This window comes from Dipodomys spectabilis, unplaced genomic scaffold, assembly GCF_019054845.1.
Source record: "Dipodomys spectabilis isolate Male_0828 unplaced genomic scaffold, ASM1905484v1 ptg000053l, whole genome shotgun sequence".
Classification (NCBI taxonomy): Eukaryota; Metazoa; Chordata; class Mammalia; order Rodentia; family Heteromyidae; genus Dipodomys; species Dipodomys spectabilis.
The window spans coordinates 6,116,405-6,404,762 of NW_024870730.1; the positions used below are offsets into that span (position 1 = coordinate 6,116,405).

Sequence of the window (288,358 nt, forward strand, 5' to 3'; positions counted from 1 at the left end):
CTCAGGTTGTATATTTTACCAATTGGGACTTGACCTTTTCTATGGTAAGCACTATTTGGTAGAAAGAGTTTTGGTCCTAGTGTTGGGAACCCAGAGATCCAAAACCCAGCTTCATTTTATCTTGAGATTAGTTAACCTTTCTGAGTCTGGTTCCTTTATAGAGAAAAGACAAGAATAATCCTTAGCAATCAGTGTACTCCATGTGAAAATGTTAGCCTATATGCTGTTGAGAGGTATATAGACATGATTTTTATATTCTTCCATGTAAAAGTAAATAATACCTCTCACTTTGTTTCTTGTTTAATGACAGATCTTAGATAAATGATCAAGGTGTTTTCTTAAGTGTCCTATTTCAATTTTGAAATGATTAGTTTCTTTCTTGAGATTGTAGTCTTTACCATAGCTCCACTATTCCTTCAAGAAAATATTTTGACTACTTTCTGGTTCAATAATTTCTAGATTTGAAAAAGTATTTTTTTTATATCCAAAAAATAGGGTCTGGCGATTTAGGTCAGTGGAAGAGCACTTGTCTGGCAAGTGCAAGGCCCTGATTTTGGTCCTCAGCTCTGCAAAAAAAAAAAAAAAAAAGTATCTCCCAAATAAAAAAGAGGCGGAGGGGTATAGCTCACTAGTAGAGGGCTTGTGTAGCATATAACCCTGGCCCCTACAGGGAAGGAAAGGGGGCGGGGGAGGAGGGAGGGAGGGAGGGGGGAAGGAAGGAAGGAAGGACTGCAAATCACCAGTCTCTTCTAATGGTAATCTGTGAATTCCAAAGGTATATTTGTCATTTTCATAAGACAAATGACATGCCCACATGGACATATACACCCTGCCATTGTACAAATGGAATAAAAGTTTCTTTAAAGCTGCTTAAACTTCACAGCAATGGATTTATTTTCATTATGATAGTGACTTATTAAGTTACTAATTAATTGCTTTGCAACTTTCAACAGTTAACAGTTTTGTTTCTTTAAGCCTTTAAATAAGTGTTTAATTGGTTGGGACTCTTGACAATGAAGGCCCTGGGTTTAGTCCCCAACACCAAAAATGAATTAAATAACTAAAGTTATTGAATTTAAAGTTATGTGTTTTGTACACATACCTATAATTTATTTTTCTTCAAGAGAGATATTAGAACCTTGGTTCTCAGAGTATGAAACTCGTAATGGGAAAGAAGAGCTGCTGCAAAATCATGCATTCAGACATAGTTTTGTAAATACTAAAAAAATTCCATTTATGCTTTAAAATCAGCAACAAAAAATTATATAACATTTTTTTATCTTTGTGCATAGGTAAATCAAAGCTCAATTCATTTTTTGCAAACTCTTCGCTGATTCTTCACTTACTACTCAAGTCTTCCCATCCTCCTCTATTCCAAGTCTTTACCTTGTGCTTGTTTCTATGATATCCATGTCTTCTTAATGCCCTCTTAATTTCTAAGACCACTTCCTCTCATTGTAATTTAATCCATTCTTTTGATGTCCAGTCTGGGGATGTGTTTTCATTTCTCTTGCTGTCAACTTCTCTGTACTATTTGCATTTTCCCCTATCTTCAGAGTCCTTCCTGCCTTACACACCATGTCTTGAGAGCAGCCTCAGGGTCTTCTTTCCTGTCCCCAATAGTCACGTCATGTATGGTCCTTCACTACTCTGTCTCAGTATTCTTTTAGTAACAAATGAATTACACTAGCCCAGAATTTGTTTGTCATATGTATTTTTCATGCTCGTTTCTCTCCTGACCTCTCTGTTTGGATCTTCCTAAAGTCTCAGAGCAGTATGACAGCTCTCCATATTGCCTACTATTACAAACGAGGGCCTACTTTCATTTTCTACTCTACTCCCCAAGTTACTTAACTCTAAAATTTCAGAGGCTTCAGAGACATCTTAGCTTTTTTAGTATTTTACTTAACACCATTTTCAGTTGTTTAGTTATACAGATTCTTGAGCTTGTGAGCTTTATGTTTTCTTGCTTGTTTTGTAATGAGTGCCATCTAAACTTTTTTCTGTTAGGCACAGTAACCAGTATATTAATGCTCCTAAAGTATTACTTTCATTCTTTGTTTTCTGTTTCAGAATCTCCATTAACTCCCCATTGTTTTGACTCTGACATTCAAACCCTCCAATGTGGAGACTATATCAACTGGACTTTCCCTTTTCCTGCTTTTTTCCAAGCACAAGACTCTGTCTGCTCTCTCTGAATACCATGTTCATTCCACACTCTGCCTCATTCATGTCGCCAGCTTGAAATGCAGTTCCTTACCCAAAAATTAAAACGCCATTTCATTTGAATAGAAACTCAAGACATTTACATAGAAAAATAGACACTTTGGCTATGGGAGTATTTTAGCCAAATGACATCTGTAAGATATCAAGATGTTAAGTGTGAAGGACTACAGAATGATGAAAGTAGTTATTAGACATTAAGATTTAGTTTTGATTTGCATTTCAGTTGAATTAGAAGGTTTCTGTGGGTAACGTAAACATGGGGAGGCTCCTCTGCAAAAACCATTCAGTGTTGAATTCATTTGCATTGGGAGAATTTCATAGTTTAAAACTTCTCTGTCTTTACCTATCCCTATTGTATTATCTTTTCTTCTTAAGCCCATAATGATGTTCCAGTCTGGAATGGACTACGCTTATGCCAGTGAGCCCATAAGATTATAATAGAGCTAAAAAGTTCCTACTGCTGCTGCTATAGGTGTTGAAACCTCATAGCAGAGCTTATGACTCACATGGTTGCGGTGATGCTGTTATTTGCTAGTCTTAAAATGTAAAGCACATACAACTCCATGTTAATTCAACTGGCTCACTGCATGTTACTTGGTAATGATGAATACAGATAATAAATGTTTATGAATTTATTATTATTGCCATTTTAGAATATACCCCCATGATTTAAAAAAAAAAATTACCAGCTAGGTGCTGGTGGCTCATGCCTGTAATCCTAGCTACTCAGGTGGCTGAGATTTGAGAATTGAAGTTTGGGACCAGTCTAGGCAGGAAAGTGCATGAGACTCTTATCTGCAATTGACCACCAAAAAGGTAGAAGTAGCGTTGTGGCTCAAGTGTTAAAAGTGCCAACACTGAGTAAATAAAGGACAGCATCTAGCCCCTGAGTTCAAGCCCAAGTTACCAGCACTAAAACAGGTGTCAACAATGTCAGGATATTCCAGCAGCATTACCATGTTGCACCAAGAACCCTCCTGAATTTGTATAAGTAAATTTTTGTGTTTACTGAAGTACAAATTCCTCAGAAGTGCCTCTCTGTCATTGAATGGTAACTGCATTTGACGTTTCCTACCTGGGTATTTATTTAAAAGTGTATTATTTGTAAGGGTCAAGCTCGGTGGATTTTTATTACCCTTATCTTCCATTCTTTCTCACAACTTTGGGAATTTTTGTTGTTTGGTTTGGTTTGGTTTGTATCTTGAGACCTAATCCTGCTCTAAGGCTCGGGTGTCTTCCTGCCTCAGCCTAAGTGTTGGGGTACAAACATGCTCCACTACACCTGGCTTTGCAAGTTTGTAAAAGCTACTTTATTCTTTAGAAATTACATGGGGGCTATTCCCATGTGCACAAATAGGCTTTTTGTGTCTTTTGGCTTTTCTTTTCTTTCTTTCTTTCTTTCTTTCTTTCTTTCTTTCTTTCTTTTTTTCTTTCTTTCTTTCTTTCTTTCTTTCTTTCTTTCTTTCTTCTTTCTTTCTTCTTTCTTTCTTTCTTTCTTTTTCTTTCTTTCTTTCTTTCTTTCTTTGTTCTTTCTTTCTTCTTTTTTTCTTTTATTAAGCTAGGACCATGTTATGTAGTCCAGGCTAGCCTTGCATTGAGTGTGCTGTCCATCTGCTTCAGCCCAGTGCTGAAATGATGGGCACATTCCACTCTGCCACCTGTCACTGGATTTTTTATGTTTATTACTATGTATTGTATGGAAATTTGACAAGCTTCCTAAATCCTGTTATCAATAGCACTCTCCTCTTGCCTCCACTTCTTAGAGTTGAAAATACTTCCTTGTCAAGCAACAGTATCATATGCCCGTATAAGTAGCATGCTTTGGAGAAAATATAGTCTGAGGTTTGATTTTGAGCTTGTTAGGCCGATATTGTACTTCTTCAGCCTTGCTCCCAACACATTACGCTTTTGTTATACATCTCATAACTGGGATTAAAGATATGAACCACCATACCCAGCTTGTACTTTGATATAAGGGCTCAGATAACTCTTGACTTGTTTGACTTCAGACCATGATTTTCTGATCTTCTCCCATATAGATAGGATTATAAGCCTGAGTCACTCATATGACTTACTTTTTGTTAAAACAATTGGTCCAGGAAGCTAGCAAAGTAAAGTATTCTTTCCCATGTTTAATTAGATATAAGACTTGCAATTTCAGTTTGATAACATGTATAATTAGATAACCAAATCCTGTACTAAGTGATTGTGATTATTTCCTACTTCCTAGAATCTTTATTGTGATGATTGCCAATTTATTGCATGTTCTGAACATTGCTATTTTATGCTGTTTATAAGTTATTTGTGCATATGATAAAGATTAAAGATATATATATAGAAAATTTTAGATATATATTTTAATTATATTGTATCCATGATTATGCAGTTTTCTTTTTATAATAAGTCCACTATTTGAAAACTAAAATAAAAATGAGTTATGTCACATGGAGCAATAATCGTCAGACTTATTCCTATTGATTATATGCTTTGTGATCAAACAAGAATGTTTCAGGGAAGGATATGACATAAGGAAAACACAATGAGAAAAGTACCATCGATGCTGTAATTGTAACCTAATGTCGAGTCATCTTTAAAGATTTAAGGGATTTTAGTGTATATTACATTTGTATTAGTTTACATAGTTTTGTCGCCTCGATTTTGCCCTCTATAGCAAGAATACTCTGCTGCCAGGTGCCGGTGGCTCACACCTGTAATCCTAGCTACTCAGGAGTCTGAGATCTGAGGATTTGGGTTTGAAGCCAGTGCGGGCAGGAAAGGCTGTGAGACTCTTACCTCCAATCAACCAGCAAAAGTTAAAAAGAAAAAATTATAAAGAAGCCAGACGTGGAGCTGTGGTTCAAGTAGTAGAGTGCTAGTGTTGATGTCCAGGCCCTGAGTTCAAGCCCCAGGAATAGCACCACACACACACACAAAAGTAATACTCTGCTAAGATATATGTGATATGTGACCCCTCACCTGTTGTGGGAATTATGTTCCAGAGACCCTAGAATAGGTGAGAACCTGCAAAGTAGTAGTAGTAGACAGTTGTTCCTCGCTATATTGCGGTTCACTTACTGCTACTTCATGGATTTTCACCTGTCAGGGCCTCTGGAACATAAGTGAGGGATCACTGTTTGCAGGGGGTTTTTTTGTTTGTTTGTAGGTCATGGGGCCTAAACTCTGGGCTCAAGGCTAGCACTCTTATCATTGATCCACAGCACCACTTCTGGCTTTTTCTGCGTATATAGTGCTGAGAAATCGAACCCAGGGCCTCATGCATGCAAGGCAAGCACTCTACCACTAAACTACCTTCCCAGCTCCACTATTTATAGTTTTTTAAAAAACTGAAAAAAACCCTGCAGTATGGGGCTGGGAAGGTAGCTCAGTGGTAGAGTGCTTGCCTTGCATGCATGAGGGGCTGGGCTCGATTTCTCAGTACCACATAAGCAGAAAAGGCCGGAAGTAGCACTGTGGCTAAAGTGGTAGTGCTACCTTTGAGCTAAAGAGCTGAGGGACAGCACCCAGGCATTAGTATATGTCTTTATGTCCCAATACATGATTTAATCGATTATTTTTCTCTTATTATTGATAATTTTGAGAAAAGGGATCTAATTGTAAGTGACCTTTGTTTCCTTTTCTTTTTAAGGAAGAAATGTTATACTTGAACCCAGGCATGCTTGGCATATAAGTGCTCTACCACTGGAGCCACACACCCTTGGCCCTTTTGCTTTTTGAGATAGAGCTTCCTAACTGTCTAGATAGGCCTCTAATTTTCAGTCCTCCTATCTCTATCTCCTGATGCCACTAGGTCAGAATATTGTCTTTCTGAGGCTATTCTGGCTGTAGCTATACAGGATGTGTTTGAACTCCATGCAAAAGTTCTTAAATCCCGAGTTCTGTTCTTTAATACCAGTGAATAATACCTTATAAAACTCACCAAGGTGGGACTTTATAATATATACTAATTTAAATGAATACTTTAAAAAATTGTACAGAAATAAGGTAATCTTAGGCATACTCTAATCAGGCAAGCTTATTTTTAGGACATTTCCTTTTCATTGTGTGTGTGAGAGTTTTGGGGAGAAAAATGGACTTTAATGGTTTAACAAGGAAAAACTGCTGGAGGGAAAACTCATGTGCCAAATGGGAAATTTAGAAAAATTGAAATATTGTTCAGATCTTCCTTAGGATTTCTGAAATGGGGCTGGGAAGGTAGAGCGCTTGCCTTGCATGCATGAGGCCCTGGGTTCGATTCCTCAGCACCACATAAGCAAAAAGAAAAAAGCCGGAAGTGGCACTGTGGCTCAAGTGGTAGAGTGCTAGCCTTGAGCTGAAGAGCTGAGGGACAGCGCCCAGGCCCAGAGTTCAAGCCCCACAACCGGACTAAAAAAAAAAAAAAGATTTCTGAAATGCAATGTCTGTTTTCTGACACAAGTCACTTAAATTGCAATTCAGATAGCTTATATAAACAAAGTAGCTATTAACAGCTTCAAAGTAGCTATTAACAGCTTAAGTATCAGTTACCAATATCTGTTCTGAACTATCCAAATACTGTCATGCTTTTTATCTAAATTCTTGCTCTTTTTAAAATTTGCTTTTTTTCTCCCTATGCTTTAAGTATTGTAAAACAGTATACAAAACTAGGAATTCTGTGTTTAAGATAATAAGATTTAGCCGGGTGCTGGTGGCTCACGCCTGTAATCCTAGCTACTCAGGAGGTTGAGATCTGAGGATCGCTGTTCAAAGCCAGCCCAGGCAGGAGAGACAGTGAGACTCCTATCTCCAATAAAACCACCAGAAAACCGGAAGTGGCGCTGTAGCTCAAGTGGTACAGCGCTCCCCTTGAGCTGAAGAGCTGAGGGACAGCGCCCAGGCCCAGAGTTCAAACCCCACGACCGACCAAAAAAAAAAAAAAAAAAGATAATAAGATTTTCTTGAAGGCAGAGACTGGAGGATTATGAGTTTGAGACTAGCCTGGGCTACATAGCAAAGCTCTGTCTCAAAACAATGCATTTTTCATTCATATTTAACAACTGAGAACAGTTACGTGGCTAAAAATGACAGTTTCCTAGAAAAAAAAATGTATTGATCAATGATTAAGATTATAAGAGTCAAGTCAGAATAAAGTCTTCCTTTTAATAAAGATGACCTCAAATCCTGGTGAGAAGAAACTCAGGTCACATAGAATTTATGTTCAAATGTGATTATTACATTGTTTTATTTATTTTTGTTATACACAAAACAGACCCAAAAACTTAGCCCATAAAGGAATTGGTATGCATTATTGAAGGTGGTAGTAATAAAATGTGTTGCTACAAGTGAACCATCCCACAAGTCCTCCTGATTGACATCTCCTTAAAACAAGTGGAAACTTCATTAGAATGCCAATTCTAGGTTCAAATTTATGTCAAAGCACTTGATGGTATCATATTTAGTACAACTAGTCTTTTTTAGCTTTAAAATGTTGTACTTAACTACACGACTTGTAAAATGTAAAGGAGTTCCTGTTTGAGGCATGGATTGTATGGGTGGGGATATCTTTGGTGTTGGTAAATACCCTTCTTCCTAGTGAATAAAAACAGGTCTCATGTGATTTTAAAAGTCATTATCCCATACTACACTATTCTAGGATCTATGTAGTCATTTTTAAACTTAAAAATCATGTCCTGATTAAGTTACATGGCTCCCAGCACAGCAAAACACCTTAAATTTGCATAACTTTTTCCCCCTTAGCCATAGCTTCAGAGCTTGCCTGATCTTCTAAACATTCTTTTGAATTAATAGGGAAATCAGTTATTACCATCTCTAACAGGTGGGAGAAATGGAACACTATATAAAGTTCTTACCTAAGGTCAAAATAACCAAGGTGGAAAGATCTAGATATTTCAATTTCTAGTATACATATCATCTTGAATAAAAGTACCTAAAAATTTGTAACATCATAATGTTGAATATCTACTGAGCTGGACTTCATGTTAAGTTTTGAAAAGAAAATTTACAAGCCAATGTTTAACCTAGTAAAGGGAGCAAGTACAAAAGATTTTAAGGTAACTAATGCATGAAAAAAAATGCCTTAGCTGTGTCATGTCCTAGACAGTGCTGATTGGGAACATGTACAAAGAATATTGAAAGACCCATGAAAAAACAATGTACTATTCAGTTGGCACTAAGCTACACCACAATAAAAGTCAAACATATTTTTACTTTATGTTGACATACACAGAGAAAAGTTCCCAATAATGTACTTTAGAAAATTGTTTTGCTACTTTTTATCTGAAATTGAAGACCCATGAAAGAAGACAAGGAAGCATTGAGCACTGAGGAGTTTCAAGTCCACTATCTGGAAGTCAAACTTGATTTTTCCTCCATCGGTGATGGTTACTAACAGAGCACTGGCTTTTCAGATGGTACCAATTCTGTGATGAGGCACTTGAAGAGTTTGAAGGTTGGGGCATGTGAAATATGGGGCTGGAAGGAAGCATGCTGCTATTCCATTGGAAGCAAAAGGTAGTGTAGGCCCATAGAATACTTCTTCCTTGCCTTCTCTGCTTACATCTAGAACCTACAAAGCAAGAACAACAGGTGGCTACTTACAACAATGCTGTATGTATCTGTCAGGACATCTGGACTTAAACTCCGTGTGCCATCATCCCCAACCCTTTTGGGGAATTGTTTTTCTTGCTAAAATAATCCCAGAAATGTTTACTCACAATCAAGCTTAAGAACAGTGGTGAAAACGATAGCATTATCCTTAGTCAAATTTCCTTAGACTGGCTAAGTAACACTCAAACTAGTTTATAGGTAGCATCTTTACACTTGTTTTCAAGTCCTTGCCCTTAAGATAAAGAAAACAAAACCTTGTAAGTTTGTTGTGAAAACTGGTGAACTGTAGCTGAGCACCTGTTTCATACATAGAATAACAAAGTAGCTTCAATATTTGTTCATTTTATTCTGGAAACTTATACCCCCTCCCTTTCCAATTAAATCTAGAGTTACAACTTTTCTTGTATGTGTCTCTTGTTAATCTGTGCCCACTATCACCCGATTTAATCTAGCTTAGTGTTTCTGCAGATACGATGCTCTCATCCCTTGCATCAAATCCATCAGGTTTTTAAAGTCCTCAGTTGTTTCAGTATCATGACTTTACTTCATTTAAAACCTTTCCTCCCTTGGACTGATGATTTAAAAAATAAATACAAGGTATCTTTGACATCCTGTTGATAGTGGGCATTGGTTGCTTTTCTCCACTTGCGTCCTGATAATAGGTGTTCTCCAGCCATGGATCTTCAATGTTTTCGTCCATTCACATCTTCATCTGTTCCTGGTATGATAACCCCTTAATAACACTTTAGCTATGGTTAATACATTGTTTGAGATGAAAGGAGCCTTGGAAAATTGGAAGTCCAACCTAATGGGGAAGGGGTGTGTGTGACTAAATCCTAGAACAAAAGATCATCAATCTTTTAGCTGTTTTTCTCCCCCAAATGAATTTTACTTCTCCCAATCCATTTACAAATCTGCCCTATCACTACTAATTTAGAATATCTCTTTCACACTAAGTATAAACTGTTCCATTCAGTAATTTGTGCATCTTTTTGCAGTATCACATCTACAGTTGTTTTGAATACCTCCCCATTTTCTTGATTATTATACATTTGTTCTTGAGAAACTCAAGATAAGTATGACAAGTATCACTTGCCTTCTCGATAAGATAAAGGGAAGTTTCAGTGGGATTTTGATTAGTATTTCAACAAATTTCAAAAGTAGAGAACATGTAGTATTTATCATATTATCTTCTATTTACAAGGAAGAAAGCCAGTAGATACACAGATTAAAAAATAAGTAACTTACAGTAACTTGACTGGTAAAGTTTCCCAATATTTGAGGCTCAAGGAGGCAACCCCAAAAAAGCAAGATTATAAAATCCCTCAACAATATCCCTTCCCCTAAAATGGTCCATTCTTAAAAGGTAAAATGACAGTGAGGTAATCATCCAGAGAGCTTTTGTCTGGGTTCATGGGCCAACTGAGACTGCAAATGTTAAGCAGATGTAATGTATTTAATCTGCAAGGGGAAAATGAGGCTTTGGCAGTTTTTCTCCAAAATACTCCCCTGTAAACTGGCAGAAAGAAGGCGTCTGGGAGAAGGCGATGCCAGACTGGCAGCATATCCTCCAGCCACAAGGAACACATAGTAAGTGAAGAGAATAGTCGAAGTGATCTGGAAACAGACTTATCACTTGCACACTAAGACAGCTGCTCCCTTGTATTGTACTTGTCATCCATGGCACACCAAGATTTATTTCCTGTGCCAGGCATTTGCTTACGTACTCACAAATAAGAAACGAGCACCTTCACTTTGTAGAAATCTGTTTCTAGTATATCTATCCATAAGTCTCTGTCTAACAAGTCCAGAGCTCAATCTGCAAACAAGTACTAACAAGAACATCTAGCTTTCTCTCTTGTTGGATCTCCTTGTGGTGAATCAGGGAATCAAAGTAGTAGCCAGAAATGAAATGAATATCTTCTCTGCATCCTACATGCTTCTTCCCCAGGGGCCAAAAATCTCACAAGTGACGACTAAATGAACTTGAACTAGGGTCCTGAACATCCATCTAATGAGACAGGCTATTGGCTGGTATTTTCACGGGGGGAATAAAAGAATTTTAGTCCTTCTGGATATTAACAGAACGATCTCTGAGCTATTTGAGAGTAACCTCCATTAATCAGCCTGAGATGAATAGTTTATAGGTTAACCTTGGGTTGAAGATTATATGGATTAGTAATTTATGACACAAAAATTTAAACTTTGATCATTTGAGTGTGCCTGTGGTTTTTGCCATTGTGCTATACTTTTCAGTGTGCACTCTCTCTCTCTCATGAGCCTTTTCTCCAGATCACTATTCCAGTCTTCCACTAGCTTACCTCCCTATTGGATATTCTTCCAGCAATAGCAAAGAAGTGTCTTGCTTTTGAACATGGAACTAATCTCTCCAACCATCAATATATTATGCTGAATGCCCCAAAAGAATTGATCTGTAGCCAACCATAAAACAAATTTCAGCTTTAGTACAGAAAGAATCCTATCATCAGCAACCAGTTGTCAATAACTAAAAATTCAAAAACATGATATATGGAAGGTCTGTTAATTGTGACAATTTTTATTCCAAATATCTCTTAAGTGACAACCATATGGTAATATGGGCACATTTTCTGTTAATAATAAAGGCTAAATTTTTTTTATCAAATTTATCTGTGCTTTATAGAACCATATGCTAGCCTCTAGGGAATAAACAGGATTTGCTTGATTTTGTTTAGCAAAAAGCAACAGAATTACCCATAATGATGAGTTTTTAAGCACACACACACACACACACACATATATATATATACATATACATATGTATGAATATTTTATTGCAAGTCTCAGGAGAAATTTATGCCACTAATAACAGGAATTAACTTTTTTTTTTTCCAGTTGTGGTGCTTGAACTCAGGGCCTGGGCACTATCCCTGAGCTGCTTTTGCCCAAGGCTAGCACTCTACCACTTGAACCACAGTGCCACTTCCAGCCTTTTCTATTTATGTGGTACTGAGGAATGAAACCCAGGGCTTCATGCATGCTAGGCAAGCACTCTACCACCAAGCCATATTCCCAGCCCCTAGCTTTAAAATGAAAATTAAAAAAAAAAATACTCTTTCGAATACCAAATTTGGAAGAAGCGTTTAAATATTTCAGTGGCCTCGGGTACCATTCTAGGCCACTTCATCTCTTGAAGGTAACCTATTTTGCTTGAGAACAGACATTAACAACATAGTGTATTTAGTTATTGATCCATCATGGGAAAAGTTTTCTTGGGGGGAGGGGAAGGCAAATTATGAGATTCTGATGTTTTGTTGTTAATTTTCTTGTGTCTTACATGCATACTTTCAAGACTATTCCAAAACAGGAGATGTGGAAAAAGCTTTAAATTATGGCAGCCTGTGGTCTCCTAAATCTGCTATGTATGCCAAGATCATTATAAAATTAAGTTATAACTAACTTTTGTTCTGTTCCTTAAACTAATCCAATAAGAAAATGAATGGAAATGCACCATAAATACTTAAAATTTGCAAGGTAATGATAAGTAAGTTCCAACTTACTTCCATTGGCAAGCAGTCAAATGAGGTTTCCAAAGGCACTTAGGAAATGGGGTTCCACCACTACAGAGCAGAGCTATCTGTTGACCAGTTCAATGTTTTAGCAATTCTGAAAAGTGAAAATTAGAAGAAACCTAAAAGACTGAAAACTGCCACATGGATGCTTGGATGAAGACAGACGCCATTCTTGAGGTGAAAACAGCAGGCACATTTGTTGAGATCCAAAAGATATGGATAAGCTGTTCTGCGAAATATGCCTTAAGTAACTCCTTTAAAATTATGATGCTTTGTATGTGTGTCTGATAATTTTTTTGTTATCACTTCCTCATTCGTTCACATCGTTTGTTTTTTCTACTTTGAGTTTATTTTTAAATCATTTTGTAAATTTGTTACGCTGCATTTATCTTGTAATCGTTGCTAGTTATTGATTTATTGCTTTCATTGTCACACAATTCTGGGACTTTTTTTAACACTCCATCATGACTTCTTTAATCCTTAGCTTATATGGTGTTTTATTATCTCAAGATTACAGGGGTACATTTTGGTGAGGTCAGATTAATGGCATTGTATTAGAGGTGCATAATACTAATTTTTGAAATTTATTAAAGTTTCCTTAGTGATTGTTTATTATCAAAGTGTTCCAGGTATGCTATGAAAATATATTCTAATTATTAAATCTGGGAATCTCATCCATGTGGCTGCCTTTTAATTATGTTTTTTATGTCTTTCCTGTGCTGCTGACTTTTTTTTCTATTGGATGTGTATTAGATAGATATTTAAATCCTTAAAATTGGCAAACAGCTCAAGAAGAAAAAAAGATAACATTATGAATACAGGGAAATATAAGCCATATGGGTACAGGGAAATACAACTAAACACAACAATTAAGTACTGGCAATAAAGAAAACTAAAGGACTTTAACAAATAAGTACCTTTGGTGTATATCATATATACGATATGCATATCATATATAGGCTATGTATATGCTACATGTTATATATCATATACATGGTGTGAATATCATAGATATGCCATGAAATTATACATCTTTCTCTCTCTCTATATATATATATCTTATGAAATGTTACTGAAGAATCAAACTCCTGAAAAATATTGAAGTTGTTGAAACTTCCTGTAGGCTGACGGTATGTCCAAGGAGTAACAGAAGCTACCTAGCCAACATGGGGCTCTAAATTCCAACATCAATATCATCCTTCACCCCTTTTCTCCTCTGTCTCCCCCAAAAAAGAAGAAAGGAGAATCAGCTAGCGTGATAATATGTGCCTATAATCCCAGCACTTTGGGGATTAAGGCAGGAGTACTGCAAGTTGAGGCCAACCTGAGCTACTAGAGAGACTATCTCATTCCCCCCAACCCCCACTCCCAAATACCTCTCATATAATAAGAGTTGTTAAAAGAGCACACTTTTCTTGATAGCAGAAGAAAGGTCATAGCTAAAAATCAATTTTTTATCAGAGATTATGTAACTGAAAAACTTAAAGAATTATAAAACAGTAATACACAAAGATGCATGAAGTATTAATCAGTGAAGTCTGCTGCATCTGTGAACAGCCCAGCTGACACCTGCTGCCCTGGGCTTCTCCCACACTCATATACAGATGTGCCAGGGCTACTGTCTGAGACAGACTGTCCCTTCCACACCAGCCATGACCGCCCCTGCTCATAGACTGCCCAAGACAAGAACACCATTGTAGGTGGCATTTATGGAAATGAACACGTTGCAATGAAGAGGAGACAATTGTAGTTTTCAGAGTTTGAATGGCTATTACCAAAACTTTCTGGATTTTTTTTTGATCTGTCACAAAAGGTAAGTCATCCCACTTTCCCTGTTTCCAGTATATGATTCACATTTTTTTTAATCTTTAAAAAAAATTGTTATTGTAGAGGTGATAGACGGAGGGGCTACAGTTGGGTAAGTCAGGTAATGAGTACATTTCTTTTTGAGCAGTGTCAGCTCTTGCTTTCTCCCAGCCTTTCCCTCCCAACCCCACTTCCACACAGTGGTGTAGTTCATTTTCAACATAGTGTCTAATGAGTATCACTGCTGCATTTGTTCATCCTTTGTCCCACCATGTCTTCTCCCCTTTACCTGCCCCAAACATAAACTTACATACAAAGAAAGAGGTACAGAAATTGAAAACAGTGACGAGTAAGGAAAAAAAAATCAAGAAGCAACAAAATAACATAAAACCTCTTGTTTCCATTCCTTGGAGTTCATTTTTCTAAGTATCATTTTATATGATCATATGCTCATAGCTATTGAACCTAAGAATATTCTCCTTTGGTGTCATTGTATAAATGTCTAAAGTCCTGTCCTAGCCGTATCTCAGTGTATTTTTTTTGTCATTTACCATGACAAGTGTGTTTACTTGTAGACTTAAACCTTTTTCCCACTTTCATTTTCAACATGTCTTATTTTTGTGAGATAGGGCAGAGTTTAGTGGTTGAACTGGTTACAACTCCCACTCATCCCCAAAATAGGCCTTGAACTCTATCTGTAAACATGTCCTCCATCATGGGTGCACTGCAAACCAATGAAAGTACATGGGTCAACTTCAAAAGGAACTCCAACCACTTACCTGGATACAAGCCAGAGGCTCATTTGTCCAAATTGAATATCCACCAACTAAATATATTCTCCCATTGTGGACAGCAACTCCAGATTCATTCTGGCCTAAAGTAAAAAGAATTGGATGTGAAGAAAAAAAAGAAGTCATTTCTTACATGTTTTAATTAACCCTTTTGCCCCTGAGGAAGACAGTTCCCCCTTTGGCATATTTCATATACTCCATGGGATTTTTGTAGAAACTAATCACTGCCTCCAGAATGCAAAAGAATTAACTGTGTCAGGTCTGAACCAGACCAATACACTTGCTAACAGCCAAGTTAGTCAAATGTAGAGTTAAACAAAGCAATAAAGGTATATAGAGCTAAGCTCCATACTCTTGTAAATATGCCATTAATTTATAGCAATGAAAATCAGGTATATTTTAGATAAACAAAAATCCTCATGTGCCCACAAATGCCTTTAAGGCAAATGCTTACATTCTTTTAAGTAACAACTGCATTCCCAAGAAGACAATAAAACAGAACCATGCCCCAAGCACACCTCAAATGAAGACAAATAGCAGAAACAATAGATAAAATTGCTAGCCTTCCTTTTTTTACATATACAACAGTTTTAAGATTATATTAAAGTGCCTGAGCTGGGACCAGCCTGGATAATCTCTTGATACTAACACGCCAAAATGATGAAAGGTTTCCCCTCCCACTTGAAAAAAGAAGAGAGAATAACTCACTACCACATATTCTTCCCTGGAGGCCATTGAAGCGAAAGAGTCTTTTTTATTGATGAGCTGACACAGGATTGACTGGAGTAATAAATAAGCTGGGTTCTGTAACAGGCAGAATAACAGATCCAAGGATCCAGGGTCTAAGGTACCACTACAACTGAGAGTTCAGTTCTTGCTAGGGGGCCTCAAAAATCATTTTGCAAAAAACGGTCTCAATGCAAAGCACTGAAGTCTCTGGGTTTGCTCCCAATGGTACCTCTCCAACAACAGCTGGGAGTGACTGATGCCCATTCAAAATATTAAAATGTCTTCTGGAATTTTGAGTTTGTGATTTTCCTTGCTCCTTTGTAGATATTAATAATACTGACAAGGGAGACAATGTTTTCCAGTCTGGAAGAAGCTTTTCGTTCATTCTTTTTTTGAGGCGGGGAGGGACCACACCTACGCCTGGCTGAGGATGTGTGGCCAGAAACCCCTTTGTACAGAACTACTAAGGTTTCATTTCCAGAACACTACACCCAGAAAACAGTATTCGACAGTGACAAATAATGAAGAGCACCATATCACTGAACTCCTGAACTCAAAAGAAATAAAAAGAGGATGGAACAGTGAGAAGTCAAATATGTATTGCTTCTGCAAAGAATTATTAACTCAGAACCTTGTCCCTCCTACCTGTATCAATATGTGCATATGATTCGTGATAAGAGCCCTGGCATGACTCTTTTGGTTCTATGAGAATGTGTACAAAGGTAATACAGGAACTTAGAAAGTAGGTGTCCACTGACCTGAATGAGTCCATAATGCTGTATGAGAAAAAGTGAGTGCACAGCTTTCTGATTAATAAAGCAAGTTGCTTTACCAACTCTGCACTTAAAATTTGGAGATGTACCAAAAAAAAGTCTAAAACTCTAAGCAAACAAATTTTAACTTAACAAGTGTGAAAACTTAAAATCTCTGAATATTATATATATATATATATATATATATATATGAGTTTTTTTCACTCAAGGCTAGAGTTCTGCCACTTGAGCCACATTGGCATTTTGCTGGTTATTTTAAAATAAGAGCCTCACAAGACTTTCCAGCCCAGGCTAGCTTTGAACTGCAAGCATCAGATTCCTGCCTCCTGATAGGATTACACCAGTGAGCCACCAGTACCTGGCCCTGATTTTGTTTACTTATTTTTTAAATTTTTAAATCAGATACTTGCCAGTCAGTAGGTTAAAATTGCAACGGGTCCACTGATCAGTGTCCATGTTGTAAGAATCTATGTGGCGCACAAGAATCCGGTCGTTGTTGTAATCCAGATCATTGCCTCCAAGAACATAAAGCTTCCTCTGGATGGCTGCCATGGAATGATAGACTCTTCTCTGTAGCATGGGGCTGCGGCTTATCCACTTATTCTAAAGAGAGGGAGAGGAACAGAGAGGGAGAGGGAGAGGGAAAGAGAGAAGGAGAGGGAAAGAGAGAAGGAGGGGGAGGGGGAGGAGAGGGAGAGGGAGATAACAGCACATTAGCAGTCAGGCCCCAGTGTTCATTATCCACATTTAATTTGAATAGCATTTACATTTGTGAGGAAAGCATTCTTTTCTAGCAAAGTGTTTTGCTTCTATCAAAGTGTTTGTCAGTCTTGTGTGAGTTGTTTTTTTCTGAAAAGTTCCTGGCCCAAGCCAGGAATTATGTTTTTGTTACTTCATTTTCCTTGCTACACTTAAGACATCCTGTAACAAGCTCACTGATTTTTAGTTGCATCCCATTCCTGCTAGTTAAGCCACATCCTTTCGCAGACTGTGAACCCCAGCTCAGCCAATCCAAGGAGAGGGGCAGGGCCTGCTGGGTCGGGGATAAAAAGAGAGCAGCCTGCCTGCTCTGTGTGCGTGCTTGATTGAATGACAGACTTTGGGCAGATGGAGCACCCTCTGCAGAAGAAAACTTTACCTTGCTGAATTCCTTTTGAGTTGGTGTCTTCATTTCTGCACGCCATCTGAACATCCCAAGGTATATAGTGTAATGTGTATTCACAGTCATGAGCTTCTTACAGGCAAACAAGTACAAAAGAATCAAAAAATCCAGTCCTATTTTGTGACTTAAGTGAGACATTTCTTCTGGCTTGCATTTTTTTTTTTTTTGTTGGTCGTGGGGCTTGAACTCTGGGCCTGGGCGCTGTCCCTCAGCTCTTCAGCTCAAGGCGAGCGCTCTACCACTTGAGCTACAGCGCCACTTCCGGTTTTCTGGTGGTTTATTGGAGATAAGAGTCTCACGGTCTCTCCTGCCCGGGCTGGCTTTGAACCGCAATCCTCAGATCTCAGCCTCCTGAGTAGCTAGGATTACAGGTGTGAGCCACCAGCGCCCGGCTTCTGGCTTGCATTTTAAAGGACACATTTTATTTGGGAAATATTTAAAATGTCATTCTCATCTTTTTAATTATCTTTAGTTGTTCAAAGTGTATAGATAGTAAACATCTTGATCAATGTCACCCCTCCCATCATTCGCCCCCAACTTTTCCAACACCAACCATATCCTCAAGTTGCATTCATTCCATTTTCATGTATCTTGAGGACCACGACTACATTTGCTGACCCACCTTCTCTTTCCCTCTCTCCATGTGTCTGCTCCCTCCACTTGTCATGAAGATTCTTACCCAATTCAGAGAATTTGCTCATGGAAATTACTCTCTAGGCTGGGAAGGGATGTGAAGGGTAAACAAAGGAAGAGGCTGCAATGCTTGATAAGAAATGTACGCATTATCCTGCCCATGTAATTGTAACCCCTCTGTACAGTATGTTCACAAAAAAAAATTAAATTAAATTAAAAAAAAGAAATTACTCTCTAATACATGGTTGTATATGTAGTGAATACTGGTATAATAATTAAAGAGAACAGTCTCTTGATCCCAAATGCCTGGAATATAACCCATGTGGGATCCTTTGCTGTTAATCTCTGCCTGTTTCCTCTGTAAAATGGGGATATGAATGTTTACATGGTATTGTGAAGATGAAATGAGCTAATGCAAATTAAGCATTTAAAAAAATGCTGCATGTAATATATGTCCAATACATGCTCCCATTAAAAAAAAAAAAGAAAGAAAACAATCATTGGATATCCAATGTGTCTTGACAACCTAAGTTGAAAGTACCTTTGCTTTCTTTCCCAAAAGCTAAGATTTTTAATTTAATATCCTCTCATATTTCCTTTGTATCAACTTACTTTAACATGTTTCCAGTTATACCTCTTACAAGACTGGGAAAAGTTATTTTAGGAACATGTTTGCTAATATTGGTAAAAGGTCAAGTTTTGCATAAGAACTTTAGGGAACCAGGAAATCTTCAATATCCAGTTACAGGTTACTCTTCAGAAGAAGAAAGGTATGTTCAGTCCCTCTGAAAATAAGGCTCCTAATTTAAACTGTAGCCATGTGCCAGTGACTTATGCCTGTCATTTTAGCTACTTGGGAAGCTGGAATCTGAGGATCACATTGAAGGCCACAGCCCAAGCAGGAAAGTCTAGGAGACTCTAATCTCCAGTTAACTACCAAAAAAGCTGGAAGTAGAGCTGTGGCTCAAGTGCTAGAGTGGTAGCCTTGACCTAAAAAGCTCAAAAGCTTTTTGGAACTGCAAGCAGTTCCAAATGAATTAAATAAATCATAATAAACACTATGGAGATCTTAAATAGTATATTTTTAAAGAAATACTAAATCAAAGCTCAACAAAATAAGCACCAAAAATGGGTACTTGCAATTAAGGGGAAAAGAGTAGACAATGAAGGGGGGGGGAGGGGAGGGACGAATGCAGTCCATAATTCATTACACATACCGCAGCACTGAGAACTGGAAGGGAAGGAGTGAATCAAAGGAGGCTGAGGTTGAAGGGCGTGACACAGAGCAAGATGCACTGTTTTCATGTACTGCTTTGTTAAATGGCACCTCCCCTGTATAACTACCAAAAGTTAAGAATAAAAACAATTCTCAGGGCTGGGAAGCTGGCTCCGTGGTAGAGCACTTGCCTTGCATGCATGAGGTCCTGGGTTTGATTCCTCAGCACCACATAAGCAGAAAAAAAAAGCCGAAAGTGGTGCTGTGGCTCAAGTGGTAGAGCACTAACCTTGAGCTGAAGAGCTGAGGGACAGCGCCCAGGCCCAGAGTTCAGGCCCAGGACCGGACCCCCCCCCTCCCAAAAAAAAAATTCTCAGATAGAAAAAAGAGAGAGAGAGAGACAAGCTGATGATCACCAGGCCCTGAGTTCAAGCCCCAGGATTGGCAGGTACACACACACACACACACACACACACACACACACACACACACACACACACACACGAGTAAAAATTAGTTCAAAATTTTGACTAACCATAAACTGCAAAATAAATATCAAACAAGTAAACCAAGTATTAGGCAGGTAAATAAGCTTTTTTCTTTCTTTATAAATACTAAACATACAAGAAGAACCCTTGTTTCCTTTCTGCCAAGAAAAATTTGGACTTGGACCAGAAAAATCATATGATGTTTTGAATACAACTGTGAGTTTGTACAAACATTGGCATATATATTCTAGGCATATACATTCTAGGCATATATGCAGTATAGGCACATATTCTAGCTCATTTCTATCTTCTCTTTCAAAGATCCACTCCAGAGAAAGAAGTTTGTACAGTTTGACAGGCTTGCATTATCTTCTATCTGTTTAAACATATAGTAAGAATCTCCGTTCACTCAAATATCTTCCTCAATACAACTGGCCTTTCTTTAAGATACTTTGCTAAGAAAAATCTCTAATGCATTACACTTGAGTGATTTCTTAAAACATTCTAATGATGCTTTTCTTGGGTGCTTTCTTGAGACAACCCATTATGGTATTAGGAATCCATGTTTGCATTAGCAGTCAGTCCCCTGCCACGGGACTGGAGATGCCATCTGGTTTGCAAAGCCTGCCTACATCCCCTGATTATATCTTCAGCTTCCTTCACTGCAGTGCCTGCCAGGTGAGCCGCCAACCACTGCAAAGGCAAAGAAACGAAGAGGCCTGGCGGGGTCATTCCTAATAAGCTAGCGTGTGAATACTAATCAGTGGTGGGGAGGCAGAGGTCACCCCAGCCTGCCTGTTGGCAGGTAGCGATGTGCTCTGTGGCAGATGGCAGGCATTATCGACTCTCCACAAAGGCCTAGAAGAGAAATAAGCACCAGGGCTGAATGATAGAGTTATTGAGATTCTGAGCAAGATGCAAGCAGATGTGATGTTTGCCAGTACCCACCGTAAACAATATGCCAGCAGAATTTTTAAAAAGAGCATGTGTGTACAAACATGGACCAGAACTCATTTAAACAATGTTAACACTTTCTTCCTCTTTAACCATGTGTGCACCATGCTCAAGCAACTGCAATTAGTGATCTCCCTTGAGACCACTAACCTGTCCACAGTCTACAGCCTCTCAGGACATCAGGATACAGACTTGTAAGAGAGAGGGGGGAGGGGAGACAGAGAGAGAGAGAGAGAGAGAGAGAGAGAGAGAGAGAGAGAGAGAGAGGGAGAGAGCTGCCCTCATTGAATGCAGAATCAAGTAATTGTCAAAATGGAAAGATACACAAGATTCTCTGGGTGTACCTTTGGTGGCCAATCGTGATACAGACAGAAAGTCAACCCGTTGTTTCACATTCCAAGCCATAGTTGTGCTATACCACTCACACCACTGAAATGTGCTACTAGCTGTGGCTTGTTAGTTGAAATAGGTCTTCCTAACTTTTTGCCTGGGGCTTATTACTGCTGTCCACCCAGTCTTTGCCTCTTGAGAAACTAGGGTAACAAGCCTGGGCCACCACATCCAGCTTCTTATCAAGACCTTTAAAATTTCATCTTAAGTCGGATATCATGCCTATAATCCTAGCTTCTCAGTAGGCTGAGATCTGAGGATATTGATTCAAAGCCAACCAGGACAGGAAAAGTCCATGAGGCTCTTATCTCCAATTAACTACCCCCCCCCCCCAAACAAACAAAACCCAAATGGAGCTGTGGTTCAAGTAGTACTAGCCTTGAGCAAAAAAGCTAAAGGACAGTATCGAAGCCCCAGTATCAAGCCCCAGAACTAGCACACGTGTGCACACACACACACATTCATTTTAATTACGGCAATGAGCTTTTTACATATGATTCTTACCTGGTTAGGTTCATATACCATCAGTCTGTTCTGGTATTGCGCTGTGTTAGTTACTCCACCTGTAATGGAGGAACATGTGTTAGAATTTTTTATGAATAAGAAAACAGGATATTTCAAAATAAGAATGGAATACAATTAAAAGGAGATTAGCTACTGCTAAGAATCTGTTTATAGACTCTCATGATGAGCCCATGACATAATTAAGAAGCTTTTAAGACACATTTCAGAAGCAATCCAGTTGCGATCAAGCAACAACATGCCGATGGTAGTAAGTATTGCCTGCAATTCTAGCAAGCTGTTCTGCAGGGCTTGAGTGGGGGCAAATATAGAGGTGAATGTAGCACACATAGATCTAAGCACGATGTAATTTATGATGGGAACAGAGTTAGACGGAAAATTCTTGTCCTTAGCTAAATTGGCAATCTTAAAGCTCTAACCTCTGTACAGTAGCACAATGGTATCTTGCTATTTCTCTGGAAGAAATACCGAGCAACAGGCATTACTTATCAAGAAGGTTGTAGGCCAGCAATGGCTCATGTGGAATGTAACCAGAATCACATATGCAACTACAAATTTTCCAGTAGCCACATAAAAAAGTTGAAAAGAAATACCAAAATGAAAATTAATACTAAATCTGACTTACCTTAATATAGTAAAACATTTTAATCATTTGAAATTAATAATATAATAAATCAAATAATATGTTCCAATTAAATACTATATTAACTGAAATATTTTCAATATAAAATTAATACAAAAAAAATCTTAAGCTAGTACCGGTGGCTCATGCCTGCAATCCTAGCTACTCAGGAGGCCGAGATGTGAGGATCAGAATTTGAAGCCAGCCCAGTCAGAAAGTCCTGGTGAGAGAGATTCTTGTCTCCAATTAACCATTCAAACACTGGAAGTGGTGCCGTGGATCAAGTGGTAGAGTGAGCACTGGGAGGCTCAGGGACAGTGCCCAGGCCCTGAGTTCAAGCCCCACAACTGACAAGAAAAAAATCTTGAGATTTTTTTTTAAGTTGTGGTTATTTTTTTCATTCGGAATCTTCAAAATCCAGGGTATATTTGAAGCAGCACCGATTAGCCACATTTCAAGTATTCTATCAGACTAAGACTAGTTAATGGCTAGCAAACTGGATAGCACAAATCTAGAATCCTCGAACACAATGGTTATAATCAACTTAAACAAACAACAACCTGGAAAAATAATTCGATTCAAGAAATTTGAGACTGCCTGCGTACTTAAAAGCCACAGAAGTCAGCACACTTTCAACTCTGGTTTTGTTCCCCTCATATGCTATGGCTGAATATCCTGAATCTAGAATCTAAAACCCAAAGAGCTGCAAATTTTGAAGCTTTCTGAGCTCTGGCATGATGCCACACTGGAAAATGTCACACATGACCAGGAGTGATGGATGGCAGTCAAAGCACAGGCACATTAAAAACAAACCTGCATAAAATTGCCTTCAGGCCATATGCAAAGAGTATATACAAAACACAAATTAATTTTGTGTTTACACATGGTTCGCATCTCCAGGAGGTCTCATGATATAGATGCAAATATTTCAAATTCCAGATAAACTCCACCTCCAAACCCTATGGTCCCAAGAAATTTTGGATGGATAGAGCCAATCATTCTTTTTCATGCTTGTGGACAGTGAGCCCTGTAAAATCCAGACATGTTATTCTACTATCATATGGGAAAACTCTATAAAGTATAAGTCATAAAACAACACAGTGGGGAAAAAATCAGGCCAGTCTTGGGGCTTGATCTCAGGGGGACTGGGTGCTGTCCCTGAGCATTTTGCTCAAGGCTAGCATTCTACCACCTGAGCTACAGCTCCACTCCTAGCTTTTGTGGTGGTTAATTGGAGATAAGAGTCTCAATAGACTTTCCTACTCTAGCTGGCTTTAAACAATGACCTTCAGATCTCAAACTCCTGAATAGCTAGGATTATAGTGAGACACTGACATTGGTGCAGTGAGATTTTTTTTGGTAATGAGATGACAGTAATATGGAGATTAAAAAAACTTTACAAATACTGCCTCAGGTATAGTTCCAGACACTCGTGTAAAACGAACATCATTTTAAATAATTATCCCAAAGAACTAATGTTGCAGTAAATATCTAAAATTGACTAAAACCTGTTCATATTAGAATTTTTCTTTTTTCTGCCAGTCCTAGAGTTTGAACTCAGGGCCTGAGCTTGCTTTCTCAAGGTTAGTGCTTTACCACTTGAGCCACAGCTCTACTGAACAAGATCTTAACTTCCACTTAATCCTCCCTTAGCTTTAAGCTGCTTCCTCCCTCTGGATCCTGGGCCTCCCCACATGATTTCATTTCTCTTCTTGTGGGTCCTGGGGCTTCAGGCTTGTCAGCTTTGCTTGCATTCTACCACTAAAGCCATATCTCAAGCCTGGCATTTTTGTTTTTCCTAAACAGAATACGTTTATTTGAAAATGAAAGGAAAGCAGAGAAAGGGAAAGTAGCAACTTTCCATTCAGAAAGAGCCCCCAAAGGGGCTGGGAAGGTGGCTCAGTGGTAGAGCGCTTGCCTTGCAAGCCTGAGGCCCTGGGTTCGATTCCTCAGCACCACAGAAGCAAAAAGAAAAAAGCCGGAAGTGGCGCTGTGGCTCAAGTGGTAGAGTGCTAGCCTTGAGCTAAAGAGCTGAGGGACAGCGCCCAGGCCCAGAGTTCAGGCCCCACAACCGGACCCAAAAAAAAAAAAAAAAAGAAAGAAAGAGCCCCCAAAGAGGAGTCCCTTTTCATGTTATTTTGGAGATCGGATCTTCTGGATTTTCCTGCCTGCACTAGCAGCAAACCACGACCATTCAGATTTCAATCTCCAGGATAGCTAGGATTACAGGTATGAACTTTGCCAGGCCTCTCTTTTCTCTGAGAAATTTGCTGTATTTCCGTTTTTCTTTTCTTTTCTTTTTTTTTTTTGTCGGTTGGTTGTGGGGCTTGAACTCTGGGCTTGGACGCTGTCTCTGAGCTCTTCAGCTCAAGGCAAGAGCTCTACCACTTGAGCCACACTGAAATTTACTATAGTAAGTTATAACTTTGTGTTCTCTTCCCTCTTTGAGTTGTAAATAATTTAAAAAAAATATACTTTCACAACTCATCTTCTTCTTTTTTTTTTGGTCAATTGTGGGGCTTGAACTCTGGGCTTGGACGCTGTCTCTGAGCTCTTCAGCTCAAGGCAAGCACTCTACAGCTTGAGCCACAGCGCCACTTCCATAACTCATCTTCTTATGTATTCATCCAGGAAGATAGTGCCCAATCTCTCAGTTTCTACTGCAGAACAGGCATCTAACTGTGAGAGATACCAATTAACAAACGCTAATGGTCTAATCACCAAAAATAAAAGCTGCAAACTGACAAATAACTAGATGTGTGCTGCACATCTATCGATCAAACTTCCCTCAAAGTCCTTCCCTTTAAAAAGCTTGTTTCCATGGAGTTAATTCCAAACTCCGTTCTCATCTGTCCCTTGTAGAAATAATCTTAAATAAAGTCTTCCTGTCAGTTTAACTTTATCCTGTGCAATTTTTGCTTTGACAATTTCAAATGCTTTGAATAGATCTCCACCATCCACTCTGTGGCCAAGAGTCAAGTCAACCAGAATCTAGAGGATTAGTTTCTAATTCTCTGCCAAATTGAAATAATCAATTAATGCTAATGGGTACACAAAGAGGAGGGCACCTGTCCAAACGATTTCTTCCTCTCACTCAGCCTTAGCAAGGAGATAGTGTGTTTCATGTAATTGACCAGGGCTATTACAGGACATATTTTTTTTTTCTCTTAATTGCAAAGCTTTCAATCCCTTTTTATTGAATATGTTACCTGATATAATACAGACCTTTTAACATCGACAAAATCTTTGTAGAGGAATTCTGCAAAGAACAGATAGCAATGAGATTCCTGCTCTCAAAGTTCTTGTTAAGATATTTCAGGAAGTGGCACTGTGGCTTAAGTGGTAGGCTGCTAGCCTTGAGCTGAAGAGCTGAGGGGCAGTGCCCAGGCTCAGAGTGCTCAAGCCCTATGGCTGACCAACAAAAAAATATACTGAATGTTCATTTTAAAATGAAATCAAAGGAAACATATTTAAGAAAGCCCAAGGCTGAATGGCCTACATAGTCAAGATGTGTGTCAAAATAAATATAGAGTTATATTCTCTTTTGCTCCCTACCTTTATCTACCTGATTAAAAATGGAATATTCAATAATTCTTTCTCAACATAATTGCAGAAAAACAATCAAGCCTGGTGAGACCATACAAGTGTTCAAGGTTAAAATGACTGCCAAGGGTTTTGATCTGGGCCATAACCACCAGATTAATGCCCTATAATCATTTCTTCAATTGAAAAGAAGCAGAAGGCAAAGCTCTCACCCATTACCTTAAAACTGCAAAAGTCTCCCTACTTGTTTTAGAATAATGGGGCTGAATTAATATCTATTGCAGTGAACTACCCACATTACGACACTATTTGAAAATATTTATACCACTGTATGTATCAGATTCTGCCTATTCTAGATGAAATGTACAACCAGTACGTTAGAATGAAGCTATTACATCCCCTCTCCCAAACAGCGCACACATTTATCTCCATGCTCTTCAGAATCATTATTATTCAGAATTATTATTTACTAGCTCCTACAGATGCACCTATAATACAATTTTTTGGGTTAATCTGCACTCGATAATTAGATTCCTTACCCTTACATACAAATTTCCACTCTTATGACAATGCTTAGAAATGAGATATTGGATTACTAGTTGGGAGTAAAAATAAAAGTCCCAGTTAGTTATTTGGTTGATTACCTCTAGAATATGAAACCGCGGGAGGTGCCTCGCAAATCTAGTGCTGTAACTTTCCCCAAGTCAGGACTGCAAAGGAAAACCTTGGAAACTGGTTCTATTTCTTTTCCCTTTGAAATGATTTACAAATGAACGTACAAATAGAAACCAATACAGAACAAAAAGGTAAATTTTAGAAAAAGCATGCAAGTTTTCAGCCCAGATTCCTACAGAAGCATTACTCATTTGCAAAGCTTTATCATTACATTCCCTTCACATACCACTCTTCACTTTTAGATTAATCTGCTGAAATGAGATGCTAAGGATTTGCATACAGATTTGACTATACAAAAATAGATATGGAATTAATAACAGTCTCTATATGTTTTAATTTCTCCTAGACTGGAGTACCCTTGCCTGCAGCCGTATTCCTGGCTTTGAAAGTCATCAAGCTGATTTGTCTGCTCTGGGTTATGATGCCACATGCTGCTATACTGTCCCCTGCAATCAAAGCCCTTTGCAAAGATAGATTCCATGCCTTCTTCTATCGAGTATATTTTATAGATTGGCAGTTTTGATCTCCCTCCCCCACCCCAGGGGGTATAATCTGCATCTTAACAGCTTTCTATAGATACATCTGTCATTGAATATGCCATCTCATATCAGCATCCATTTTTAAAACCAAGTTTTCTCTAACTTTGAAGTGCCACAGTCAAAGTTAAGACTTTCAGCCAAAATTGAAAATGAGCAACCTTGTCTTCTACTTTGTGAACTGCAACTTAAAGATAGACTGCAGGTTCCTCCAAAGTCAAATAAGTCTTTAAAAACTGCCAAAAGGAATGAAAAGTTACCACCACGCTTCCAGTAGTGAGAAATGCTCTCTATCATCAAGACAAGGGGGAAGCATTTTTCTTACGCTTCCCTGTACAACTCTCCATGAAAAGTTGACAAATGGATGAATGCCTACCTGAGAGAGGATGATGAGTGATTGCCAAACAAACCATATCATCTCTGTTACCCAAATCACCAATTTTGGACTGAACACCATATTTGAAAGCAACTACTAACTGGTCAGTGCTGTCAGTGTCTACCAAAGAGATTTGGAAAAACTTCTCTCATCGTACTTTGGAGGAAATGTATCAAGTCTGACTATGCTGCTAGTTTTCCTGAAGACAGAAAATAACTCTACCTGGGAGTGCAATGCCTAAGGTACACTCTAAGAGCAGAAGACAGAGGTGCTTATATAGGGCATGTGCACAAGTAAGGCCCAGAATGCAAAGCAGTGGTTATCTGCTTTTGCTATTAGGTTGGAGAATACACTAGGTTGGAAATCCATTGGCCAATTTAGACATCTCAGGCTCTCTCAGAGGCCTGTAGTGCTCAGCTCAGCATCACCAAAATCTAGGGCTTTAGGTTGTTTGGTGGGAATGACACTTCTGATTGTGTCCTTGGGGGGAACATGTTCACCATAGTCAGGCTCTTCACATGAAAAGTGATGTCTGTCTCGCCCACTGAGGCCTGGATGAAGTCGAATTCAGGAAAGTCTACCCCAATACTCAAGCCATTTGGTTGAAATTTCATGCCATTTCCATAGAAAGGTACCAATGCATGGCTGAAATACATTTCTTGTATTCCTTTTCTCTTCCTTTTTCTTTTGGTGGCAGGACTGGGATTGATAGTTGGGGCTTTGCATCTGTTAAATAGGTGGTCTACCACTTGAGCCACACCCTCCAGCCCTTTGTTGGCTTCAGTTATATCTTAGATAGGTTTGTGTATTTTTTATCTGGGCCAGTCTCAGACTTAAGTCCTCCTACCTACATCTTTCCCATAGCTGAGAACAGAGGCAGACACCACCTTGTCCAGCTTGTTTGTTGTGATTTTTTGGGGGGTAGGGGAAGTCTGTGTCCTGCACTGTTACCCTCCCAATGACTACTTTCCAATTTAGCTTTCCCCTCCTTAATATCCAGAATTACTGACCAGAGTTTTGGTTTTCCTCCTTTAAGAGTTTAAGCACACCAGGCACTGGTGGCTCACACCTGTAATCTTAGCTACTCAGGAGGCTGAGATCTGAGGATCACAGTTTAAAGCCAGCCCTGGCAGGACTCTTATCTCCAATAAACCGCTAGAAAACTGGAGGTGGTGCTGAGGCTCAAGTGGTACAGCACTCACCTTGAGCTGAAGAGCTGAGGGACAGCACCCAAGCCCCACAACCGACAAAAAAGAAAAAAAAGAAAAAAAAAAGAGTTTAAGCTTCCTCTAAACAAACTTGCTTCAATTCTCAAAAGACTAAAATCTCATACTTACAGTTTACTTATGCAAAGAATTACCTGACTGTGTAAATTCATATTAGTCATTTTTATAGAGATAAACTATTAGCTCTTGAGAAAAGGGGAAATGTAAGGATACTCGCAATAATTGTAAAACATAAACTTTGCCATCTATTTTAACAAAAACATTTCAAACTGTCCATATTTCTACCATGTTTATAATGCTATAAAAAATTAAGGCCAAAAATCTTCATACTAAATTAGCATCTTGAGTAGAAACATACTTAACCCATGCATTAAATTAAAATAGTACCCTTATTATTTCTGTCATACTTGAGGAACTCACACAAATGGATGGGTAATTAATATCCTCAAAACCTGTGAAGAAATTTGCAGATTTACAAACTACCTATAAATGATTGCTGCACTTGAAAATGTAAATTATATTTATGTCCTCTAGAGTGAACGAGTACACATTTATAACCCAGAAACAGGTATTTACCACAATTGTTTCAAATAAATGAAATAGCAACATCTACTGTTTTAAAAGGACTTGATTTTTGAAATCTCAGTACAATTCACTCTTAACCCCTATTCCCTATTTTATCCGAAGTCAAAAATCCTGCCTCCAAATATGAACCACTGACATCTGACTTCAGTAGGAACTTTTAGGTAAGACATGTCAAGTTAGAAGGTTCTGAACATCTCATAGGTAGGTGGCGTCCTCTGTACGTCTACCTCCTAGAGCACACAGAATTCACAGTATGAATTATTCTCTCTCAGTCAAACAGCCCATGAGTCTCACATAACTGGTAAGCTATCCTGCTAAATTTCTGGTGGATTGCTCTGGGTCATTCCTAGTACAAAAAGCTTTCTTTTTGAATGAATCCAATGATCTGCCTATTTCAGTTCTCTGCAGAGCACTACTAAAACATAAAGCAAAAATTTACAAATGGAGTCATTACAATTTTGTGCCTTCCAGTCAGTAGGGACTCCAAACCTTCATTTTTTAAGGACTTGTCATGTCAGTTCCCTCTTGGATTTCTCTCCAAGGTCAGTCTGCTCAAGCCCTCTACCTAATCCTGACAGGACACAACTTCCTTCAACACTGAACTCTGTCACTCAGGAAATTTCTCAGGTTCTTGTCTTAAGAGACAGGACATACCCCAGACAAGGGCACACCCAGAACTAGGTGACTCATTCCTCTACTCCTAGCTACTTGGGAGGCTAAGAGCCTAAGGCCCTGAGATCAAGCCTCAGTACTGGCACCAAAACAAACAAAACAACCCAAGATCATACCCAAGTCCACATTCATCACTATCTCCTTCCTTCCAGGCTTAGAGCTGGATGAGCCTCTTTCTTTTTCTTTATTAGACCCAACCCTACCCATTCGATCCTGCCTTCTGGACTCTATATTGCCTATCTTGCACCACCCCATTTATCCCCATTCACTCTTCTTTCCTCAGCTAGAAACCTACTGAGGCACTTTCACTATTGAAACAAAAAGCAATAAACAAAAACGTCCTCAATTACCCTGACTTTGCCAATGCAGCTAATACCTGTAGGTTTCTACCTGCTTATTTTCCAGTCACATGTTGAACTATTATGCTCCAGGTTCTACCACCTTCCACTACCTTCAAATGGCTTTCAGTGAAATTTTCCTGGTAGAAAACCAGGGAAAATATTTTAAGCCTCGAGGCTCTTCTGATATGGGACTGCTCTCACCCACTGTACCATTTTGGTTTTTGTTCTTGAAAAATGAACTCCTCCTCTTCTGATCTGAGAACTCCCACCTAGCACTTGCCTAGCTAGAGTTTCTTAGCCATCTTCCCATGGACATTTTTCAAACCATCCCTTGCCCATCCTTCGCCTCATAATCTTCATTACCTCCTATTGGCTCTGTCACATTTGACCTGAGAAGCAAAGGCAAGATCTTCTGTCCAAGTCTGGAAGAGGGATCTTAAGAAAAGTGAACAAGTTAAAGCCAGTAGAGTAAGTGTGTGTGTGAACAAGTTAAAGCCAGCGAAGTAACTGTGTGTGTATGAGAGAGAGAAAGAGAGAGAGAGAGAGACAGAGACAGAGACAGAGAGACGGGGGGGGGGAAGCAGAGTACATTAAATGTTATGTGGTTGGTGAGCTGAGCAGATGCTCTGCATCAAGCTCTCCTATTAACTGTTCTACAGACCCAACTGGCTGGTATAGTCTAACTATGGGTTCCTCACTTTTAGATTCAACACACATCCAAAACATATAAGAAAAAAATTACACTGGTACTGAACATGTACAGACCTTTCTCTTGTCATTATTTCATAAACAACAAGACTATATCAACTATTTACACTGCATTTAAATGGACACACATGGAACATATACAAAGGTTCTATGCAAATACTATGACTTGAATATCTATGGATTTTCTTATCTTCAGTGTGTGTCTGTGCGTGCGTGCGTGCGTGCGTGCGTGTGTGTGTGTGTGTGTGTGTGTGTGTGTGTGTGTGTGTGTTCTGGAACCAATACCTTATGCATACCAGTGGCAAATTATACAGGTGCAAAGTAGGTCATTAGGGGTGTCCACTGTTTCTTAGAGAGCAAGGAAATTATTTAAGTGATCAGATAATAATGTTCAAGTGGGAGGACAGAAAGGGGTTAATGGATGCATAGAAAGTGACCAGTGGAGTTTGGGCCAAATTAGGCCAGAGATACTACATTTCATATCCCATCCAATGATTACTCCCTGTTTTGCACTACTTCTATACCTTGGAAAGACATCTACCATCATACCATCGTATGCTAGATCTACTAGCACTTGTTACTACTGCACTTCCTAGACAGCAGTTGGAGGGGTTGGGAACTTAGGTTCTCATCATGATTCCTAGAAGTGAAGGAAGTATCACATCTGTATTGAACCACAACCACCACCAAATCTTCAATTAATTCACACTACTTTTATATAATATTTTAGATGCAATCAAAATAATGTCTGTACAAACCAGGTACTTATGGCTTATGCTTGTAATCTTAGCTACCCAGGAGGCTGAGGTCTGAAGATCATGGTTCCTGCTCAGGCAGGAAAGTCCATAGGACTCTTATCTCCAACTAACCATCCCCAAACTGGAAGTGGAGTTATGGCTCAAGTGGCAAAGCACCATCCTTGAACACAAAAGTTCAGGGACAGAATCTAGGCCCTTAGTTCAAGGACCACGACCAACAAAAATGAGATAAAGTAAAGATAATATCTGCAAAGATAGGGAAAAAGAAAAGCTACGGGGCTGGGAAGGTGGCTCAGTGGTAGAGTGCTTGCCTTGCATGCATGAGGTCCTGGGTTCGATTCCTCAGCACCACAGAAGCAAAAAGAAAAAAGCCAGAAGTGGTGCTGTGGCTCAAGTGGTAGAGCGCTAGCCTTGAGCTGAAGAGCTGAGGGACAGCTCCCAGGCCCAGAGTTTAGGCCCCACAACCAGACCCAAAAAAAAAAAAAAAAAAAAGAAAAGCTACGATTTTTTAATGTTAATGAAATTTTATATTGTAGTAATTTTAACAGACAGTAGAAAAGCTGGTGTCTTTATCAGGCTTGAATAAGTTAAAGTTATTTTACTTTAGGCAATGTAAATTTCATATAAATTCAATGAAGATGAAAATAAATATAGCTTCTAGGGAACTAAAGAAACAAACTTTAACATATGTTCTTTCATAAATGAAATTTCTAAAACTGCAACTACTACCACAAAATCAAAATGCGTTGTCAGATTCTAGAGGTCAGGAAAGGTGTTATCTGAATTTAACTAATTTATCTATAATACTGAACTACTGTTATAAAGATGTATTCATTGAATCACAGCAGCATTAAATATTGCAAATAAATATTCGCCTTATTTTTACTAATTCTGTGGTTAGGGTCTTATTATCTTGCTATCATCTGATCAAAATATGAAGATAATCTGGGCTCCCATAGCACACAGTTGTAATCCTACCTATCCAGGAGACTGAGATCAGACTGGAGTTTAAAACCAGCAAGGGTGTAGAAATACAAGAAACTCTCCAATTAGCCAGCAAAATATTGGGCTGGAGGTGTAGCTCAAGTGGTAGTGGCCTAGTCATGAACAAGAAAACTTAGAGAGCACAGGCTGAGTTTAAATCCTGGTATCAGCTAAATAAACCAAGCAACAGAAAATAAATGAATGAATAATTAAGTAAATAATGTTCATTCTTAAAGATAAGTTCAGTATTAATTTCCTCCATACACATATATACAAAATGTTTTTTGTGGCTCAAGAGCTATCCTCTACATCAGACAGTATGTACTTGAAAGCACAACTGCTGGATATTTAATGCTTATTTTACTTCAGTACTGTGAATTTCAAATGGAAATGGCATGGAGCATTTGTGAATTGGGTCACAATGTCAAATGCTACAGGAGGCTGTAAAATCTGACTGCTTCTAACATCTTAAATTAAATGCTAATGGGTATATCCATACAGCCTGATTTTCTGAATTCCTCTCTGCTTGTCACATTTTACAAACTATGGGCCATTTTCAAGATGCCTTGACCTCCAAACAGACAGGCATACAGGAGGGGCACAAGAATGGTGTGAGCATGCTGCCAATACTGAATCTCTAAAGAAACATTCATTTTGTGTTCTACGGAACAGAACTAAGCCTCTCAAATCCACATTCTATAATTCATACTACCTCAACCTCAGGCAAAGCTTGAAAAATACCAGGAGGATGCCACTGATTCAGTCTCCTATCAATTAAATTGGAAATACTTGATTATTTGGTCAAAGATAAAAAAAATAGCCTCAAACATTTTCATCTCTTCCAATAAATCAGCTTAACATTTCTAAATCAGTGATAGGAGGGGTGGAATATATCTTATACCTGTTTGTTTGTTTGCTTGTTTTTGGAAGGGCCCATTAGCCAGTCTTGCTATCGCTCCCATTCATGGTTAGATTCACAATTGATTTATTATAATCTGGGCCTCAGGAAAGAGGCAGGTGACTGAAGGTATTAGAAATATCACTGGTGATTTCCTCTTCTTTCCAATTAAAGGTATTGTACTATACACAGGAAAGTGAGTTTCTCATCTCAAGTACACAGTAGGGAGAAACAAACCTGAGAAAATTGTGATTGTTTTCATTAAGTATAGTTAACACAGGCAGCATACATTAGTGCAAAAGAACAAAGAAAATGCATTTCCTATCACAGTAGGAAAAAAAACAGAGATGGCAATAAGATATATAATATGTTGATAGATTTAATAAAATGGGAAAGGAAAATTTAGGGCCCATATTGGAAGAGAAGTCAACTTGATATCAGGATGACAGATAGAGTCATTCTAAAATGAGCCTCTGTGCTGTTTTAAGCTGCCTTGGAAAGGGTATTAAGTAGTCATATCTTTAAGACTATGTAAGGGAAACTATAGCATTTTTCAAAAAGCTTGTTTTACAGCTCAAAACAAGGAATACTTATTAAAATATTTATGAGAAATTCATACAAAATTTAGAAAGTGCAATGTAAAATTTAGGAATACAGTATATTAACAATATATGAAACCAAACGAGTCAATTGAAGAAATGTAAATTGGAAGAAAACATAAATTGCATTGATTTCACAAACCCATCAGTTTTGTTGCCCCCCCCCCCACCAAAAAATTATAAATTGGCCCTTTCTATCAGCAAATACTTAGCTGCAGCCAGTTTGAAGTTTCTTCAGCAAAATCAACAGGATATAGTACTGGTGGTTATTTTCTAAAATCATTAAAATACATATTTAAAGAAAAAAGGCAATTAAGGGTTTTATTTAAATATACTTTAATGCATGCACACTCATTTTTAAAATGTTTGTTAGGTATACAGGAGCAGTAATTGTGGGCTTCTTATTTATCCTCTTCCTTTCTCCTAGACTTATTTCATTCATTAATGTATTGAGTATTTAAACCCTGATGTAAGTGAGGCTTCATCAATGAACATGAGTGAACTGCCAATCACTAAGGCATCATCCACAAAAGCCGTAGTTCTGATTGTCTCCCTGGATCAGCAGCAGGAAAAATGAGCAGGGTCCAAGCAAACTTAATTTAGTACACAGGAGAATTTTGTCAAAATAGATGCTTAAAAAAATCTGAAGATGATTACTGGGAAAAGCCAAAAAGCCTTTGTTTACTACAAGTGATTCTTTCAAGTAGAAACATCAAAGTTACCCTTTTATTTATATGTTATTGATCTTTCTGTTTCTCTGGCTCTCTGTTGACACAAAAATCCAAGTTCCATTTTTGTCTACCAAAGCGGGCATCCTCTAACTGAGATAAGATGTAAATTCCTTCACCGAGAGGCGGACTTTCATAGGACACTTCATGTCTTCCTCTTTAACAAGATTGAAAACACCAGTTGATGTTGTGATATTGATAACAGATGCCTCCCATACTCCATCTGCATGAGCAAAAAGACAACTGAAAGGGATTTGAAGGTAATGTATGACTGGATGAAGCAAGATTGGCAATGAAATTAGCAATTGTTGCAGCTGAATTAAGGTGCACGGAGTTTACTATACCGCTCTCTCTACTTTTTCTATAAGCAAAATCTAAAAGATCAGAAGTCAAAAACATAAACTATAATAGACATTGAGCCATAACTCCAAATGATCAGTAAAACTGGGGAGTAAGCAGGTATGAAAAGCATTAGGATAGCACAAGTAACTGTCACTCACAGATTATACAAAAATTTGTTTCAGTAACTCAAATCCTTTTCTCCAATTCCCAGAACAGTGAATACCTGTATGTATATGCGTATGTATATCATGGCTACACCTGGCAAAATGGTAGAGCACAGATAAACCACAAGCAGGGCAATACAACCGGTGTGATGGGCCGTGTAACTTCCATCTTGAATTTTTACTCCACTAATCACTCAGAAAGCCATAGAATGGTCAACCACCTTTGATCACAGTGTTCTCCATAAAAACAGGAGCTCAATACATGACTATGAATTAGCTAGAAGGCCACCCCTGACTCTAGCCTTCAGTTACACCCGGCCGCGCTTAACAGCAAAACTTGAATTTTAAATGTGTGCCACAGCGAAAAGGTTTCCTATAGATCCGATATAGGAGGCATGTTCTACCTGATATCCAAAGAAGACCATCAGCCACATAGCCAGCGTGACAGGAAAGGGAGCGGTCGAAGGACTGCACAAAAGTCCATTTGTTCTTCTTGGGGCAGTACCGCTCAACGGTGGGCAGGACCTGGCGCAGTTCATTTCTGCCCCCCACTGCATAGAGGTACTCATCCATGGCGCCTAGCACGAAATGCTCCCTGCAGTTCTTCATGGGGGCGATCTCGGCCCAGGAATTGCTCCGAGGGTCGTAGCGACAGGCAGTCCTCACCGCACACGTCCGGCCGCTGGCATGCTCCACTTCCCCTCCCGCCACGAAGAGGAAGTCCCCCATGACCGCCACGCAGTGGTGGCTCCTTCCCACGGGCATGGGGGCCAGCTCGCTCCAGTTGGCAATGGCGGCGATGAGCGCGTTCTCCTGATCCACCGGGTTGAAGTACCGAAGTTCCTTGACTTTGCAGACTTCCCGCTTCTTCCCCCCGATGATATACAGGGTGTCCGACTGGAAGCGTGGCTTGGTCCTGCGGGTCTGCCAGACGGGCTGCGCGTAGAGGCTCTGGTGGTACTCCAGGGCCTCGTTCACCAGGGCTGTGGCTGTCTCGCTGGCCTGGACCAGGGGGTGGGAGAGGGCGACCGTGTGCAGGGTGTCCACATCCATGAGGCCGAAGCGGATGTACTGCAGGAGCTCGTCCATGTGCTGGTAATGGCAGTTGTGCTCCAACCACCTCACGGCTAGCTGAAACAGAGAGCAGAGACGTGAGAGGAAACTCTCAAGGCCTGACAGCAGAGAGCCAGCACGCGACAGCCAGGTCTCAAGGGCACACGACATGGAGTCTTTCTTTCCAACACTTATGAACGCAATTGTTTTCCTGCAAATAGTGTACTTGGATACCCAGATGAGGAACTTGTTTATGTGTCAGCACACACACACACACACACACACACTCACAGAACTTGACCTTGTGGTTACTTGTAGGAAGAATATCAAGCACCAGTCCCGGGCTCTGGGTGTCATTAGGGTCAACACGAACTGCCTTTTCAAGGATGAAAGTGCTGTTCTGAAACAGCCTGGTCCCTTCTGTTTCATATGTAAGAGTCTTGTACACCCCGTCACCAGGAAACATCAATGGTGAGCTGTGCTATTGCAGCTCAAGTAATATATGTCAACCCATGAGTCCAGGTGCTGTATCAACATGAGTAATATAAGAAAATATGTGATCATCTGAGACCACGGGGCGTACTTGAGAGAAAATCAATATGACACTAGTAGAATGATTTAGAAAGAAAAAAAAAAAAAAAGAAAACCACGTGCCTTCCTCTTTGGTAGGGATAACAGGAAACAAAAGAGGAGAAAGTAACATTGCAATTTATCACCTTATTAATTTTTTTCTTCCCAATTAGTTTTCATTTTAAGGACGGTTGCTATTTGCACATGTTAAAATCCTGGTAATTTGTTAGAGCCACTTTCATAAACAGGATGGAGAGGAGTTTACCTTTCTATAATGGACTCAATAGCAGAATGTAATCCTAACCTTTTAATTTCCCTTTTTAGGTCTCTTTCAAAAAGGAAAAGAGTAAGAACTTTTAGTTAAAGGCAAAGAAAAGTTCTTACAACTAAAGCAAGTACACAAAGCCATACATAATCAAATCAAACATTAATTTAAAAATTACAATAAACAAAAATGGATTCATTTCTGAAACAACCGAAATAATTTAATTAAAATTCTTTAATGTTTAAGTTGTACAAACCTTCCCACATACCAACAAAAAAGAGTACATTTAATATCTGCAGTTAATATTTTTGGTATTAATTATTCTTACAAGTACTTACATTAAACTAGATTTTCTAGACAAGACAAAGGTGGACTGGAAAGGAGTTAGCAGGAAAAATGAGTTAGAATATTAAATGATTTTTATTGTGGTTTACTAGTTTTCTGATTCATGCAATTGGGTTTCTGGGCTCGCCTGTTGAGTCAAGCAGAAGAGAATGTGGTACTTGGCCCCTTCCTCTTGAGCAAAATGAGCTGGGATTTCTACCTGCTAAGATGAATCACTAGCTGGGCACTGAGGGCTCAGACCTGTAATCCTAGCTAGTAAGGAGCTATGATTTGAGAATCATGGTTTAGAGCCAGCCTGGTAGGAATGTCTCTAAGACAAATCTCCAGTTAATCAGCAAAAAGTTGGAAGTAGAGCTATAGTTCAAGTGGTAGAGCATCAGGCTGGAGGAAAAAAAAGCCAAGGGACAGCACTCTGGCCCTTAGATTAAATTCCAGTATCAGCACACGCACGCGCATACACACACACACCCACACACACACACACACACACACACATAATCACTAAGCTCTAGCTTAGTGGGATATTTCAGAGCTTCTGCATTCATTTAACAAATGGCTCCAAAAGGCAACGTGCATTTTGGGGCTGTCTTTTTAGCTTCTGACTGAAGGGAAAGAGAGAAGAGAGCCCACTTTTGTTATGTAGTGAAAGGTTTCTCTTAGTTACAAAATAAAGAGACATGAAAAAGAAATGCTAGCAGGTACCAATGAGGCAGACAGCATGGAGGCAGATGGGTGATGTCCTCTAGATGTTTATATAGAAGACAGCGTTCTCATTTAAATAAGATGCCAACTTGATGAGGGGCAAGTTGTATCTGTTTGGTAACATCACCAATAAGAATGTTGCAAAAGAAAAATGTTACTTATCAATCACTCTGTCTCTGTAAGAAGTTGAGACTGCCCACATATGTCACCCTACTCCTTCACCCTAATTTTAGAAGTTTCAAGGAATATGATTTCAATTATTTCCCCAGGGAGCCAAATGGACAACTTCATATATTGTTCATTCTTTATCTACACGGCTTTCAGAAATGGGATAACGTCATTTACCCTACCCAAGCTCATGCCTTAAGCACCAGGTAAAATTGTCTGACATTTAATCTTTACTATAGCTCTTAATTAAGTTATTCCAGTTGATATTACTTTGCTTTCTAACCAATTTCTCAGCAACTTTCCTTCCTTACAGTGATACTTCTTTCATAGAGATACTACAGAACCAGCACTGAAGAAAACATTAGATGAATAGCCATGTCTCCATAACCTCTTTTTATAGCATAGTGCTGTCCATTTAATTATTTTTCTCTCTTTCCATAAATCAGTTCTACTGGTGTCATAATCAATCTTCCGTCCCATCTCTCCAGTTTAACTTTATCTTTCTAGGAAATAATGTCACACTAGCTGCATGAGGGACATGAGCCTCAACTATGCTCCACTCTTATGGAAATCTCTAACCAATCAAATGCCCACAGAGGCTTGACCTCCATGACTTATTACTGATTAATTCCGGGCTCTCTGTCCACGACCTCCTGTTACACAATGCCTTCCATGTTCAACTTCTCTAAATACTATCTACTACCCATTATTTTACTGTTTTGCCTTATTTCTTTCCAGCATTTGTAACTTCCTGTAGATCTCATGTAATTTTCACTCTTTATAATTTTCAGTCTTTGCAGGTCATCCACCCTTGTATGGATTTATCTTTTTCCATATCAAAGGGAAATGTAACTTAAGTGAACTTTTCTGTTACCAGCTCAAAACCTCATGTGTACATGTGTAAGCTGCAGTTTCTGTTCAAAAGGCAGATTCTGATGCAGTGGGTACAGCTGTGAGATAGGAATCTAAATTCCCACCTCACTCCTGGGTGATGCATATGCCACTGGCCCATGGATACACTTGATGGAGGAAGGGTTCAGATTGATTTTTATTCATAAAACTGTGTGCCAATATGCTGTCTGGTCTTACTTTAGAAAGCTGCATCAACTGGTAAATGGCTGTCCTATTAAAGTTAAATATATTGTTTCAAAGGTAAGATAAGCATATTTTGAGATCTTGGTCCTATAAGGTCTAAAAACCAGTGGTTGACTTACATTATTCAACAACATAAAATATCGAAACATTCTGGGTTCCTTTTTCAATTTTCATGAAAGTGTGTAGGAGAAAGCCCACAGATACGAAGGACAATTCATGCAAAGGCATGATAAAGAAAATTAAGAACAATGGGTGATTCAACATCACTTTTTTTTAATTGAAAAGGTGATGAAGAGGGGGATTACAGTTACATATGTAAGGCAATAAGTACATTTGTTTTTAATCATTGTTATCCCATCTCTCATTGTCCCTCACTTATGCCTCCCTATTCCCCTCTATTCCCCCCTTAAGTTGTACAGTTCATATCCAACATAGTGTCAAATGAGTATCAAGATTGCTGTAGTTCATCCATTGTCCTGCTGTTTCTGTGATTTCCTTTCCTTTCCACATATTACATCATCTAATGTGCAAAACGTGAGGTGCAAAAACCTAAGATAAACTAAGGAAAAATAAAACAATAGAGAAAAAGGAACAAACTACACACAGGGTCTAATAAGAACTTCTTGTTTCCATAAATTGGAATTCATATTGATATGCTTCATTATGTATAGTCCTATGCACTATGGGTTCTTGAAAATCCCTGGTAAGAATATCATATACATATTCTAGTTCTTACAAATGAGGGAGATCATGTGACCTACTTTTCTTTAGGTCTGGCTTACTTCACTTACTATAATTTTTTCCAAGTCTTTCCATTTCCTTATGAATGGAACGATGCTACTCTTTCTGATGGAAGCACAGAATCCCACTGTGTATATGTACCACATTTCCTTGATCCATTCATCTACTGAGGGGAATTTGGGTTGGTTTCACATCTTGGCTATGGTAAACAGTGCTGTATTGAACATCATCATGTTGGTGGCTTTAGTGTGGCCTTGGTTGTGGGTAAATTCCCAGAAGCGGGATTGTTGGGTCATAGGGGAACTCTATCAACATTACTTCTGTGCCTTGAACCTCACTAGAGCACTATCCATTGCAGTGCTGAATTAAAGGAAAGGTGGATGCAATCTTCAAACCCATTTTGGAAGTACTGGAGTCCAAAGAAAGCAGAAGACTGATTCATCATTTAAACATCCAAGACAACATGTAGCTTTGTAGCTTGTTTGGGTGCTTATTCTTGAAAAAACTTGTTTCACAAACTGGAGTCTTTGTAAAACAATGATTCTACACCAATAAAGCATACATCAGAGGAGGCTGAAACCATGTTCTATCTTACTTAATTTGACATGTGCTCTCTTGAGACATCACCATAAACTCTAGCACTTAAGGAGGAAGAAAAGGAAGTCTTATTCTCATCATTTGGGTGACAAGCCAGTAAAAGTGGAAAAGAAATTACAGATTCAATTATGGAGGAAATGACAAAGGATATTTAGGAAACATGGCCATTAGGCAAAATTTTCCTGAAGTGTCGGAAGCAATGGATCATTGTATTCAGGAACAGGGAATTCTCCTGCACACCTTGACTAATTCAATTAATGACCCACACTAGAGTACTTTCCCAGCTAATGATCTGAGTGTAAATTGGGATCTGTTTTGGAGTAGGAACCTATGGGGAAGGGATGGGCAAAAGGAGAGGGAGGAATGAAAGAGAAAATATAGATTGAAGTATTTTAAACATGTTAAAAGAAAATAATTAAATTAAATAATTAAATAGAAAGGATTCAAAAAGTCTTGTAGAGGAGGTGAATTTGATCAAAGGTCATTATGCACACTTAAGGAAACAACACAATGAAACCCTTCTGTATGATTAATATATGTTCATAGAAAGTATTAGCTAAGCTTAATCCAACCTCAACTTATCTATCTCATTTTCAAGTCTTTCATTAAAAAATTGTCTGGCTGGCCAATGGCTATAATTAATGTTGCATAAATAGAAAATTGTGACTTGTTCTTAGGTTATTTTACCTACTTCTCTTGAACAGACAGTATCAGTTCCTTTAATACCATCTGTCTGTCTAGCTGTAGACATATTTACCTACAACAGGCTTCATTTTCTTATTTTTACTATCTCATCTTTACAACTTTCTTATAAGGCCTTTCATGAGCTCTCAGAACCTTATACTGCACTGACCTTGGATACACTAGCCCTTATTTTTTCCCCTGATATCCTTGTTGTATACTGCTTCTATTTGAAACTCTTGATAATGCAGTAAGCATCATAGTCTTTTAAGCTTTCAAATAAAGGCTAAAATCTTCAGGTAAGAAGAAACTTCACAATCCATTCAGTTCAAGCTTCTCAACTATACAGCTGAAAAAGCAAATCCAGGTAACTTATCAAATAGAACTCAACTCATGGAATTACTTAGCAGAGAAGTTGCACATATAAAATAAGATTGTTTGTTTTATGGTCCTGGAGTTCACATCTAGTGACTTGTATATGCTAAGCAAACACTCTATCGCTGAACTATATCCTAGCCCTGAGATCCAGATTTGAAATGATATTGTATTTTCTGTGATACCACCTTAACCATTATTTTTCCATCAATGATTATGTTAGGGTAGAGTCCAAACACACTCAAATTCAAATATAACTATTATATTTTCTTAATTAGAAAAGTCTGTTTTCAAGATAACTATACCTTGCTTCCAAAAAAGTTGACAATATATTTCTATGAATTCCATTTGAAATTTCATCAGAAATAAAGAATTCATTTTTAATGATACCAATTTAAAAATTTGTAACTGAAGAACATAAAAGCATACTTTAGGGCAAAGGCATCCTGAGTATTGAATTGGTTCACTTTTGGGGGCAATATGTATCTTGATTGTGGGTTCTTTCCATTTAACTAGACGAGACTCAAAAAATATATGGACAAGCTAACCCTTTTCTCTTGGATTTCTCAGTATGCCATGACTGATTGATATCTTAGGGAGTAGAATATATATCATGTTAAAAAGAATAGTACATAATCTTACATTCTATAAATGTTGCTCTAGTTCAATTAGCATGTATAACTTACTCACATGTAGTTCAGAGATATATCCCGTTATAGGAAAGAATGCTACATTCCTAACATTATCAAGTTTTGAAGCTGCTGTTTTTTTTTTTTTTTTTTTTTTGGTCGGTAGTGGGGCTTGAACTCTGGGCTTGGGCACTGTCCCTCAGCTCTTCAGCTCAAGGCAAGCACTCTACCACTTGAGCTACAGCGCCACTTCCAGTTTTCTGGTGGTTTTATTGGAGATAGGAGTCTCACGGTCTCTCCTGCCTGGGCTGGCTTTGAACCGCAATCCTCAGATCTCAGCCTCCTGAGTAGCTAGGATTACAGGCGTGAGCCACCAGCACCCGGCTGCTGTTTTTTTGAAGCTGCTGTTTTGAAATCTACAGTTCTTTATCTTTAAAAAATGTAGATGTTTTGAAGCCAAAACTCAGTTTATATATGTCCCTATGTGTGTGTACTATGAAACATGACCCCAAAGCAATTTCAAAACCATAAGAAATCTTACCCCCACAGATTTTTCAGAAAATATTGTGAAATCATCCTAAATCTCAGAGTACATATAAATGCTCTCTCTCATAGAAGGGCCTTTATACTTTGCAAATCTATAATTCAGTGCCCTTAAAAAGCAATTTCTCAAGTCTGGTACCCATGGCTTGAGCCTGTAATCCCAGCTACTCAGGAGGCTGAGATCTAAGGATCATGGTTTGAAGCCAGCCCAGGCAGGAAAGATTCTTCTTGCCAATGAACCACCAAAACGTTGTAAGTAGAGCTATAGCTCAACGAGTAGAGTGCTAGCTGTGAGCAAAAAAGTTCAGGACAGCACTTCAACCCTGAGTTCAAGCCCCAGCATTGGCATCAAACAAAAATGCAAAGCAAGTTTTCATTGGATGAGTGATCAGACCTTTTAAAACAACATAGAAAAACACAAAGCCTTTCCAACATCATTTCTAATAAGCAGCTGTGACGTTGTCTTGGTTCACATGCATCCTCTTGTCACTGAGAAGGATACCCTTCTCAAAGAACTCACCAGCCAAGCTAAGTAGGCACAAACTGGTTTTGCTCATCGCCTTATTCTGCCCCCTTGGCCAAAGGCAACCATTATTATTCTGCCTAAAACATTGCTGCAGATAGCTTTACTGAAGATGCAAACAGAGCCTTCAGTTTTTCAGGAACCCCTGTTGTGAAGGCACAAGTGTCTATGTCCTTGCTGCTCTTGACATCCATTCAGAGACCAGGAAACCCTTCTCTCCTCGGTACTCAAATGGCAGAATAAATCCCGTATTTCTGCCATCTAGAAAGGGGGAAATAAGGCCTTTGGGGAAAATCAAAACAACTAACTGACACAACTGAACCTACACCAAAGAACTAGCATGAAGGAGCACCTGAGCATTAAGGAGTGGGCAGCAAGCATGACAGCACACTTTCATGTAGGCAGATTCGAAACAGCGTATTGAGTATGCCACCTAGTCCCTAAACCACACCCACCATGGGAAGCTCAGTGACTGTGATAAATTAGATTTAAAGTACATTACTGTATGCACTATTTTAAAATGCCTTGGATTCTAATAAACATGAAACTTTAACGTGATACCCTTTTAATATTAATATAGTTTCTTTAGATTAAAAGCACAGAAAGTTTCTCTCTAATGTAAGCGAGCAGGTGTTGAGATTTGCTATGCTATATTACACGGGAGCTCACCTCTTTAATGTGAGTCTTGTAAGATCCAAATAGTGACATATGAAACCAGAATAATGACAGCCATAGAGAAATAAATACACCAGATCTTGCAGTCACACCAAAAGAAAATTTTCAGTTCAAAACAGCAGCATTTCCATAAAAATGCAAAAGCACAAGAAACTAAAAATGCAGGACCACAGTGTTTTCCTCTACCAGAACAATGAAAATGTTACCAGGGAGAAATATTAAAAATTATAACAGTGCTCACTTGAGGGCTATAATTAAAATTGTGTCAACATTTTGCTTGTAAAACAGATTTTTTTCAAGGGAGGCTGCACATTAACCATTATAGCTGACTGCAGACAGAGAAGACACATAGGCTATTTTTTTTTCTGCTCAGAAATATATTTCAACGGAATCAAATCTTATGAGAATCATATAGTCAGAAAAAAAATCCTGACAGATTGTAAAAAAGAATTTTCAGTTTAGCAGATTCAATAAGAATGCATATTCTTCCATTGTTCATTTAAAACATTCTGAAGTTGAGAAACTGATAAATGCTTTTATTTCCACCTTTTACATAAAAAGTTTGTGCCTCAATGATTGCTTTATAGAGATTGCAAATGATGGCTTTATAGATACGACAAAAGCAGATGCTCTTGATATCAAACAAAGCTTGTCTTCGGTTGAAGATAAAGATTCAGGGTTAGAGGGACCAAAATGAAAACTACTTAAAGACCTGTCATAAGCAAGTTTCAGATACTTAGGATCCTAGAGAAAAAAAAAGTGATTTGAGCTGGGCGTGGGTGGCTCACGCCTGTATTCCAGCTACTCTGAGGATCGCCATTCAAAGCCAGCCTGGGCAGAAAAGTCCGTGAGACTCTTATCTCCAATAAACCACCAGAAAACCAGGAGTGGCGTTGTGGCTTAAGCGGTAGAGCGGTCGCCTTGAGCTGAAGAGCACAGGGACAACGCCCAAGCCCAGAGTTCAGGCCCCACGACTGACCAAAAAAAAAAAAAAAAAGTGATTTGAATTTTTCTTTAGTTCAGTCTTATCACAACAGGAGGAGGTTTTTAAAAGACAAGGAAAAATAAAGATAAGAAAATGTTCAAGTTGGATCTATACTATAAACATGTATGAAAACACATACATGGTATATATATGCATATATACGCAGTTGAATAAAAGATAGTATGCTCAGGGGAAGACTCCAGTGGTGTTACTCCTCTGAACAACTAATGAACAATTTAATAAAAGGAATACCAGGAAGCCAAAATTTATTTTTGGAAGGGGATGAAATCAAGGGGAAGGGGGCTAATGAATGGAGAGAGGAAAGCTGGGCAAATCCAGCCATTCTAGTTAATTCACACATGTGAAAATGGAACCAAACAGCTTGAGTGGACAGGTAGGAAAGATGGGGAAGAAGATGCCAAGGGTGACACTGATTAAGATACATTGTATTCGTAATCTGACTGGTTAAATTGGAATCTCTTTGTACAATAAAGATCATCATTAGGCCGGGCGCCCATGGCTCACACCTATAATCCTAGCTACTCAGGAAGTTGAGATCTGAGGATGGTGGTTCAAAGCCAACCCTGGCAGGAAAGTCCATGAGACTCTTATCTCCAATAAACCACTAGAAAACCAGAAGTGGCTCTGTGGCTCAAGTGGTAGAGCGCTCGCCTTGAGCTGAAGAGCGCAGGGACAGTGCCCAAGCCCAAAGTTCAAGCCCTATGACCGACAACCCCCCCCCCAAAAAAAATCACAAACAAACCAAGATCATCATCACCATCAATCATCATCATCCTCATAATAGTAACAGAAAAAAGGAAAATAGTAATGTTAGTATACCACAACACTGTTTTATACCCCACCAAGTGGTTACCAATTTGATCTGATCATTAAAAAAGACAACTTAAAAGATCAGCAAGGAGATAGACTGACCTTGCGTTCATCATTTACTTTCTCATATGTAAAATGAATGAGCTAACGAACAAGCTAACTTCTACCTCCAAGTTATGTGTCACCTGTGAGGCTGGCAAAAATATGTTTAAGTAGAATCTTCTAAAACTTCTGTAGGTAGGAGAGGCAAGCAGAATGAATGGCTATAGCTAGGATTCAAGCCACCAGTTTCTCTTCATGCTAAAGCATGAATAGATTTATATAAATCTCTTTTCAGAAAAGCAAAGCAGTATTTTTTGTTTATAATTGTGTGTGTATGATCACATAGACCTGCATGCAGAGAATTTAGGTTATACTAAAATTCCTTTTAATTGCTGGGAACAGATTTGATCAGATAACAATATCCAAGTAAACAGATTCCACTGCTTGTGAAATTAAAATAATCTCAACCTAAGAAACACACATTTCAAATTAGTAAGATGACTACTACAAGGGGTAGTAATTATTGAGAATTGCAGAATGTGATCTTACATATAAATTTAAGTGTTTAGTATACTGTTCACATCAATTTTATCTCTGGATAATATCATTCCCATGTAACATAAAAAGCTTTATAGATGGCAAAAATGTCTTAAAGGACAACAAAATACAATTAATGTTACCCATGCCAGAGATGTTGCAAGGCAAATGAAACATATTCTTGGTCATCTCATGTTAGACTGAACCACAGAATATATATATATATATATATATATATATATATATATATGTATATATATATATATATATATATATATATATACACATATATATATACTTGACCTTGGTTAGTCAATTTGTCTTTGAGCCAAATGACAAGTCATTGAGTCAGTGATGGCTGGGATTGCTTCCAAACATTACGTGATGCTGAGCAAATGTCACGAGGCTTCTGAATAAGATCTTAGTGCTTGTGCTTTACATAAAACACCCTATTAGATGTTAAGGGGACTTTGCACATGGTCAGTGTGCCACTAATATTGTTGGAACAACACTGGAAAATGAGAGAAAACCAATTTGGTCAAAAGGAGCAAACTGCCGGGTCTCACACCTGTAATCCTAGCTACTCAGGAGGATGAGATCTAAGGATCAAGGTTCAAAGCCAGCTGGGCAGGAAACTGCAGAAGACTCTTATCTCCAATAAACCAGTAGGAAACCGGAAGTGGTGCTGTGGCTCAAGCAGTAGAGCGCTTGCCTTGAGCTGAAGAGTGCAGGGAAAATACCCAGGCCCAGAGTTCAAGCCCCGTGACAGACAAAAAAAAAAGTAGAAAAACTACAGTATCCCATCAACAAACAGAAAGTAGAGAATTCTATATGATCACACTATTGTGCATTATTTCTCAGCTATCGTGGGCAAAGAGGACATATGATCAGGATAAAATCAGCAGAAATAGCTCCCTCCTTGAAACTAATAGGCACATGCCAATCAAGGTAAACGTAGCACCATGTAAAAGAGGCAGGACTTAATGTCCAAAGACTTGTTCCCAGTCTGGGTCTGTGGTTCAGAGATAGAATATTTGCTTTCATGTGCAAGACCCCTGAGGATGTTTAATTTTTAATGCTACAAAAAATTTCTGTAACAATATCTTGTGCATTTAGGATGAACATCCATACAGTGAGAATCAGTTCCATCATCTGCAATGTAAGGGCGATGAAAGAAAGTCCAGAGAGTGAGCCAGAGGCAAAGACCGAGATGGAGAGAGATTCGAATCTAATTGTTTTTGTATAATACTTAGCAAATTCTCACTTTGTTTTCTTAGCTTGATTTTCTGTTAAGTACAGCTAAGGGTTATTGTGTATGACTTCCTTCAAATACCAACTTAATTTAGTGGCTGGAGAAAACTAAAATAACAATTAATTGTCTGAACTGATTACTTATGTTCTTGTTTTGTTCTTCTATGGGTTGTTTAGCTTTTGTTTTTCGTTCACCAATTTCTCTATTCCTTGAGTATTCATTATAAACCAGGAACTTACCTGGTGAAAAAGAAGAGCGCCACCAGTTCATTCTTATTTGCCATCTAATTCAAACCTTATGAATACCATACAATGCAATGCTTACTCTTGCCTGAAGCATCAGATCAAGGATCTTGACATGTTCCTAAAAATATACTCATGGAATCTGATATTAGGGGAAATATCCTACAAATTTTGGAAGTTTCAGATTATTTTTTGTAGGAGTTCAGACAGCATCTTTCCATGCTGCTGTGTTTTGGTGTCTTAAATGTGGCTGGCACATTTATAAATTTTAGGTTTAAAAAAAACTTTTTCATTTGTAGGCATGTCCTCCTAGAGCATCCTGAAAGCTTCAAGCCTTTGAACATTTCTTTGTGAATTGATTTGAGAATAGTGAGCCTATTCCAGGTGCATTGGCATATGTACTCCTCACTTGAAATCAAACTTTTAATAGTACAGTGTTGACCAAATGAACCTCACAGGCTCAAGCAGCTGTGACACTGACACAGAGACTGTCAAATCCCTTGCATGCAGAATTGGGGAGCCGAGGACATACCTCAGTGGTATTTAAGAGTTTATAGTTGGCAACCTCCAAATCAAAGAATCTTCAAAAGAATGCTCCAGAGAAAAGAACCCTCAAAGGTCACTTCAAACTTGAATAGAGAGGTTATCTATCTTAGGAACTTGAAAGGAAGCACAGGATTAATCACTGTTAGGGGCCAGACTCCACTACCAAGGCAACAGAGCAGAGAGCAGGGGCTCTGCCAGCTGGTGGGGGTGACGGAAGGGGAGTGTAGGCTGTCCTCGATTTGCTAAGGAATGCCACTTCCTGACAACTTCACTATGGAATTCTACTCTGGCTGGTGATGTTTAAAAGGCATATGTCACACTGTATTCTCCAAATTCCTTTCATCATAGTGTAAATAATTGGGGAAGAACAGATCCTTTATTCTTTCGAGTACACTAGGAAACCACATCCTCCAGAGTCTGAGATCTGAGTATTACAGTGTGAAACCACCCTGGGCAGGAAAGTCCTTGAGAACTCTTTCTCCGATTAACAAGTAGAAAGCCAAAACAACAAGTGTGGCTCAAATTAGTAGAGTGCTAGCCTTGAGCAAAAAAACAAAAAACAAACAAAAAAAAACACCTCAGAGACAGCACTCAGATCCTGAGTTCAAGCTCCAGGACACACACACACACACACACACACACACACACACACACACAACCCTAAAAACACACCCTAACCACAATTCATAGATATATATTTTTTCCTTACCAAAATAGAAATTTCAAATAGATGTAGGCCAACAGATAGTCAAAGAAAGGGACTGGAGGGGGGAATCTGAGCCAGTCATTTAAAACAAGTATCAAACTGAATTTCAAAAGCGAAATGTACTGTGTAAGAATCAAAGCAACAAAGAGAAAGGAGAGATGTTTGGGAGGGCAAAATGGCTGCTGGGGAGAGTGTTAGGTCTACCTGGGAGAACAGCCCCTCCTCCCTTCCTCTTCACCTGCCAGAAACCAGCAATCACCTGTCAGTCACCTGACTATGAGTTGGCAAAGGATCCCAGTCTCTAAGGTCAACTGCTCATCCACTGAGGTCATTTCCTGCACCACCCAGATCACACCTCCCTCAATCAGTGAGAGCTTCCCCAGACTCTGAGATCACTTCCCCATCTACTGTGGTCCCGCCTCCTCCCTTTCCCCGTATAATCCTGCTCAACACAAATCCCCTCCTCTTTCTCCTCCTTTCCCTCTCTCTCCATGCCTCCCTCTCCTGAGGTCTGCAGTTTGCTCTCCACCCCACCCCCTAAAAAAAACCCCTCTTTTCTGCTTGAACCATTTGGCAGTTTCCTTTCCAGTGAACGTTACAGACAGGAAGACAGGTGTAAGAAGAGATGGCCATGAGGGGCAAAACCAGAGACTCCACCATCTTGGAAGACATGTGAGGGAAGAGGGAGCTTCAGAGGCTGAAGGAATGATGAGGATATGGGAGTGGCTATAGTGAATACAGATGTGGGGGCTCAAGTGGTAGAAAGCCAGTCTTTGAGTGAAAAAACCTAAGCGTGAGCACAGGGGGAGGGAGGGATTACAAACGTGAATCTGTACAATAGACAAGACAATGGCTGTGTTTTAATTCCAAGGGGCAACCCATCAACATTTGCTGTATGAGAGAACATGGGACATTCTCCATCTGATTAAGAAGAACAAGGAGAACTGAGTGTTTAAGAGTGCAGGCCAAGCAATGAAGTGTGAGACATTCACGGGACTTTCTGAGGGGCCGTGGCTGCAAGAGGGCCCAGTCTTTGTGGTCTGAGTCAAGGTGAGAGCTCAGTGGTGGGCATATCATGGAGGGCTGAGATACAATAAAGTCCTTCGTTTTAGAGATGCATTTTCTCCCCTTCTGCAAAGAAAGCACAAATATCTGGTGAGGTCAGAACCCAGGAAGGCTCAGACCAACACCAATTTGAAACAATTATTTTCTGAAAGAAGAAATGGCTGTTAGTTTAAGTCTCATTAACTTGGCTGCCTAATGGACCTATAAAATAAAGTCATTGTCACAGACAGCACGAAGGAATAGAAAAATGTAAGCTTGCATTTCTTTTCGAAATATCAAAAATCTCTATTGATTGATTTGATTGACACATTTCCTTCATCATTACCCTTTTTCCCCTTATTGCTTAAAAAGCAAGACATGACTAGTCAATAATTTTATGAAGTGCCTCTAAAAGCTGTTTTCTCCCTGTTTATTCAGTTAAACAAAAATAATCCTGTGTGGTCTAATGTGGTAAAGAATTTGGTAAGGTGTGTGTGCACAAGGCTGCCCTCATTTCTTTTTACGTAAATATTGTAAACAGTAATGTTGTCCAAATAAGGGCTGTATTAAAACAGTAACTCGATTCACTGGCTTAATTCACTTTTAGAGCCTGTTCAGGTGAAACTGAATTATCACCTAACGACCTTCTTTACTATTCAAAAACAAACATTCCTTAAGCCAGAAATAATGTGAAAATAGCACATTTTAAGTAAAATTATAATCACCATGATACTGACATTTTTAACACCTAAAGACTTAACTGCTTTACAACTGTACTATTAGAAAAAAAAAATTCCAGGCTCAGTACAAATATGCGGTTGAATTAGGAAACAAATGAAGACACTACAAACAAACAAAAAGCAGAGCGCCGCCTCTAACCCTCGGATGCCTGATATATACATACATCTCCATTCACAGCTTGGAAACAGAACTAAGGGACTTTTTTTGTTTTCTTCTTTTCTTTAAAAAAGTATGCGTAAGTGAAATAGAAAACTAATTCCAGGATGTGGTACATATTGTAAACACCAGTGTTATTAGTTGCCTGTATCCTTTTTTTTGCCCTGTACTTCAAATAACTACAAGATCAGGAGCCTACCCTGATCACAACTCAAAAAAAAAATCAGTCTTCGTATGTCTACAGATAAATTTCAGTTTCCCTATGTGAGTCCCTTGCCCTTATTTCTCAGGAAGGAAAGATGCTGTGTCCAGAAGCAGGAATTTGACAAACTGATGCAAAGCAGGGTAGCAAGAGAACTGTAAGGAGAGCGAGATCTGCAGTTTCAACTGTGCCCATTTTGAATTTACTGCATTTGCTGGTTAGAGTAAGAAATAGCGCATCCTGTATGAACTGCTGCATTAACCAACTGTCCAACGTATCCCTGCCATTTACACTTTCCACTGCGCAATCAGAATGGAAACATTTGCTTTATTGGAAGGCAGTGATAAGGATGGATTTTTTTTTAAGTTTCCATTTTTAAGTGAAAATGAAAGAAAAATGCTCTTCTAGATGTGTTGTGCCTTTGAGCTCCAGTTGAAAAAAAGCAAAAAAAAAAAAAAAAAAGGCAGAGAAAGCTGCTGTGAAGGTCACCGAGTGAAAGAACTTCCTCGGGGCACAGAATAAATTAAATCCCAAGGAAAAAATAAAATGTGATTTCCAGAGTGTGAGGCACAAACTCCAAATGACAATGATTGACAGGCAAACTATATCCGTGCAATATCCAAGACTGCACGTTCTCATTTACCTCAGTGTAGCCAGCAAGCGCCCATTAAACATCCGTCTGATGCCCAAATTAACCTTCTTGGCAAACTGAAAGAGGCACAAACTATCATAATCAACCTTTCATTATCACAGCAGCCTCTAGTTAAAGGGTCAGAATAATTGTGCCATCAGAGCCTTGATTGTTTTCAATCAACAGACGGCTGGAGTGACAGCTCGGTGATGGAGGAGTCTGATGAAACTGCACCAGGCCTAATCAGAGCAGATGAAAGGAAGGCATGATTGGTGCAAATGAACAGTCGTGCCTCTCCTTTTCATTTACAATCTGAAATTACTCTTAAATTTGTGGGTTTTTTTCCCCTCCCTTATGAGCACCACTGAAAGAATGTTTGACTTATTATGAGTTCTGACAGTGCAGAGTTATAAAACACAGGTAGGGTTATCAGCTGAGACTTTAAGTGGGTATTCAGCATAATTCTAACAAATTCACTCTTGAAAAGCACAAAATGACTAAAAAGCCTTCCCATGACCTAACCTCTCAGTGCTGTTTGATTAGCAGACCCATTTATTTCGCTGGCACTGTAAATGATAAGAAGATAAAACCAAGACAGGAATGGCCTGTAAATGTTTTCTCTCTGTTTTTAGGAGAGGTTTCTCAGCCCCTAAATCCTTACAGTTCTCTCGGTTTCTTAAGAAACATGAAAAGATCAGGAGAATTCATTCATCAGGAGGTGTGCATCCAAGACAAATGAGTTTGGGTTAAGAAGGTGAAACTATACTGGGAACTGCAGGTCCTACAGATGAGGCTGAAACCCACCAACTCCAATCTGATCTCAAAAGAGAATAGCCATGGGATAAAACAAACAAAAACCCCTGAACATTCTGCATGAGAGGGCTGGCAAAATTTGGCATACAATTTGAAACAATATAAAGTTATATTTGCACAGCTGCTTTTGTTAGCAAACTCTAGACGTCAACGTTCTTTGAAATTCATTGAGGAATGTGGAATATCCACTTGGAGTACAAAAAATAAGCTTCTAATTTCTATTTTCTTCTTTAATCTTGAGATCAACAAGTCCAATCAGGGGAATATTATGATGTAGGTCAGGACTATACAACAAAAGGAAAGCCTTTTAGCTGCAAAAATTAATATGTACCTGTGGGTGATGTACACTTTAGGGATTTTAGACTTTAGGGATTTTGATCATTCGTGATGCTAATTCTCTGGATTGTGTGCTTTGGGATTATAATTAGCATCAATGGAAGACAGAGGAGAACGTAGCTAGTGGCTTAGGATTCAGGATAGTTTTTTAACCTCTTCATTCAAAGTTTCTCTTACATAAGAATTAACAAAGTAATAAAAGAAGAGCTATGAAAAATAGCCTTGAAGTTTCCTTAGCAAATTTAGCAAAATTTGTTCCACAACACCCAGATCTCATTTTATGGGCCAACCGCTCAATTCATATGTACTCAGAATGTTCAAAATCCACATAGTTCTACCTGTTTAGAGATAAGACTTCCAGCAGAAAATTGACAGATCTGTTATGTAGCTTTTTGTAACACCTCAAAGTTCTGTTCTGGGGTTCTGAAAATATTTTTTTTCAGAGTAAGATATGATGAACAGCTCAAACACATCTATTTTCCAAAGCTATTCTTGCTGCCTCTTTTTTTTTCTCAGGTGCCCAACTTGTGTGGCAGGTGACTTCATTTCCTGTGTGCTTACAGGCATCTCCAGCAAGCTTTATCATGACACACACTCCATCAATCTCCTGAGGAGTTGGTTCTCTCAGTGTGAGCTTGGCTTTTTAAGCCATGACTTCCTTCTGCCCAGAAGGCAGTTTGTGTATAGGTCAAGTAGGGATGGCTTTGGGATGCTGACTGCACAGAGGGCTTAAAACAGGATTTTCTGACTGGTTCACAAGGCATGAAGATGAAAGGCAGGCCAATTTAGGTAAGTCCCTATTCTAAGCCCCAGAACACAAGGAGTGTGGAATTAATCATTCTAAAGCACTACACAGCCTCTTTACATTGCCTAAATCTTACATGAAATGAGAAGAGCAAAAATATTCTTCAGGGGACCTGGCAAACCTGATGAATCACCCCCCCTTTGTTTACTAGATTATTTACTCTTTATTGGATTTATAGGAGGCTTCACTCCAAAGAATACGTAGTCCCAGAAGTGGGCAGAAGAAGGGATCCCACACAGTGTCAATCTCACAGCCAAAGAGGGATGACTAAGTGTATTTGTCCCTTAACTAAGCATCGTCCTTTCTGGATGGAGAGGTTTAGTTTTACTTTCAGCTGTGAGTAATTTCCCATTGTGATTGGCTGACTTATAGTCAATTTAGTATAATTAATGCCAAATTACATTGTAATTCACATAGAATTACAAATTAAAAGCTATATTAAGAGCAAATGAATTAATCAAAATTAATGATATTATGCTCACTTTTCCCCCCCAGTGTTAATAAGATAGGTCTTCCTAAAACGTTTAAACTTTAGCGTACCATCCATCACTCCTTTAATTACCCAATTTCCTTGTATGGCCAGAGGAGGTAATGTGTGGCCATTTCTCATCAACAAAAACACACACGGAGAAGATACATCCATTCAGTCTCCAATGTGGAAGGCCCCTTTTATCTTCTGTCCTTGAACATAACTGACTTATAGCACTTTCATAAACAAGAGGGAATCATGTTAGGAATCTTTGATGTCTACCTTTAGAACCCTTTAAGGTCTCTTTTGTCCTAAAAGGATTTATCTTCCAGGTTGTGCTTTATCTACCAGAAGACTGGAATCTGCTTGTAGTCCCATTCAACTCAATGGAGATGGTCAGACTAGGAGCAGAACATCACCCAACTCATGTCAATGGGCATGAAAGGAGCCTTAAAATGATCTTTATCAATGGATACTGTCTCTGATCATTGTCTTACAATAGGTTCTTTTCCAGATTTTTTTTTCCTGTGCTGTGCATGCTAGGGAAACAGCCAACATTGAGCTGTATCTCCAGCCTGAATTCATAGATTCTTTATTTTTACTTTGTAGTGAACAGCAACAACAAAACCGTAAAGGCAGAGGTAAAAGAAACCACACTTAAGAATGTCAATATTCAACAATAAACACTAAGATGTCTCTAGGTTTCTGCTTTGAATGTAAATATCCATGAGCTGCTGAGTTACTCCAGAGTTCAGATTTCCTCCTTTAGATTGCTTAGGCCAGAGAATCTCTAGTCTGCCACAGCTAGCACGCAAGAACATGTGGCTATTCAACTGTGGCCTGATATTGTAGGAACTGGGTCCTGATATTGTAGGAACTGGGTCCTGATATTGTAGGAACTGGGTCCTGATATTATAGGAACTGGGTCCATGAGGTCATTTGTGTTCAAAAGGGGTAACGTTTATCAAAGTCAATAAATTAATAATTCTCTCTCCCTTAAAACCCCATATCTTAGCCATCAGCTGTGTCAATTCCTGCTGCATAAATTTCCAGATTTTCAGTATATTGAGTATCAAATAAAGAGGCAATGATGAATCATTTCTGTTTCTTCCATTCTTAGATAGAGACAAGAGCCTCCAGACTTTCTCCCACACAGTCTGGATCACTGTAGCAGAAATAATGGCACTCAGCTTCTCTTTTACACTGATTTAAATCTTCTGATAGGATTTTTAAAGTGATTCTCCCTTATCAGCCTTCCTTTCCTGCTCTGTGCTTCACCACCTTTTACTCTGATGGAATGAGAGGTGGTTTCTTCCTCTGCTATCCCTTCTCCTTTCTTCATCAATCTATCGAGAGCCCCGATCTTCTGAGCTGTGATCAAAAAAGACTCTCAGCAACACTCCCCTGTGCTGCTTTTATTAGAGACATGTTGGGAGCCTCCCACAAAGTTGTACAACAGGTGAAGATGAAAACTGGTCATTTATTAGGACATGTCTACTGCTGGCTCACTCATTATAGAGTAATCTATAAAAATCTGACTTACAAGATGCATGAGATACTTGGAAGTCCTGGCTTTTTTGTTGTTAGCTGTTCTGGTCTGTGTGTGTGTGTGTGTGTGTGTGAGAGAGAGAGAGAGAAAGAGAGAGAGAGAGAGAGAGAGAGAGAGAGAGAGAGAGAGAGAGAGAAAGAGAGAGACAGAGAGACTGTGCTCAAATTAAGGACTTGGCATATTTCAAGAGAATATAGTGAGAATATAGTGGATCAGTCACTGAACCTTTTCAAGCTTTTGGTTTCTTTTTTTTTCTCCCTAGTTAAAATTTGGATAAAATTTTCTTGATCAAACTTAATAAGGTGGATGAGAGACCCAGATGAAATTATGTGCAAAATGCATGACAATATGAAGCTCTCTACACTTACAAAGAATTATTATTGTTGTTATTATTGATGGACTTCTGTGCCTAGCCTCAGGGTTTCTACCTCATATACAGCTTATGGTTGGGTTTTATTTTTAAATCCCTGATAACCCAGGTAGCAGCAATATTACTGCAGGCCACCAATGCATAAGTAATATTCTCCAGTCATCTCCCCCCAGCCACACACACACACACACACACACACACACTTCTCACAGCAGCAACGAAAATATCAGTCTGGAAACAACATGAATCACAATGAAAATTAGAAGCAGAGAACATAAATATGTCATATCTCATAAATCACCTTGTTGTTCTGTTGTGCTCATTTTTTTATTTAAAAAAAAAGGAAAGGCAAAAAAAAAAAAAACTATGAACCCATGGGAACAGCGGCACATGAATACAAGTTGGGTCTCTGTCATTTCTGATAATCACTGCCTCCCTCACAGCTACTTGACAACCCACAGCTCTAGTGCTGAGGATTAGTTGAGCAAAGTCCCTCTGAAATGAATGTGTCATGTGTCTCACAAAGGCAAGCCGCCCAGACAAACAACAGCAAAGCCACTAGTCAAGCTACTAGGGGATGATTCCTCACAGAGGAATTAGCTGCATGGAGATCAGGAAGGATGACTAAATATATACTCTGGCAGCTTCAAGCCTAGAAATAGCAGCGTTTCTCAATGTCCAGCTGGGGGCCCTTAGAAGATAAAGCATCCTCCAGGCCACACTATTTGGGATGCAAAGAAGCTTCTGTTTACTCTCTTCACTAACATCTAATAAGAAGGAAATAGAGACGTCCTCATCATGTTTGTAAGGCTGCAGTGTAGCTGAGCGAGCTGTAAGATGTTTTGGAGAAATTGAGAAGTGGTACAAATTCGATTAGCTGAAAGAACGGTAAGTAAAGAAAGGAAAATAGAATGAGACATCACATAGATGCCCTGAAAATGCCTATTTGGCAAAATGATATACTCACAATGCCACAATACACGTATGAAATAGGATTGAGGAAGAGCAGGAATGTGATGGGAGCTTACAATTGTGTTTGAGGAGAGAGTTCTCAGGACTCAGTATGTTATTCCATTTCTCTGGATGTAAAATGTGAATGCTATATTCAATGATTTTTTTTAGTAAATGGCAAGCCCACAGTCTGACTTCTTCGACTTGGACTGGTACCACATGGAATAGCAGAGGTTGCAAAGCTGTTTGGAGGACATATACACAAGAGCAAGAGTTAGCAATAACCAAGCACTGAAAGAAAAGGAAAAGGAATTCTGGGTAGTATGAAAATGTCCACTCTATACCATCTCACTTCCCATTGTACCCGTTCATTTCAACTTACCCCGTCTATCCCCACTGGGAATGAACCACTCATGGTAGGAAAGGAGTAAGAAGCGAAGTCCGCCTAGACTCTGCAGTGCCCATGAAAGCAGGGCCTATTGGTCCCTTCCCTTACCCAACTGGCCTGTATCCATCCCATCAACAAGCAATAAATGAAGAAAATGAATAATCTATGGCCAGACAGAGCTGGTACTCAGTAACTGTTTGGAATGAATGAAGCAGTAAGATAGCATATGCCATGGAACATGACAAAATTACGATGACAACAGAGACAATGAGGCAGGTAAAGGGTTATTATCCTTCAGTCTGCAGGTTGAAAAGGGGATCAGAATGATCAGGCATTTCTTAATATGTATGTATGTATGCATGAATGTATGGATGTATTTGCTGTGTTTGGGATTATACCCAGGTCCCAATCATGCTAGGCAAGTGCTTTACCACTGAGCTATATCCTTAGTTCAAATACATCCTCATATTTTTTAAAATTCATAGGATTAATTTGGTGTATCTTTCTGTCCATCACACTTGAATGAATTTAGAAGACTACATTAGAACCCAAGAATTAACAGACATGAGTTGGTTTCTAGCTGTTTTAAGTCTCAGTTTCCCTATTCATGTCACTGAAAAACAGCAACAACAAAAAAACAACTCAATAACAAATGGTGGCAGCATTCTTGAAACGATGATATGGAATTTAAATTAGAAGCATGTAACAGCATTGTTTCCCATATCACAGTTGGAAATGTTCGCTTCTCCCTGGCCAGAGGTACATTTGGGTCAATTTATCATCTAAGAGATAAAAGATGAAAGCTGAGTACATCCTCATGTCCTCTACTTTCTAACTATAAAGGGATAGGAAAATTTTCATTTGGGTTCACCTTCTGGGATTCCTTTTAAAGAAAATGATTAGATCAAGCAGTAATGTGGGTGATTTTGTGGTACAGATAAAAGCTGAGGTGGAGTTTGTCAACAAAATCCACTGCATTTGAAGCTGTTGACCATCCTAAATGATATGTGACTTACATCTCTCGAGATATAGATGGAATATATTAATAAGAGTATAATTCATGGAAGCAAATTTCTGACAGAAATATAAGGAAAAGCGCAGACTTAAAAAGGCAAACTTGTTTTGTCTTCTCCATTTCCTAGAATACACTGAGTGTTATGTAGGCTGTCTTATTATCCACTCAATGCATTTTAATAGGAAACTCTGCCTTATTGTCTAGATTTATTATTTATGGAGTGCAAGGGAACAATATGACATTGCATACTGCAAAGGCAACAGGCACAGCCTCTGGGAGTGGGTAATCAAAGACAAAGTTTAACAAGATTAACCTGCCCACACACTCCCCACACCATTGACATGGGCCATAACTACATTCAAAGGTTTCCTCTGCTAAGGTCTGTCCTTGCATCGATCAGGTGACTACTGAGTTATTATCTACTTAAGTTCAGGCAGATTTTGCCTCAAAATACGAGTAGCAGGTACCCTCAGACTCAAAGCCAGTGAGAGAAAAACACTGAAAATATTCCAAGGCTCAGAAAAATTGAAAAAGTACTGTCCCTATGAATACAAGTCTACCTCACTCAAAGTAGGAAACAGTTAGTAACCAATAATGAAGGGAAACAAACTACATATGAGATAAGGGTGAAATTAATCTCAATAACTTAATCAATATTTTTGTTAAGCTTCCTAGAGATTTAACTTCCAACCTGATAGATGCTTAAGAATCATTCCCCTTTATCTTCATAATTACTTAAAAATATCCTTTGTGCTCATACTACTTTGGGGGATGAAGTAAAGAGTCACATATTTGTATTAATGTCTTAAAATAATAGAGGTTCCTCCCATTACTGGTAAGGCTTGGGAGATGACACCTGTTAAGACACCTGTCCGCTACCTTCCATGTCAGAATGGTTTAGGGCACTTAACAGGCGCCCAATAAGTATTGATAGATGAAGAGCTACAACTTCTGTTTTTTTCTAGGAATTTGTATCTCCATTTTCTATCAATGGCCTTTCTATTGAAAGTAGTCTTTTTCCCCTCAGACTCGTGAAAGACAATATGACACTGAAGAATCCAAAAATGTACTTTCCTTAGGAAAAGAAACAGATTATCAGTGGTGCTGACTAAAATAAAACTAGGCTGATGTGTGAAGGTGATATGGAATCATTTCAGTTTTTTGTTTTCTTTTTAGTGAAGAGTTGCTGTGTTTTCCTTATTTATCTATTTATTTAAAGCTATTTAATTAACGGATAAGGATTGTCTACATTGAAGTTGTGCAACAAGGTGAAATAATATACAAATGCACACCATATATTAATGACCATGGTCAAAGTAATTAGCATATCTACTACCACCCATGTAATTTAAATCCTCAGAACCTACTGATCTTGTACCTGAAGATTTTGTACCCCTGGTCAGTTTTTCCTCAATTCTACCCAACCCTCTCCTGCCCCTTATCTATTGAATCTAATAGGAATCAGTTCAAAGAGATAAATAAAACCTGGAAGCTGATGCGAGGAACCTTCTGTCTCATACTTCCACCTCATCTCTAACTGAATTGTCTCCTTTTTCTTTAAACCCAATAACCGACTTGCTGTGTTTCATCTGACTCTTGAGAAATCAGTAGTCTCAAAACATAAAACCAAATGCTGTATTGAACTGAATCTCACAAAATAAAAGAAAAACAAAGTAGTTTTTGAAAGGACTCCTATGTCCTTATATATCTAAGTTATGAATAGGTACAGGTTTCTATTTTACCTGTAAATACAGAACAAAGTAGCCATACTAGACTAAGGAAAGAGGGGAGGGGGTGGACAAATATCCTGGGGAGAGACTATGAAGCCTTCTGTGAGAGAAGACACTTAAAGTGTAAAAAGGTCAAATAAAAAAGAAAATCAGATATAAGGCATAATGTTGAGGGATTTCACAGATTTAGAGATGCACAGAACAGGGATTGTATCTTGTAGCACATTTTATCAAGGAAAGGGACCGGGGAAGGGAAAAGAAGGCAGGAAAAAGGTAAAAAAAAAAAAAAAAAAGAAGAAAGAAAGAATAGAGTTTGTTCGGTAAGGATAATTCAAAGGTTCTTATGACAGATCTTCAGAGCCAGACTGTGTGAAGTCTGGAGAATAATGAAAATTAGACCTTTCACCGCAAAAGGAATTGCCTCGGATTACATGATCAGTGTATATGGAGCAGCCACCTGGGTAAACGTGTGTGTGTTTACTGTGCTCTCACCTGAGCTAGTGGTTGCACATATTAATCAAATAGCACTGCCCCTGCATCCACTTTTCTATTACCTGTCCTACTTTGTGCCAATTTCCTTTCTCTTCCCCAACAGCCCTTGTTTCACTGTTCTTCTTTAAGACATGGGATGGGGATTTGTCAAAGTCAATGAGCACTTTATTACAGTGAGAACGTTTCGTAATGAACAATTCAGCAATTTAATGAGATTCTGTAGATGTGTCTCCAGCCTGTCCATCAAGTTTCACTTCTATAAAGCACCCTGACACTAATCCTCTGGCATACCCAATCTTCACCCTGGGCTGAATATTAGATTCTTCCATGGTATATTGCATTACTAGTATAACCTCAGCAAAAAAAAAAAAATGATGAACTTAACTATACTTGAGGCACCGTAGCTGGTCTGATTTGATTTTTCTCTAGTGAGTATGAGGGAATTACTTATTTACTAAGATAAAGCAAAAGCAGTTTCTTATCGTCTGGTGAATGCCTAAATTGATAATATTTGTGTGAGTCTTTTAATTCTTTCTTGAGGACCATTTCTAAGAAAAAATACCTTTATTGCCTGTAGCTGAAATCAAGTTTCTAAAATTCTACAGTACAATATTAGTAACCTTCAGAGAGACAATTATGATAAATCGTAAGTGAACAGGACGGAATTTTCATAACACTCAGACATCTGCACCTCAACTCATTGATATCTGCCAATGCCTTCATTCATGGTCACACAGGAAGAGAGACCCACAAGGCTGTGTGGCCTCAAACCTCAATTTAGTTAGAAAAAAGTAAAGGCAACATTTATGTGACTCTTTCCCTTCAGACGTGAAGAAAATATGGCTATTTCCCTCCTGGAATTGACCAAAAGGAATTCTGATGACTTACACTGTCAGGAAAAACTACTGATCATAGAAATCCCCTCCAAAATCACATCTTCATCAACACTTTCAACTTCTGCCTGCATAAATATTCCCAGAAATACCTAAGAAGCAACGAAAACTAATGTTTTTTTTTAAAAAATCAAGACAGTATGGAAGAGTGGAGAGTTGGGGGCAGGTATAATCAGATTTGGGTTTGAAGGCTAGATTTTTTTTTTTAATTCTGAGCCAGCCACTGAAGCTTCATTCTATTAACCTGGAAGATTTGGGGTAGGGACAGGAAGTCTGCAGGCCTTTATGATAATAAGATATTAAAGTGTCCAAGACCCTAGACCTGGCTGACCCTTAGCACACTGTATTTCTTCAACAATAAAGAGGAAAGTGGCCAACTAATGAATACAAAGAAGAAATGAAGGTGTAAAGAAAATCATCTATAATTGACAGCTATAGATGACTCAGTTCTGACCAGCACTGAAATGCTCTCTGAATGTAATTAGTAAGATATCAGCTGCCATCCAATAGAATACTGAAACTTTCCTTTGTATTGCATATATAGCCATTCTGCAGATGATCATGAAATCCTGATCACTGGCTCTCTACTGTTTGTGGCATGAGAAAGTCAGCTTTAGAGAAAAGGGGAAGATGGTCTCTATTTCCCAAAGGTACCAGGTAGTTTCATTCAAGGCTAGCCAGAAGGTTAGGCAGAAGATGATGTAAATTGAGTAATCAACTTCAAAACACTAAACATCCTCCTGCACCCTAGACAAAGCAGTCACAGAATGTAAAAAGAATGCTCTGTCAGGCGAAAAGGCAAGGCTTAAGAAAATAGCAATGAATGCAGAATGCACAGAGGAGGGAGATTTTTCTCATTGCAGTGCAAGAGTTTCACTTAATTTGAGGTCCAAGCTGCTATCTACTGAAATTTTAAAAAAAAATCTTATTTTATTTTATTTATTTATTTACAGAAATCCCCAGAATTTAGCAGGCCCTGGTAGCTCATACATCTAATCCTAGCTGTTTGGGAAGTAGACATCAGGGGAATTGTGCTTTGAGGCCGATGGGGCTAAATGACTGCAAGACCACATCTCAACCAATAGCTGGGTGCGGTGGCATATATCTATCATCTTAGCTAGTGGGAGGAGTAAACTGGAGGATTGTGATCCAGGCCCACCAAGGCTTAAATGTGAGTCAGTATCTCCCAAAGAAAGCAAGGAAGTGCTGTGGTGTGGTTCAAATGGTATAATGTTTGTCTAGAGAAACCAGGGCCCTAAATTCAAGCTCTAGTACTATTTAAACAAGGAGCGAGACAGCCAAAGTGAATTCTGATTATCACCAGTCTTGAATATGCACAATTTCATTTCATAATCCATTCTTCTCATATTCAGTTGAAGAAACAAGCTGTTTTTCTCAGGAAGGAAAAAAAAAATCCCTTAACTTTTTTCTGATGTAGCCAGGTTAGGGTTTCAGGAAGCCACAGTGTATAAGGGTCTGCTGTCGATTTATACCTTCGATCTTGAGAATTAGGCTGCATAGCTAGGTCAGGTCTGAGAGCCTGGAGGCAGGTGTGCTATTCTTCAACCACTTGCTTTATCAAGGGAACAGGATTTCTAAAACTTCAACCCCACTGAGACCAAACTCAACAAAATACTGGTAGTTACTCTCCAGCCCTTCAATGCCCAGTCTCTTGGACACCAGCTGAGGAGGCAGCAGAGCTCCCTTACCTGCCAGATCTGCTCTTCACTCAGGGAAGTGAGTCGGTCGCTCTTCAGCACCTCCTGGAGCAAGCAGTAGGGAAGCATGAGGACATCCTCTGGGCGGCTCTTCAGGAGTTCAGAGAGGTGTTTCACTAAGAAATCGATCACTGCCTTCTCCAGCAAAGTGAGGTTAAAGAGGTCAGCAAGTCTGTACAGATCCAAGTAATTAAAGCTATTTAGTTCCTGGGTGCCAAAAACAAAAAATAAAAAAAAATGAAAAAAAAAAGATCTTTAGAAATCAATTCAAGAAAGAGCAAGCAAGAAATTCAGGGTTGCTTCACTGATTTTTCATTTTAGGGAAAAGAGAAGTGGGATTGGTAATATTCAAAAACAAAAAAAAAACTCAACTAGGAGGAGGCTCTTGGTGGAGGTGTGTTCTGAATGTCATCATTTTCCCTTGCCTCTTCAAACTTGGATACTTAAAGACAACTGTAAAGAACTTACTCCCAGGGAGAAGACATGGAATCAAAAGACACTGCTCTTACCTACTTAAAGCTAAGCAATATTTACTGAGTTTTTGTATTATGTCCTAAGCTGTGTTAAATGCTTAACTAGTATTTTCTCATATTTCAGCTCTTTTGAATAGGTATAAAGTCTTCATTTAGCAAATGATGAATTAAAGGCTCCCAGAGTGTTCTGGTTTTTCCCAGTGTAGTGTACCTTCCATAGTCCTTCTTTGCCCTGCTCTATGTCTTAAGAAGTTGATCTCTAAGGACAGCATTTCCTGGATTCTTTTGGCATCTTGGCTTCCAATTGGGGTTGATCAACTGGACATGGAGTGAGGGAAGACTGATGCCTAACATAAACATTCTCCACCACTGGGCTCTCATTTGGGTCTACCTCTGCTACTGGTAGCTCCCACCTGTCTAGATCTTTCTCTCAGTCTATCTCTCTTCCTGAGCTTTAGGTTTAGTAATTACACATATACACAAAAATGTCTCTAGCCCAATTCGTGGAACCTTCCCCTGGAGTTGTTGCAGAACAAACACAAAATTGTTCAATCACATTTGGTTTTTGTTTTCATTTTGTTTTCTGCTGCCAGTCCTGAGGCTCTAATTCAGGGCTGCAGCATTGTCCTTAAGCTTTTTCTGCTCAAGAACAGTACTCTACCACTTGAGCCATAGCTCTACTTCTGGCTTTTTGGGTAGTTAAATGGAGATAAGAGTTTCATGGAATTTCCTGACCGGGCTGACTTCAAACCACAATCCTGAATAGTTAGGGTTATAGGTGTGAGCCACCAGTGCCCAGTAGGCTGTAATTCTTGATTTTGGAACTCATTTCAGATTTGTGGTCCCCAGAACTTGAAAGTAATAAATTCTTGTGATATTGCATTAAGTTAAATTAAAAATAAAATATGAAGGGAGTAGAATGAAGGCAGTAATGAATTGTATATGCCACAGAACTGAGAAAAATAAGGGAACAGGTGGGTCAAAGGGGAGGAGGTGAAGCTATTGAGGACATGACATGGATCAAGATGCATTGTGGACATAAATTTCTTTTTTAAATGGCAAAAATTCAATACGTAACCTAAAATTTAAGGGAAGTGAGGGAAGGGGCGGATGTGAGGATGGGTGGCAATGGTGGAAATGGATGACATTGGTCAAGTGAACTATATTCATAAACTGCTTTGTTGAATGACAATGCCTTTGTACAACTACCTAATGAAAATAAAGATATTCAAAAAATAAAATATTTCAAAGAATAAAAAGGAACTTACTGAATGGTTTTATGAGTGACATTCCACTTTGCCACTTCTTTTAAGTTCTTCTAATCTTAATGGACATGCTTCCTTGATGACTTCATTTTTATGGTTTTATTTATTTATTTATGTTTTTGGGTCTGGTCGTGGGGCCTGGACTCTGGGCCTGGGTGCTGTCCCTCAGCTCTTCAGCTCAAGGCTAGCGCTCTATCACTTGAGCCACAGCACCACTTCCAGCTTTTTTTTTCTTTTTGCTTATGTGGTGCTGAGGAATCGAACCCAGGGCCTTGAGCATGCAAGGCAAGCGCTCTACCACTGAGCCACCTTCCCAGCCCAATTTCTATGGCTTTATTAGCATCAATTAGTTGTACAAGGGGATTTTACACAACATGTACAATTGATCACACTCCCTTCTTCGTTATTCCTTATTCCTCTTTTCTGTCTTCCCAAACCAATCTCAACAAATCTTTGTTGTGCCATTTTCACACTTTGAACATAAAAGTATATTGATCGTATTCGCTTCCTTCCCCTTCTCCATTTGTCCTCTTACCTCTCAATAGTTCCCTCATTACAGACAGGACCTGTATTACTTTTGTTTTCTTTTGCCAGTCCCAGGGCTTGACCTCAGGACCTGGGCTCTGTCCCCGAGCCTCTCTGCTCAAGGCTAGCATTCTACCACTTGAGCCACAGCACCACTCCCGGCTTTTTCTGGGTATGTAGTACTGAGGAATCAAACTCAGGGCTTCATGCATGCAAGCAAGCACTGTACCACTGAGCCACCTTCCCAGCCCCTATTTTACATTCTTGTTCTTCACTTTTTTGTAGTGTATGCTAATTCTTCAATGGGTTTCACCATGGTGTTTCACACATGCATGTACAATATATGTATATGTGTGTGTGTTTTATAACTTTTAAGAAACATTTTATCAGCGAAGACAATTGGCATGTCTACTCTTGCCATATTCCACAGTCTTTATTATTTATTTTACTAAAGGTAATATGTATATAAGGGGAACGAAATAGGGATTCACAATTAAATACACGAACTATGTATAGACTGCCTTTGTTCTTTCCCCCAAACTTTAAACTATGACTTTTAAGTAAAAATAAACTTGACTTCATGAAAGTAAAAAATACATTTTTACATGTACAGTCATAGAAATGAGGAAATCTCACATAAAAGACTCTTGACCTGAATACTTTTAGATGAAGTTTACCTACGGCAGATGAAGTGTAATTGTTCTTTGTTTGGTTAGCCTCAAACATTCAGAACTAGTGGCATCTGCCTCCACTTTTCAAAGAGTTTCTATAGGAAAGCTTTCATTTTGCCAGATTTGACTCTCTCTCCAGCCAGGCTTCCGATGATATCTGGGAAAGTGAGGGCTCTCGGTAAAACTTTGTCACTTTAGGGGCTGGGAAGGTGGCTCAGTGGTAAAGCGCTTGCCTTGCATGCCTGAGGCCCTGGGTTTGATTCCTCAGCACCAAATAAGCAAAAAGAAAAAAGCCAGAAGTGGCGCTGTGGCTCAAGTGGTAGAGTGCTAGCCTTGAGCTGAAGAGCTGAGGGACAGCGCTCAGGCCCAGAGTTCAGGCCCCACGACGGGACCCCCCCCAAAAAAACAAAAAAAAAACACAAAAAAACTTTCTCACATTAGTCCTGTAAGAATCAAAGTGCCAGACACATATGACTTCTGAAACATGCCTATTTTAAGTGGAGTGGAAATGGGCTATGTCCTAGTTTTCCCTCATTTTTACCTTATAATAATTAATTTGTGAACAATATTTTTCTAACTACATATGCCACTCAAGATGTCATAAAAAGCTATTTTACTCAACATATCAACCTATTTCCCCTCTTTCTAGTTACAATAACTCTAAAATTATTTTTATTATAAGGTAGCTTCCATAGATCTTTGAAAACTTTAATGAATATATTATAATGTGGGATGCTCAGTACCATGAGCACTAGGCACAGTGGTTATTAGACATTTGAAATTTTTCAGTCTAAACTGAAATGTGCTGTAAGTGTGAGAAACACAACTGCAAAGAGTAACAAACATCAAATGGAAAATTTAATTTTGATTATTTGTTTAAATGATTGTACTGGTTTAAATATAATTAATTTCATGTGTTTCTTTTTACTTTGTTAATTCACATAATAGGAAAGTTTAAATTACAAATGTGACTCTCACTATATTGCTGTTGGGTAGCAAATGCTATGCTAATAAAATAAGCAATTAAGAAATTGTAAAAATCACTCTCAAAGGAATCAGCAGCAGCAGCATGGCTACCTAATCATAGCTCCATATTTTAGAACCTCCCTCCTGTTCTTTTACGATGACATTTAAATTATACTTTTTATTTTTATTTATTTATTTTTGGGTCTGGTTGTGGGGCCTGAACTCTGGGCCTGGGCGCTGTCCCTCAGCTCTTCAGCTCAAGACTAGCGCTCTACCACTTGAGCCACAGTGCCACTTCCGGCCTTTTTCTTTTTGCTTATGTGGTGCCGAGGAATCGAACCCAGGGCCTCTTGCATGCAAGGCAACCACTCTACCACTAAGCCACCTTCCCAGCCCTAAATTATACTTTTTAATAGAAGTCAAATTGGAAGATTTTAGAAATCAGTATAAGATTGTTAATAGTTCTATTCGTTAATCCAATTGAAAAGTAAAAACTGTTCATCTTTAAAATAAAGTTTTTGCACAGATGATCACTAAATCCTAGTACAACTAAAATATCAAAGGGTCTACTCAAAGCTATTCAGTCAAAATAGTCTGACTTCTTCTTCAGCAAATTTTATTAAAGAATGCAGAAGTTGACAGCAGCACTAACTTTTCAAGAAAAGCTTAAGCATTCTTTTATCTTAATGTTTTTATTATCTTTAAGCAGTTGTACAAAAGAGTTGCCATTCAACAACCCACTTCATGAAAACAGTGCATCTTGATCAATGTCATCCCTTTCAATGTTCTCAGCCTCCTTCCTAATGCTCCCCTTCCCTCACTTTTCTTAAGTTTTAGGTTATGTATTGAATTTTTTTGCTATTCAACAAAGCTGTTATGTACACCTGTGTTATACCTTCAATACCTTCACCCTTCTTCAACCGACCCTTTTCCCTTATTTAAATTCTTCCTTGTTAGAGATTGGTAAATTCTAGCCTGGAAGGACACAATGAGTCATTTTTGCATACAGATCTTCCACTGTGAGCTTTGAGGCTATCTCCCTGGGTTCACAAAAACATCTATGAAGCATCTTTATCTGCTCCAGAGCCTTGGATATCATCTGGGGCCCATTAAACTGCTCTGAAGTCATTCTAAAGCCTGATGTGGTGTCAGTGCCTTTCAAGTATTACAGGCCAAGCCCAAGGGGTGGCCTGGGTTCTGAGGCAGGGAGCAGCACCATGGCATACAGAGAAAGCTGAGTGTGGGCTGCCAAGCTCTACAAAAATAACAATGATGGGCATGGAGCCAAGGGGAACTTTCTTCCCACCTCTCTCCTGATAAAAGCATCTTAGGCATCTTCAGACTTTTATATAGAGACACTGGGTCTCTTCCAGTTAGATGCCTATAACTTAAGAGCAATTCACTTCAAAACTACAGAGAACCAAAAATCATTTTGATGGGGAATTTAAACAATTATTCTTCTTGTCTGCTTTTTTTCTTGTTCTTCTTTTCTTATTCTTTTTTCTTTTGCAGCACTGGGATTTGAAATCAGATCCTTGTGCTTACTAGGGTAGTTGCACTTACCACTGAGAAACACTTCCATCCTCTGAATTTCTTTTGAAGTTTATTCTTTAACACCTTCTTCCACAGTCCTGAGGTATTTTTATTTTCTAAGGATATAATTTTATAACCCTCAAGCCCAATCTAAAATGCATTTCTAATATATAGTGGAGAATGAAAAGGCGAACTGAAAAGCAAAAGGAAAGGGAACTGACATGTTTGTGTATGAGAGAAACATAAATTCTAAGGTAAAGATGTGTCAAGTCCTACCTTTCATTTATCCATTTTTTTCTCCTAAAAGTAGTGTGCATTTCTGGGCACTGATGGTTCAAGCCTGTAATCTTAGCTACTCATGAAGCTGAGATCTGAGGACCACAGATTGAAGCCAGCCTAGGTAAGAAAGTCTGTCTGTGAGACTGTTTTGGTTTTTGGCTTTTTTGTTTATTTGTTTGTTTGTTTTGGTCGCGGGGCTTGAACTCTGGGCCTAGACACTGTCCCTCAGCTCTTCTGCTCAAGGCTAGCACTCTACCACTTGAGCCATGGGGGCACTTCCAGCTTTTTCTGCTTATGTGGTACTGAGGAATCGAACCCAGGGCCACATGCATACAAGGCAAACACTCTACCACTGAGCTACCTTCCAAGCCCATAAAATGTTATTTTCTTTAAGTAGTTATACAAAGGGGTTGCCATTTAACAAAGCAGTTTATGAGCTCAACATATCTTGATCAATTAACCACCAAAAAAGCTGAAGTAGAACTGTGGTTCAAGTTGTAGAGTGCTACCTTTGAGCAAAACTATTCCAGAATAGGGTCCATACCTTGAGTTCAAGCCACAAAAGAGGTGCCCAAGTCACCAGTGCTTTCCATTCATGTCACGATCTGCAGTTGACATCTCAGCAGTTAAACTATGAAGAGTGAGGAAGAGGAGTCATTCATTCCCTGTGGTTCTGCTGTCACAGAATGCACCCTTCCTGGGCCAGACAGGCTGTGTGGTCATTAAGCAAAATTTTTGGCCCATTTGGTCAACACTGTGTATAAGAAAAATAAGCACCAAAAATGCTGCTTTTTTTTTTTTTTGGTCGGTCATGGGGCCTGAACTCTGGGCCTGGGCACGGTCTCTCAGCTCTTCAGCTCAAGGTTAGCGCTCTCCCATTTGAACCACAGAGTCATTTCTGGCTTTTTCTACTTATGTGGTACTAAGGAATCAAACCCAAGGCCTCGTGTATACAAGGCAAGCACTCTACCACTGAGCCACCTTCCCAGCCCACTAATAATGCTGCTTTTAAGGCTTCTATTAATGTGATGTAGAGAAGTGGGAAACAATGGTAAAATTGCATCAAATACCTACCTATAATACTGAGACTGAGCTCTGAGGAATATGGTTTGAAGATAGCCAGGGCAGGAAAGTCCAAGTGGAGCCATGGTTCCACAGTATGGGGGGAAAAATCACTGCTGTTTTAGAAGGCATGCCATTGTGTTTCTGGCTATACCAAGTAATAAATGTTACCTTCATAAAATTCAGGACAAAGGAAGTATAGACAAGAAAACGAGAAGCATTCATACTTTTACCATGCAGAGAAAATCACTGTTAATGTTTTTGTATATATTTCTAGACTTTGTAAAAAGAAATCCTTTCTATGTCAAAGAAAGAGAATAATGGCACTCAAGGCAGAACAAATCCATAGCCGCTTCTGATGGGGAGGGAAGAACCAGGCCCCTGGAGTCAAGTTCAAATCTAACTCTGACATTTGCTGTTTATAGGAAACTTGGGTGCAACACTGAACTTCCATTACTCCCCATTTACAAAGTGGAACATTCAACCCACTCTATCGGGTTGCCATGGAGATAATATAGGAAGAAGCACTTACCATAGCGGCTTGGCACATGGAAGTAAATAGCAGATGGAGGGGTGGTTAAGAAAGAATAATAAAGTATATTTGAGCATTGTGATTTGGTATCCATAAGCCATGATTCATCACTGATGCAAGGAGGTCAAAGCAAAGAATATGTCGTCTTAGATAGCCACGTCACAATGCAAGGTGCACCATTGCATCAGTGAAAAAGATGGCCAAAGTCAGGAAACCACAGAATTGAATTGTAAACTAATTACTTGACAGTGCTTTCCTATCTATATTACCAACCTGTCTTTTTCTGCAGCTCTGAATTTTCTCAATTGACTAGGAGAATGTCTTCTGTGGTATATTCTACAGCCATATTAAACTCAACATATCCAAATTAAACCTATTTTACGAAAGTCTGGTTTTTTTCATTCTTTCTCTCTTTTTCCTTCCTTTCCCCTTCCTTCCCTCCTTCCTTCCCTCCTTCCTTCCTTCCTTCCTTCCTTCCTCCCTCCCTCCCTCCCTCTCTCCCTTCCTTCCTCCCTCTCTCCCTTCCTTCTTCCCTCCCTCCCTTCCTTCCTTCCTTCCTTCCTCCCTTCCTCCCTTCTTCCCTTCTTTCCTTCTCCTTCCTTCCTTCTTTTTTTTTTTTTCTATGATGGTCCTGGAGCTTGAATTTGGGGCTTGGATGCTATCCCTAAGTTTTTTGTTGTTGTTTTTTTGCTCAAGGCTCGAGCTCTACCACTTGAACCACAGCTCTACTTCTGGATTTTTTGGTGGTTAATTGGAGAAAAGAATATCATAGACTTTCCTGCTCTGTTTAGCTTCAAACCATAATCCTCAGATCTCAGCCTCCTAAGTAGCTAAGATTATAAGTGTGACTTCTTGAAGCCAGGCTGGTATTTTCTTTTTATCTGTGTTTTCTCTCTTGTAGAATGGACACCTCTAGTTACCTATACCAGTAGCTAAAAATTGGTACATAGTCTTCATATATATATATATATATGTATCTATATATATATATAAATATATTACTCAGTCCTATCTGTTCTTTCTCTTACCATTTATTTTCTATGACTCAACTCCTTCTATATTTCCTGAAAGAATTTCAGAAGTTACTTTGCTTACATCCAGTATCCAATTTTCAACTCTCTCCTTTTAACATAAACTGAATCATATCATACATCCATTTAAAATGTGTAATAGGTTCACTTTTGTATAGAGAAAAACATCAAAGCACATATACTGGCATGCTGAAATGAAAGCCTTCTATACAGCTATTTAAAGATAATTAAAAAATAAATAGATAAAAGAAATGGGTTGTGTGCCAGTGGCTCACCCCTATAATCCTAAATACTCAGGAGGCTGAGATCTGCTGATTGTGGTTTGAAGCCAGCCTGTGCAAGAAATTCTGGGAGACCCTTATTTCCACTTAACCACCCAAAACCAGAAATGAAGCTGTAGTTCAAGTGGTAGAACACTAGTAGTGAGCAATAAAAGCTCAGGGACTGTGCCCAGGTCCCCAGTTCAAGCCTCAAGACTGGCACACACAAAAAAGTGAAATCAAAAAAGTAATCAGAAAGAAAACTTGACTTCATGAATTTATAGAATAATAAAATACACACGTAAATATTATATTCATAATTTAGTACAGAAAATAATAATGCTGTACTATAACGGGTTTTGTTTATTGGGGGCTTAAAAATAAATGGTTATAACTCTTTGTCATCCCAAATATAGTCATCTGAAACCATCTTTGATCATTTTGACTTAAGGAAGCATTTTGAAGTTGATAGAAACATTCTGTAATTTCCAAGAAATAAAATAACCTATAGCAAGTTCAGAGCAAAAAGTCAAAACTCAAGACAGAGCATATTCTGACATGACCTGGATCTGTCTGACAGATCTCATCCTGCAGAGCAGCAACCCTGTTCATCCTAGCTTGATGCTAGCTGTGACAACCACCTGAACATCATATGCTAGGACCACAGTGTGCTGGGCAATGTAGAACAAGCCAAAATAGGTAAACCCCAGGCTATGTAGATTATAAAGCCTACTGGAAGAGGGAGCCATGGATTTAAAAACACTTACAAAAATGAAAACTTACAATGGAGGTGAATATTGCAAAGGATAGAATATGAACCTCTGAGGGCCTATACACAGAAGTTGATCTGGAGTAAAAAGTTACTAAAGCTTAACTGAGAAGCCATCGGGAGCTCAATAGCCACAAGAAAAGTAGAGGTTAGACTGGTAAAAGATGGGCTGGGATGAGTATTCACTCTGGTATCCTGGGTCTCACTGACTGGGAAGATATGACATATCCTGGAAAATAGGCTTTCATATACAAGCTAACCAATCAAGAACCTGTTCTCTGAAATGCTATCTCAGTTTGAATCCTACATTACAGGAAGCAATATGCCCTTTTCCCTAATCATCCTAAGGCCAAATACCAGACCACTAGAGACTGATCAGATTCCTACAGCCCAGGTAAACTATCCAAAGTAGATATTTATAAGCCTGCTTATCTGCCCTCATCTCTTCCTTGTGCAGAAATCCTGAGCTTATTCCTGCTTTCTAACCAACCTTTGGGCTTGCTGTGTGGCATGTCCCTTCAGTTTTGGAAACTGTGAGCAATAAACTATCCTTCCAATAAAAACTGTCTCCTGGTCTGTTGGCCTCACCATAACTGAGTAATATAATGTATTTGAAGTCTATCTTGCCACCAAGTGAGATTGTAGTGAGAATGTTTGAAACACGTACTGAATCTCTTTGGGTGAGAAATCTTTTTCCATTCCTTTGTCTGAGCATCCTAACTAGTCCATACCTTCCATCTCCACATAACCCCTATGATGGTATTATCTGCTTTCAGCCCTCCACATCATCTGTAGTAATCTTCTCCTATACTGGCATATTTGTTTATAAAGTATTTTTCTCTTTCTTCTGGCTCTCAGTAAGTTCTACGGGAAGACAGACCTGTCTGCTCTGTTTACTTGTAAATTACCAATGTTTAGTACAGAGGATAAGGGTACAAAAATCAGCCTTCTAAATGAATGAATTCATTTCACTTTTTCAATTTTCCTGACTCAGTAAAATTGACCATGTCTTTCTTTGTGCTTCTACCCTGACCTGTGCAGGTAGACTTTGCTGTGCACTGTTTGATGATAGGTCTCCCTCCCTCTAAAAAATTCTAAGCACTTTTTATAGTAGATTTTGTGTCATTCTTTGTGCATTCCTGGTTTCCAGCAGGGAACAGATGCCTAGCACATATATTTAATGAAAAGGTGTCCATAGCTCTTTCTGTTTGTTTTTTTTGTTTTTTTTTTGGTCGGTCGTGGGGCCTGAACTCTGGGCCTGGGCGCTGTCCCTCAGCTCTTCAGCTCAAGGCTAGCACTTCATCACTTGAGCCACAGCACCACTTCTGGCTTTGTCTGCTTATGTGGTGCTGAGGAATCAAATTCAGGGCTTCTTGTATGCAAGGCAAGCACTCTACCACTGAGCCACCTTCCCAGCCTCTTTCTGTTTACTTATAATTAAGCAAAAACCGAATATTCTATGTGTTTCTAACATATCCATCTAAACTTTAACCTTTTATAAATAGGGCCATTTTCATACTTTATTGGCCCCCCATATCTTTCTGGAATTCTTACACTATACACAAAGGCAAATCCAGTGGTAATTTAGTTTTCCAAATAGGAAAATTGGTAATAATGCTTAGACTTGAAAGTGTTAATAGACAAGCACAATATAATCATTCTTCTGTTAGAAAAATATTTCAATTTAGTCAAAATTGCTTTTTAAGTTCAAGAGACAATCATTTCCTCTACCAATTGGCTACTCAGATCAAATTATCTTAACATCTTTTCAAATGATATTTGTCCTTATTATGAGATCCTTACATTGTGTGCCCTAAAAATCCAACTATGCAAGTAGAGGCAGTGGTTTTCAATGGAAATTACAGCTCAGTAACAAGAAATTACCTGTAGTGAAAGAAAACCTTTCTCTTCTTCTGAACTGCTTCATTTCTGTCACACTGCTTCACAACTGAAATTTAGTTTCTATTCAGAATTATGGTGCATACGCTGCTGTTCTTTGGGGGAATATTTTAAAATAATATGTATTTTCCTTGCTTTAGGGCTATTTAACTTCACCTTTTTCTTTCCTATTTATTTCTTATAGTGTGAAAGATAAATTAAATAGCAGACGAGCCATAAAATGTGTTCCCGGAACTGTAATAACTATAGAATAAATACTCAGTTTTCCAAGTTGAACGACTCTTAAACCCTACCTATTTCCCAAGCATAGCCTTTTGTATGGCTAGTTCCTTAATTAGAACTTTTACTGTGCTTCTAGTAAATAGTCATTTCTTAGAGTGCTTCTTACAGTACTAACCTGTTCGTCAATTATCACATTTCATATTTGTATCTCCTCATTTCCTTGCTTCAAAAAGTACTACCTACATATACAATATGGCCTTTATGAAAATAGTAATAGACTCAGAAATTAATAAGTTAGAAAAAAGGAATAGAAGGATGTAGACCTGGCAACTCTTAAATAATGTTTGACTGCTATTTGTTTTATGTTTAGCAGCCATGGTAGTATCCTCTTTCCAGTTTCTCTTAATCACAAACCTTACTACTCAATAAATCACTCATCTTTATTCCTTGAAATAATTTTTCACTAATATTAAAAAACAGTTATTTCTCATATTAACAAGTGAATATGGTACTGGGAAAAACCATGAAGGCAAATACTAGCATATTTTGGGTGATGTTTAAATGTTATGAAATTTTCAAGACTATGTATTAATTTTTGCTTCCTTTCCAAGTGTGTTTTTATCTTTTCCTTTTTTACTTAGTTTTTAAAATTATCTTTAGGTAGTGCATGAAGGAGTTTAAGAAAACTTTTCTTAAGAAAAGTTTATGAATACAATGTATCTTGATCAATGTCACCCCTTCAACATTCTTCTCCATATCTCTCTTACCTGAGACAAAGATTTGAGAGGAAGTGAAGCTGAGCAGTATGGATTGACCTTTGACCCTTCTGCTCTTAGCAAACTAGGGAAGGCAACAAGAGAAAGATACATCTTGGCCTTTTTGATCTCTCTGTGGATCTCATATGTAATAGAATGACGGGCCACCAGTTATGAGGAGTCTCAATGTTTTAATCTGGCATTAATTATAAATAACCAAAGTTTTATAATTTACAGCACTAAGAACCTGTCCCTGACATGTCACTTAGACTCACTTGTATTCTTCTGTGTTTTTTGGGATGGGAGAAAAAAAATGTGTGGCCTTATTGCTAAAGGTGGACAGGCAGTCCAGCTGTCACACACAGCAGTCAAGATGTGTGTCTTGCCTGGCAACAGGAAGACAGGGGATAATCAGGTGATTGTGTCTGTTGTAGTCTGTCCCCAGTATCTGCCCCCAAGCACTTTTGCTTCAAATCCAGAGGACCTTGTAAATCCGACAAGAGCCAGAAATCTGACGGAAATATTTTGACTCACAAAAGTGAAAAACACAGCCTTCATAGAAGCTGTTCCTTTTATTGCCTCATCTACTTCTAAGGAAAAAAAAAACTGATTTACAAAAGAAAAAGAAGCATCCACAATAGGTGCTATCCCTGTGGAAACTATGACTTGGGTTAGAAATTATATTAAACTCTCAAGCTTCAAGGAAGAGTAGTATTATCGATTTCTTGAATTTTTCATCTCTGAGATGATCAAAGTGAATGGTATTCCAGATTTTTCTAGGAAATAATGCTCAAGAGATATAACTATTTTAATGAAGTTCCGTGTCACCAATTAAATTATGACCTTTGATTTCTGATTACCAATGGCCTTCACTTATGTCTCCTTCAGAATGCCACCCAAGTTAACACATATCAGTGCTTTCCTATAAAGGCATCAGGAGAGTGGTGGCTTCTATATGCATCACGTTGTAACCCATGTGAAACTTGAAGTTGTTACATGTCACATCGATATGACACATTTTGAGGACTCCTCTAAAGGAAAGGACATGTTTGCTATGAGTTTAAGTAATTCTCTGTTTAAAACCACCCCGAAAACGATTCTAAAACTTTGATGAACCCAACTGGTATAGAAACCAGTTATTGTTTGATTTTTGGTGATGTTAACTCAAAGTGAAATAAAAATATTGTATCATATGCTTATTGAAATCAAGTACCAAGAAAGGTATGACAACTAATAAGGGGCACGTAGTTACTAAACAAATGCTAATGCCTCCTATTCCTCGCCTCTTACCGCATACCAATTAGCTTGTCTCTCATGCTACTACTGATTAGCTTATTTTCTATGTATTAAAAATGTTATTAATAAATTGCTGATGCTCCTTGACTTATGATAAGGTTATTTCCTGATATGTCATCATCAGTTGGAAGTGTCGTAAGTTGCATCTAAAAATACCACATGAAACAAAGGAGCAGGCAACAATGCTTGATAAGAAATGTACTCATTACCTTGCTCATGTAATTGTAACCCCTCTGTATGGTATTTTCACAATAAAAAATAAAAATAAAAATATCACATGACTCTTTACAGCATCTTTATAAGAAAATAAAAATTTTAAAAAGAGACAAACTGGAAAAAAATACCAGATGATAGAAATATCCCAGGTGCATTCATAAACTTGACCTGCCAAATATCAGTGGGTACTCTGTGGAGTACTGGTTGCTGACTCTGATAGGTGGACTGAGCCAGAGCTACAGCTTGCAGCCACTGTCTGGCCTCATTAGAGAATATCATATTGCACATTGCTATTCGAGGAAAAAAGAGCATGCAAAGTAAGATTTTTTACTGAATGTGCATCACCTTTCCTTCACTGGAAAGTGGAGAATAGTAAAATCACCATAAGCCAGAAACTACTTGTCATTAAAAGCAGGTTTTACATTTTAGGGTTTGGAAATCCTGCAAAATACCAACCATTATGTGCTTCTTATAGACTATAATTGATAAATACTGGGTTTATCATGAATGAAAACTGTAGCAGGTTGTGAGCACATTTATGACTTCACATGGGAAAAGGTAGCTTCATTTACAGATATGATTTCATCATTGAGAAAAATGAAGAACTATTCCATAATTCACTGAAAGAGAGGCTCTCAAATATTTGATGTAAGATTAAATTCTTTCCTGACACTATATATAAGGTTATATATTTTAAAATCATTGGGAAATATGGTACAATGTCCAGATACATGAAGACTCTCCAGTGTGAATCTTGGGACTTTTGACTTTCTCTCTCTTTTTTTTTTCTCTTTCCAAAACATTGAAAATGAATTCTAGTTCTGAGCCAAGTGCCAGTGGTTCATGTCTGTAACCCTAGCTACTCAGGAGGCTAAGATCTGAGGATCGCAGTTTGAAACTAGCCCGGCAGGAAAGGCCTTGTGTCTCTTATCTCCAATAAACTAATCAGATAAAGCTGGAAGTCATGTTGTGGCTCAAGTGGTGGAGCACTAGCCATGAAGGACAATGCCCATGCCCTGAGTTCAAGCCCTAGGACTGGCACTGTATTTGATTCCCGTGTCCTGCTTCTTGTATATACATTTTTCTCATTTGGGGAATGGAAGGGAAATAACAAAATGCTGAAATAAGAATACAGAATGACCCATTGTAACAATGAGATGTACAAGACACTATGTTGAAAATGAACTTTACAACTTTGCAGCGGGGGGAGGGAGGAATTGGGGAGGAAAGGGATGGTAGGGGAAAAACAAAAGGAGGGGGTAACAATGCTCGATAGGAAATGGACTCATTTCCTTGCTCATGTAACTGTAACCCCTCTGAACAGTATCTTTACAATAAAAAATAAAATTCTAGTTCTATTGGTATTTAGGGATGATCAAAAAAATCTAATGCTCAGACTTTTTGCCAAAAGTATGTCATACATTTTTAAGTGGGAATAAATGGTCTCATAATTTTGCATTAGAACATACAGGAAGACTTTGAAAGTTCTTTCCCAAATGACTGCTATTTCTGGAGCATTTAAAGACTGTTTCATTCAACAGATTAAAAAAAAAATACTTGTAAGGAAAGAAGAAATTCAACAATATAAACATTCTCTCCTCTTGGGTACTACCCAGATTCAATTCTATTTCCTTAGAAAGGCAAACCACGTAAAGATGGTTCTGGCTTTTTACCTTCATTCCTACTTGCTGCCTAAAGTATTTGTTTAGGCCTTTTGTACTAAGCTGTACAAAATGGTGGAGACAACTTCTTTATATCTTTAGATCTTCCTTTCTGCCTTTACAAAGTACCTACGTGGTGAGATATGATTGATGGACAGGTAGAAAACAAGGAAAGATAGCGTATGTCTAAAAACCCGGCTTTTATTGTTCTTATTTTTTAGTTCACAGTAAAATATAGATTCTCCTGTGTTTTCAAAGCCTTGAAATATTTAATATATTTAAAATGTAATTTATTAAATATTATATGAACTTATTAAACATTTTAATATTTCAGTATTCAGATCAAGGAACATGCCTGCAATGTTAGCGACACTAGAGACCAATATGGAAGCCTACAAAGAGAATAAAAGCTATTAGCTTTTAAGAGCTGCACAAACCACATGCTATTTTAGTGCTACCATTCAGTGCTACCAGTACATTGACATCTTGTTCTTTATGGCTGAGAAAGATAATAAGGGTAACTGATGGTGCACATTTATTTGGGCTTATAATTTATATATTTCCTCTGTCATTCACTGGGTCATAAATGATAGGGACAAGGCACTGGTGGCATCTTTAACTTTGAATTGTAGGAAAAGGATGTGATTGGGTGTTGACCGATAGAGTCGGTAAGAAGGGAGCTGCTCCCAGTCTAATTTTCATACCTGAAAATTGGGAAAAGTGAAACCACATTCCAGCTCTGCAATAAGGATTCAAAACAAAATGAATGTAACGCGCCTTTCCCATCCCAGAGGCCACACACAGGATGGCTGTCATGATAGCTGTTTCCTTTCGAAGTGCTGTCAACAGGGCTTAAACTGTAGTTTTGCCAATTCCATCCATTTTATTCACTGACTGGGTCAAAAGAGGGAAAGTCTGCATGTCTAACATGGATTTTCTTTTGCTACAGGTATCGGCAAAAAAAAAAAAAAAAAAACAAACCCATAGTTGCCATGTGAAATCATTCATTTCTTTTGTACTTAAAAATATTTCACTAAAGGTAAGCAAAGAGAATACACTGAGACTTTATACTGGACCACAAGCCAAGTATGCAGTACTGCACCATCCCTGGTTCCCAAGCTCTATATTACTCAGAGCATAAAAGGCACACAGAGAAATCTAAGGATGGGGGAGCTACATTTCTTTATGACCTTATTTGAAAGATAAACTCCTTGGGGAAATACAATTTATTCAGATTATCAAGACCCTGCTGTGCAAATCTACAGTCTGGGAGCACACTATGGAGATCAAAAAATATTTACTTTATTCTGTTGGGTATAAAAGCTTTTAATGAATGCATAATTAAGACAAAAAAAAGCATATACAGCTTTAGAAATTCCACTGCTGAGCCAAGCCATTAATATCCAAGGCACCATACCCAGTTGTGATTCCACCTGTTTCCTATTTGGATTACAACCTAGTTATAAATCAAGGTATTATGTGACTACCCAGTCTGGTGCTGCAAGAAAGGATTGAACTCCAGGAGTCGGAAAAGCCACATAAAGGGTGCTGGTGTGGATGTGTGGCAAGGGGCTGGCCCTTTGGAGCAGGCTGAATCAAAGCAACACATAAATAAAACCTAAATCTGTTAATAGCCTTACAAATAAAATCCTGTAGGGAAATAAACTATTATGTTTATCAGGTATGTAAAAGGATTGTGAATTTTCTCGATACTCTCTTGGAGTTGATGATGTGAAGTTGAATTGTTACTGGAAGAAAAAAAATGAGCAATTCATTGACAAAGCAGGCCAGATTATTTGTGATAGAATAAAATAATGCATTCTCATATTTTTATATGTACAAATATATATGGAGAGGGGCATTTCATATACAAACATGTAAATATGTTGGGACAACTTTAAGTAACTTTATATTCATGTTCCAATATAAATATGCATGTGATACAATTTGATTAAATAAAAACAAAATATTAGCAGCAATACAACAAATACGAGGAAAAGAATTCCCAGCATGCTCTAATTCTTGTAGTTTTGGAAGGCCTATTTAAATATATTTGTGCTGTATAATAGAAGAATCCTACAATTAGGTTACTGGTACATTTTCATAATCAATTGTATGCATAATATCCAAGGCTCATGAATAATTTTATATTGTTCTTTGGGAAAGTCTGTAGTAAGCTGGAAATCTAGAAGGAAGGAGGAGGCACAGACCATAGTCATATCAACCACTAATAATTCTGGTCCCAGCCATCAGGTGCTGCAAATGCAGTTTTAAAGTTTATCAGAGCTGACACAGCACATCAGCACAAGTAAAGCACACCATTACATTGGCTCTGGTTTCTGGAACAACTACTGCTATAGAGTCTGTGTTAGACAGGACACTTTGCATGTATTACTTACCCGTTGATGCCCAACAACCCCAAAGGATAGATTGCATGAAGGATACTCTATCTGTATTTCACACAAGAGCAAAGTGATTAAGTAACTTGCCCCAGGTCACACAACTTTGGAACACAAGGGGAGACAGAAAATGAATTCAATACAGTATGATATGGTCCATCCCCCAGAAGGCGGCCCACAGTTAAGGAAGAAGAGGGAAATCTAGCATCAGCAGGGAGGACTGGTCGGTCGACTATGGAAGAGTGGAGAACATATGAGCCAAGTACTCAGAGGTTAACTGGGAATTCAGAAGGTGACAAAGCATGGAGAAAATAATCCAAAGAGAAAGACTTTGCAGACAGTGATTTAGCTAAAGGGAGAGGCACAGTTCACAATGGCAGTGGCAAAGCACATGAGTGGTAAATTGTCACCAAAAAAGTTAAGATCAAGAGATGGGAAGTCTTACAATAAAGACAGACATTGTGTGTCAAGTTAAAAGGAATGAACTTTATCCTGAAGACTCTAGTGAGCCACTGAATAATGAATGATTTCATACAAGAAGATGACATGATAAGGTTAATTTTTATAAAAGAAAGTCAATCATGTAGATTTTTTTCATGGATTAAAAAATAGTTTTCAAACTCAATCAAACAGTATTTTGGAGGAGGAACTAGAGTAGGTCAGGAGTGAAGGCAAGTTCATCAGTTTGAAGGAGGTTTGTTTAGGCCAGGAAATAACTTAATAAGAATTTGAATTAAGACAGTGGAAAGGAAGGAGTAAAATTGGGAGAGATTTATAAAGTTAAATAGGCAGAGGTAAAAGTTCTTGGTGATGGTTTATGTGGGTCACTGAAGATAGAAGATTCTAGGCTGACTCCAGGTCTCTCTGCCTGGGCAGGAAGGTCAAGTGCTTGGGCAGTATCCAGGGGAAAACATTGACTAGGAGATAATCAGAAACTCTGATAATAAATGATAAGATACTTTCTGGTAATATATCATATATACTTGTCCTTGGGTATCATAAGAATAGAGTACATCAGGGAGACAAGGAAGAGAAGAGGCAGGGCTGGAAAACTAGCCCAGCTAGGAGATTTATCTTTGATTTTAGGGAAAAATATATTAGTGGGTCAGAAAAACAGATCATTCGATATTACTCAGCACACTATAGGCAGGTAGCATAGCTGTATGGCTGTTCGGAAGTCTAGGGAAAATTAGCCAACTCTTTATAATGATAAGAAAGAATGAGAAGAAGAAGGAGAAGAAAGAAAGAACAAGGAAGAATAGGCAGCATGGACAAGAAGTATTTAAAAGGCCAAAGCAATAAAATGGAGTGAGATTCACGAAGTCCTGTAAGGATTTCTGGTCTGGAAGACTAAAAGGATGAGAGGTAAACATATACCATAGAGAAGAAAGTTTCACACAAGGAAACGCCTGCATCTAAACATTTACACACTATGACTTCTGGCTTCATCCTTTAATGCAAAGGGGAGAGAAGCCGTGATGTGAGATTGGATGAAGATTAACTTGAAAGCATATGAGACAATAGGGTGGTAGCAAAGCTGGCTGGTCACACAGGGATGGAGATTTTAAGAAGAAGGGACTGGGGAAAATAATCTTCCACAAACAAAACAGATTGGCAGCAAGCAGAAGAGATGAGCACCTGCATAGAGTCCCTGAGCCCGGAAGGACACTCAAGGAGCTAAGACAAGGTTAGCTTGTGAAATGAACTACAAGAAAGGGGGAGAAGAACTAACAGATTTCAGAAGAGAGGTTCAGGAAAGAATAGAGCTATAGTACTAAAATTATGTAAAGGAGCTACATTTATTAGGCATGGGGCACCACGTGTTCAATACCAGTTAGTCAATATTAGAATGATTGTAGTTTGGGGCCAACCCAAGGCAGACAGTGAAGATCCCATTTCAAAAATTAAGCTAGGTGTAGTGGCTCCTGCCTCTAATTCTAGCAATTAGGTATGAGAATTGAGGTCCAAAGCCAACCCAGGCAAAAATGTGAGATTCTACTTAAAAAATAACTAAAGAGAAGTGAAAAAAAAAGGTTGGGTATGGCTCCAATGGTTGTAGAACTTGCCTAGCAAATGTGAAGCCTCATAGTTCAAATCCCAATACTGCAAAAGAAAAAAAAGATTGAAAAATTCAATATTAAAATATTAAGCCAGGTGCCAGTGGCTCATGCCTGAAATCCTAGCTACTCAAGAGGTTGAGATCTGAGGATTATGATTCGAAGACAGTCTGAGCAGAAAAGTCCATGAGCGGGGCTGGGAAGGTGGCTCAGTGGTAGAGCGCTTGCCTTGCATGCCTGAGGCCCTGGGTTCGATTCCTCAGCACCACATAAGAAAAAAGCCAGAAGTGGTGCTGTGGCTCAGGTGGTAGAGCGCTAGCCTTGAGCTGAAGAGCTGAGGGACAGCGCCCAGGCCCAGAGTTCAGGCCCCACGACCGGACCCAAAAAAAAAAAAAAAAAAAGAAAAGAAAAGTCCATGAGCCTCTTGTCTCGATTTAATTTCCAAAAGTCAGAAATGGAACTGTGGCATGAGTGGTAGAACATTAGCCTTGAGCAAAAAAGCTCACGAACAGTACTAGTGTGTGTGTGCGCGAACACACACACACACACACACACTACACACAAATTGAATTCCACTTAACAACTTAACAGGAAGGAGGCTTTAATGACCTTTGTTGGGAAAACTTCATTTCTCTCTCTCTCCTTTTTGTTCTAGGTCTGGGAATTGAACTCAGAGTCTGTGCACTATTCTTGAGCTTTGTGGTCAAGACTAGTGTTGTACCATTGAGCCACAACTCCATTTTCAGATTTGGGTGGTTAATTGGAAATAAGGATCTCCTGGATTTTCCTGCCACAACTGACTTCAAACTATCATTCTCATATCTCAGCCTCCTGAGTAGCTAGGATTACAGGCATTAGCCACTGGCACCCGGCTGTTAATGCCTTTGAGAAGAAATTAAGGCAGAAGGCTGTGTTCCCTGGGCTAAAAAAGAAATGGAAGGGGAGGAAAAGGCGTGCAGGCACTCTGCCTTGGTGGAGTGCTGTAGAGAAGGAGAGGATTGTGGTATGGAGAAAAGAACAAAAATCTTTCCCACCTCATGGCTCCTATTTATAAACTGAAAGGCGTGTGGCAGTGGAGACACAGAGGCCTCAGCAAAGTCTGGAAGGAGCTAACAGGTGCTGAAAGGTGAAATGTGCTGAAAGTGAGATGAAAGTTGGCTTACCCTCAGAGAAGAGGACAGATCCTTGACTTTGAGTAGAAATACTTGTAGTCAGAGGTAGGTGAGACAATGAACATGGCCAAAAAGTACAGATTTTCTTTGAACTTCTCCTAATTTACAAGCATTAATAATGGTGATTAATAATAACTGTGATGGATATTTGTTTGCCTTCGTTGAGTCTGAATTGTAACATTCATAAAATACTGGAAGCATTTTATTTTTGATAAGAAAGATGCATGTTTATAAACACTAACCTCACGATCTTAGCTTGAAAGAGCGATGACCAATATTGAAAAAAAATCCTTCAAGAGTTCTTTCCTATCTTTTAAACCTCACCAAGAAGATACAACCAATTTTAGGTTATCCACATAACAAATTAAAATGCAAAAATGACTTCTTGAGCCAGACCACATTCTTCTGGTCTATCACTTACTAGCACCCTTAGTGTAGGCCTGGGGAATAAAAGCCAACATAATAGCACAGGAAAAAACTAATTGCTACCCTAACATGGGTGATAAACATCTTATTTATGGTACATTTCTGAGCCAAATATGAATGATATTTGGCAACTATATTCTAGATTACCCATGCCAGATAGCAAATACTCTTGATTAGAAAAAATAATTAGCAGTTGGCAATGATTTCACAGGTCTGATATATTTCCACCCTTTCTGATCATTTTTACTGATTTAAAAAAATCTAAAGGATTACACCATGTTATATTTACCAAATGTTGTGCTTTGATTTTCTCTGACTATAAAAAAGCCCATTCTAATGAGCATGCAGTTAGTGATGTTTGATTATGAAAATACTAAACATATATGTTGGTATAATCATTTGTCTTCTCTAATGTAGGAAAAAAATAGCTCAGTATTAGAGAAAAATGAACATGAGTTATAACTCCTCTACCTTGAGGATAAATTATTCTATTCAGAACACCCACTATATATTATGTATTTTGGCAATGCTGTTAATTTAATCACTGAAATTATAATACTACAATGTTTAGAAGAGATAATCTCCTATAAGTCACTGAAGTATTTCTTAGCTTAAAATGATGATCTATTATAAAACTGTAAAATATATACGCACTTCAGTGTCAAATTAAACCCAAATAGAAAATATTGCTAACTTTAAAAAAGCATTCAAGGTAAAACGAATGGAAAGCCTCTTCTATGTTTTTTTTCTTATAATATAAAATTTCAACATTTAAGAAGCAGATGAAAGTTATTGAATAAAGGAAGCTTTTATTCCCACAGCACATACGGAGCTCATGCGTTATGAAAGAAGGGGTGACTGGATATAAAAACCGTTGTAAGGGGAAGTCCCCTGCTGCAGAGGGCTGCGGTGGATGCACAGCGAGGTGTTTTCTAACCTCGCTGTAGGGTGTGCATGGTGGCACAGGAGTGAGCCTCAGATATTACAGCTGCAGTGAAGGCGTGTCAGAGATTGGCGCGTCTCCAAGCTGAAAGTAGAGAAATGTTTTTTTCTAGTTAAAAAAAAAAATAAGCCAGCAAAACTGCTCTTTACCAAAAACAATTGAGAATTCTCCCTAACATGCTAATGAGAAAAGAACATTCTTTAAACTTTTGTGTCTTCACTGAAAAGGAAAAAAAAATAGATCAAGTCTATGGAATGTAGAACTAAATGAAGACTACAGTTGAAAGCCATGATCTGTCATAGAGGAGGAGCTATCCATCAGAAGATGCTTCTACCCTGAGCTGACTAAGAAACCTCCACGATGGTACTTCTGAATGAGGAAGAATGCACTCTTGGGCTTCATATTAATAGAGGGTCCACATACGCAACCTGTAAACAGAATACCACCTGCAATCTGGAGAAATGATCTTTCATGCTTGTAAAAGCAGAAAGCTCCACAAATGGACTCAATGTTCCTCTCTGTTTTCCATAGAGTGACTAAATACTCTACCTCTAGCCCTCGCATCCTTCTCCTCTCCCACCCAGCAGCAAGCCTCCTCTTGCAGGTCACGTCTGTCACATAAAAGTGCTAAACTAATGCCGCTTAATGACAAATTAATGTCCATGAATAAAAAATACACCTCTAATAGCATAGAGTAATTTGCCATTACAATATCATCATTGGACATGCCCCTGGTTTAATACGATGTATTTAATTCATAACCTAATGAGTGATATATAAAAAGAGGGAGATGAAGCCTGCAATTACATTTATGTGAGTCTGTCACCTTATTTGTAAAACCTTAGAGTCATTTACATTCAAATTAGAACAAATGAGTGATTTCACAAAAGTGCCCTGATAAATGACCACAGAAACCCAAGACAAAACTGTATTTCCTGTGAACACATTAACAGTTTCCTATTATTTGTTAAAAATTACAATGCATATTGCCCAGTGTGGTGTGAATAATGACTTTTTAACTGATTAGGTCAGAAGACTAATATGTAGCAAAATAAATAATTTTTCTTTTTCCCCTTTAAATTAACTACTGTATTCTGGTGGATTCACACTGCCACCTGCTGCCTAAGAAAAGGCACTAAAAGTCTATTCCTTTCCAAGAGACTTTTTACATAGTAACGAATTCAGTGGTTTTATTGGAAAAGCCAATGGGAGTTTCTTTTCTGTAATGCATTTAAATTTCAGGACATCATAAAGGCTGTGAAACACAGTGAAGAGAAGAAACAACAATGAAGCAGAAGATACCATTTAGAAGTAGAGGTACAAATATATAGGGTTTTCTTTTTCTTTTTTGGGGGGGATGTAACTACAAAAAGCCATCTTCAGAAAAACATGATATATCACTTTTGGGGGGGAAATGACAAAATTAAATAGTTAATACTCCTGATGTGTGGCACACACACAAACCTCCATAGAGACAAGGTAACAGATTTTTGTAGGTGACAAAATGAGCTTGAATGGTCATTACAGTAGTTAGGAGTGAGGAGAAATTTCCACACTAGTTCAACATGCTGGTTTGAATTTAAATTCCTCATCTGTAACAAGCAAATAACATGCACCTGCCTTCCAGTGGTTACTTAGCAGAGTGGAAATGTGAGTCCTTGCAAAACAGTGAGCAGTGATAGGTGCTTGACAAATGTTGGTTTCCTTCCCTGGAAAAGATAATGATGCTCAAGGGACTGAGATTTGGCATAGACAGAAGCTAGAAACAGAGAATCTATTGGGAGAGTATTATCACCTAATTAGAATCTTTAAGCAAGAGTGGTGAGCCAATAACTTTCGTGATGAGGGAAAAAGAAAGGATCAGCTTCAATATTTATCAGGTAGGCTCTATCTAACCTGGATATCTACAATCACACCCAAATTTCCAGACAAATGGATCCCTGGTCCCATCAGGAGAGAAGAAGGCAGGTGTTTATATAGAAGGTTTAAATTGCCTGGGTGATAAATTTAGATGGAGTGATTCAAGAGTTAATCAGAAATGTTCTTGGAAGGTGTGGGAATGGTGGTGCCTATCTGTAATCAGATCTACTCAAGAGACAGAGGGAGGAGGCCATTCAAAAGTGCAAGACTTTCTCGGAAAAATTAAAAAGAAGAAAGAATGAAGGTGTGGCTCAAGTGGTAAAGTAATTTCCTAACCAGTGTAGTCTTCGGTTCAATCCCCAGTACCACAAAGCAAAGCAAACAAAACATAATGAAACAGAAGCTGGCTGGAAAGGCTGAGTATTTCAGTACTTGTGAGCTTAAGACAAGGGAGAATCACAAGTTTGAGGCCAGACTGGGCTGCATAGTCAGTTTCTGTTTCAAACTCGCTCTGCCAAAAAATAAAAAAAAAATAAATTCGTTGGGGAAAATTAGAATTTGGAAAACTAAACTGTATTCGAAGACTTAGGAAGGTCCCAATAAACCAGCAGATATGTTGTAATTCTTCCATCTAAGAGCCCATCATTGTAGAACATGATGTCCTTGGGCTTTCTCTAAAATATTTAAAAAAGTGAAAGGGACGTACACAAATAAGCAGACACTGAAAAGCAGTCATTCATTCATTTTGCAGGCTCTGTTTTAGGGAGGGGTTATCTTCAATGAACTGGTGCATCCTGTAGAGAAACATTTTATAAGAACACAGTGGACAAGGAAGATTTTTTTGAAAAAAAAAAACCAATTCATATCTTCTTTGGGACTGGATGTAGACTGTGGATGATGTTACAGAAGCAGTCGAAGGCCTCTTATGACACTAGCATAGCATAGAGTATCACAATAGAGTCCTATGGAATTATCTCACCGTGGATAAGACAGGATGTGAGCTTGCAAAGTTTTGTTTTGTTTTGTTTTCGGTCAATCCCTTGCCTGGACTTGATGGACTATTGTTGCACCCCACCCTCCCTTGAACTGGTGTCATATTCATTGGTAATTCTCTTCTTTCCACAAACATGATATGAGAACCTGTATGAAGCCCTCACAGCCTTTAGGCGCTATTCCAATAGTTGTCATCCACACAGAGAAACACTATGCCTGTGGCTTTGGGCTTAAAGTCTCCGTCCATGCATCTTTCTAGAGAGAAAGTGAGAGGAGCCAGCCCACCGAGTAACAGCAAGGTCTTCCTTTCCTTTCCTGAAAGTGGGAATGGGTGTCACAGCAGCAGTGTTTAGGAGTGTTCAGAGATGCTTCAGGCCAATTACTGCAGCTGGAAGAGCTTGGGAACTTCAACCAACAGATTCTTCTTAGAATCTGTTTGTAATGAGTCCCTTAGGAAACAGGGGGTCTTAGAGGAGAGATGATGGTTCACACTTCCAGCAGTGAAACTGAAGGAATAATGGAAATTTAAGAACAACAAAATAATACCAGATACTTTATGGAGGAGAATGTCTTGGAGAACTTCTAGTTGAATGAAGCATTAATGAAGGATGCAGAACACAAAGCATCCATTAGTGAGGCATAACTTTCAGGTGCCTTGTTACTACTAGGGATTTTTTATACTCAATACTTTTTGTATATACTCAATACAATAGCCGCACATGAAACTAAAGCACAGTTGTACAATATTGCCCCAGTTAATAACTCTGTATATTAATAAGACTGTCAAAATATAAAAGAAGACTGACTTAATCTGGTTGATTTTATCCTGAGAGAATATGTGTGTGTGTGTGTGTGTGTGTGTGTGTGTGTGTGTGTGCGTGTGCGTGTGTGTGTGTGTGTGTGTGTGTGTGTGTGTGTATAACTTGTGCTAGTACTGCAGCTTGAACTCAGTGCCTTCCACTGGCTCAGTTTGCTCATGGCTAGCACTCTGCCACTTGAGCTACATCTCCAGCTCAGCTTTTTACTGGTTAATTGAAGATGGAGTCTCACTGACTATTCTGACCAAGTGGGCTATGAACTAAGTAGCTAGGATTACATATGTGAGCCACTGACACCTGGCTGAGAGAATACATAATATATAAATATACTTAAATGAATATATTATAAAATACATATGCAAATACTTATATATTAAGCATATATGAATATAATATACATTTAACATATGTATTTAATATGTAATATATGTTCAAAAGAATGAAGGATTTAAGTTTCTACACACAAATGACTGGTTCTTATAGAGCCAAAGTTTCTTTTTACAAATTTAATATTCTTCAAGATGAAGCACAGATTAAAAAAGGAAACGTTACATGACAGAATGAAATGGAAACATATTTGTGGAAAAGGCAGTGTAAATTTCAATTTCTGTTCAAGAAACCTGAGTAATGATTGTCCACAGATGCACCTGTATGCCAACTGTACCTTATCTCTGTGAAATAATAAAAGGCAACAGTTAAATTCCAAAGTTTATAAGTCACTTAGATCTCAACAACTTCATCTGATCCAGTGGGGAAAAACACACATGTACTTCATCTGGAGTTACCATTTATAGAAAATTATAGATACAAATGTGTAACACCATTTAAATATATATCATGATAATTGACATTCTAACAAAACTTTTGTCAACATGCATCATTGATTATTATCTACCATGGGGGAAAATGACCCAGATGATGATTCTCGAAACTCAAGCTACAGTATTTGATGTCGAAAATGTCAAATAAAAGTAATTTCAATTTCACAAGTCAAACATACACTTTTGAAATCTTGTAACCTTTCTAGATGATTCCTATTTGCTGCTGGCAAAAAGGAATTAAAAACAGCTTTCCTATACCATCCCAAAAGATTGAGGGGAAAAGGAAGGAATCTAAGATAAAATAGTTAAACATTTACTGTTTGATTAAATGTAGTGAGATAATGATAAAAGTTTCATATACTGTATTTCAGTGGCTCCTCGGGTGAGCGTTGCTGATTTTCTCACACTGTCCCCCTGGAATGTACTGGTTCCTCTTTCCCAGGGGTACAGGGAAGAGGAAATTAGATGCTATAAGAGAAGCAAGTCAGCCTCTTCAACAAATAATGCTGGGCAATCCAGTTACCTATAGGTAGAAGACTGAAACTGGACCTTCTATTTCTCACCCTGTACAAAAACTAACTGCAAACAGATAAAAGATCTCAACGTAAGACTTGTAAATCTGACACTACTATAGGAAATTATAGAAGAAACTTTGGAAGATACAGATATAGCTAATTATTTTCTGAATAAGACTACAATTGTCTAGGAAATAAGAGCAAGAATTGATACATAGGATTGCACCAATGTAGAAAGGTTTCACACAGGAAGAAAAATAGTTTTCAGAATCAAGAGACAAACTAAAGAGAGAAATCCTTGCCCATTATTCAATGAATAAAGAATTAATATAAGAATATATGAAGAGCTCCCAAAAGTCAAAGAAGGAAAAGACAAATAACCCAATTAAGTGTAGACAATTAGATTGAAAAGACAATGCTCAGAAGAAGAAATACAAATGGCTAATAAGTTCTTGAGGAATGTGTAATACTCTTGACCACTAAAAAAAATTAAAATCAAAATTACACTAAGATTCCATCTTACCCTAGTTGGAATGGTTATCCTAAGAAAACAACTAACAACAAAGCTGGTGAGGATGTAGGGGAAAAAGGAATCTTATACATCGCTGATAGGTAAACTATTGGTTATAAACTATTGCAACCACTCAGAAACCAGTATAGTATAGAAATTCCAGAAAAACTTAAGAATAGATCCACCGTATGAACCAACCATACTGTGCCTGGGTATATAATCACAAGGAGCCTAAATCAATGTACAAGAGAGATACCAGACCACCAATGCTTATTGCTTCCATTGTTCACAATGGCCAAATGGTGGAATCAGTCAAGTAGACAACAAATGCATAAAGGCAATATGATATGTACAAATATACACACCATGGAATATTACTCATCCATAAAGAAAAATGAAATGACATCATTGCAGGAAAATAGATGGAACCAGATCTCATCATGTTGAATACAATGAGCCAAGCTCGGAAAGCCGAACATCACATTGTTCATTTCTGGAGTATAGACCCAAAATAAATATGATAGTAATGGTAATGGAACATGAATGCAAAGAGAATGGAGGAAAGGAAAAGGAGGGAATATTAAGGGGTGAACAGGACTGAAAGAATATTTTATATATATATATATAAACAAACTATATATAATATATAATATACAACACACTATATATACATATATATATATGAATGAAACCCCACCAAATACTGTTTGAAAATGAGGAAGAGAGAGAGAGGGAGGTATGAAAATATAACAGAAACTGTGGACACTTTGAAATTATGTTGTATACATGTATGGCCATGACAAAGCCCTCCAATGTAATTAATGTATGTTAATTTAAAAATAAAATTTTAATAGAGAAAGAGTTTTGTAAACTACTTAAGGGCTAGCATAAGTCAACAATAAAAGCCTTATTTAGAATGAGGCAAAAGGATTACAAAGGAAAATGAAGTAATTAGGCAGGAAAACAAACAATATTTCTGCTCACTAGTATTATGTCACATACACAAAATAATACAATTAAGTTGTGTGGATTTATTATTCTTTTAATTAAGTTTCATTGCTGTTATAATGCTGTAATAAAGGTGAGTAAACGTGAGACCAGTGGGAAAATGGGAGGATCCTAAAATAGAAAATGGTTCTTAACTCCCTGTAACATAAAGCCATGAGGCTGCCTTAAACATCCTATACCTTGGCAACCCAAGGAGTTTTTTCTTTGTTGCTGTTGTTTTTAATGTACTATGTGATTTTTTATTGTTTCTTTTGTATGTTCTTTCCCCATGGTATAACCCCTGTTTTCACTGTATTTGATTCCAGTGCCCTGCATCTTGTATATACAATTTTCTAATTGGGGGAGGGGAAGGGAAATAACAAAATGCTGAAACAAGGATACAGGTTGGCCCATAACAGTAAGACATACAAGACATTATGTTGAAAACGAACTTTACAATTTCTAGGGGTGGGGGGAGGAGTTGGGGAAGTGGGGAGGACAGGGATGGCAGGGGAAAAACAAAGGAGGGGGTAACAATATTCAATAGGAAATGGACTCATTACCCGACTCATGTAACTGTAACCCCTCAATACAGAATCTTTATAATAATTTTTTAAAAAAAAATCCTATACCTTCTGCTTGGATGAAAACAATTTTCATCCAAGAGCTAAAATGGTTTTAAAATCAGAAAGGCTTACTGCTATCAATCACGTTGCTTCAAGCAGGTTGGGTATGTTCTGTATCTCTGATTTTTCATGGTTTAGAATTATGTAAAGGCGAAGCACTGGTGTCTCATGCCTATAATCCTAGTTACTCAGGAGGCTATGATCTGAGAATCAAGTTCAGATCCAACCAGGGCAGCAAAAACCTTGAGATAATTCATCTTCAATTAGTCAGCAAAAAGTCAGAACTAGAGATATGTTTCAAATGGTACAGTGTCAGCCATGAGTGGGGAAAAAAAGCTGAGTAAGAACTCAAGGCCTTGAATTCAAGTTCCAGAATGAGCACAAAAAATGACAAAAATCCCCCTAAAACATTGTACAAAGTTATGAGAATTGAATGTGAAATACCTGAGTAATTCACCTAGTAAACGTGTGGGACTTTTCCTTCTTCTCCTAGGCCTTTCCTGTCCAGCCATCAAAACAGGGCAACTATGCTCAGCTCTCCATCCCTTCTTTAGCATTTGTTGCCTTGGGAGGTTCACACACTAATGGATTATATATGACTGTGATGTATTATCTACTTTCACTGAAATCTTTAGTGGCTAATCTACTTTTCTTGCATTTTTGGGCCTTTCCACAGGCCAGGACCCCTTTTCAGTGTCATCTCCCCAGGACCCTACAAGAATGTTGCATAGTTGTTGAGTTAATCCATTGCCTGAGGGTAGGCAGAGAGGATGGGGGAAAATGCTCTTGACGCAAGAATTGTAGCCATCTTCTTAGAATCCTCTCAGCTTGTGTCTGGGAGAAATTCTACCCCTATAACACACACCCTCGCATGTGCATGTGTATGCACGCCCTGCTCCTTCATACACACACACACACACACACACACACACACACACACACACACACCATTTTATTTATCATGGAGCTCCAGTTGATGGGGAACAGCTTAGGACTACAGGGGGTGGAGAGGGACTAGGAAGGGAGTGTTAGCAGCATGCGAGCTCACGTACCTGAATGAGATAGTGGGAACATAAATTGAGAAGCTCCAACAGCTGTAGGTGACTGCCAGCTGCTAACACATCCTGGATCACTCCTGGCTCCAACAAAATCTGTTTTACAATAAAAGAGAAAAGCATCAGCTACATTTTTAAAAAAGCGACTATAGTACAGCTCAGTGTGCGAACATACCATGCTCTGTTTAAATTGCCGCTGCAAGGATTCATCTGAAGTAATACTGCTCGTGAGGGTGGAAGTCAGTTCTTTCTATTCTAATTGGTAAGCTGTGGCCCTTCCTCTCACAGCTCCATTCTCCCTTAGTAAATGAGCCAAGACTTATTTTCTGCATGTCAAACTCTGCACCTAGCCACTTACTTTCTGTATGAGGATATGAACACCTCTAAAGGACAATAAAACTCTTTAAAAATTTAGCTTGGGACATAACCTTTTTTTTTCCAAAAAAAAAAAAAAAACCCTGGCAACACTGCATTTAGAACTCAGAACCTCACAGTTCTCCAGGTACAACCTCAGGCCAGAGTGTCATAACCCTATACACAACACAACAGAATGGGATTTTACTTTTAGTTTTTCAAAATGTGATTCAGAATCTGGCCCTAGAGCAGATCATATAAACAGCAGAGTTACCATGTATTTCAGGGAAAGAGGCTTATGTTTCTCCCTGCCATATGAGATAGAACAAGGTTGAAGAAAGACATGTAAGCAAGCTGACAAAATTCACTTGTATGCACAATGCAAGACATTGAGCAACATTCCAGTCCCTCCACCTCCATTTTCCCAGCCCAAATGTTACCAAAGGATGTCTCAGAGGCATCAGAATCAGCATCACCTTCAAACTAGAGAAAATTGGAAACCCTCGGATACCTCCAAAACATTCAAAGAAACTTTCAAAGTGAAGTAGCTAGCATTTTAACCAGCTACCACGGTGCTGCTGACACACAGGAAGCATGAGCAATGCTGATTCTCATTAATTCACCTGCTCCTCCTCTGACAAAAGGGGTTGGAGGCTTGAACACGAGATCACCCACTGATTGTCCACAGGCTCCCACTACCCTGCCTGCCGCCCTCCATACATCGGACTCAACATACTTAGCTTTCCCCAACACTCCACTTGGGCACTGCATTCCAGCCCCTTCTGCCTCCAGCGGTTCCATCTCATTCCTGCATCGTGAGGCAATAGTTCCCATTGATGGATAAATATGCCATTACGGTTCTTAGCCTGAGGAGGAAAATCCCCTCTCTTGTTTCAACAGCTTTCTTCGGCTCCTCCATATTTCTCTCCCTTTACAAAATTCCTCAGGAAAGCTGTCTGTACACACACACACTGCTCTCTCCCGCTCTCCCCTTCCCTATGTGTATATGTATGTATGTGGTACTAGGAATCAACCCAGAGCCTCAAACGTGGTAGGCAAGCTCTCTATCCCCGAGTCACATTCCTAGCCCAGCTCTGCTTTCTCTAGCACAGATTCTTTTCCGTTTTCTTCCTAGTTCTTCACTGACAACACTTTATCCAGGTTGCCAAGAAAACATCTAATCTTCAAGTCTCTCCAGGAGCAGCTGGCAAAAGGGATGGTATTCTTTCTTAGAATGATGTCTTCTTGTCTCCTACCTCTGAGAAAATATTCTTTCTTGGCTTTCTTGTACTTTTCTAGCCATTCTCCTTCTTCATCTCTGTGCTTCCTAGATGACAAGAGTTCAGGCCTCAAACCTCTCTTCTGTCTCTGCTGACTCCATGGATGGGCTCAAGCAACACATGGCTTTAAGTCATTCTGTACACTGAAGTCCTTCAGATCTCTTCTCTTGCTCCAACTTCACTCCTTGAGCTCCAGACTTTCTCATACTCAACTGCCTCCTCAGCAAGGCTGCCTAGCTGTCCAGAGCGAAGCCCAAGTGGGACACGCTCAAACCACCAAGTGTCAAACCCACTCTTTTTTTTAAATTTAATTTAATTTTATTTGTGAACATACTGTACAGAGGGGTTACAATTACATGGGCAGGATAATGCGTACATTTCTTACCAAGCATTGCAGCCTCCTCCTTTGGTTTACCCTTCACATCCCTTCCCAGCCTCCCCCCTCCCCCCAATCCCAATCCTTCTCCTTCCCCCCCCAATCCCAATCCTTCTCCTTCCCCCCCTTCCCCCCCCCCCGCCCCCGGCACCGACGTTGTAAAGCTCGTTTTGGACATGTCAACTTGTACTTCTCATTGTTGCAACAGGTCCACCTGTATCCTTAAATAACTGATTTTTCCCCATCTCCTCCACAAGTTATAATGACATCAAATATAGTGAAAGCAGGGGTTATACTGTGGGGGAGGGACATACAAAGCAACAAAGAGATAATCTTATAAATGCGTTAGAAACACATGCATGAAAGAAAAAACATTAAAATACATATCTAAGGGTTCATTTTCCTGACATCACATTATCTGACCTTTTCCGCTTGACTCATACATATACTAGATATTGCAAATAAGGGAAACCATGGGACCTATGTTTCTTTGGGCCTGGCTTACTTCACTTAATATAATTTTTTCCAAGTTTTTCCATTTCCTAACAAATGGGGCAATGTCATTCTTTCTGATGGAGGCATAGAATTCCATTGTGTATATATACCACATTTTCTTGATCCATTCATCTACTGAGGGGCATCTGGGTTGGTTCCATATCTTAGCTATGGTAAATAATGCTGCAATAAACATTGTTGTGCTGGTAGCTTTAGTGTGGTCTTGTTTGTAAACATTTGGGTAAATGCCCAAAAGTGGGATTGCTGGGTCATAGGGGAGTTCTATGTGAAGTCTTCTGAGGAACCTCCATACTGCTTTCCAAAGTGGTTGAACAAGTTTACACTCCCACCAACAATGAAGTAAGGTTCCTTTCTGTCCACATCCCCTCCAGCATCTGTTGTTGGTAGAGTTCTTGATTTTTGCCGTTCTAACTGGGGTGAGGTGGTATCTCAATGTTGTTTTGATTTGCATTTCTTTTATGGCTAGGGATGTTGAACATTTCTTCATGTGTCTATTGGCCATCCTTCTTTCTTCTTCAGAGAAGTTTCTCTTTAAGTCTTTCACCCACTTATTTATTGGGCAGGTGTTTCTTTGAGGATTTGTTGTTGGGGGGTCAAACCCACTCTTATTCCAAGCAGACAGTAGGTATGGTCAAGGCTAAAATCAGTTAATAACAACAACAACAATAATATAGTAAGTAGTTGTACCGAGGGGTTCCATATTCATATTCTTGTCAGCTTCTTGGTAAATGTCACCCCTACCATCTTTCTCTTCCAATTACTCCCTCCCCTCTGTTTATATGCTCAAGTTACATAGTTCATTTTTTTACATAGTGTTCATTGAAGATAATGACTGCACAGAGTCACGCTTGGCTCCTCTTGCTTGCCTCACACATCACACCCAAGCCATCGGGCATTCTCGTGGCTCTATCTTCCAAATAGCTGCAGAATCTATGCACTGTCCACTACTTCCACACAGCCTCTCTAGACCAAGGAATACCATGTTCTCAGACTCTTTACCCTGGATTTCTAACGAGTGGCACTGCTTCCCCCTTTGCCTTCTCTCCTGGAACCCTTATAAAAACATTGGCAAGCCAGTCCATCCTCAGCCGGGGTAACGCTTCCTCAGGCCACAGGCATGGCTCCTTCCCTCACACCCTTCAGACTTTTTCTCAGATATTTCCGTGCCTTAGAGGCCCTCCCTGCACTTCCTATGTAAAACAGTGTCCCATTCCCCATTCCCCATTATTCTCCATCTCCTAAATTTGATTTATTCATAATTTGGAACCTGTACCTCTTGCCATATTGCACAAGTATTTATTTTTGATTACTCTACTAGAACAAAAGCTCAGACAGAGCAGGGCCCTGATCTGTTTTTTCACATTGCATGTGGTTTTTGGTTTTAGTATCTTTGAGTATTTTTACAACAGGGTTTCAATTCAACATATCCATTTATAAGTACCATGCATATTTTATATCCCCTGGACTCAGTACCTACCCAGACATATAGGTATCATTCAGTATCAATGTGTTTACTTGAGTAAATGCTTTGATAATTAACTGATCTCTACACATATGCTTAATTCAGAGTTAACTCTATTAGTTAATCTAATACTAGGACAAAGAAAAAAAAAGAACTCTAAATTATATTTCCAGACCACTGAAATGAAAACATGAAAAAATTAAGCACAGCTGGCAAAAATACTGACAACAATCTTATTCTGAAAATCTCTCACAGCTTTTTTCTATCTAGTCAGAAGGAGAAACTTGAATTTCCCCAACTCCTGGAGGAGAAGGTTTTGATTGACATTCTGAAAATGAGTGTAGCTCCCATCAGAGGAGCAAGGATGTCGTGTCGACGTATGGAAGAGGCATGGCCTAAGGCAGGGAATGGGGAATAGATGGATTAGAAAGGTTAGTCTTAGCCTTTAAATCCTGTCAGTTGTGCTCATTCCACACAACTGGCAGGCTCAGTAAGGCCAAACACAAAGGCAGGTATCACAGAGAAACAAGATGACTATTCCATAGTCTGGGAAACATGTCCTACAGGCTCACCGCGAGGAACCTTCACACAAGAGCCCGTAGTGGGATTTTTTTTGTCTTTGTTTCTTATTTTTGTTCTTTAGTTTCTTTCTCCTGCATTAGAACATGTTTTTTTCCCCTAAAAACCACTTTGACACGGAAAATTCCTATACGCTTTTAAAGATTTGGGGAAGAGATTCTACTGGGATAGCTGCTTTTCACTTATGAAACCAGAACCAGCACTTGCAGACCTCAAAGTAGTCTTCTAAATTCATGTCTGTTTTCCCTTGGATATGGATTGTTCCAATATGTTTTGCCAGACACTTTGTGCTTGGGTTGGTAAAAAAGAGAGGTCCAATGTCCCTGTGATTTAAAGTACGTTGAATTATCTATCGCCTGGCCAATCAAACTCTGTAGAAGAAAGGGAACACCAACACACATATTTATATGGGACAACGAGGACAGTTAAACTGAACTGCTGCCTAGCTCATGTTAGTTACATTTAGGTCTTTCAGAAATTTACATCCATCAGCTTATAATCCAGCATTCCAGCCTGGATAGACTGGAGGTGCAATCACTCAAGGACCATCTATTGGAGGGGAGGGATATCTGCTGAGAGCACCATGTCTGAATTAAGTCTAATGACCCAGCCTATCACTCCTGAATCTGGAGAATCTTAGCTTAGATGAAGGCATAAACAGTGGATAAAACAGAGAAACCAAGAAAATGAAAGATGCATGAGACCAAGTAACATAGAACACCATGACAATAATGAAAACTCTCGAGGAAGTCCACAGAGGGTGGGCATTCCTCTTCCCTCAATGATTTATTTGACAGGGTGGAGGCAGAGTTGGGTCCTCTCCAGATTTGCAATCAGGAACTTGCTTAAGTGATGAATGGATGCCTCTTGTCCACAGAATTGCTTATACAGACCATTTGGCCACACACACAACTTCAGATGTCATAAAATAGTGAGTAAATTTGAAAGAGGGGAGCTGGGCAGTGTTACCTGCAGGAACTGACACCCCTATTACGTTTGGTCAAGCCCAACAATCTTTCTTGCAGCCATGGCAGGCAAGATCTTGAGAACCAAGGGCTTCTCTGCTGACACCGATCCAAATGCTGAGACTGCACTCACTTTGACCAATCAGAGGTAAGAGCTGACCCTTGGCAGCCTGACAAAAGACTAGGAAGAAAATCCACATGTGCAGTAGAAGGTGATGACTTCCTGTTAGGGGTTGATTCTTCAAACATGACATGGCCCAATTTCCTCCTGGTAAGAGGCTCACTTGAATATTCTGTCCACCAATTTATGCAGGGCGGGTGGTAGATAGCTGAACCACCTTTAATCAATGCCTGTAAGCCGGAAGAAGGCTGAGACTTTTGGTCTCACCAACTCTTTATCCACGATCTGAGGCCAGAAACTTGTGAGAAAGGAGAACATGAGACCTGGGGTGAGATTCTGCACCTAGCAAAATATAAGCCTCCAGAGTCAGTGTCCAGACCTCAACTGACCAGGGTCTGGGATGGAACCATGATGAAAGGGACAGCACACAGACACCATAGCATCCTTGCCCTTCTGTCTTCAGCCCATACTCCCATATTACACGACCATTCTCTCAACTGTCTTATTTTTTTTGTTCCTCCTATCTTTGCCTCACAGCTGGCGGTGATTATGTTTAATAGCTGTGGCGAGTTTCAGTGCAATCATCTTTATTTTTTTCTGTCTAACGTCGTGAGTTGGTATCTTCAGAAAATTTTGCATCAGAAAAATTTGTATTCAGTTCTTGCTTGCTGCTTTTTCTTGCTTTAGAAGATTACCATTTCTCTTTCTTCTGGATTTGTGATGTGATTATTTGAGTCAATTAAAGTCATCACATTGAGACAATTTAGGTCTTTAATAGACACACATATCCATGTCCATATATGAACATAATCACTTTTTTAAGCATAGGCACTCATGCAACTGAAAATCAGATGTGGTCTAATATTACACATAAAGATAAATGAATACATTTTCTCTTTACAATTTGCTTTTGGGGGTGATTCTTTTCATATAATATAGCACATTATTACAATTTTGAATTAATTATCAAATGAATTAAATGAAGAGGAATAACTTAACTAAACCAAAATATTCAAAACACATACGTCCTTTTGCATGGAGCACTTCTGAATGAGTAACATGAAACATAATATCTAAAAATTGACATCTATCTAGTTTTATTCCCCCCAAAACTATTACACTGAGGACTATTTATCCACCAGGTGGCGCCCGTGTGGAAAGCAAAAGTATTTTCTGAATTATTTGTAACTGACCCTCAAGTTTGTTTCTGTGGGGAAAAAAAATCAACTATAATTCGAGTAAGAATGCTAAGGTCTATGAGTTCTATTTTCTAGATGTTTCTAGCACTCTGGGACCTTTTCATTAAGTTTTTCTGTTGATGACTCCACCTAAGCAACCCTGGTTAGCATGTAGTTCTCCATAAAAATCAGGAGGTTCAAAATTATTGTCTTTGTACTCAGAAGCCTTGATGACGTGTTCCTAGCCTGCTTGTAAAAGTTTATGTTGCTGAGTAGTATGTGTTCCTTTTCATAGTCTCCTTGACCAGGTCTGGAGTCTGGTCTCTGTTTCCATCCTTGCCTCCTCAGAACTGTCCTTATCCTCTAGCATATTAAGCTTGTCCCAGGTCTAGGACAGTTTTCACTGTTTCTTCTGTTGGAATTCTTTTCCTCAGAGGGCTTAGCTGGCAATACTCTATGAAGATGATACCAGTCTTTTCTTTCATGACACCACTCTTAATTCTCTGCATGGTTCTCACTACTATCTAGCTTATTGGTTTGATAATTCTGTTTGTTTTCCCTCCACCAAATTGTAACCCTATGAATGCAAAATCTTTGCCCATCAAAAGAATTCTTCAAATACTCATTGAATACTTGTTTAAAGAATATGTGAAAGACAGTATTTGAGGAGAGAGGAGGAGGAGAAGGAGGAGGAGGGAGGGAGGGAGAGAGAGAGAGATAGAAGTTTTGAAAGCTGAAAGGGAAAAAAGACTGATAACACAGGTCCACATAACACCTTATGCACATAAAATTAGCTGACAACTAAAATGTTTCCATGGGATTTGGAAAATAAAAGGGTCATCATCAACAACGAAAGTTTATTTCCAATTATTTCAAATTAAAAGGAGACTGACCAATTTTATCCATACTCAGTACTTTTTGTCTCTGCCTCCATGATGACTTCCTTACTTCTTCAATCTCCATAGGAAAAGCCTATACATTCCTTAAGACCCAACTTGAAGTCCATTTCCTATTCAAAATGTACTAATAACTTCCCCACCCCAACCCCAGGTGGAATTAATAACCTGAGACTACCGTGTTTTGCCACAGCTGCATTGCTTAGTTACAGCCTGTGGCTGTTGCTCACATTGACTTCAAATCCTGGATCCTATACTGACTGGTAGGATGAGTTCTATTCTATATACCTCAGTTTTCCTATTTGTAAAGATAATAATATCTACCTCAAAAGATTATATTAAGGATTACCAGAAAATGCATGTTTATCATACTATTTGAAGACCTAGAAAAGGGTGATGGTGGTATTAAATTATTGAGCTACATGCTCAAATAGAGAAAGAAAAAAGAGCTAAGTGGAATTATTAAGCTGTGGTATGACTGACACACAGGAAGTGCTAAGTATACATGGATAGCAATGTCTGGTTTTGTTTTATTTTACTTTTTGTTGGCTGTGGGGCCTGAACTCTGGGCCTGGGCGCTATCCCTCAACTCTTCAGCTCAAGGCTAGCACTCTACCACTTGAGCCACAGCATGACTTCCACCTTTTTTCTTCTTCTGTGGTACTGAGGAATGGAACCCAGGGCCTCATGCCTGCAAGGCAAGCACTCTACCACTGAGCCACCTTCCCAGCTCCTGTCTGATTTTATTGAAAGAAATAATTCTTCATAGGAAAAATAAAACATGGTTAATTTCTTATCATGGGAGCAAATTCCCTTTTCTTTTGCCCCCTTCTTCATTAGTATGATTCTGGCATTCCAACACTCTAAGATTAATAGTTCTGTCAGCTAGTCATTTCCAACGTAGTTTCCTTCATTACGTTTAAATTAATAAAATACATTATTTAACAAGATGTTAAGATAAATTATATGTACTTATACCACCTTTAAAAATGTGGTTAATTATTTTGAAAAAATTGAACACATTTCTGATAGCTTCTAAGAGAAAGAAGCAGTCCGAGAAATTAAAATATAATGGAACATGAAGGTCATTACAAGTTAAAAGTAAAGCTAAATTAATTATTAAGACTTACTTCTATAACCAGTGCTCTTTCAAGTGTAATGGAGATGGGGGAGGGGGTGGTTTCATCCCACAGAGCTTAAGTAATGAAGCCAGATCTACCATCTTAAAATACTAGCATGACCAAAAGGAAAACACATTACCTTCAAAAGATTGACATCCAAAGATAGGAATTCTCTGAGAAAATGAACAGAGTGGATTTCAATGTTCCTTTAGAAATAACTGTCATTGCTAGGTATTTGAGCAGGGAGAGAAGAAAAGAGCCAAGTGGAATTAGTAAGCTACTAATTGATGCTAGATGACGCTGTTGCCCTGGGTGCTGCAAGATGACTGGGTTTGGATGTCTAATTTCACTAAAGGCCGCTGGGAGATCAGTACTCACACAAAATGTTCATTGGGGGAATTCCTTGCCCTTGTTTTTGTAAGGAATGCGGATAAAAGTACAGCTCGAGCGCCTGACATGGAGACAGTGTATAAGTCAATGATATCTTTGATTGTTTAGCATCTTTTTATAAAGAAATAACACACATCTTCAAAGGGTTTGTGTAAGGATGAGATCACCTTCATGCTCTGAATACTTTGAACAATGATTGGTATGTTTGATAAAATAAAAAATCTAGTACGACTGTTACTTATATTATTTCCATGATGAAGTAAATCTGTTCTTACTTCTTGTAATTTACACACTGACTACTATATGTCTAATCTGGGCATTTTATTTATGTTACCTGTCCTTCCTATGCCTTTTCAAGTAGATATTACTCCAGGATGACAGATGAGGAAAATGAAGGCAAAGACATTTACTGCCCCCTCCCAAACAAAAAATCTCCTTTGCTTAATATTCCAGGGACCATAGTTGGCACTGGATATGACCATCATCCAGGAAAATAAGCTTTCTTGTTGCCATGGTACTTAGAGTCTAGATGCTGTCCAACAGAGTAAATTTCAGGGCCTCAATGGACAAGAATGCAACCCATGAAGAAGCTGGTTTGGAGGGAAAATCAAGAGTTCCATTTTGAGGTTATGTTAACTCCATGCCTATTAGCTAACCATTTGGAGACATCAAATAGACAGAAATGCATAAGCCTCAGTTGCAAATTATAACTTTCTGACCAAATCTTCCTTTCATTTTTTTTCCAGTCCAGGGGCTTGAACTCAGGGCCTGGGCACTGTCTCTGAGCTCCTTTTGCTCAAAGCTTGCACTCTACGACTTGAACCACAGTACTACTTGTAGCCTTTTCTGAGTAGTTTATCGGAGATAACAGTATAGCTCCCATGGTTTTCCCTTATTTTTCAGTAACTAGTACATGAGTAGGACAAGTAGAAAAGGTCAAAAGCTATGTACATGTGACTATATAAGATAATGCTAAGCAAAATGAACCCCAAGATAGGAACACAAATATTTTTTCTACTTTCTTGCTATTGTTCCTGATGTATTTATAATGTAACATGTGAGTTTTTGTTTCTTTGTATGTTCCTCCCCCATGGTATAACCCCTGTTTTCACTGTATTTGATGTCAGTGCTGTGCATCTTGTATATACACTTCTCTAATTTGAGGAGGGGAAGGAAAAAAAAACCAAAATGCTTAAATAGGGATATAGGTTGACCCACTGTAACAATGAGATGTACAAGACACTATGTTGAAACGAACTTTACAACTTTGGTAGGGTTTGGGGGGAGGTTTGGTTGTGGAGGTGGAAGGGAAGGGGTGGTAGGGGAAAAACAAGGAGGAGGCAACAATGCTTGATAGGAAATGTACTCATTACCTTGCTCATGCAACTGTAACCCTTCTGTACAGTATTTTTACAATAAAAGCATACATTTACTTTCATTTCTCGGGCTGGCTTTGAACCATGATCCTCAGACCTCAGCTTCCTGAGTATGCAGGATTACAGGCATAAGTCACCAGAGCTTGGCCTGTTATGTATTTTTGCATAGCCTGTGATATAAGCATTGTTTAAATGTTTGTGTGTTCTTAGATTTTAATTTTTAAGGAGATTTTATGTTTTAAAGTAGTTTGTGGAAATGTCATGTCAAAAACGAGCTTTACAATGTCGGTGTGGGGGGGGGGGAAGGGGGGAAAAGATTGGGGGAGGGGGGAGGCTGGGAAGGGAGGTGAAGGGTAAACAAAGGAGGAGGCTGCAATGCTTGGTAAGAAATGTACGCATTATCCTGCCCATGTAATTGTAACCCCTCTGTACAGTATGTTCTCAAATAAAATTAAATTAAATTAAAAAAAAAAGTAGTTTGTGGTTCACAGAGATATTCAACAGGAAGTGTAGAGAGTTTGCCTATACTTTTTGTCACTATATATGTATAGCACCCCTTATCCACACCCCCACAAAATGACACACTAGTTATAAATGATAACCCTGCATTTCTCCCAGAGCCTGTGGTGACTCTAAGGCTCAGTTTTCATGGATGAGTTTTAACATAATTCCATCTTCTCATTATTATAATGTAATGCAGAAGAGTTTCATAGACCAAAATATTCTCTGTGCTTGGAAAATTCATCCCTTTCTCCCCCAAATTCCCCATGTCCACAGTTTTACCTTTTCTAGAGGGTCACGTAGTTGGAATGAATGAAGCCTTTTCATATAGGCTTCACTTATCACAATGTGACTACATTCCCTTCAAAGCTTGATAGCCCATTTCTCTCTCTCTCTCTCTCTAGTACTGAATAGTATTCCACTGGCTGATGTACCACAGTTTAGTTAGATATTTACCTGTCTACACACTTGTCTTCTTATCTACGGAAAGAAGTACAGTTAGAATGGGAGCTTTTTCAAATGTCCTACTGTGAAGATGAAGAAATGGTAGCTAGAGGAATAGAGGAACAAGAAAGGGGTTGTGACTTCTGGGCAACAGCGCATGTTTATCCCCTGTGGGAATGACACAGTAGAGCTAGAAGAACATGAAGAGACAGAGGCAGAAGCAAGGGTTACGAACACCCATGTCTAAGCACATAAAGGGGAGTGAGAGGCAGGGCTTAAGCAGGGCTAACCTCTCACCCAGCAGGGATCCCTTCTTCACGGTCAAGGGCGGGAATGCACAGAGTAAGTTCTGTGAAATTTGAACTTCACAGAAATAAGGAAGGTTGATACTTTAATGATGGGAACAGTTGTTTCTGTTTTCTCAATGAATGATGAATTTTTCTTATAGTATGTGCATTGTAGGTGTGTGTGGGGGGGGTAGTGTTTACGAATAGAGGAGAAGGGTTGAAAATTTCATCAGGAAGAGGAACAGAGTAAGTTTACTATAGAAACAAATCAACATTGGCTGGCAGGGATAAGCAGCCCTCTGAGATTTATAATCATGAAATTAAAACTGAATTCCTTCAGCAATTCCTTCAGAGTTGATTCTTTTTGTTGTTGGTGGTGGTGGTTCGTGGGGCTTGAACTCAAAGCCTGGGCACTGTCCCTGAGCTTTTTCACTCAAAGCTAGTGCTCTACCACTTTGAGCCACAGCACCACTTCCAGTTTTGGAGTGGTTAACTGGAAATGAGAATGTCACAGACTTTCTTCCCAGGCTGGCTTCCAATCATGATCCTCAGATCTTAGCTTCCTGAGTGGCTAGGATTATAGCCATGAGACACTGTTGTCCAGCAAGAGTTGATTCTTATAGTGTGAATCAGCGAGTGATTTTCTGAAGGTTTCAAGCTTGGTTATAGCTTTCCTTAAATTTTTAAAAAAATTATCTTTAAGTAGTTATACAAATGAGTTATTCAACAAATCAGTTTATGAATACAATGCATATTAATAAATGTCACTCTTTCATGATTCTTCTCCATCTTTCCTCACGCTTCCCTTCCCTTCAATTGTCTTAATTTTGCAGGTTATGCATTAAATTTTATGGCTGTCTTCTCCCACATTCCTCTCTTCAATTGTCTATTCCGCTTCCCTTGTCCATACCCTGTACTTGTGATCATTTTGTTGAACTCTGAGTTAGTCTTTCTGAGGAATTGCACAGTTTCAACTCTAGAGAGGCCACATTTTTTGGGTTAGATCAAAATACTTCTGTCCTCCTGATAGATGCAAAATCATATAGGGATGAATGGTTATGATCTATTTTTCAGGAGCTAAATGTACTCCATTACCATAGAAAATAGGCTGGTTTTTCTCTTTCTGCAAAAGAGAGTGCAGATTAACCTATTATTTTTCAAGTAGGACTCTACAAAGTATACAGCCAATTATTCACTTTTCTTTCATGAACTACTATAATTTTTGGAGCAAAGAATGTCTTCAGACATTTGACTGTACTTCTTATGCAAACTTTCACATCAGTTAGTCCATGTCTTTAAAATATAATAATGTATTGATATGGGATTTATGACTAGAGTTGAAAAAACCACTCTGAGAAAGTGTATGATCTGTAATTTTTACATCAATATACTCTTAACACCTAGTAAGTCCTGTCCCATACTAGGTACACATTAAGTATTTGTTAAATTAATGGATCTCATTTTGAGAAAACTATTTTAATGGATGGTTTTTATGAAGTATACAAATGAAACTAAATATTCACAAACATTCAAATTATTTCTTCATTTGGAAATACTCAGCATTACTCTACCAAACTGAATATCTAGTTGCAATATAAGTCTCCTAAAAAGTCCACATGGTCAATTATATACCTTATTTTTTTTGGGGGGGGAGGATCCGGTCGTGGGGCCTCAACTCTGGGCCTGGGCCCTGTCCCTCATCTCTTCCAAGGCTAGCACTCTACCACTTGAGCCACAGCGCCACTTCTGGCTTTTTTTTTTCTGCTTATGTGGTACTGAGGAATTGAACCCAGGGCCTCATGCATGCAAGGCAAGCGCTCTACCACTGAGCCACCTTCCCAGCCCATGATTATATACCTTGGTATAAGTCACAAAGATAATACATATTTGCTATTATGTTTTCTCAAAAACTTTTCATGTAGAATTTCAAAACACAATCAAGTAGCAAGTTTATCACCTATTACTTTATACAAATACTAAATACTTCCACCAGAGGGCTCAAGAATTCCATTTTAAGGAAAATAAGTTTAAAAGGCTCATTGCTTAACAGTAACTACTGTTAACAGTCTTTCAGGAGACAATTCCCATAAAAATATGTTTTTCTCTCTAATCAAGCAATCATAGGGCTCTTAATTTATTTAAATGTCATCAAAGGGAAAGGAAAACTATACAACAAAGCAGTATTATTTATATACTTTCTATTTATGGATAAATGTACTAAGATCTGACCTAATTCTAGAAAAGAAATTGAAGCAAATTATTGTCCCCATTTTTTTTCCTTTTTATCAAGACAGGGTCTAACTGTGGAAACCAGGCTAGCCTTAACTGGCAATCCTCCTGCTTTGGCCTCTAAGTCCAAGGCCTGCAGGTGTGTACTACTATGTTTGACCAAAACTTTATAAAATTACATAGATATATGGATAGAGATCAGAAAAAAACCAGAAATGCTATATATAATGTGTAATTGAGAACATATAGTATATGAGTAGGTAAAAATTTGGGTAAATTGTTTTTTACTTCATGGTTTTTGGATGGTATTTTATTCACTTTCAAAGATAACAAAGAATATTTTTTCCAGAATTTGTAGATTAATTTATTTTCAGTGTTGAAGTAGGGATAGACACAATTTAAGAGGCAAGTGGAATGATTTATTTAGGGAACACCTCTGGAATTTCACAGTGGAACACATGGGGAGGGGTTGTGCTTCTTTATTCATGTCTATGACTAACACCAAGGTCCTATGGGGCAGTAAAAACATTGAGAGCTCCCAAATCTTTTATTAACAATATTTACTCATACTTTGCCTCCTTTTGAGAAAGATCTGAAGCATCTATATAAGGTGGGTTTGTGGTTTTGTATTTTTTAAGACAAATTCCTACAATGTAGCCTAGGCTGGCATTTCTTACCATATGCTGAGCTTACAGACATGAATCACCATGCCTGGTCTATATACGCATTTAAATATGCCGGGTTCTGGTGGCTCACATCTCTAATCCTAGCTACTCAGGAGGCTGAGATCTGAGGATCACAGTTCAAATCCAGCCCAGACAGAAAAAGTCTATGACACTCTTATTTCCAATAAAATACTCAGAAAACTGGAGTGGTCCTGTGGCTGAAGTGGTAGAGCACTAGCCTCGAGCTGAAGAGCTGAGGGACAGCGCTCAGGCCCACAGTTCAAGCCCCATGACCAACCAAAAAAAAAAAAAAGAAGAAGAAGAAAATAAATAAATAAACAAATATTAAGAATGTTGATGACTCAGTAGTAAGAAACAGTAAATTAAAAATGAGTTCAAGAGGATATATAAATATGTGTTCAATATATATCATATATTACATATATAAACATAATTATATATAATCACAATCCACATAATTATCATAAATGGGCCATAAAACTATAAAAGAAATTTAATAACACAAAATCAAATGGTAAAAATAATAAAGACAATTGCAGTTTTTCTAGAGAATGAGATCTAAAAGAAATTTCTTTCAGATATTGAAAGAGCTATTGAATAATTTACTTGGTGAAACTTTCAATAATATCAAAACATTTTAAACAGCCATGCACAAAAAGTAAAGACTAATACAGGTTATTAATTATTCTAGGTATAAATTTGGGATATCTGTACAGTGCTTCTCAATGGGGGCAATTTGAAAATGATGGTTTTAATCATCCCAGAAGTGTGGGCTATCATGGTTTTTATTGTGCAAGTCCAAAGATGCCAAGAACAATGCAATGTGTAGGCCCGGTCACTAACCAGGAAGAGAAAAAAAAGAATTGTTTATAAAGATCAAAGCCCAAGCCAGGTGCTGGTGGCTCTTGCTTGTAACACTAACTATTCAGGAGGCTGAGATCAGAAGGTTATGGTTCAAAGCCAGGCAGGAAAGTCCACGTAACTCTTATCCTCAATAAACTATAAAAATAAACTACAAAAAAAAGGAAAAAAGAAAAAAGAGAAAAGAAAAGCCAAAATTGAAGGTGGCTATGGTTCAAGTAGTAGAGTGGCAAAAGGAGCTCAGGGACAGTTTCTCAGGGCCTGAGTTCAAGCCCCAGAATTAGCTTCCCTATGACCCAGCAATCCCACTTTTGGGCATTTACCCAAACGATCACAAACAAGACCACACTAAAGTTACCAGCACAACTATGTTTGTTGCAGCATTATTTACCATAGCTAAGATATGGAACCAACCCAGATGCCCCTCAGTAGATGAATGGATCAAGAAAATGTGGTGTATATATATATATACACACACACAATGGAATTCTATGTCTCCATCAGAAAGAATGTCATTGCCCCATTTGTTAGGAAATGCAAAGACTTGGAAAAAATTATATTAACTGAATCAAACCAGGTCCTAAGAAACATAGGTCCCATGGTTTCCCTTATTTGCAATAACTAGTATATGCCTGAGACAAGCAGAAACAGTCAGATAAATTGAAGTTAGGTAAAATGAACCGCAAGATAAGGACACAAGTGGTTTTTCTTTCATGCTATTGTTTCTAACATATTTATAAGATGATTTCTTTGTTGCTTTGCATGTCCTTCCCCCAAGGTATAACCCTGTTTTCACTGTATTTGATGTTGGTATAATTTGTGGAGAGGAAGGGAAAAAAACAAATGGTTTAAATAGGGATACAGGTGGACCCATTGCAATGATGAGATGTACAAGACATTATGTCAAAAAATGAACTTTACAACTTTGGTAGGGGGGGAGGGAGAGATGGTAGGGCAGTTGGTAAGGGGAAACAAAGGAGGAGGCAACAATGCTTCATAATAAATGTACTCATTACCTTGATCATGTAATTGTGATCCCTCTGTAAAGTATTTTCACAATAAAAAAAACTTAATAAAAAATCAAAACATAACCCTGTCTTACATGTAAGCACATTCCTTGTTCTAGATAAAATACACTGACCTTTCTAACAATGCTACCACCACTGAACCAAGAGACTATTAATTTGTTTTGTGTGGAATTTTATTAACAGATGTTTACTACTTTGGAAAATCATGCTACCAAAAATAAGCACTTGTAGCCTGTGGGCTTCCAGTAGGACATTCAGGGAACAGTCAGGAACTATATGCAGCTACCCCAGTCATGATGGATTCTACCTATGGGTGTAGACAGAAGCAGACATGTCTTTTGGGAGAATTGTGTCCCAGCATTCCAAAACTAATATACATGCCTAAATGACTCTAAACACCAGTGGAATGTGATGCCATATAAGAAGAACAAGCAAGGAAAGAAATTTATATTTAAAAATAATATATATGTTAGTGCTAGAATGCTGGGGCACAATTCTCTCAAAAGACATGAAAGATTTTCATTCCAGGATGGCAAATGGCCTTTTTCATATAACAGCCTGACAGATGAGGTTGAGAACCAAATAAAGAAACTACACACCTCCTGGGAAATCCTGTATACGGATAATTTTTTTTTTCCTAAATGAACTTTTTGCGAGAGCTATATAGCAAAGCAATGTGGATGGGATATAATCATTCCTTTTTCTCCTTAAGTAAGGGAAAACATTTCTGAGCTGTAATAATCCATCACTAAACTGACATCCTCTCATGAAAATCAAGGAGTTAAACAAGTCTGTCCACTAAACAAACAGCTACCCTCCTTCTCCTCAGAGATAATTCCAGGAAACTCTTAAAGGGAGGGGAAACACTTCTTGAGGGGAAGATTTTGAGTGTTGCTAACACTCATTAATTCCAATGGTCAGGAAAACGCACAGTTATAATAATTTCTGTTTTGAAATACTTCAAAATGGAGTGACTAGTCAACCACTGTAGGAAAAGGAAAAAAATTGCAGATACATCCCATGAAGTACAAGTACAAAAGCCACCCTGAGTTGAACAGGTGGGCTGATCTATGATTTCAAGTTGCTGGATAACAGCTATTTCTCCTTTGAACCAAGTCAGTCAGAGAAGGGTTTATTGTTTATTGCTCCACTTGTAACAATAAAACCCTTATGAAGGCCAAAAAAGGAATATTTTTTCTATTCTATTGGCAGCGGGTGGAAGGAGAGTGGAGGGAGGGAGGGCAGTAAGTCCAACTCATTTCAGTGGAGTTTATATAATGGACATAAGGCTATGAACGCAGTAGGGCCACACTCGTACTTGTCATCACAGGTACTTGGGAACCTCATGGTTCCATCACTGCGCATGCACCACAAATGTGAGCTCTAGCACTTGTCCCACAAGGTTCCTTAATACTACCAAAGAAAAGACATATTCAGATTTATTTTATTTCCATGACGTGGCTGATTTAATAATGTTCCAAAGGAAATATTTGTTCTGGCAATATGACAATTACACAAATAGTAATTTTTGAGATTTAAGCTCTCAGGTTCTAGAAAGCCTCCAGGGCTGGGAAGGTGGCTCAGTGGTAGAGCGCTTGCCTTGCATGCATGAGGCTCTGGGTTCAATTCCTCAGTACCACATAAGCAGAAAAAAAAAGCCTGAAGTGGCGCTGTGGCTCAAGTGGTAGAGCATTAGCCTTGAGCTGAAGAGCTGAAGGATAGCACCCAGGCCCAGAGTTCAGGCCCCATGACCTACACACACACACACACACACACACACACACACACACACACACACACACACACACACGCCTCCAAACTTAAAATGACCCTAGGCCACATGGAGAATCTTCTTCTCAGCTCCAATCCTAAACTATAATCAAAGCTGGAGCCATTCAGTGGCTCTCTTGAGCCATTTTGGTGCCTGCTTGTGAGCCATTCTGCTCTCTGGAAAGCCTAATTGTGTGTGTGTATCATTAGCTCCAATGTCCCAAATTGTAAATTACTAGAGAAAAATGGGAAACACTTAAAAAGATCAATGTAACAGTTTATTAGTGGGTAGAAAAGTTGATCTCTGAAAAGTGGCTATAATTCCATTTTTCACTTAGAAATTAATGTACTGAAAAAACTGATTTGTAATTTTTAAGTATACACTATATTTTGATTACATTCTGACCAGATAGCACACACTATTTTTAGTGTGTGTGTGTGTGTGTGTGTGTGTGTGTGTGTGTGTGTGTGTGTGTGTGTGTGTGCCAGTACTGGGGCTTAAATTCAGGGCTTGAGCACTGTCCCTTGGCTTTCTTGCTAAGGCTAGTGGCTCTACTATTTGAGCCACACCTTCACCTCTGGCTTTTTGGTGGGTAATTAGACATAAAGAACCTCACAGACTTTCTTGCCTGGGCTGATCCTCAGATCTTAGTCTTCTGTGTACCTAGGATTGCAAGCGTGAGCTACTGGTACCCAACTTGTCCTTAGCATTTTTGAACCCTAAGTCATATAAAGGGTTTATTTTTGTTGCTGGATATCTAGAGAAACCATAACAATTCCATTTGGTATTTAGCATCAAAAGGCCATAGGCAAAGTTCTTTTCTAGAAAGTGGGTTAACGTGTCCTGTGAAATCAGGACTGCAAATACGTAATAATGACGTCACCTAAACTCAAGAGGTGGGCTAATCTGGTTTGCACTGATAAAAGAAAAAAATATCTCCAAAAAAAAAAAAAAACCCGAAACAGAACCAAAGATTGAAAAAAAAAAGAGAAACGACTGATGAAATTCAAATTTTCCATTTTTTCATACTTGTATAATTTTGCATGTGAACAATCCATTTATGAAAACTATACAGTTCTGGACTCTGGCACAGTTCTGACAAAGACTATAGGGAGGAGAAAAATGTTCATTTTCTGCAAAATCTTAAACATTTCTCCTTAGAATGTGCACTTCAGGCTGTGCCCTCCTGAGCCTGGGGAAGAGTAAAAATGGCTCGAGGGCCTTGAACTCACCAGGTCCTTTATATATTGCCAGGAAAAGAAAGGAGTCTGAAATAAAAATACTAAAACTACTGAATAGACGTACTGTTTCCAAGAGAATCATTCAAGAAAAATTCTTTCCAGGTTCATTTCATGTTCTACCACGTAGTCCAAACAGGTTACGTGCACAGTAAATCTGCTGGGGACCTTTTAACATTGAAAAGTGACACATTTAACCCTGAAGGAATGGTCAGGGGAGGGGAGCAAGAAGCAGTTATAATTAAGATTCCTGTCATGCTGCTGTCTGTTTTGATGCACAGGTCTCCAGAGAAACACACTCTATCATAGAGAATGAAGAAAGTTTCAATCAAAATATATTACAGTATATGCCTTGTCAGGATATACATGCATACACATAATATATATGTATTTATATTACATTATATATATGTATATCATATGCACTTAGGAGGAGCTCAAATAAAAATCAGAAAGAAAAACTTTAGAATATAAGAGCATGGAAATTAAGAATTTCCTATCAAATCCTACCTATGTGAAGAATTTTACAGGATCACAATTCTAGCTAAATAATTTTTTCACTTCAAAGACTACCCAATGTGTCTAGATTTCTAGAAGGCTTTAAAATATGAATAGCAAGGTTACAGAATATTTCCTTTTGAAGAGCATCCTTATGGAGTCCCTAGGGTCAGAGACCCAGGTAGGATGGGTTCCCCTAAAGAGATGGTTTTCTTATGTCCATAGACAGGAGTTATTGGCTAACGAGGAGAAAAGGAAGGGAGCATAGCTACCAGAAGCACATATTTTTCCTTCAGATGATGCTGACCATCTCTGGGTTGACAAAGTTAGCAGGTTCTAGAAATGGGGAATTACTAAGACTACAGATATCATCATTTAGCACATAGTTTCCCTTTTTGTAGAATGTCTCATCCATCAGGCTACAGAGAGACAGGACAGAAAAACAGTTCTCTGTAAATTAAGAGGAAGCTCACTAGTTTTCACCTCTTGCTCCTAGTGAGTACCAGATTTCTCACTGTTTGTGACATATAATCTGTCTTCCTTGTATCATCATAGCCACAGAGTGTGCTAAAAATGCTCAATCAGTTACTATGGTTCCCAGTCCTATTTGCTTCTATCTTGCTATCTATCCATCTCTTCAGATTCCTGGAGGCTTTTATTTGCAAAGCCTTTGGGACTAAAAGTCCATCAAACAGGTGAGCAGGGGCTCTTCCTGCTATAAAATGGTCTCAGATGTTAATTGGTCTTTGCCTGGATTTTTTTTTTTTTGTGGGTCATGGAGCTTGAACTCTGGGCTTAGGCATTGTCCCTCAGTTCTTCAGCTCAAAGAAAGCACTCTACTGCTTGGGCCACAGTGCCGCTTCCGATTTTCCAGTGGTTTATTGGAGATAAGAGTCTCATGGACTTTCCAGCCTGGCTTTGAACCGTGGTGCTCAGATCTCAGCCTCCTGAGTAGCTACGATTATAGACATGAGCTACCAGCACCCAGCTTGCCTGGATTTTTTTTTTAAATAATAAATGCTTGCTCTGGGATGGTCTCTTACCTACTATGGAGTGAGATTCCCTCATCATGGAATAACATCTCTATGAAAACTTCCTCCTTTATTTGTCCTTGTGTCTATTTTCTGCTCAGATTAAGAATAGAAAGTCATCAGCCTGGTCTGAATGAATGAACTCCTAGCCAGGATTGAAATATGAGGTGAGTAAGGAAGGCCATGATAAAGATGAGTTGATTTTCCCACCAGGTGGAGAGCTTGGGTATTCTTATGTTCATTTTTTTTTCCTCCTTCAGGCAGATTTGTCACGTGATAGTTTTATACTACATAGATTTCATCAGACCTAGATTCCAGAACAAGGTCTTTAAGTGGCTTGGCATCTCTGCTCTCCACATCTGGTCCCTTGGTAATCACAACAATTGTATGTGACCATCTAAATCCACCCGTAGCAGCTGTGATGCATCCCGAGCTTTGCTCAATCAGTGTTACAAGCAAGGTAGTTTGTGCAAGGGCAGTGTGAGTGTGTGTGTGTGTGTGTGTGTGTGTGTGTGTGTGTGCGTGTGCACATAATCTGTGCTTGCTACATGATAGGAAAAGTGCATACATTTCCACAGAATGTATTAGCATGGTGGAGGTAAATTTTGACTGGGCTTTATAATTTCCTGGATGAATTCTGTGTGACAATTTGCAGAAGGCTGTACTTCAGAGGTGTGTGTAGGAGGAGCACGCACACGTTGTTGCACTTAGTATGATTCATTCATCACTCCCACTCTCTACTTCCAACCTATCTTCAAGACAGCACCATTTTTCAGACACCTAAAATACTTACATTGTATACTATGCTTACTACAACGGATTAAACATATAATCAACTGTCAGTGGAAATATCTATCTGTAGATAAACACAATGTTCACTTTACATTTTCCCATATTTATATGTATGGCAATGCCACCAATTATATATTAGTACATGTCCAAGAGCATCAATAGCAAGAAACAAAAGAATTGTGTTTTTATATATGCTTCTAGATTTCAAATTCTTTGCTTAGGGTTGATTTCAACTCTCTAGCAAAATAAAGCAACTGTATACTGTTTATGCCTCCCTAGTAAACCACTCCATCTCAAAGGTAAATTATATTTATTAAAAGCTCACTTGGATGTTTAAGAAGCCAAACCTATGTGGAGCATGCCAATAATTGTGGCTACTTAGGAGGTAGAGATCAGAGGACTTCAGTTAAAGGCAAAGACCCCTTGTCATAGTTGGTCTGTGCTTGTGGAGCTGGGGGCTCACACCTGTAATCCTAGCTACTCAGGAGGCTGAGATCTGAGGATTGAGGTTCAAAACTAGCCTGGGCAGGAAAGGCCGTGAGACTCTTATCTCTAATAAACCACTAGAAAACCAGAAGTGGCCCTGTGCTCTAGCAGTAGAGCGCTTGCCTTGAGCTGAAGAGCACAGGGATAGCGCCCAAGCCCAGAGTTTAAGCCCCACAACCAAAACAAAACAAAACAAAACAACAACGAAGTTTACCATTTCATTCCCATTGCAAAGCAGTGGAGCATGAGCTATGAGCTGTCAATCTTACTTTAGAGATAGTCAAAGGAAATCATGACTGTAATTCAGTGTTAAGTGAAAATATGTATACAAGAAACAATTTAGAACTGATATACTGAGCTGGAGGCATAGCTCAAGTGATAGAGTGCCAACCTAGCAAGCACAGGACCCTAAGTTCAACCTCTAAAACATCCAAGAAATAGAACTAATATATTTCTTAGTATCTAGAAACAAAAAAAAAACAACAAAATTCTTATCAACTGCATATTTGTCATCTGTGCATGACAATGGCTTGCCTTTTTTGTTGTCTAAGGCATGGAATTTGACTTGGTTCTCTCTGAACATGTGATCTGACACCCCTCCTCTCCTCTATCACTGTGGACTTGATGCATGGTATCCTTCCTTTCTATTGTTTTCATTCTCACTGTTAAGAGTTGTCTCAGTGACTGCTTGACACATCTCAAACCATACTATCTCCAGAGAACAGACTGGGCAATCTAACCTACTTTGGTACCCATCTAAAGAAAATTCAGAGGAAAGATAAACTCTCATTCTTCCAGGCTCTAATTCACCTCTCTGTGAAAGTTTGTACTGCTGGTCCTGAGTGACCATGCCCTATTTTCCTCCTCTGTGTTGTGTGTTCTGCTTCCGTTATCATTCCTATTCCTTTGAAGACATGTGATTATATATTTATATATGTTGACCTTGTTCCTCATCTGTCAAGAGAAGGCGTTCTTATTTCAGCATAGCAGCTACCAAACACAAGTCAGTAAGAATGGAATTAAAGGATGAAAATTGATAAATGATGAGAAGCATCTATCCTGCTCCTGGACTGATTTATGTAAATAGTTCTTTAATGTTAAATGATGTCTAAAGATCCTGTAAATATTATAACAATTTCAGTGATGTACAAACTAGACTCTGATCCATTTTTGCATTCCAATTTAACTGCTTTGGGCCTTGACTCTAAGCAAAGAGGACAAAGTGTTAAGATTTGGACATAGTTTTGTGAGGATTTAAATTTGTGTTGAACTTTTAATTCTTTGTTGTGCCAGACACCAAACTCAGGATTTGTGTATGCGTTATACACACTTTCACTGAGATACACATTGAGGCCTATTTCCATCTTGACTGAGAGACTGAACTTCTTGATTGATAACAGTGAAAATCAAACTTATCCCTCTGAAGGTAGTTAAAAATTATACCTGCAAGCATGCAGTCAAAAAATTAAATCCCCCAACAACAAATTCCCAAAGAAAAAACTGGCCAATAAATAAGTGGGCTAAAGACTTAAAGAGAAACTTCTCTGAAGAGGAAAGAAGGATGGCCAATAGACACATGAAGAAATATTCAGCCTCCCTAGCCATAAAAGAAATGTAAATCAACATGACATTGAGATACTACCTCACCCCAGTTAGAATGGCTACAATCAAGAACTTTAAAAACAACAGATGCTGGAGGGGATGTGGACAGAAGGGAACCTTACTGTATTGTTGGTGGGAGTGTAAACTTGTCCAACCACTTTGGAAAGCAGTATGGAGGTTCCTCAAAAAACTCCACATAGAGCTCCCCTATGACCCAGCAATCCCACTTTTGGGCATTTTCCCAAATGATCACAAACAAGACCATACTAAAACTACCAGCATACCTATGTTTACTGCAGCATTATTTACCATAGCTAAGCTATGGAAGCAACCTAGATGCCCCTCAGTAGATGAATGGATCAAGAAAATGTGGTCTTATATACATAATGGAATTCTATGCCTCTATCAGAAAGAATGACATTGTCTCATTTGTTAGGAAATGGAAAGACTTAGAAAAAATTATATTAAGTGAAGTAAGCCAGGCCCAAAGAAACATAGGTCCCATGGTTTCCCTTATTTTCAATAACTAGTATATGTCCGAGACAAGCAGAAACAGTCAGATAAATTGAAGTTAGATGAAATGAACCCCAAGATAAGGACTCAAATGTTTTTTCTTTCTTGAAATTGTTTCTAACACATTTATAAGATAATTTTTTGTTGCTTTGTATGTCCCTCCCCCACGGTATAACCCTGTTTTCACTGTATTTGATGTCGGTATAATTTGTGGAGGGGATGGGAAAAAACAAATTGTTTAAATAGGGATACAGGTGGACCCATTGCAACAATGAGATGTACAAGATGTTATGTCAAAAAATGAACTTTAAAACTGTGGCGGGGGGGAAGACGGGAAGGGATGGGAAGGGGAAACAAAGGAGGAGGCAACAATGCTTGTTAAGAAATGTACTCATTACCTTGCCCATGTAATTGTAAACCCTCTGTATGGTATTTTCACACACACAAAAAAATTACAATGCTACGTTCACTGGATCGTGTTAAAATGACATAGATGTAAAGCTCTTTTAGAATATCAAAATGAGTAACAACAAACTGATGTGGTCTCTCATGCCTATAATCCTACCAACGTAGGAGGCTAAGATGGGAGGATTTTAGTTTGAGGCCAGTCTAGGCCAGTCTCAACAGAAGAAGCTAGGCATGGCACACATCCGCCATACTAGCTAAAGCAGAAAGAATAAATAGGAAGATTGTGGTCCTGTCCAGACTTACATGCAAAAAAAATGTGGAATCCTTTGTCAAATAACAAGAGCAAAAATGCCTTGAGGTAGAATCCTTCAGGAGATAGAACCTTCCTAGCAAGCATAAATCCCTAAGTTCAAACTCCAGTACTGCAAAAACAAAGAAACAAAACAACAACAAAAAAAAAACACAAGAAGAAATCTACTAGAATCTCCTATTTCTGGGATAATGTCCTCTAGTTGGGTGCAGATAAAGTGAAAAGACTCTCAGGTTCCGTTTGGTGTCATACCTGTCCCGTGTATGCAAACTCCAGAGCCTGCTTTAAGCCAAGGCTGGTCACACCATGTAAGTTTACCTCGTCAGCTCCGCTCTCCACCATGCACAGACTGAACATGGCCTGGGGTGAGAAGAAAAAAGAGAGACTGGATTAGGAAATGGCAAAGGAAAAGGGCAAGACAACAACCCAGATAGACCAGGAAAGGAAAAGTTTACTCCCAAGGATTGCCTTCAGTTTCTGACATGCGTTGATAGAGCCTCTTTCACACAAACCACTGCAAAGTCACTTGGAGATGTAAGCAGTCCCAGCCAGACGCTCACCAGATCATATTTCTCTCATACAGAGTCTCCTTCAAAGCTGTTGTGCTCAGGGAACCCATTCCCTCTCCATCTTAGGTCCCACTGTTATCAAGTAATGTGCAGCCATCCTATCCATTCTGGGCAATTGGTCACACTTTCAGCTCCTGACTTCTTTACGTCTATTTCTTTGTTCTTTTTAGGCAGTACTGGGGTTTGAACTCAGGCTTTGTGTGCTTGGTAGCCAGATCGTTTTTTGCTTTAGTTGTTTTTCAGGCAGGCTCTTATTTCCCCATCCTGATCCTCTGGCTGGCTTGAGATGATAATTTTCCTACTTATGTCTTCTGTGTAGCTGGAATGACAGAGTGAATAATCACCCTTAGCTGTTTTTGTTCAGATAACAACAAAACTTTGAACTTTGATCTTTCCCTCTGCAGTAGCTGGTATTACAGGTGTTAGCCGCCATACCTAGCCAAGTTCTTTGCCATTATGATTGAACAATCCCACTTTTAGGTAAATATAGTATACCTTTTTTCCTTGTTTTGCTTTCTATAGTTTTATTTAAACAGTCAATGACAATTTGGCTATATTAAATGCAAAATTCTCCCCAAATAAACAATCTGTAACTTTTAAATTGTGTGCTGATGGTGAAATCTTCCACACTTCCACTCTGACTCGCCTATGACACGAATAATCTTTTCATCCAGTGTATCTATGCTGTGGATGCTACACATGCATTATTTAGTCAAAAGTCGTTCTGGTTACCATATAGACTCATGGCAGCACAGTCCTGGGTGCAGCTTAACACCACATCACAATGGCCACAGTAAGGGGAACTCAGCCCATTGAATCGTGTAGTGTGCCACACTCACAGAAGCTGACTAGACTAAGAAATGTGGAGAGAGACAATATTCTCCTTACTTCCATTATAGAATATTGTTATGCATGTTCTGTTTCACTAGTAGTTATTGATGTCTAGGTCCTACATCTAATTAACAAATTATGCTATAATAAAAGTGTACACGAGAAAAGCAGACTTTAAGCATCTTTTAGAGGTCTTAAAACACACTCCCCACAGATAAGGGGGGGACTAACTTACACAGGAATGAAATGAAATATGAAGTGAAATAGGGAATCCTAAAAGGATCTACACAAAAGCAATCCCTGCATGTTCATAACAATTGAAATATGAACACCACATAATTATGCATCAGATACATCAGATGGATAAACTGAGCATGAAGACTTGCCTTCTACAAGCAGAAAAGGTAAAAGCTATATACATATGACCATATAAGATGATAAGTAAGATGAACTCCAAGATAGGGAAACAAGGGGTTTTTCTCTTTCTTGCTATTGTTTTTACTATGTGATTTTTTTTTTTGTTTCGTATGTTCTTCCCCCAGGGTATAACCCCCGTTTTCACTATTTGATTCCGGTGCTCTGCATCTTGTACATGCATTTTTATAATTTGGGGAGGGGAAAGGAAGTAAAATGCTGAAATAAGGATACAGGTTGGCCCATTATAACGAGATGTATAAGACACTATGTTGAAAACAAACTTTACAACTTCGGGGGGTGGAGGAGGAGTTGGGCAGGCAGGGAGGGAAGGGATGGTAGGGAAAAACAGAGGAGGAGGTAACAATGCTCAATGAGAAATGTACTCATTACCTTACTCATGTAACTGTAACCCCTCTGTACAGTATTTTTACAATAACACACACACACACACACACACACACACACACACACACACACACACACACACACACACACACACACACATATATAAAGGGGCTGGGAAGGTGGATCTGTGGTAGAGTGCTTGCCTTGCATGCATGAGGCCTGGGTTCAATTCCTCAGCACCACATAAACAGAAAAAGCGACAAGTGGCATTGTGGCTCAAGTGGTGGAGCACTATCCTTGAACTAAAGAGCTGAAGGAGAGTTCCCAGGCCCAGAGTTCAGGGCCCATGACTGACAAAAAAAAGTCTTGCCTTCTGCCACATTCTTCTGAATTGATAGTGTGACCCCCCCCCCCCCGCCCTCCTGAAACCATCATCACCACTCACTTCTACAAACCCATATTTAAAGTTATAAATTCAATGATTATCCTATTTTGAAATGAATCCCGGTCAGTGTGTTCAGGTTCATCAATTTGCAAAGCATCTTTTTTTAAATAAGTTTTTTATTGTGAAAATACTGTACAGAGGGGTTACAATTACATGAGCAAGGTAATGAGTACATTTCTTATCAAGCATTGTTGCCTCCTCTTTGTTTTCCCCCCCACGCTCCCTTCCCTCCCACATAGCTTTTGACCTTTTCTGCTTGTTCTAGACATATACTAGTTATTGCAAATAAGAAAAACCATGGGATCTATGTTTCTTTGGGCTTGGCTTCACTTAATATTTTTTCCAAGTCTTTTCATTTCCTAACTAATGGGGTGATGTCATTCTTTCTGATGGAGGCATAGAATTCCATTATATATATATATATATATATATATATATATAATATTTGCTTGATCTTTCATCTACTGAGGGGCATCTGGGTTGGTTCCATATCTTAGCTATGGTAAATAACGCTTACATGCCCAATCTTCTATAATCAGTGATGTTTACAATGGCTACAAGTTGTTACAGAAATTTGAATGAACTTCTGAAACAACAACGATTGCATTCTGTTTAATAGTAATGGTGGCTGTATTTCATTGTATTTTTGTTATAGCTCACATTTATAATGGGTAGTAAATCTCAGATAATGAGACTGCTCAGCCAACTGCAATAGGCCCTTTCCTATCTATCAATGAGAAAAGGGTCCTCACTTCAGTTGACATGGACTCTTTGCCTCTTTTACCTCACAAATATAAAAGTAACCCACACCATCTAGAGAGCTTAATGGCCTCAATAAGTAACAATACTTGGTGAATGGTTTTTTATTCTGCTATATATTTATAATGTTTTTCCCCCCTCCAACATTATAGTCTTACTCTCAGGGAATAAAACACCTCAAGACAAACTAAAATAATAAAATCGTATTACTACAAATATAATCAGAGAACAAAAAATTAACATCACTGATTATCAATTCTCTCACATTATCTACTTAAAGAAAAATTCACCTTCTATTTTAAAATTATGCTGCATATTGGTTTTCCTACCATCTCCAAACACGAAGTTTGCTAATTCAAGGGACCGGGTTTTACAGCTTTGCTCTGGGCTCAGTGGCACTTTTACTGTGTAGTGGATAATGAGCCTTCAAAACAAGCACCCTTATAGTTTCTCCTCTGTCTCTTTCTAGTTCCCAGGATGAAGTCACATGTTATCTATCTGGGTCTTCTGAGGGAGAAAGGAACAAAATAGTAAAAGGATACAAGTCAAGTTGTTTTTTCCTAGCTAAAGTGAGGGTAAGTGAGGAGGCCAAATCTGCTGCCCACAACAAAGTCAGGGGACCCTCAAAAGGTGTTTTTGTCTGACTGGAAATGTAGTTCAGCTTAGTTGCAGGAAGTTTGTCTAGCAGGAACAAAGGTCTGAGTTTGATCCCCAGTACACACTTGCACACACACACAGGCCTGCACACACGTGCATCTGTTCACGAGTTGTCACCTATTCTGGAGGATGAAACAGTCTGTGTGTTCCTGTCACCTTCTGCTCTGTGATCCCTGAGTTCAGCATGGGCATCCAACACACTCCTGTTCATTATTTTATCTGTTATAAAGTGTCCTCTTCCCAGATATCTAGGGATGGTCCTCTTACTCCTCTGATCGAATATATTTGATAGACTGTGAATGAAAATAATCTTTCCTGTGGAGATATTTTAGTTTCATGTGGCTGCCAATGTTATAATCCTGCTTTTTAATGACTTCCAAGTACATCCTGACTGAGATGAAGCCTTGATTTACTGCATTTGGGAGGCTGTGCTAAGACAGAACTTGGGGTTTGTATGGAGTGACTAAGCGGATGTGATCAGGAGTCTGCTTGAAGCAGGCAGGGTAGGTACAAGGAAAGAACATTTCAGAAAAGGTTGGAAAACAGGGGGAGAAAAGAATAAAAGTAGAGCAACAGAGGAAGCTGAATAGGGATACTGTACTAATGTAAATATGACAGGAGAACCTGTAAACATGGCTTATGGAGCTACCCTGGGCATATTGAAGAATCAGGAAACTAATTACTCTCCTAGACCTGGAATTTGAGGATTTTAACTAGTAGAAGTCACCAGGCCTTTGCTCCTCCAGAGGCCGTTCCTGAATCAGCAACATCGCATCATTCTTTAATGCAGAATTGGTGGATCCCACACCACAGCGACCTAGATGGGGAGCTGTGTGTTAGGGAGGAGTCTCAGGCAGACCACGTGCATATAAATGTTTGAGAGGCATGGCTGTAGCCAATCCCCAAATCTCTCCCTCTACCCCACACGACTTTACCTCCTCTTGCCTCCCTCTCCTGATAGGCTTCTCCTCTCTACGCTAGAAGAAGGTTAATATCTTTGGTACCTTTTCTTAACAGACTTTATGTATCAAAGTCTCTAACGAGAAAAAAAAGCATCTCCAAGTTGAGTCACAAAACAGTGCTTAAAGTCAGTTCTAGAAATCCTGTAGTCTAGTGAAACTAAGAAACTACAAAAAAGCAAAAAATGAAATGCAGCAAAGCAAACATCTAATGTGAGTTGACAATCACTCAAATTTGTCATGTAAATGTTCAATAATTCCTCTCATTTTTTAATGTCCTCTTCTAATATCTTTTCCTTGAACATTCTAACATAAAAGGATGTGTCTAGGACTTTGCATATAGATGCCCAGTTTACCTGTGGAAACCCTCTTCAATCTCCCATTTTCTTTATCACTTTGGTTTGACAGTTTTGAGTCAGGCAGCACACACTGGAGTCAATTTCTCATCACTGGGCACATAATCACAGATGCGGGCAGTAGCCCTTCCATTTAACTAAATTAGTTGCTAAGCAACCATTTCATTAAAACCTCCTGAATCTAAGGCAGAACAGGCCAGCGCAACCAATATGTTGAAGTGTTTGGGTCTTCTCAAATGTTCAAGTTCACTTTTTCTGCACTCATACTACATGCTTTGTCCAAGGCCAAGGCAAAAATCTCTACATCCTACAAAATGAGAGAGAAAAAAGACTTGAAGAATAATATACAAGCCTGTAATCTTAGCCACTTAGGAGGCTGAGGCCTGGAAAATGACAGTTCAAAGTCACCTGGGGCAGAGAAGACCGCAAGATTCCATTTCCAATTAGCTAGCAAACTTCAATATTGGAGTTGTGGTTCCAGGGATAGTGCATTAGGCATGAGCAAGAAAATTGGAGAGTTTGGTCCTGAGTTCAAGCCCCAGTACTGACTTACACACACACACACACACACACACACACACACACACACACACACACACACACGATGCACAAAAAATGTAAGAGAATTAAGCTACCTTTAGAAAAGTAGTTAGGTGAAATTTTTATGTTATAAAAATGTATCTTTGGATTATTTATATATCTATAAATCCATCACACCTGTACATATGATACATATATCATTCTTCTAGATCTTCTTTTTCATTTGGGGAAGATGAACTTTGCTCAATAATTATTTCTTCTCCCAGGACATACTTGTAACTGTGTTTTGACAGCAGTGAAAACAGAAACTACTATTTACCCAGCCTTTAGCATGTGCCATGCTAGGCCCTCAGAGTCCCCCTCGAATTAAAGTTTTATCTTCACAACTCTGTGAAGTAGGCAGCATGACTATCATACTTAAACATGAAGAAACAGAACCAATGAAGTTTAACAATGGATCAAGTTGATAAAACAGGTAAGTGAGAGAGTCAGGCTTGAACTCACATATTGCCATTCCTCCAGGCCTCAGAGCCTACCTTTGTTTCTCCTTTTCAGGAGCAGTTGGATAAACTGGGAAACTAGAAGCCCTCCAATGGAAAGAAAACCAAATATAGATATCATACTGTCTTTACAAGTACAGATACCTCCTCTACGTCTTCCAACCACAGTTGGCCTGAAAAGTGTGAGTACTCATTGCTCACTATGGCATTGCATTGTTACTGCCTATTTCCAGATTTTTCCTTGAACCAGACTAATTTCTACAGGTTGTAACAGGATCTGAGGGCATCTAATAGATGTATTGTGGTCACAAGTTGATAAGAATGATTTGATATGAAAATCTTTCCTTGCATTAGAGTCAAATCTCTCTGAATAAGAAGAGTATTGGTAATTTAGTATCTTAGAAATTCAGGCATGCAAACCAGGAATCCAATCAACATCAGATGGGCTAATTAAAAGCAATTGATTCAACAGGCAGCTGAATCAACACACAGTGTGGACAGTTCATTCTGAGTCGATTTTGTACAAAGATAAAACAGATTGTATCTACAGATCCCAATAATTATTCATCAAACTCACAATCAACTGTCTTGTCCCTCTTTTATAAAACATCTGCTTTCATTCAATACCAAATTTTAAAGGCTTCAATTTTCATCAGCTATATTATTCTTTGAATTTCTTCTTTCAGATGAAGTTGAGGTTAACTTAACTATAGATGAGATCAATATATATTATGTGTGATAGATAAGTGATATTTCTATTTTAACTAAAACTTAGCATGAAAATCATAATTTTAACAGCACTAAGAGGATATGAAACAAAAATTAAAATAATATTTCCATACATATTGGAAGCATAGTATATATGATAAAAAGTATTCGCTATTATGATTACTTTATATTTTTCTAGTTTCATAGTACTTATATTCAGTAGAAATAAATCAGTTCAAGTGAAAGAATAAAATGAAAACCATAGTTCATCATCTCCATTCAATTTAATGAATGCAGTGAACCATAAGCACAATAATAAAAATAATAGTCATCTGACTCAGAAATGTTAATGGTTTCTCTGAGTCAAATAATGGAAAGACAGGAATGGGATTCTGTCTCTCAGGTTTCTATGTATAAAGAAAGAAATGTCTGACCGTGATCACTATTGTATAGTAACTCATCTTGGATTACAAAATGAATTATATTTTTAGTGAATGTGCTCAGTTTTAAAAGGAAATTGTGAAGCTATTGTATCAAAATCCTCACACACCTTTTGTTGCTCATCAGGTCCCATCCTAGAGCACATTAGAATCAGCTTTCTATTTATTCCACCATGTGCAGTTTGGAAAACAACAGATGTATAGCTGTTTATTGTCAGCCAAGCAATTAATGCTTATCGAAGGTCCACCAAGTGTGAACCTCTGTAACAGGCTGTCTATAAAATGTCAGATTGACTGCTTAATTTGGCGTTGCTGAATGTCAAGGCCATCATTAACGGTGCTATTTTTTTTTCTAGCTAAATTGAAAAGCTATGTCTTGAGGCCTCTTCCTGGCAGATACCAACTGATTAATCATCAAATATAAGTTGTGCAATGCCAGATTGCACTCAGTAACAACAGTCTGTTAATTTTGGTGAGAAATTTGGGTAGGTTTTGTTTTAGTCAACTTCTGTAGCTTCTGAGTCCTGGGGCCTGAACTCAAAGCCTCGGTGCCATCCTTGAACTCTTTTGTTCAAGGCTAGCACTCTACTACTTAAGTCATAGCTTTACCATCAGCTTTTTGGTAGTTAAATAGAGATAAGAGTCTCACAAACTTTCTTGCCTGGGTTGGCTTTGAACCACAATCTTCAGATCTTAGCTTCCTTAGGATTACAGATGTGGGTCACCAGTACGTGGCTTCCAAATTTTGGCTATTTTGTCTTTAGTATTTTATTTTTTAAATTATAACAGTAGTACCTCAAAACTGAACCTCTACATGGGTCCTAGACTTTGTCATTGTGACAGAAAGCCAACTAAGAAGGCAAAACTATATCTGTTTTATGTTATAGTGTTGAGGAAGGAAGAGTAAAATAACAACAACAACAGTAAAAGATTTTACACACCAAATATGTTCTATTTTCTGATACTTTGTTTTGAGATAAAGGGATATACTTAGTTTTCAAATAATAGGCCTTTCTGTGGCTTAATTGCTCTTCATATCTGAGAATTAAGATTGGTTCTCGTTTCCTTACATTTTCAAGTAGCATCTATCAGGCCAAGACTCCATAGATGATAGGAAAACTACATATGAAAATTTGCAGATACTGCTGAGAAAAGTGCACATCAGTTAATGATTATTACTATGCTTGCAGTAGTTTCCTTGCTGCTATGATAAAGATAATTTTAGTGGCTTAAAACAACACAAATGTATTGTCTTACAGTTCTGGAGGTCAGAGTTGAAAATAGGTTTCACTGGCTCAGACTCAAGATGTCAGAAGGTTGTCTTCCTTTTAGCAACTCTAAGAGAAATATTTTTTTTTGCATCTTGAAGGTCATTTGCTCATTTGTCTTCCTTCAAAGCCAGCAATCACATCACTCCAACAACTACTTCTCCTTCTCTGACTGTCTAACTCCCTCCTTCCATCTTTAAGGCCCCAGCGATTACTCTGGGTCAGCTCTATAAATCCCGGATAATCTTTCTGTGCCAAAGTCTTTAACTTAATCTCAGGCTACAGAGATTAGGACGTGAACAGTTTGGGGGAACTGACACTGTTCGTAATGCTTACTAATTAATGGCAACCTGAAGCAGAATGTTTTCTGGGTTCTGCACAGTTTCATGTAATGAAATATGTAGGGAGGGTGTGGAGAGCCATCAAGAAATTGAAGGAAAAAAACAAAGTAAACATTACTCATTCACATTTCAATGAAGCTATCACACAAAGAAAAATAATAAATGGTAACTTTCCTTTTGTATTTAGGATTTGTAGGTTGAATAACAATGATTATTTCCTTAGCAAGAAATAGTCTCATTTTTTCTGGCCTGTCTGCACAATCAATATCTTCCCCATTAACAGATTTCAAATAAGTTTAACCTTTACATCACTAGGGGATTGGCTTACACTGACTCTTATGGGAAGTTTGAGATAAAAGGTAGCTCTGAACATTATCTATATTGAATACTTTAGTAAATTGGAGTTTTAGATAAATTTATATAATTTCAATGACTGTAGCAGGAAAAGTCAATGTTTTTACAACTTAAGAGTTTTCACTGTTCTTTTAAAATGATGACTGTCTTTTTTTTGGGGGGGGGGAAATCTGGTCGTGGGGCCTGAACTCTGGGCCTGGGCGCTGTCTCACAGCTCTTCAGCTCAAGGCTAGTGCTCTACCACCTGAGCCACAGAGCCACTTCTGGCTTTTTTCTTTTTGCTTATGTGGTGCTGAGGAATCAAACCCAGGGCCTCATGCATGCAAGGCAAGCACTCTACCACTGAGCCACCTTCCCAGCCCATGACTGTCATATTCATTACATAAAAACAGACACAAACTAGTTTTTATTAGAGTTTTGATATTTGCTTGTACCACACATAGACAGTGTGCTGGGTAATTAATAATAGTCATCACTACTAGAAAACTTATAGCATTCAACCACTAGGACAGATTTAACTGTATTAGGTGATTTATCACTCTTGAAACTGATTTTGCCTAAAATATGTAGATACAATTCCTATTATCTTCAGCAATCATGTCTTGCAGCATCCAAAGCAAAATATGTCTCCCATTCTTAAAAAAAAAATACCCCAGCATTTTATTATATTACCTCAAATATTGACCTAATGAAATTTCATCTGGACTTGACTAGACAAGAGATAAATGGCTTAGTAATGAAATCATGCCATATATGGAAAATATATCATGGTACTCTGCTCCTTCTTCCAAATTCTACCTATGAGCCTGGCGCTGGTGGCTGCTGGGCGCTGGTGGCTCACGCCTGTAATCCTAGCTACTCAGGAGGCTGAGATCTGAGAATCGCGGTTCAAAGCCAGCCCGGGCAGGAAAGTTCGTGAGACTCTTATCTCCAATAAACCACTAGAAAACCGGAAGTGGTGCTGTGGCTCAAGCGGTAGAGCGCTTGCCTTGAGTAGAAGAGCACAAGGACAGTGCCTAAGCCCAGAATTCAAGGACCATGTCCGACAAAAACAAAAAACAAAAAACAAATTCTACCTATGAAAATGTCACTCCACTGGGAATAAACAACTATCAATAGAGTTGAGAATACCAGATATTATATTTATGGTCCAGAAAATACTTCTACACATCCATCAACATTTTTGTTTCCTTGCTGGACAATTTCCAGTAAGTTATGCTGACTTTGTTTTTACAAGGTTGCAGGTATGCTTTGGAAAAGGCTTGGTTAAACTAATGACTATCTTGCTATGGGGAAATAAAAAGTTAATAGGAATACAGAGGAGTGTGCATTATTCTTCTAAGTTCATTCATTAGATGTGAAATGATGCTACTTGTTTTCTCACATAGCATGGTTTGAATTCATATGGATATTTGTTTTTCAACATTAGAATGAAAAGATAATACAGAGCAGCATATAAGAAGATGTTCTTTAGAAAAGTACTTTTGTACTTTTTGTTCTTCACTCATGCATGACATGCACAATAAAAAACCTAATGGAAAATGGAGGATAAATTGTATGTCTAATATAACAGGATATGTCTAATCAGAAATAACTAAGAGGACCATTATTTCTGGATTTGCCTGTCAAAGGGTTTCTACATGAGACTTACATTGGAATTGGCAGACTGAGTAAATTTCTTTACTCAGATACAGTAAATTTCTTTACTCAGTCTAATGTGGGTGTACATCATTTAGTAGGATGCAAGTCTGAATAGAATAAAAAATGGAGTAGGGGCTAGGAAGGTGGCTCAGTGGTAGAGCGCTTGCCTTGCATGCCTGAGGTCCTGGGTTCGATTCCTCAGCAACACATAAGCAAAAAGAAAAAAGCCAGAAGTGGCTCTGTGGCTCAAGTGGTAGAGCGCTAGCCTTGAGCTGAAGAGCTGTGGGACAGCGCCCAGGCCCAGAGTTCAGGCCCCACAACTGGATCCCCCCTCTTCCCCACACACACACAAAGTGGAGTAATGATAACTTCTTTCTGTCTTAAGCTTGGATATTGGTTTTGTGCATTTAGACTCAGATGTAGGTTGAAACATGCCACTGGCTTTATGAGTTCCCAGACCTTCAAACTTGCTCTAGAATTTGCCACCAGTTTTCCTAGGTATCCAACTTGTCCCTGTAGATCCAACAATTTTCAACCTCTATAATCACCTAAGCCAATTCTTGACAGTTTGTCTGTCTGTCTGTCTGTCTGTCTGTCTATCTTGCTAGCTAGCTATCCATCCATCCATCTATCTAATCACCTATTGTTACTGTTTCTTTGGAGAATGCAGTGCCATGTTTATTTTTCTGTATTGCAAACAGCATCAGTACAATAGCTTGCATATACACTTTCCCATACTGCCATCTAGGTGAATGGCCATGCTAAGGGACAAACCAGTCAGATCATTTTTAGAGTGCCCTCTAACCACTCCCATTGCTCTCAGAATCATTCCCCTTTGAACTGAGACCTGACTGACCACCAACTCACTATCTTAAAACTGTCAGCTCCGCAAAAGAATATATTTCATTTTCATTAACTTCATTAAATGGTTAAAAATATCCATCAGAGGAAAGTCATTTCCCATGAAAACACTAAAACAATTATTAGAAAGTTGTAAGCTAACGGCAATATTTTTTTCTTTCATTAAAAGCCTTAATTGATACACTTCATATTTCAGACCAGTTTTAGCAGAAAGTAGAGAGGTAATTCAGTACAGCTCTAGGCCCTCCCTGAGCATAGCTTCCTCTACCATCAACATGCACTAACATAAGGACAAAAATAGATAAACCAAACTTAATAAATCATTGTCAAATTCTACAGTTTATATGAGAGTTCTCTTTTGGTAATGTACATTTTATGGGTTTTGACAAATGTGTGATGAATGTTATCCGACATTGCAGTACAATATGGAATAGTTTCACTGTCCTAACCACTTCTCCACTATTCTCTACTTACCCCTCTCTTCTCCAAGCTCCTGGAAACCACTGGTCTTTTCTTCTTATCTCCGTAGTCTTTAATTTCCCAGAGTGTTATTTAGTTGGAATCATTCAGTATTTGGTCTTTTCAGATTGGCTTCTTTCACTTGATGCTATGCATTCTTTTCATGGCTTGATAGCTCATTTCTTTTCATTACTGAGTAATATTCCATGGTATGGATATACCATAGTTTACCTATTCAGAGCATGAAGGGCTTTATGGTAATTCCATATTTGGCAAGTCATGTGAAACATATTACAGCTTGTGGGCTGGGAAGGTGGCTCAGTGGTAGAGCGCTTGCCTTGCATGCCTGAGGCCCTGGGTTCGATTCCTCAGCACCACATAAGCAAAAAGAAAAAACCCGGAAGTGGCGCTGTGGCTCAAGTGGTAGAGCGCTAGCCTTGAGCTGAAGAGCTGTGGGACAGCGCCCAGGCCCAGAGTTCAGGCCCCAGGACAGGACCAAAAAAAACCCCCCCAAAAAAAAAAAAAAACACCATATTACAGCTTGTATTCAAATGATGAGAATGAAAAAGTAAAACAAAAAAAGCAATGTTGAATATTTCCAAAAATAATATTGACAGAAATTATTAGAAAAAAATCTTGAGAGCTCTGTTTGATGTTTAAAACATGGCAGAAAAATATTTTCAATAGAAATTGTAGTTGTACCATATATGATCGAACAATGAAGTTATAAAATGCCTAAAATAGAATCGTGTGCTTATCCTCATTCCGTAATATCTGTATTATGTAATCTGTTAGTGAACTGCTTCTTAAAGTCCAATGTAAGGTAAGAAACTGTCTTAGTCAGTTACTGTAAGAAATACACGATATGATTAATTTATACACAGGAAGGGTTTATATATACAAAGAGCTTAATTTGGCTCATAGATTTAGGAGTTTTAGTCTGTAATCAGTTGGCCCTGTTGCTTTGGGATAGGTAACACATCAGGAACAGGGAACAGAATAGAGGATAAAGACAGCCCTTAACTATCTCTTTTAAGGTCACCGCCGCAGTGACCTGAAGTCTTCACACAAGGCCTCACATCTTAAAGTTCCCACTACTCCCAACAGCACCAACCTAACGATAAAGTTTTATGGTACTTTGGAAGACAGTCGTCATTTAAACTGTAGTAGAACTCTGTATCAGAACACAGCTGAAGTCATTACATTTTGATTTGAGAAAGATTTCCCATAAAAACTTATCTACTAAAGTAACACGGTGTGTGATGATATAGCTGAATCGCATTCTGTGGGTTGTTAGCATAGACTGGTAACAAGCATTTCATAGACTAGCACTGGTCCATGAACCACAGTTTCATTCACAATAATCAATAGTTGTGTGTGATCAGCCCTTAAAGTTCAGCTTCCTTTTACAGCAACCTGTGGAGGCCCCCTGTTTAAGTGTCTTTGATCTTCCACACAATAGGTCCGTCTCTTGAAATTCTTTCTCTGAGTTTGATTAAGCCATAGACTCTGCTTCTAGTCATCCATTGTTGATTCTTCTTTCTTTATCCCTTCAACTATCATCCTTGTTTCATTTCTGTTATCTAAGTAAAATTATCATTTAAGTTCTGGTCCAGACATCTTTAAAATTTCTGCTCTTTCCCCTCCTCATGCTCCATGAGACAGCCACAATTGCTTTGTGAAAAACTGCAGTGTTCATGCTTCCGTACCCCTTGCAACATCCAGACTTGATGTTTTCTATGTGGTAAATGCTCAATTGCTGCAGATACTGGATGAAGGTTACTTTACTATTATATTTGTTTAGTTTTTTCTGAAAAGGAGATTTGGTATTGCTCTCAGTTAAAATTTAAATTTTGAAGACTGTCCTACTTAGGTGTACAATACTCTAACATGAGTAAATCCAAATTATTGCACTGAATCCAATGATTGCTCTGAAGGAAGGTGTGGCTTGCACGACTGAGGACTAAAAGTGACTAAAAGTCCTTTAATATTCCAACAGCATTTGGTCGTTCATGATACATTTAGTTTTCATTATTTATTTTATTTTTAAGTTAGTGGAGGTTGAGGAGAAGGCTAGGGATACAGAAGCAGGCTTCAGGATCAATGTTATGATAATTTTCCTTAATATAATACACACTACATGTCTGTACACATGACTTCTGAGACTCGAAATGTTAAGGAAGAGTCTACAAAATGCCTGACTAGTAGACAGCATGATGACTCTATTTATATCCTAATGTGATCAACACTATTACTGTCAAGTCTTTACAGGATACTTTCTTAAAAAGTAAGACAGCCTAACTGTTTCCAACAGATAAGATACATAGATTGGATGCTCTTGGAAAGAAGTTCTGAGAAGGGATTGGTGAGTGCCCACTAGTGTAACACAAGGAAGTGCTCCACAGATCAACAGAAAGGATGAAGACAGAGCATCTATGCTGTGCCAGACACTGCAGTGGGCTCTAAGGATTCAAAGACCAGAAGACTAACCAGGGTCTTGGTTTCGCCCCTCTAAGGAAGATGAAAGAAGCATCTTTAAACTCACAGCCTTCATCTATTGCTTCGTCAATGGTGCTGCTTCCTTTAAAAGGCTTGTGGCTGTTCTTTAACTAGAACATTGTCAGCCTAAACATCCTTCAGTTCCACTATCCCTGACAGCAAAGCCAGAGGCCTGAAATCTCTCTTTGATTTCAAATCCAGTGCACATATGATAAGATTTTGAGGGTTCGGGTCTCTTCCTTGTCTGTCTCTTTTTCTTTTTTAGCAGTCCTGGGACTTGAACTTGGGGCCTTATATTTGCTAGGCAAGCTTGAGCACCATCCCGCCCCCTTAAGCCTCAGTCTTAAGTCTTTCCCTCACCATCTGTCACAAGTCCTGTTGGTTCTGCCTCCTCCCTGCTCTCCTCAGGCAAATTCTCTTCCCCTTAGACATCCACTCCCTATACAGCCCAGGCCACTATCAGTCTTTACTCAAACATGTAGGCTTCCCCTATGATGTTACTTAAATTTGAATCTCTGTGTTTCAGTTCTTTTAAAATACAGATGATATTAACTTCCACATTATAGATTTCTTTAGAGGACAAAATGAAATGATTCACATAAAACATTTAAAATAAGGATCTGGAGTACAGAAAATGCTCAATGGTAGTCTCTACTGTTGTTATCATTGAGAATACCAAAGACGGATAAGGGATTAAAAACAAGGCTTGAGCTCAAAACATCACTCTAGACGCCAAGTCCCTAATACCACAACATTATATTACAACTGTTTCACTTGCTTGTGTGTACTAACAAACTGAATTCATTCTAGAGAATGTCTAGAGAATGGTAGGAATGTAACAAATGTCTTCTGAATTGAAATAATTATTTTAAATATCATATTATACCCTCATTTAATAGTGTCTTGTGCCATTTAATCAAATAATGACTAGGGAAAATGATTACAAAAACATATGGAACATAGACTATTTGAAAAATATTATGGGCTTTGTGTCCATTTTCAGATCTAAAAGTTATATAGGCAGTGAGAAAGATACACAAATATTTAACTTTCTAAAATGTCATATTTGAATCACTTTACTAACACATATATGAAGTTCCGTTAGATAGTCCAGACATCTGTTTCCTTGGCCAGAAAGTGTAGGCGTTTGTGGAGATTTTAAGCAAGCATTAAACAACAGCTTCTAGAATCTCATAGGCAGCCTATATGGGGGCAGGAACATGGGTGTTCCTGCTCACTCACTCTCTCTCTCTCTCTTTCTCTCTGTATATAGATAGATAGAGAGATAGAGATAGAGATAGATAGATAGATAGAGATAGATACATATACACACATGTATAATCTCAAGTCATCAGATCCCCACTACCACCTCCTGATTTAATATTTCTCAACTCAATGTGTTGAGAAGTCTGTAATGGACTTCACTAGTCCTTGGCTAGATAGTGTACCTTTCTTAAGATGTCACTGGTAAAGAGACTGTAGTACATAGCACACAATTTTTGATTCCTTGAGTAAGACAAAGTGAATATTTTAAGATTTCAGGAAAGGAAGGTCTTGTTTATGAATTTAAAGAAGAGATGAATGGGGCTCAGGTTTTGTGAGAGACATTGTTCTTGTTGTTAACTATCATTAGATTTAGATATATAAGATATAATAGATGTGGATATACATAAGATATGGTAGACAGAGCAATGGAAGGTTACAGGTGGAAAACTGAGAAGCGCAATGCCTTGAAGTAGACTAGATGTATTTAGAAAACAGTGTTGCTGTAATATTGAATGATTCCATGGAGGAACAAAGATGTGATTATCAATGATGAGCTGGGGTAAGGCTACTTCAGAAGTCTGGTCCCTAGACAGTGCAGCCCTGTGGAGCACCTGACTAGGGGACTGTCAATTAATCACACAGTCCTGTGTAAGAAAGGAACAGCTTAGAAAAGGAGAAACATGAAACGATGACTGGAATGTTCTAACCAAGAAGGAAAGGAGTTCAAACACATTGGATGGTGAAAAAAATACACTGGGACATGATAAATTATACAGGTCTCTAGGCATTCGCACAGAATGAGACCAAAGGAGATCACAAAGAAGATCACAAAGTCACAATAGCTGTGTGCATATGATCATATACAATAATATCTATCAAAATGAACTGTAGGAAATGGAAACAAGGGTTTTTTTTTCCTTTGTTGCTGTTTTTTGTTTTATTTTCCTTTTGTCTTGTTTGTTTATTCATTTGGGGGAGGGTAAGGAGGCTCAGAAATGGTGAGACAGAGGAGAAAAAATGCAGCAGTGACACTCAGTAGACACCATGTTGAACTATACAACTTGTGGGTAGGGACAGGAGGGAAACACTGGGAGAGAGTGAAGGAAGGGGTGACATTGTTCAAAAAGAAAAGCACTCTTTATTTGACTTATATAATTGTAACCCCTCTTTACAATAACAAAAATTCATAAAATGAAAAAAAATAGAGAAAGGTGAAGCAAATGTTATTCTGACTGACCAAAAGATGAGTACCTGCAACTCACTGGGCCCAAAGAGGAGCTGACCTTTCTTCTCATCAATACCCAGACAGAGCCTGTCCAAGCATCACAAGTTGGTCCGTGGACTGAAATCGCAATTGACGTCAGCTGTGGGTTGGATATGAGGTGGGGTCCTTTGTTCATTTTATTTTATTTCACTCTCTATCTGCCCATCCTGACAGCGATGATTGATGGGCAGCAGTTTACAGATGAAACACTGTAAACACACAGAAGTCAAAAGACCTGCCCACGTTCCACACTATAATTGGTGAGGATGAACAACCTAGCAAACACGGATTGAAGTAGAACCCACTGGCAGCCACCAGTGAACACACAGTCCCTGCTCTGAAACTCAGACCTCACTCCCAAGTTGGTCCATTTCTTCTTTCCACCACAGCTTTCCGCTCTCATGAAAGAATTCTCAGTTCTGACTCAGTTACAGCATTTGCCAATGCTATACAGTGCTCACATTGCTAAAGGAAGTCACTTCTTGACTCAGTCTTGTGTTTTTATATTTTCTTCTAAAATGGCAATGATCGCAAGAACGGCTCATTCATTATTCATAGTTTAAGCAAGGAAAAGCTGGTGTTAGCTCGCAGACCAACATAAAGGAATAGAACATCAAAGCTTAAGCTTTTCACTCCCGCAGCTTCACCTCTGCTGTATCAGAACAAGAAACTTCAGTCTGAAAATAATCTGCCAGATATCAGAGTACAGAGTACAGAAACACCTCTCTTATATCAAAGTAATTACCTTCAAAGGATCACACTAGAAGGAAAATAAATCAGGAAGTGATTTGCCTGTTTTTAGTATTCAAGATACTAGGAATTAAAATATACATGTAGAATTCTATGATAATCAAACATTTCCTCATTCACTTAATAGCTATTATTGAATACTTGCAAAGCATCAGGCAATAATATAATAATGATATAATAGAAACATAGAAATTACTGAGACAGGGCCATTTCAAATGGCTCAATGGTAGAGCATAAGATGCAAGAAAAAAACAACACATTTCTAACTAAGGGGAAGGTGCCTGCTAGAAGAACATTCTCCATATGCGTCTTACATTTCTGCCTATATTGTGAATGAAATAATGGCTATCCTTTGTCCTATATTCTTTTGTCAAGGATATTTGTATAGCAAACATCCTCAGAAAACAAAATAGTATCTGAGTTTTGGGGGAAAAAAAGGTCAGATTTGCTTTCAATTTTGGATGATAGAGTATTTTATTTTTTACAGAGTAAAGGGTAGAAACACTTACTGACTGTCAAATACAATAATTCTTGCCTCCAGGGCAAGGGGCAGATGTTTACTACCCATTATAAAATATTATAGTTCCCTAAGCTCTATGATACTCTCCTGCGATGCAATCCACTCTGCAGTAACACCTTTCTTCCTGTCTTCTTGTGGGGACTTGCGCTCAGGATAATGGTTCAAATATGTTACTTTTTCATAAGCAATTAACTGTTCTGACTTAGTAGTCCCATGTGTTCTACCAACATCTATAAAGCTAAGGTAGATTTGGAAAAATTCATATTAAGTGAAGTAAGCCAGATCCAAAGAAACATAGATCCCATGGTATCCCTCATTTGTAATAATTAGTATATGACTAGGATAGTCCTAGCAGATAAGCAGAATGGCTCAATAGGTATGTCTATATGACCATATAAGATGATGTTAAGTGAAATGAACTCCAAAGTATGTAAACAAGAGGTTAAAGTATTTAACTAGAGTAAAGTATCAGACGCTTGATAGTTCTCTTTTATAGTGAAGGTGATAGGAAAGTTCATGAGGAAAGGAATGAGCTTCCTTTTTAAAAATTAGTTTTCTATTATCTTAAAAAACACTTTGTTTTTTATTTGTTTTATAGTGCTGGCCCTCAGCTGGCTTGAACTCAGAGAGCAGGCACTGTCCCTGAGCTTTTGTGTGCAAGGTTAGCACACTTGAGCCACAGCTCCATGTCTGGCTTTTTGGGTGGTTAATTGGAATTAAGAGTCGCATGGACTTTCCTGCTTGGCTGGTTGTAATCTTCAGATGTCAGTCTCCCGAGTGGCTAGAATTACAGGAGCCACCAAGTGCCCAGCATACCAAAGGGTTTTAATTAAATCTCAGTTTATGAATATAATGCACCTTGAATAATAAACTTCCAATAGAATGAAAACAGGTCATCACTAGGGTGAGAATAACCTCAGAGTCTTCATAGTTTCTGACAGCTCCCATAATTTGCTCCCATAATGACCAATTCTTCCCCTTCCTGCGTTATTCTGGTGATTGAATTCAGGGCCTCACATTAACCAGACAGGTACATTATTGCTTGAGTCACACCTCAACCCAATACCACGTTTTCTTTTTTTTTTAAATAAGCTTTTTATTGTGAAAATACTGTACAGAGGGGTTACAGTTACATGAGCACGGTAATGAGTACATTTCTTATCAAGCATTGTTGCTTATCAAACATTGTTGTTGTTTTTTCCCTACCATCCTTCCTTCCCTCCCACCTCCACAACTACACCCCCCACCCCTCCACCCCTAATCCCCTACCTAAATTGTAAAGTTCTTTGTTCAACATTGTCTTGTACCTCTCATCGTTAACAATGGGTCAACCTGTATCCCTATTTAAACATTTTGTTTTTTCCCTTCCCCTCCCCAAATTATACCAACATCAAATACAGTTATACCATGGGGGAGGAATATACAAAAAAAGAAAAACAGAAAAAAACCACATGGTCCCTTATAAATACGTTAGAAACAATAGCAAGAGAGGAAAAAAACCACGTGTGTCCCTAGCTTGGGGTTCATTTCGCTTAGCATCAGCTTGTCTGGTCATATGTAATAGCTGGTCCCAGACATACACTAGCTATGGCAGATAAGGGAGACCCAGGACCACAGAGTGCCCACTTGGCTCACGCACAAAGCGCATTTGGGTCTCCGTCGTGGGTCCCTGTCAAGCCCGTTTCTCGTTGGAGATCTCAGGTGTGGAAAGGACCGCCACTGGCCTCTGTGAACGTCCATGGCACAGGGGGAGATGGAACACGGCTGTCCCAAGAACCGCGCGCCGCCCCGCTTGCTTACCCGGAAGTAGTCGCTGCACGCGGCCAGCACGGCCTTGTGCGCGTGGAACTTCTGCTCCTCGGCGATCAGGGTGACGTCGCACAGGATGCCATCGCTCCTCTGCTGGTTCAGCGCCGCCAGGACGCTGTCGTTGTGCGATTCCGAGTGGCAGAGCCGCTGGCCTGTCAGCATCTCCTGAATACTGCAAGGGAGTGCAATCAAGTCAGCTGTGTTCCGGGCACAAGCCCTCTCCTGGATGCTCTCTCTCCCCTCCAACATGGACCCCAGAAACTTAGATGCTAATGCACCACCTGAGTTGGCCTGCACTTCCCCACAGTTTTTCCTCTTCTCATCTCTGGACTCTTTCCTTTTCCCCCACGAAGTATCTTTCTCTCTCTGCTAGGGTCCCCTGATCTGAGTCTGTGTGTGTGTGTGTGTGAGTGAGTGACAGAGAGAAACAGAGACAGAGACAGAGAGATGGAGAGAGAGAGAAAATGAGAGAGATGGAGACAGAGACAGAGAGCATTTCCCACTTCAAGATTCCCTCTCTGATTCTTTGTCTACCTTAATACATCAATAGTATGTTCCTACCACATAATATCTCCAATTAATACATGAAAATTAAGCATATACTGACTAGGGAAAAATAGCTGTAGGTGATCACTGCATAATAAAAGGCAACTAAACAACTAGCTTATTATTAAACATAAGAAACCAGGCATCACAAGTTGAAATTAAAATACAACAGTCTTACCAGTCTTCATATCTATTTTATGATGATTGTAATGAATTTATGAAGAACTCTACATTTTTATTTTTCTGCTACTTCCAACCTTTACATTAAATATATTCCTTCCCTGTCGTACCTCATCCTAAAACAAATATCTTTATGTTCTTTCAAAATTCCTAGGAGAAACAAGAATTTCCTCAAATCGTTATAAAAAATAATTCCATAAACACAAAATGCAAACTGAACTTAGACAGCTATTGACAATTTCAGCTTGTATCAACAATATTTCTGGGTTACACTGGTTGAGCTCTCTCCTAAAGAGCAGAGAGCCTTCCAGCCCTGTGTGTGGACAGCAGAATGTCCAAGACCTGAGTAAAGATATAATAAAAATAATTGCACATTGCTTTTCCTACACTCCATCACTCAACTGCTGCTCGGGGAAGCCAGATCAACCTCAGCCTTGCTTACACGGTTGGCTTTGCCTAGCCTGTGTGCTAGTTATAGTAAAGTACAAATCGCCTTAAAATTAACCAAGTGCTTCCCATGAAGTGCTAGAGGGTAATCAATAAGACACTTTTGACTGGGAAGCATCAGAAATTCCAGCAGTACAGAAAGGAAGGAGCTTGACGGGGCGATGATATAGGAAGTCTTATGGGAAGTAGGAGGATTATTTTCAGTTACAATGAGGCAGTGAGTTCTGAAATGGTTACTGACACTGACATATTCATCAATGGCTTAGCTATGGCTTAGCTGTAGATAGAACTTGTAAAATCAGTCATTGGAGGCAATTTCAGAAGCACACATAGTTTTTCTTTATAATTTTTCCATAGAGCCAAGAACGCGATTCATTAGCATTACTCAAAGAAAAGAGGAAACAGGGTATAACAGAAATCTATTAGTTCAGGGCAGCTTTAGTACAGTCTGAAAAGTCTTTCCTAAAAGAATATCATTTTTATGCATTTAACAAACACAGTGCTTGTTATAGTCAAGGAACTATTCTTTATAATTTATAATGATTAATTTATTTAGTTTGCATAACAGTCTTAGGAGACAGGTTCTATTGTTATCTGTATTTTACAGTCAAGAAAATAAAAAAATCTAAGATCTAGCATTTGAAATCATAACACCATGAGGGAGAAGGATGAAAGGGTGACATTGATCAAGATGCATTGTGCTTATAAACTGACATTTTGAGTTAAAACTCCTTTGCACAACTACTAAGATAAAAATTAATTTATAAAACGAAAGTATAACCAAGAACATAAGAATATGATACCTATTCCACTTAAAAAGATATTCTGTAAAGAAGCTCTCCAAAATGGATGCTTAAGTAGAGACAAATCACAAAACTCTGTCTTAATGTTGTAACTGTATAGTTTTTATCATTCTTAATCGGTTAATGAATATAATAATAAGAAATAAAAATAATAACTTTGAAATCATATTTCAGAAACATTTATCTTGGTACTAGAGTAAAAGTTTGGGATAGAGAATTGATTTTTATTACTGTAGATTATTATTATTATTATTATTATTACTACCAGCCCTGGGACTTGAATTCAGGTCCTGGGCACTAAGTTTCTTTTGCTCAAGGCTAGCGCTCTACTACTTGAGCCACAGCACTGCCACTTCTGGCTTTTTCTGGTTATGTGGTACTAAGGAATTGAACCCAGAGCTTCATGCATGCTAGGTAAGCACTCTACCACTAAGCCACATTCCCAGCCTCTCTACATTATTATTGTAAATGTTAGGACTTCTTTTGCTCCTCTCATGTAGCAACTTAAATGATAAATAAATGTGTTTAAAAATGTTCATTTGTGGTGGAACATGAACATATTAAAATAATTGCCTTGAAATATTTCCTTACTGATTTTCCAAATGCAGTGCTAAAATTCATGTCCTTATCATTGAGACGGAGTCACTATTGGCATTTCAGATATCTGTTGAGAATGAGTAAATATTGGTAGGGAAAGAGCAACTATAAACTGAAATTTGGCAAGGAACAAAGGCTAAGATCAGAAATAATAATGTTGCTCCAATTTCACAGGATCATTCAGCTTGGCTGGAAATATTCAAGCTCAAGGAACTAACAAGCTAAATATTTAAGACAACACTTGGCACAAGATCTCAAATATTTTGGAGCCAATATGTTAGTAATTCTTAAAAGCAGAAACAAATACGCCAACATTTGGCAGGAAATAAAGGTCTATTAATCAACAAGTTATTACTGAATTCTCAAAGTAACTCCACACTGAATTCTCAGACTTAAATCTGTCAAAGACCTTAACTTTCTAGAAACTAAGGTCCAATGGCCATAGAACATAGCTAGAAGGCCAAAAGTTCATTTATAAACCAGGGAGAGGAATGAATAAAAGACTACAAGTATTATGCTTAAATAAAAGTATAAAGAGGACACACAGTTACAGTCAGTTCCTTTAGCATCTATAACATATTCAAATTAGCAAACTACATCTATAAAACTAGAGGAATATCCTTTACCAATTGGGAAACAAAGGAAAAACTGTCATGAAGCTTCCTAAATAACTTCTAAATTACTAAAAATACATAAAAGAGGAAGCTATATTTCTTGAAGGGGTACAAATTTGAGTACAATATAAAATTGGGAAAAATCTATGGCAGAAATGTTGCCTCTTCACATTTACAAGTAGCAATGACACTGTTGCTCACCGCAATCTAGCTTGAGATCTGAGGATCATGTTTGAAGCCAGCCTGGCAGGAAAGTCTGTGAAACTTTTATCTACAATTAACCACCAAAAAGCTATAAGAAGAGCTGTAGTGACATGGTACAAGCAAAAGATGATGAAGGACCATGTCCAAGCCCTGATTTCAAGCCCCGGAAGTGCCTACCCTTATCCAGTGCAATTCCAATACGTGCTTCTCTCATGGCCTCAAGAAATGCATTGTGGGTGCAGGGGAGGGATTATAGTCGTGGAGATGGGAGGGTATGGATAGTAGGGGATAAACAAAGGAGGAGGCAACAATGCTTGATAAGAAATGTACTCATTACCTTGCTCATGTAATTGTAACTCCTCTGTACGGTGTTTTCACAATAAAAAACATTAAAAAAGAAAGAAAGAAAGAAATGCATTGTCCCTTACAGGAACCCCTGGCCACTGGAGACTCCCAATATGGCTTGTCCAAATTGAGATGTGGAGCCTGGTGCTAGTAGTTCACGCCTGTAATCCTAGCTACTCAGGAGACTGAGATCTGAGGATCACAATTTGAAACCAGCCTGGGCAGGAAAGTCCTTGAAACTCACTATTTCCAATTAAGTACCAAAATGCTGGAAGTAGCAGTGTGGCTCAAGTGTTAGAGCACCAGCCTTGAGTGAAAAAAGCTAAGGGATTGCACCCAGGCCCTGAATTCAAGCCTCATACTAGCACATGTGCACATACATGCACACACACAAATGTGGATGTGTTTAGTTGTATACTAGAATACTGCATGATTTCTCTTAATTGTAGATGTTAAAGAATTTGATCTCAAAGAAGTTCAGAGTACATTTGTAGTCTCCAGAGGTTGGGAAAATAGGAAGGGATGTGGGATAGGGAAAAGTTGAGAAATGAGGCTAATTTACAGCTAGAAATGAGCAGGAAGCTCTGGTGGACTGTTGCACAGTAGGGTGCCCTAGATAACAATACTGCACTGTACACAGAGAAATGACAAACATTTGAGGAGATAAAGATGTTCAACCTGATCTAAACATCATACAACATATACATAGATCAAAACATTATGTATAGCCAGGTACTATGTAAATTTCCTCTCTATATTTTTAAATTTATGTTATTGTTATTATAGAGGTGATGTACAGAGGGGTTACATTTAAGTTTCTATGTTTTTATTTAACCAGTTAAGGACTTTAACTAAGGGGAATATGCATACTGGATGTCAAAGGTGATATGGAAAAGAACACAAACTATTAATATTTTTAAGTGATTGTGTGTTTAAATTATGATACCTTGGGCACACTGGGCTATCTGTAATATATTGCTAAAATTAATTTGGTTGTTTCTTTTTATTATTTGTTTAATGCTGTGCCATATTAGAACATATTTAATATATTGTTACATATTATATATATATATATATATATATATAATACACACACATATGCTTTCTACTATTTCTTTACACCTGAACCCAATAAGGGCTTCAGGTGACCCCAATCAGACTGCCCATGAGGACTGCGGTTTGAGTCATTTCACAGGGCTGAGCCCAGCCCCTGGTGCCACAGTGGGAAGTCTCAGACTCCCTGAGCAGTAGATTGCTTTTTAGAAATGCCAAGGAGAAACCACTTGATCAGCCATAAGTCAGCATCCAGTAATGGAGAGATTAATAAATGAGTTCTCAGGGAACAGGCCTATTCATGACTTCAAGCCTGTCACACTCATTCTGGAACCAATCACGAAAACTAATAAATTAAATGCAGAGCACGATGTTCATACATTGTACACCCTGCTCAGAGAGAATCACTACTTTATTGAGAATTGCTACTTTCATTTTGGAGAGTTGACATTTTTGATAATGGAAATTCTGCACGATTTCATTTTCATAGAATAAAGTTTGACTAGGTTCATTCAATTTGAAAGATATGAATTCCAAGAGAGCTACATGCCTTTAAATATCTGCACTTCAAATTAAAAAAAAATTCAAATGATTTTTTTTGCCTGTCCTGATGCTTGAACTCTGGACTTGGGTTCTGTTCCTGAACATCTTCTGCTCAAGGCTAGAATTCTTCCACAGTGTTCCACATGTTTCTGAGTATTGGAGATAAGAATCTCACCTAACTTCCTGCCTGGGCTGGCTTCATGATCCTCAGATCTCAGCTTCCTGAGTAGCTAGTATTACAGGTATGAGCCACTAGCACCCAACTCAAGTAACTTTCAGTACCACTCAAGTGCATTTCTATATCAGTGTTTACCTACTATTCAAGCTCCCAAGGAACTCAATATTTTAAAAAATGAGAGAAATTTTCAAATAATGCTATCAATAAGTATCATATTCTTACACATCAAAAACAGTCAAATGACACAAACACCTTCAGTTCTTTCTCATAAAAACCAGAATCTTTCCTTTGGTCTCATTTCTTATAACCATTTCTTAAGTGGTTATAAAATTATGTTTGATAATGTCAATTTGATATGCTGATAAATTATTACATGAATGTTCTAATCACTTCAAAAAGTCAGAATATTTTATACAAATATTTTAATGTTAAAAGAATTCTATTTAAGTAAACAGACTGTTAAAAGACCCTATAATGGAACTTAATTTTACTTTTATAAAATTTTGTGATGGCTAATTTTGTTTGTCAATTTGATTAGATTGAGAATTGCTTAGGAGATAAAAAAATATATATACCTTTGGATATGTCCGTGAGATAGATCTCATATCTCACTCCCAGAGAAATTAGATTATGGGGGTGCTGCTAATAAGTTAATCCCTCTGGTCTAATGGATTAATCCTTATATGGCTTCAAAGTGTTATGAAATTGGGCAAAGTGATTCCAGCCTGGTGGAAATTAGGGAATTGTAATTCAAAGCCAGCTCAAGCCAAAAAAAAAATTTGTGTGACTTCATGCTCATTAATGGTTGAGTGTGATGGTGTGTACTGACATCCCAGCATTGTTGGGAGGCAGTGTAAGCCAATGTGAGCATGTAGTGATCTTACAATATCTTAAAAAATAACTAACACAAAAATGGGCTGGTGAGTGGTTCAAGTGGTAGAGTACTTGTATGGCAAGTTTAGGTTTAAACTCCAGTAACACAAAAAATTCCATATATGTATATTATGACATTATAACCTTGTTGGGAAGTACTGAAAAGTGGGAGTTGGGGCCTAGTTGGGGAAAGTCTATCAGTGTGGGGTCTGCTTGCCCTAGTCCCTTCCTATAATGGTTTCCTCTGCTTCCTGTCCACAAAGAGATAAAGAACCACCTCTGCTACAAACATCTGCTGTCATGATGTTCTACCCAGGCACCTGGGCCCAGCTACTCTGGATGGAACATTCAGAAGTCATGAGTCAAAATAAATCCTCCTTCTCTGTCGGGCATTTTGGGAATTTTCTCAGTAACAAGTATAATAACTAACACGTTATACTTTATAAATTCTTTTAAAAAATGAAGTCTAGGGCTAAGAAGGTGGCTCAGTGGTAGAGCGTTTGCCTTACATGCATGAGGCCCTGGGTTCATTCCTCAGCACCACATAAGCAAAAAGAAAAAAGCTGGAAGTAGTGCTGTGGCTCAAGTGGTAGAGCGCTAGCCTTGAGCTGAAGAGCTAAGGGACAGCGCCCAGGCCAGAGTTCAGGCCCACGACGGGACCCCCACCAAAAAAAAAAAATGAAGTCTAACAGTGAATTGCAATGGCCACACTGACAGGCTAAGAAGCTACAATATGCTTGGAAAAGGACTAAAAAATAAAGATTACACACAAAGGAACTTGATTGTAAATACATTGATTTTCATCCTCCCTTCCCTCATTCATTCACTGGACAAATAGGTATTCAGCTAGATACTGGGGATAAAACAATAAACAAGCCAAGACATAGTGGCAGCAAAATTCACTATAGCAGGGAAGTTACACATGAAGTAATCTAGCCTTCTTGAAGAAAAAATACTTGAGACGCAGGCTGAAGAATCGAACAAGTGGCCCTGGCAAAATAAATAAACAAGGGCTGAGGGGAAATTTCCCATTTAGGAGAGTAGAAAATACTATGATTCTATGGTAAGAGAGAGCATGGCCCTTTCATTCTACAGAAAAGACAATGGCTGAAAGACCCCTAAGCATAAAGGCCTACCCAAGTAGGAGAGGCCTGTTCAGTATATCCTGGAGCCCATGCATGCAAGTTGTCTCCGTGAGGATATCCTAAGAACCATGAGAAGTCATTGAAAACGTCACTCAGGTGGCAGTACCAAAAGCAGTCCTGGAACAGACTAGAATAGTTCTGGACTCTGGTTGTAGTTCAGGTGAATTATGGACTTGAGCCTCAGAATAGAGCACGGGAATCAAGTTTCATAGCAGGGATTGAAAGCTATGTAGAGGAGAAACCTACAAGCTTTGGTGATTAGATCTGGAGGATCAGATGTTTGGTAAATAGAAAGTAGACCTCCACAAAGACACATATTTCTGATTTGTGCCACATGATATTCCCAGGATAGATGAATAGTGAAGGAAATCTGAACTGTAGAAGAGGAAAATGTTAAATTCGGTTTGGAACATGTTAATTTTGGTTTGTCTCAAAGATTCCCAAATGCAGGTGGAAATATGTAGTTAGATTCATGAATTTGGAGCTCAGGAAGTTTTGGCTAGAGATATAAATGAATGACTCATCTGTACTGAAAGGGTAGCAGAAACAGCTGTGCCTCAAGAGCATATTTAAATGACAGCCAACAAAAGTTGTTCAGAAGAGGAAACTTAAAGCACAGAAGCAAGACCGGGCTTCACTGTGGGAAAGGACTGGGCCAAATAGAAATAGATGCACCAGACATTCATGCTTAAACTCTGGCTTTATAAATACAAAAATTTTATGAACCATTCTCCACTGGACATTATGGCAGGCAAATAGTTGATAGGCAGATATGATATGATAGGTAGATAGTTGGGTTTGTCTAGATTGGGATTTTTCTGAAACAAATTAAGAATAATATTAAGACAATATTAAGAATAGGGATATAAGGAATTTAGTAAGAGCAGAAGAATTTATACTTGCATAAAAGGGCAATGTGAGAAAGTGTTGATAGATTGGTAGAAACTAGTATGTCCAGTAGTCGACAGATTGCAATGAGGCCAGAGAACAATTCTGCAATGAGGCAGACAACACTGCAAGCTAGAAGGAGAGGAGGGCACAATAAGGGTTGATATAGTTAATGTACAAATGAGGCAAATGTTAGTGACAACAAGGTCCAATGTGTGATCATGGGTGGCTAACAAGACACAAAGGGTTTTGGAAACAAGCTGATTGAGCATTCCAGGGCTGTGGTATTGAACAGCTCTTCCAAGCTGACTCAGAAGGGCCTAGAAGATTTTAAAGGACTTGTGATGAGGAGGACTGCCAAGCCAGGGGCTAAAGTGCTTGCTCTGTGCAGGAAGAGAAATGACCTTGATTCTAGCTAGGAGAAGAGGAGAAAGAGATAAAGTGTGCCACTCTTAAAAGAGCATATATTTGCTTTCTGTTGTGGCTTTCTCAAACAACGAATCTGGGGAATAAAGAATGATCTAGAAAATGCTGGGTCTCAGGACCAAATGAATGAACTCAAAGGGATGTGAAGAAGTCACAATGGTACCAGGTACCATCTGAAGGGTCTGCTAGAGAAGTGGTCCTCAGGCCACAGGAGAGTTTAAGAAAGTCAGGATGTGTGCAGAGCTTTGTGGATGAGAGAGGGGGCCCAGTGGCACATCTGTCCATGTTGTAGTCCCGCACTGCAGGGTAAAGAGTTGAGATGTGGGGTAGGGAAGGCTTTGCCTTGAAGCAGGGAAGGGAAAAGCATTCTAGAGATAATTGTACCATAGAGGACAGATGATAGTAGTATAAGAGTTATGAATAAAAACCAAGATGGCACACTGAAAACAAAAAGTCATTTTAAAGGTCGTACACAGTGATCCTGGAAGCCAGAGATAAATGACTTGGCTGAGGTGGTGCCAGATAGCATGGCCACCCATGCACTGTTCGGCTGGACACCAGATCTAGAGTAGGGTTTCTCTGCCTCAATATTACTGACCTTCTGTGCTTGATTGGTCTGGGCTGTGGGGACCTATCACATATTTTCAAGATGTTTTGCAGACTCCTGGCCTCTACCCACTAAATGCCAATTGTATCCTTGCTCCTGGTAACAAAAAAATACATCCTCCATTGAGAAATACTGCTTGAGTGCCAAAGCTCAATGAGGAGTACAGAAGCTAGACATTTGCTGTAGTAATATGATTTGTGGACATATTTTTAGAATTGATCAAGTCTAATGGTTTCAGAGACATGGAAGAAAGCTGGTCTTAACCTTAACAGTCATTCCCGAATCGTGTGTGTGTGTGTGTGTGTGTGTGTGTGTGTGTGTGTGTGTGTGTGTGTGTGTGTGTGCCGATCCTGGGGGGCTTGAGCCCAGAGGTCTGGGTGTTATCCTTGAAGTGGTAATGGCTAGCACTTTACCACTTGAGCCACAGTTCCCCTTCTGGCTCTCATGAACTTTCCTTTCTAGGCTGGCTTCAAACCACCATCCTCTGATCTTAACTTTCTGAGTAGCTAGGATTATAGGTCTAAGTCCATGGCACCCAATATATCCAGTTCTTAAGATGTGTATTCTCAGCTGGACACTGGTGGTTTGCACCAAAAATCCTAGTTACTCAATAGGCTGAGACCTGGAGGATTGTGGTTCAAAGCCAGCCAGGGCAGAAAAAGTCTGTGTGACTCCATCTCCACTAAAATGCTGTAGTTATGGTTCAAGTGGCAGAGCACCAGCAATGAACAAGAATGTTTAATTCAAGCCCGAGTTCAAGCTCTGATACTGTTACAAAACTGTTAAAAAAAAAAAAAAAAAAAAAGGACAGATAAAAGAAATGTATTCTTCAGCTTTATCACATCTCTTCTTCTGTCTGGAGAGCTTTTGCTTATTTCCTCAGATGATAATTAAGACATATCTCCAATGAGAATATTCAAATCAATTCCATAATTTTTTTTTACTAACCATCCTTAGTTTTTAGAATGTGCCAAAAGAGCATTTCCTCAATCATCTCATCCTTCAGATGTGGGAGTATAGAGCATTTGTTCATAAAGGCAGTTTCTTACTGTAGTTACCCAGTACTTCTTCAGAGAAATTTTTATAGGTACACTTTCTTGGGATTGGTATGGTTATTTATTTAATATCTTTTTTCCTATGAAATATTAAGTTTGATAGAAGAACCTATTTTATTCATTGCTAGGTCCTCTGCATCAAGTAGAATACTTAGCTCAAGGAGCATCTACTCAATGATTCAAAGAAATCATACCATACTTGTCTGAGAAACCAGAAAATAGTATCATCAAGCTTTTGAAAATAAGTATTACATTCTCCAGGGTGATTTTTTTAACAGGGATTATTTTACAGTACTGGGGGTTGAACTCAGGGCTTTACACTTGCTAAGCAGCTACTTATTGCTGAGCCATGGGTGCACACCTTTTTCTACTGGTTATTTTTGAGATAATGTCTTACTTCCTCCCCAAGTGCATGCCTGGGCCACTGGCCACCTATTTTGGGGCTTCCTATGATAGCTAAGAGAACAGATGCATGGCACTCTACCCAGATCTTGCTTGGGAAAGAGGCTCAAGAACATTTCTGCCAGGGATGGCTTTGAACTTGGATGGCCCTGATCTCAGTTTTCTAAGTAGCTAGGATTTTAGACCAGAGCCACCAATGGCTGGATCTGATTTTTTGAAGTCAAATACCTTTATATTAGGATATTTTTTGCTCAAGGGGATTAACATTCTAGATAAGAGATCAAAAGGTCATACCATTCAAAGACCTGTGAAACATTTTTAGGTTAGAACAGATAGGTTATAGTCAACACTAAAATCACAAATGTTCCCACTCAAATATATGTTCAGCCCTTGGTCTGTGCTTGATTCTAAAATATGTTGTTTGATTCTTTTAGGGTTTGCTACACTAAGCAAGGACGTTGTCTTACAAGACCTACCTGAGGCAGTGTTCAGATGGCATTCTCCAGCCTGAGTTCCTCTGAGTCTCACACTTAGAGGTTTTCAGAGAAGTCAGAAATCATTCCAGCTTGACTGAAAGACAAGAATGAAGAGAATATTGAGCTAAATGCAAAGAAAGTCATGATGTAAAAGCTTTAGAATCCTGAGGGAAAAAGGTGGCAAAGTTTTATAATGAACATATGACATCCTGAAACCATGTTCTTTTAACTTGCAATGATCCTCTATGTTCTTAAAATTTTAGGTTTTTTACATTAAGGACAAAGAAGCAAAATATATTTGAGAGTCAATGATAGCTAAGTAAAGATTGGAGTTAAAAATATCAAATAGCTTAAGATATGAGCTGGTGGCTCACATCTGTAATTCTAGTTACTTAGGAGGCTGAGATCTGAGGATCATGGTTCGAAGCCAGCCTGGGAAGGAAAGTCTATAAGACTATTGTCTCCAAATAACCATCAGATAACTGGAAGTGGAGCCAAATAATAGAGATCTAGCCTTTAGCACAAAAGCTCAGGGACAGCTTCCAAGCAAGCGTTCAGTTCAAGTCCCATAACCATCACCATCACCACCACCACCAACAACAAACTAGCCCTAGAGGAAAATTAAAATTTGATAAGATAAAGCTATAATGATCATAAATACTAGTTATTTGTCTTTCATAGAGATTTTACTGTCTTTCCAAACATGTTAGTGAAATCAAGTTAAGATCAGGTACCTCTTGGCTGAGCATATATAGAAAGATATTTTTCTGTTCAAGCAGGAAGTTTCTGAAAACTAGATGAAAATACAAACAGCACAGAGAATGAAAATTAGTAGGAAATGAAAATGCATTGCTACAGGAGATTCAGGATTAGCATAATTGAAATATAGAACAGGATGTACTTATTGGGCTTGAAATTTCTCCTTGGCTATGTAGTCTTACTCATTTAGCCCCCATTCCCCACCTTTGCCCTTGTTTTTAATTTGGTGTAACATTAAGGGGAAAAAGAATTATCTGAATAGTCTGGGATCTGGTCCATGGCTGTACTTAAAACTCTTATGAGGGAGCCTTACTTCCATTTTCTAATGCATGCAACTGACTAAATTAATTACAATCTGGAAAAGTCGAATAGATTTCCTTCTGTCTCAATTTTATTTTTGAAAGGCAATAACAGGGTAAAACCATTTATGAAAAGAGTATGTGAAACTGTGCCTATTTCTACTCATTTGAATAACAAAGAATGCTATAATTTTTCAATCTGACTAAAATACACTATTTAAATTTTGTACACAAACCTTCCATTGGTATGGTTGAATTATATGTCATGTAATACATAATAACCTAGTATTTCATTATTATCGATTATTATGTTGTTTCAAATACTTTTCTTACTATTGTATCTTCCAGTTCTTCTGTTGCTTTTTAAATAATGTGAATAGATATATGTGCATTTATTTCTAATGTAAATCTAGAAGTGAGCACTATGATTGAACAGTGATCCATCATGATTGAACAACCAGAATAATTCTAGACATGCTGTTTAATTAGCTGAGAGACTTGCTTAGCAACCTGTTGTTGCTACAGTTTCCTTTCAGAATCTGGGTTATAAACTCCAGCCAGTGATAGCATTAAACAAGCATAACAGACATGAACAGTTAAAGTTTAAAGTTAGAAGGACCATCTTTTATAACAGAGAAGTGAAAATGTTCTTTTGCAGGCTTCATTTTTTAAAAAAAAACCCTAAGCCAGGCAAACTAAAATTTTACTAGATTCATTATTAAAGAACACAAAGCAAAACACCAAACAATTAAAGAACACATCAAATTCTATTTTTTTCAGATATTTTAAACATAATAGTTATTATATTAAAACTTAGAAAATGGATTTCCTTGCACAGACATTTATTGTTTTGAGACCTAGCACTAAATTACTTTTCCTCCCAAATTACCTAATTATAATCTCCTATAAAATACAGAATTTAGTGAACTTTATTTTCTTTATTCATTATTTTTGGAGAAGTACCCACAAGGATACTACTTTAAAGGTCAGTTAAAAATGACTTAAAGATAAGTCACAGAAGTAGAGCTGTGGGTCAAGTGGTTGAGTGCTAGCTCTGAGCACAAAAGCTCAGAGACAACAACCAGTCCCTGAGTTCAATCCCCAGGACCTCCTCCTCCACCCCCGCAAAAAAATAGATGAACAAAAAGATAAATCAACACTGAAAAATTTTCACATATATATGAGTAGCATATGCATTATATATCATACATATCAATATGTACCATATTGGAATAAGATTTATGGACAGATTTATTTTTATTAAAAGTTTCCTGACAGTGTACAGTGTACAGCATGGCTGTATGTATGCTCCAGCAGGATACAGCCCTCCTCCCCTGCCACCAGCATCTTTCCTTGCATTTTGTTTCCCAGAACTGGAACATAGATTCCTTCCTAACACAAGACTATCAATTCTTCTGTGAACTGAGGGAGATCCAGGCCATTCTCCTGTCTTCAGCTTTGTCTTTGTCTTGACCCAACTCTTCTTTTCCAAATAGGTCCTGTCCTTGAGCTTGTCTTTAAGAGCTTTGTGACCAACTAATGAATAAATAAAAATACTATTTTGGTGTCCAGAGAGTTTACGAACATCACTAAATATCTTTTAAAGAAATAAAGATTTTTAAAAGAATAATGGAGAAAGCCTATGTTAAAACTTTCAGCATCATTGGAGTAGCTTCTCAGCTTAGCTTAATGAAACTGGGAAGGAAGAAGGAGATTTTTCTCTGAAGCATAACTACTAAAAATGAACAAGGCAGGGAAAGGTACCAGAATGTTCCATCTCAAAATATATCTCTTTAGCATAGGGATTATTTTGAGCTTAAGACCACCGGGAACTAGCAGATGCAGGAAAAGCTCTAAAAAACAGGGCACAAGTTTTCTTTAGTAAGGGAAATTTCCATTTATAAAGGATTAGGAAGTCAAGGGTTCCACCAATGGGCTTTCCTTTATTATTTATATATACAAATAGGAATGAGTATTGATTTGCTGATGTGATAGGTATATAGATGGATTTTTACTTTTGCTTTACTTTATTGCCAAGGTAGTTAACAGGACAAATACTAATTATTATCGCATATTATTATATTATGTTATATTGTTATTATAATATAATAACATATTATTATTATTATGGTTATTGTTGTTGTTGTATGTGCCAGTCTGTGGCCTGTATTCAGTGCCTGGGTGCTGTCCCTCTGCTATTTTTGCTAGCCACAACTTCATTTGTGGCTTTTTGGTGGTGAGTTGGAAATAAGCATCTCATGCACTTTCCTGTCCAGGCAGGCTTTGAACACGGATCCCTAGGTTTCAGCCTTCTGAGTAACTAGGATTACAAGTGTGAGCCACCAGCATGTGGCACTAATCTTTTAGATTTCTTATTAAACCCTAAAAGTGTGAAAGGAGGGGAAAAGAAGCAAATGTCCTAGAGGTCTTGATATCTTCAAGAAGAAAGATTAGAAAGATGATCAACAAACATAAGATATAAAAATTAAGATACCTTCCTTATGCAGGTATGTATTATCTGCAAAATTATGATGTGTTAATTAGGATTATATAGAATTAGTATAGGATTAGTATGTATCCGCTTATTCTTATCATATATTTGTTTATTAGTGCTTTAGTATTAAACTCCTAATACTGATGTTTTAAAAATATTACTTACTCCTGACAATAGCAATTCATAGTAATTAAAAGCATTATCATTAAGACATTAAACATTCTGAAGCAAAACATGTAAGACATAGGAAAAGTGGTATACCAGGAAAAGGTCCAGAGACTTTTATACTCATTATGAATGATAAGTATAGATCTTAATGAAGAAAAATTAGGTGCATAATACTAGATAATTACCATATAGTTACTAGATAATTCTTCAATATACTCAAGGGCTTCTTGTTCCCAATTCAACATCAAATTCCTAATTCTTAGTTCTGAAAGGAAATGAGACTTGTGCAATGGTCCCAGTCATCTTATTTTTATTTTTATTTTTTTGCAGTTGTAGATCTTAAACTCAGAGCCCAGGTGCTGTTCCTGACATTTTGCTTAAGGGTAGCATAGCATCTACTACTTTGAGCTACAACTCTACTTTTGGGTTTTTGAGTGGTTACTTGGAGAAATCTGCAGCTCTTTTTTATTCATGTGTTTGTGCCAGTCTTGAGGCTTGAACTCAGGCCTGGGTTCTGTTCCTGGGCCTTTTTGCTCAAGGCTACTGCTGTACCCCTTGAAGCACAGCTCCAAATTTTTGGTGGTTGAAGGCAAGCGTCATGGACTTTCCCCCCTGATCTGGTTTTGTACAGCAATCCTCATATCTGAGCCTCCTGAGTAGCTAGGACTACAAGGGTGAGCCCCTGGTACCTGACTACAACTCTTTCACTATAAAGGCTGATCATTCAGAACTTCTTGAAATTATAACCATAAAGCCTTGTAATTAAACAATTGCTATTTTAAATTTTAATTCAGAAACATTTGCAATAACCAAATACTCTGTTTGACTCATTATAATAAACAACACTTTGTGTAAGTGATTTAATTTAATTCTCTTAAATTGATGTGGGAGATAATGTTATTTTCCCTCTGTTGGTAAAACAAAAACAAAACCAACAAACTTGGAACCAGTGGCTCATACCTATATCCTAGGTACTCAAAGGGCTGAGATCTGAAGTTCAAAGCCCAAGTAGAAAAATTCGTGAGACTGGTATCTCCAACTCATCAGCAAAGGGCCAGAAGTAGAGCTGTGGCTCAAATGGTAGAATGCCAGCCTTGACCAAAAAAGTTAAGGGATAATGCCTAGATCCTGCATTCAAGCCCTAGTATCAGCACCAAACAACAAAAACAAACAAACAAAACAACTCCAACAAACGCAAAATCCGAGGACTAGGAATTAGGAGTGTCAAAGACCAAATTCTAGTCTGTATAGAGGCTCTTCAGTTACCATGGAGTAAATGGAAAATAACATATGTCAGAAATACACTTAATAATCTACCCTACAAAATAGAATAGCTTAGTAACCAGTGAGTAACAATTCTTTCTCCTCCTGATCCCATGGCTGACTGGGAACTAGCACTCACTGCCTCAGCGCAGTATAGTGAGAGAATTTATGACAGCTGACCACTATCCTGAGTAATGATCGTATTTCAAAATTCAAATAATAGTCCCTATTGATTGATTATCTCTTTCATGACATAGCAAAGTAAAAAAATATATGAAAATAACAATTTTTAATCCCAGCAGTTGGGAGACAGAGGCACGAAGATCTTAAATTTGGGTCTTGTCAGAGAATTTGTTTCAAAGAACCTAGGGTTAAGGACATAGCCCAGGATGAGGGTAATTGTATAGCAAGAACAAGGCCCTAGGTTCATTCCATGGTACTATAAAAATGAATGAGTAAATGATCATTGTAAATGAACCATCATTAAATCAAGACTATTTATATTCTTAATTATTCTGCTTTAATTCCAAATTTGGCAAAATGCTCTAAAACTATTTTCAAAGACCTGTCTAAACAATTAAAACAATGATAGGTTATATAAAAATTACAGGCGAAATGCAGTAAGCTCTTAATATTATAAGACACAAATATGTATATTTTAATACATTCTTATAATTACCTAAGAGGAAAAACATCAAGAAGGAAATTATTATTTTTTGTAGCTGGACTTCACTAAATGTTGTCAGGACATATAGACAACCAGTTCATGTTGACTCAGCACTAACAGACAAAAGCCAGACAAATAGGTAAAAATAAAGTTTAATATTTTGGAAGACACTGAACCACCAAGCAGTGGGTCAAGGTCTTCTCTATTATGCCATTTTACATTTTACATGTTTGAAAGCACCTAGAACAATAAATAATGTTACACTCGTGAACTAGTATGCAGTACAACAAACATGAGTAGATTCTCTTTCCCATTACCTGGATGGAATATTACAGGTACACCTGTTGATTGTATATTTCAAATTAAAAGTTGTGAGAGAATAACAAAAACATTGGATGACAGAGTCCTAGGGAGAACCATGTAAGATGTGGGTAACAGGGACTGAATATTTCAGGGTGGGGGAGGCAGGGGGGAGGGGGGAGGGGAGAGATGAGAAACGATGGGAAGGGGAAACAAAGGAGGAGGCAACAATGCTTGATAAGAAATGTACTCATTATCTTGCCCATGTAATTGTAGCCCCTCTATACAGTATTTTCACAATAAAAAAGAGAAATATTTCTGCATTTCACTGAAAAAAATCAAAATGGGAGAGATGTGATACAACATGTATTACAAGAGTAGTAACACACACACACACACACACACACACACACACACACACACACACTAACATCTTTGCTGGACATGGTGGTGCAGTCTGTAATCCCAACAATCAGGAGGTTAAGGCAGGAAAATCAAGATCTTCAAACAAGTCTAGACTTCATAGTAAGACTCTGTCTTAAAAAAAAAAAATAGGTCAACCAGCATTTTGGGTTTTTTTCCCCTTCCCCTCCCCAAATTAGAAAAATGTATATACAAGATGTAGGGCACCAGAATCAAATACAGTGAAAACAAGGGTTATACCATGAGGGAGGGACATTCCAAAGAAACAAAACAATCACATAATACATTATAAATACATTAAAAACAATAGCAAGAAAGAAAAAACCACTTGTGTCCTTATCTTGGGGTTCATTTCACTTAAAATGAGATGTACAAGACACTATGTTGAAAACAAAGTTTACAACTTGGGGGAGAGGGAGGAATTGGAGAGGTGGAAAGGAAGGGATGGTAGGGGATAAACAAAGGAGGGAAATAATAATGCTCAATAGGAAATGTACTCATTTCCTTACTCATGTAACTGTAACCCCTCTGTACAGTATCTTTACAATAAAATATATATAATATATATAAAGAAAATAAAATAAATAAAAAATAAAAATAATAAAAACAAGTCCATGATTTATATGATGATAGATAACTGTCCAAAGACATACGAGCATTTACTGACATTCGAATTTAAACACAGAGAGGAGTAAGATGAACCACTCCACAGAACACAATTAATAAACAACATAAACACATCATTGAAATAGAAATATAAAGGAACAATCATCATACAAAAATGGTCAATCCAGGGACTGGGAAGGTGGCTCAGTGGTAGAGTGCTTGCCTTGCATGCATGAGGCCCTGGGTTCGATTCCTCAGCACCACAAAAGCAGAAAAAAGTCAGAAATGGCACTGTGGCTCAAGTGATAGAGCACTAGCCTTGAGCTGAAGAGTTGAGGGAAAGCGCCCAGACCCAGAGTTCAGTCCTCATGACCACCACCACCACCAACAACAACAACAACAAAAATAAGGTCAATCCAGTTAGTAATAACAATGGCAAAAAAAAAAAATCAGCAAGATGTCAATTTCTTCCAACAGGAATAGGCTCTCTCATATACACAGGCACATTTTTAAGTTGGCAAAAGGAAAGTTGTTCTTATGTACCAGAATCTTTATCTAGAAATTCTATATCTGGAAATCCACTCCACCAAAATAATTATATAAATGTGCATAGGAATCTGTATAGGAACGTTACTGGGGTGTTTATACAAGAAGAAAAGAAAAGCAATCTACATGAGAGGATGAGTTAACTAACGTATTTCCTTCAATCCGAAAAAAATAAGCAGTAACCTAGCAATAAAATGATGAGGTAGGTATACACTTGAAAAAATATGCGCCTATCTCGAGGAAAACAATCAATAAGATAACAATATACTACATTATATAAATCCTCTTTCTCTAAAAATACATGAAGATCATCTTGTGAAAGTTTTTAATTTTGATTATCTGTATTTTCTGATGTTTCTACCATACACATGTATTTTGTATGTATGTAATGAAAAACATAAAAATGAAAAGGGTATTTTGATCTAAATCTGTACTTGTCAGCCACACAAATCTTAGGCAAGTTGACTGATTTCAGCACTCAGTTCCTCCATATATAAAATTGGTAAACTAATGAACTGGGTCAATATTAGAGTTAAAAAGAAAGCAAAAGAAAAAAGAAGTGAAAAGCATATCACAGACACTGGTTGTTTTTACTAGCTAGTAGAAAATCTAATAAAAGTCCATCCTGTAGTAGGGGAATCGGATAGATGTTCAGGAAACAATAGAAGAATGGGGGAAATGCTAGTGCCCACTTGCATGGGTCACTGTATGTGACCGTGCAGTGCTTTCCCGGTGTTAGGATAAAGCTAAAGAGCAGCGATGATGCTGATGATAACAATGATGAAGATGACAAGACAAAGTCCATTAGACACTAAGTTTCTGGGCCAGAGTTAACTTTTCCATATATTATTTAACTCATGAGGCACAACACTATTTTGTTGACAGTAACTATTCTATTGAGGTCAAGCACAGTTTTCCTGTGGCATTTGTGGGGATTGGGCTGAGGACCCTATTCAGATAACAAAATCCATGGATGTTCAAGGTCTTTGTACAAAATTGTATTGCACTTGCAATACAATCTCTGCTTATCCTGCATAACCATAGCTAGGTTATTATAATACCTAACACAATGTACATGCTAAATAAATGGTTGTTATTCCATATGGTTTAGAGAATAGTGACAAGAAAGTCTGTAGATGTCGGGTGTTATTGTATTTTTCAAATATATATATATATATATATATACATACATACATATATATGCATACACTCATATATCTATATATGTATATATGTGTATATATATATATATATATATATATATATATATATATATACATACACATGCATATATGTAGCTCTGGGAGTGTGGAATCCATATATGGAACACTTAGACATGGAAGACCAGCTATAATGGCAGCCCTACTTTATTCATGGGTTCCCCATGAAAGGTGAAATCTATACTCCATCTGCCCTCCTGCCATTGCTCTATTCCATGGTGAAATCCCTGAAGCCACCACCACTGGTGACATCTGCCTCAAGTTTCTTCCAAGTTACTGTGGCTTAGAGGCTACATCAGGCCTGCTGGTCACATTACTGCCAGGTCTGTGACAAACTATGGTCTGCCCTGAGTTATATCACACATGGCCCCAACAGACGTTTGGCCTACACATACCCTGAATCAGCTGCCTCTTCATGATTGTTTTTCCCTTAGAGCATATGGCCTCACTCTCTCTCTTCTTCAGTGTCCATCTACCTTCAGATGCTAGAATGCATCACTTCAAAGACACTCCATCCAGTTTTGTTTATTGCTCCAGTCCATTCCTTCCCAGGGTACAGAAGGGCAGTGGATTTCCAAGCAGAAAAGGTTGTTCTAGGATACCAAGTGTCTGTCACCTCCATCTACTCCAGGCCTGATGCTGAGCTGTTCATCTGCTTTACTTTTGTATAACTTAAGGTGACTTACTTTCCCTTAGCAGGTTTTCTGCCAAACTGCCTTTCATGAGTAACTTCACAGTCTCTTGTCACATATGATCACAGAGATGAAACTGGTGGGTGCAATACGATCTGCTCAGAGGAGAAAAAAACAAAAATAAAAACACTGCCCAGTCTTATGTTCTGGAGGACATGGAGACCTGGTTCCAACTACACGATAACCAAATAGATGTGAAGGCCCTTAGTTTATTTCTTTATCTCAGTGCCCCATTAAAAACTGTTGTGAAAGAGTCACGCTCCTTAAAGGGATACCCATACCACTGCCAGCCTTTTATTTTTTTTTTTGTTACTCAAATCTCTGTCCTGTTCACAGTTAGGCAGACTACTTATCTGCACTCAACAGTTCTATCTTTCAGGCACTGATAAGTACTGTCTTCACTGCTTAGAACTTTCCAGCTTGTTTGTGCCTAGTTTGCTCCTATGCATCTCCCAAGTTTCCGACATATACCAATGACAATTATGCTTCGACACTGTACAGCATAATTGGCACCCTACCTAATGACTAATTAGAGGCAGGATCTATTGCCACAGCTTCATTTCTATTCATAATTCCTCCCCCAGACAGTAAGTCTGTAAGTGGAGTGACCTCTAATTCTCAGATTGCCACAATTACTATTCTTGTGTCATTATTAATCACAAACTATTTATTCTCTTGTGTTTCCCAGACAGGATAAATTATGCAGTGATCCTGCTTGTGTGGTCAGGATCTACATTGATCTTGCTCATTATTTTGAATTTTTCAAGGGCCATCTACCACAATTATCACAAAATCCTCAGAAGCAGAATGAGTTAAAGTACCATTTCCATTTTAGAATGAATAGCATTGGATGTTAAAGTCAGATTTTTTGCATATTTTAAGCCATAATGTTTCTGCTTATGTTATGAAATGCATTACCAAAAGCAACACAATGTTGCACTACTTTCTTGCAAAATTTTCTTTATATAAGAAAAAGGACAAAGAATTCCATTAACCTAAAGAATTTGTCTAGAGACCTTGAGAATCAAACTACAACACATTTCCATTTTCCAGTCACCTTAGCATACCCCTTTTCTGCTCACTCTCTCTTTAAATTTTTAGCTCCATCACTGTTCTATGAATAGAAACATGAAATGCTTAGATCAGTTACATAGACTTGTCAAAATACCCTAACCTGCAATTATAACATTCTGAGGTGTCTTTTAAAAATGTTGCCATGAAAACTTTTTTATTGAAGAATTTCTTATAGTTCTAACACTCCTTAAAACTAAATTAAATTACCCACCAGCATCTTTACAGATAGAAGTACAGAGAACTTGAGTATTTTACTAGTAGATATCTAAATTAGCTTTGTGACTAATAACATAGTATCCTGTAACAGGGCAGTCATGAATATGCTACATACATGTTATTATTCTATTTCATTAGAACATCCGGGATAAAAAATTTCTTAGACAATATGTGACGTTCTCCTTTGACTAATGATTCTTTTTACCATCTTTAACTGGAAGATATTTTTACAATGAGAAACTCACACAAGCTGTAGATATAGTATAGCAACCTGGAAAAGAGTGGTCTCTGGAGGTGGCAGTTCCAGGTTTATAATCAGACTTTAGTACTGCTGTGTGATCTTTGTGAAGCTAGCCCTACTTTCCTAACTAGCAAGATGGGTACACATGGAACATAATAAAACTCTAACAGTTAAAGACAACATATTGAAAAATAATAATCAAAGATAATAAGAAATAAAATCCACAAAACTTATTCAAGCTGAAGAACAGATTGATGCAAGATAAAAGTAAAGCCAAGAGGTGAATTATAATCTGGGGAAAATTGCATAAAAGAAATATGTATTTATATATCCAGAAACTGATGGTACCAGCATGAGGATGATGCTACAGACTGAAAGATTTGTGTCCTTCTAAAATTCCTAAGTCAAATCCCCAATACCTCATTTGGTGGCTTTTGGAAGTTGAGTCTTTGGAGGCATCCTGCTATTACATATTGATCTGATCTTCATCCACAGTTTGTGGCACCTAACTTCTTCCATAAAGCAGGTCATAGAAACTAGTTTTTATCTTTGATGACTCGTTTTTTGAATTTACCGTAATGAAATTCTCAGATGTGCTCTTGTCTGATCAGTAGCTCACAAGACCCTCCTCATTCCAAGACAGTCAGATATCGTAATGTAAAAGAGAGAATGGCGTGTAGAGAAACAGGAGAAAGCTGAAGCAGTCAGGCCTTGCTCAGTCTGCAAGCAGGGTATTACCATTAGTTCACACCTTTTTTGTCCAATCACACTTCAACATGGATGTCCATGTTTCCATTGGGTCTGTGCAATGAAGTCTCCATAAAACCCAAAAGGTAGCTTCTCAGGGCTTCTGGACAGCAGAACGTGTTCCTAGAGAGTGATACTTCCACACAGCACATGGACACTCTGTCTCCTCCTGTACATCTCTTCATCTGTAATTTCCCTTATAATAAACTGAGTCTGAAAGCCAGTAGAACACATGATTCCAATCCCAGGAGGAGGTTATGGGGACCCTAATTAAGAGCCAATTGGTCAAAATCACAGGCTGGCACTTGTGTTTAGCATCTCAAATGAGGTAAAGGCAGTTCTTAGACTCAGCTTTCAACTTGTAGAATCTATCACAATCTACAGTTAGACAGTGTCAGAAATGAATTGCATTACAGGACTCTCAGCTGGTATCTGATGCTACTGCTGGCTTACAGATGGAGAAAAAATATTTTTACACCTCTCAGGGTCTCAGAAGTCAACTGTGTTGACTGTGGTGTGAGAGCAAGAAAAAACAAGCAGACAACTAATTGGGTCATAAATGTGGAGATCTCACCATGGAGTGAATGTCTTCATAAGAAGACAGAGGAGAGAGATTTTTCTGTCTGCTCTCCACCATATGAGAACATAACCAGAAGAAAACCACCATTTACAAACCATGAAAGGATTCTTTACCAGACATAAGATCAGCTACCACCTTTTCTTCCTTCCTTCCTTCCTTCCTTCCTTCCTTCCTTCCTTCCTTCCTTCCTTCCTTCCTTCCTTCCTCCCTTCCTTCTTCTTTCTCTCCCTCCCTCCCTCCCTCCCTCTTTCTCTCCCTCCCTCCCTCCTTCCCTCCCCCTCCCTCCTTCCTTCCTTCCTTCCTTCCTTCTTCCCTTCCTTCCTTCTTCCCTACATTCCTTCTTCTTTCCCTCCCTCCCTCCCTCCTTCCTTCCTTCCTTCCTTCCTTCTTCCCTTCCTTCCTTCTTCCCCCTCCCTCCCTTTCTTTCTTCCTTCTTCTCTCCCTCCCTCCCTTCTTTTCTTTCTTGACTTCTTATCCTCCAAAATTGTGAGAAATGAATATTTGTGTTTAAGTTGCTCAGTCTATGGTAATTTTCTATACCATCCCAAATTGAATACAACAGCTGACAACAGAAAAATTAAGGCTGCTGAGCATGGTGATATACATTTGTAATGCCAGCACTCAGGAGGCCAAAACAAGAGGATCGTGATTTGAATCCAGTCTGGGTCACATAAAGTGTTCCAGGCAAGCCTAGGCTACCTTGTTGACACTCTGTTCCAACAACAACAAAACCAAAGAAATAAAACAACAAAGAAAATATCCTAAAGGAATATCTGTTTTAAATCAGAATTCCTAAGTCCCCTCCCATCCCCTATACTATATAGCTCCTTATCACTAGGTATTTGCTCTCCAGAGAGAGAATAATCCCCAGGTGGACATGAGTGGAAATCCTCAGACTGCAACTATGAAGAATACCCAGAAAAGAGCAGTTCAGATGATGAAACCTGAATTCAGAGAGACTAACTCCAGAAGGTAAAGCTAACAGATAACTGATAGAAAAAATGAAAGTCACAGAAGAAAGGAAAAGCAATCATGTCTGACTATGGATAGCATCTAGATTGTTGTGGCCATAGAAAAATAGAATAAAAACACCTAAGTAAAATGTCAGAATAAGAGAGGGAGAGTGTGCAACTTCATGACAAGAAACAAATGAAGAAGACGAACTTTTTATCGTGATGGGGTAGACTCCAATTGAAAAAACTTAAGAACTGACAAAATAAGCATGTCACTGAGGAATAGGAAGGTAAATATCTACAGAAATAGCAAAAATAATTGAAAGCAGCTGTTCTTCTATACTTCATCTCAAGCTTGAGGTTTTTACATCATGTGTGAATGTACTAACTCTGATTAAAAAATTCTCATAAAAATAAAAACTAATTGGAAAAGATATATAACTTACCTCATAAGGTTCAAAGCAGACACCCTGAAAACATTACAGGACAGAACAGGAGAAACCTTACGTCTCCTTGGCACAGGCCAAAATTTTCTTAATACAGACCCAGAAATACAACAAATCAAAGAAAGTTGAACAAATGGGATTGCATGAAGCTGCAGAGATTCTGCATGGCAAAGGACATAGCTAGCAAGATGCTGCAGTTTCTGCATGGCAAAGGACATAGCTAGCAAGATCAACAGAAAGCCCACAGACTGGGAGAAGATCTTCAATAGCCATAAAACGGATAAGGGTCTCATCTCTAAAATATACTTGGAACTGAAAAAATTAAATCCCCCAAAAACAAATCCTCAAAGAAAAAACTGCCCAATATAAATAAGTGGGCTAAAGACTTAAAGAGAAACTTCTCTGAAGAGGAAAGAAGGATGGCCAATAGAGACATGAAGAAATGCTCAACCTCTCTAGCCATAAAGAAATGCAAATCAAAATAACATCGAGATTCCACCTCACCTCAGTTAGAATGGCTATAATCAAGAACTAATAACAACAGATGCCGGAGGGGATGTGGACAGAAGGGAACCCTACTGCATTGTTGGTGGGAGTGTAAACTTGTTCAACCACTTTGGAAAGTAGTATGGAGGTTCCTCAAAAGACTCCACATAGAGTTCCCCTACGACCCAGCAATCCCACTTTTGGGCATTTACCCAAATGATCACAAACAAGACCACACTAAAGCTACCAGCACAACTATGTTTATTGCAGCATTATTTACTATAGTTAAGATATGGAACCAACCCAGATGCCCCTCAGTAGATGAATGGATCAAGAAAATGTGGTATATATACACAATGGAATTCTATGCCTCCATCAGAAAAAATGACATTGCCCCATTTGTTAGGAAATGGAAAGACTTAGAAAAAATTATATTAAGTGAAGTAAGCCAGGCCCAAAGAAACATAGGTCCCATGGTTTCCCTTATTTGCAATATCTAGTATATGTCTGAGTCAAGCAGAAAAGGTCAGATAAGGTGATGTTAGGGAAATGAACCCTAAGATATGTATTCAAATGTTTTTTTTTTCTTTCATGCGATTGTTTCTAACACATTTATAAGATGATTTCTTTGTTGCTTTGTATGTCCCTCCCACACAATATAACCCCTGCTTTCATTGTATTTGCTGTCAGTATAATTTGTGGAGGGGAAGAATTTGTGGAGGGGAAGGGGAAAAACAAATCGTTTAAATAGGGATACAGGTGGACCATTGCAGCAATGAGATAAACAAGCCTTTATGTGGAAAACGAACTTTACAACTTTGGTGTGTTGGGGGGGGGGGGGGAGCCGAGGGGGAGTGGGGAGGATTGGGTGGGGAGGCAGGGGGAGGATGGGAAGGGATGGGATGGGAAGGGGAAACAAAGGATGAGGCTACAATGCTTGATAAGAAATGTAGTCATTATCTTGCCCATGTAATTGTAACCCCTCTGTACAGTATTTTCACAATAAAAAATACAAAAAAAAAAGAAATGTAAATCAAAACAACATGGAGATTCCACCTCACCCAGGTTAGAATGGATATAATCAAGAACTCTAATAACAACAGATGCTGGAGGGGATGTGGACAGAAGGGAACCTTACTGCATTGTTGGTGGGAATGTAAACTTGTTCAGCCACTTTGGAAAGCAGTATGGAGGTTCCTCAAAAGACTCCCCCTATGACCCAACAATCCCACTTTTGGGCATTTACCCAAATGATCACAAACAAGACCATACTAAAGCTACCAGTGCAACTATGTTTATTGCAGCATTATTTACCATAGCTAAGACATGGAACCAACCCAGATGCCCTTCAGTAGATGAATGGATCAAGAAAATGTGGTCTTATATACACATGGAATGCTATGCCTCCATCAGAAAGAATGACATTGCCCCATTTATTAAGAAATGGAAAGTCTTAGAAAAAAATTATATTAAGTGAAGTAAGCCAGGCCCAAAGAAACATATGCTCCATGGTTTCCCTTATTTGCAATAACTATTATATGTCTGGGATAAGCAGAAAAGGTCATATAAGACGATGTTGAGGGCTGGGAAGGTGGCTTAGTGGTAGAGTGCTTGCCTTGCATGCATGAGGCCCTGGGTTCGATTCTTCAGCACCACATAAGCAGAAAAAAAAAGCTGGAAGTGGCACTGTGGCTCAAGGGGTAGAGTGCTAGCCTTGAGCTGAAGAGCTGGGGGACAGCGCCCAGGCCCAGAGTTCAGACCCACGACAGGAACCAAAAAAAAAAAAAGATGATGTTGAGTGAAATGAACCCCAAGATAGGGACACAAGTGGTTTTTTTCTTCCTTGCTATTGTTTCTAATGTATTTATAAGGTACCACGTGATTTTTTTGTTGCTTTGTATGTCCCTCCCCTACAGTATAACCCCTGTTTTCACTGTATTTGATGTTGGTATAATTTGAGTAGGGGAAGGGAAAAAGCAAATTGTTTATATAGGGATACAGAGTGACCCATTGCAACAATGAGATGTACAAGATGCTATGTCGAAAAACGAATTTTACAATTTAGGCAGGGGGAGGTATAGTTGAGGAGATGGGAGGGACAGGATGGTAGGGGAAAAACAAAGGAGGAGGCAACAATGCTGGATAAGAAATGTACTCATGGGAAGGTGGCTCAGTGGTAGAGCGCTTGCCCTGCATGCCTGAGGCCCTGGATTTGATTCCTCAGCACCACATAAAGCAAAATGAAAAAAGCCGAAAGTGGCGCTGTGGCTCAAGTGGTAGAGCGCTAGCCTTGAGCTGAAGAGCTGCGGGACAGCGCCCAGGCCCAGAGTTCAGGCCCCACGACTGGACCCAAAAAAAAAAAGAAATGTACTCATTACCTTGGTCATGTAACCGTAACCCCTCTGTACAGTATTTTCACAATAAAAAACTTATTTAAAAAATATTCATAAGTTAATTAGTTGAATTAAAACGAATGCAATTTGTGAGACAACTAAGAGACAATTGTGAGACAATTAGTGAGACATATCACTTTTAGGGAATACACATTAATACTATCTTGAAGATGATGGGAACAGGTGGTAAGGATAAGGAACTCTAAGCTATCAGTCCTTTGTAGTTATAACCAGGCCCATACTTTCCCATCAATCTTTGCCTTGTTTTTAATTTAGTATTGGTAGAGCTGGGTCGTATACATAAACTACCTTACTAGCAATGGTTAACATGTGGACGGTAGAAAAATGATACAGAATCTAGCCCCAACATCCCCATCTCTCTTTGGAATCTGCTCTAAAAAGAGCCAACACAATCACATATTCTTTCCCGACTTGGCACATTAGTCACCAACTTTCTTCTTGCTACTGTCCCCTTGCAGTACTAAATTTCTAGTTAGTGACATCAGCTAAACACAGCCCAAGTTCATTCCACATCAGTAACAATATTCATAGAGTCTCCCAGGGCTGCTGAAGTCTTCCTTATCTCAAACAGAGCCCATCTGAGTATGATTCTGTATATTTTCCTATTATTCATATAAAACTTCAAATATAATTTTAAAAATTAGAGAGCTCACCTCTCTGTAATTATACTGGGTCACAGTGATTTACAAAACAACTCAGAACTGTATGGAAGGTAGGAAGCCCAGTTTTGGTTCATGCTAAGAAGTCTATGTTACCAAACTCTTTTAAGACAGCAAAAATAGCTATGTTCAAAAGTCTATAAAATGCACATTGCATTTCTCCACTGTCATCTCATAGAGTCAAAGATATGATGAGAATGTCTTCTGTTGCAGCTTTCTAAGTAAAGTGACAGTAGTATTCGAAATGCCCTGGGCTCTCTCTTATCAGCCTTTCTCAGTCACTTTCAGGAATGGTTTAGACTGCTTATCATGTTTTTTCTTTTGACTAGTGCTTCTGGACCGGCCTGTCTCCTGCTAGACAGATGTACCCAGGCCTAGGAAGGCACAGGGCAGGAATCTACAAAGGCCACCCAGCTTGACTCAATTTTCAGGTTGGATGACAAACATGATGTTTTTTCATTCTAGTCTACCCAGTGAGAGTGAGAAATTCATGCAAATATTTTTAAGTAATAGACAGTGAATTTTATCTGGGACATCTAAATCTGCAAGCAGTGTGTGGCAGCTGACTGAGAAGTCTAAGCTTACTGGAATACAGTGTAATCATGTATAGAAATGTAACCATGAAATCTCCCCCTCTCCCATATCACTGATATAAACCCATTGAAAGACAAGAGAGCTAAACTTTAGAACTCAATTCTTAATCTAAGTTGACAGAAGGCCATTGGGCCAAATGCACCCCAGGGATGTTTTGGTAAATAAGTTACTCTATTACACTTCATTGTTTAGGTAATTGTCTATGGATGTTTTCATTCTATTTTAGAACCAATGCATGCATATAGCCCATCCGGCCCTTCTAGCTTAAGATATTTACTGTTTGGTTCTTTACTGGCAAAGCTTTCCAACCTTGATGAAAGCCAAAATGAAATCCTTTCTCTTCTTTCCTCTGACTTTCTCTCTTGGAGATATTACTAAGATCTGTGCCTGTAGGGAAGAGAGTTAATAATCATCCATCCCATTTAGTTACATCAATTCACACTTCATGTGATAAACACACTAATTCTCTCAGATAAAATATTTGGTTTTTCATGGAAACAGATCCAGTCTGGCTGAATAGCAAGAACTTACTGTAAGGAAGCACACACTAACTAGTCACTCATTCTCTGCTCTCACACCCAGTCAACTTTTAAATAGCACTTACCACATGCCAGAAATACAGATCAAGGCGGGACACTAAAACAACTTTATAAAGCAAGAGGTTTGTTTGTGTTTTTTAATTAACATGACAACTGATCAAGGCTATCATTTATAGTATAATTTTATTTTTAATGAAATGCTGTCAGGCAGCAGAAAAGATGGGGTTAAGTGGCATTGTAACTATGAATTACAGGGTGGGAGAAAGAGACTACTCAGCTCTGGGCTAGAATGCACATAGATCCTAGAAGGCTGCCCAATACATGTACTGCTCATAAATTGTTCTTGTTTCCACTTCTCTTTTTCTTTTTCTATTTCTGTCAATCATGGGGCTCTGAGCCTGAGTGCTGTCCCTCAGCTCTACCACTTGAGCCACCACACCACTTTGGTTTTCCGGTAGTTTATTGGAGATTAGAGTCTCACCACCTTTCCTACCTGGGCTGGCTTTGAACCGTGATCCTCAAATCTCAGCCTCCTGAGTATCTAGGATTACAGGTGTGAGCCACTGGTGCCCGGCTTTGTTTTCACATTTAATGGGCAATAGCAAATGCAGAAAGCTCAACCTCCTTCCCTAAATTTCCCTGTCTCAGTGAAAACACTCTCTAAGTCTTTTATAGACTCTGCATATAATCCTGACAAATTCAATGTCTTTATACAACAAGAATTCAGTTTTAATTTTAAATTAACATTACTTTGAAAACATGTTAAAAGCCTAGGTGTTGGTGTAGCTCTAAGAGAAGCCCCTTACTCAAGCAGCTTAATTAGGTCATTAGAGGCCTTGATGGAGGCTGGGATCAGAAAAGGAAAATGTTCACTATGAGAAGTAGGGCCCCCTAGGAAAACTTTCCTGGACTATAGAAGGGTAAGACTTTTTTTTCTGGCATAAACTTCAATTTCTAAAAAACAAAAACCTAACAACACAAAAATATAAACAATAAAATTGACCCTGGAAAATTGGGTGTGAGTAGCTCATATCAATAATCTTACCTAATCAGGAAGCTAAGACCTGAGGATCATGGTTCAAAGAGAGCCTGGCAGGAAAGTCAGTGAAACTCTTATCTCCAATTAACTACAAAAAGACAGAAGTGGAGGTATGGCTCAAGTGGTAGAGCACCAGCCTTGAACACAAAAGCTGAAGGACAGTGTCCAGGACCTCATTTCAAACCTTGGTACCAGCACAAAAGAAATGATTTTTGACAATAACTCTGCAGCTGAAAGCAGACATTACATTGTCCTGATTTTCATAGAATTGAGGGTAAGATTAGATACTTTGAAAACATAATGCACACTTGAAATGCTAAAGTCATAATTTCACTATTACCAAGGGAACATAGAATGTTGATTTGAACAACAAATTTTAAATTCAGTACACTGTATATTTAATTCCAAAGTTCAGTAGCAAAGCAAGTGCATACTGAGTTTCTTTCCCCTGGTACTACCAAGTCCCTTTGGTACCATTCTCTACCAAATATCTTTGAGAAATGATTCAAATTTAGAGGGAAAGACAGATAGGAAAGCTATGCTTTCTGAATCACAACATCAATTGCATTATGAATATTTATAAACAATATGCAACCATTAGTCTCACTAGAGAACTTTTAAGATACTAACTCATGAAATTAAATCAGAGATGTCATTAATAATTTGTACAACCCTTCTATGAGTCAGTCAAGTAGAAAATATGAATAAGTAAAAAAATAAAAATGAAACTACCAAATACTAACTCAGTTGGTAGACTATAAAATGGTAATGGAAACAAGAGAAATGGAACTTGAGATTCTGAATAATGACAAGATGGGCAGACATGAAGGATCGCATAGAGAATGGCAAATAAAGAAAACTGATGAACCAGAGAAACAGAACTGGAGCTATGGAGACCAGATTGAAATAAAGTAAATGGCAGGATGATTTTAGGAATATTTATCCATTCAAAAATATTCAAAGCACATTATGATCTATATCACAATGAAATCCCTTTGTTTGATTAATTTATTCTACTAAATAAATAAACACAAAATACCCATTAATTCCCACTATGTGCTCCTCCATCTAGAACGTAAAGTTTGAAAGACAACAGACCATATCTCAATTCTTATAGAGCATACATTCTAGGAGGAAAAAAAGCAGCAAACAGTAAATAGAAAAACACTGGTCGCAATGAGTGCTACCATTTTTAAAAATACTGTGATATGATCAATCAAATGGTCCTTAGGCTGAAGAAATGAAGTTAATCTAAAATAATAATGATGCAAATGTCAAGATACTATAGATTATTCCAAAGTCAGAGTTAAGAAAGTTTGTCAGAACCATGTTTGTGATTTGTGAAATGTTTTGAATTGCAACACAATTTTGGGGCATGTGTCTGAAGAAGAAGAAGAAGAGTATGGAGTTTTTTCTTGGATTAGTCAATAGGCCTGGATGAGCAGGGTAAATGAGGGCTGATGAGTCTCGCAGAACAGCCAGGAAGAGGCTGAGGGCAAGGCTACCAGATCAATGACTGATATTTCACAATAAGTGAAGTGGTATTCTTCTTTCATCAATCCTAATTTTTCCATTGTGCAAAATATATGATCATAAAATGTTGCCTTAAAATTTTTTCTAGCAAAGACTTTTTGGCTTTTTGAGATCTTATACCAAAAAAAACCTGTGAAATATTACTAGTAAGAAGCAAACCACCATGTTTATTTCATAAAGAAACATACTCAAAGTATATCCTACAGTTTTAATTAGTGTGCATTTCAGAAAAATAGAAAGACCTACATAAGGATACATCTATGTCACAAAAAATTACTTTAAGTCTCAGAAATTATCTAATGCATGGACTGAACCAACCTAACCTTCTATTTCCTTCCCTTCTTTTCCCTTCTTTCCCCATTCTTTCACACTCCTCTCTCTTTCTCTCCTTTCCTTTTTTTACTGTCTTCTTTTTTAAAGACAGACTCTTGCTATTCATTCCAGTCTGGCCTTAAACTTGATATTCTTCCTGCTTCAGTTCCTAGCTGGGATGACATTTACTGCCACATCCAGAGCTAGGCTGAATATCTTTATGATATTAAAACAAAATTCTTGAGTGCACTGGAGAAATTTCCTAAGAACATCAATTATAGTGATTTATCCAGTTTCCAATGGTCAGGAGGCTAGTAAGTGGTACCACCATGATTGGAAATGAGGAAAGTGTTACTTGCCCCATCACTGCCTCCAGCAGAAACTCACTGGAACTGTGCATCAAAAGAAATCTCTCTTCTTTCAAGTTGTTTTCTCAGGTGTTTTGTCACAGTGGAGAAAAATAGAGGGAAGTGTCCCATCTTAGCATTTGTGAACATCCTTGTTTCCCAGGCCACTTAAGGAAATTAAGATGCCAGAAACAACTGCAAAACATACCTTGTCTAGTCTTGTATTTCACATTAGTCACTGCAAAACTTTGTCTACGCAGGGAAGAACAGCTTCTCAGAGCCACTGCTTGAATCAGAGTCCTCTCTGTAGCTCCTCATTTCCACTTCTCCACGCTGTACTGCTTTGCCTACTGCTGAATGCACCAAAGGTCCCAGGCTCACATAGAGAGCATTCAAGAAGAAGCCTAACCACCAGCACCTCTTCCTAGGGAGCACTGCCCAATCCAATATCCCAAATGCAGGCATCTCCCAAGCCATCAGTGCCAAGTGTGCACACAGGATCTCAAAAAACTTTTGATAATATCATGCTATTTAAATCTTTCTTTCTTTTAAAAAAAAACATATCCCCCTCTTTGAGGACTTACAGTTGAGTCTGAGTGGATTTGGCCCACTGTTTTATACATGAAATTATGCTTTTGCAAGGAAATTGGGCTCTCTCCACAAGGTCTGTGATCTCTTAAAGGGACCACCTCACATTCTCTGAAGACATTCCCTAACCTGAAGGTACCTACTAGGATTTCTGCCAAAAGGGAGTTAGATGTGCTTCCAGCTCTTTAGATGAGAACCACTGGTATCATGGTGAGTGATAAGAGTACCAGAATTAGCCCTCCTGTGCTAGGATGAAGGAGTGATATTTTAAATGAAGTCACAGATCCTTTATCTGATCTCTCAAGAAAATGCTTCCTAAATTAAAAAAAAATTTGAGTAGTTCATGATAAGAGATCTACAAATTATTGGAATTATCCAATATTTGAGTATGTCAAAGCATACTAATCCTAGATTAGAATTACCCAATATAAGGCAAAAGTTGCTACATTTCAATAATTAATAATAAAAAGCTTTGTCAACATCTTGTTACATCCTTAGAATTAGAAATTTAAGAGAAAGAAAATGATCCATATGCTTATTAAGAGTAGTTTCCTTTCCTGAAATTATTTACTGTTCTGATGAAATGAGCCTGAAGATTCCACCAAAGAAGATAGTATATTTTATATTTTCCCCAGAACAGCATGGCCATATCGTTTCTGCCACCTCAGAGACTTGATAAGGACCAATCCTATGTTCTAACCCAATTCTTCAACTTATCATGCATATACCTTCAGAAAATAATTCAGTGTTTCTGAGCCAAGATTTGTTTCCCCACAAGATAGGGATTAAACTCCCCTTCTGCAATATTTCTACTGAGATTAAATGAAATGACAACTTTGCAAGCACATTCTAAAGTATAAGATACAATAAAAATCTTATAGCATCATCAAACTCTACTACTCTGTCAAGTGGACTCATAAGAGAATGCTGTCATCACATTCTTTTCATCTTTGCGAATTAATTTCTTCTTAAACGGCATTCCTCAAGCGATTACATATTTCAACTTCGTAAAGAAGTTTAAAACATTTTTAACTGAATGCATTTCATGATTCTCAAGTCACATTTTTTGTCAGAATATCTCAATAAAAATAAGAATAAAACATTTTACTATTACCTAGGATATTCTAAAAGCTGTCTCTTATTATGACACCTTGATTTCATGCATGCCTCATAGGTAATATTTTCAATTATTTAAGCACTAGTTAATGTTGCTGGTGTCGGCATGATCAGTAATTACTGTCTTAATAATCACAGGCATCTGATTCCAGCTGCTCCCATCTTTGATATAACCATGAACAACAGCCTGGAGGACAGGAACTGACAGGGAAAGCATCAAGCCAGGGGTCAATTAATGCAGGTGGAGAAAGAGCTTTCAGTGAGCCATGAAAGTCAACAACACATGCTGAGAAATGAGACCACAGATAGAAGAATAATTAATATCCTTAGAACGCTGTACAAAATGTTTTCCGAACATGTCAACGTTGTTGTTTTTTTTAATCTAGAGCTGCAGAAGCAGGCTAAATAAATCCTACCTCCAGTAACCTTCTTTGGAGTAATTATAAAAAGAATGCATCTGCACTCCCATTCCCCTGCCAGATACAACTTTTTTCTTCCCCAGATGGTTGGGGCAAGTGTCTGTGCATATGGCAAGGGAAAAAGGCAGGAAGCTCACAGTATTTAACTGTCAAAGGAGCGAAGGATGCTGGGCAGTGTTCATGTGCAGCTCTGTAAAGGCCTTCACACACCAAGGAACAACAGCCATGAAGGGAAGACCTCAAGGGACCTTCTCCCTCAGCCCTGCTGCTACCACTGTGTCCTGGACACAGTTAGTTATGTGACTGGACTTCTGCTCCTCCTGGTAGAGTGGAAGGATGCAGCTAAATCCATTGTGGGAGAGGTTTTATTTAAATAGCTGATTTGAAATTATCCTATATTGTCATTTTTTTGCCAGTCCTGGGACTCAAACTCAGGGCCTGGGTGCTGTTCCTCAGTTTCTTTTCCTGAAGGCTAGCACATGCTTGCCTAGCATGCATGAAGCCCTGGGTTCGATTCCTTAGTACCACATAAACAGAAAAAGCCAGAAGTGGCACTATGGCTCAAGTGGTAGAATGCTGGCCTTGAGTAAAAGAAGCTCAGGGATGGTACTTAGGCCCTAATTTCAAGCCCCAGGACCGCAACCCCCCCCCCCCAAAAAAAAAAAAAGAAAAAAGAAATTGTCCAACATTGGAGAGGAACAGGTAAAACAGGTACTCTGTGTGTGTGTGTGTGTGTGTGTGTGTGTGTGTGTGTGTGTGTGTGTGTGTGTGTGTGTGTGTGTGTGTGTGTGTGTGTGTGTGTTAGAGGTCTCCGTGGCAGAATGGTAAGTTTGTCTCCTCCTTTGAAACTGAACTAAAAATCATCTCACCTATGTGAATGACATCACAAGACCAGCCCTTTAGGAACTAGTTCTAGAGGAATACACACTAAGCATTTACCAGAAGTCCATTCTTTCTTTAAAAGAGTATGGAATTCTTCACAGTCCTCCAGTAGAGGACAGGGATGAGAATGCATGTGTGCCTATGTGTGGAAGGTGTACACATGTGTATATGTCCATAGGGGTGTAAATATGGACATGTTTCTGTATATGTATGTATATGTGTGTGTGTTTATGTGTATACATGGGATGGCTGTGTGCCCGTGTGTGCCAAGGGGATATGAAGAGCTCATTTCTCATTTCATTTCCCTGTTTCCCAGTTTTACCCACTGTCTTTCTTCTAAATCTCAACCTTTCTTTAATTTTTCACACAAGGCATGTGCACAGGTATAAAGGGCTGCCGGGACTGGCATCATCTGACAAAAGGCTTTTGCAATCTTGCCAGGCCTTCTCCCCTCTCCTCCTCCCTCTTTGAGATTCTAACATGACCCTGGGTGATACTCTTGATGCAACACTTGCCATACCGCACCATACCACATCACAGCTGCATGCAGAGGGAGAGTTACAAACTGGCTGAGATACAACAAAATATTGAACATCTTGATGGGAAGGTCCTTTCCAGCTGCTGTTTTAGGACAGCGATTCTACTATTAATACATCTTTAAATTAAGGAAACATGCTAGATGGCCAGAGAACAAATAGCATCTAGACATCCAGGTGACAAAGTTGATGAGGAATTCTAAAATAGATGGGAATATCACATAGTAAGTCTACAGAGAAATGGTTTTACAGAGGAGCTAGATACTGAGCTAAACTTTTGCAGGTTTTGGTCTGAGAGGGAAATGAATGACTGTACAGAGTATTCAACATGTACATGGCAGCAGGCGAAAGGACTGTGAGAACAGAACATTGGAGGCAAAGTGCCAGATCAAACTGACCAGGATCAATAAGTGGTATCAGCTGACCTCAGGCTGCAAAAGACCGCAGAACTGGAGATTACATAGAGCGCCAGTGGGTTCACCACTGCCTGTAAAGCCAGAGAATGCCTGAAGAAAATATTATGCAGAAACTCTTTTAGAGCATGCTGTATAGACCAGTTCAGAGTAGAAAGCTCAACTGAAGATCTATAAACAAATTTCGTGATATATATATACTTGCATTTATATATACTTACATATATGTAAGCATGTGTAAATGTATATAAATACATGATACATATAATGTATGTCACTCTTTCCGAAGCCCTACAAATAATACATTTTACACAGTAATGAGGATCATATTTACTAGATTCTCAAAATGGTATGTGACAACCATTTCTCCCACTCAACCATCTCGTTGACAGCCAACAAAGAAAAATTAAGGCCTTAACAGAAGAAAATTGTTCTTGAGGTCTTCTCATTGCTTATGCATGGCCTATACATACAGAGAGTAAGTTAGAGAAAAACAGCAGCTATGTGACACCATCACAGATGATCCTTGTGCCGAAGGGAAGCCAGCAGTGCCTCCTGACAGGAAGCCTAGAAGGCCCCAACCAAGCCTTGTTTCTTGGGGAGGTGCCATAAAATGTGATTTCATGGTTTCAGCATCTAAGCTTTACCTGAGTGTTAACACTTTATATCATTATCATCTCTCCTGCTTATAAAATCAATTCTTCCCATCACTATCATTTTATTTGACTAAAATGTACCTAAGCCAGTCAGTAAACTTATTTAAAGAATCAAATCATATTAAGTATGGATAATTCTTAATGGGTGGACCAACAGGCTATTAAAAATACAAGACTCATAATATGCCTTAAACAAATGTACAAATCTACCTTTCACCACTTTCTATAATAGAGAAAAGACTAATTATTTGGGGGGAGATATTGCTGTTAGTATTCTAAAACTAGTATCAAACCAGGTTGAAAAAACAAATAGACCTTTTTTCATCTTCATCTGTCAATATTAATTTCTTTGAATTCTTCAGTTAAAGTTTGTGATTAGAGCATGTGAATCATAAAAGCTGAACATTTAAAAGCATTTTCAGAGGTATTTAGTTTTTTGAAATTTCTACCTTGTAATCAAACCCTTAAAAAAGACTTGAAAATGTGTTTACAAAAGTACAAAGGAAGAAATAACAACTAAAAAGACAGTCTATCAGTAGCACTTTAAATAAATCCCATGGTGTTATCTCAGATTTCTGGGACACTACTTGCCCACAAGAATGCTCAGGTTTTTTTGTTTGTTTTTGTATTTTTTGTTTGTCAGTGGTGGGGCGTGAACTCTGGGCCTAGGCTCTGTCCCTCAGCTCTTCAGCTGGAAGCAAGTGCTCTACCACTTGAGCCACAGTGCCACTTCTGGTTTTCTAGTGGTTAATTGGAGATAAGAGTCTCACGGACTTTCCTGCCCAGGCTGGCTTTGAACTGTGATCCTCAGATCTCAGCCTCCTGAGTAGCCAGGATTACAGGCGTGAGCCACCAGCACTGGCAAGGCTCAGTTTTTGACTGTGCATTTCACACCATCTTTCCCATCTCTGAATTCCAACAATTGTTGACTATGCTAGTGATGCTTACCCTATACCAAGATGGTAGGTTTTTCTTTATTGTGGTATGAGTTTTTTCTTGTTTTTTTTTGTCAGTACTGGGGCTGGAACTCAGGGCTTGGATGCTGTTCATTCACTTTTTCTGCTCAAGGCTGATGCTCTACCATTTGAACCACGGCTTCCAGCTTTTGGTGTTTCGTTGTAGATAAGAGCCTTATAGCCAGTCCTACATAGGCTGGCTTTGAACCTCAATCCCCAAATCTTAGCCTCCTATTTGAATAGCTAGGGTTATGGGCATGAGCCACCAGGGCCTGACTAGATGGTGGTTTTGATATATTACTGTCTTATCTTTCCTTTCAGTTTTTCACCTTTTAGCTACTTTCCACAGAGTGACTACTTGAATCTATAGCAGTTAAAGAATAAATATAATCATACTTTAAAGTCTGATATGCAAAAAATCAGATCCTTTCTCAGTTTTTCTGAAACTCATCTTAATTTCACTCTACTAGTCAGAAAGCTCTGCCTTCCTGAGCGTGGTTCTAAGAGAAATCTGGGATTGTGTGGTGCTCAGTGAGAAAGGAAGGGTTTCAGGTTGTCTTTAGTCTCCAGGTCATCCATGCATACTTTAACTGTCATCAAATCTAATAATCAGATCGCGGTCTCAACTTACAGGAAATCGCAGCTTTCCACATCACCAGGTACCCTCCTTGAAGCACGCTACCATCTTGGCTTCTGACCCTATTCTTGTTTGGTTTTCTTTCTTCCTCTTTGGCTCTATCTTTTCATCCTCAGCTATTTTGCTCATCAGACTTCCAAAGTCATATTATTCTGATAATCCTTCCTCAATGGATTGTACTTCTTACTCTGCCTAGGATCACCATGTCACTTGCTGCCCTCTCCCATTCATCCCCTGAACTCCTCATATCTTTCTGATCCTTAGCTCAACCCCTCCATGGAAGGCTTCCTCATCTTCCTCCAGACAATCATATAGTCCTGATTTATTCCCATTTGTCATGATACCAGGAACCTCTCCTTCATTCCATCTAGCCATCCCATTGCAATTTTACTCTTATTTGTGAGACCACTTGGTAAATGCCTGTCTCCCCCATTAATATGTCAGCCTTGTGATGACAAGGACCGGATTGTTCTCACCATGGAATTGCCAGTCCCTGGCACAGTGCCTAATACTTAACAGATGCCCAGTAACAATGTGCTGAATGAGCATTCTTGACAGAACAGAAATAATATTAATGAGGAAAATAAGAAGATTGTGATAAGCAAAAGCACCATTGCAGCAGTTTCAAGAAGCAACAACACAAGATACTCTTCTAATTTTAATTCTAAAAGGAAAACATGGAGTCACATGGGCCAGTCAGGTGTGGCCCAGGTGAGTCACAGGCGTCATTAGCATTAGAGACTGAGTACTAGAAAACATAAATGATGTCAAGAAAAGCTTGTCTGTGTCCTCATTATCCCCATACCCACCTAAGGATAGTAGAGGGCAAAAGAATCTGGTCTTCCCAATGAATAGTGCAAACATTAGTTCCCTAGGCCCTCCTGCATCATTTTGAAATCATTGTAACATTCATAGCAAGACCCTACTGGATAGCAATTTGGTACTACACATTGGACAATAAAATATATGTCTATCATTGTACATGACCCACAGGATTATATTATACAGCACAAAAGGAGGATTCTGGGTTCAAAGAAACAAGTAACTTTCCCAAGACCAATTAGTATCTGAAAGAACAACCTTAGAGCTCTCTCTCTCCGAAGTCATTCCATTGATGCCCACTGTTAGGGCAGCAGCAGCAGCTGCTGCTGCTGCAGAAGAAGAAGAAAAAGAAGAAAGGACAGTAGAAGCAGCCAAAGCCCACCGGGTATGGAGGAGGTATAGTGAAGCCCCAAGTGGATCATGGTGATGACTGCATAGCTTCAAATATATGCTAAAATTTACTGAATTGAATCCTTAGAACTGTAATGGCATTACGTTCCCTGCCCCCGGCTGTGTTGGAAAAGTAAGAGGAAACAGAGCAAGGTCATTTGCGAGTGAAGGGATAGAACAATGGGTGGGAAGCTTCTCATTTTAAACAAAGGGACAACAGGTGTCTCATTGAAAAGGTGATGTGTGAGCCAAGCTCTTGAGGCAGTGATGCCAGGTGCAATTAGAGGAGAAGGGTTGGGAGTCCAGGGAACTATGTCTGTGATGCATATGTTGTTTGGAGAAAACAGGCCCACAGGAAAGGGAATCAATGGATGAATAAGTAGAAATTAGGCTCAGGAGATTAAAAGGAAACACATGATGGGGGAGGGTGCACATTTGAGAACTCAAATTTATTGGCATTTTGGGCAAAAGAAATCATTCTGCCTAACGTGGGTGTTACAAGAACCACCCTGGCTGCTGTATAACGAAGAGTTCAGGGGAGGCAAAGGAGAAGTCCCATTTATGCAAGAGGTGAAATGGAATAAGCAAAATTATAGTAAGGAGTGGTGAAAGGTATCAGATGCTGGGCGTATTTTGAGGGTAGAGCAAAGAGACTTTCCCAAATGCTTGAATGTAAATTGTGATAGGAAATTTTAAAAAAGAATGGTTTCAAGGTTTTGAGTCTAGCCAGCTAAAAGGTGAAGATTTAGTAGTAAAAAGAATGTAAAGCACGTGTAAGGAATTTTGCTACAATGGTACATGCCCTAATCACTTCATATAATTTTGTTGACTTCCACACTAAGACCACCTTCTTTATAGAGGAAGTTTCCTTTCTATACATTCATTCAATATTTTTCTTTCTTGGTCATGGGGCTTGAACTCTGGGCCTGAGCACTGTCCCTCAGCTCTTCAGCTCAAGGCTAGCGCTCTACCATGTGACCCACAGCAGCACTTCTAGTTTTCTGGTGGTTTATTGGAGGTAAGAGTCTCACAAACTTTCCTGCCCAGGCTGGCTTTGAACCGCAATCCTCACATCTTGGCCTCCCGAGTAGCTAGGATTCCAGTTGTGAGTAACCGGCACCCAGCCATTCAGTATTTTTAAAGAAATGAATAGCCATGCAAAAATATATGCATGATCCTTAAAATTCTGATTGCTAACTTCCTTATATCTAATTAGAGGATTTCTGGGTAATTACTTTCCTATAACTTCTCAATTATATATTTAATGACATTAGACAATTTGACTGGACTGGTCCAGCTAATGGTCAATGCTGGCAATCAAATCATGCAGATTTACCATATTGCCATTATCCATCCCTTAGTGAGAATGAAAAAGGGCCCAAGAAATGATGGGATTATGTTACTGAAATCTACCTCCTGTGACAGAAGATCATTAACAAATACCCAAACTGAATGTTAGGCAGTCTTGAGATTTATTTCTCTTTATTGTGAAGAAATGAAGGTAGACAGGTACTCTTTTTGTTTGTAGATTGAAATAATATCTACTACCATATCATTATATAAAATACAAATTCTCCTTTTGCTAGCTCCTAGATTTATATATTTGCATTTCTTTCTCTCCTATTTATTTCGCACATTTGGCTACCAGATTTCTGTATGCGGTCATTATCACTAGTTAGAAATACACATTAGACTCAGCAGCTGTGCCCAAAGCGATTACTTCCTATAATTTGGGACAGATGGCCAAAAAGATGACTTGGGAAGAATGGTTGAAGCTAATCACTTAATGAGATTTCAGGCTCAAAATCACTGATGGTAAGTGAAGTTTCACAGTGAGTGGTTTGTTTTTTCTCCCTCTCTCTCCCCTTGCTCCCCTCCTTCCCTCCATCTACCCCTTCCAGTCTATCTACTTCGGTTTGCTTATTTCTCTCTCCTGCTTTCTCTTTTGGTTTTTTCTTTCTCTCTGTATCTTTCTCTACTTCTGTTCCCTTCTTCCCTCTCTTTTTCCTCTCTCCCTTGCTTGTTATCTCTCTCTTGTTATCTCGGTCTCCTCTTCCTTTCTCTCCTTTCCCTCTCCCTTGTTGTTATCTCTATTTCTCTCTTTCTCTCAATCTCTCCCTCTCTCTCCCTCTGCTGTCCTTGTTATAAGAGGGAGAAGAGCCTAACAGAGCTCCAATTTGGCAAAGTTCCATAGCTGGCATTTCACTTGATTTTCTATTAGGGAAAAGTAATTTAAAACAATTTCAGTTCTGAAATGGTCATTCTTCAGGTCAAAATTCTTATCTTCAAAGCAAACATGCCACTAAATATTAAAAGTTTTCCTGCAATAAGAATTACGCTACACTTAATATTAAACCTAACTTAAGATCAGAAAAGTCTTCATGGTAGCCATAATAATTATTAAAATCACGACAGATAGGATACACACAGGACACATGCCCTTCGTCATGCAGTCACACTCCAAGGAATGATTTTTCTTAAAATTACAATCAAGCAACAACTTACCAAACAAAACCTTGGTCATTTGTTTAAAATTCATCCCTACTTCCACAAGTGCTCTAAGAGCAAAGGTTCTTTTTCTTCATAATTATACATTAGTGCTTAGCAAATATGTCCTATCAAATCTTCCCCATATAGGGGACAACAGCAATCGGTAAGCACAAATGCTGCCATGTCTATACAATTCTGCAGCAGTTCACTACCAACCTATTCATCAATGGCTCATAAGACCTCATCTGCTACAGAAATAACATGATTGGGTAGTGATGTACAATCACCATCAATGTTCTACATCTAAAAAGACACAAAATAAAATGATGAGATATCACTCAGAAAGGTACAATTGAAAAAAATCTAACTACAAACAATACACTGACATAGATTAAAATTCTCACTTTAGCTTTCCCCCTGCTTATTAACTTTACACACTTGACTGAAAAAAATCATAACCTCGGTTTCAGCAAAGATGTTAATCACATACCATGATTTCTATGCAGATGAGGTACAAACTGCCTGTGTTGTTTAAATTTCCATTGCATATGTAGAGAGCTGCTGCCTCAACTCACTGAACCTGCTACTATCTTTTTTTTTAATTGTGAAATACTGTACAGAGGGGTTACAATTACATGGGCAAGAAAATGAGTACATTTCTTATCAAGCATTGTAGCCTCCTCCTTTGTTTCCCCTTCCCAGCCTCCCCTGGCCCCCCCACCCAATCCTCCCCACTCCCCCCGCCCCCCCCCCCCCCCCGCCCGCACCAAAGTTGTAAAGTTCGTTTTCAACATAACGACTTGTACATCTCATTGTTGCAATGGGTCCACCTGTATCCCTATTTAAACAATTTGTTTTTCCCCTTCCCCTCCACAAATTATACCGACATCAAATACAGTGAAAGCAGGGGTTATACTGTGGGGGAGGGACATACAAAGCAACAAAGAAATAATCTTTAAAATGTGTTATTGAACACATATCTTAGGGTTCATTTCCCTAACATCACCTTATCTGACCTTTTTGCTTGACTCAGACATATACTAGATACTGCAAATAAGGGAAACCATGGGACCTATATTTCTTTGGGCCTGGCTTACTTCACTTAATATAATTTTTTCCAAGCCTTTCCATTTCCTAACAAATGGGGCAATGTCATTCTTTCTTACTTTTGTTACCAGTAAATAACCAGAAAGCTGGGTCTTCAATTGGAGTGGCACAAATGGTACTTGAAGAGTGCAATAAGGATGGTATGAGGAGGTAGTTGTGCTCTAGACAGTGGTTCTCAAGTTAGACCTATTGTCAGAATCATATGGGGAGAGCTTTTAATACACCAATGGTATGCAGATTCTAAATACAAAAGTTAAGGAATGGACTTTTTTTGTGGGGGGCAGTAATCATGGGACTTGAACTCTGGGCCAGGGCACTGTCCCTCAGCTCTTCAGCTAGCACTCTACCACTTGAGCCACAGTGCCACTTCCAGTTTTCTGGTGATTAATTGGAGGTAAGAGTCTCATGGACTTTCCTACCCAGGCTGGCTTTGAACCACAATCCTCAAATCTCAGCCTCCTGAGTAGCTAGGATTACAGGCATGAGCCACTGGCAGCTGGCTTAAGGTGCCAGTTCCAGATTGTTCTGAGGATCAGCCGGATTGCAAATTTTCACACGAGATGTATTTGTTAAACAGTGGAAAATATATAATTCCCAAAAGCAAGGTCATAGAGTGACCAGTCAGAACCAGTAACAGAACACTTCTGAAGTACAGATGATGTTACTCTCATAAAGAGTGGTGTGAGAAGGAAGATTCTTCGGCTATTTTAATTTAATGAGACTTCATTAAAGAGTTCAATCCAAGCCTCCTTGCAGAGTGAACACTGAAGAAACCTGACTTCTCTTGTTCTTGCTTTCCCAATAGCCCCTTACTCTGCCCATGAAGGATTATAAACCCCACGCTGTGACCCCACTGGCAGGAGCTGCCTTTAGAAAAAGGCCTGTGACCAAGGGTGCTGCCTTTTGGAAGTCTCAATAACACTACAACAAATTACATTCACATGCTTGCTGATCATCATTCATAGGACAACAGAAATAGAAATAGAAACAAACAAAGCTGAAAAGTTTATCAAAGACTAACAAGCTCAGGGAAGGGAAATTTATATATATATTTTAAGAAAACCCACAGGTGACACTAAGATTTATGAAGTTGAATTTCAATAAAAAGCCTAAGTAAACACTATTTTGAAAAGCCTAAGGACTGGTTATGAGTTTCTCAAATGTCATGGCATCAATTAAGACACTCTATGTTCAGGTGATACTAAACACCTCCAAGATATGATAAATATCTTTGACCCAAAGCTATGGAAGACAAGCCATGCCCAAATTAAATCAGATTACAGGCAATTAATATTTCTATAGAAGAAAGAAACAGATTTGATTCCATAATTCTTTAGTCATTGGCTCCTCAAAAAAAAACAAAAACCAATTGGCCCTATCTGCTCAAGGACAGCAGGTTGGAAGACACCAGTGGGTAATTTTGCAGCTGTAAAGTTATTTGATTACAGCTATCTCACTGACTATCACAAAAGCAGCATAAAAAAAGAAGTGTTCAACAGTTCTTCACATAATGTCCACTCAGCCAATGAAAAGAGCCAGAGCAACAGATGCACAAGCTATAAAGCATGAATGCAAAGCCATATGAAGAGAGGGAGGAGCCCCATGCTATATAAACCTACCTCTGAGAGGACTCCACTGGAATCTTCATTGGACCACTCTCCTAGAGAGTTCCTGCTACTTTCACAGCTTTCCTTTCACTTTCAAATAAACTCACTATGTTTACCTTTAAAGAAAAAAATCTCCTTTCAGGGAATGTCAAACAGAGTAAATGAGGGTGCTTGTCAAAGACAGACTCTATCAAAATAAATTTCTTCCAGTTAGCTAACTGCTTCATTTATGAAACTAACTTTCCAAAAACATAACCATAGCTGTCACCTGGGGCATGGTTGAAAATAAACCCAGAATTTTCACATACAGAATAGCTCCCCTTACTTCCCCTCCCCCCCCCCCGTGCCCTCCCCCCACTATAACTTTGCTGGGCTGAGCATGTGTGGCAAGCAGGTGATACAGCACTATGTCATTTTCTTTTTCTCTCTCTCTCACTCTTCAGATCATATAAACCTTTTGCCTTTTGCTAATGTCATTTTCACTACCATATTTTTCATCTCCTAATCTTCACCTCACTTCAATGAGATAAACCTTAGAGTGTTCTACAAAGAAATTGTTAGATGATATTGTCTTTGACCAATACTATTTCTTATTATGAGCAATGCCTATGACTTTCTAATTTCAGATATATAAACAACTTATTTAACAAAACACATAGGAATTATGAAACTATGACATGTGTTTGAAAACAATGAAATAAACAGATATATGCAAACACGTACACCAAATATAAAGGGCACATTTGGCTCAGGTAAGTTGTCATTCATTCAGCTTAGGTAATGTCGTCCATTCTGTGATGAAATAGAAGTGAACTTGGTCTATACATTCTTCAAATGTCCTGCAAATGTTCTTTCTCCATTAGTATTACTACAGAATTCAGCAGTGTGGTGGGCTCCAGCAGTTCCTACCAGTGTCTGGGTTGCTCTTCAGTGCTTAATCAGGGGAGTATTGCTGAAATAAACCAAGATATACTTAACCTCATTTGTACTCTTAGGTCATCAGAGACTCAAATGCTATTTCAAAAGGAGAAAAAAATATTGTGCTTCTTTCAAGAGTGAAGAATTTCTGGAGGGGATGCATTTGGAGAGGAAGGGGAAGTTCGTGGGAAAAAATAGACTTAATTAGAAAGTATTATCTTTAGGAAGAAGATAATCCTATCTGACTTGAAAGAGAATATGAAGAAATGTTTTTTTTTACTTTGAGCCTGGTGAGTTTTTGACCTTTTCATAAAATTTACATAATTCAACATGAAGGGAAACCCCTAGCAGTCTAGTAAGACACAGGCAACTAGAAGCAGACCTTGCAAAGAGTCTAGGAAGGTTGTACCTAACAGATACTTGTGCTGCTACGATTCATTCCCCGGGGTACACAAAGTATAGATTTATTCCAGATGGAGACCCATAAAGATGTCCTGTAAGAAAGCCCCTTGGAGTTTCCCAGGCAAAAGGAAATAAATCCCACCTCCTTTTCTCTGTGGTAGGACTAGAGGTCTGGGAGCTGCAGCAAGGAAGGAGAAATAGCTTTTTAGTGAAGAAAGACACCACACTACTAACCCTGAGATGTACAATACTTTCCATGGGAGAGCCCATCCAAATAGGACAACCTCCCTGACACGAAAGGGTTGGCTCTGGTCTAAAGATGGCATGCCTTGGATGAAGGCATTGTATCTGGTGCCTGAAATCTCTGTAGATTTTCCATTTTGAAGAAGGCAAAGGTAAAGGAAGGAAAGGAGTAGTAAAGGGAAGGAATGAACAACTACTGAATTCTTGTTTTGTACCAGGAATTGTGCTAGATGTTCAATGCATGTCTCATAATTGACGCAGAGCTTTATGCTATGGTTTGGGTGTGTCTTCCAAATTCATCTGGTGAATACTCAAAGTCATACATTAATGGTCCTTGGAGATGAAGAACTTTGGGAGATTGTTAGGACCAGATGTGATCAGAATAGAGGAATCCCCATTATGGAGTTAGCAGCTTTATAAGAAAAAGATAAGAGTCCGGAGTTAGCAAGCTGGGTCTGTCTTGCCTGTAGACTACTGCTATTACTGTGCATCGGGAAGAATGTGCTAGTGCCATGTTTTGGACTTCCTAACCTAGAGAACTCTGTTCTCTATTCACTGCCCACTGTGCTGTGCTCAGTGACAGTAACAGAAAATGGACTAAACAATATACCCTAGACAAGAGAATTCTGATTTATAGATGAAAAAAATGAGAACTAGAATTATTGGATTCACAACCACTGGATTGTGGATCACAGATCCCAGAAAGTATCTCAGTTACCATTTAAATCCAGGCTCCAATCCTCTCTGTCTTCTGGGTGTACTGTGCCATCTTGTACTTTCAATTGTATAACTAAAAAAATCATAAATAATAAGGCCTCTAAGTAATGATTTAAAATGAGGTATGAGGATTTGTGTCATAAAAAATTGCAAAATGCCTCCTCCACTACTCTTATTGTCTGTGCCATTAACATCAAATGTGTTCCCACAGAAGCAATCATCTAGGACTCTGTATTCCATCAATATCCTGTAAGCTACATGGGTTGTTCTGTGAGGGAAGGAAGGGGCGGGGGCAGTACTGATGCTAAGTAGCTGGGACCTGCTCATCTGGCACGGAGAGCAGAATATATTATGCCTCAAATAAATACATAAGGAGAACATTGTCAAGAGTCCATGAAAACTGCCAAAGCTTTTTTTTTCTTCATTTAAATTCATCTTAACAGGCTGGTGATTTCAACCTTGCAAAAGAAATTATTTTAAAAAAATGATTTTTAACAAATTCACAGCTTTTATTTTTTGCTTTATGCAGAAATAAGGTGACTCCAAGTAGTTTGCAAAATTGTTACTTTGTTCTATGCATTGTTCTTTTTTAAATTTCACCCAAATTTATAGTATCATATGTCTAAATCAGGCTATCTGAAATGCACCAGTGCATCGCACTGTGATGTGCATCTGAAACAGAGCAAGAACTGAAGAAATAGGAAGAAAGTTGGGTGTTCCCAACTTAGTCCCATGCAAGAGGGGCCTGGGACAGAGCAAACCTTTTAGAAATGCTACCGTTAGGGGGAAAAGTGAACAAAATTAATTTGATCTATTAATTCTCCATAAGAGGGAAAGTCGGACGATCAGGCGTGAGTTCTGAGGAATAGCTTCACAAATGGAAAGAAACTACGAGTACAGAGGGAAACAGACACATAGCTAAGCATATTTGCTTGCTCCCTTGTGCGCTTTCTCTCTCCCCCCTCTCACTCTCCTCTCTCTCTCTCTCTCTCTCTCTCTCTCTCTCTCTCTCTCTCTCTCCTTTCTCTCACACACATGGCCCTAGCTTTATAAGAGAGTAGTTTCCTAACATAATTTGTTCATAGTTTTATCTGCTATTGCTAGTGTGACTGAAGGTAAAACCATCCTTTTGGCTCCTGTTGTACTTGACAGGAATAAAAATCCCTCCAACTCTAAGTAAATGCCTGTGCCTGCTGCTGGATTCTAGCTTTGGTGTTTTCGGTTACATTTTCATCCTTTACCTTGGGCCACCATTCTGACAGGCAGATCTCTTCCTCAATCACTGAAGATCTAGTACTTGAATCTAAACCTAACCCACATAAGCTTGATATTTATCTTTTATACGCCTATTCAGATAACCAATAAAAATGCTAACCCAACATGAATCAACAGCAAATATTTACTTGCTAGCAAAGGTTTGCCTCTGAATTCGAGTATAGCTTTTCAAATGGCTAACACAGCTTATATTTCTCCTTATTTACCCCACAGATATGAGATGTGACCTCACACTTCATATCTGACCTTGTTTATCTTACATTAAGATTCCTATTTTCAGGGATACAGGTGGACCCATTGCAATAATGAGATGTACAAGTCGTTATGTCGAAAATGAACTTTACAACTTTGGTGGGGGGAGGGAGGATTGGGTGGGGGAGCAGGGGGTGGGGGAGGATGGGAAGGGATGGGAAGGAGAAACAAAGGAGGAGGCTACAATGCTTGATAAGAAATGTACTCATTATTTTGCCCATGCAATTGTAACCCCTCTGTATGGTATTTTCACAATAAAAAATATATTCGAAGATTCCTATTTTCAAGAACCACTCTCACTTCAAAATCTGTTATTATTCCAGAAAAAAAATACATCTTTTATCATCTAACTTGCCCCAATCAGTTCTGCCATGTCTAAAAACTCAGCAGGATGCTGGTGGCTCACCTATAATTCTAAAATCTGAGAGGAGGCTAGGACTTGGAGGATTGTGGTTTGAAGCCAGTCTGAGAAGAAAAGTCCTGTGAGGCTCTGTCTCCAATTAAACAGCAAAAAGCCAGGATGGAGGCATGACTTAAGCAATAGAGTATTACTATGAACAAGAAAGACCAGCTAGTATGAGGCCTGAATTCTAGCCCCAAGACTGGAAAAACAAAATCTTTGTATTTGGTTACTTCAAGTAAACCCACATAAAACATTTATGTACAGTCTTACCAACCCTTATTATAGGAAGTGATATCATGAAACTAGGTGTGCCATTATTTGATGATGAAATATAAATACACTGGGATAATTCACGGGCATTTAGCATGTACCAGATCTATGAAGAATGTAATATGCGGCCCTTGCTCTTTTCTTCAGATCTTGTTAGAGGAATTATGGTGACCCTCTCTGATTCTCCTGTGCCTATGACACATTCTGTGGTGTCTGATCAACTTGTCTTCCTGTATCCTGCCTCACCCATCTCCAGTTCCCTCTTCTTGCTGAAGTCTATCTTGAAGACCATGTTTTCCCCAGCGTCCACTATCCCTTCAGCTACAGTGAGCTCAGCACTAGCAGACTCAGCTCACATTATCTTCTCAGCTCATATTTCCACCTTGATTCTCTGGCAGAACTGCCCACCTTTCAATAGGTAAAAGGATCTTCATTCAATACAATCAAACCCAGCCATCAAGCCCACAGGTTCCACACTAATCACCCTCCTACAGAGGACTTAATTAATCTCTAGTCAGAATTTTTCTTTATATTTTCCCAGTATCTGTGCTTCAGTGGATTTTTTTTCAGTGCCCAGGGTCCTATGCATGTGTGCACTCTCCTCTGGGAGCAACACCCCCAGCTGGGAGTCTTACATTGCTACTGGAACGTGCAACACAGAACTGTCTCAAAACCGACCAAGTTCATGTTTGTAATTGCTATTAGGTAATAGCGGGGAAGGGGTGTAAAGTGTCGAGAGAAGCTGAAGATGAAAGTTTTCTTTTGTTTGTCCTGTTTAACTTTAGACAGTTTTAGATTCCTCACCTGTAAAATGTAAACAACCCTCCCTTCCCTCCATTCCTTCTTTCCTTCCTTCCTTCTTCCCTCCCTCCCTGCCGGCTTTTCCTTCCTTCTTCCTTTGGTACCACTTTTTCTTTCCTTCTTTCTTCCTCTCTTTCCTTCCTTCTTTTGTCCACCCCCTCTCTCTTTCTCTCTTCCTTCCTTCATTTTTCTTTTTCTTCTTTCCTTTCTCTTTTCTTCCCTTCCTTCCTTCCTTCCTTCCTTCTTTCCTCTCTCTTTTTTTTCACCCTTTCTTCCTGTTTTTCTTGTACCAGAGTTTGTGCTCAGGTCCTACAAACTTGCCAGACAGGTGCAGTACCATGAGCCATACCGCCAACATTTTTTTCACCTAAGTTATGTTTCTGGAAGTCTCACCTTTTCCCCCCTCTGGGTTACCCTGCATCATGATCCTCCAACTTAGCCTCCCAAGTAGCTGGAATCACAGATGTATGCTACCATGCCTAATTTTATTGGTTGATATGGAGTTCTGTTAACTTTTTCTCTGAAGTTGTCCTCAAATCATGGCCTTCCTCGTTTCTGTCTGCTGAATAGCTGGGATTACAGGAACAATCCTCCATTCCAAAACCAGAGACAAACTTTATAAGAACATTGTGAATTCAACAGGGGATCGATGGGAAGTAGGCTGTACACAGTGGTATCACTAGAAAAATATGAATTGTTTGCCATGAACCCTTGAAGAGCTGAGATAGAATGTCCACAACTCAACCAGGATTCTCTAAGAATGCTGCCAGTGACCTGTCTACTCCCTTAGCAGGGTGTGAAATACTGAAAGGCTTTTTATTGGTTAATAAACCATCTTCCTAGAGGGTGATTTCAGAATAAGAGCATCAGTAGATGGCACTGGATATCTTTGAGGCTGACTTTGCTTTTCCCTCAAACTACATCTTTGTGGATCCACAAAAGAAACAACATAATAAAATTACATTCCTTTTTACTTCCTGCTTCAGGGAGGTCTGCCAACATCTCTTTAGCACTAATGCTCCGTTTTATGACCAACATTTTATTTCTCTTCTTCTATACTTGTCTCTCTGTGTTTTCAGGGAAATTGGATCCAGGACCTCCACAGATACTGAAATCCACAGATGCTCAATGTCGCAGTATTTGGATATCACTTATACAAATCCTCCTGTGTATTTTAAAGCATCTGCCAATTTCTTGTAACACCTAATAGTTATAAATGTATATATAATATAGTTGTTTTCTCATATTCAAAATTCCTGTTTTGGAGCAGTTCGGAGTCTCTGACAGAGAAAATACATGAAAGAGGAATAGCAAATCTCAAAAATAAACTTGGACATAAACAGGAGCATGGTTGCTGCCTGTAACCCTAGATGCTAGGGAAGTAGAGACTGAGAAGACAGAGGTGGCCAGTCAGGGTAGAAGTTACTCAGATCAGATATCAAACAATTAAAAACTGAGTGTGGTGGTACATACCTGAGCCCAGCCATAAACTGGAAATCTCATTTGAAAAATAACTAAAACAAAAAGCTCAATGGCTCAAGTGGTAGAGCTTGTGCCTAGCAAGTATAAAGGCCTGATTTCAAACTCTATTACCACTGTCCCCCAAAAAACAAGTGGATACAAAACATTTATTAGGGACTATATTATTAAAGTCATAAAACTCATGACCAATTTTATATCAATGGTTATATTGATTGACATCAGTATTTTATTTGAGAATAATATCAGAGAATTGGATGAGACTTCAGTACTTATGGATTATGGATTATTAACTGGCTATAGATCATCTTTAACCAGGTCCAAACAATTTTAAAGACTAAGGACACTTCCTATAGAAAAACACTCCAGGATTTTGAAAAGCTGGCCTGATCCCTCCTTTATCTCACCTGTCAGACCCCAACATTTCTCTTTTCAGTGGGAAAGAGCCTAGATTGCGGAAGGTCTGTGACCCTTTGCAGGGTTTGAGTCTTAAATGCCTCAGCTTTACACTGAGGGTGATTTCTTAACCTTATGATGACTGAAAAAAATTTTAAAGCTGGGCACTACTGTCTCACACCTTTAATCGTAGCTACTCTGGCTGAGATATAAGGATCATGGTTCAAAGCCAGACCAGGCAGGAAAGTCTGTGAGACTCTTATCTCCAATTCACTACCAAAAAGCCAGATGTAGAGTTGTGGTTCAAGTTGTAGAACACTAGCTTTAAGCACAAAAGCTGAGTGAAAGTGACTGGGGCCTGAGTTCAAGCCCCAGGATTGACACAAACAACAACATATAACAAAAGTGCTTTGTAAACTAGAAAGTGTTATTAGTTATTAGTCATCTCTTAGCATTTTGAGTTTCATTAAACCCCTTTACCTACTTCACTCACTATTTTGCTGCCTTGATCTTCCTATTATTATAGCCCATATAACATACATAGTTCAAAATCTAAAGAATTCAATATATTCTCCTTGGTGTGTTTGTCAAGAGGTAGTAAAGATGAACAGGTATCAAAAGAAACAAAAAAGGATTGTTGAATGCCAGTGGTTCTTTACTAAGCTACTCCAATCTGTGGAGAATGAAATTAGTGCAAAGTGTAATTATTGATGCCTTCAAGTGCTTGGTTGTAAGTTTACCAACTAGACACACCTGTGGCCTCAAAACAGCTCTGACAGCCTAGACACAAGAGGTTCCTGTGTAATAAGGTTCCTGGCATCTGTTGTGGGCTTCTTTAGTGTTTTAGGAAGGGATCTGTACAGCAAGAAGGAAAAAAAAAGAAAAAAGAAACAAACAAACAAACAGTAGCTCATGTCTATACAGCGTAAGAGGCTGAGTTCTGGAGGATTACTGTGTCAAGCCAAACTGGGCAGAAAATGTCTGTAAGACTCCATCTCCTATTACCTAACCAAATACTAGACTAGAGGTGTAGCTTAAGTGCTTACAGAGCCAGCATAAGCAAGAAACTGAGTAAGAGGCCTTGAGTTGAAGCCCTGTACTGGAGTGCAAAAGGTGGGGAGATCCGAATTTTAATATAAACTCTAAAAGCTTAAACTTGAGTGCTAAGCCATGACACACATTTTCTATCCATCTCTTTACACATACAGATATATCTCCCAAAACATCAATAAGAGGTTTAAAAGGAAACAATTTCAGAAATGGGCAGCAGTGGAGACAACTACACTTTAATCAGGAGGGAGTGGATACTGAAATGGGAGCAAACATTTATGTCATGAAAACTGCCTTGTTACTTTAGGCATTCGCCAACATGCCTTTCTGTGCTGGTTAATTTCCAACAGAAGAACCATCCTGGTGTGGAGAAGACGCACAATCAAATCACTCGCTCCTGGCCTTAGGAGCGAACTGCAAAACAGAACTGGAAACAGGAGAGGAAGCTGGGATTCCAGTTGGAACCAGCTTTCTTTATATGATCACCAAAATGGGCATGCTTTATGATTCAAGACCTAACCCCTTGAAAATTTAAAAAAAAAAAATCATTCGGCTTATCAGATAGAGAGCAATTCCAACATTTCTGGGAGTTGAATGAAACTGTTGCCTGAATACAAATTAACGATTGCCTCTTTGCCACAAGGTCTTTCGTGTCTCTATTTTATTTTTAAATCCAAACAAGTAACAGCATCATTCCAGAAACCAGCTCTTTCCGATGGATGTCCCAGGGCTGGTGTTGAAGCAGGTCTCCTTGGCAACCGAGGAGCATAGTACCTACCGGGGTGGGGGTGGGGGCAAGGAACCCCAGTAGTAATTCCTCCAGCTAGACGCTCAGCCCCCAGAGACGTCCCCTCCAGGTCTCGCCCCTCGGGGCACCCCGGCACTTCCACCCTCTCCCCGCGGATCTGCAGGGCATCCACCCCGGACAGACACAGTCTGGCTTACCCGATGGGGTGCGCGGTCTGCTGGGGCTGTACCCGAGGCGGCCGCGCGGCGGGCACCTGGTCCCCTGAACACTGCACCAGCGGCTCTGCTGCGCCCCGCGACGCTTTGGGGGTGACGAGGAGCTGCGGTCGCTTCGCGCTGCGGGTTGGGGGGGGGGGGGTTGCAGTAGGGATGGCCGAGCGCGCTGTCGTGTGTGATCTGGGTGTGTGTGTGTGTGATCTGTGTGTGTGTGTGAGATCTGTGTGTGTGTGTGCGCGCGCGCGCGCGTCTGCGCGCGCCGCCCCGCCTGCGCGCTCCCGGAATCTCCGGCGGCGACACCGGTGTCCCTCGTCAATAAAACAGCTTCCAAGCCCCGGCGTGCCCGCGGGCGGCACGTCCTGCCCGGCTCTGCCCCGCGCGCGCGGCCGTGCCAGCCGGGAGACTCACCTTGCGGCCCGCCCCGCTCCCCGCCCTGGCGGGGCGGCGCCAGACGCCCGAGCGGCCCTGCCCGCTCCCGCCCCGCCGAGCTCGCGCGCGGCCCCCCATCTCGGCCTTCCCCCCCCCCCCAATCCCTCCCCACCACCTGGGAACCCCCGCGCGCACTCCCCTCCCCCTCCAGTTCCCCTCCCTCCCCACCCCCGGCCCCGCGCACACGCCAGCCCGCCCTCTCCGGAAGTCCCCCTCCTCCGCACAGCCCCCCTGCCCGCACTCAGGCTCCGGCACCCCCCGACAGCAGCTGCCCACCCCCACTCGCCCCCCACGCGCGGGGACTGTGGACCTCCCGTCCCAGAGCTGGATGGGGAGCCACCGGAGCACACCACTCGGCGCGCTAACCAAGTACGGGGCGGACCTGACCTACCGAACTTGTCCGGTTGACGCGCTGCCTCGTTTCCTAAAGGCAGGCTTCTTAGGAGAGGACATTGGGTGGAACTGCGGAGAATCAATTCAGTATGACTGCAAGAAAAGGACAGGGATGGGCCGGAGTCCTGGGCCTGAGACGCGGAGGCGGTGTCGCAGGACATGGCGCACGGACCCCCGCACACAACCCCGCTCGGTTCCAGGGCCTGGCACGCTTGCCAGGCGTTTATGTCATTCTTGCCTAAAGCAGGCTGAGGAACCACATCTGTAACTTTGATAGGTAAGTCCTGCACCTTCCAAGTGAGCCAATGTGGAGTTACAGCCACCAGCAACAGAAAGTGACACGAAACTGGCAAACTGTTTTGTAGAGGTTCAAGATTTTCAGCTGCTGTAAGATTTGAATCATGTACTAGAATTTCACAGGCTTTTCATTTAGTGTTGTTTTACACCAAGAGACCAAATTTTTGAACCCATAACATAATTTGACCTGTGTCAGGAAAGAAAACACTGTTTTAAATCCATAAAGTGGTACTAAAGAACTCTATAGTTCTAACCTATACATTATATGTTTAGAACAAAAAGAACTTAATCCATAAAGTATAACTAAGTAGCTCAAAGACAGTAATTGCATGTATAAACAAAAGGAATCCTTTAAATATATTTTTTGCCAGTATGGGATTTGAACTCGGGATTTCATATTTGCTAGCCCTTTACCACCTGAACCACTCCAGGTTCTTTTTGCTGTCTAATTTGAGCTGGAGTCTGGCAGACTTCTAAATAACTAGGATTATAATGTAGGTGTGAGATACTAGCACCTGACTAAGAAAAAGTGTCTTTATACTACCAACTCTACCCCCACTTCAACCTATGTGTGTACATAGAAAGACCTCTTCTTGCCCTAGCTGAGTGTTTCTTGTTGAGTATTGTACCCCATGATCCTATGCAATGGCCATCCTCTACAAAGGGCTCTACAGGTATTGCTTAATGACACACAGATGCTCAGTATTAAATGCTCAAGGTAACTGGTTAGCAAAATGTCTAGGTGAGAAGAGATAATAATGGCATCATCTCTGGTAGAAATGCACATCAAAACAACCCTGAGATACCATCTTACCCCAGTTAGACTGACCAGTATTCTGAATTTGGACAACAACAAACGCTGGCAGGGATATGGAGGAAAAGGAAGCCTACTGCACTGCTGCTGGGATTGTAAATTAATACAACCACTCTGGAAAGCAGTCTGGAGGTTCCTCAAAAAACTAAACATAGACCTTCCCTACACCCCAGCCATTCCACTCCAAGGCATCTACCCTGAGCATCATGAACCAGAATATGACAAGGACACCTGCAAATCCATGTTCATTGCTGCATTATTCACAGTAGTTAAGATATGGAAACAACCCAGATGCCCCACAATAGATGAATGGATCAAAAAAAAATGTAGTGCCTATATACAATGCTATAAACAATGTACTATAGACAATGGATTTTTACACAGCCATTAGAAAGGATAAAAGAATGTCATTCTCAGGAAAATGGATGGAACTAGAACAAATCATGTTAAGTGAGGTAAGCCAAGCTCCATTTTCAGAGAGACAAACTGTGCATGTTCTTCCTGATATGTGGAAGTTAGATTTTAAAACACAACAGGTTATGACAAATTATACAGGATTCTAGACACTCACATATAGTGAGACCAAAAGAAGATAGTCTTAGGAGAAAAATCACCAAGCTGTAATATCCAATCACTTCTTCGTATGCATATAAAATAATAGACATACTGAAATAAACTCTAAAGATAAGTAAACAAAGGACCTTTTCTTAATTTGTCTTTTTGTTTTCAGATGTCTCTGTATTCTTTACCTCATATACAGTGTATACACTGTATATACATCTGGGGGACTCTGGGGGAGGGCATAAAATCAATGGAAAACGGATGAAAACATGCAGCAGTAAGAGTTCACTGGCTGCACTGGACATGGATGAAAGTCAACCATCCATCTCCCATCTCCACCTTTTATCACACACACACAAACCCATCCTCTCCAAATAGTCCTCCATTTAGATCCATAGTTTTGTTTATATTTATGGATCTACATGGGACATGAGATAAAATGTGTGCTATTTGTCTTTAAGAGTCTGGCTATTGGCTTAAAATGACAATCGGCTACAGTTTCATGCACTTTCCTGAAAATGACATTATTTCATTTTTCCTTGTGGCTGAATGGTATGTAGAATGTTATGTTTTTAAAAGTCTTTTTTTGGGGGGGGGGCTGGGAAGGTAACTCAGTGGTAGAGTGTTTGCTTTGCATGCATGAGGCCCTGGGTTTGATTCCTCAGACCACACAAGCAGAAAAAACGTGGAAGTGGTGCTGTGGCTCAAGTGGTAGAGCAATAGCCTTGAGCTGAAGAGCTGAGGGACAGCGCCCAGGCCCAGAGTTCAGGCCCATGACTGACCAAAAAAAAAAAGTCTTTTTTTTTTTTTCCCCTCTAAAAGGCAACTCTGTTAGCCATCAAAACCCAACACAAAAGTGTTTTCCAGTTTACTCTGTGACTCAATATTTTAGATAGTATCTTTCTCAGGCAGCATAACTATGGCCCTTTCCTTTTGAAAAACAGAATAAGACAATGCTTCTTAAAAGTTGTTTTTTGAAAATTATAAATCAGGATGTATTAAAGCTAATTGCACTACGTTGTTCATTGTTGCACTATTCATCACAGTCCAGGTTTTTAAATAGCCCAGATGCCCCTCAATGGACAAGTGGATCAGGAAAACGTGACACACACAATGGAACTTTACTCATCCTTTACAAAGAATATTATTGCATCATTTTAAAGAAATGGATGGGCCTAGAAAAAATTATGTGAGGTGAAGTCAGGTCCAGAGAGACAAAGGATGAATGTTTATCTCATCCATGGAAGTTAACGCTAATTTACAAAGGTACATGTAAACATATGTGGTTATATGTAAGTGTACATACATGTATGAACTGAAGTATGGTATTTGCAGGGACGAATTCAAACAGTTCAATTCCTTAGGAAAACTAACTCAATATCCAACAAAATGAATACCACAAAACTAGTACTTGAAAGGAGTGGGGATTTGGAGGTCAGGGGTAGAGGAGGGGGTAGACAAATGAAAAGAGGAAGGTGGGGTAGAATGCTGTCATATATTCAACACCTATCCTATGAAACGAGGAAAATTGAGTGGAGGAGTTGTGAGTGATAGGGGAGAATAATGAAAGGAGTAACATTTGTCAAGATGCACTGCGAATGCTTGACAAGAAATGTACTTATTATCTTACTCATGTAACTGTAACTCCTCTGTACAGCGTCTTTACAATAAAATAAAAAATTTTAAAAAGATGCATTGTATTCATAACTGGTTTGTTGAATGGTAGCTCCTTTGTATAGCTATTGTATATATACAATACTTTTAAAAAGGACAAAATAAAAACATGTTTATTGAAATACTATTCATTTGTTCACAGCTTTTTCCCTTTTAGAGTATGTTAGGTGGGTAAACAGTATTGGGCTTAAATTTGTTTTTTGTTTGCCAATAAAGAGCTATCCCTATTTCAACTTAGTGATGTTATGAGAATTGAGTTGGAGAAGAAAAAGGAGAAGTCTTTTCATTGCAAACAATGGAAACTATTTCATTCAATGTAAGCAATGGAAATGTCATAGAAGGACACTGAGAGCTTGAGAATTTGTGGGCAGTTTCCCTAGGTAACTGGGATGGGAAGGTGGTAAACATTAGAGTAACAACAGGCAGTCAGGGGTGGGGATATTCTGAGCAGGTGTCTTCCATTGCTGGAACAGATGAACACCAATCTATTGCTCTTCATATCCTCAATTCAGATTCCAGCTTCCACTTGTTCTAACTTGAAGCCATGGCCAATCTCACAAATGGACTAGGATATGTTCTTGATCACAGACCTTCCAAGATTAAAGGAACACAAATGGATGGCTGGAAATCACATACATTCATAATAGGAAATAAGGTGTTGGGAAAACCCTCAATATCTTGATTCCTGGCACAATGGGTATTAAAGACCTTGAGATCTTGCACTATAGAAACCTCTTTCATTGCCTTAAACATGTCCAAGAGTTTGGTAAAATATAAGTACATTTATATTTTAGCTTACTTCTTATATTCTGGGGAAGTGTTTTGGAATACAATATGCTTTTGACATCTTTTGTTGTTGTTGAGTCCCTCAATCATGAGTTATTGGACCAAAATGTAAGGGCAAAGCATAAATTTAACATTAGCATAGGCTTTTTTGTATAATCTACTTGAACAGCTTTGTGAGAATCAGGGAAACTTGCAGTTGTTTTCTACATAGGTCAGATTTCATTCTAAAACTGCATCATAAAGAAGAGCTATGTCACGGTTCCTTATTCAACTCCAGAGAAAAAACTTGTCATAGCTGTCTTTTTTCATAGCAAGTGAGGAGGTGTCATCTTTAATGCCAATGTCATGGTTTTCTGTCACAAATCAGTTGTGACACTAAGGAGTCACTGAGCCCTATTTCTAATTACTGTATTTCCACAGAGAAAAGATCGATATTAATTATGCCAAAACCCCAATTGATTTTTGGCTGATATCTACCAGTTACTTTTAAAGAGAATAACACAAAATAACTCTAGCTAGAACTTCAATTTTTTTTCAACTACCTGTGAGTTCATTTAGTAGCCTATCTGTCCTATTCATTAGGATCCAGTGTCACTCAACACTGTTTGCCCCAAGGGAAAGGCATTGCTGTTAAAATGTTTGATGTTTACACTTTCTCTGCTATAGTCTCTGGTAATAAGTGTTTTCTTTTCAGTCCAATTCAGTCTAATTAACTAGACATCGAATGGGTGCTTATACTGAATATAATATAATATAAAAGAATATAATATAAAAGAATATTTCAATCACACTACTTAAATAGGTACAAGCAAAAGATGACAGAAATCCTTAGTTACCATTAGGATAAGGCAACTTAAAAATAAATTATACCTTTTTATGTTTCAGATAGGCAGTGATATAAAAAGAAAGCATTGTGGTTTGAATATTAAATCTGACCTGCAGGGTCATATGCAGTATGCCTGGAACCTCATGGTTCCATTATGGAGGTGCTGGAAATTATAGTGGGCCCTAGCTAGGGGAACCAGGTCACTGAAAGGTGTGTCTCTAAAAAGTCTTGTCCCTGGTGCTGTCTTTCCTCTCTCTCCTTCCTGGCCTCCATGAGAGAAGTAGCACCATATCCTTCAGCTGTGATATTTTGCCTTACTATGGACCAGAAACAACCTGAAGGAAACCAATCCTTTCTTTCGAGTTGTGTATGTTAAATAATTCTGTCATAGCAACTCTCAATTGACTAACAGAAGTATTAGTGCCTAATATTTGAAAGAATATGGACAAATATAAGAATGCAAGCAAGAATGCAAGCAAATATAAACATTTTTCATCACAAATTGTCAATATTTATATCCAGAAAGTTTGCTTTGAAGAATTTTAGGGTTACCTCAAACAAACTGTGCAATGACTCACATAAACAGATTCTTTTGACAATTTAGTAATATACAATAAAAAAGGAGAAGAAAGAAGGAGGAGGAGGAGATGGAAGAGGAAGAGGAGGAGGAGGAGGAGGAGGAGAAAACAATAGGAAGAAGAAGAAATTTGTGAGGATGAAGGGTAAACCAAGACAGAGATGAAGCTATTGTTTGGGGACAAGGAACCTACATAGCTAGGTTTTGTTTTGTTGTGTTTTTTTCGGTCTTGGGGCTTAAACTCTGGGCCTAGGAGCTGTCCCTCAGCTCTTCAACTCAAGGCTAGAGCTCTACCACTTGAGCCATAGCACTTCCAGTTTTCTAGGGCTTATTGGAGATAAGAGTCTCACAGACTTTCCTGCCCAGGCTGGCTTTGAACTGTGATCCTCAGGTCTCAGCCTCGTGATTACAGGCTCTAGGATTACAGGCGTGAACCACCAGCATCTGGATGTACCAAGTTTATATCTGTGCTTTCAGTCATGTTCATCCCAGAGCCTGGAGAGGGGAATGAACAGGTGTGAGCCACCAGTGCCTGGCGATAACTAATTTTTAAAAAATAGCATATCTCTTAAACATGTATTACTAAGTAAAACAACAAAAAAAAGCAAGTACAATAGGTATAGGGAATCTAGTTTGAGAGTAGAAGGGAGAAAAGGAGAGAGATGTATATGATAGGTGTATCTTTCCATTCCAAAAGGGGAAAAGAGATGAATTTCAATTGGGCTCCATTGAGTCCCACATGCATGAAGACCCATGTCACACCACTACCTGACTGACACTGTTTTACTTTTTCATTGAGGGGACTGACAGTCACATGCTGTTAGTAGAATTAGGGTAGGCTCATCTCAATGCACAGAAAATAAACACAATATCTTTTTTCTTAATGTCTTTCTTAAGAGTTAAAATTCTTTGGCTCCAGTTTTAAACATTTTAAAGCAACACATCCTTGGCAAGTGCTCTACATCTACAGATAATTTTTTTTTTTTTTTTTTTTTTTTTGGGTCCGGTCGTGGGGCCTGAACTCTGGGCCTGGGTGCTGTCCCTCAGCTCTTCAGCTCAAGGCTAGCGCTCTACCACTTGAGCCACAGCGCCACTTCCGGCTTTTTTCTTTTTGCTTATGTGGTGCTGAGGAATCGAACCCAGGGCCTCATGCATGCAAAGCAAGCGCTCTACCACTGAGCCACCTTCCCAGCCCCCAGATAATTTTTTTTTAAATCGGTTGTGGGGGCTGAATTCTGGGCCTGTGCGCTATCCCTCAGCTCTTAAGCTCAAGGCTAGCGCTCTACCACTCGAGCCACAGCACCACTTCCAGCTTTTTCTGCTTATGTGGTGCTGAGGAATTGAAACCAGGGCCTCATGCATGCAAGGCAAGCGCTCTACCACTGAGCCACCTTCCCAGCCCATCCAGGCAATTGTTTTAATGATACTTTTCCCCTGGGTAATTGTATTATATATAATACAATATCAAGTGTTATGAAACTTACTTTTATAGGTTGATTCCAAAATAGTGAAAAGTTTTTTTTATTTAGTTTTTACTTTTTATTGTCATTAGTAAGTAGTTGTACAAAGGGGTTACAGTTCTGTAACTCAGGTTATGAGTACAATGCTTCTTGTCAATATCATCCCTTTCTTTGTTCTCCTCCAGGTTCCCCTCTACCCACAAGTTACCTAGTTCATATTTTACACAATATACATTGAATATAATGACTACAATCACTCACCCTTCCTTTCCCGATTTCTGTGCCTCCCCTCATTTTCCCTCCCCCAAACATGTTTTTACTTCCTGATGTTCATTTTGATAAAAAGTAGCTGTTCAAAGGAGTTACCCCTTAAGAATCCTCCCCTAAATAAATAAATCCCCCTTTAGTCAGTTTGTTTGTGTGTAAATGCATTGAGTCTTGTTTATGTAATCATGCACAGTTGTAATTTAGTTCATTACTGCACTATTCACAATAGCCAAGTTATAGAAACAGGCCAGATGCCCTACAATGGATAAGTGGATCAAGAATATGTGGTACATATACATAATGGAATTTTAATCATCCATTAGAAAGAATATAATAGTATATCATTTGCAGGGATGTACTGTACCCAGAACAAATTGTATTAAGTGAGGTAAGATATACTCACAAAGAAACTTCTTATTTATACTAATACATCCCACCAGTGTTAATTTCTGATACGAAGGCTCTTAATTGGGTTTATAGAACTGAAAGAAGGGGAAATCTGAACACCCAAACTTTTAATAAAAACAGAAAACCAATTAACTTCACTCTATGTAAGATTTGAACTCCTACTCTATGTTATAAGCCTCTGGAAATGGTGAGATTGACCTTGTGGAACAAGGAAATGGTATTTCCCAGTACAAACAGAGGAGTTTCCTCTCACCTGAGTAAGGAGTAAAGGATGTGCCACCCACAATAGGAACTATTCATTGTCACCAGCTTTTAAAGAGAGACTTAATTAGGGAATTCTATTTCCTTTCATTATTTCTTCTAATTTCTCTTCCTTTCCTTCAAAAAATATTTCAGACGGAATCAGAATTTTTATTCTGTGTCTCTGTCTCTCTCTGTGTTTCTGTCTCTGTCTCTGTCTGGGTCTCTCTGTCTCTCTCTCTCTGTCTGTTTTTGGTTGCCAGTCCTGGGGTTTGAACACAAGGCCTAGGCGCTGTCCCTGAGCTCTGTGGCTCAAGGTTAGCATTCTACCATTAAGTCACAGCTCCACTTCCAGCTTTTTTTTTTTTGATGTTTAATTGGAGATATGAATCTCATAGACTTTCCTGCCTGAGCTAGCTTCAAACCTTGATCCTCAGATCTCATCCTCATCTACCCACATCTGGCCAAAATCTCTTTAATGATTTAAGTTTTCTAAACAAGTGATGAATAATCCACTGAATGCAAAGACATCTCTGGACTCTATTTTGAAAGTTCTCTTATAATTAGGCCACCTATCACAGAATTTAAAGTGCATAGTCAGTGATACATTAAATTTTTAGTTTCTAATCTTAGAACTATCTGTGTGGGATCATCAATTTGCACAGAAAGTTCATTGCTATTCTACAGTAGTAAGTGTAACATAGATCAACGCAACTGACACTTCTAAAATTGTAACCTCCCAGTAGTAATATACAAATTTAAGCATGCCATTAAGAAAAATTCATTATTATTAACCTCATTCATTAAAATCTTCCATTCATTAAAATTTAACTAATGCTGGTGCTGGTGGTTCATGCATGTAACCATAGCTACTCAGGAGGCTGAGATCTGAGGATTGATGTTTCAAGTCAGCCTCAGCGGAAAAGTCCTTAAGACTCTTATGTCCAATTAACTACCAAAAACAAAAACAAAAACAAAACCAGAAGTGGAGGTGTGGCTCAAGTGATAGAGGACTAGCCTTGAGCAAATTAGTAAATAGTTCAGAAACAAACAGCACCCAGGCCCTGAATTCAAGCCCCTGGTCCAGCACCAATAAATAAAAGTTAACTAACATTCTCAGGGCCACATCCTTCTGCAGGTGAAAATGATTGTCAAAAATAATACAAAAATATTTCTCAGGCTTCAGCCTGTCTGCTTAACAGAAACCAGAAGGCTCAAGCTTCTTGAATTTTATTTTAAGTTGTCTCAAAGGTATTTTATCAATGAATCCTATTGACTTAGCCAACCTATTCTTCTTGGCACAAGAAATGGTCCTTTTGTTGCAACTACTGTAAATTAGCCTCCATAGATGCCTTAGGTATCAGCTCTTTTTCTTTTTATTTACTCTTTAAAAAAATGACAGTTCCTTCCAGTTAGGCAATGATTCTCCAGAAAAGATCACTTTGTGCCTTAGGGAACAGAACATCTGGACTCATTAGTGTCTTACAGGACTAGAGAGGGGGAAAAGCTCTTGGTACCCAGAAGGCAGATTCAGGAATGCTGCTACATATCCTGCAACCACAGGACATCCCTCTCCTCCACCAGAAAATATCTGTGGTTGGGAAATGCTTTTCAACACCCAGAGCTGAGTCTTAGACAGCTAGATTTTGTGATAATCTGTATAACAGATATTTTTGTCCTAAAAAATTCGTAGTCTTTCTCTCTGATGAATACACACACACACACACACACACACACACACACACACACACACACACACACACACACACATATATTATATCACATTTTCTTTACTGAGGGGCATCTGGATTGGTTCCATATCTTAGCTATGGTGAATAATGCTGCGATAAACATAGTTGTGCTAGTAGCTTTAGTATGGCCTTGTTTGTGATCATCTGGGCATTTGCCCAGAAGTGGGAAGGAAAGACTTGGAAAAAAATTATATTAAGTGAAATAAGCCGGACCCAAGAAAACATAGGTCCCATGGTTTCCCTTGTTTGCAATAATTACTATACATTTAGGATAATCTTAGCTATGTACAAATGGCCATATGAGATGATGCTAAGCGAAATGAACTCCAAGACATGGACACAAGAGGTTTTTCTTTGTTGTTGTTTTTAATGTGCTATGTGATTTTTTTGTTTCTTTCCTCTGTGGTTTATCCCCTGTTGTCACTGCATTTGATTTTGGTACCCTGGTATTGTATATACATTTATCTGAATTGGGGAAGGAGAACAAAAGAATGGTGAGACAAAGGTCAAGGGGGAAACCAATGCAACAGCGATAATCACAAGTCAGCATATTGGAAATGATCTGTACAACTTAGGACGTGGATTGGAAGGGGAAAGAAAGTAGGAGAAAAATGAGGGAGGGGTAAAAAGTTGCACAAGAAATGTACTTATTACTTATGTAACTGTAACCCCTCTGTATATCACCTTGACAATAAAAAAAAATCAGTAGTCTTCTGGTATGTTTAAACTAAACATACTCCTCTGTTTTCCCTTAGAAGGATGCTTCTCTTCCTGACTTTTCTATTTTTTTAATTACTAACATTTTTGCATATATTTTTATTGTAAAGATACTGTACAGAGGGGTTATAGGTAATGAGTACATTTCAAGCATTGTTATCTCCTTTGTTTTTCCCCTACCATCCCTTTCCTCCCCAAATCTCCAACTCCTCCCTCTCCCCATCCTCATATTGAAAATGAACTGACTTTTTACACACACACACACACACACACACACACACACACACACACACATTAGTTTAATGTTTACTTCCACTTAGGCTAAGCATTTTCTTCTCAGGTTCTTCTTTCTTATGCTTTTAATTGTAAAAATGCTGCACAGAGGGGTTGCAGTTACATGAGTAAGGTCATGAGTACATTTCTTATGGAGCATTGTTACCTCCTGTTTTTCCCCTACCATCCCTTCCCTTCCCCCCCCCCAACTCCTTCCTCCCTCCACCCCCATATTGAAAATGAACTCCCTGACTTTTCTTAAGGACAAAATGGGAATTGGTCCTGGGCACAAAGAGGGCCACACCCAGCAATCTTCCTGACAAAACAGATACACTAAACATCCAAATAAAACCTCTGGTGTTCTGACGGGGCCCATTGTAGTTTTAAAGACATGATTGCCTCCTCTACAAAACTTAACATAGGTTTAAAATAATGTATGTTGAAGTGCATTTCAGCCACTGAACAAACATGAAGGATTTAGAAACACAATCATCTACTGTAGCTCACCACTTGTCTGCTCTTGCTTCAAGTGGCTGATAAAAACCTGTACCTGTGGCACACTCTTACTGCTCAGTCATTCAGGAGGATGTAATGCATTTCACCAGCTCAGGGAAGGTTCACAATTTCAAATTCCAAATATAGTTTGTACTAGATATATATCACAGTCACAGAATTGTGAAGTAAAAAAACAAAAAACAAAAACAAAAAAACCCCAAACAGTAAGTAAAACATTTGCTAACAACCATTGCTTCAGCCAGCAGTATATGAAAGTATGTAATCATATTCCAGCTGAGCCAGGCATAGTAGATTACACCTATAATCCTTGTTTCTCAATCCCAGGACCAGCTAAACACACACACACACACACACACACACACACACACACACACACATACACAACTCAAGCTGAGACTCCTGTCACAATTGAAAGGCAATAACTGGCTACTGCAATATGTCTGGGTCTCCCAGAGAAATTCTAAGGCCAAATTCATCACAATTTCATCTAATAAGGATCTGTTCTCCAGTAGAAGTTTCAAGATTATTATTTGCTGGATTGTGGCCAAGGCCAACAGAATTTGTGATGCGACTAAACGGAGTGAGCATGATATATAAATTGTATAATCTTAGCCAGGTAACAGACAGCCACAAACATGGTAGAGTACCTGACTAACAAGTGCAATGGCCCGAGTTTAAAATTCTGTCCCACAAAAAAAGAAGAAAAATGATAAGCCAAGTGCAAATGGCTCATGCCCAGAAACTCAAGAGACTCAGACCTAAGAAGAATACTTCAAAGGCATCCAAGGTAGAAAAATCTGTGAGTCTCCATCTCTACTTACGTAGTAAAATGCCAGACTTGAGTCATGATTCAAATGGTAGAACACCATCCATGAGCAAGAAATCCATGTGAGACTTTGAAGCCCCAAATTCAAGCCATTTTACACACACACAAAACACATGTGGATCTTGGTCCAGGCACACACCATGAAGGTAGTGATACCCTATGTTAAAAGTGATCAGCAATAAATAGGGCTGGAAGTTTGATTCAATGTTAGAGCAACTGGTTAGCAAGCTCAAGGCCGTAAATTCAAAACCCACCAAGTACATCCAAAAACAAACAAAAATACTCAGAAGTTCTGGAGAGACTATGATATCAGAGTTCAGTGTAGTTACAACCAGGTTCTGGCCAATTTCAAAACCTGTGTGCTGTGTACAGGACTCCTGCTTCTAGTCCAACCTGCTTCTAGTCCTTGCTCCATGGTGCCCTGCACGTTTTTCATGGGCATTATACAAAATGAGCACACCATTAGGGATAACAAGGAAGGCCTATATCTATTACCAATATTTCAGCAGCAACAATCACATTCTTCTCAGACTCAGCCAGCAAGCCCATACAGTAAACAAATGATCATTCAGTGAAAGAGAAGCATCCAGGATCTTCCTAATTTTTTTTTGTTAGATCAATCCTTAGATTATGTATTTGGTCAGGTTGGAACATGATGATGTTTTCCTGGTATAACAGATAGCTTTTAAATAAACAAGCGAATGTCAGTAGTAATTTTCTCCAGATGTTCTTCAAGACAAAATGTTCTTAGATTGATAATTTCTTAATTATAAGAATGTTTTAGGGTGGAATTGTGTCCTCCTAAATTCGTATATTAAAATCCAAACCCCCAGTCACTAAGAAAGTGACCTTATTTAGAGACAAGGTCATTGAGTTTTTCTAACACCTTTTATTCCAACTTAAGAGAATTCATTTTTATCATTACCCTTGAGTAGTTGTACAAATGGGTTTTAATTCACTGTGTCTGTCTGTGACTGTCCTGCACCTTAATCAATGTCGCCCCTTTCATCATTCTCTCCATCTCTCAACCCCATCCATCGCCTCAGTTTGCCTAGCTCCGTTTTCACATGTGTACATTGAATATGATTGCATTCTCCCACCTTTCCCTCTCTATGTTTCACCATCTTTCCTTTCTCTGTATTCTCAACCAGATTACTGGTCTTCGTTTCACTAAACTTTAAGTAGTTGTTCAAGGAGTTACACCATTAGAACTCTCCCCTGCATGTACCCTACTTTAGTGAACATGTTTATGTATATAGTCATATGACTCAAAGCATGTGTATATGTTCTAATTTAGATGAAGTGGAATAGTATAGGCTCCTGATAAACCTTTAAAAGGGAGAAATTTGGATATACATATGCACACAGGAAGGAGAATGCCATGTGAAGGCAGAGATCAGGTGCTTCTACAAGCCAAGGAACACCAAAGGTTACCAGAAAGCCCTCAACAGAGATTGCCAATAAGAGATGTTGCCATAGACTGAATGTCTGCCTTACTCCCCCTCCCTCCCGCCCCAAATTCATATTGAAGTTGTAATCTTCAGTGTGGTAGTGTGCAAGTAGGTGGGTACAATAATCATGAATGGAATCCCAGAGAACACTGTCATTCTCTCTCATGTAAGTGTACTCAGAAAAATAGGCCCTTACCTGAACCAGACCATAGTAACACTTTGATCTTGGGCTTATAGCCTCCAGATGCTAAGAAAGAATTTTTGTCATTTAGCAACGACCCATCCATGGTATTTTTGTTCTAGCAATCCAAACAGTCTAAGGACAGGCACAGAACAGTTTCTTCCTCATAGCTTTCACACATCTTGACCTTTTGACATCTCCCCTATAGAATTCAAGACAACATATTTCTCTTCAATAATCTCCCAGTTTATTTGTTTATTTTTTATTTTATTTTATTTATTTGTTGGTCGTGGGGCTTGAACTCTGGGCCTGGGCACTGTCCCTGGGCTCTTCAGCTCAAGGTGAGCGCTCTACCACTTGAGCTACAGCGTCACTTCCAGTTTTCTGGTGGTTTTATTGGAGATAAGAGTTTCCTGGACTTTCCTGCCCAGGCTTTGAACCGCTATCCTCAGATCTCAGCCTCCTGAGTAGCTAGGATTATAGGCATGAGCCACCAGCACCCAGCTTCTCCCAGTTTGTATACTTAGTAACAGCACTCCAAATAGCAACACAGAATGTCAAAGTACTAGCTGTGTAAAGAACTAGCTAGACAAAGGTATTTGAAGCACAGTAGCTTCTTGTGTTGCTTATTCAATTAACCGCATTTGTTGTTTGATCCATATTCACACCAAATCTATCATATATAATATAAATAATTTTAGGAACTAGTAATAGTTCAAATAACATCAGATATTTTGTATCTTGGACAGCAGTCACTTGGGAGTCAAGGCTTGAGTCTCTCGTAGTTCTATGCTCTGTGAGTTTTATCAGCAAACTGTGTGCCAAATATAATTACCTCAGGGTAATCCAGATTAAAATCATATTTCTATTAATATGGAGGATTTACATAAAAGGCTTAAAGGATTACATGTCTAAGTATGGCAAAAATTGAGTAACTGTCATTAAGATACAACTGACTTTAAAAACAAAAATGGTTACTCTGCATTTTATTATTAGCAATAAGTATTTATTAAGCTTGCAACTCTATAAATGCTGGAGACACGTGGGAGCCGGTGATTATCATGGTACTGCATCACTGGTTTTGTAATGTACTTGCAATCCAGTGCAAGAGTAAAGACAATAAACAACACAAGATTGGCTGGGCATAGGAGACACTAAACGCACTTTACCTACAGCACTGTTCATATTCTCTCCCTTGAGAGAGAGGGATCCAGATTTACTTTATCATAAACAACCCTTGGATTTTCCCCTTTTTCCTGTACAAGTACAGAGCTTCATGGTTTTGCTTGGCATTTTTACTCAAGGCTGGTGTCCTATTACTAGAGCCATAGCTCCATTCCAGTTTTTAGCTGTTTGAGATAAGAATCTCACAAACTTTTGGGCTTGGGGCTGGCTTCAAATTGCAATCCTCACGGGGCTGGGAAGGTGGCTCAGTGGTAGAGCACTTGCCTTGCATGCCTGAGGCCCTGGGTTCGATTCCTCAGCACCACATAAGCAAAAAGAAAAAAGCCGGAAGTGGCGCTGTGGCTCAAGTGGTAGAGCGCTAGCCTTGAGCTGAAGAGCTGAGGGACAGCGCCCAGGCCCAGAGTTCAGGCCCCACGACCGGACCAAAAAAAAACAAATTGCAATCCTCAGATCTTAGCTTCCTGAGTAGCAAAAATGACAGGCATACAGCACGACTACTTCTGCGCTGGCTAGTCCCAATTCCTTTGAGTAACCTCTCTGACTTACTCATAGAGTTAATTAAGATGTGTCTAGTTTTTGGCATTATCCTTTGTTGAAATGTTTCTACAGGTCTCCTGATAGAACTGAGTTTATTACAAACAGAAGAATACTAATTGTGTAGTAAAGATGTGAATCTTTGATTCCAAGTGATAAAGATTCTGCTAGGATTTGTTGGGGCAAGTGGGAAAGTCTCTAGTGAAAACAAGACCCAGGCGCAGGCCTCTGTCCCACAGCGACAGGATGCTATTATAGGTGTAGGGAAAATGACACTTTATAGATTAGAGCTGCAGTAACAGTAACGTGGCTCCCATCCCAAACCTGGATGTGTGTGTGTTTTGCTTCTGAACTCCTGGCATATACATCCCATGCTCCTCCTGATATTTCCCATTTTTTACCTGTCACATGTATGGAAAATGTAAATGATAAAGTCCTTTAAGTCTTCTATATCAAGACTACCACTCATCTTAACCTGGTGTATAGTCCTATCAGGATGTCACTATTGACATTCTGTTTTCTAACAAATAATGTGCCCAAAGCACAGTCCCTTTATATAAAAGGCACACACATCTTTACTCTTCTGAAAGCACTGATGTCCTGGAAATAACTATTCTGTTGTTTTGGTTAGGTCTACAATGTTGGACTGAAAATGATTAACTGCTATGGGAAAGATCCCTGAATGGAGAATCAGTATCCTTGGGTTCCCTAAGTATATGTAGGCAAGCCACTGTATCCTTCATGAGTCTGTTGCTACATCATGTTCATTGTGAGCTTAAGCTTAAGACTAGCCAACATCACGGTGAGCTTTGTTTTCAGTAGCTTTGTTTTCTCTAAAGCAGTAGGATAAGTTGGATTTCAAAACAGTCCAGAACCAAAATCAAGAGCAATCACATAAGACTGTGGAACTAAATAAACAGGCCATTATATCCAGAACAACAAGTACCAAATCATGACACACATGTGAAATTCCAGACAAAACTTCATTTTAGGAGTTGGCAGGAATATTTTCCATTGTATGTTGTCTATATTTTGAACATCCTTACCTCTGTGGTTCTGGTCTAGATGACACACTCTCTGATCTTACCAAAAGATGTGTGCATGTCCCAGGCTCAATCAGCATTCTTCTAGTCTGGGAATTTAATCAGTGACTGAAAAAAATTAGCTAGAATTTGGTACTTATATAGGTTGGGCTGCCACAACACAGTACAATCTTAATTTACCTTGAAATTCCCTCATATTTCCTGCATACCCTATCAAGGCATGCATTTGCTGGACCTCAGAGACACATATTTTGCTGATGGTTTTGCTGAACTGTGATGGTGGGAGAGTGGTGGTACGTCTTAGCTGCTAGAGAAGGGACACACTGGTACACACAAGGACCAGATCAAGCAAGCTTCTGACTCAGAGCATTTGCAGCTTCTGTTCCCTTAGTCTAGAACAATTTTTCCCTCAAATTTCCACTGTCTATGAGTCTATTCGTCTGGCTGTCTGTTTTCCTGTGTTTAATTCAGCTGGAAAATGAACAGTTATTGCTTGTTTTCATACAAAATAGAGCAAAGTCATATACCTTTGGCACTGACTAGAACCCTGGTCTGGGGCAGTGAGGATAAGGGTCCGTCAAGAAAGCAGATAGATATGGTTTACATGTGGCTTACATGATTCATGTTTCACTCCTCAACTGTATCAAGTAATTAATAAGCTAAAAAGGATATTTTAGCAAGAATTGACACAGAATTGAGCTGAATGAGATCACAGAGTCACTCTGCTGACGTGCAGTGAAGTATTCAGCCTTTTCGTGGGAAGAAAGCCAGTGAATGGGAAGCTGTGAGTACTGTGAAAGGGAAAGGTAAGCCATATGTTTGAGAGTTCTTGGGCATAGTATTTAATAGTCACCGCATTTTTATTACCCAAGTTCACTGAAGAAAACAAAATTGTAGAGTAATCCTCACTTATACATGTATTTTTCATTTTCTAATGTTTTAGTTACCCGTGGTCAGTCATCATAGTTTGAATATGAGCTGTCCCTTGCAGGCTGATGTGCTGCATATTTGTTTCCAGTTGGCTGGGTGATTTTGAGAGACTGTGGAAAGTTTAGGAGGTGAAGCCTAGCTGTATGAAGTAGGTCATTGAGGGCATGTCTTCGAAGGATTTACTAAGTCCTCCATCTCCTCTTTCTCTCTGTCTCTGCCGCTCCCTCCTGTTGGCAACGAGGTAAAGAAACTCTTCTATTATATGTGTTCCCCACTCTGATGTTCAGCTCTTTCTGGACCCAGAACAAGAGCCAAGTGACCACGGAATGAATCCTCTGAAACTGTGAGCTAAAACAAATCTTTCTTCTCTTAAGTTGTTTCTGTCAGGTATTTAGTTGCAGCTATAATAAAACTAATATAGCCTACTCAGGAGGCTGAGATCTGAGGACTACAGTTCAAAGCCAGCCAGGGCAGGAAAGGCTGTGTGAGATTTTTATTTCCAAAGAACCATCAGAAGCCAGGAAGTGGTGCTGTGGCTAAAAGTGGTACAGTGCTAGCCTTGAATAAAAAATAAAACAAAACAGAAAACAAACAAAAGCTCAGAGACCAACCCTGAGCTCAAGCCCCATGACAGACAAAGCAAAAAAAAGCTAAACTAAAAAAAAAAAAAAAAGAATTCATCAACCAAGATCTGAAAAAATTAAGCGTACAATCCAAGAAGTAAACAATTCATGAATTTTGAGTTGAAAGTTCTGAGTAGTATGATAAAAAAAAAAAAACAACTCTATCCTGTTAGTCTTGCCTGAGACTTGAATCCACCTTTTGTCCAGTCCAGCATATCTACTGGATATATGACACTAGTTAATACCCATCTTTGTTGTCAAATTAACTTCAGCAAGATCATAGTGCATGTGTGTGTGTGTGTGTGTGTGTGTGTGTGTGTGTATGTGTATGTGTATGTACAAGTGATCCCTCCATTGTAGCCTAGCACTACAACACAATGCCTAGATCATTCACCTCAGTTTGTCTCAGATCATTACAAGAAAGGTAAATGCTCTATTTTATTATCAGTATTGTTCTTAATGTCTTGCTGTGCCTAGGTTGTCAATTAAATCATAGAATATATGTATGCATAGGAAACAATTATATATAGACTAGTACATCTGTTGTTGTTTCAGGAATCCAATGGAGGTCATGAATCCTCTATAGACAATTAGGGACTACTGCAACTTTTCTCATTCACAGATATGATTATTCTGTGTTATGTCTTGAAAGGGCAACTTTTGTCTTTGGAAAGATGTCTTTAATGGGCTAAGGTCTGTCACTTACAATAGAACTTGTTCCAAAATAACTGGAAGACAGAAATGGTGGGACAAAGGGTGAACAAATGCAGCAATGATACTCACTAGATACTGTGTTGAAAATGAGAGGAGGGGGTTTGGGAGGGAAAAAATTGGGGAAAATGGGGGAAGAGGAGACACTGTTAAAAAAATGTACTCATTACCTGACCTATGTAACTGTCACTCCTTTGTACATCATCTTTACAATAAAAATAAATTTTTTAATGGGAAGATACATTGAAGAAATCAGATTGACTATAAATTATAATAAATTTATTATGATAAATATCTTGTAATAAATTCTAATCTATGATTATGGATTGTGGGTGATAACATATAGTCATTATACTAGAGTGTGTACATTTAAATGTGTTTGAAATTTTCTTAACAAAAAACTATTTTATGCTCACCATATACCTGAAAAGGTATTAATAATTAGACTATACAGTGAGTTCAAAAAACTAAATGGACAAATCAATAACCAATCATTAAGTAGGCAAATGAACTGAAAAGGTAATTCCTAAAAGAAATACAATTGCCAATAAGTATGTGAAGAGATATTCAACATCCTTGGCCATAAAGAAAATACAAATCAAAACAAAACTATGTTATCTCACTCTAGTGAGAATGGCCTTCAACAAAAGCACAAATAACAACTACTGGCAAGGTATCAGAGAAAAAAGGACCTTCATACACTGTTTGTGCAACCACTACAGAAATCAGTATGGTGGTTTCTATAAAAATCTATGATCCATATGATCCAATGATACTACTCTTGGGACTATATCTGAGGGAATATAAAGAGGCACTTGCACATTCATGTTTATTGTAGCAGTATGCACAATAGCCAAACTTTGAAACAACCCAGATTCCCTATAATTAATGAATGTGGCATGCATACATGATAAACTATTATTTTGAATACATTTTTTAGCACATTTTTTAGACTTAAAACGATAAGCATATGTAAATACCTAGATTATCTATCTTATCTATCTATCTATCTATCTATCCATCTATGTAGAGAACATGTTTGTAATCACAGAACTCTTGGAGAGAACTGGGAGGAGGAGGGCAGAGGAAAAGATAAGTGATAGAAGGTGAAGAATATTAAAATTCATTGTGTCTGTGTATCTAGATATCATAAAGAAACTCACTGAAAACTTGTGTGATATGAGGAAAGGGGAACGGGAAAGAGAGTAATTGGTGTAAGTATAACTAACATAATATGTATAGATGTGAAATATCACAGTGAAACTTCTTTAAATAATTAACATATACCTAATATGAATGACAGGAGTGTAAAACAGATTTTGTACAGGGTATGTGAGGATTACTAGTGGGAAAAGAGAGTACAAACGGAGAATGGGAAAGAGGGCTAATATGGTTTAAGTAAACACACATATGTATGAAATAGAACAATGAAACTTCTTGAAATTGTTTTAGGAAGGAAGGAAGGGCGAGAAAGGAGAGCAATGGGATTGGCAACTCTGATCAGGGTATATTGTAAGCAAATATGAGTATGTAAAAATAAAACCCCATTGTACAAATAATAGATGCTAATAAAAAGTAAATAAGTAAACGCTAACAGTTTGGATAACTTATTTGAATTTAAAAGAGAGATCCAATGTGAAGAAATACTATATTCAAAATATATTTCATAAACCAAATCATTTCTCCCAACAGTCTAACATCAATATAAAAAGCAAGTAAAAAAACATGAAGGGATATATAAAAGCTATAAAATCTGCTTAATGCAGCGGACACATTCTGGAACACACACACACACACACACACACACACATACACACACAATTATGCCAAAAGTGGCATGAGAATACCAGAATAGATTAGTATGGTTCACGCTCCAACATCTGAATCTCAAATCACATCCTTTAGGTTGCTATTTATCCAGCTGAAGTGAAAGGTGTATCTAAGTAGTTCTCCTCCAAAGTCTCCTTTTGATAGATATTACTAAGAAAATTGAGCCAAAAAAAAAAAAAACAACAACCTTATTTCTAAGGTGGACAATAATAACATCTTACTTGGGCTTTCTCTTGCAGACCATCATTTAAGCAGATTTTAATCATCCACTAACACAGATCTATAACTATCTAACTTCCATTCAAGACATTTCTCCATTGAGAATAAAAGCCTTCTTGTAGACGTCTACAGCCTTCTACTACCTTCCATTCCATTTCTTTCTGGTCTCTTTCTCCCTCTCCCTCTCCCTGCCACTACCCACTTCATCCTCAATCTTAGACCATCAGGTATATTTGTACTTTATTTCTTTGTAACAAATCATCACTAATTTAGAGGCCTAAAACAGTATATCTATACACAATGTGCACGCACATACCATGACCTACAGAACTGTGAGGGTATATACATTTATGTACATAAATATGTACAAAATATTTTACAAAAATATCTGGAATTGCGCAGCTCTGTAGGGCAGAAGTCTAGGCAGTTCCACAGGGTTCTCTGCTTAGAGTCACTAGGCTCAGTATTGTGCCTATCACTCCTGCCTGCCTCTCTGTCACAGCCAACAGAAAGAGACTTAGCAGAGTTGCATGCACTACATCTTAAGAGTGGCTGTACGTGATGGAAAGACAAGCTACAGAGGGAAAGGGGGAGCGTTATACTCATGATGGGGTATAACACTCAAGAACATTGCCATAATGTAATAAATTAACGGAAAGTCCTACTTTCTCATCTCTAAAGTGTTCATGAAGCCCAAGTACCAATATCAAGATGGTTTCACATAGTAATATTTTTAGAGCTTTTGAACATTTTATATCTTGCTAAATTGCCAAAAACTACCTTCTGTAGCCTGGACTCAAATGGAGGGAATGTTTGCACTGATTAAATTGTTACAGCCAGAACAAAATTACTTCATTGGAATCAAAACTGCTGTTATAAAATGTTCTGTTCGTCCCTAAAAACCAAGGCCATGTGGATGTGGAGAGACAAAGACATTATGAAAACTCTCTGATGCGGGAAAAACTGGTGTGAAAATAGGAGACCCGGAATCGAATTTCAAACAGAAATGGAGAGCAAATGGAAGTGGTAAAAAAAAAAATTGGAAATTTAGCTATGTACTTATGAGGGAAAGAATTTAGTGACTATGTATACATAATTAGATGTCATGTCTCTACTGTACTCACTGATTTATTTGTGCTGTATGTATTCTATTTTCTATTCTATTCATCCTATTTAATCCCACTATTCATCAATACCACACTTTAAAGGTTTATATTCTCTCCTGATATCTTGTAGAGTAAATCCTCTCTTTTTGTAGTTTTTCAAATATATATTGGCTATTTTTTCATAGTTTCTCTTCCTGATGAACTTTAGCATACGTTTTTGAGTCTCTCAACTTGTTACAATTTTGTTTGGAAGTGTATTTAGCCAGGCATGGGCAAAGTGGTGTATGCCTGTAATCCCAGCATTTAGGAGGCAAAAGCAGGAGATTCCAGAATTCCAGGCCAGCTTGAACTATTTGGTGACACTTTGTCTCACAAAGAGAAAGATATTGCATTTATGGATTAATTTCAGTAATAATAATCATTTTTTATATGACATAATGAAGAATTTGGTAAGTTCAGCCATCTATAAATCAGACTTTTCAAAGCCTTTTTTTGTAAGCCTCCCTGGAATACTCCGTTTTCCGTGTCTTGCTTTTAAATTCTTTGAAATGAAAACTAGTTCTAGGGTGTTTCTTTGTTCTTTACCGCTTTTCATGTGTGTTAGACTATGTTTAAAATTTTGTCATTTACTAAATTTGGGTTTGACGTATTGTTGGAAGCTTAAGATGCCAGTACAGGGCTTTGAACTCAGAGCCTTGTCCTCTTGCATGGCATTTCCCCCTCAAAGCTGGCTCTCTCCCTCTTGAGCCATACTTTTTTCAGTTTTGGCTTTTTGATGGTCAATTGGAGATAAGTATCCCATATATTTTTCTTGTCTGTGCTGGCTTCAAATCCAATCCTGATCCTTAGCTCTCAGTCTCTTGATTAGCTAAGAATAGAGGAGTGAACCATCAAGGCCTGGCTAGATGTGTAACAGTTTTATTGTACTATCAAAAACATTTTGATTCATTATACTTTCTAAGTTACATGAAGGACAGCTAGTTTATTGCTACTTTATTTGATTGATTTATTACATCAAATAGTCCTCTAAATTATTCTCTTTAATTTTTCTAGCAAGATACAGAGTTTTCCAATGACAAAAAAGTGATTAGTATTTACTTTTTATTTTGAATTAGCTAGGACCCTCAAAATATGGAGGGCACTGACTTCATTAGTCTTCTTATAACACTTCACAATTTAATATGATACTGTTGTACTTCTCATATGTATTATTTATCAAGTAAAATTTTACTTCAATTGAGCTGTTTCTTATTCACTTCCCTGGAAGTTCCTTTAACTTCCTAAAGATCCTAAAAGTTGCTTTCTATGTGGCTTCCTTAAAGGCTTTCTCAAAAATTTTTAACAATGCAACTTACTTTTTAAGTCCAAAGGAGTTTTGCATAATGTAAGGTAATCATGTGAGTGGTCATGTTCTACTCTGTTTTCTAATCTGTCCTGCATCTGCATTTTGTTCTTCTCTTCACTTTTCTTCTATTCAATTCTAATCATATTTGGGTTCTTCTGGCTAAGAACAATTCATAGAAGAAGATGAGATTAAATTACAGTTATTCAGAAAGTGGCATGTATTGTTTTCTCCCAATTTTTTTTTAGTTGTGCTGGTAGCTTTATTTATTTATTTTTTATTGTGAGAATACCATACAGAGGAGTTACAATTACACGGACAAGATAACGAGTACATTTCTTATCAAGCATTGTTGCCTCCTAGTTGTTCCCCCTTTCCATCCCTTCCCATACTCCTCCCCTCCCCCCATCCGATCCTCCCTCCTACCCCCCACCAAAGTTGTTAAGTTCGTTTTTCGACTTATACATCTCATTGTTGCAATGGGTCTACCTGTATCCCTAGTTAAACGATTTGTTTTTTCCCCTTCCCCTCCAAAAATTATACCAACATCAAATACAATGAAAGTATGGGTTATACTGTGGGGGAGGGACATACAAAGCAACATAGAAGTCATCTTATAAATATGATAGAAACAATTTCATGAAAGGAAAAAAAACCAAAAAAACATTTGAATACTTATCTTGGGGTTCATTCCACTAACATCAACTTATCTGACCTTTTCTGCTTGACTCAGACATAGACTAGTTATTGCAAATAAGAGAAACTATGAGACCTATGTTTCTTTGGTGATTTCATTATGCATGTCACTATATTAATTCCATGTATCTTCCATATTTCTAGTTTTCTGAGTTACATTTACTATGCATATATATACAAAATATTTAATATACACGTATTTTCTTTCAGTATTGCTTTAGCTGGTCCACAGGTTTTAAAAAGTTCTTTCAAAATCGTTCACTATAGTTCACACAATTAAGTAGCAAGAGAAGAAACTGCTGGAAGGGGAGTTGGGGATGGAGACATATGTGTTCCCTCTCTGCCTGGGACACGGCACTCTTGCTCTTTTCTTTCCTTCTTTCTTATTTCTTTTGTTTCCCATTGACATTTGCTCTGCTCATTCCTTTCTCCCCCTTTTCAGACAGCTGTTTTCTAGCTTGAGTCCAGAGAATTAATAGGCCACAAATGGATTGCCTTCCCTAGGAGTACCTGCTTTCTAAAGGTGAATACAAGGAAGGAACGTAAGGTCCATGAGGTTGAATGAAGCATAGTAGGCACTCAAGCATTCTGTTTTACTGAACTGATCATAGCTGCACTGTTAGATGTGGATATTCTGAGGGGATAAGTACAGTGGACAGAAAAATAGTCTCCTAGAGATGTTTGTCTCCTATTCCTTAAATCTATGAATTGTCATCCTAAATGGAAAAAAAGCATTTTGTGCATGTGATTAAATTGAGGTTATTTCAACAAATAGACTACCTTAGTTTACCAAGAGAAGCATGAAATAATCACTAAGGAATAAAAGGGAAAAGAAGAGGGCAAGAGAGTCATACTTCAGAGAATGAAACCTAACATTGAAGTGATGCAGTATCCAGCTACCAAAATATGCAGGCAGTTTCTAGAAGCAGAGAAATACAAGAAAAGCTATTTTCCTGTAGTTTCCAGGAGACACACAACTTTCCCAGCACATTTATTTTTTTTATCTTACCAGATATATTTTGGATTTCTGATTTCTAGAACTGTAAGATAATTGTTGCTTTAAGCCATTTTTTTGTGATAACTTGTCAACAACAATGGGAAACTAATACAATGACAAAAGTCAACAGTGTTACATTTGTGTGTAACTGCTAACTAATAATTCTAATCTTGAGCCTCTAGTATTTCTCAATTTGAGAACTGGATCTGCACAAATCCTGAGTGTTTTGGTTAGAGGTACCCCACGAATGTACTTTTCAGAAACATACAGCACTTCATTACTATGAAATGCACCAAGCTTGGGAACTTTGTTCTTTACTTGAAGTCTTAACATCCCCTTGCTCCTCATCTGGAGTCCAGACTGTGGAGACATTCTCTCTGAACACCAAACACTTCTGCCAAGGTGTCATTACTCTGTACATCTTTTGCCCTGCCCACTGTGGTTAGGGTTTCTCAGTGACCCCGGGGCCTTGTTCTGGGCTCTCTGAGTCACTTGTCTTCCAGTGTCTGCAGTCACAGACTGCTTTGAATTATGTGTTAAAAGGAATGAGTGTACAATGGTACCAGTCTAGACAGAGTGAGAAAGAATAAACGGGATGGAGGAGAGACTTGAGGAGACTGGCCAGGAGTTATTAGTGCAGCTAATGTTAAGGAAAACAGAGGTGGCATTTATGATTTTATGCCCCCAACATGATACCTCAACTTTAATAGCTCAATAATGCCACCACAAAGTCTGCTAATCAGCAATTAAAATTGATCATATATATATATATAAATATATATGCCTATAGATACAGATATTACCAATATATGAATTCAATGCTTGAATAATAATTCTTAATTTTCAAATAATCATTTTATCCTTTCATTTATATGCTATAACTAAAGTATATTTTTGTTCTTTTTCAAACTTCCGCTTGCCTCTGTGGAAGATGGAAGGCAATGAAAATATTGAATATTATTTTCTAAGACCATATTAGACATTTAAAACTATTAATCTGTGTAATATGCATTAGGCAATTACTATCAATCCAATTTCAAGATAAGTAGGTTGGGTGCTGTGATCCACTCCTGTAATCCCAGGTATATGGGAGGTACCGCATATGCAAATTAGCCCCAGTCTTCCCGGAACAAACATGGGAGATTTTATCTGAAAAAGAACTAAGTCCGGACTGGGAATGTGGCTCAGTGGTAGAGTGCTTGCCTAGCATGCATGAAGCCCTGGGTTTGAGTCCTCAGTACCATATACACAGAAAAAGCCAGAAGTGACACTGTGGCTCAAGGGGTAGAGTGCTAGCCTTGAGCAAAAGAAGCTCAGGGACAGTGCCCAGGCCCTGAGTTCAAATCCCAGGACTGGCAAAAAAAAAAAAAAAAAAAAAAGAACTAAGGCACCAAAGGGCTTAGGGCCTGGCTCAAATGGGAGAGTACTTGCCTTGTAAGTGCAAGGACCTGAGTTCAAACACCAGTACCTCCAGAAAACAGAAAAGTAGTTCCAACAAGATTAAGTCAATCAGATTAAAGAACTTTCAGAGGGCTGGGAAGGTGGCTCAGTGGTAGAGCGCTTGCCTTGCATGCCTGAGGCCCTGGGTTCGATTCCTCAGCACCACATAAGCAAAAAGAAAAAAGCCAGAAGTGGTGCTGTGGCTCAAGTGGTAGAGTGCTAGCCTTGAGCTGAAGAGCTGAGGGACAGTGCCCAGGCCGAGAGTTCAGAACCTACAACCAGACCTTCCCCTTCCCCCCTGCCCCTGCAAAAGAAAAAGAACTTTCAGAGGACTCACTTCTAGAAATATTCAAACATAGACCACCTACCTATCCAGGGCCAGGCTTCCTACTTGTCTTTTCATTTGACATTTGATATTTATTTTCTATCTACTTTGTACTAGAGCACACTTTCATGTGTTGAATCCAGCAGGGGCCCAAAATTTTGTCCTCAAAATATTTATATTCTCTTAAGAGACTAATCTACAAACATTTATAATAACACACCACCCAGATAGAAAGTTTATTTCTGAACATCTTATACTTTCCATGGGGATCTGATTTCGACTTTTTCCACAGACCTTATAAAAGTTCTTAAATTTAGACTCCCTGTTAATTTATATGCTTTGACATGGGAACTGGGATTGTGCAAGTATTGTTCAGGTTCCATTTCCCTAATGGAATGTCCACCCATTATACACTTCTGATGAAGTACCTCAGTGCCCTGTTTTGCTGTTTGAGGGCCTGAGCAGGGCCAGCCCAGTGCCAGGTCAAACAGCTGGCTCACATTAGATATGCTTTTAAATGGGAAATCACACTCTGACTGAAAGTAGGAACTCAAGAATTTTTCACTTTGTAATATCCACTCTAGCTTCTGTCTCACATTACTGCTTCATGCTGCCATATTTTCTATGAAAATAAGATTTTTACTTTTAAAATGTTAACAAGCAGTGAGTGGAATTGCCACCCCCACTGTGTTGAAGTACATTTTGAAACAACGAAGCAGATGACAAGTGTCTTGACAATAGAAATCGGTTAAAGAGCACAGAATTATGACTATTCTGAAAGAAAGAAATCTTGAATCAGCCTGCCACCTTCAGGATATCTTACCAACTAACTATGAGAAAACACTTCGTTTCTATAATTTCAGAAGAATCTATTAGAAACTGTTCTTCCTTATGCTTTTGCTATGATTAAGCATTTATATTTAATGACATCAGCTTTGAATCCAATTGTCTATTTCTTGAGGTTTTTACGTTGATTCAGTTATCTCTGTATCTATTCCTTTTATTTAACCTGGTTTACAAAACAACCGATCTACTTCACGCAGCAAAGCTGAAACCACTAAAAGACCTTGCAGCCAGTCTGTAAAAAGATATGCTAAATGTCAAAGCTACTGCTTCCTTCCTAGCGCTTCTCTTTCATTTTTTGTGGACTAATCTCAGCATTTCTAAAGAACCTTAAACTCAGCATCACAGAAACTCGTCCAGCGATGGAGAGTATGGGAAGGAAAGGCTGGAAGAAAGTTGGGAGGAAGAAGAGGGAGATGGACTCGTTTATATGGGGAAATAAATTTGAAATAAAAGTAGGTAATGGAAAGTGTAACTAATATTCACAACTCTAGAGAAAATAAGAGGGAACACGAGCTGGGTGCCGCCGGTGGCACAAGCCTGTAAATCCGAGCTACTCAGGAGACTGAGACGGGAGGAACGAGGTTCGAAGCCAGCCTGGGCAGGGGGGTCTGCGAGACTCTTATCTCCAACTAACCACCAGGAGATCCTGAGTTCAGGATCTGCACACACCCCCACAACGGTCATGGAGAAAGAAGAAGGCGGCTGGCTGACGCACCAGGAAGATGAAGGATGCTGTAAAGTCCGTGGCGGAGAACAAATATTCACGGAGAATGCACAAGGCTTCCTTCGTTTCCTCTCGTAGAAGCGGGCAAGGGTGAATGCAGGTCTGTGAAACATCTCCAAACCTACCTGGGGCTGGGTCAAGTCGGAGGTCACTGGGGTCACGTGGGAAGCAGTAACCAATGACAGGCCGGCTGAACTCCGCCCCCAGTGGGGCGGGGTGCATGGGCGAGCATCCCGGCCATGGTTTGTAGCTCCGCCTCCCAGACCGCCCAACGTCCGCAGCCTAGGCCCCGCCCCTCGCTCGCGGGCACAGCCTCTGATTGGAGGAGTCCTACATCGGGCAGGAAGCGCTTCTTTTACCACCCCAGTGTTGCAGCCTCCCAACCGCCGGAGGGCGATGAGCGGGAATTTGAGTGTTCCGGTCCAGCGCGCGTTCCGCTCTGACGTGCGCATGCTCCCTGCTTCCGGAGGTCACTCACGCCGGTGCGCCGCGAGCCCCGAGGTCACCATGCTCTGAAGAGATGGGGGCTTCGGTGTTCCGCGCCCTCAGGAATTTCAACCTGGAGAACCGGGCGGAACGGGAGATCAGCAAGAGGAAGCCCTCCTCGGCTCCCAGACACCCTTCCACCAAGAAGCTCCTGGTGGAGCAGATGAGCCGTGAGTGGGGGCCGCGGAGCCCGGGGCGTCGGGGGCGCGGGCTCCGGGGAGGCCGAGGCCGGGGGGAGGCCCGCGGCTGGCGCCGAGCGCGAGGGGGGCGGGGCCTCCGGCCGGCAGGTGACGTCATGCGGCCCGCTCCGCGGTGGCGGCCGCGCCCCGCCGACCTTGGTTGGCGTGGGTGTTTGGTGACCCTGGAACTGGGAGTCCGAACCTCGAGGATCGTGAGCAGCGCAGTTTTTGCCCCCCCCTCCCCCGGTGATCTCACCGGCTGCATGCCGGGCCGGCCTGCTGTTGATTATTATTATTATTATTAATTTCTCTCCAGGGGGGTGGTGGTGATGCTGGTTCTTGGTCCAGAACTCAGTGCCTGGGCGCTGTCCCTATCATTTTGTTTTTTTTTTTTTAAGCCGCAGCTCCACTTTCAGGCTTTGGCTCACGGACGTTCCTGCCCAGGCTGGCTTCGAACCGCTGCCCTTATAGCCCAGCCTCTTGAGTAGCTAGGATGACAGATGTGAGCCAGTGGCACCCAGCTGATTCCCTTCACTTAAAAAAATAGTCTCGGAACTGTCCAGATGATTGTCTTTTCTTGTAAAGTATATGAGTTTTGTTAAGAGTTTTTTTTTTTTCCTTTTTAATTGTGTGTGTTTGTGTGTGTGTTGGTGGTGCCCTTTCTTTAGATCATCCAGAAATTGAACGAGAAGTTACTAACAAGGATAACAAGCTGCACTCATTTTTGAAAGATATATACGTTGATTCCAGAGATCCCGTGTCTTCCCTGAAGGTAATGTGTGCTTTAATTAAGTAGATAAAGAACATACTTTTTTGAGTACTTTGCCAGTGCAAAAATAAATGTCAGTGTAGTTGTAGCTGTTGGCAGAGGTTAAGCTAAAGCACAGTGGTCTAGGCAAGGCCTTGTTTCATTGGGTGATTACTGGAATTCTAAGACTAGAGAAAGTATTGATTGAATGCTCCACTGTGCATTTTTTTAAATATTATTTCAGACTTTGCAGTACATGATTAAGGCATTTCTAGTGGTTAACATTTGTGTGACAAAAAATAACCACTAGTACCCTATTTTCTAGATTGAAATCATGTTCTTATTTCAGGATTTCTAATGTTGGGTTTGTGAGTTTTTTTTCATTTTTAAGGATGTATTCAGATCTGATATGTAAATTAAAATCAGATTATATTTAGAGTGGGAATTCATCTGATAAGTATTGCAAGTACATATAACAAGTTAGAATGCCAGGGACAAGTGCTTTACATGTATAGCCATGAACAAAACAGGCCTTGTCCTTCCTCTTATTGGACTGTCAATGTTGTGTGTGAGACACAGACATTAAATATATGATCTGCCATGCACCTGTAAATGCACAATTATTGACACTGAAAACTTTACCACAGGGACTTACTTGAAATTGGTAGATGCGGATGAATACTTCTAAGGATTGAAGGATGAATTGGGGTTTGTGAGGTCTGGAAAGTACTAAGTAGAAAGAAGAGTTTGATCAATGAGCAAGGAAGGCCAACCACAATTGAGGTTTTTTTTTTTTTTGCATTTTAAAATTATCTGTTATCTCTCTATAACAAGAAACATCTCAAATAGTGTTTTTAGTATAATGTTTACAAGAGGGAGAAGTAAAATATGTGTTTGAAGCATGTAGATAGGAGAGAGTGATGCTTTTGGAAAACAGTCTCTGCATAAATATAACATGGACTAAAGGAATTTAGTGATCAAACAAGGAGAAAGACTTAGGAGAGGGAGATATATGCCAGATTTAATCTGGTTTTAGGCATGAAATTTGTGAGGGGGTAGAATTAGTAGGTTCAATTTTAGACATAGGAAATTTGAAGTGTATGGAGGTGCATCCAAGTTTGGACCTGAGATCAGAAAAAATAAAAGGTCTTGGCTTGAGATCACATATTTGGAAGATTTAATGTGTTGGCTGTGGTGAAAGGTAGGCAAGTGTAAGGGATTCCTAAAGTGAGAAGAGGGTTTTGCTAGAACTTAGGACATAATAACATTCAAAAGACAACAGAGGCCCAGGTCCATAAGAATGTGAAGGAACTCCTGCAGGAAGAGATGGAAAACCAAGAAAGGCATAGCATGGAATCCAGTGGGGAAGAAAGTCACAGCTGTATAGATGTGGTCCACAGCATTAGCTATAGGGAAATACTGTGTTAAGTTCACATAAGGTCTTCAGAGTGACGCCATCTGAATTAAATGAATAGGAGATGATTAGTGAGTGATAGTAAATATTATTATCTCATAAACCTTTACTACACGATATGAAATTGCTCAAAATGGGTGTTTGTTTTGAGTTTTGGAGTTTTAAAGAAGCAATTACTACATTATTATGTCTAGCTTAATATATGTCAACTTAAAAAAAGATTAGTACAAGTTTTTTTTTTTATATTTTTTGTTGTTGTTTGTTTGATTTGTTTCGCTTTTGGTTTTATGGTGACACAGGGTTTAAATTTAGATTCACATTTTCTACTCAGGTACTCTATATTTGAGCTATTTTTTTTTTTTTTTTGGCCGGTTATGAGGCTTGGGTGCTGTCCCCTGAGCTCTTCAGCTCAAGGCTAGTGCTCTACCACTTGAGCTACAGCTCCACTTCTGGCTTTTTCTGCTTATGTGGTGCTGAGGAATTGAACCCAGGGCCTCATGATGCATGCAAGGCAAGTACTCTACCACTGACCCACCTTCCCAACCCAGCCATAGACTTTTATATGTTAGCTAAAAGGAAGCATGGGCAGGGTGAAGTTGCAAAGAAAAGGTAAAGGTAATAATTGGAATGAGTTAGGTCATGAAAATGTATTACCAGGAATTTGGCCCCCTGAACTCAATGCCAGCCTACAAATAACAGAACTGAGTTTTGAGGAAAGAGTGAGTAAAGATTTACTGTATGGATTACTGCCTCAGTGTCACAGTCCTACTGTTTGTGTTTGTTTGTTCATTTGGTACTTGTTGGTGCTGGGGATGAAACCCAGGGTCTTGTGCAAGTTAGGCAAGCTCTTTACCTCGGAGCTGCATCCCAGCAGCACAGTACTACTTCTGAGGAACAATATTTGATATTTAAGAGAAACTCAAGAACTCAGCTTCAAGGTACTTGATGCAGTGCATGTCCCAGACCAGGCATTGGCCTCTTAACTCCATGTTTGCTGACACCACATCCCTGAAACTGTTTTATCTTGGTTGATAGTCCTTCTCCCACAGGGAGAAGAGTATTTGGTTTCTTTGAGGAGAGGTAGGCATAATTATCACTCAGTCCTATCCCTCCTAGAATATAAGGTAGATAGAGGAGAAAATGGTTCAGAGCACAGATCAGAAGTGGAAAGGATGTCTAGCTTTTAATCAGCCTTCCTTTAATTTGTGGGCCCCAGTAAGAAGTCAGTGTTCCTCAGTAAAAGCAACTTTAGTACCTATATGGAATATTCAACACAAAGTCAGGGATTAATCTTGGGATAGACAGATGGAATGATGAATGTGTATTAAATTGTAGGAGCAATAGGAGACAGTGTTATCAGAGACTTTGTACTCATATACTGTTTTGTAGAATGGGAACTTCTTTGTACAACCACTTAAAGATAATAAAAATTAAAAAAAAAGTTGTTGAGGTTGTTGTTTTTGTCGGTTGTGGGCTTTGAACTCAGTGCCTAGGTGCTGCCCCTGAACTTCTTTTGCTCAAGGCTAGCACTCTACCCTTTGAGCCACAGTGCCACTTCTTTGTTTTCTTTATGTGGAATATTGGAAGTGCTTTCTCATATAAAACAGGAACTTTCAAATACTTAAGCTGTTAAGTGTCATCACAATTCTGCCCTTAAACAGGTGCAATTTTAATCAGATTGATTCTTGTTTTGATATACAACTTTTAACATACAACTTTTCCTTATCTGAAGTGCTTGGGATTGTTTTGCATTTTTGAATATTTGAATATGTATAAAGAGATTCTATGGGGATAGGACCAAAGTATAATGTGAAATTAATTTTTTTCATATATATCTTATCCATACAACTTGAAGGTAATTTTATCCAGTATTTTTAGTATATCTGCATTTTGACAGACTTAATACAGGATGTTGGGGACATCTTTTGGATGATGTTCCATAAGAGTTTGGGATTTTAGAGTAATTCAGGTTTTTAGATTAGGTTGTTTAATCTTTATATTGAAACTGTGGTAAATGAGTCATTTGAATGTTGATAATTATTTTCTGGAACTACTGAAATTTCTTCCTGCTGCTGAGCTGTATTTATGAAAAGGAACGTGGTAAAAGTGTCCCTACCATATGGCTGGTTATAATGAGAAAATGCAGTATGTGCAGTATGCATTTGAAGAGAACTGCCTAGATAATAAGGTTTTTGTCTCGTACCCCTCACGCTTTGTTTTGGATTCTAGGTAAAAAATGTTCAACCAAAGCCAGTGCCAAAGGAGTTCAGAATGCCGAAAGACCATCACTCAGAAATGAATGTCACCAGCATTCCTAAAGGCAAAATTTCCATTGTAGAAGCACTGACACTTCTCAATAATCATAAACTTTATCCAGAAACGTGGACTGCTGAGAAAATAGCACAAGAATACTACTTAGAACTGAATGATGTAAATTCCCTTCTCAGATATTTTGTTACTTTTGAAGTCTTTTCTCCAGAAAATAAGAAAGCACTACAATCAAAGTAAGAACATCACAAAATGACTTTTTATAGCTCTATGCTGTTTATCCCTTCTGTTCAGCCTACTAAATTGTACCAGTCACAGTGTGTCTCATGCTCCCAAGTCTGAGAAGACACTATTGAGTTCAGTTTCTAGGATTTGTTCCTAGGGTATATTTTGTTATAAACGTTAATTTGATTTATGTACTAGTTCTGTGTATACATTAGCATGGCTAATCACATCTATAAAATTACTGTAAATTAAAGAGAATGTGTCGTTGTAGGCATATGTATCAAATCAAGTAGCCAGAATTCCACATTTAAAATTCAAAGGATTTCCTTCCACTTAAGGTGATGAATTACTTTGTTGTGGGGTTTTAAAATAAGAGCTTTCTTGACTCCTATACAAATGTAATGTTTTCTTGTTAGGGAAAGAGGCCTTCGACAGTGATACAGAACAATATAATTTCCCAAATAAAGACAGTGAGGAGACTGGATAGAAAATATACTTGTGTGTGGGGTCGGGGGGGGGGGGGGTGAGGAAGGGGTACTGGGAAGGTGGCTCAGTGGTAGAGTGCTTGCCTTGCTTGCATGAGGCCCTGGATTCAGTTTCTCAGCACCACATAAGCAGAAAAAGCCTGAAGTGATGGTGTGGCTCAAGTGGTAGAGCACTAGCCTTGAGCTGAAGAGCTGAGGGACAGTGCCCAGGCCCCACAACCGACAAAAAAAAAAACCAAAAACATTTTTTGTTACTACTTAGCAATCAGAATTAACAAGGATTTCTTTTACTTTGAATTGGTAATGAGTATGGAATAACATTTTAAAGTTAAACTGGTGCTTATAAAATGAAAGCAATCTCTGATAAAGATAAATTCAAAAGTGATGAAAGAAGCTGTAAGTACTGGACACATTAAAAATAACTTTTTCAGCTGGGCATTGGTGGCTCACTCCTGTAACACTAGCTACTCAGGAGGATCAAGGTTCAAAACAGTCCAGGCATGAAAATCTGTGAGACTCCTATCTCCAGTTAAAACCAGCAAATCTAGAAGTGGAGTTACAGCTGTAGTAATAATACTAGCCTTAAGTGAATAAGCTAAGAGAGAATGCCTAGCCCTGAGTTGAAGTCCCAGTCAAGCACCAAAAAGAGAAAAACCAAAACACAAAGTACCCCAGGATAAGTGAAATTGAGTGGATGATCAAATAATATATTTTCTGATTTTTCATGCTAGTTAGAAGAAAGGCAAGTAAAGCCTTAAAATACCTTCGGAAGAGAACTGGGAAATTACAGAGCTTCATTCACTTAAACCTCGGAGCCCAGTATAAACCCGTGCTGGGACCTTGAGTTAGACTATATTGAAGTTAGCTCAGTGTATTACTAACTAAAATCATGGCTAGGTTGTGCAACCTCTTTGGGATTGAATTTCTAAAAAATGAACATAATGCTCTTGCCTAAGGGCAATATTACTGTGAAAGTAAATATTAAAGAATTGCAAAGGACCATGAAAATATGAATTTTTTTTGGACCGAGGAACACACATGACATTAATTCCTGTAATAAATAATAGGCCCATAATTTAGATTTCCAAAATCCTTGTGTATTTTTTCTATTTTGGCAAAAATAGGCATATTTCAAATGAGGAGAAGGCAGTTGGGAAATAGGACTTGGGGTGTTTTGAAGGAAGATAACATGGATGCTTCCCCAGATTCCTTGCACTGGTGTGGCAGATGCTGAGGAACTCACTAAGGATGGAATGGGGGGTTGGTAATAATGGTTAAAATAGAAAGTAGACTAAGCTTTTCAAATCTAGTGCCATATTTAAAAACTGATACCTGTTTTATTTTTGAGTAAAAATTAACAATCTTTTAAGAAAACATGGAAGAAATTTAATCGTTATAAAGTTGGATTTGAGACCCATTTTCCTTTACACGGGTGATACTTGAATCACCAATATATCTATTTTTCCTCTTTAGATCTACATTGGGTTGTCAGGCAGCTGCAAATATAGCTTCTATTACAAAATGAAGTACTTGCATATATTCCTCAGCCAGCTGTACTGCATTTTATAACATACAGGAGGGCAGTTGGATACTCGTGTCACAGTTTGTTGAGTTTAGATTCAGAAAATCTGGATTTAGATCTCAGCACAAGTGGTGTGTCACCTTGGGATTATTGTCTAGAAAATATCTAATCACCACTAACATTTTAAAAGCAATTTCTGTACTATACACTAATCTAAGTGCTTTACATATTTACTTGGTAAACATTTACCACAGTTATGAAGCTAAGTATATTTTTTACAGAAAACATTGGAGCACAGGGAGCTTCAGTAACTCCTCAGATTATTTAGTATGTTTGAAAACTGGATTTAAACCCTGATAGGTGATTTTTCAGCTTCCTCTGCTCCAAACTGCTACAATGTGTTACTGTTCTGGAAGTTTTAAGAACTAAGTGAGCTGGCAGGCAGGTTGTCTGCCAGGAGTACCCAATGTGGGTGTTTGAGAATTTCCTATGGAGCTCTGGGAAGATAGCTGAGCCCCTTATGTAGGAGCTTGGTTTGACTGTTTTGAGCCATTTCTGTGAGAAGTTGGTTGTGTTAAGTCTGGGAGAATCCTAGAGAATTGGGGCCTAGATCAGATTCTTTAAAGACAGGTGCCTTTCTGGTGTGCCAGTCTCAGCACACTAGTAGACTCAGCATTGTTTGGGTCTAATGTTTATTGTAAAAGATGAACTAGAGGTAGATGGATGATTTTGAAGGAATGAAACTGAGTGACAGATGAGGGGAGAAGACAAGTTTCTGAGCTAAGATTTAAGATGAGCAAAGCCAAGGACACAGAAGTTAATAGGCTAAACAGAAGAACTAGGATGAGGGCACTGAGAGAGGCAAAGCAGAACACAGGCTCTGATGGCAGAAAAGTGAGTGGATTTGACAGATGGATTGTCCAAACTGATACACTAGTTTGAAAGAGAGTACAGTCACATTAAGACAATAGGCATTAAGTGGTCATCCTAACCACAAAAGGAACTATTGGAAGTCTTCCAGGTGATGTGGGAACTGGATAACCCAGTGCCAGACTGTTTTACTTGGTCTGCAAATGCTCAGCATTGTATGTCCTCTTTTTATATTTACTCAATGTCCCCAAAAATCAGTAACCCCAAGTAAAGGAGATAGGGTCCTGGTTAATTCATGGCATCATGGGGGAGCATCTATTTATATTTGGAGGAACTGGAGTCGCTCTAAGCAACCTTGACAGGGGCTATGGTTAGATAGCTTGTGTACAAGTTGAAAACCTAGGAAATGAGCAAGTATCAAGTACTAAAAGTATTCTGTAAACCTCAAAAAGCCATCCATCACTGCTTGATAACTATTTTACTTGGTCTAACAAAGTCATGAAACAGTTTGACAAAAGGGTATTTAATCTTTTGTTTATCTGGATACTCTATTTTTTTTTCTGCTTTGGAAATAACAGGCCAAGACTTGAATTGTTAGTGAGGAGAAATGAAACATCAGAAACATTTCGTCTAAATTCATCTATCTATCGATTGATTGATTGATCGATCGAGCTATAAACCCAATCATTTAAATAGAAAAAATTCTGTGCATTCCTTATGCCATTTTTTTTTTCTAATGTGAGTTTACAACAATAGAACTAGGAGTGGGTTCATCTGGACTCCAGCCAGCTACAGTTGTAACTCTCATGACTGTCCCTGAATAAATCTGGTTGCTTTCCCCTGCATAATTTCAAGTATGCCATAAATACACGAGTGTAGCGTAGACCTTTTTATAAACAAGACACTGGCATCAGGGATGTGCCTGTGTAGAAGCTCCTATCTTTCTGACTCAAAGGATCCACCTGGTTTAGCCACTATCTGAATGCAAGCTCAGTAAGTCCCACTAAATTTCACTCTGCAATCCTAGATCTGCCTCTTCTTTGGTTGCAGGACATTTGAGACAGCCTTCAGACACTGAAACTGGGTTGTTCAAAAACAGTGAGATAGCCCAAAGACTAAGGATATGGACAAGGAACAAGAAAAATCTCAGTTTCCCCATTTAATTCCACGTGGGAAGGGCTACTGATGCATTGAATGCTTGTGGCCCACTGAGTGAATATGGGTAGATTCCAGAATTACTGTTGATTTTGGAACTATTGATTGCAGAATGCTACTTATGCCAGTGTAGAAAGGAAAGGCAGTGCCTGGCTGCAGCAGTGGGATGGCCATTCGTTAATTCAGTTGGCCACTGATGCCCAGTTGGTTGCAGATAAGAGTGTTACACATTGTGAAAGACTTAGAATTTGAAAAAGTCTCTTCCCTGGCTGAGAAAATAGCAGTCCAAGATGCTAGAATCCTAACATGTTGCTTTTTTCCAACAGAGGGAAAAAACTGGAAGAGAAATAGAGATGAATAATCATCTTGAGGTCAGTACAGGATGTGATTGAATGATGTGAGATTTGCTTTCCTTGTTCTTTTTTTGTGCAAGTACTGGGACTTGAACTTGGCTTTGGAACTATTCTTTAGCTCTTTTGCTCAAGGCTGGCTTTCTACCACTTGAGCCACAGTTCTACTTCTAGTATCTTGGTGGCTAATTGGAGATAAGAGTCTCCCATCTCACAGACTTTCCTGCCTGGGCTGTTTTCCAACTGTGATCCTTAGGCTCAGCCTAAAGGGTTGGAACTGAGGATCCTGTGCTTGAATAGGAGGTGTTTTACTACCTGAGCCACACCTCCAACTCACATAAAATCTTTTATTTATTTAGTTTTATATTTTTGGTTGTGAGCTTGAACTCTGGGCTTGGGCCCTACCCCTCAGCTCTTCAGCTCAAGGCTAGCGCTCTACCACTGAGCCACAGCACTACTTCCCCACACATAAAACCTTTTAAAGGACTACCTTGTAAGTTTATTAACTGGATAGTTAGACTCTGGGACAGCAGAAGGAATGGTATTTCTCTGTCAGGAAATGAATCTAAGTAACTGAGTAAGATTGCTCCTCAATCAAGCCCTTAGGCTCCTAGGGAGTGCCTGCTAAATCCAAGGAAATTATTTCCTTAAAGATTGTATCACTTTGGGCATGGGAGAGGCAGGGGCAAACTTCTTTGTTGTGGGGGCATAGGGATGGTATCTTTCAGGATAGGCACTCCCCTGGGGATGCACTGAGGAAGGCCAGGGTATTTTGGGGGAAGTGGACACCAGGCCTTTCAGGGACCTGATAAAGCAGTCTTTATGATGGAAAGAAAAATAAGTTAATGAAATGTCCTTTTCTCTCCCCTGTCAGCCCCAACTGATGAAAATGCAACAAGCATGGGTCTATTTATGATCTGAGGCTTCAAAAAAAATAAATAATGGTGAGGCTACTGCCACCAGCTAGAGACTGAATGTAGTTGAGCCAGGCTGTATCTTATCACAAAATCTGACCAAAAGAAAGAAGGGTAGGATTTTTGAGAGAGAGGGGGGTGGTGGAGGGGAGTAGAATTTATAATAACCAGACAATGGATGTGGCATGATTTTCCTCATAATGATACTCACAGAAAAGACAAGCGGCCTAATACAGTCTTGGTGGTCTTATGGAAGGAACTTATGTCTGAACAGTTACAACTTTTCTTCCTGCTCCCCCAGTAAGAGAAGATGAGGGCTTCCACATTCTACCATTGTCATTTAGATGGGAGTAGGCACCCCCCTCCCTTTAAGCTACGACTTCAGTGAATCATCATAGGCCTCAGAACGACCTTCCTGTTGACTGGTCCTCTGAGAAAAAGGGAGGGTGATAAAGATGATGACTGTACTCTGACTCACAGCAACTCTAAATGAAATGTAGAGTAATGACACCAGAGAAGAACAAAGAATATTATATCAAGGAATTAGGGGAGAGTGCTTCTTATCTCCCTGGTCCAGCGGAAAAATTTAAGAATGCATATTCTTATGTTAGAAATGGGAAAAAATGATGAAAGGGTGACACTGAGTAAGATGCATTGTACTCATGAACTGGCAAACTAAGATAAAAAATAGAGACATCTCAGAAGAATTAAAGAAAGTTGGGATTTTACCACTTGTCTACTGTCCCTTCAGTACCCACATGGTTCCAGCAGGGGGAACCCAAGTGTCTAAACTGCTGTTGTAACACAATCTGCTACTGCTAACTAGTTTGGCACAGGGGGAACTCAGAGCAGCCAATGGGAAGAATTACAGGTGGTAGTACTGGCAGTAATTTAGTGCCGTGACAACTAGTTTGGACAAACAACAGGGAAGTATAACAAGGCCTTATATTAAGCAGGGCACCATAGCATGCAGAAAACTGTTGCCTTTATGGACCTTCCTAATAGAAGAACTAAACAAACTATCACTTTCAAAGGTCTTAAAAACTTACGTGTGATATATAGGTATTCACATAACATTGTCAATGACCCATTATCTATGCATGAGCTCAAGTACATGATGTATTATAGCATTTTATCTGCTATATTACTGGCTCAGTTACATACTGGCTGGCTAGACTAATGTTGTTGGAGAAATGCTAACAAAAATAAACCCATATAGCTGGTAAGTACGCATGCCTGGGAGCTCTGTTTCCTTTCCCAAAGAACACTTATGTCTAAGCTGCATATACAGGTACTATACTGCAAATATAGACAGAGAACGTTGTTGTTTTACATACATAATCGCTAACATAGAGGAGAAGGCAGTTCAGTTGCAGATACTCAAGTACATGCTTCCACCCTGTCCCCACCATGGCTTGGCTGTGAGGAATCTTCCACTCTCCTAGCTTGATCCTTGTTGATCCTGTCAGACTTAGGCCTGCGATCATGGCTTATGCCCTACATAGACCAAAGGATACATCTCAAGGTATGAGCTCAGTTGTCTTGTTCATTTTAAGAATTACTAATGGACTTGTGATATTGGTCATTATGTGTGGTCAGACAAAGCTACCAGGATTGTGTTGCTCGATGGTACCCGTCTACCATTGCAAGTCCCTATGAAACGTTAACATTTCTGTCCATAGCTTCAGGTTGTGGCTATTTTTACTGTCTTCCTCAGAGCTTGTACTGTTAGCATAACAAAACACATATACCTCGTATACCGTAGCTCATCCTGTCCCTTCAGTAGGAGACATAATAATAGATTGTTGATTTGGTTCCTATGGCTCCTTGAGATGGGGAATTTGGTTTTTAGGTTCGGTTGTATACTTGTCTCTTTCTGAGCTATGCTTCTCCTGTTGCTGTGGACCCTCCCTGCTTACAGGCTAGATAAAGGGTCTCACTGCCCACCAAACATACAATGCTGAAACACTTAGCGGGCTTACAGCACACATGGAAGAGAAGTTCACGTGACACTCTTTGAGCCAGTTAGGAGAGGTGAAATGTTTAGTTTCAGCTTGACCTTATGTACAGTTGTAACTGCCATGATTGCCTCTGAGTACCCCTGCTTGCATTTCTCTGCATAACAATTGAAAAATATTAGAGGGACATGTGGAGTTTTAGGACTAAGTCATGGCACCAGGAATGGGATATTAGCTTGAGATAAGCCAGGTACTTCTGGCTTGGGTTAAATCATTTTTGTTGTGACCAATCAGCACCTGTCTTTCTGATCCTAATGGTAGGCCTCCATCACCCGGGCAGTCCTACCTACTTTCACAGAGTCATTATTTGAAAGTTTTGAAATATTTAGCACCTAATTCTGCACTTAATTCAATATTCTGGAACCTTCCATGGATAAGTCTCCAGAACACTGCACTCTTTGCAATCCTGTGTCTGTCTGTCTGTGTCCTCTCTCTCTTTGGATTTTTACTGTCCTTGGGGGTCTATTCTCATAGATTGGAATCAGATATTCTAGAACAAACTAAGAAATGGAAAAAATACATTAGTGTAATTGTAGTTGGGTAATTAAATATCTAGAACAGAATCCCAGTCATAATTGGAGACTCATCTCCAATTATCAAAAGTAGGAAGTGGAGCTTTGATAGAGTACTAGCCTTGAGCAGAAAAGCTAAAGGAGAGGCCCTGAGTTCAAGCCCCAGAACTGGCACAAAAAAAGTAATTTTGGAACAAGAATTTACTCAAAATGGGATATAAGTATATACAAACAGCTATAACTATCTACAAGCTGGAAATTGAGATATAGTTTCTGAAAATAAATAACTAAAAGTTCAGTCCTGATGAGCAAGAAATCTTGGCTGCACAGAGAAGATTATTTAATTGTGAAATAAGACAGTCACCTTAACAACAAAGAACCTTGCTTATGATGGCACCACTTGCAGACTAATAAAAAGATTATGTACAGGAATCATTACTAACATCTACTCATGGGAGGAAAGGCAGGATGCACTGAGGAAAGATACAACACTTTCTAAGATTACTCCCAGGCCTTTTTCTGGTTAAGAAGGATAAATACGGATTAAATCTGTGTATATGTTTGGCAGAAATTCCATTTAGAACTAATGCAATTTGAACAAATTTACTATACTTCATAGAATATTGCATCTGAAACATAGCCAGGCTTGCCCTTACATATTTTTATGCCTTTCGAAGGTAAGTAGAATACAGATTATCCAATAATTTAACAAAACTATGTAATAAAGATTACTGATCATATATTATAATCATCTATAATGTCCTTTTATTTTTCACTGATGCTTATTGTACAGCACTGTGTAAGATTTAAATTTTAGTTTTAAAAATTAACTTCCCACATATGATGTTAATTTGATTTATCTTTATGGGAGTTGACAAATGCTGCTTTGTAACTACCCATAGCAGAAACAATACAATGAGCAGCTAGTTATTGTTTAGATTATTATTAGTATAGGGAAACCAGTGCACAGAGTCAGAGTGTATCAAACTTCATATTCATTGTTCCTTAGACCAGTATTCATATATTAGTCAATCATTTCTGTATCCCTTCCTGCTTCTACAGTCACTATGTAACATGTCATCCGTTCAAATAAGGAGGGTAGGAACAAAAAAAGCCATTTAAAATATGCCTATGGAAGGGCGGAGAGGTGCAGGTAGAGAGAAAGGGAGAGGGAAAAGGAGAAAGAATATTTCGACTTACTAAGTATCTTCCTAGAAGTACTACAGTGTCACCAAAGAAAGAGTACCTTTCCTCTTCTTAGGTTATTCTTTAGTTACATTATTGTTTTTCTTTTATTGCTAGCCCTGATGCTTCTGGAGGAATAGAAACAAGTTGAGAGATTTAAAAAGATCTGATTATGAGATTCTAAAGACTCCAAACAATCTTAATGAGGTTATTAAATATTTAGGTCATTCTATTTTATAAAGAGATCCACTTCTAGGTAGGGCAAATGTGTGACTCCTGAATGTAGATTATAAAAATAATGTAATTTTTTTTTTCACTGCTGGTTCTTGGGCTTGAACTCAGGGCCTTGGCTCTGTCCCTGAGCTTTTTTTTTTTTTAATTTTTTTATTTTTTTTGTGCTCAAGGCTAGTGTTCTAACACTTGAGTCATAGCTCCATTTCTGGCTTTTTTAGGGGGCAGGTGAATGGATATAAGAGTCTCACAGCCTTTCCTGCCTGGTCTGACTTTGAGCCATGATCCTTAGATCTCAGCCTCTTGAATAGCAGATGTGAGCCACTAAAGCCTGGCTAGTATTGTGATGTTTAAAACGTTTTTCCTCTGTTTTCTCAAGTGTGTAAGTAAAAAGAGAAATACTAAAACTGCTTAATAAATTTGAAAACTGACAGTGGCTTTGCGAGTCTTCTTCTCAGTTCAATAATATTGCTAGTTATTCATCCATCACAAATACTTATTTATCTGTTTACTGTGTATTGGGTTCTTAACTAGAAACTTAGGATATAGCAGGAATATATATAACCAAGTTCCAAGTCTCCTGAAGTATAAGAATGTTCAACTGGGCTGCACATTGGATATAGCCCCCTCTTTGGGCAGCACTTGATACTGTTTGCTGGCTAAGGATTAAGCTAATGCTGTGGACCAGTGAAGCTATCAAGTCAGGCTATCAGTGGTACATGGGCTTCATCTGGTGATTGACTGGGATCCCAAAACAAATGTTGCTGGGCAGAGAAATTGTGTTAGCTAGCTTCTTTAGGCCTGGCCTTCAAAACTAGAAAAGTGTCATTTCTTTAGTCTGTTTGTTAGACTAGTCATAAGGGTAGTTGGTTCAAAGCTAAGGAACCTATGCTGCACTTCTTCATGGAAAATCTCAAAGAACATGTGGCCATCTTTGCATTTTTCAGTATATCATCAGAAAAATGTCAATTTGTCATTTTGCTGATAGGAACTTTAATAATTTTACTAAGGTGGCACTGTAAGGCTGCTTACTATAAGACTACTCCCCTACCTCTTATAATAAATAAGGTACTGATTACAGAAGGGTATGAGAATTCTAAAAGTGTTCTTTAGCCTTAGCATTTGCAACAGTACATAGCAGTTTACAGATTGCACAGAGAATTTCATAACCAGTCATAACTCTCTACAGACTGTTTTAGGATAATATCCAGTCTCCTTAAATTATATAGAGTTACTTGTCTAGTTAACATTTCCAAAAGTCATCTCTTACTACTTTCCCATGTGGACAACAGCTTTCCTAAGGTTTTTTATTGAGATAGTACTTACCTATGACCTAACATGCAAAATTAACATCTCAGAGAGGAGTGATTTAGCTCATTCTAGTTAATGAGTATCAGTGCTTGTCAGTGGTATACGAACATACACATACTCCTTGCTCACTAGTTGAAATAAGAGATGTGTATAAATAGTGCCACCACAGGAAAAATTTAATATGTCCTCAGAAGTATAAAAATACTGCAATCAAGAGTCAAAGGAGGCAGAGAAGAGAGCCCGGTTAAGCAGAACTTACTTGCCTTAACTAATGCTATTGTACCAAGGAGAATGAAGGTGTCATTTAATAGGAGAAATTATATAAATATGCCCCAGAAGCCATTCCCTTTGGGTGGATGGCACATTTGGTAATTGCACACAGAAGGTCTTTCACTTTCTGCACATACATTTCCTGAGAGGTTCTCATAATGATTTTCTTTTTGTGTTGTTTTGATTTTTCCCCATGCTGGTAGCTATTGTTTGGCATTTAATTTTTCTCCTTGCAGAGTTCTGGGGTGGCTGGTGCCTTGAAGGCTGAGACTCTGTGGTGCTGCTTCACTACAGGGCCTTTTGTGCAGAGTCTGATATCCTGAGAGACCTTTCTTTAATGTTTATGGAGAAGGTGCACCCTCTGGCAAAGTTTAGGTGATTTCAATTTCATTTAATTCCTACTGTCCTTGTCATAGCTAGGATTTATATGTATATGCCTTGGAATTATTTCATTATATAACTGCTATAGAAGCACCAACTGTGTCAGCTTGCTCAAGCCGCAGAATAAAAGGCCATAGACAGTGTGGGCTTAAAAATTGCCTTTATTTTCTCAGTGTTCTGAAGCATGGATGTTTGAGATCTAGGTGTGGTTCCTCCCAATGATTCTCTTGCTGACTTGTAGATGGCTGTCTTCTCCCTGTGTCTTCATTTGGCCTTTCTGCTGTGTCCTAACCGCTTCTTGTAAGAACTCGCACACTAGATTAGGGCCTACCCTAATAACTTTATTTAGATATTTATGTCTTTCAAAGCTCTATCTTCAAATACAGTCACATTCTAGAAGTTGGATGTTGGAACCTCAGTATATGGATTAAGAAGCAGTGAGGACACGAAAAAATCATCCCATAATATCAAACCATGTTACATTTTAGCTGCATATTGTGAAATTTTTTAAGGACATATTTGATCTTGGTATATTTGACATTGTGTCAAGCTTAACTCAGTGTAATTGAAATGCAACATTTTCATTACTAGTAATTAGGGCTCTCCCTTTGAATATTTATATAGTATCAGATGGTGCCAAAGTTATTTTCAAAACCTTTCCAGATTCAGGTTTATATCTAAAATCAAATAATTAAATGCAGTTTCTAGAGCCCAGAATACCTCAGGGCCATTCTCCTCAGTTTATTGTTTAATTCACCTACCTTGTAATAAGACTTAATTTTCTTAAGATGATCTGGAAATGCTGTAAGATTTTAGTGTTTCTCTGTTCTCAGAGGTAAAATACTAGTAGATAGTAGTTGTGGGCTACTAAACTTATTCTAGTGCTTATAAAATTGGGCAGTCTTTTTTAATTCATGTGACAGTTTTTCATAAGTAAATTAAGTTAAAGAGTGTCATAGCAGAACATCCTTATGTTTGAATATCAGGTGTCTTAGCTATTGGGAAGCAACATCCTCAATTTCATCCCTGGCTAACAAAAGTTTTTTTATAGCTGCAAGATTATATAAAAAAAAATATGTGATCTTCATAATAAAATAAAACCCACATTATCATGATAATGATATCACCATAACTATGACAATAAATTGGTTTCTGAATGTGAGCAACTTTTTCCTTTTTTTCTTTATTTTTTAATTCTTCTTTTTTATTATCTTTAAGTAGTTGTACAAAGAAGTTCCCATTCTACAAAACAGTATATGAATACAAAGTGTCTGATCACATCACCCTCCGCTCCAAGTCCCCCCTCACTTTTCTTTTTCTTTTTTTAATTGAGATTAGGTGATTACATAAATTTCACATATTTCACAGTATTGTGGATTAGTGATACTTAGTTAAAATCACAAACGCATTTTAACCTTCACAAGGCAAATTTGTAATTATGGTCTATAAAGTTTGTGAATTCTATGAGCTTTGACAATACAATTATTTCTTCCACATCAGGTGATGTTTACATTTCTTTCCTTTTGCTTAGTGTAAGCTGTTCCCTCTTTCCCTCTCATTCCTCCCTTCCCATCTCTGTCTTTGGGTTGCTCAGTTCATTTTCATCTATGTCCAGACCAGCTGATGGGACCCTCTGTTGTATGTTTTCCCATTTCTGAGTCCTCCTCCTAGCTTCCCTCCATTGCATGCTTATGTATACCATATATGTGGTCAAGAACATGGCGTCATTTAGCAATTATATGACAAAATGAGTGGTAGTCCTTTGTTTCTTGACTCCTGTTTATTTTGTCATATTCTTTGCAATTTGGCTTTAGCAACCACATATCAGGGAGGCCATGTGCCATTTGTCTCTTTGTTCTTGGCTTACCTCACTCAAAATGATTTGCTCTAGTTCCATCCATTTTCCTGCAAATGCCATTATTTTGTCCTTTCTAATGGCTGCATAATATTCCATTATATATAGGTACCACAATTTTTGGATCCATTGATCAGTAGTGGGGCATCTGGGTTGTTAGCATATCTTGACTATTGTGAACAGGACTGCAGTGAACATAGAGGTGCATGTGTCCTTGTATCCTGGTTCCTGTTGCTCAAGGTAGATGCCTAGGTCATAGGGGAGGTCTATATTTAGCTTTCTGAGGAGCCTCCAGACTGCTTTCCAAAGTGGTTGTATTAGTATACATTCCCACCTGCAGTGCAATAGGTTTCCTCTTTCAATGCATCCTATCCAGTTTTGTTGTTGGCTGAATTTAGGATGCAGGCCATTCTGACTGGGGTAAGGTAGATCTCAGTGTTGTTTTTATTTGCTGTTCCTTTACAACCAGGGACAATAAACATTCCCCCCCCCCTTTTTTTTTTTTGCCATTTTTATCTCTTCTTCTGAGAAGTCTCTCTTTAGCTTCCTTGCCCATTTGATGATTCATCTTGTGGAGCAACATAAGATAAACTCAAAAAGCTACATATCATGAATTATGAATATCATTTATGAAATCTAGACTTAAAAGACACACACTGAGAACAATTAGTATACACTATAAAACAAAGACAGGCATGTAAGAAAGGCTGTATTGGGGAGTGGATGTCATCTGGTGGGAGGAGGACAAATGGATATGGTAAGTGAGGATGAATATGGTTTAAATACTGTATAAGCATATATGATATGAAAGTAAAACTACAGCCTGTTGATTCTGATTTAAGGATGGGAATGGTAGAGTCAGGAAGAGTGATTGTTCGAACAGGGTGGGTTTGACTGGGGTACATTGTATGCTGGTATAAAAATGTCACAGCGAAAACCAACTTCATGAATGATGTAAGCTAATATAAACTATTTAAAAAGTGACCTCGAAGAAAACATTTACTATCCAGGGAGAGTGACACACATTTGTAATTCCAGAATACCGGAAAGGTAAGATTGAAAGTTTGGTGCCTGTTTGGGCTATGTGATGAGACACACACTCTCTCTCCCTCACCCTCTCCCTCTCCCTCTCTCTCTCTCTCTCTCTCTCTCTCTCTCTCTATATATATATATATATATATATATGCAAAAGCAAAAAGAAAATAAAGACAAAAAGGAAAGAGAACATTTACTAGTGAAACTATTAGGAACATATTTACTTTGTTTCGGAGAACAAATTCCAGTTTAGTAATTATCTTGCATATCTGGGTATTTTGGTAATAGATTACCAGTATTTGGTTTCATAATGAAAGAGTATAATAATTTCTAATACATGTATCCCATCAAATTCAATTTAGTTGCTTTCGTTAAAAAACAAATTATACTACAATCAAGATTGTGTGTGTGTGTGTGTGTGTGTGTGTTGCATTCAGGGCCTGGGTGCTGTCCTTGAGCTATAAAAATATTTTTTTTTATTGTAAAGATGCCATATATAGAGGGGTTAGAGATACATGAGTAAGATAATGAGGACATTTTCTGTTAAGCATAAAAATCCTGGTTTCCACATTCCCCATGAGGAAGGCAGAACGGGGAGCTGACACTGATTTAAAGATGAGCACATTGAGTGCAAAGACACATGACCACAGCCCTCTGTGGTCCTCCTCTGTCTCTCCAAGTCACACCAACCGAAGGATCTCGGAATGTCAGTTAACTGAAAAGAACCCCTCCTGCGAGTCACATCAAGTCCAGCTGAGGCTACCTGACAAACCGCTTTGGTGTTGAGATCATCTCCACTGTGAGTATGATGCAGTGTCTGGACTGAGAAGAGAGCACAGGGAGAAGGCAGCTCTGGTGAGAGGATGTGGCTTCATCTTTGTGGGTGCTGCTAGTGTCTGTCTCTCCTGTGTGGAACAGGCTCCTCAGGTAGAGAGAAGAGACTGTAGGAATGGGGCTTGGCTAGGTCCTGTGTGGGTTCTGACTGGCTGTAGCTCACAAATCTTCAGGACAGGCCTTACTAAAAATAGTTTAGTGGAAGTGGTTTTGTCCTTGTAGAGGCTAAAGGAAGTATCCCTAGTTCAGATAGAACCCTTACTTAGAATAGACCTTTGGGGCTTGGGGTGGGGTCCTTGAGCCTGGCAACGTGTGCCCACAAGCCACCGGCTCTGGTGTCCTTGCCTGTCCTGGGGGGTCTGTCCCTTAGGTACACATTTCAGCAGCCCAACTGTGCACACCTCTAATCCTGGCAGCCTAATAAGGCCTGCAGCAGTTCCCCCTCCCCCCAAATGTCCCCTTAGCTGCTGTTTTAACCTCCGTAACATACTTATGACCTCCTGAGGGCGAAACAATCCATCGAGGCACAGACAGTGAACCCCTTCACCCCAGAAAAGGGTCTTGAGACTACCTTGTCCTGGACTAGATGCCCAGATCCAAGAGCAGCCTCCACCAGCAAACCTCCAAGCCTCCAGTACGCAGTGCTGACCTCCTGACCTTTATTAGTTGGTCTGCAAACCAAACCTCAGACCTCCAAAGCTCCAAAGGGAAGGCTTTTCCCTTCCTTCCCTTCCTCCTGCTCTGCAGGCCTCTCCATGTGCACAGGCCTGCCCTGTTCTACTCTGGAGGCGCCTCTCCAAGGGCTCTCTAGAGGGAGGTCCCAAGTGGCCCCCGAGGAGGCCCTGAACAACCTCCTGGAGAAGCTCTAAATGGCCTCCCGAGGCCTGCCCTGTACTGCACAGGCCTGCCCTGCTCTGGCAAGCTTTCCCCTCCTGCCATCTCTTCTCCACTCCTACTCCTCCCCTTCCTCTGTGCTAACTCCATACTAACTAAGCCTTTTTCCTAATGGTTCTTCTAACCTCCTCTCTTCAGGAGTCCCACCCGGCCTCTGAGCATGCAGCTTATATATACCCAGACAGGCTGCGCCCCCACCCACCCACTGCTGGTTTCAAAGAAGCATCCATGCTTCTCCCCCATGCTGCCCCTTCTCCAATCCCAACTCGCCTCTTGATGCCCCCCCCCCACCTCCAGCAGGCTGGACCACGGGGCCAGGCTGACTATTGGGCCCCGATGATTATCAGGGCCCTATTATGGAGTTATTACAACATCTCAGACCTGCGCCCTGCAACTTTGCCGCTTGGCATTCCTAAGCTATCTCCACCAACACTTTTTTTTTAACGTTTGTGTGCTTTTCATTTTTATTCTTTTTTAATATAAATATATTTTATTGTAAAGATAGTGTCCAGAGGGATTACAGTTATGTGAGTAAGGTAATGAGTACATTTCCTATGGAGCATTGTTACCCCCTCCTTTGTTTTTCCCCTACCATCCCTTTCCTCCCTACCTCCCTGAGTCCTCCCGCCCCCTTCTGAAGTTGTAAAGTTCATTTTCAATACAGTGTTTTATACATCTCATTGTTACAATGGGTCAACCTGCATCCTTATTTCAGCATTTTGTTAATTCCCTTCCCCTCCCCAAATTAGATAAATGTATATGCAAGATGCAGGGTACCAAATCCAACACAGTGACAACAGGGGATATACCATAGGGGGGAGAACATAAAAAGGAAACAAAAGAAAATCACATAGTATGTTAACAACAAGAAAGGGAAACCTCTTGTGTCCATATTTTGGGGTTCATTTCACTTAGCATCATTTCTAAGAGTACATTTCTTGTCAAGCATTGTTACCCCCTCCTTTGTTTTTCTCCTAGAATCCCTTCCTTCCCCACCTCCCCAAGTCCTCTCTCCTTCCAAAGTCTTTGCATTTTATCTGCACCCAACTAGAGGACATGATCCCAGAAATAGGAGATTCCAATAGTTTTCTTCTTTTCTGTTTTTTTTTTTTTTTTTTTTTTAATTGCAGTGCTAGAGTTTGAACTTAGGGATTTATGCTTGCTAGGAAGTTTCTACCTCTTTTCTTTTTTCTTTCTTTCTCTCTCTCTCTTTCTTTTTCTTTTTTTTTTTTTTTGTCAGTCATGGGCTTGAACTCTGGGCCTGGACACTGTCCCTCAGCTCTTCAGCTCAAGGCAAGTATTCTACTGCTTGAGCCACAAGGCTACTTTGGTTTTCTAGTGGTCTATTGGAGATAAGAGTCTCAAGGCCTTACCAGCCTAGGCTGGCTTTGAACCCTGATTCTCAGAGCTCAGCCTCCTGAGTAGCTAGAATAACAGGGGTGAGCCACCAGTGCCCTGCCTAGGTTCTACCTCTTGAAGGGTTCTATCTCAGTCCTGTTTTTGCTCTTGTTATCTTTGACAAAGGATTCCACAATTTTTAGGTGTAAGTCTTGACAGGACCACAATCTTCCTATTTATTCTTTCTGCTTTAGCTAGTATGACAGATGTGTGCCATGCCTAGCTTCTTCTGTTGAGATTGGCCTATACTGGCCTCAAACTAAAATCCTCCCATCTTAGCCTCCTATGTTGGTAGGATTATAGGCATGAGCCACCACACCAGTTTCTTGTTACTTGGTTTGATATTCTAGAAGAGCTTTACATCTATGTCATTTTAACATGATCCAGTGAACGTAGCATTGTAATCTTAACTGCATGCTTGCAGGTATAATTTTTTAACTACCTTAAGAGGGATGCTTTATTTTCACTATTATCACTGAAGTTCAGTCACTCAGTCACAGTGGAAATAGACCCCATGATGTATCTCAGTACAGGTATGTATGGCATACACAACCCCTGGATTTGGTGTCCAGCAGCACAAAGAATAAAAAGTTCAATACAAATTTAAATCCTCACAAAACTATGTCCAAAATGTTAACACTTTGTCCTCTTTGCTTAGAGTCAAGTCCCAAGGCAGTTAAATTACAATGTGAAAAGGCAATGGTGGATATTGACAAACTCAACATCCACAGCATCAAACACTGACTGTTGGAAGTGAGAATGTCCAAGCCAGGTAAGAATGTCCAACTGAATTATTTACCATAGCTAAGATAGGAATCAACCCAGATAACCCTCAGTAGACGAATGGATCAAGAAAATGGGACACACACACACACACACACACACACACACATACACACACACACACACACACACACACACACACACACACACACACACAATGGGATTCTATACCTCCATCAGAAGGAATGACACCACCCCATTTGTTAGGAAATGGAAAGACTTGGAAAAAACTATATTAAGTGAAGTAAGCCAGGCCCTAGAACCATAGGTGCTATGGTTTCCCTTACTTGCAATAACTAGTATATGTCTGGGACAAGCAGAAGAGGTCAAAAGCTATGTACATTTGACCGTATAAAATGGTGCTAAGTGAAATGAAACCCAAGATAGGGACACAAGTCATTTTATCTCTCTTGCTGTGGTTTTTAACGTTCTTATAATGTACTATATAATGGTTTTTTTGTTTCTTTTGTAGGTTCTTCTCCTATGCTATAATCCCTGTTGTCACTGTATTTGATTCTGGTGCCCTGAATCTTAGATCTACATTTTTCTAATTTGGGGACAGGAAGGGAAAGAACAAAATGCTGAAATAAGGATACAGGTTGACCCATTGTAACATTGAGATGTACAAGACACTAGGTAGAAAAGGAACTTTAGAAGGGATGGTAGGGAAAAACAAAGGAGGAGGTAACAATGCTCGATACCTTACAGAACCGTAACCCTTCCGTATAGTATCTTTACAATTATATATATATATATATATATATATATATATATATATATAAAACATATATTATATATATGTCCAGCTGCAGGAGAATGAAATCAGAGGACTGTGGTTGAAGTCCCAGGAGATCTTTCTTAGTCAGCCTATCCTACTAGAACTTGAAGCACCACTCAAAATATATGGTGACATCCATGGGCAATTCTATGATTTGCTTCAACTTTTTGAATACAGGGGCTTCCTGTCAGAAAGCAACTACATGTTCTAGTGACTTATGTGGACAAAGGGAAGCAGTCCCTGGAGACCGTCTGCCTCTTACTGGCCTACAAGATCAAGTACTCTGAGAACTTCTTTCTTCCCAGAGGCAACCTCGAGTGAGCCAGCATCAGTAAAATTGATGGGTTTTATGATGAATGTAAAAGAAGATACAACATTAAACTCTGGAAGACTTTTGCAGACTGTTTTAACTGCTGGCCGATAGCAGCCATCATGGAAGAGAAAATATTCTGCTGTCTGTCACAGGGGTTTAATCACTACATCTTCAATCTATGGAGCAGATTCATCGAATTATGTGACCAGCTGATGCACCCGATTAAGGTAGTCTTTGTGATCTTTTGTGGTCTGACCCCAATCAAGATATCTTAGGCTGGGTGACAGTGACAGAGGCGGCATGTCCTTCACATTTGTTGTAGAAGTGGTTGCCAAATTTCTCCATAAGCATGATTTGCACCTTATGTGTAGAGCCTATCAGGTGGTTGAAGACAGATCTGAGTTTTTTGCGAAGAGGCAGTTAATTGGTCACTGTTTTCTGTGCCAGATTACTGTGGAGAAGTTGACAATGCAGGGGCCATGATGAGCAGGGATGAGACGCTAATGTGTTCCTTCCAGATTTTAAAGCCTGCAGAAAAAAAGAAGCTGAATGCCACAAGACCCATCACACCACCCCGAGGTATGGTCACAAAGCAAGCAAAGAAATAGTGTCGCCCTGCCATGCGGTCAGGACTTGTACCATAGAGTTATGGATAGCCTTCATTTTTAAGACCACGCTTGCGTGCCGGTCAGACTGCTCAGACAGACCAGGGCTGTGGGCCCTCCCCTCTTCAATTTAAGGATGGCATTTGCTGGTTATAACAGCAAACAAAAGAAAAATGATTTTGTTTTTAAATTCCCCATTCCTTTTGCAAACAACGTTAATGATGGTGTTAAAGCTGTACACCCCAGGACCCTTTGTCCTGTGGGAGGGGCAAGTGTACAATTGAATTTTTTTTAATTCAGTGCAAACCATGAAATAGTGTAAATGCTCATTTTCTTCAGCCCTAGGATGCTCTGAGTCTGTACATGTTACTGTCATGTAATGCATACTGTTGATGTAAATCACCGTGAACACTTTTTTTAATTTTCAGATTTTGTTGGAAAGGTATTGCTTTCTCTTCTTGTCTTGTCCTGTGCACCAGAGTTTTCCTAGCTGTAACAGGAGTTTACCCTCAAGCCCCTGTGATAGGATGTGCCTTACTAAAGCACAGCCCTCCTGTACTACTCTTGACAACTGAAGCCATTCTTTAAATGCTTGGGACTTGAAAGCCAAAGCCTCTGCCACTGAGCATTGGGCTGTGCAGGACAAACTCCAGCAGCAGCCACCCAGGCCAAGAGAGGCTTTGGATTTTGAATAGCATTTAGTAATATAGTACTGGTTAAGCTGTTAATGGTATATTGTACGATTTCCCTATAGCCTATTCATTGTGTAATCTTTTTACGTTGGATCAGGACTGAACCCGTCCATTCAGAAAGCTTCAAATTATAGAAATAATACTGTTCTATATGAGTGACTGATTATGCTTTCTTTGGCCTACTTTCTTTATTCTTTGGTGAAGTTGAGGCTTGTCAGTCAGAACAAAGGAACTAACTTGCTGTCCACGAGTTTATACAGAACTCACAGTGTCTATAACTTTTTTAAACTAAGATCTGTTAAAAAGAAATCTGTTTCAATAGATAATCGTGTACAATACCATGTGATAAAAATTGAGACTTAGGCCGAGTGCTGGTGGCTCATGCCTGTAATCCTAGCTACTCAGGAGGCTGAGATCTAAGGATCATGGTTCAAAGCCAGACCAGGCAGGAAAGGCCTTGAGACTCTTATCTCCAATAAACCACCAGAAAACAGGAAGTGGCACTGTAGCTCAAGTGGTAGAGTTCTGGCCTTGAGCTGAGGAGCTGAGGGACAGCTCCTAGGCCCAGAATTCAAGCCCCACAACTGACAAAAACAAACAAACACACAAAACTGAGACTTAGATAATGACAAACTGGTTAAATCTTCTCAGTCAGTGCTTATTTATCAGCACAATATACACAGGCCCACTGCTGATGGCGCACTGAATAGATTTTAATGAATAAATTGCTCTGGAAACCACAAAACAAACAAACAAACAAAATCCTAGAAGTGAGGCTTGACTGATGGAAAGTGAAAGCACCAAGCCCCCTACTGTAACGTGCCTTTACAGAATACAGACTGGGTGACTAAGAGGTGAGGTCTAAGCATAGCTTACTCCATGTAACTGTTACACTCTTGGCAGATTGTTAGACATTCCTTACATAAACTTCCTGACTCTGTCCATGTGTTGAGATCTTCCCTGCTCTTGTTCAATGCTCCTTTTGATCCCTCATTTCTGCATCTCCCTAAGGGAAGTCCTGATGAGCTCTGTTTAGATGCTGCTTCAGGCTAAGTACTCTCAAAACATTCCTCTCAATCAGATTCTTCTTTCATGCTGTCCTTCCTCCTCCTTTTGCTCCTTTCCTTAAAAGGATCCCCCCCACCCCTTTATATATACCTTCTAAGCCACAGGCCGCACTGGAATCTCTTGTGTCTCGTTTTTCCCATCACCGGTGTTCCCAGCTCCCCTCACCCAGAACTTCACCTTGATGGTCCCCTAACTGGCTCATGGGTTGGAAGTAACCCCCTAATTATTGCTAACTCTACTCTCTTAGGGAGATGGCAGCTGTAGAAAGGCTTCTGGAAAAACAAGACCCCTTCGCTATGTCAGGCCGTTCCCAAATGGAAGCTACCTACTTCATTTAATCCCCTCTTGATTTTTAAGGCATTTCAATATATTATACTTCCTTAAGGTTTGAGACAGATATTTGTAGCCTCTTAACTCTTTGTTTAAAGGACGAAGGGTCATATCAAATTCACTCCATGGGTAATAAAAATGCTGAATGTCATGACATCCCTTGTCTCCTAAATGTAGACCATGGCTGATTGCATCCATAATAGAAACCCAAATTGGGACTCTCAGCTGTAAGTACCTGAAGATCACATACTCCTTTGTTGGAAGATATTGTGAAAAAGCCACATGGAGCCTGTCAATTTCAGTCAAATGAGGGACCTAGTAAGAAAACTCACCAAAGTTATACAAATTGGGAGAGCCAGCACCAGTGGCTCGTGCTTGTAATGCTAGGCTGAGACCAGAGGAAGGCAGTTGTTTCCAGCCAGCCTGGGCAGGAAATACTGAGAATCTGATCCCCAGTTGATCAGCAAGAAGCTGTAGTAGAGCTGTGGTTCAAGTGGTAGAGTGAGCTCTGAGCAGAAAAAGCTCAAGGACAGGACCTAGGTCCTGTGCCCTAGGACCATACGCCATGGGAGCAGAACAAGAAAGATATAATTGAAGAAAGAAGACATCAGAAGGTGGAAACAGCTCCCATAGTTGTAGTTTGACAGAATTAACATTAGGAAAAGCCCAAAGACAATCTACTAATTCTGTGGGATACACAAAAGATACTGGTGTTATTCTTCTTAGAGAATACAGCCCTTAAACCATAGAAGCCGAGGTGCAGAGAAGAATCACCCATGAGTATCCTGAATCACCCAACTGTATCCTGAGCTCACCAGGCCCACGCCAGAGGCAGGCTCTGCAGGTCTGAGGCCACCTTGTGTATGCACACCGCTGGGGTCACACCAGCACAGGGAATCTGTTACATAATTGCTTTCATCTGCATTTTTAACCTTCCTTACCATGGACTTCTGCAAGCTTCCCTTTTTCTGCTTTCTCAATAGTTTCCCTTTCATCCTCTTAGCATGTGTCTTGGTGAAATATGTCCTCCATTTGGGACAACTTTCTAAGACCCTTCTTTTGAAATACTCAGAATTGGCTGAGAAGGTAGCTCTGTGGCATCGTATTTTCCTTTTGCTTGTGCCAGGAGTGGAGCATGACCTTAGAGCCTTGTGCTTTCTCTTGGCTTTGGTTGCTCAATGCCATGTATCATTGGAACCACATCCCTAGTTTCTGTCATTTTACAGATGATTGGAGATAGGAGTTTTCGAACTTTCCTGCTTGCTTTCTCGCTGGAAATGAACATGCTCCACTATGTTGTCCTTTATCTATAGAATCCACTGCACCAACAACCAGCAAGTGCAGCCAGTAAGCATCCTTCCTCATTCTATTGCAGACAGTCTTTGTCTACCGTACTCCCTCAGATAAACCGCCAGGTCTAATAGATGAGAGGAATACTTCCTCCCATCTCAGCCTAGCATTGGTGCCTGGCTCTCCCAATTTGTATCACTTTCACTGTCAAAAGCCTTTATCTCTTCGGTGAGTTTTCTTACTAGGTCCCTCATTTGACTGAAATTGACTTGTCTTGCTCTATTTTATAGTCATGGGCAACATGCCGTCTAAAGGGAGATCATGGACTGTGCTGAGAATTCAGGTTTAGAAGGCAAATTCAAACTACGAAAATCCTTTTCTCCTGAACTCAAGAATGCTCTTCTATCTGATGACCGATAATCCAAAGAAGAGGCCAACTATCAGACAAGTACTACGCCACCCTGGCTAAAGCAAACACCAACATCACCAGCAGCCTCACCAAGCCCCAGCCGGCATCATCTGAACCTGCGATCATTCACATCATAGCCTCATACATGTGCTTTAACAGGAGGGTGGTGTGGGCAGCCCACTTGGGCAGAGAAAGTTCAATAAAGATAGAGCCACTTTCTGTATGCTCGAGGAGCAACAAGATCAGGCCAAAGATGTGGTGAGGAGCCCACTTCCCGGGTCTCCGCTTTGCCCCACGCCTGCTGTGCAGTCAAAAACAAGTCCTTGAAGAGAGCCAGGGAGCCTGGGCACCACGGGACTGCCTGCCCGCTTGCTGAGCAGCAGCAGGACTGTAGCAGGAAAGGCAGCGAGTCAATGTGCCTCCCCTGCCTCCTCTGGAGACCCAGAACAATTGACACACAGAAGGACACTGAGGGCAGCACGCCAAGCCCTGTTCCAGAAGTTGCAGCAACTATATTCCCCAAGCACCAACCCACTCAGCTGATGTACCCAGCCCCCTGAGCAGGAGAGGCAGGTTGGCAGCAGGGCTGATTCCCTCCCCCAGATATTATATAATACATGGACAAGGAGTAAAAAAAGGGAGAAGGGTATCAGCTTGGCTGCCTCAGGCCCAGAAGGGTCAACCCCCAGGGCCCAGGGGACACAATGGACAGCAGTAAGCTGCTCTCAGGAACACTAGTACTAGAAATATTGAGCCTGGGGCCAGGGCCAGAGAGGTCCAACAGAAACAGCAGCAGCAGAAATGCCTGCCCAGGGCCAAGAGGGAGAGGGAGGGCAGCACCCCTCCTACGCCTGGTCCAACAGAAACAGCAGCAGCAGAAATGGCCGCCCAGGGCACAGAGGGAGAGAAGGAGGGCAGCATCACTCCTATCCCTGGTCCTGCAGCAAAGGGAGCATCCACGATCTTGAAGCGACTCAAGAAAACATGTAATTGTTGCCACCGATTTTATTGCTGCCCTCCCTCTCGGCCTGTGACAATCACAAACAAGACATCTGGACGTGTGGAGACAGCATCTCAGCCTGTAAACAAGTAGGTGCTCACTGAGCTGTGCTCTGTTTTATTAATGGTTCAAGGAAATCCTTTTAGCTCATCACCCCTGGTGTATAGTTATCTGTCTGGGACTGGGGTGGGGAGGCTAAAAGAAAGGAGGGTGCAGGGGGAGAGAGAGGGACGTGTGACTGAAGGCACAACTCTGTAGATTCCAGCAAAAGCTTCAGCTATATACACTTTCTCTATTTGTCAAATGCTCGTGACCCACTGTGCCAACAAGTGCAGCCAGTAAGCATCCTTCCTCATTCTATTGCAGACAGCCTTTGTCTACCAAACTCCCTCAGATAAACCCCCAGGCCCAGAAGCTGAGAGGAACACTTCCTCAAACAAAAGGCCAAGTACCTGCAGCCCCGAGGCTTGGAGTCAATGGCCTGGAGCCTTTGCTCACCATTGCCAGCTCCTGGCACCTCAGGATCTGCAACAGACACCACCTAAGCATGCTCACAACTCAGGGGCTCTGCTGAGCTTTTTGAGCCTTTTGAGTAACCATCTTTCCAGAAGCAGGAACTCAAGAGGGTCTTTAGAGCTCCAGGAAATGGAACAGGGCTAGCAACAGACAGGTGCTGGTGTGTCACACTTGAAAATCTAGCTCCTTGTGAGACAGATCTGAGCATTGAGGTTCAAAGGCAAAGCAAGCAGGAAAGTTTGAACACTCCTATCTCCAATCTTCTGTGAAATGACTGGAACTGGGGATGTGGTTCCAATGATACATGGCATTGAGCAACCAAAGCCAAGAGAAAGCACAAGACTCTAAGGTCATGCCCCACTCCAGGCAGAAGCAAAAGGAAAATACGATGCCACAGAGCTACCTTCTCAGCCAGTTCTGAGTATTTCAAAAGAAGGGTCTTAGAAAGTTGTCCCAAATGGAGGACATATTTCACCAAGACACATGCTAAGAGGATGAAAGGGAAACTATTGAGAAAGCAGAAATGAAGGGAAGCTTGCAGAAGTCTATGGCAAGGAAGGTTAAAAATGCAGATGAAAGCAATTATGTAACAGATTCCCTGTGCTGGTGTGACCCCAGAGGTGAGCATAAGCAAGGTGACTTCAGACCTGCAGAGCCTGCTTCTGGCTTGGGCCTGGTGAGCTTAGGATACAGTTGGGTCATGGGTGATTCTTCTCTGCACCTCGGCTTCTATGATTTAAGGGCTGTATTCTCTAAGAAGAATAACACCAGTATCTTTTGTGTATCCCATAGAATTAGTAGATTGTCTTTGGGCTTTTCCTAATGTTAATTCTGTCAAACTACAACTATGGGAGCTGTTTCCACCTTCTGGTGTCTTCTTTCTTCAATTATATCTTTCTTGTTCTGCTCCCATGGCGTATGGTCCTAGGGCACAGGACCTAGGTCCTGTCCTTGAGCTTTTTCTGCTCAGAGCTCACTCTACCACTTGAACCACAGCTCTACTACAGCTTCTTGCTGATCAACTGGGGATCAGATTCTCAGTATTTCCTGCCCAGGCTGGCTGGAAACAACTGCCTTCCTCTGGTCTCAGCCTAGCATTACAAGCATGAGCCATTGGTGCCTGGCTCTCCCAATTTGTATAACTTTGGCTGTCAAAAGGCTTTATCTCTTTGGTGAGTTTTCTTACTGGGTCCCTCATTTGACTGAAATTGACTTGTGTTTCTCTATTTTATAGTCATGCACAAGGTGCCCTCTAAAGGGAGCTCATGGACTGTGCTGAGAATTCAGGTTTAGAAGGCACATTTAAAATATGAAAATCCTTTTCCCCTTCAAGGAATGCTTGTGTATCTGAAGATGGATAACCCAAAGACGAGGTCAACCTTCAGGCAAGTACTACTCCAGCCTTGGCTAAAGCAAACACCAACATCACCAGCAGCCTCACCAAGCCCCAGCCGGCATCATCTGAACCTGCGATCATTCACATCGTAGCCTCATACATGTGCTTTAACAGGAGGGCGGTGCGGGCAGCCCACTTGGGCAGAGAAAGTTGAATAAGAGAGAGCCACTTCCTGTATGCTCGAGGAGCAACAAGATCAGGCCAAAGATGTAGTGAGGAGCCCACTTCCCGGGTCTCTGCCGTGCCCCTCACCTGCTGCACAGCAGTCCTAAAACATATCCTTGAAGAGAGCCAGGGAGCCTGGGCACCAGGAGGCTGCCTGCCTGCTGAGCAGCAGCAGCAGCAGGAGTGTAGCAGGAAAGGCAGCAAGTCAGTGTGCCTTCCCTGCCTCCTCTGAGGACACACAGAGGGAGACTGAGGTCAGCATGCCACGCTCTGCTCCAGAAGGAGCAGCAACTACACTCCCCAAGGGCCAACCCACTCAGCTGATGTGCCCAGCCCCTGAGCAGGAGAGGCAGGTGCGCAGCAGGATTGATTCGCTCCACACCTATTATATAATACGTGCGTAAGGAGTAAAAAAGGAACCAGGGGTATCAGGTCGGCTGCCCCAGGCCCAGAAGGGTCAAGCCCAAAGGACCCAGGGTTCACAGTGGACAGCAGTAAGCTGCCCTCCTGCCATCTCCCCCCCACTCCTACTCCTCTCCTTCCTCCGCGTTAACTCCATACTAACTAAAGGTTTTCTCCTAATGGTTCTTCTAACCTCACCCCTCCTCAGGACTCCCAGTCTCCTCCTTATTCCTCTCTCCTCCCTCTGGACTGTCTACTGTTTTCCCCTAACCTCCTCCTAACCTCCCCTCTCTTCAGGAGTCTGGACTTCCTCCCTCCCCACATACACCCGGCCTCTAAGCACGCAGCTTATATATACCCAGAGAGGCTGTGCCACACTAATAGTTTCAAACCAGCATTCATGCTTCTCCCCCATGCTGCCCCTTCTCCAATCCTAATAGGCAGTCCATCTCTTGATGCCCTGCCCCCTCCAGCAGGCTGGACCACGGGGCCAAGCTGACTATTGGGCCCCGATGATTATCAGGGCCCTATTATGGAGTTATTACAACATCTCAGACCTGCACCCTGTAACTTTGCTGCTTGACATTCCTAGGCTATCTCCACCAACACTTTTTTTTATGTTTGTGTGCTTTTCACTTTTTTTCTTTTTTAATATAAATATATTTTATTGTAAAGATAGTGTCCAGAGGGATTACAGTTATGTGAGTAAGGTAATGAGTACATTTCCTATGGAGCATTGTTACCCACTCCTTTGTTTTTCCCCTACCATCCCTTCCCTCCCTACCTCCCCGAGTCCTCCCGCCCCCTTCTGAAGTTGTAAAGTTCATTTTTAATATAGTCTTGTACATCTCATTGTTACAATGGGTCAACCTACATCCTTATTTCAGCATTTTGTTAATTCCCTTTCCCACCCGAAATTAGGTAAATGTATATGCAAGATGCAGGGTACCAAATCCAACACAGTGACAGCAGGGGATATACCATAGAGGGAAGAACATGCAAAAGAAAAGAAAATCACATAGTATGTTAACAGCAAAGAGAAACCTCTTGTGTCCATATTTTGGGGTTCATTTCACGTAGCATCATTCTAAAAGTACATTTCTTCATGCAAAATTGTTACTCCCTCTTTTGTTTTTCTCCTAGAATCCCTTCCTTCCCCACCTCCCCAAGTCCTCCCTCCTTCCCAAATCTTTACATTTTATCTGCACCCAACTAAAGGACATGATCCCAGAAATAGGAGATTCTAATAGGTTTCTTGTTTTTTGTTTTGTTTTGTTTTGTTTCATTGTTTTTGCAGTGCTGGAGTTTGAACTTAGGGATTTATGCTTGCTAGGAAGTTTCTACCTCTTTTCTTTTTTCTCTCTGCCTTTCTTTCCGTTCTTTCTTTCTTTTTCTTTCCTTCTTTCTTTCTTTCTTTCTCTCTCTTGTTCTCTCTCTCTCTCATTCTATTTCTTTTCCTTTTCCTTTTTTGTCAGTCATGGGCTTAAACTCTGGGCCTGGACACTGTCCCTCAGCCCTTCAGCCCAAGGCAAGTACTTGAGCCACAGGCTACTTTGGTTTTCTAGTGGTTTATTGGAGATAAGAGTCTCAAGGCCTTACCAGCCTGGGCTGGCTTTGAACCCTGATTCTCAGAGCTCAGCCTCCTGAGTAGCTAGGATAACAGTGGTGAGCCACCAGTGCCCTGCCTAGGTTCTACCTCTTGAAGGGTTCTACCTCAGTCCTGTTTTTGCCCTTGTTATCTTTGACAAAGGATTCCACAATTTTTGTCTAGACAGGACCACAATCTTCCTATTTATTCTTTCTGCTTTAGCTAGTATGACAGGTGTGTGCCATGCCTAGCTTTTTCTGTTGAGACTGGCCCAGATTGGCCTCAAACTAAAATCCTCCCATCTTAGCATGAGCCACCACACCAGTTTCTTGTTACTTGGTTTGATATTCTAGAAGAGCTTTACATCTATGTCATTTTATCATGATCCAGTGAACATAGCATTGTAATCTTAACTGCATGCTTGCAGGTATAATTTTTTGACTACCTTAAGAGGGATAAGTTTGATTTTCACTATTATCACTGAAGTTCAGTCACTCAGTCAAAATGCAAATAGGCTTCAAGGTGTATCTCAGTAAAGGTCCTAGAACACTGTTACATGAGCATTAAAGAGAAAGTGTATATAGCTGAGGCTTTTGCTGGAATGTACAGAGTTGTGCCTTCAGTCTTCTCTCAGTCTCCATCAATCCCCTTGCCCTCGGGAGCCTGTTCGTGCTGCCGCTGGACCGCGGCAGGCCCCTCTTCCTGTTACTGGAGTCTACCATGGGATTGCAGGTTTCCAGGCAAAGTTAGATAGCCATGTCTACCTCATAGCCTCTTTGTCCTTTAGGACAAACAGAGCTGGGTGCTGGTATCTCACACTTGTAATCCAACTACTCAGGAAGCTAAGATCTGAGGATACTGGTTCTAAGTCAGCATGGTGGCAGACTTTTATCTGGAAATAACCACCAATAAAGCCAGAAGTGGAGCCATGACTTGTACAGCAGAGCACTAGCCTTTAGAAAACAAGCCCTGAATCCAAGCTCCAGGACTTGCACAAAACAAAAAAAAAAACCCATAAAACAGAACAAGAGTGGGGAGCTGTATTTCTATTCTGAAGATAGCTCCTCTTTTGGAGAAACAATTGCTTGCTGCTGATGGAGATGGAGTCCCCTTGTCCTTTCCTAGAACTCAGGATTTTGTACTTGTTGTACTTATTAGGTTAATCATCTACTGCTTGATTTCCCTCCTTCCTGGAGAAAGTACTTGTGGGCTGGTTCCCTTGGAAAGTCAATCCTATAAGAACTCAGAAGGAAACCCTACTACATTTTTGGTGGGAGTTTAAACTTGTAAAACCTCAAAAGACTCCACATAGAGCTCCCCTATGACCCAGCAATCCCACTTTTGGGCATTTACCCAAATGTTCACAAGACCACACTAAAGCTACCAGCACAACTATGTTTATTGCAGCATTATTTACTATAGCTATATATACCAACCCAGATGCCCCTCAGTAGATGAATGGATCAAGAAAATGTGGAATTCTATGCCTCCATTAGTTAGGAAATGGAGAAAATTGGTTAAGTGAAGTAAGCCAGGCCCAAAGAAACATAGGTCCCATGGTTTCTGTTTCTCTCTTATTTGTAATAACTAGTATGTGTCTGGGACAAGCAGAAAAGGTCAGATAAGTTGATGTCCCTAAATTTTTTTTTTCTTCCTTGCTATTGTTTCTAAAGTATTTATAAGGTACAATGTGTGTTTTTTTTTTTGCTTTGTATGTCCCTCCCTCGTGGTATAACCCCTGTTTTCTCTGTATTTGATGTTGGTATAATTTGTGGAGGGGAAGGGAAAACATGTTTATATAGGGATACAGATTGTTTTCCATTGAAACAATGAGATGTACAAGACGCATGTCAAAAAATGAACTTTACAATTTAGGCTGGGGTAGGGGTGTAGGGGGCTGTAGTTGAGGAGGTGGGAGGGATGGGGTGGTAGGGGAAGGACAAAGGAGGAGACAACAATGCTGGATGAGAAATGTACTCATTACCTTGCTCATGTAACTGTGATTCCTCTGTCCAGTATTTTTAGTCCAGTATTTTCACAATAAAAACTTATTTAAAAAATGTAACTGTGACCTCTCTGTACAGTATTTTCACAAAAAACATTTAGAACTCAGCCCTCTTAATAGCTGGGACTACAGGTAAGAAGGTGAAAATGGTGAAAATGAAGGTCACAAACTCAGAATATATGTGATCAAAAACAGAATATATGTGATCATGACTTAGAAAGTGTATCCAATATAGGACAAAGTAGTCTGTGAAGAAGTCTGAAGTATGTCAGCATTGCTGGAGGTAGCAACAGAGGGAAGTTTGTCTGCAGGCATGTTGTTCATGTCTTCAAGGCGAGTACCATGGTGATGGATTTTGTGCCTGTCCACTTGAGCTGCAGGACAAAAGGAAACTCAGGGACTGAATCGCACAGGCCAACACTTGACAGTGTTGTTCCCATCCCTTCCTTCTGAAACTATCCCTTTAAACACCCCTACATCCCACCTTCCCCCCTCCCCCGGCACCCTCATTTTTTTTAACCTCCCCACTCCACTCCTACATGAGCTAAAAGGATTTCCTTAGAGCATCAATAAAACAGAGCAGAGCTCAGTGACCACCTACTTGTTTACAAGCGGAGATGTTCTGCACTTCCACAAGTTTTGGTTGGGGCTGTCCTAGCGATACAGGCAGCAGTAACACAATATCGAGAAACAATTCATAGTATTTTTCTTGAGTCGCTTCCAGATCTTGGCTCTTCTATTGGCTGCAGGACCTGGGATAGAAGAGGTGCTGCCCTCCCCCTCTGACTCTGGGCCCTGGGTAGTCATTTCTGTTGCTGGTGTTTCTGCAGGAGGAGGGGTGGGAGGGGTGCTGCCCTCCCTCTGTGCCTCTGGGCCCCTGGGGGCAATTTCTGCTGCTGGTGCTTCTGCAGCACAAGGGGCTGGAGGGTTGCTGCCCTCCCCCAGTGACTGTGGGCCCTGGGCAGCCATTTCTGCTGCTGGTGTTTCTGCAGGATGAGGGGTGGGAGAGGTGCTGCCCTCCCTCTGTGCCTTTGGGCCCCTGGGGGCCATTTCTGCTGCTGGTGCTTCTGTAGCACAAGGGTCTGGAGGGGTGCTGCCCTCCCCCTCTGCCTCTGGGCCCCAGTTGGATATTTCTATTACCCATGTTATTGAGGGCAGCTTACTGCTGTCCACTGTGTCCCCTGGGTCCTTCGGGGTTGACCCTTCTGGGCCTGGGGCAGCCGAGCTGAGACCCTTCTCCCCTTTTTTACTCCTTGTCCACGTGTTATACAAAATCTGGGGGAGGGAATCAGCCCTGCTGCCCACCCGCCTCTCCTGCTCAGGGGCTGGGGACATCAGCTGAGTCGGTTGGTCCTTGGGGAATGTAGTTGCTGCAACTTCTGGAGCAGGGCTTGGCGTGCTGCCCTCAGTCTCCCTCCTTGTTTCAATTGTGCTGAGTCTCCAGAGGAGACAGTGGAGGCACACTGATTTGCTGCCTTTCCTGCTACACTCCTGCTGCTGCTCAGCAAGCGGGCAGGCAGTCCCGTGGTGCCCAGGCTCGCTGGCTGTCTTTAATGATATTTTGGGGGACTGCTGCACAGGCGTGGGGCAAAGCGGAGACTCAGGAATTGGGCTCCTCGCCACATCTTTGGCCTGATCTTGTTGCTCCTCGAGCATACAGTAAGTAGCCCTTTCCTTGTTAAATTTTCTGCGCAAAAGGGCTGCCCACACCAGCCTCCTATTGAAGCCCATATACGAGACCATGATGTGAATGATTCTAGGGTCCGGCTGGATCAGATGATGCTGGCTAGGGATCGGTGAGGCTGCTGGTGATGTTGGTGTTTGATTTAGCCAGGGGTGGCGTAGTACTTGCCTGATGGTTGGCCTCTTCTTAGGATTCTCCCTCATAAGATACATGAGCAATCCTCGGAGTTCAGGAGAACAGGATTTTCTTAAGTTGAATTTTCCTTGTAAAACTTGAATTCGCAGAACAGTCCATGATCTTCCTTTATAGGGCACGTTGCCCATCACCATAAAATAAAGTAATATCCCCAGGGCCCAGACATCCACCTTGGGGCCCTGGTATCTACGCTGCTTGAACAACTCAGGAGCCCAGTAGGTCATAGTGCCGCACTCCCCATCAAGGTCCTGCCCGGGCAGAAATCGGGTACTTGACCCAAAGTCACATAACTTGGCTGTTCCTGTGCTATTCAGCAGGACGTTTTCTGGTTTTATATCTCTATGAGCAATTCCATTGTCATGGCAGTATTTGACCGCCCTCAGGATCTGTTTAAACAGAGTCCTGGCCTCCTCCTCCTCCTCCAGCCTGCCCACCTTTTGCACATGGTCCACTAGGTCTCCTCCATCCATGTACTCCATCACTATGTACAGACGCTCCATTGTTTCCACCACTTCATAGAGCTTCACTATGTGTGGGTGCTCTACAAGTTTGAAAATTTGCAATTCCTCTGTGAAGTAGAGGCTGTCCAACTTGTCAAGCACCTTTATAGCCACGAGGGTGCCCGTGAGCAGGTGCTTGGCCAACTTGACAGGAGCAAAGCCCCCCTCACGGAGGGTCTTCAGCACCTGGTAGTGAGCCCTGAGGAGCTCCTCGGAGGAGGAACTGGCCTCAAGGCCCAGCAGGGCCCTCGCCTGTCTACGCTGAGTAATCATCCTACACAGCACCCTAGTGATGCTGTCTAGGGAGAAAATAAATGAAATCCCCCAAAATATATATCATATATATATATATATGATATATGTGATATATATAATGATGTGAACAAAGCCTCTGATCACTATAATAAATGTAAATGTACAATGAATGATAAAATGTACTAACTATATCACTAAACAAAATCTAATATGTAAATATAGAAGGAAGGAATAATGAACAAAAAGCCTAAATGCTACTGCTACCTAATAGAAAACAACCAAGTCCAAAAGTCAAAGCCTAATCACAATCCAAAAACACAATCCTGAAAATCCAAGCCAAGTCAAGAAACCAAATCCACACACAAGCAATAACCAATATGATCAATCCACTAAATTCCAACCCTCCCACTACCTACGAAAGTCCACCTGTCACCACACAATATATATACAGGCATGGTTGTCGTTACCTTACAATGATGTCTGTGATGTCAGAGCCACCAAGTTACTGGGCTAGAGGACACTTTTAGAGGTGTGTTCCTGGACTGGCCACTCAGGGCCTGGGCACTGTCCCTTAGCTTACACTCAAAGTTGGTGCTCTACTAGTTGAGCCACAACCCAAATTGTATCTTCTTGGTGGTTCTTGAGAGATTATGGGCTCAGGGATTTCCAGTCCAGGTTGCCTTTGTATTGGCATCCTCACATATGAGCCTCCTGCTTAGTTAGGATGGAAGGCCTTAGCCTTATACTTACAAGACACTTTGAGTTCATTATAATTTGAGTGCAGTACAAGTTTCTTAGTTGGTTATATAGATATAGAATATTTCTGTCGATTGCAATCTCATCAGAGTGTGGGTGCTCATATCTATCATTCTAGCTGCTTGTAGGGTTAGAATTGGGAAGATTGGCATTGGAAGCCAGCCTGGGCAAAATAGTCCATGAGAGCTCATGGCAAGGGAAGAAGCCAGCACAATGGGGCATGCCTCTCCTCCCAGCTAAGCTGAAGTGAAAACTAGGATGGGATTCAGGCTCTGCCTGCAACAAAAGCAAGTAAGTCATAGGGGAGCTCTATGTGGAGTCTTTTGAGGAACCTCCATACTGCTTTCCAAAGTAGTTGAACATGTTTACACTCCCACCAACAATGCAGTAGGGTTCCCTCCTGGCCACATCCCCTCCACCATCTGTTACTAGATTTCTTGATTATAGCCATTGTAACTGGGGTCAGGTGGAATCTCAATGTTGTTTTGATTTGCATTTCTTTTATGGCTAGAGAAGTTGAGCATTTCTTCACATATCTCTTGGCCATTCTTATTTCCTCTTCAGAGAAGTTTCTCTTTAGGTCTTTAGCCCACTTATTTATTGGGCAGTTGATTCTTTGAGGATTTTTTGTTGGGGGATTTAATTTTTTGATTTCCAAGTATATTTTAGATATGAGACCCTTGTCCGTTGTATGGCTAGTGAAGATCTTCCCCACTCCGTGGGCTTTCTATTGATCTTGATAGCTATGTCCTTTGCCATGCAGAAGCTCTGCAGCTTCATACAATCCCATTTGTCCAACCTTTCTTTGATTGGTTGTGTTTCTGGGTCTCTATTGAGAAAATTTTGGCCTATGCCTAGGAGACCTAGGGCTTCTCCTATTCCATCCTGTAATGTTTTCAGGGTGTTTGCTTTGACTTCATGGTCTTTGGTCCATTTTGGGTTGATTCTGGTGCAGGGTGATACATAGGGACCTAGCTTTAGTTTTCTACAGGTATTTACCAATTTTGCCAGCACCTTTTACTGAGGAGGCTGTCTTTCTTCCATTCTATTTTTTTAGCTCCCTTGTCAAAGATTAGGTGGCTATATAGGTCTGTGGGTTCATTTCTGGGTTTTCAATTCTATTCCCATTGGTCCTCAGTTCTGTTCTTATGCCAGTACCAAGCTGTTTTGATTACTATGGGTTTGTAGTCGAGTTTGAAATTTGGTATTGACATTCCTCCAGCATTATTCTTTCTATGAAGGATTGTTTTTGCTATTTGAGATCTTTTATTGTTCCATATGAATTTTTGGATTGCCTCTTCTACTATTTCATTGAAGAATGAGGTTGGAATATTGATAGATATCAAATTGAATTTGTAGATAGCCTTGGGAAGTATTGCCATTTTCACAATGTTGATCCTTACAATCCAGGAGCATGGGAGGTTTTTCTACTTCCTAAGTTCTGCTTTGATGTCCATTTTCAGGTTTTTCAAGTTTTCATTGAGGAGATCCTTTACTTCTTTAGTTAATACCTAGGTATTTTATTTTTTGTGGCGCTATTACAAAGGGAATTGCTTTCCTGATTTCAGCCGTGCTCTTCTCATTGCTGGCATACAGAAAAGCCATTGAATTCTGAGGGTTAATTTTATACCCTGCTATTTTGCCAAAGTTTCGAATCAGCCTGAGTAATTTGGGGGTGGAGTCCATGGCATTCTTTACATACAAAATCATGTTATCTAAAAAGAGGGAGAGTTTTACTTCAGCTTTCCCTATTTGGATCCCCTTTACGTTTGCATCTTGTCTTATTGCTTTAGCTAGGCATTCTAATTCTAAATTGAAGTGGAGAGAGTGGACATCTTTGTCTCATTTGAGTTTAGAGAAAATGGCTTTATTTTTTTACCATTAAGTATAAAGCTGTCTGTAGGTCTGTCATATACAGCCTTTATTTATTGAGGAATATTCCATGGATTCCTAGTTTTTCCAGTGCCTTCATCATAAAGGGGTACTGGATCTTGTCAAATGCTTTTCTGCATCTATTGAGATAACCCTGTGGTTCTTATCCTTCCTCTTGTTGATGTGATGAATTATGTTAATTGATTTACATATATTGAACCAACTTTGCATCCCTGAAATGAATCCTGTTTGATCATAGTGTATTATTTTTTTTGATGAATTGTTGAAGTCAGTGGGCCCAAATTTTGTTGAGAAGTTTTGCATCGATAATCCCAGCAATCCCAGTTTTGGGCATTTACCCAAATGATCACAAACAAGACCATACTAAAGCTACCAGCACAACTATGTTTATTGCCACATTACTTACCATAGCTAAGATATGGAACCAACCCAGATGCCCCTCAGGAAGTGAATGGTTCAAGAAAATGTGATATGTGTGTGTGTGTGTGTGTGTGTGTGTGTGTGTGTGTGTGTGTGTGTGTATATGATGGAATTCTATGCCTCCATCAGAAAGAATGACATTGCCCTATTTGTTATGAAATGGAAAGACTTGGAAAAAATTATATTAAGTAAATTAAGTAAGCCAGGCCCAAAGAAACATAGGTGTTATGGTTTCCCTTGTTTGCAATAATTAGTATATGTCTGGGATAGACAGAAAAGGTCAAAAACTGTGTACATAAGACCTGATAAGATGATATTAGGCAAAATGAGCCTCAAGATAGGGACACAAGTGGTTTTATCTTTCTTGCTATTGTTCCTAATGTATTTATAATGTACCATGTCATTTTTTGTTTCTTTGTATGTTCCTACCCCTGTTTTCACTGTATTTGATGTTGGTGCCCTGCCTTTTGTATATATATTTCTCTACCTTTGGGAGGGGAAGGGAAAGAACAAGATGCTTAAATAGGATACAGGTTGACCCATTGTAACAATGAGATGTACAAGACCCTATTACAATTTAGGTTGGGATGGTGGGAAAGGGGGAGGAGGAGGGGAAAGTGTAGTTGTGGAGGTGGGAGGGAAGGGATGGTAGGTGAAAAACAAAGGAGGAGGTAACAATGCTTGATAGGAAATGTACTCATTATCTTGTTCATGTAGCTGTAACCCCTCTGTACAGTAATTTTACAATAAAAATGTATTGAAAATAAAAATAAAATTTAAAAAATCAAGTAAGTCTCTTTCTCAAAAGTCACCAGCACAGATTTAAATGACTGGAGGCTAGATATAGTGTTAGAAGATAAGTCTAAGGTGAAACACTTCACCAAAACCCACAACTGGGGCTGGGAAGTTGGCTCAGTAGAGTGCTTGCCTTGCATGCATGAGGCCCTGGGTTCAATTCCTCAGCACCACATAAGCAAAAAGAAAAAAGTGGAAGTGGTGCTGTGGCTCAAGTGGTAGAGCGCTAGCCTTGAGCTGAAGAGCTGAGGGACAGCCCAGAGTTCAGGCCCCATGACCAGATCCCCCCCCCAAAAAACCCACAACTGTCCTTTTCTGCATTATGCATATTGTTTCTGTGTTCATACTTCCACTTCTGTTAGTTAGAGTGACCACACACAGAAGAGCTACTTCGAGCATGTTACCCTTTTCATTCAGTCCAGATGAAGGTCAAACCCACACGTGAGATGCCATTTAGAACATATTCAGGTTCCTTATGAACATTTTTCTACCTAGCTGACCCAAAGATATCCTTCAGTCTTTCTTGGTAGTTTCCTCATCAAAAACAAGGGCACCCATGGCTCAAGCCTATAATCCTAGCAAGTTATTAGGCCGACCAGCTGACAATCGCTGTTCCAGGCAGCATAGGCAGGAAACGCCACTGGACTCATATATCCAGTTTGCCACCTGAGAACCAGAAGTGTCACTGTGACTCAGAGTGGAAGACTGCTGGCCTTGAGCAAACTGCTCTAAGAGCTCTGGCTCTGAGGTCAAGAGCAATGACACCCCCCCTCAAAAAAAAAAATCCAAGGGAGCTCAGAGAGAGAGAGAGCTGTATGTAGCTCAATAAATTCAGCCTTAAACACACTAATTACCAAGCCCCAAATCTAGTCAACAGTAGGGTGACCAGCATATGGGTCCTTCAGAAATGAATAATGACAATGCTTTCAGACAGACTGAGGAATTTATTTTTACCTATTGATCTGCCCTGACAAAAAACAAATGGGATTCTCATGGTGAATTCCAGGTTGCTTTGAGCTTTTTCTTAGAGGTATGAAGAAGGGAGGTCACTCTGGCAGAGTTATGGTAAGGAATGTTTCAGCAAAATGAGCCTCTTTTTCTTTGCTAAATAAAAAAGCAACTTACCAACCGAAACCATAAATAGTAGTGTATTAAGACATCAATTGCATTCAGTTGGAAGCTAATAACTTCATTCATAAGGATGAAACCCAGCTCCTGAAACATGAAACAGACCTTGACCAGCCCCTGCCCACACCTCATCCTGAAATGCTTTTTTAAATCCTGGTTTCCACCTTCCCCATGAGGAAGGCAGAACGGGGAGCTGACACTGATTTAAAGATGAGCACATTGAGTGAAAAGACACATGACCACAGCCCTCTGTGATCCTGCTCTGTCTCTCCAAGTCACACTAACTGAAGGATCTTGGAATGTCAGTTAACTGAAAAGAACCCCTCCTGCGAGTCACATCAAGTCCAGCTGAGGCTACCTGACAAACCGCTTTGGTGTTGCGATCATCTCCACTGTGAGTATGATGTAGTGTCTGGACTGAGAAGAGAGCACAGGGAGAAGGCAGCTCTGGTGAGAGGATGTGGCTTCATCTTTGTGGGTGCTGCTAGTGTCTGTCTCTCCTGTGTGGAACAGGCTCCTCAGGTAGAGAGAGGAGACTGTAGGAATGGGGCTTGGCTAGGTCCTGTGTGGGTTCTGACTGGCTGTAGCTCACAAATCTTCAGGACAGGTTATACTAAAATAGTTTAGTGGAAGTGGTTTTGTCCTTGTAGAGGCTAAAGGGAGTATCCCTAGTTCATAGGACCCTTACTTAGAATAGACCTTTGGGGCTTGGGGTGGGGTCCTTGAGCCTGGCAACGTGTGCCCACAAGCCACCAGCTCTGGTGTCCTTGCCTGTCCTGGGGGGTCTGTCCCTTAGGTACACATTTCAGCAGCCCAACTGTGCACACCTCTAATCCTGGCAGCCTAAGACCTGCAGCATTTTTTCCCCTGAAACGTCCCGTTAGCTGCTACTTTAAACTCTGTAACATCTCAGACCTGCGCCCTGGAACTTTGTCTCTTGTCTTTCTTTGGCTATTCATCCCAACATTTTTTTAAATGTTTATGCGGTTTTCATTTTGTTCTTTTTTCATATATATATATATATATATATATATACATGTAAAGATACTGTATAGAGGGGTTACAGTGTAAGGTAATGAGTTCATTTCCTATGGAGCACTGTTACACCTTCCTTTGTTTTCTCACCTACTATGCCTTCCCTCCCCATCTCCTCAACTCCTCCCCCCCCCAAGATGTCAAGTTCATTTACAACATAGTGTCTGTGAGTCTTATTGTTGTAATGGTTCATCCTGTGTCCTTATATCAGCATTTTGTTATTCCCTTTCCCCTCCCCAAATTAGACAAGTGTATATATATATATATATATATATACACACACACATGCATACATATATATGTATACATATACTATATATGTATATATATACATATATATGTATATATATGTATGTATATATACATGTATCTATATATATATACACACACACACAAGATGGAGGGTACCAAAATCCAATACACTGACAACAGGGGATATACCATAGGGGGAAGAAGAAAAGAAAATCACATAGTCTGTTAAAAACAACTATAAAGAAAAAACTCTTGTGTCCATATTTTGGGGTTCATTTTACTTAGCATCATCTTATATGGTCATATGTACATAGCTGTTTAGTTTTTCTGTTCATCTGATATTATCTTCGATGTATACTAATTATTTCATTATAAGGGAAACCGTGAGACCTATATATCTTTGGGTCTGCCTTACTTAATATGATTTTGTCCAAGTCTTTCTATTACCTAAAAAATGGGGCGATGTCATTCTTTCTGATGGAGGCATAGAATTCCATTGTATATTTACCACATTTTCTTGACCCATTCATCTACTTACGGGCATCTGGGTTGATTCCATACCGTAGCTATGGTGAATAATGCTGCGATAAACATAGTTGTGCTGGTAGTTTTAGTATGGTCTTGTTTGTGATCCTTTGTGTAAATCCCAGAAGTGGGATTGTTGGGTCAAAAGGGAGCTCTATGGTGGAGTGTTTTGAGGAACTTCCATACAACTTTCCAGAGTAGTTGAAGTTTACATTTCCACCAACAGTGAAGGTAGGGTTCCCTTTTGGCCACATCCTATCCAGCATCTGTTATTGGATTTCTTAATTATAGCTATTCTAACTGGGGTGAGATGAATTCTCAATGTTGTTTTGATTTACATTTCTTTTATGGCTAGAGAAGTTGAGCATTTCTTCCTGTGTCTATTGACCATTCTTATTTCCTCTTTGGAGTTGTCTCTCTTTAAATCTTTAGCCCACTTAGTGATGGGGCAGTTGTTTCTTTGATGATTTGTTTTGGGGGGATTTAAGTTTTTGAGTTCTAAGTATATTTTAGATATGAGGCCTTTGTCTGTTGCATGGCTAGTGAAGATCTTCTCCCAGTCTGTGGACTTTCTATTGATGTTGCTTGCTATGTTCTTTGCTGTGAAGAAGCTCTGCAGTTTATTGGGATCCCATTTGTCCAACTTTTCTTTGAAATTGAAAGTTCACTACCAAACTCTTTTTACGAATCCATCATAACCCCCACCCCAAAACCAGACAGAGACTCATCAAAGAAAGAGAACATCACTGCAAAACTTCTCAACAAAATTTTGGCCAATTGACTTCAACAATTCCTCAAAAAAATCATACACTTTGTTCAAACAGGGTTCATTTCAGGGATGCAAAGCTGGTTCAATAAACTCAAATCAATTCATTCATCAATAAGAGCAAGGATAAGCACCACATGATTATCTCAATAGGCACAGATAAAAACATTTGACAAGATCCAACACCCGTTTATGATGAAAGTTCTGGAGATATAATAAAGGCTGTGTATGACAAACGTACAGCTAGCATTATGGTGAAAAGCTAAAGCCATTTCCTCTAAATTCAGGAATGAGACAGGATTCGACTCTTTCCATTCCTCTTCAACTTAGCATAGAATGCTTAGCTAGAGCAGTAAGACAAGATGCAAACATAAAGGGGATCCAAATAGGGAAAGATGAAGTAAACCTCTCACTTGAGCTTTTGTGCTCAAGGTTAGAGGTCTTACCACTTGAGTGACACCTCTGCTTGCAACTTTTGGGTAGTTAATTGGAGATAAAGGCTCTCATGAGTTTCCCTTCCCGAGATGGGAGAAGTGGTCCTAGATGTGGTTCCCCTCTACAATCCTAAGCTGGACCACAGTGATGATGCTCAGTCTCACTCCCATTACAACTCTGTGATGCAAAGTACCCAAAAAGCAAGAATCTTTTGCACTTTGAGGTTTCAAGTAAATAAAAGTAAATAAAAAAATCAATAGGGAGAAGATTCCTACAGCAAGGAATTTCAAATGGATGTTCAGGAGTGACAGGAATCTGCCATGAAATTTTCCTTGAATATATTGGAGACATATGTTGAAGGCTCAGAAGTAAGACAGGGAATATGAACATGACTGGTCATTTTATTCAAATCTTGGTCAATAGTTTGTTATATACTTCCCTCCCCCCCCCCCCAATACCCTCTGTCTTCTGGCAAGGACCTAGGCTATCTTTGCTGGCCAATATTCTCTAGACTCTTGATTTGCTATTTATGCCTCATCTTTGATGAATCAGTGCTGACCTTTGAGGTACACACACAGGGTTTTTGTGGTATTCTTGATGATAGCATGTTGATATGGGTTTTCAAATACTGATGAATTAGACTTTTATGCCTCAGGCATCTCAAGCTCTGAGAAGGAAGTTCTACCCCCAAATGAGATTCCTAAAGATCAGGTACCAAAAGCTCTCTCTTCCCTTGAGCAGTATCTTATGTTTCTTATGACATTTTGGTTGCCATGGTGATAGTAAGGGGTGAAAGCCTGAGTACAAGGAAGGGGTGGTGAAAGATTTTCTTTGAGTAGAAGGAAATTTAGCCTTTAGCATCTTTGGACAAAGATCACTCTATCATGATATGGAAATTTATCTGCGTTGCTGGTGCATATTCCACATGAAATTATAATTAAGTTATAATTAAAGCACAAGTACACATTTAACATAGTTGACCCTCAACATATTACTTTCACTGAGTTTCATCTCAAACATCATTATCTGATTCTATTGGTTTGGTTGCACTCTTGAGTGCTAAGATTCTGTGCCCCAATACAACAGTTTTGACTGAGAAAGTTTTGAGTGGCTAGGTATTACATGGGGGTTTCCTCTGGCTTTTTTCCTTCCCAGATGATTATGACTGGAGGCCATACAGTGCCCTCTCTAAACAATTATGCATTATGAAAAACAGAGAGTAGCCCCCTATATCGTCTGCTATTTTAACTTAAGATTTGGGAGGTGGGGATTGGAGAAAAGTTGGCTTCGGTTACATTATAGCCTCTGTAAAACATCCAAGAGACAAAGGAACTGAATACCAGTTTTAGAAACAACTTTGGTTACAAGGTGAAGGTAGACCAGCAAGCTTAGTTATCCTTTATTTTCTGAAAATATTTCTTCCCCACTGTCACCTAGGAGAGAGAGTACATTGCCAATAATTTGAAGAAGACAGTTTGAATTTTGCTTTTCCCTGGGTTTGGAGAGTATTATTTGCAGATGCAAATAATTTCATTCTATTACTCTCAATCTGGCAGGATAAATAAGTAAAATATATATTGAAGAAATCCAGCATACCTACCAGTCTTTTTTTAATCTTTTTTTTTGTGTAAATACTGTACAGAGGGGTTACAATTACATGGGCAAGATAATGAGTACATTTCTTATCAGGCATTGTTGCCTCCTCCTTTGTTTCCCCTTCCCATCCCTTCCCATCTCTCCCCACACCCCCTCCTCCCCCCCCCGCCGCCAAAGTTGTAAAGTTCGTTTTTCGACATAATGTCTTGTACATCTCATTGTTGCAGTGGGTCCACCTGTATCCCTATTTAAACAATTTGTTTTTTCCCTTCCCCCCCACAAAATATACCAACATCAAATACAGTGAAAACAGGGGTTATATCGTGGGGGAGGGACATACAAAGAAACAAAAAAATACCTTATAAATATGTTAGAAACAATCTCAAGAAAGAAAAATCATTTGAGGGATGGGAAGGGGAAACAGGAGGAGGCTACAATGCTTGATAAGAAATGTACTCATTATCTTGCCCATGTAATTGTTACCCCTCTGTACAGTATTTTCACAAATAAAAAGAAAAAAGTAAATAATCGCGTAAAATGTGATTGCTTAAAAAAAAGAAAAAAACATTTGAATCCTTATCTTGGGGTTCATTTCACCTAACATCAGCTTATCTGAACTTTTCTGCTTATCTCAGACATATACTAGCAGTCTTGACTTATTTTCTTTATTATCATAGAGAACTGGAGAAATCATAAGTAATTTTCCCCTCTAGGACTCAAAACCCTGTTTCCTCAACATCTGTTATAATTGTTTTTTTTTTTTTTTGCAAAATGCCAGCCTCAGTGTTCATTTTTATACATGTTATAGAAGTTCATAGAATTTAACAAATTATTTATTCATTGCTTTGTGTACCTCAGGCTTTCTAGACAGCTGGTTCTCAAAAGGATTCCTGAAGGAACTGGAGGCACACAGACATTTCTCGGCTTTAGCCCAGAATAAGAATAATATTACCTAGATATTGCTATTTTTATTCTATAATGAGGACACCGAGTCTAAAATTGCACACCGTTCTGAACTATTACATTTCTGGTTCACTTTAACCTCAATAAGGGCTTCAGCGTTTCCTGGAATCAGATTCATGCAATGTCTGTTTCAAAGCCATATATGGCTTGCTACCATTAGAATTCAGTCTTTATTTCTTATTATGAGAGATCCCTCTGGCTGTCCAACCAGCTGTAAATTTTTTGCCAGTTCTGAATAAAGATTTCCAAGAATAATGAGTCATTGTTGACTTGATGAAGAAAATGGAATTAAAGTAAGTAATTTACATCTGTGCTGACTATCCTTTAAAGTTTTTGAACAAATGTGGGGGAAGTGAAAAAGATGTAAGGCAAAAAAAATGACTGTGGCTTTCTAAATGTGCAGGAATAGTTGAAAAAGATTAGTGCTATCCTAATGTACTCTTCTGTAAATGAAATGAGCAAAAAGTTGTGTCTTTGCTAGTGTGACTAACTGGTAATTAGAACTCCTACTTAGTTTTAAGAACTTCCCTAAGAGATTGGATAGATAGATCTGTCCCTGCTCTGTTTCTCAACACTCTCCTGCCCAAAGAAGATGGTGGAAGTTTTGGCTTGGTAGGAAGGTAATCCGAAGATGGTTTTCTAGATTTAAGATGCCTGGCTCAATGCAATCATTGAGTTTCCTGTGCTGGAAGCTTTGTCCCTATTGTGGTAGTGATAAGGTAGGATTTTTATGAAGTTGGAGGGGATCAGGTCATTGCAGGACATGTCCTTCAGAAGGGCTAAGTGCTAGTGTCTTGGAGTGAGTTTATTCTGAATAGATGAGTTGTTAGAAAGCAAACCCCACTCCGTATGTGGTCCCATGTCATGATGCAGTCTTCATCAGAGGCTGAATCTACAGCTGCCTGATCTCAGAGTATGAGTAAATAGACCAATCCAGTGAATGTCATCTCTGACCTGAGCCTGACTTTAAGGCCCAGAAAGTGGTACCTTTCCTTGATTTATCAAACTACCTGGGCACAGGCTCCTCCAAGAATCTTTTGCAAATTACCATTAAAAATCACCTTTCCCAGATGTTTTGAAGAATCTTTGTCTGTGTTTATCCTTTACCACCTGGAGACCTTCTTAGGGCTCATCTGCCCAAGTGTCTTGCAGTTGCCTTTGTACCCTGGTCCATCACAGGATGCACTTTTCTTAATCAAATTGACAATCAATATTTGAGCCAAATCAGTCAAGATATACATTTTTAGCCTTTGACCTTTCTATATGTTTAAAGTTTTGTTCTTTTGTTTAAAATGGTACATTTACTGTGCAGTAAAATTTTGGGATGGATCATAGAGTCTTGGGAAAAAGACTCCAGTGAGCTACAAGGTCCAGGGCCAATGGGCTTCCACAAGAATAAGGAAAAGTGGATTTATGCATGCAAATTCAGTCAGTAAGCACAAAACCTCCCCAGCACTCAGACTTACTCCTCTCAGGAGCATGGGCCACAGACTTCTGAGTGAGGTTTTCTTGTGGATCAACACACGCTCCTTGAGGTATGAGGCAATTCGGCTTAATTTTCAGCAGAAATACTGTTCTGAATTGATTATTCAAATAAAAATTTCCATTTGCACACACTAGAAACCTTATCAGGGGATTTTGCTTCCTAAAGAAATTTAGAAAAATATTTGCACTGATTTCTCATTAAAGTAAAACATGTAAAAAAAAACCCTATATGTTTCTAAAATTACAGATTATAAATCATCAGAGAGAGAGAGAGAGAGAGAGAGAGAGAGAGAGAGAGAGAGAACCCTGGTGTTTTTTGTGCGTGCCAAATCTAAGCTGGAAAGCACCTTCATATTTCCAGAAGTCTGCAGCTGAAACACAGAAGAAGAAAAAGTGTAAGACACCAATAACGAATGTTTAAAAACTGATCAACCTTTTTGACAGAAAAGGAAATCTGGTAACTGTATTTTTGCTCCTTCATTAGATAAATGATCTACCTAAGATGTTGAAAAAGACCATTTGATGATGGGTCTCAGCTAGCAAGGTATAAAATTAAAATTTAAAAGGTAGATATATTTGCATAAGAAATTTGACTTTTTCGTTATGTTGAAAAACAAGCTTTACAACTTTGGGGGGGGAGGGGTAGGGGAGGTGATGGGAAGGGATGGGAAGGGGAAACAAAGAAGGAGGCTACAATGCTTGATAAGAAATGTACTCATCATCTTGCCCATGTAATTGTAACCCCTCTGTACGGTATTTTCACAATTAAAAAATACTTTAAGAACAATCTAAAAGAAAAGAATTTTGACTTTTTAAAAATCAGTCTACAGGGCTGGGAAGGTGGCTCAGTGGTAGAGCGCTTGCCTTGCATGCATGAGGCCCTGGGTTCGATTCCCCAGCACCACATAAGCAAAAAATAAAAAAAAAAATAAAAAAAAAATCAGTCTACATAAAATTAATGTAAATTCATGAATGTATTTATATTGTATTTAAGTAGTTGTACCAGGGGATTGCCGTTTAACAAAATAGTTTATGAATACGATGCACCACGATGAATGTCACCCTTTTTTAACATTCTCACTCATCCCTCCCCTACCCAATCTTTCCCTCATCCTTCTTAATATTGTAGAATGTACAGTCAGTTACTGACTTCATTCTTCCCATCTTCTCTTCATTTGTCTATCCTTTGTCTACCCTTGACCTCACCCTATCCCTTTAGAGTACCTGCTTCCACGGTGTTTATTTTGTTGAACTTGTCTTTGCATGCCTAAGGTATTATATTTTTTGGTTCTCCCTATCATAGGTAGGTTATAGAGTTGTATATATTTGCATTTTTTTGTGCTGATACTAAGGCTTGAGCTTAGGTCCAGAGAACTGTCCCTGAGCTTTTTTGCTCAAGGCTTAGCATTCTCCTACTTGAGCCATAGCTCCACTTAGGGCTTTTGCTGGTTCATTGGAAATAAGAGTTTCCTAGACTTTCCTCATGGACTGGCTTTGAATCTTTATTTTAAATATATATATATATATATATATATATTATTATTATAAAGATACTGTATAGAAGGGTTACAGTTACATGAGCAAGGTAATGAGTCCTTTCCTATTAGCATGGTTACTCCCTCCTTTGTTTTTCCCTTACCATCCCTTTCCTCTCCACCTCCCCAACTCCTCCCTCCCCACTCAAAGTTGTAAAGTTTGTTTTCAACATAGTGTCTTGTACATCTAGCATCTAGCTGTTACAATGGGTCATCCTGTATCCTTATTTCAGCATTTTGTTATTTCCCTTCCCCTCCCCAAATTAGAAAAATGCATATACAAGATGCTGGACACCTTGATCCTCAGATCTCAGCCTCCTGAGCAGTTTAGGATTACAGGCATGAGCTGGTACTTGACTCTTGAAAGTGACTAATTTTTATGTCTAAGTGTATGATGACTATGAAATGTGACAGAAACAATGGAAATAAATCTTAATAGGTCATGGAAGAAGAGAACCACGTTGTTCTTTCAACCTGATTTACCCAGGAGACATTGTCCACAGAAGGGCAAACATTTTTGTCTTAAGATAGCTTTTTAGGCTGCAAGAGGATTCTATTTCAGGACACTTTGTATCACTGTAGGTCTGGAAATGATGTCCACACTCCAGAGCCCTACTGTGAATGTTATTCATGCCTGTCCCTGTGGGAGAAAATGTTTTAGTGAAGGTTTAAGAAAAAAAGCTAAATGCTCTGTGTAGATAAGTTTTAGGTCTTGGTGTTTCTATCTTTGAAAGTTACGTGGTCTATTTCTGGAATAGAGAAAACAATCAGCACATTCTTTTGAGTGAATAAGTGAGTCAATGAATGAATAAATGATAAACCCATTTAGTCCCTAACAGAATTCAACATGTATCCGATCTAGAATTGATATAACATGCCTTGAAATTGTCAGGGTTGTTAAAAGGAGACCACTATGTGTTTCGGGTCGAAAAGAGTTTATTGCAGTCTTCACTCTAGAGTAGGGTGTAGCACAGTGGCAAAGAGAGATTGCATAGGAAAGGGCCAGAAAGAGGGGCCAGAAAGAGGTGTGACAGTATCGGATGAGGAAATGACCCCAGAGATTGTCCTTTTGCTGACTCACAGTCAGATGATTGACAATTAGGTGATTGGCAGCCACAGGTGGTACCAGTTTCAGGCAAATAATTTGTGGTAAAGCTACACATTGTCCTTTAAGAAAGGGGACTGGGAGAAGAGGGCTGTTCCAAACAGTTTGTATTTGTATTTCTTTGATGGGGAATGATGTTGAATACCTTTTCACTTGTACATCTATAGAAGGGAAAGAGCACCACGGAAGACCACGAAGAAACAGTACAGTCAAAAGAAAGTCTGTGTTACTGGGCATGACTACACTGGACAGTTGGAGTGCCCAAAAAAGTGCAGTCCCCGATCTGGTCTCATGGCCTCTTTTAAGGCAGAAAGCCCATCCCCCCTTACTCACTCAGGGGAGGGAAGTAACTAATGGTTCTTTCCTGCAGGTGCAAGCCAAGCATGAAGTTACAGAAGCTAAAACAATATTGTAAGTAAGCATGATGGGGCTAAGACAATGCTGTATGCAATTATCAGTGAGGTAATCTGATAACTATAACTTTAACTACTACTATGATCACTTCTATAACTCATTACAAAATCATTTTCACAACCTGTTACTATGGTTGCTATCTAGGAACAGAAAGAAACAAAGCTACGTATATCTTTAAATGTAGAACTATGAGTAAATAGTTTCATGGTTGGGGGTGCAGCCCTCTATAAGATGGAGTCATAAAAACAAAATGGAGTTATAGAAGCTAAAAGTAAACTCTAAGGTGGTGAAATTTTATGAGCCTTATAACAACTGGGCCATTTGGGTAGTTTTTGCAAAGTCTCTTCAGATTTTATAATCCTTGCTACTCAAGAGACTGAAAGCTGAGAATTGCGGTTGGAAAAAAAACCTGGGCAGACAAATCTGAGAGACTTCTCTCTTCAATTAACCAGCCTGTAGTGAAGGTGAAGCTGAAGTGGTAGAGCACCAGCTTTGAGCTAAAAAGCTAATGGGAGAGTGTGAGGGCCTGAGTTCAAGCCCCAGCGCGCGCGCGCACACACACACACACACACACACACACACACACACACACACACACACACATTGTGACTGGCAATTAGCAGACATTGTTGAATAAAGGCAATAAGAGTAAGTAAAACTGGCTTTACTTATAAGGGTGTGTGTGTGTGTGTGTGTGTGTGTGTGTGTGTGTGTGTGTGTGTGTGTGTGTGTGTGTGTGTGTGTGTGTGTGTGGCTGGCCACAAGCAATGGCTCTCGGAAACAATCAGTTTCTATAGTACACTTAAATTTTGGGGATTTTGAAACTATCAAGACTTAAATTCTAAACACAGCTGGTTATATTTCTGATAGAAGTACTCATGATTTCACATTAAATATTGGTTCATTCAAGCATTTAAAGTACTTATCATCACAGTGTCTGGAAACCCAGAAAGATTTTAGACTAGAATACAAATTGTAACATTATCTTTCTTTTATACATAGATTAGATTTGATGGTCCAAGCACAGGATTTACTAGCTTTTTTAAAAAAAAATCTAGACTACAATGTGCTTTCTAATTCTGTGGTATAAATGAGATTTTGAAAATATGAAAACATTTCTAAAGTCCACATCTAAGGCTATCCTATAATTTATTAAATATTTTTCTAATTATGAAAGTAATAGCCACGCCATTTTGTGGATTTAGGAAAAGATGACAGTCTATTAAAAAATAACTTTAATTGGGCCAAATCATGTCTCCACTGGGTCTCTCTGGCTTTATTACTTGTGTCTTGTACACATGTCTCTGTGTTTATCCAGACATGTAATGCATGTGTGTGGATCAGTGCAATGCAGACATGTTTACTGTATACTTTCAGTCTGAATGACTGGAGGATTATTTGTGTAAATACTTGTATAAAGAGAGCAGGTTTTTACTATGTTTTTGCTTTTTTGTTTTTAATATATTTCATTGTAAAGATTCTGTACAGAGGGGTTACAGTTACATGAGTACGGTAATGAGGACATTTCCTATCCAGCATTGTTACCCCTCCTTTGTTTTTCCCCTACCATCCCTTCACTTACTACCTCCCTAACTCCTCCCTCCCCCACCTCTTGAAGTTGTAAATTTCATTTTCAACATAGTGTCTTGTACATCTTGTTGTAACATGGGTCAACCTGTATCCTTATTTCAGCATTTTGTTAGTTCCCTTCCCCTCCCCAAATTAGAAAAATATACAAGATGCAGGGCACCGGAGTCAAAGAGAATGAAAACAGGGGTTATACCATGGGGGAAGAACATACAAAAGAAACAAAAAAATCATATAGTACATTATAAATAAGTTAAAAACAATAGCAAGAAAGATAAAACCTCTTGTGCCCCTATGTTGGGGTTCATTTCACTTAGCATCATCTTATATGGCCATATGTACATAGCTTTTGACCTTTTCTGCTTGTCCTAGACATATACTAGTTATTGCAGATAAGGAAACCATGGGACCTATGTTTCTTTGGGCCCGGCTTACTTATCAAGTCTTTCTACTTCCCTAACAAATAGGGCAATGTCATTCTTTCTGATGGAAGCATAGAATTCATATTTATGTGTGTGTGTGTGTGTGTGAGTGTGCGTGTGTGTGTCACATTTTCCTGATATCCATCTACTGAGGGGCATTGGGGTTGGTTCCATATCTTAGCTATGGTAAATAATGCTGTTATAAACATAGTTGTGCTGGTAGCTTTAGTATGGTCTGGTCTTGTTTGTGATCATTTGGGTAAATGCCCAAAAGTGGGATTGCTGGATCATAGGGGATCTCTATGTGGAGTCTCTATAGAGTCTTTTTTTAAAAAATTTTTTTTAATTTAATTTTATTTTATTTGTGAACATACTGTACAGAGGGGTTACAATTACATGGGCAGGATAATGCGTACATTTCTTACCAAGCATTGCAGCCTCCTCCTTTGGTTTACCCTTCACATCCCTTCCCAGCCTCCCCCCTCCCCCCCAATCCCAATCTTAATTTTGTTGTTGTTGTTGTTTTTTTGGGTCGGGTCGTGGGGCCTGAACTCTGGGCCTAGGCGCTGTCCCTCAGCAATTCAGCTCAAGGCTAGTGCTCTACCACTTGAGTCACAGCGCCACTCCCGGCTTTTTTCTTTTTGCTTATGTGGTGCTGAGGAATCGAACTCAGGGCCTCAGGCATGCAAGGCAAGCGCTCTACCACTGAGCCTCCTTCCCAGCCCATATGTGGAGTCTTTTGAGGAACCTCCATACTGCTTTCCCAAGTGGCTGAACAAGTTCACACTCCCACCAACAATACTATTTGCTTTTTGCAGCAAATCTAAAACTAAGTGCTCATTATTCCTTTGTTAATAACTGTGGTTCTTTGTAAAGGTAACTGCTCATCTTTTCTGTGCTCAGTGCCCAACATGTGACATTATTTGGCTAGCGTCATTCCGTGTTTACGGAACTTATCAAATAATGATTCATTAGTAAACTTCTGTTAGAGGCTTACCCAATCTGAGAAAGCCAGTTGGGGTATGCTAGGAAAAACCTAAGCTATTAGGTAATTCTGAGTAAGGAGAAAAATTCATGACTTCCTTCCACTCCAGAGGCCTCATAAAGGCAAAGACTCAAGAAGCAAATTCCTTAAAGATTTCCCCACATTCAGTTCTATGCATTCAGGTTGATGAATGTCTGAACCCTCCAGGATAGTCATGAATTTCTACTGTATTCTTTTCTTTAAGATGAAGACTTAAAATACCTTATTGGACGCGGTCCTCTCCAAATGTTAATTCTAGGCAGATTGAATCAGTAATTTAATTATGTGGGAATAGCTTAATTTACAACTTTAACTTTACTGAAGTCAAAACAGATCATCCCAGCCCATTTGGGTGGTAAGAAGAAAGCAGTATGCTAAATTCACAGAGTAAAACCACTTATTCTCTAAAATAAAAAAAAATCTTGAATATACACAATTGTGGCCCTGAAAGCTAAAATGGAATGTAGTTTTAAAAGTTAACATGCAGTGTAATTTCATTAAAAACCTCAGTTATAGTGAAAAATCAGTGGACATGGACAGGTATAAAACTCGTTATCTCTGGACTGTAGCTTCCCTTAGATGGTTTATGAATGAAGGCACTGTGTAATGTCCCTTCAAATTTATCTCCAAATTTTCTAGAAGAAAGTTATATGGGCTTTCTATTGATCTTGTGAGCTATGTCCATTGCCATGCAGAAGCTCTGCAATTTCATGCAATCCCATTTGTCCAACCTTTCTTTGATTGGTTGTGTTTCTGAGTCTCTATTAAGAAAACTTTGGCCTGTGCCAGGAGACCTAGGGTTTCTCCTATTCCGTCCTGTAATGTTTTCAGGGTATTTGCTTTGACTTCAAGGTCTTTGGTCCAGTTTGGGTTGATTCTGGTACAGGGTGATATATAGGGACCTAGCTTTAATTTTCTACAGGTATTTATCAATTTTGCCAGCACCTTTTACTGAAGAGGCTGTCTTTCTTCCATTCTATTTTTTTAGCTCCCTTGTCAAAGATTAGGTGGCTATATAGGTCTGTGGGTTCATTTCTGGGTCTTTAGTACTATTCCCATTGGTCCTCAGGTCTGTTCTTATGCCAGTACCAAGTTGTTTTGATTACTATGGGTTTGTAGTCGAGTTTGAAATTTGATATTGATATTCCTCCAGCATTATTCTTTCTGTGAAGGATTGTTTTTGCTATTTGGGATCTTTTATTGTTCCATATGAATTTTTGGATTGCTTCTTCTATTTCCTTGACGAATGAGGTTGGATTGGGAGAAGATCTTCACTAGCCATACAACAGACAAGGGTCTCATATCTAAAATATACCTGGAACTTAAAAAATTAAATCCCCCCAAAACAAATCTTCAAAGAAACAACTGCCCAATAAATAAGTGGGCTAAAGACTTAAAGAGAAACTTCTCTGAAGAGGAAAGAAGGATGGCCAATAGACACATGAAGAAATGTTCAACCTCTCTAGCCATAAAAGAAATGCAAATCAAAACAGCATTGAGATACCACCTCACCCCAGTTAGAATGGCTATAATCAAGAACTCTATTAACAAAAGATACTGGAGGGGATGTGGACAGAAGGGAACCTTACTGCATTGTTGGTGGGAGTGTAAACTTGTTCAACCATTTTGGAAAGCATTATGGAGGTTCCTCAAAAGACTCCACATAGAGCTCTCCTATGACCCAGCAATCCCAATTTTAGGCATTTACCCAAATGATCACAAACAAGACCACACTAAAGCTACCAGCACAACTATGTTTATTGAAGCATTATTTACCATAGCTAAGATATGGAACCAACCCAGATGCCCCTCAGTAGATGAATGGATCAAGAAAATGTGGTATATATACACAATGGAATTCTATGCCTCCATCAGAAAGAATGACATTGCCCTTTTGTTAGGAAATGGAAAGACTTGGAAAAAATTATACTAATTGAAGTAAGCCAGGCCCAAAGAAACATAGGTCCCATGTTTTCCCTTATTTGCAATAACTAGTATATGTCTGAGTCAAGCAGAAAAGGTCAGATAAGTTGATGTTAGAGGAATGAACCCTAAGATAAGTATTCAAATGTTTTTTTGTTTTTTTTTCCTTTCATGCAATTGTTTCTAACGTATTTATAAGATGATTTCTATGTTGCTTTGTATGTCCCTCCCCCACAGTATAACCCATGCTTTCACTGTATTTGATGTTGGTATAATTTGTGGAGGGGAAGGGAAAATACCAAATCGTTTAACTAGGGATACAGGTGGACCCATTGCAACAATGAGATGTACAAGTTGTTATGTTGAAAAACGAACCGTGGGGGAAGGATTTGGTAGGGGGTGGGGGGGAGTATGGGAAGGGATGGGAAGGGGAAACAAAGGAGGCAACAATGCTTGATAAGAAATGTACTCGTTATCTTGCCCATGTAATTGTAACCCCTCTGTACGGGATTCTCACAATAAAAAAAAAAAAAATTATATGGCTCACTCACGGCACTTTGCATAAACTAACAATGTTTAAATGAAATAAAAATCCATCCTGATCCTGAATTTTCTTCTCAGGCACCAGGTGTTGGGAAAGCTGTCTCCCTCTTTGTAATTGTCTCCCAAGAGTTTCCTGTGGGGATCTGTTGACATCCTTCGATAGGCGAGGGGTCTGTGGAAGATAGGTGAATAACCTTGTGTCTTCTAAGAACTTAATGATTGACTTTTCTAGGCATTATTGCATTATCCGTGGAAGTTTTTGCTTGTGGGGCCACTGAACTGCCCTGCACAAGGAATCAGTAGCACATGGCTACTGATCCCTTATAGGATCCGGGGATTTTTCACTTCCTTTCCTTCCTCCCCGTCTCTCACGAGTGGGAAGCACTAAACTTCTGAGTCTAGCATCTACCAGCTGTATATTTTAAACAGTGGTCTATGGCTTAGTAATTGGACAGATATCTAGTGCAATATTCAGTGTGTTGAAATCTGCTGTAAAAGTTTCTGTTTGTAAATTTGTTTCTACATCTGAAATATCAGATGTTTGGCAATCTAAGAAAATTCCCAATTTAGATTAACTTAATGAATTAAAATTCCTTTAGCAGTTCCACAACAAAATAGTGGGGTTAAGTAATCCTATACAATATTTTTGTTATGTTGTTGTGGGGCCTGAATTCTGAGCCTGGGTGCTATCCCTCAGCTCTTCAGCTCAAAGTGAGTGCTCTATCACTTGAGCCACAGTGTCACTTCTAGCTTTTTCTGCTTATGTGGTGCTGAGGAATTGAACCCAGGGCCTCATGCATGCAAGGAAAACACTCTACCACTGAGCCACCTTCCCAGCCCCATTTGTTTTAACTTATTTCATATTAAATACTAGCTATATTAGCATATAGCTAGTTCTTTCTATGAAAAAGGAGATGGAAGCTTTGTGTGGTTTATTCTTTTAAATGCATCCTTCTAAAACATGACTGAAAATGCGTTCTGTTATTAATCCCCTTGTTTCCTCTCCCCTGCCAGTCTGTTGATCACTGCTTAGGAGACTTGTTGGCCCCATGTGTCTTTAAAATTGCCAATTAGCAACCCTGTCCTGATACAGCTTGTTACGAGACCCAAAAGAGAAATATTATTTAAAAACAGGCAATCATTTCTTCCATGATTAGGTTCAAAATATGTAAGTAGAGCTGTAAGAAACAAAGGGTGGTTTTCAGGTTCTTTAAAAGCATTCTAAAACCTAGAAACATCACTACAAATGTAATCAGGAGCTGCGGCACGGTCCTCAGAGTGGGAATGCCCAGGAGACCGGGCGATGTTTGCTTCACTTAGTACACACTGTTTGGAGACTCTCTGGCAACATTAAGTCAAATTTAGGTCCAGACATTCTGTTCAGATCAAAGCCGAAGGCCCCTCTCTCAGCTGATTAAGTGAAAACTGCTCATCATGTGACACAAATGCGAAGGGTTCAACTTGGGCTTCTGTTTGTGGGAAATTAAATGGGCAGATGTTTGATCATTCATCATATAAGTACATATATACTCTTGGCATATATGTATCTTAAATGCTCAAAAAATAAAACACATGAATAACAAAATAGTGAGATATGGTACATATCTAAGTTTATATAGGTGTTTTTATATTTAGTATATAAAATGTATAATAATTATATAATATGCATATATGTATGCATATATATTTGTCATGTTATATATAATTGCATAAATTTCATATAATATGTGAATATAAAACTACATAATATGAAATATATAATGTATATGATTACTATATATAATATATAATGAATATATGTGTATATGATTGTATGATTGTCAAATTATATATATAATAAATATGTTACATTAAATAATATGCAATATAATAAAATGTAATATATGATATAATATAAAATAATATATAAATCTATAAACATAAAAGTACAATAAATATAAAATAATAAAATAAAAAGCTATTTATAATGTATGTAATATAATATGTAATATATGTAGTATATATAATAATATGTAATATGTCAATGCAATATATAATATGCATTGTAATAAAATGTAATATATATAATTCCATAATGCACTTATATAATAATACATATTTATTATAACATACTTAATATTATATATAATTAGATCTTAATGATGTTTCTCAGCAAAAAAGTTAGCTTTTTTTCTTCTCACAAAAATCTTTTTGTGGTTTATATGCTATGGTTTAGTTAATGATGTCTGAAGTCTAGAGTATAATTTTTTTTGAGAAATGTTTATATTATTTTCCTTCCACATATTCATCCTACATCATGCCTTTACTTTTAACCCTCCCCATTTAAAATACTTTATTTCTCATTTTTAATCTTCCATATTTATTCTATACTTTAATCTTGCATATTATTCCATACTAAGTATAAGTACGATATAGTGCAAAAAGTTGTGTCTGAATAATATAAATACTGGGCAAAATTTATTAAAATATATACAAATCTAGATAAATTTATTCAGAAATAAAATTTGGGTTCAAAACTTAGGAGGATAAGATCTGACCACTCCCAGGCAGTAACATATCAGAGTCAATATCAATGATAACAATGTGAGTACTGATTGCATTGTGTCAAGATCGATGTAAAGTACATCAAGTCCATAATCTAAGATAAAGTATTTTGGATGAAGAAAGCAAGGCCCATGGGGGTGAAGTAACTGTCTAGGTCTATCACATAGAGATCCTGGCACAACAGATATGGCTTGAATGGAACACAAAGCTAGGACATAAAAACCTGCAGGTGAGGGTGATTCAGTGTCCAGGTATATAGAAAGTAAGAAAAGGGAAAACAGTCCCAAACCCAGATCATCAGGGAAAGACCTACAGGGCAAGCCTGTGTATGTCCGAACTCTGTGGGTTTAGCCTGTATTACATCACTGACTTTGTACTATTGGCAAACTAGGTACCTTATAATTAGTCATGAACTTTTCCATGTATTTTCACTTATTTTTGTATGTAGCTCATTTTCTTACTAAAAATTAGAATAGCATTATTTTCACTTAGGAGAAACTAAAAGAAACTCAGAAACATCTTATTAAAATGGTATTTTTTATCTTACATTTTTCCTTAACAGTGCATCATTAGCACTTTTTATGTTATTACTCTTTTACACCATAATTTTTTTCATTTTTACTCAGTTGTTTTTTAAAATATTTTTATTGCAAAAATACTGTACAGAGGGGTTACAGTTATATGAGTAGGGTAATGAGTACATTTCGTAGCGAGCATTGTTACCTCCTCCTCTGTTTTCCCTTTACCATCACTTCCCTCCCCATCTCCCCAACTCCTCCTGCACCCCCCCATTGTAAAGTTTATTTACAACATAGTGTCCTGTACATCTCATCATCACAATGGGTCAACCTGTATCCCCATTTAAGCATTCTGCTATACCTCTACCCCTCCCCAAATTACAAAAATGTATATACAAGATATAGAACACAGTGAAAACAGGGGTTATACCGTGGAGGAAGAACATACAAAAGAAACAAAAGAATCACATAGTGCCTTATAAGTACATTAAAAACAATAGCAAGCAAGAAAAAAACACTTGTGTCCCTGTCTTGGGGTACATTTTGCTTAACATTGTCTCATTTGGTTATACGTACTTAGCCTTTGACCTTCTCTGCTTGTCCTAGACATGTGATAGTCATTGCAAACAAGGGAAACCTTGAGACCTGTTTCTTTGGGCTTGGCTTACTTCACTTAATATAATTTTTTCCAAGTCTTTCCATTTCCTAACAAATGGAGGCAATGTTATTCTTTCTGATGGAAGCATAGAATTTGTGTGTGTGTGTGTGTGTGTGTGTGTGTGTGTGTGTGTGTGTCACATTTTCTTAATCTATTAATCTACTGAGGGGCATCGGGGTTGGTTCCATATCTTAGCTATGGTAAATAATGATGCAATGAACATAGTTGTGCTGCTAGCTTCAGTATGGTCTTGTTTGTGATCATTTGGGTAAATGCCCAAAAGTGGGATTGCTGGCTCATAGGGGAGTTCTATGTGGGGTCTTTTTTTTTTTTATTGTAAAGATACTATACAGAGGGTTACAGTTACATGAGTGAGATAATGAGTACACTTCCTCTTGAACATTGTTACCCCCTCCATTGTTTTCCCCCTACCATCCCCTCCCTCCCTCCCTTCCCCAGGTTCTTTTTTTTTTTTTTTTTGATTGTGATTAAGTGATTACATAATTTCAAAGTCACAAGTTCATTCTAACTTCCCTGGACTATGTGGGGTCTTTTGAGGAACCCCATACTACTTTCCAAAGTGGTTGAACAAGTTTACACTCCCACCAACAATGCAGTAAGGTTCCCTTCTGTCCACAGCCCCTCCAGCATCTGTTTATTTCTTGATTATAGCCATTCTAACTGGGGTGAGGTGGTTATCTCAAATGTTGTTTTGATCTGCATTTCTTTTATGGCTAGAGAAGTTGAGCATTTCTTCATGTATCTACTGGCCATTCTTATTTCCTCTTCAAAGAAGTTTCTCTTTTAAGTCGTTAGCCCACTTAATAATCAGGCAGTTGCTTTTTGAGGATTTGTTTTGGGGGATTTAATTTTTTGAGTTCCAAATATATTTTAGATATGAAACCCTTGTCCATTGTATGGCTAGTGAAGATCTTCTCCCAGCCCATGGGCTTTCTATTGATCTTGCTAGCTATGTCCTTTGCCATGCAGAAGCTCTGCAGTTTCATGCAATCCCATTTGTCCAGCCTTTCTTTGATTTGTTGTGTTTTGGGGTCTCTATTAAGAAAATTTTGGCCTGTGCCAAGGAGCCCTAGAATTTCTCCTATTCCTTCTTGTAATGTTTTCAGGATGTCTGCTTTGACTCCAAGATCTTTGATCCATTTAGAGTTGATTCTGGTGCAGGGTGGTATATAGGGACCTAGCTTTAGTTTTCTACAGGTATTTACCAATTTTGCCAGCACCTTTTACTGAAGAGGCTGTCTTTCTTCCATTCTA

At 39.2% G+C, this 288,358-nt stretch overlaps 3 protein-coding genes and 1 pseudogene across 3 annotated transcripts; 2 read left to right on the top strand and 2 right to left on the bottom strand.

The window, feature by feature from the left end:
• Window positions 1-7,345: 7,345 nt before the first annotated feature.
• Window positions 7,346-151,933, bottom strand: Klhl32 (kelch like family member 32). Its single transcript, XM_042679572.1, has 10 exons — window positions 151,845-151,933; window positions 140,454-140,634; window positions 120,157-120,264; window positions 94,603-94,701; window positions 63,999-64,214; window positions 36,006-36,732; window positions 21,827-21,885; window positions 16,890-17,082; window positions 14,966-15,060; window positions 7,346-8,788 (listed from the first exon to the last, which is right to left on the bottom strand). Exons 1-10 carry the CDS (start codon window positions 151,865-151,867, stop codon window positions 8,627-8,629), a joined length of 1,863 nt encoding a protein of 620 aa, XP_042535506.1. The 5' UTR covers window positions 151,868-151,933; the 3' UTR covers window positions 7,346-8,626.
• A 72,757-nt stretch (window positions 151,934-224,690) lies between these two features.
• Ndufaf4 (NADH:ubiquinone oxidoreductase complex assembly factor 4) lies at window positions 224,691-229,958 on the top strand. Its single transcript, XM_042679626.1, has 3 exons — window positions 224,691-224,903; window positions 225,581-225,684; window positions 229,304-229,958. The coding sequence occupies exons 1-3, from the start codon at window positions 224,768-224,770 to the stop codon at window positions 229,580-229,582; spliced, it is 519 nt and encodes a 172-aa protein (XP_042535560.1). The 5' UTR covers window positions 224,691-224,767; the 3' UTR covers window positions 229,583-229,958.
• A 17,528-nt stretch (window positions 229,959-247,486) lies between these two features.
• Window positions 247,487-249,578, top strand: LOC122107761 (annotated as a pseudogene).
• Window positions 249,579-260,781: 11,203 nt separating this feature from the next.
• On the bottom strand, window positions 260,782-262,779 carry LOC122107734 (sperm motility kinase X-like). The gene has a single exon (XM_042679537.1). The coding sequence runs from the start codon at window positions 262,777-262,779 to the stop codon at window positions 260,782-260,784; it is 1,998 nt and encodes a 665-aa protein (XP_042535471.1).
• Between the last annotated feature and the right edge of the window lie 25,579 nt (window positions 262,780-288,358).

What these genes read in the sequence shown, in the direction of transcription:
- Klhl32 (XM_042679572.1), bottom strand. Translation starts at nt 151,867, where the DNA reads ATGCCATCTGAACACTGCCTCAG. An exon ending in CCATCTGAACACTGCCTCAG is followed by an intron (nt 140,635 to 151,844) that starts GTAGGTCTTGTA and finishes ACTCCCTTGCAG; the next exon opens with TATTCAGGAGATGCTGACAG. An exon ending in TGGTATATGAACCTAACCAG is followed by an intron (nt 17,083 to 21,826) that starts GTAAGAATCATA and finishes CCCTCTCTTTAG; the next exon opens with AATAAGTGGATAAGCCGCAG.
- Ndufaf4 (XM_042679626.1), top strand. Translation starts at nt 224,768, where the DNA reads ATGGGGGCTTCGGTGTTCCGCGCCCTCAGGAATTTCAACCTGGAGAAC. An exon ending in CCTGGTGGAGCAGATGAGCC is followed by an intron (nt 224,904 to 225,580) that starts GTGAGTGGGGGC and finishes CCCTTTCTTTAG; the next exon opens with ATCATCCAGAAATTGAACGA. An exon ending in ATCCCGTGTCTTCCCTGAAG is followed by an intron (nt 225,685 to 229,303) that starts GTAATGTGTGCT and finishes TTTGGATTCTAG; the next exon opens with GTAAAAAATGTTCAACCAAA.
- LOC122107734 (XM_042679537.1), bottom strand. Translation starts at nt 262,779, where the DNA reads ATGATTACTCAGCGTAGACAGGCGAGGGCCCTGCTGGGCCTTGAGGCC.